Source organism: Saimiri boliviensis, chromosome 4 (assembly GCF_048565385.1).
Source record: "Saimiri boliviensis isolate mSaiBol1 chromosome 4, mSaiBol1.pri, whole genome shotgun sequence".
Taxonomy (NCBI): domain Eukaryota; kingdom Metazoa; phylum Chordata; class Mammalia; order Primates; family Cebidae; genus Saimiri; species Saimiri boliviensis.
Genome location: NC_133452.1, coordinates 2,770,584 through 3,058,941, shown reverse-complemented (window position 1 = coordinate 3,058,941; position 288,358 = coordinate 2,770,584). Strand labels below are relative to the sequence as shown.

Here is a 288,358-nt window from a genome sequence, read left to right as displayed (position 1 = left end):
AGTCAGTCTTAGTGTATATATGTGTGTGTGTGTGTGTATGTGTATGTGTGTGTATGTGTGTATGTGTATGTGTGTATGTGTATGTGTGTGTATGTGTGTGTGTGTGTATGTGTATATGTGTGTGTGTATGTGTATGTGTGTGTGTGTGTATGTGTGTATGTGTATGTGTATATGTGTGTATGTGTGTATGTGTATGTGTGTGTATATGTGTGTGTATGTGTGTATGTGTATGTGTATATGTGTGTATGTGTGTGTATGTGTGTGTGTGTATACGTGTGTGTATATATGTGTGTGTGTGTATATATATATATATATATATTTAGACCGCATCTTGCTCTCTCTCCCAGTCTAGAGTGCAGTGCTGTGATCTTGGCTCACCACAACCTCCATCTCCCAGGTTCAAGCAATTCTCCTGCCTCAGCTTCCTGAGTAGCTGCAATCACAGGTGCCTGCCATCATGTCTGGCTAATTTTCGCATTTTTAGTAGAGACAGGACTTCGAAATGTTGGCCAGGCTGACCCTGAACTCCTGACTCAGGTGACCTGCCCACCTCGGCCTCCAAAACTGCTGGGATCACAGGCATGAACCACCATGCCTAGCCCAGTCTTAATACATTTTTTATTAACAATGCAAAACATTTGGCAATGTGTAATCCACTCGACCTCAGAAAAATGACTTGGCCTCCATGAATGCTGCCTTTCCTGGAAAACAAGGGCACTCCCGCTGGCCTCCTGGGAATAGTTTTGAGGCCAGATCGGTGTGACCCGTGCCAGCGTTTTTGACACTGTGCACAGCAGATAAACAGAAAATGTTTGCTTGCATTCTTCAGGAATTTGGTAATTTTACACCTTTTCTCTGGGAATGTTAGACTCCAAACTGCTGCAACAGCCTAGTTTTTCCATCTTCTGTAAAGTTTAGGTACATAAGCAGGCAAACAAAATGTTAAGGCCGTCCACCCAGGCACCTGAGTGAACCTGACCAAGGGCACTCCAGAGTGAGCCTGAAAAACTGGTTCAGGCCATGAAGAGAGGAGCTGGTGGGACAGCCCTCATTATTCCCACCTCCCTTTCGGAATTTGGGAGAAGCTGACCAGCACGAACAGCAGCACAGACCCGAAGTTTGGGAGGTTTCACCTGCATGATAAAATCGTAAGTTGTCCCACGTTTCTGGACTGAACCAGTGTATTTCCTAAACGTATGTGTTGGAGTCTCACGTCTCCCTAAAACGTGCAGAACCAAGCTGTGCTCCAGCCACCTCGGGCACATGCCACAGTCCATGACCACTCCTATTTGGCTCAGAATAAATTTCAAATATTTTACAGAGTTTGACTCTTTTCACAGACAAATGGGAAAGCACCTGTTTGTGGGAGTAGCCTCTTGTTGAGAGTGAGTTCCCTGCAGGCTCCGCCCTCAGGTTCTTGGTGGCAGGAGACACTCCCCAGGGCGCCAGCCAGCCTGGTGCTGGCCAGGGCCTGCCACTCTGCAAGGCCACAGAAGGGACGGAGCTGCCCGGCCTGCTGAGCTGGGACGGCGGCTCAGGCTGTTTACCGCTGGCCTTTCAGGAAGTGCTTTGGAAACAACCTCACACCTCCCACTGGGAGGGCGGCTTAACCTGTTTGTCCGCTTGCTGGGCTGTGCAGGCTGTGAAGCTGGCTTGTTGCCTCACAGGTGAGTTACATAAGAGACTCTACATTACATTACAGCTCTACAGTGCACCAGACAGACCCATCTGGATTTTTTAGGGGGCTCTTAGCTCTTGATACAGCACCATTCGTTTGAATTGGTGAGTCGTCCTGTCTAAAATCAGGACGCAGAGAGTTGATGCCAGGCATGGCACAGAGAGCCTGTAGGAGCAGCGATCTCCGCTTACACCACCCTTGCGGATGTTTTGTTCAAGCCCCTCCAGCAAAAGTGTTGACAGCTTTGTTCTCTCTTTATTCCTTTGCTCTCCTCTTCCTCCTTCCGACTGCAGGACGCTGGGCAAGGCTGGCAGGCCTGGGAGAGCCGGGGGCCAGCCTGGGTCCAGGAAGTGGGCAGCGGCCACAGAGGGTCCTCCAAAGCTGGCTGCGTACTAACTTCTTCACGGCACACCATTCTGCAATCCTGAGTCTTCTCGAGGTTGGAAGGCCCCCAGATCCAGGGAGATGGTGCTGGCTCTTTGGTGGCTGAAGAGTGTCCAGACAAATGAGCTGCAGTCCCTGGGATTGTCCTTCTCTCCTGTCAGGCTGGGGCAGCCCTGCCTGGACTCCTGCTCCTGCTGCATTGACCAAGCCTCGACGTTGCCTTTGCCAAACCACCGGCTGCTGTGTTGCTGGCAAAGCAGTCCAATGGCAGCTGCCGCTCCGTCTCGGCCTGACCCAGCCTTTGTGTGGGTTTCATCTCAGGCCCTCTAAGACAAGCACCTAGTTTTAGTTCTCCTGTCCCACAAATTTCATTTCTAAATAAACAAAATAAATATGGCGGAGGGCAAAAGGCACTTCTCTCTTGGTGGCAGCAAGAGAGAATTAGGAAGAAGCAAAAGTGGAAACCCCTGATAAACCCATCAGATCTCGTGAGACTTATTCCCTATCAAGAGAATAAGCATGAGAAAGACCAGCCCCATGATTCAATTTCCTCCCCCCGGGACCCTCCCACAACACATGGGAATTCTGGGAGATACAATTGAAGTTGAGATTTGTGTGGGGACACAGCCAAACCATATCATTCTGCCCCTGGCCCCTCCAAATCTCATGTCCTCACATTTCAAAACCAATCATGCCTTCCCAACAGTCCCCCAAAGTCTTAACTCATCTCAGCATTAACCCAAAATTCTACAGTCCAAAGTCTCATCTGAGTCAAGGCAAGTCCCTTCCAACACGAGCCTGTAAAATCGAAAGTAAGCTAGTTCCTTCCTAGACACAATGGGCACAGGTATTAGGTAAACACAGCTGCTCCAAATGGGAGAAATCGGCCAAAACAAGGGAGTTACAGGGCCCAGGCAAGTCCGAAATCCAGTGGCGCCATCAAATTTTAAAGCTCCAAAATGATCTCCATTGACTCCAGGTCTCACATCCAAGTCACACTGATGCAAGAGGTGGGTGCCCATGGTCCTGGGCAGCTCTGCCCCATGGCTTTGCAGGGTACAGCCTCCCTCCCGCTGCTTTCATGGGCTGGCGTTGAGTGTTTGTGGTTTTCCAGGTGCTCAGTGCCAGCTGTCAGTGGATCTACCATTCTGGGGTCTGGAGGACAGTAACCCTCTTCTCACAGCTCCACTAGGCAGTGCCCCAGTAGGGACTCCGTGTGGGGCTCAGACCCCACATTTCCCTTCCGTACTGCCATAGCAGAGGTGTTCCATAAGGGCCCCACCCCTGCAGCAAACTTCTGCCTGGGCATCCGGGCACTGCCATGTATCTTCTGAAATCCAGGGAGAGGTCCCCAGACCTCAGTTCTTGACTTCTGTGCACTCAGAGGTTCAATACCACATGGAAGCTGACAAGGCTTGGGGCTTCCACCCTCTGAACCCACAGCCTCAAGTGTGCGTTGGCCCCTTTTAGTCCATGGCTGGTGCAGCTGGGATGCAGGTCACCAAGTCCCCAGGCTACACACAGCACAGGGACCCTGGGCCTGGCCCACTTTTTCCTTTTGGGCCTCTGTGCTTGTGATGGGAGGGGCTGCCTTGAAGGTCTCTGACACCTAGAGTCCCATGGTCTTGGGGATTAACATGAGACTCCTTGCTACTTATGCAAATTTCTGCAGCTGGCTTGAATTTCTCCCCCCAAAAATTGGTTTTTCTTTCTACTGCATCATGAGGCTACAAATGTTCTGAACTCTTATGCTCTGTTTGCCTTTTAAAATAGAATGCTTTTCACAGCACCCAAGTCACAGTTTAAATGCTTTGCTGCTTAGAAATTTCTTCCACCAGATACCCTAAATCATCTCTCTCAAATTCAAAATTTCACAGATCTCTAGGGCAGGGGCAAAATGCCACCAGTCTCTTTGCTAAAACATAGCAAGAGTCACCTTTGCTCCAGTTCCCACCAAGTGCCCTGTCTCCATCTGAGGCCACCTCTGCCTGGACCTTGTTGTCTATGTTGCTCTCAGACTTTTGGGCAAAGCCATTCAGCAAGTCTCCAGGAAGTTTCAAACTTTCCCACATCTTCCTGTCTTCTTCTGAGACCTCCAAACTGTTCCAGCCTCTGCCTGTTACCTAGTTCCAATGCTGCTTCCACATTTTTGGAAGTCTTTTCAGCAACGTCTACTGGTACCAATTTACCATGTAGTCTGTATTCACCTGCTGATAAACTCATGGTCGAGACTGGGAAGGAAAGAGGTTTAATTGGAGTCACAGTTCCACATGCCTGGGGAAGCCTCAGAATCATGGCGGGAGGCGAAAGACACTTTACCTAGAAGCAGCAAGAGAGAATGAGGAGGAAGCAAAAGCAGAAAGCCCTGATAAAACCAAGTATGAGCTGTGTGGGCCACGCGTGAGCTGTGGGCTCCAGGCCAGGGGACTCTGTGAGGTGTGCGCCATGCGTGAGCTGTGTGTGCCAGGCCAAGGACTCACTGTGAGGTGTGTGCCATGCGTGAGCTGTGTGTGCCAGGCCAAGGACTCGCTGTGAGGTGTGTGCCATGCGTGAGCTGTGTGTGCCAGGCCAAGGACTCGCTGTGAGGTGTGTGCCATGCGTGAGCTGTGTGTGCCAGGCCAAGGACTCGCTGTGAGGTGTGTGCCATGCGTGAGCTGTGTGTGCCAGGCCAAGGACTCGCTGTGAGGTGTGTGCCATGCGTGAGCTGTGTGTGCCAGGCCAAGGACTCGCTGTGAGGTGTGCGCCATGCGTGAGCTGTGTGCACCAGGCCAGGGGAGGGGACTCTGTGAGATATGCGCCATGCGTGAGCTGTGTGCACCAGGCCAAGGACTCACTGTGAGGTGTGCGCCATGGGTGAGCTGTGTGTGCCAGGCCAGGGGACTCTGTGAGGTGTGTGCCATGCGTGAGCTGTGGGCTCCAGGCCAGGGGACTCTGTGAGGTATGTGCCATGCGTGAGCTGTGTGCGCCAGGCCAAGGACTCATTTTGAGGTGTGCGCCATGGGTGAGCTGTGTGTGCCAGGCCAGGGGACTCTATAAGGTGTGTGCCATGCGTGAGCTGTGTGTGCCAGGCCAGGGGACTCTGTGGGGTGTGCACCATGCTTGAGCTGTGTGTGCCAGGCCAGGAGACTCTGTGAGGTGTGCACCATGTGTGAGCTGTGTGTGCCAGGCCAAGGACTCACTGTGAGGTATGCGCCATGTGTGAGCTGTGTGTGCCAGGCCAGGGGACTCTGTGAGGTGTGCACCATGCGTGAGCTGTGTGTGCCAGGCCAGGGGACTCTGTGAGGTGTGCGCCATGCGTGAGCTGTGTGTGCGAGGCCAAGGACTCACTGTGAGGTGTGTGCCATGTGTGAGCTGTGTGTGCCAGGCCAGAGGACTGTGTGAGGTGTGCGCCATGTGTGAGCTGTGTGTGCCAGGCCAGGGGACTCACTGTGAGGTGTGCGCCATGCATGAGCTGTGTGTGCCAGGCCAGGGGACTCACTGTGAGGTGTGCGCCATGCGTGAGCTGTGTGTACCAGGCCAGGGGACTCACTGTGAGGTGTGCGCCATGTGTGAGCTGTGTGTGCCAGGCCAGGGGACTCACTGTGAGGTGTGCGCCATGCGTGAGCTGTGTGTGCCAGACCAGGGGACTCACCGGTTTGTGCTTCCATGTCGTTGTAAAATGTGGATTGTAGTAGAGCCTACCCCAGAAGGCTTCTGAGAAAATTAAATCAGTTGCTGCATGCAACGCTTAGAAAATACAAACACAAAGCTCATTTAATACGGAACACCCTCGTCGAACGTTCATTGATAACATTATTGGCCTTGCTGTTTCTCGCCCCACCTCCCTCGCTGCAGGTGGGAGCAGCCCGCCAGTGTGTTGGAATCCATCAGTGTGACGGCAGGGGCACGCGGGCAGAAGCGGCTGGGGCTCGTCCTGGCAGTGGGGGCAAGTTCAAGGTACCGCAGAAGAGAAGGAGAAGTGGAATTGGGTTGATGGCTAAGTTTTAAATGGAAAATGGTCGTTCAGAAAGAGGCACCTGGAGGACATGGTGAGCCTCTGTCTGCACCCAGAGCCACAGGGGCCACTGTGACCCGAGGACAGGCTCCCTGCGGTGACCTGGAAAAGCCCTTCCTGTCTCACATCAATTCCATGATCTGATTCTCATGAATCATTGAGTAAAAGGGGACGCTTCCAAAGCTGCCTTTGATTTTACCCAGCAGAGGTCTTGATGTCACAGGGCCACACCCCCAGTACCTTAAGGCCAAGGAGACAGAAAGTGACATGAGGACCCCAGTGCCTGCCTGCTCTTGACTTTCCACTTTGAGGCCTCAGGATGGGAAGCCCTGTTGGGACGCTAAGGGATGTCATTAGATGGTCATCAGTCTTAGCACCAGCTGCCTTCAGATGAGCCCTACAGTCCCCCACTGCTCAGCAGACAGGAGCTATGTCAGCCTGGGGTGATGGCACCCACATGCCCTGACTGCACCCAGCAGGTTCCCCCAGTGAGAGCTTCTGAGTGCAAAAGAGATCCACCAAGTCGATCAAACATGGATCGAGTCAAATGTCTCATTAATGATCATTATTAATTTTCGCTAGCTAAATGGTATATTTTTTAATTGATGAAATGTGTCTACTTAGTATTCTGTAGACATATGGTGTCAACTGGAAAAGTACAATGCAGAAAATGCCATGGACTTTGTATTGGACATCAGAATTTCGTTCTCCTGAGACAGAGATGGGACTTAACCAGTAAAGTGAGGCTCTCTGTCTCTGCCACCCACAGCTGCCCCAGGACCAGCAGAGCGTGGGTCTGGAGGAGGCCTGAGGATGTCCATGGCCAGTCCAGAGACTGTCATTTGCCCCTAGAGATCCTCGCACACCTCAGTTCATCCTAGAGAGAGCCTCAGTCCCTAGCAAAGTTCCAGAACCACCTAATGAAGATGTGAACCTTCTTGGGAGTCCCTAAATGACTCATTCATTCAACAAATACCTGTGGAGTCACTCACTCCGAGCAAAGTGCTGTAATGAGCAGTGTGAGAACCTTCCCTCTGTGAAACGCATAATTTAGGGGAGACAGGCAGGTTAATTACTAACTATCGTGCCAGGCTGAATGCCATGGATGCTATAATAAGTGTACCGACTGTGCTGTGGGGACGCTGGGGCAGGGATTCAATCTGATGGGAAGCTTCAGGATGAGCTGGGCTTCAAAGGCTGCAGCAGGCAGAGGAGAGAGAGGTAGAACCTTCGTCATGAACTGTGGCTGTAGCTCTAAGTTTCTGCATAGGCAGATAATACTTTCCACGGCTCGAATACTAAAAAGACATTTAAAGATGGATTCAGCAGGTCTCATTCCCACTGCACCGCCTTCCACACGGTTCCCTCGCGACACCTCCTGCTGTGCCACGTGCACCGGGTCTGGCTCACTTGTCCACGTCTAGGAAGACGCGAGCAGCGCTCATTTCCGTTCTGACTCCCCTCCATGTGCACAGTGCATGCATTGCCTTCTGTGCCGAACATCACATTCGGACGGTCTTTTCCTGTCCATACAGAGCTCTTTCTCATTCTTTCCATAGCGCTGCATAGGATTCAAGCAGCCCTGGATGGATTTATGTCTGCTCCTCTCTCAGCCTTGTGCTCTTACAAACACACCACCATGAACGGGGCACGGATGTGATTTTGCGTGTGGGCCAATGTGGACAACGCTAGGTCCCCTTTCCAACCTGGAACGCCCTTTTGCGTATCTCCTGACAGCACGAGAGTGCCTGCTTTCCACAGCGCCACCAACAGAATGTGTCCTCAGCCCTTTCAGCTGTTCACTTATCTCATCCCTGAGAAATACAATCCCAATTTAGTTTCATTTCTCTTACTGGGAATGACAAAGAGCCACTTAAATGTGTAATCTTAAGAGAATGATCCTTAGGTGTTGCATCCAACATCCACCTAAACGCTCCACGTCGATTTCAGGGAGCCGGTACTGAGACCAGGCACCAGGCTGCATAGGGCCCATATCTAACTGAGGGTCATTCTCCTCCTGTAAGTATGGGGAGACCCGCTGAGTGCACAGACGTTTGCCTGTTACATAGTGGTATTTAGCACGGTGGAGCCAGGAAGGCTTCTGCAGTCAGGTTGTCTGGAAAAGAGCATCTTTATGGAGACACAGGACGAGCCCCCAGAGGCAGCAGAGACGTGTGAGCGGCGGCCCCCGCTCCTCCCTGCCCGTCCTGGGCGGTGCCTCTCTCTCCTCTGTGCTTCTCTCTCTGGGGGCTCTTGTGGATGTTGAGGCCCCTGGGCAGTCCCCATGCCCAGTGGAAGAGGCTTCAGGAGGCTCCTTTCCTCACCGTCTGTGGAGCCTAAAGCTGGTTCCACCATGGCTTCAGGTGAGCCGTGGCTCTCTGGCTCCGCCATGGTTTCAGGTGAGCCGTGGGTCTCTGGTTCTACCATGGCGTCAGGTGAGCCATGGCTCTCTGGCTCACTGACCCCATGTCACCCTGCAGGTGCTGGGAAGGGGAACCGAGGCTGAAACTAACGGTGACCGTGGCAGAGAGAAGGAAGGAAGGAAATGTACGCAGTGCGCCTGAAATAGTGCGAATGCACTCAGCAGTGAGGGTTGGGCCGTGGCACCTCAGGGTCAGGGGCCGGCCCGTCACCATCTACTGTGGTCAGAGGTGACCCCGTGGAGAGGAGAGCATAGCTGACGTCGCGAGCTCATCCCTGGGCAGCCGCAGGCTCTGCTGGGCTCCAGGGCCAGAGCCTGTCCCTGTGGACAGAGCCCCCGCGTGCAGGCCCAGATTGTTGCCTCCGGGAAGACCTCGGTGGGCAGAGCCAACAGCAGGGCCCACGCAGGCCTCGGAAATCCCTTTGTCACACGCCCAGCTCGTGAACTGAGCCAGGAGAGGGCGTGAAAGCCCAGCGCCTCTTCTCAGAGCTTCACTGGGATGGCCCCTCTTAGCCTGGGACACATGCTCAGAATCCCTCCAGGAGAACCACACCGGACTGAGGGGCTGCTGCCCGAACAGCTGGTCGCTCCCCTCACAACCACGCAGCCCTCGGAGGGGAGAGCCAGGCGTGCAGGCAGAGAGAGCGGCTCTGCGTCAAGTCCTCCGGGCTCCCCCGCCCCGCATGCGCCAGGTCTGCTTCTGCAGCCCCAGCTTTGGGCACTCTGTCTTGACACTGCTCCTTCCGCTGCCCCCATCTGAGCCCAATGAGGAGGGCAGAGCAGAGCTGGAAGGGCACAGTTCTGCTCCGTACCAGGGCCCGCTGCCCTGACAGCCCAGGGTACTGGAGGTCACCAGAACTCTCACCCGTGGTTTAGGAAAATGTCTAAAGAGCTTTGCGAGGACCCGGCGCTGAAGGCCTACAAGCTATTCTGTCCTGGATATGCTTGGAAGTTACTGCCAGCCTCATCTGCTGCTGGGTGGATGTGGCGGTCGAGTGAGAGTTTGCCAGGGTGGCACCCGGGGGAGGCCAGCACACCAGGAACGTGGAGTTTCCAGGACAGGTGCAGTGTGCCGGGGGCAGGTTTTGCGGGAAGGGATGTCCACTTGGGACGTGGCAATGCTGAGACGTCCATTGGGTAGCCAAGCAGAGGCTCCCAGGAGGCCCTTGTGAGTTGAAGTGCAGGAGAAGCGGCAGAGCTGCAGCCCGGATGGAGAGCCGTCAGCTCAGAGAGGCAGCTTGAGGCCCAGAGCCTGGAGGTTGAGTGGGGAGAACACGATCCAGGAAGGACCCCGGAAAGGGGGCTGTGAGGGCCTGACGAGGTGGGAGACGGCCAAGGGAGGGGTGTGCCTGAGGCCGGAGGAGGGAGGGCTCTAGGGAGGGCATGGAGGCTGGGCCGGACCCCAGAGTTCAGGAGAGGATGGAGAATTCAGAGCAGCTGTGGAGGAGGAGAGCAGGCTTGAGGGACAGTACAGCACAGGACGATCCCTGGACATCAGAGTTAGGCCACTTGTCAAGAAGTCCCTGCAAGAGGATGTGGGAAGATGGAGTCGATCCTGGGAGGGAAAAATGGGCCAAAAGGAATGTTCTGGTTTTGTTTTCCCAAGATGGGAGCAACGGAAGCACGTGTGTGCAATGGCGAGAAAGACCCGGACGGAGGGCAGAGCAGGGACGGGGCCGGAGAAGGAGGCGCCGCGGGGCTGCCCCACGCAGCTGCATGGGGAGGGCTCTGGCCTTTGACAGGAAGGAGGCCAGCTCGTCCCCTCCCAAAAGTGGGTGGCGGTGACTCCCAAATGAAGGTGGAGGTATCGCTCTGGCGGGGTGCTCTGGGTGACATGCTGAAAGCAAGCAGGCAGGCACGTGCGTTTTCAAAAGCTGCCCAAGAGACGCTTCAGGCCATCCCACCTCCCAGCCCTGCCCTGCTTTGGGCTTTGGGGATGAGGACTCATAGGTGCGCTGGGCTTCTGAGAGACAGAGGGGTCTGTGCGGTGTGGGGGACAACAGTGGCCTGGGGCTCGGGTGCCATTTCAGGAATGCGGAGCAAAGGTAAAGCATGGTGCTCGGCATGGAGCTGACAGAGAAGATGGTTGTCACCGTCCACTCCCAGAAGGGTTTCTTGACCTAGCTCTGCTCTCACTCACTGATGGCAATATTATAGTCTATTTTCCATTTCAATGTGCAGTTTAACTTTCTTTATTTCCAAGTCTGCAGAAATATTTCCCCACGGACCCCACGGTCATATACAAAGTTTCTCTTCTTCTGGGCTCCTCCCACCCTCCACATAGCTCATCCACTTTGGGAACAGAAATCACATTTAAGCCCAGCCCAACAAAGACCCTGAAGTCCGGAAAGCTTTCCCTGCGGAGGCCGTCTGTCTCCCTGCTTCAGACCAGCTTGCCCCAGGTCCAGACAGGATCGTTCTGATACTAAGGGACACAGAATGACTCAGACAGTCCCACTCCATTCCCAGCACCCACCCACCCCACCCACATACAAATGAAGTTTAGGACAACTGCACACCCTCACTTCAGCCACTCTGCTCACTCGACGGCTCAGGGGGATGTTGAGATTTCCCTTCTAATGTCCCATGTCACTCCTAACGCCATCCGCAGGAAAGTGCATCCAGATCTGGAGTCAAGGAACCCTAGGTTAAGGGTGAGAGAATGAGGTCAGGTGTGAGGAAGAGAAAAGGTGGGGGAGAGAATGAAGAGCCATGTTGTAGTATCACTCATTGTTACCTCCCACACTGTTCTGGAAGGTTCCAGGCTCATGCCTGCCAAGCCCAACCCTGGTTCCCTGGCAAGAGTCAAGACCACACAGTGCAGAACAGAAAGATAAACATTTCATAGAGAAATACCTGACTCAGAATGAAAGTGGAGGTGGCAGAGCCCAAATCACACACATGTATACAGTAGGTGCTTAACTATTACTTGCAGAACGGATGGATGCACAGAGGGGGTCACGTGAGAAGACCCTGGCCCTGCAGGCCTTTGAGCCTTAAGGAGTGTGCTGAGCCAAGGTCGCCCCAGGGGAGCCCAGCTGGAACACTTCTTAAAGACTCCATTCACTCCATGCCAAGAGCCCGGGTCACGGGGCTTCCTTGGAGTGCCGAGGTCAGAGGTGAGGAAGTATTTAGAAACTGAAAACTTTGAGCTGACTCTGCTTCTCAGCCCTCTGTCCAGAGCCCATGTGATGTGTGCTCTGAACGGGAGTCTGCTAGATTGCTCTCTAGCCCAGCTCAGGCAAAGACGCTCAAGCAGCCAGGAGGCCAGCCACGGAGTTAGGAGCCACTGGGGAGATTGTCGCAGGTGCACAGTGGACGCTGAGCCAGCAGCACCCCTCTGTTAACTCACTCAGTCCTCCCTGTGGCCCGTGATTATTAACGTTTGACAGTTGGAAAGACTGAGCAGGGGCCGTGTGAGGAGGATGCTGGGCACAGGGGCCTAAGCCCCGGCTGTGCAGCCCCGCAGGGATCGCTCTTGGTCACCACACCTTCCTGCCTCCCTCAGCCCATCCAAGTCCATGCCGGCCTCCCCTTTCCCTCCCTCCATCCCGCCACCCAGCATCTCTCTATTACTAATAAGCCCACTGGGGTCCCGGTCAGGCAGCAGACCAAGCTGGATGGTAGCAAAGGGAAGAAGAGGTGAGATGCGGCTACGCCCCATGCACCTGCTCCCACATGCATTCAGCTGTGTGCACAGAGGGGACTGATGCAGAAGGCTGACGCCAGTGGGCATCTTCCTGCTGACCAAGAGGAAATGTCCCTAGATGCCTCCCTGCTCACCCCTCTGCTGGGCCCCATCCTTGTACTCATTCTACCTTTCATCTCCACTCCTTGCTAACCTTACACGCCCCCCAGGAAAGCTTTTCTTCCCCTTGTTTACCCTTCCTAGACTTCACCTTAGTTCTGAACAATGCTGCATTTTATAATAGTGAAGCATAAACTTCACTTAGGAAAGGAAAGGAATTGGAATGTCTGTGATAAATTACCCGGACCAGAGTGCCATAGGGGCTGATTGCATTGATTAGTGAAATTATCACCAGACACGTTCAGTCTTCCATAAGCCCGGCAACAGACTCTATGGCAGGTGAAACTCACAGTCCTGGGACAGGCTCTGTTGCAAATGTAATGACAAATTATGAGCTGTTTCTCAATCCTGTTATCAGCAGTGCAAAACCCAGTGTCAGCACACAGCCCCTGCCAGGAGACAGTGTGAGCACCACCACACAACAGAGTCTTTGTGTTTCCATCTGGTGCGAAAGAAAGAAAAACAGCTCTGGTCAATACATAATACGCATGGTGGTTGGGGTTTTTCAACACAGCCAATAAACACAATCTTAAAATTGAGTTATATAACGCTACATTCATCCTGCATTTCTTTTGATTGGACTTGATCTACCTAGAGCTTCTGTAAAGTTGCCACCCACAAGAACATAGCTGAAGGCCAAAAAATTGAGTGAAATAAATCAAAAACAATCTCAACTTTCCTTCATATTTTAAAACAAAGACCCTGTGTATAGCATGCATGTTACATGACACACCCGACGATCCCCTGTCCCCTTCTGAGTAACTGCTTGGTTGGCAATGTGTTTTCCTGGATGGTCACAGCTAATAGTCAGCTAATAGTTACGAAGTGCGGCGTTCATAAGCGTTGCTGCTCACCAGTACGCAACCTCTCCTCTCCAGAGCATAGAGGACGGGCCTTCCCGCAGCCCTGCAGTGGGCATGGCCACGTGGTGTGGCCTTGGCTGTAGGTGTGTGTGTGACACCTGCGCAGAGGGTGGGACTGCTGAGATGAGACCCTCCAGCCTTCTCCTTCCCTCTCCTCTGGTCGCTGGCTGGTATGGTTTGGCTGTGTCCCCACCCAAATCTCATCTTGAATTGTAGTTCCCATAATCCCTATGCGTCATGGGAGGGACCTGATGGGAGGTAGCTGAGTGACGTGGCAGTTACCTCCATGCTCTTCTCGTGATAATGAGTGAGTTTTCACAGATCTGGTGGTTTTATGAGGGCTTCCCTCTCCACCTGCACTTCTCCTTGCTGCTGCCATGTGAAGAAGGACGTGTTTGCTTCCCCTTCCAACATGATTGTAAGTTTCCTGAGGCCTCCCCAGCCATGCGGAGCTGTGAGTCAATTAAACCTCTTTCCTTCATAAATTACCCAGTTTCAGGGATGTCTTTATTAGCAGTGTGAGAACAGACTCATACACTGGCTTTGCCAGGCCTGGTCCCCAATGAGGACAATGCAGCCACAGAGGACTCACAGGTGGCCCCTAAGGGAACATGGAACAAGCAGGAACGAAGACACCAGGGTGTTGGATTCTGCAGCATCCAACAGGATAGTGAGGCCTGTCCTATAAACTGGTCAGCGCAGCCTCTCCTGTGGTCTGTCCTGCAAATGCCCACGCTGCATGCCGGATGCTGTTCTGAAACCTGCAGTGGTCACCGCTGCTGTCCTCAGAACAGCCTTCTGAGGCTGACTCCACTTCCTCCCATTTGACAAATGCAGACGCTGCGGCACAGAGTGAAAAGTAACACGAAATGAAACTGAAGTTTACAGTACTTTCGTTAAGTCATCTTTTAAAAGACAGATTCCATTTTTATGGCCTTAAATATTCTACTTTAGATACACAATGGTGGCTGACAATGGCAAGATTGTCTTCCCTACTTCTTGCTAGAGGAGGGACATGAAGATCGGAAAGAAACAGCAGAGCACACCCCATAACCATGAAGAGAGACTGCATTCCTGCCGCTCGTACCAGAACCATCGCTCAGCGGTGCTGGGGGCCCGGGGAGTTACTGTGTCATGGGCCTCTGGTTGCAAGGACCTTGCTGGGCCAGGTGCGCCGTCAGTGGCCGAGCGCGGAGACAGAGCACTTCCCTGCTGCCCTGGTGCGCTGAGGTGCGTGCAGCTCCGACTGTTTCTGGAAGTTCAAGGAGGAAAAGCAAGGGCACCTCAGAGGCCCGACCCACGCACCGGGCCCTGAGTCCTACACAGACAGACTGGATTTCCATTTTCAGTCTCATTTGAAGAAACAGTTCCCTGGCTTTAATAAATGTTGAAAGCGGTTGGTGTTGTCAAACAAACCCGAGCTGGCGAACCAGAGTGGGCTTGGATTCCAGCCTCCCTCTTCCAGGTCACGCAGCCTCGGGCGGGTAGTTTAACTTCCCTGTTACTTTCATGTCCTCACTTCGGAAATGAAGGATAGTGGGGTGACAATGCCTACTTGATACTGTTGGGAACAACTCCAGCCCTCTGTGAACTGCTAGGGGTGGGAGAGGTGTCACAGGCCTCCTTGAGACAGGACTGGGGACAGCAGCCGTCCTGGAAGAGGTGACATCTGGTCTAGGGGAGCAAACGGAAGACAATGTCTAACCCCACTCACGAGGTGAAAAGACCCTGCATGCTCAAATGCTTGTTTTTCTTCCTGAGCTTCAGAGGGTAGAGAGGAGTGTATCTGGAAAAACAGATCTCTAATCAGATGTGCTTTGAATGCTGGCAGAAGCCCTGGTGGGTTTTTGCTCAATCCCAGTGGACATCGACTCCCACGTTAGTTACGGCAAACGTCATCTTCAAAGACATTCACTGGCCCAGGATTCTTAAATTAATCATAAAATCAGTCTCTTAGAGAAAAATCTTATGTTCTGGTCTGTCCCCTCCAGATTTTAAAGCACTACAGCCGCCCTCGGGACCGAAAAGCAAGATTTTAAAATATACCTCGGCCTCGATTAAGAAGAATAATTTGCACATGAAAACAGAGCCAAGCTGAATCCGAATTTTCTATCAGTCTTTCATTAGTGTACAGGCTTTGCCATTAGGCATGTGGGCTCTTTGGGGATGGAATCTAAATTCTGAGATTTAGATTCCCAAGCAGTTCCTGAGCTGGGTACAGAGGTTCTTTATTTCTGGACTTGAACCCTGGTTTTCTTCCCTCTGAGGTGGGCGGACTGATGTGGATTCATTTCCAGTTCCGTGCATCACAGGTGAGCCACTAATGTGAAAAAAATCACCAAACTCTTTGAGGATTGCCAGGCTTCGGTTGTCATTTGGTGTTTTCTTCCCAACAGAGACAGAGTTGCAGGGGCTGCGGGACTGTGCATCTGTGGCCGGTGACAGTATCTGCGCTCAAAGATGGAGTCAGGCAGACACGGATGGCGTACTTGGCATAGAGGAGGCCCCCGGTGGCAGCGTCTGAAAATCCCTCCCAGATCTGACTTTTAACCAGAAATAATAGTTCACCCTCATGCACTGTGTTAGTCTGTTTGCACTGCTATAAAGGAATCCCTGCGGCTGGGTGATTTATAAAGAAAAGAGGTTTGTTTGGCTCACTGCTCTGCAGGCTGTACAAGAAGCATGGAGCCAGCATCTGCCTCTGGAGGGGCCTCAGGGAGCTTCCACTCACGGCAGAAGGGGAAGGAGAGTGACATCACGTGGTGTGAGAGGGCATGCAAGAGAGATGGGAGAGGAAGTGCCACTCCCTAGTTAAAATCCAGGTCTCGTGTGAGCTGACAGAGTGAGAAGTCACCTGTTACTGCGAGAACAACACGCAGTCATGCATGAGAGATCCACCCCCATGACCCAAACCCCCAGCCAGGTCCCAGCGCCAACATCGGGGACCAAATCTCAGCACGAGACCTGGAGGAGACGAGCGTCCGAACCACCTCATGCACTGAGTGAATTACTCGTCCTCCAACTTTCTCCCCAAGGGCTCTGGGGGCTCACTCGGCGATGTGTGAGTGTGTCTGGCTGGGGTCCACCAGTCCGAGTCTACATTTTACAGATTTAACTGAATCATTTTGGTAATTTGATCCATTTTCCCAATAGAGGATCAACCTCGCAGTGCCACAAACTATGATTTGTAGCTCTTTTTAAGCAAGCTTTTTGCCCTTACCCTGCTGCGGTCTGGCTTTTGGTCAGCAGCTATGAAATGCATCTTTGGACCCGTGTCGGCTCGCAGGGTGCTTCCCGCAGAGGCCGACAGCGTTCCTCCGGCGTGTGCCCGCCCATGCTCTCACCAGAAATGGGTAGAAACAACATCTTTCCGTTTGTTGGTGCAGGTTCTTTGAAGTCAGACAAACCAACTTGTACAAGATGCTTAAAGTCCCAGGACCTCAAGTCTTTCCTACAAACTGGAAACAGGAAGGCCTTCCCCATGGCGCTGCTGTGAGGTTTGGAGGTAGAGGGGCGTGCCACACCCAGTGGGCATTTGATGTATGATGATGGCAGTCCGCAGTCGCCAGCCGGCATGCTTTTCCACTCGCGTTTTTGATAGCCTTGTACTAGTGGACTCTTAAGATACGGATATGACATTCCTAGATTTCTGGGGTTCTTTAAAATGAAACATTGTTTTCATTGTTTTAATGAACCAGAAAAGCAAGGGCACTCACCCTCATTGGTAAAGGCGACTTAGCAAAGGAAAGACGTGAAGCCTTTTCTTGCTAGTTACAAAATGACACTCAGAGTGAGGCGGCCGCCTTCAGTAGCTAAGGAAACGTCTTTCACATGAGATGGCCACAGTTCCTAGAACTGGCTCAGAAAGGCCACTCGCCGTCCGGGGTGAGGGAGCGTTCCCCTAAGGGAGCACTAGAAAGGCCCAGCCTTCTGTTTCTTCAGACCGGGGGCCTGTCCAGTGGAGGCATCGACGGAAGCTGGGAACACCCCGGCTGCAATGGGCCCCAGCTTCGTCTCCCTCCTGCAAAGCAGCGGCAGGATTTCTTTGGCATGAGTTCACGCAGGTGAGCCTGGCTCCGGACTCAGTCACCGTGGTGGCAGGAAACCCCACCCAGCCGCGCCAAGCTTCTGCTCCAGCGGCTCCCGTCCGAAGGCCCCAGTTTCGGTGTGCAGAGCGCCAGAGAATCTTTGTAGCCATCCGTGAGGGAGCGCATCTCTTCCAGGTGTCTCCTGAATTGCCGGTGTTTGCCGCTAACAGCTGCACACGCTCTTTACCCGGGTCGTGCCGTCCTGCGCCGCGACACACTTCACAGAGGGATCGCGCAGTGCAGGTGGGGGCAGTGGGGTGGCCTGCGTCGCGCTGCAAGAAGCTGTCCACCGGGAGTCCGCCGGCTCCTCCTGCCCCTCAATGTGTCCTCCAGAAGCATGGGAGCGTTTTGTGGGTGCTCCCACCGGAACATCAGGCTCCTCAGGATCCACACAGAAGTGTTCCACGGCACCTCCGCCTGCAGGGCCTGGGTCCCCACGCCGTGAGCCTCACCCAGGGGCAAGGATGCCTCGTATTTCTTCTCGAGGGCAACCACGTCAGGCAGGTCAGCAATAGACTCCTCAAGCCACATCTTCCTCCCACAAGGATTGGGCCTCTCCTGTGGCCTTTGCACCCGAGACTGACCGTGAGCAACGGCCTCTGTCAACAGCTCCCCAGGCCCTGCACGGCGTCATGTCTGACAGTTCCAACGGCTGCCCCCGGCAGTGTGGACCTAGAACCAGCAGCACATGGCCCCCTCGGTCCCTCACTCAGAATCAGGCTGCCCACAGGAGCAGAAGCGCTCAGTGAATTTGCTGTGGACCTCATGCCACGTGCCGCAGAACCGAGACATGCATGGCGAGCTTCTCTAGCTCTCGGCACTTCCCAGGCCTCCAGAGTCCTGCCGAGGGCTGCACGCTCACGCCAGCTCCACGCTCCTCGAGAGCTCTGCCGGCTGCTCGTTGGCATGATCCAGTGAACCGTGCAAGTTCGAGACAGCCACAGACCGCACGTCTTTGGCACTGTTCACTCTGTTCCTGGGTGCCTGGAGGACCAGTTATGAGCAGGAGACTGTCCCCGCCACATGTCCACCCTGGCTCGCCTCAGATGCTCCATCCCAGCTGTCTCTCAGCCTCATGCCGAGGTCCCGGTACACACAGTTTCCAATCCTGAACAGTGGCACATGCCCTTTTGTTCTCTTTCTGCTGCATGGTGACACCTTTCAGTTCTCAATGCCTCAAGAAATCAAAGGTTTTCAAAGAGGGCGAGTCCACCTGGCCCCTCGCGTGTATGTGGGCACAGCACCCAGCACGGTGTTTCTCCTAGAGCTTCAGGAAATGTCTTTTACGCCGTTTGCTCTGTTCTGGAAACATGACGGACCCTCTGCTGGAGCCTCCAGGCGCTCTCAGCCAGCTTCCCTCTCCTTCCTTGAGAGGCAGAGATGGCTCCTCAGGGGCGCTAGGGGAAGCCCCGGCCCAGCGCCGGGGAGCAGCAGCAGCTGGACTGGGAACCCCTCTGCACAGGTTGTCATCGGGAGAGGTGGGAACCGGAGGTGGCTCAGGGACTCCCCCCACTGTGGAGCCTCCCTTCCAAGACAGGGATGCACCAGAGGCCCCATGGAGAGGCGAGTGCCTCGGGGGCCAGCCGCAGAGAGAAGGGTCACCCTCTCCAGAGCAGCCATCCCCTGCCCTGGGAAAGACCTGCCTGGGCCGGTGTGTCGCCAGCCCCTGAGTTTCACAGCAGCTCCCCAGGAAGAGGCCCCCACCTGCCAACAGGCCGTACTTCTGACCTGGACACTCTCTCTGGTCCTAGCGTCAGAGTGCAGAAAAGTCCAAGCAGAGCCCCTTCGTTGGCCCCTCACTACTCCCCAGACTCCTCTCCAGAGAGTGACTGAGGGTCCCGTTTGGAAATATTCAATAAGCTGTGCGGGGCTGTGACAGCTGACTGGGGTCATCGTGGCGGGAGCTTATCCTTGCCCCACTCACGTGGGTTCACAAATCCACATCCGCTTTCCCGGGACGCTGCAGAACTCCAAGTCCAGCCTCCCGACCTCCCGCTCTGTTTGATTAAAATGATCTAAAAATGCACATATTATTTTTCCAGTTTCCTTTCTTTTCATCGTCAGTTGAAATGTTGACTCTAATTAGCGTGTGGCTGTGTTGGAAAGAATCCTGAGGGAGATGCTGCCGCTGCCATCTTCTGTGAAACGGTCTTATTTCTTAGTGACCGTATCTGTCGGTACTCAGTTCTCCTCTGGGATAAGCAGCACGCTGGGCTAGGATTTTCTTTAGCTTTGCTCAGGGACCAGGAGCTGAACAGATCGCAGGAATGGCCAAATGTGGACTAGAGACATGCAAAACTCGGCTCGTTTTTACCACGCGGGTGGTGGTGTAAGAGCCCGTCTGCTCCGAAGCTGGCTGAAGGCTGACGTTCCTCCATTGCAATGAAACATTTCACCCTGGAAGAGTCTCAGATTTTCCACCTGATGCGCACAGCAGAGATCCCTGCACAGCTAGAGGGTCTCCTGTCACCCTCCACCACGCAGATGTGAAATTCACGGGCAATAAAGGCAGACACAGAGAGGGAGAAGGGAGGTGGGGCTTCATCACAAACGCGGGGGGTGAGGCCGGCCTGGAGCACCGTTCCCCTGCGAGTGGCCGGGACCTCCAGCCCGCCTGCTGAGGGCCGCGCAGAGCTCGGCACTCCCGTAGCGAGTGCATCCCACGGGCAGGATAGTCTGAAGGAGGTCCCTCAAGCGGATGTGGCCACCACGCTCCCACCCCACATGCTAGGAACCGTGACTCGGGGTACCTTCCCCCAAAGACGGACACTGTCACAGCCAGCAAGGCAGCGGAGGGAGAGGGTGGGCAGCTCCCACGCTTCATGCCTGGACTCCGATCCCAAGGTGAGAAGTGAGCTTCGTGGTGGCATCACTGCAAAGGTCCGTCACCTGCCGTCACTCCCCGGCCTATGGGGCCCTGACCGGGGACGGACAGCCTTCCTTACCCTACGTGTCCCCTTCACGATTGGCCAAACCTTAGCCGGCAGTTTTATGTTCCCTGATGGTAAAAGTGTGGCTTCTAATATAATCTCCCTCTGTTGTTTTCCAAACTTCCGCTCTCACCTCCAGGCTAGCTCCGTCCATGCCCGTCTGTATGTTTCGCAGCAGCCTGGGACCTGGCCCGGCTCCTCTGTCCCCGCCCCAGTGCCTGTGTGGGTGCTGTGGGTCCTCTGTCCCCGCCCCAGTGCCTGCGTGGGTGCTGTGGCTCCTCTGTCCCCATCCCAGTGCCTGCGTGGGTGCTGTGGGTCCTCTGTCCCCGCCCCAGTGCCTGCGTGGGTGCTGTGGCTCCTCTGTCCCCGCCCCAGTGCCTGCGTGGGTGCTGCGGCTCCTTCCACCTCTTTTCTCCTTGACCTTGGTGTCTATTCCTTGCAGCACCCCAGATGCTTCCTTCTCACTCGGCCTCGTTCCTGTGCCTCTGGAGAGCCTCAGGCCTCACTCTTTCCTGCGCCCACAGCACCTCCCGTGCCCAGCTCGACACACCCAGGCCTGAAGACTACCGCCACGAATCCCCGTCTCCCGCCCCACCAGCCAAAGTCCCAAGCTGTGTTCGAAGCTTTCCAAGCATCGGCTCTTTCCTGTCTTTCCAACCTCATAACTCCAGTTGCAGCCTCGGAGCAGTCGCCTCAGCCTGGGAGTGCTTCATGCACCCCCCCGCCCAGGCCCTTGCTCAGGGGGTCAGCCTCCCGGCCCCACTTCCCTCCATCTGGACAGATCCTACTCCTCCCTCTAACTCCCAAGCCCTGAGACCACACCGCGCTCATGTATCACCTGCACCTCTGGGCCTTGACCGTCCCAGACCAGGATGGCGTCTGTCTCCTTCACAGTTCTGGTGCCATTTATGGGCTCCGTCCTTAATGCCCCACACCTCTCTGGCATGGACTTTGTCCATTAAGATGTGAACAGCTCAGGAATGGCAAAGACCTGCCTTCCACGTCTTTATAAACTGGATAGCCTGGTCCCAGCCAATTTCAGCACTCAGCACGAGCAAGAGTCAAAATAATTAACAACCACACAGTGAAACCAATCTACAGACCAATATATCCTTAAAAAATTGTAAAATATATCCCCTTTTTTTCTAAACTATATCATTATTACATAAACACGCATGCCTAGATAGCCATTTACCAGGCTATAGGAATCACAGCACACGTCTTTTTATCAGATCATTCTAAGAGCTTCCAAATCATCCACAAACATCCCAATGTGTTGGCATACGTTTTGCTTGGCACGGCTCTTCCTGAAGAGAGTCCTGAGTTAGCTGTGATTAGACATGGAGAGTCCTCAAAAATTCTCTCAACAACTTTCTTATCTATTACGTGGTCATCAGGTGATTTTCATGTATTCTAACAGTTTAGTGTTCATTAAAGTGAATTTTCAAATGTTTACCCCTCCTATGACACGATTTTAAAGTCTCAATAAAGTCACCTAAGTCTCCATACAGAACTTATTCTAACTTTATTGCCATTACTCATGGTGTAAAGACCCGTGTCAGCCTTTGCTTCACTATCATGAATTACACGTAAATATCCAGCCCTCCTAACACCATCTTACATTAACCTATATGTAATTTCTTTACTAATAGATTGTTAGGGAAATTGGTTATTAGCCCACTATATTTAAGAAGTTGGCTAAATTTTCTTTATCCACAGAGATTCAAAAATGTCCTCTGACCTAGGTTCAGAATTCAAACTACTTAAAAATCTTAACATTTCCTTCTTTAACTTTTTTCATCAAACCACAAATGCATTTTCCAAGAACTTATTACACAAACTGGTAGTCTTTTCTCTTAGAATAGCTACTTTATGTTTTTGTTTCCAATTTTATCTTGTTTTATTTTACTGGAGTACGTTCTACTTTTCCTTCACTATTTTGTTTAATCTTTTATGTTCATTCATTCAAGAAACATTTCCATATTGATCATCTACCAGGTAGGAGGCACCACACTAGGCATGCCAATGACCAAAACCACCACCAGCAACAAAACTCTCCGCCCTTCATGGGCTTACATGAAGAGAAAGGGAAACAAAATAACAAACACAACCAAAAACATTACAACATACGGTTTAAAGCTGGTAAATACTTTTGCAAAAGAACTACAGCGAGGGAGGGAATCAGGAGTTCTGTGGGAAAGCAGAAGTTTGGGTCCCTGGAATTTTTAATAGGGTAGGAGTCACCGAGAGGAATATGTGTGTGAAAACCTTTTCCACCTTTGCTTTAATAACTGAAATAAGTTTTTCTTGTCATGCTAAAAAAGCATGAAAAGTGTTTATTAAAGCCAGTCTTCAAATGTTTCACCACCCCCATGACACAGCTTTTATCGGAGGGACTGCGTGAATCTTGATATGCTTTTTTAAACACTCGAATGAGCTCCAGCCTGCACAAGGAACACTTCACAGTCTCAGTTACCCACTTTTTATTATTTCTATTCCAGCTCTTCAGACATAGTATTTAATTCTCTCTGCTGTTTACTTGATATATAATACAAATATAAATACAAATATAATATACAAATACATATTGGGAAAAGATAGAGTGATTGATTTACATATTTTATTGTAGCATTCAGATATAATTGAATAGTCATTTCAGACTATAAATTAGCCTAAATTGACTAGACAATCAAAATTAGACAATCAAAATTAAAACATGTTGAAACTTCATAAAAATTTAGCAGAAATGACATATTTTCTTCATACAATTACACTGACACTATTAATACATGCCTGATATGTTTTACGTAAAAAGATTTCTCATGGAAATCATTTTTCTCCAACATTGAAAAGAATGACTGACATTTAATTCATGACATTCACAAAATCAACAAAACCATTAAACTATCTTCAATGTTCTGAATTTTGTATTTCAGATAAATTATTCCAATATTCTTATGTGAAAGAGATGACATGAGGCTATTAATGATTGAAATGTACCGCCTTGACTTGTAAGTTTCTTTAAAACTTGTTTTCATATTTCAATAGATGCATGATTTCAAATAGAAGAGTCAAAAATCTAGACTATGGCCAGATGCCGTGGTTCATGCCTGTAATCCCAGCACTTTGGGAGGCTCAAGCAGTAGGATCACTTGAGGAAAGGATTTTCAAGACCAGCCTGGGAAACAGGGAAACCTCACCTCTACAAAAAGGGCATGGTGGTGCATGCCCGTAGTTCTAGCTACTCAGGAGGCTCAGGCAGGAGGAATGCTTGAGTTGAGGAGTTTGAGGATACAGTGAGCTATAATTGTGCCACTGCACTCCAGCCTGGGCAACAGAGCAAGAACCCCAACAATCAATAAATAAATAATTCTAGATTACAATAATCCATCTATACTAATGTTATTCTGTTTTTGAAGCTCTAATGACTATTTATAGGCTGGGTGTGGTGGTTCACGCCTGTAATCTCAGCACTTTGGGAGGCTGAGGCCGGCAGGTCACCTGAGGTTGGGAGTTCAAGACTAGCCTGGCCAACATGGTGAAACACCGTCTCTAGAAAAAAAAAAAAAAAAAAAAAAACCCACAAAAGTAGCTAGGCATGGTGGCACACATATGTAGTCCCAGCTTGGGAGGCTGAGGCAGGAGAATCACTGGAAACTGGCGGGCAGAGGTTGCAGTGAGCTGAGATTGTGCCATTGCACTCCAGCTTGGGTGACAAGAGTAAAACTCTGTTTCAAAAAAAACAAAAACAAAAACAAAAAAATCTACGTATGTCTGAAATGCCTGATTATTTTTGGCCACAGACTAGGTGGTATAAAAGATTATAAGAGCAACTTCTAAACATGTTTTCAGTTTCTTTATTCACACTCTTTTTTTTTTTTTTTGAGACAGAGTCTCGATCCGTCGCCAGGCTGGAGTGCCACCATCTCAGCTCACTGAAACCTCCGCCTCCTGGGTTCAAGGGATTCTCCTGCCTCAGCCTCCTGAGTAGCTGGGACTACAGGCATGCAACACCATGCCCAGCTAATTTTTGTGTTTTTAGTAGAGACGGGATTTCACCATGTTAGCCAGGATGGTCTCCATCTCTTGAGCTAGTGATCCACCCACCTCAGCTTCCCAAAGGGTTGGGATTACAGGCGTGAGCCACCATGCCTGACCTATTAACACTCTTTAATAAAATTTTTAATAATTTTTTATGATTTTAAAAGTTTGCATATGAAATTGAACTATGAATTAAGAACATTCTTCTTTTTTTCATTAATATTACACATTTCCATATGGAAACCGTGAGTCTTCTGCACACCATGGTTGTGTGAACTAAATGTGTGGATGGCTGACAACTTGAATTTTTGGAATTTCGCAGTTGGCACCAGTTGCATCTGGCATTTATGTCAGTGTCAACAATAAGTCATTCAAATTTTGTTGAAATAATCAAGTTGTTTTTAATTCCAGCAATGCAGCTTTTTCTAAAAAAAAATTAAATTAAATTAAAAACAAAACAAAACTAATTCTTGCCAATGAAACCCTGCTCCAGGCCAGCCCGGTATTTCCAACACCGGAAGATGCTCTAGACAGTAGACCTTCCTCACATTCTCTCAGAAGATCAGAAGATACGTGTTTATGAAATTTAGAGCAAGCATGCCTACACTCATCCAGAGTGATTCCTCATAAGATTTTATTTTAGAGTCTGTAGCTACTTCTTAGATAAAAAACACAATGCATCATAACAATAAGACCAAAAGCTTCTCAGAGGACAGTATAGCAGAAAGCTTATGTAGCTATACTAGTTGCAAAGGTCAGTGTCAATTAGTGCGACCCAGTGAGCTTACCCTAGAATTTATATGATAATAAAAGGCTGCTGGTTATCACAGCTATGATCATGCTATTTACTACATACCAAGCACTGTGACAGTATTTCGGTGTTTTCACCAGCAGTCCGGCCTGGCAGTGTGTTGATGCAAGGCCGGAGCTGGGAGTGCTCACCTGGCACAAGGATTCTGGGTTGCATTGCATGCGTTCAATTATTATTCTTAAGCTATTCTTTCCTTTCTTTCTTTTTTCTTTTCTCTTTTTTTTTTTTTTTTTTTTGAGATGGAGTCTTGCTCTGTTGCCCAGGCTAGAGTGCAATAGCGTGATCTTGGTTCACTGCTACCTCCGCCTCTCTGGTTCAAGTGATTCTCCTGCCTCAGCCTCTTGAGTCGCCGGAATTACAGACACGCGCCAACACGCCTGCTTAATTTTTGTATTTTTAGTAGAGACAGGGTTTCACCATGTCGGTCATGCTGGTCTCAAACTCCTGACCTCATGATCCACCCACCTCAGCCCCCAAAAATGCTGGGATTACAGGCGTGAGCTACATGCACATGACCTTTGTATCCAGCTTTATTGTGATATAACTGACATATCCTAAATTTACCCATTTAAAGGGTGTAATTCAGGGTACAAGTACATCCACAGGATTGTGCTACCATCACCACCGCCCGACTGAGGGACATTCCCTGTCCCCAGGAGAAGCCACATTCCCCTTGGCAGTCCCTGTCCACCTCCAGCCCCTGGCAGCCACTGACTGACTTCCTCTCTCTGGATTTGCGTGTTCCGGACTTGGATGGACGTGGAAGAGGACAGCGTGTGGCCTTTTTACCTGTTTCGTCCCTGAGGCACATTTCAAAGGTACATTGTGTTGGAGAATGTGTCTGTACGTCTTTTTAAGAAACTTTGTTTTTTAGAGTGACTTTAGGTTCACAGCAAAACTGAGCAGAAGGTACAGAGATTTCCCCGCTACTCTCTGCACCTGAGCACGAGCAGCCTCCCTCGCAACCCACGTCGCCACCACAGTGTGCGTGTGCTACAATCGGTGAACCTACAGTGACACATCCTTGTCACCCAAAGCTCACAGTTCACAGGAGAGCCCCCCTTAGTGCCGTGCCTTCTATGAGTTTGAACAAATAATCGTGACAGCCATCCCCACTGCAGTGCCACACAGAAAGCTTCTGCTGACCTGGAAACCCGCTGTGCCTGCCTCCTGCAGACGATGTCTTGAGCTAACAGAAGGGCAAGGAGCTGCTCCCAGGTGCTGTCCCTCGGCCACCATCACAGGGCCTCCACCCCAAGCTGTGCTTATGCCAGGTGTCCCAAGGTGTTGGTGTATTCGCCCTGCTGTGCCCTGAGAGACTTTATCTCTGTTACGCCCCTTCCGGCCCAGCAACTGATGGCACCAGTTATTCTCCGTGAGGATATGCCGTAACTGTCCATGTGTTTCAGGACTTACTCGTTGTAGCATTAGATGAACATGTTTAGGGCCGGGCACGGTGGCTCATGCCTGTAATCCCAGCACTCTGGGAGGCCAAGAGGACAGATCACCTGAGGTCGGGAGTTTGAGAACCAGCCTGACCAACATGGTAAAACCCCATCTCTACTAAAATACAAAAATTAGCCAGGTGTGGTGGTGCACACCTGTAATCCCAGCTACTTGGGGGCTGGAGCGGGAGGATGACTTGAGCTCAGAAGGTCAAAGCCGCAGTTAACTGTGATCACCCCAATGCACTCCAGCTGGGAAACAGAGCGAGATCCTGTCTCAAATAAGTTAATCAATTAAATGTTCTAATTCTCTCCTTTCTTCTGATGTTTCCACATAGACAATTTCCCCGCATCCAAGTGGAAGGCAGCTGGATGGAGAATGCATAGTAGGATTGCTATCGTTAATGGTATCATTTGCTGACGAATCTTGCCATGGGATTGATGAGCATGACAGTCATCACACAGAAGAGGGATTTCTTGCTATCCCTCTCAGCTGTCTAAATATTTAAATGTGTGGTGTGAGCCGTACGGATTTCTCTTCCCAATTATTGAGTTCCCAGCTTGGCCCTCAAACGACATGAAGGCTTTGCTTACCGTGGAGAAGAAGGGCCTTTTTAGAGAGCTACAGACAGTAGGGCTACCTCAGCTGGGATTCTTTCTGAAGGTCGGAGAGTTGCTGGAAGTGGAGGGATTTGTTGAAGTTGGGGTGGGGAGCAGGGAGGTTTTATGGGCGTAAGCAGGTATTTCAAGGCTGAGATCGGTGCTTAATCTCCACCTCAGGCCTGCACTCACTGCTGTGCGACTTCCAGAGCAACACTGCCCCCCTGCCAGGACTCAGCAGACCGTGAGGACAAGTGTCAGGACTCGTCCAGGTGACCACGACCTTCAGAGCAGATCCCTGAGCCCCACTTCCTCTCCAGAGAAAGCACAGGCTCTGAGGCTCCGCCAGCCCTGAGTTCCAAGGCCCTTGGCCCAAGGAGGACAAGAAGAAAAGAAGCACTGAGCTGAGTGTAGACGTGGCTGCCACTCACCCCTATGGCTGGAGAGTGAGGGGCAGCTGGGCGGCTCACCCAGGAGCCCGGAGCGTGCCGTGGAGGAGAAGCAGAAGCATGGGTAACATGCAGCTCAGGCTCCAGAACTTCAAACTACGCCACCAGCTTGGACACAGACTGTCTCCTGCCTAGCCCTGCAGTTGCCTACATTTTGATGTTGGTTTCACAGATCTGGAAGAAATCTGCTTGCAGTCAGAAATGTTAGTGAGAGAATCCCAGAGAGATCGCCGCAGTCACTTAAACATCAGAGGCCGCCCCGACGCACGGCCCCGTCCACGGCTCACCAGGCCTCACCTCATCTCTGCCAACCTAAATTCCTCCTGCTTCCCTGTAATCTTCCTCCATCACCTGATCAATAAAACCTGGATTTACCAGCCAAGAACAAGCAAACAAAACGTACCAGGGAGCTTGTCTAAACTGGCTTTCATTGAGAAATGCAGCACAAATAAAATGAATGACTGGAGACGTATGAGTTTTGTTTCACGGGCTTATTTTGGTGGAGAAGCACGCTCACATCAACTTGGCCATGGAGGAGTAATGCAGCTGTCCCCAGTTCTGTCAAAAACCACAGCAGACTGAACTCCCGGCCCCACAGCTAGCCGCTTCTGAAGATGAGGCCGTACTTACGACGTGCTCAGGACCGTGACCTTTTCCAAAGCTTCTCTCATCTACGACCCTCTGAGCATGGTGCAAATATTAACGAGGGTTTCCAGCGCCGCCCGGCACTGTCATTGTCCCTTGATGAAGAGACAGATGTGTCTCCGACAAATCCGTGCTCGGCTGCCCTAGTTAGACCATCCACATGGTCATTACTGTGTCACTTTTGGAAACACTGCCACCCTCTCTGTCGCTGTCCCTAGCCTCGTCCCTGCAATCAGATAAGAGCCCCAGGGCACCTCCAGTGCCCTGCGATCCTGCAGCCCCACCCTCCTGGGTGCAGGTCCCTGACTGGCCCCAGTTTCCATGCCCACCCACTGTCACGCACACCCGCCTGCTCCAGCCTTTTCTGCTTCCCAAAGCCACGGCCAGACGCACCTCCCCAGACACAGCTTGGCCAGCCCTCCTCTGCTCAGCAGCGCACTCGGACTGGTAATTACTGACCATGCCAGGTCACTGGCTTGTTCGCCTTGTTCTGGAGACTTCCCTGTGATCTTGGCTCCCGTGTGAGCTTGGTCGCCTCTGAGCCTCTTCCACGCCTTTCTCCTTCCCTCCAGGCCGTGGCTCCAGCCACCAAAGCCAAGCCATAGCGATGTCCACTGTGTATTGTGAGAATGCTGTGTCCAGAGCTCTACTGTGCCTCTTACCTCTCCACACTCGCTGACACACTCACCCACACTCACCCACACACTCACCCACACACTCATCCACACACCCAATCTCCACACTCACCCACATACTCACCCACACACCCACACACTCATCCACACACTCACCCAATCACACTCACCCACACACTCACCCACATACCCACACTCACCCACACTCATCCACGCACTCACCCAATCTCCACACTCACCCACACACCCACACCCTCACACACTCACCCACAAACTAACCCAATCTCCACACTCACTGACACCCACACACTCACCCACACTCACCCACACACACCCACTCTCCCTTTCTCCACACTCACCAACACACCCACACACCCACACTCACCCACACTCACTGACACACACCCACACACTCATCCACACTCACCCACACACTTATCCATACACTCACCCAATCACACACCCACACACACACTCACACACTCACCTACACACTAACCCAATCTCCACACACCCACACACCCACACACCCACACACTAACCCAATCTCCACACTCACTCACACACCCACCCACACACTCACACACTTACACACCCACACACTCACCCAATCTCCACACTCGCCCACTCACCCACACACACTCAGCCACATACACACTCACCCACACACTAACCCAATCTCCACACTCACCGACACACACACCCACACACAACAGGCAAGCTCAGTGCTCTTGTTCCCATTTCACACTCTGGAAAGCAGCCTGGAACAGTCTAGCAGTTTGCACAGGAGACACAGCTACAGCCTGGCCCTCCCTTCCTAAGAAGCCATGGGTCCTCACTGCACCATGCACAACGTCCTCCAAAGCCCGAGGCCTCGCTCTCTTCCAGCTCCTGGAGCCATGGCAAAAAGCCCTGATGTGCAGGACGTAGACTAGATTCGAAGCGGGTACCTGGCTTAAAAGAGACTGTAACGAATTAAATCAGCACTAATGACAGAAGCAGTACAAGGAATTATCATTAATATAAGGTAGCAAATGACTAATACCAAAGAAGCGGGAAGACAGTAGTTCCTGTGGAAGAAAGAAAATACGTCTGAGGCTGACACGTGCTGAGACAGCTCCCAGGAGCAGGTGGCTCCAAACGAGGCTGGCGGGGTGGCGCTGGGTTTAGTGCGTTTCTGCCTAATGGTTTCCTAAGATTCAGTCTGTCTCCTCGACAGTGCTGAAGGTGCTATCCGACAAAGATAAAAATGCCCCAATTTTTCAAATGTACACTTTCGTCTCCTTCACAGCCAGGTTGCAGTGTGACTGCAAAGGCCGGTGTGGGTCTTGGCAGCGCCGGGTCCCAGGGAGCTTGGAATCGCGCTGGGTCCCAGGGAGCTTGGAATCGCGCTGGAGCCCGTAGCACGGGACCCACATAAAGCTGCGGATTGACTCAGGCCTCCCTCCACACGCTGGGTGAATGGAAATATTCATCGCTATCTGGCAGATGCATTGATTTAACGCAGTGCAGTGATTAATAGGTCTTAGTCCGTTCCTGTGATTGTAGCAAAATGACCCTGTGATTGGGTCGTTTATGAAGAACAGACACTGATTTCCCACGTTGCAGAGGTGAGAGCGCAAGATCAAAGCCCCAGCCAGGTTGCATGTCTGGTCAGGGCGGCTCCCCTCAGACAACGCCTTCTCCGGGTCCTCACGAGGCAGGAGGTGAGGAAGAACAGAGTCGCCCTCGAGACCCTTTCTAACAAGGAGTGAACCTCCTGCAGGCTCCGCTCTCAGCTCCGACACGGGACCACGTCTCCACCTGTGAATCTCTGCGACGCATTCAGGCCACAGCAGATGCAGTGGAAAGGACAGTTCAAAATATAACTATGGTCACAATTCTAGTAGCAAAAGGCCAGCTGGCTGTCTGCACCGAAGTCGGGCCTTCTGCTGTGGCTTCTCTGAGATCCTCAGGCCTCTCCTCACTTACAGCCGCCTTCATTCTCCCTGTGGTCCTGGGCTAGGAACCTCCACACCCACCACCCGCTGCTCATCTGCTGCCCCCACAGCTCACACGGCCCGTCCACCCAGCGTGTCTCATCTGCCCGCCTACACCAGCGCTTCACCTCGCAGCTTCACCACCACTGTCTCTCGGAGCCCTCCCTGACCCTCAAGGATGGTCTAGGGGCTCTCCCACACACTTTCAGGGCTGCCCGTGGCCCCAGTGGTCTGTCTTTGTCTCCATCAAGCTGCTTTCCTAAGGCAAGAGGCATGTGTTGGTGCCGTCATACCCTGGGTGCGGCCCAGGCTGACCAGGCCTAGCCCATGGTGGCTCTCGGGGACTGTTTGTGACTAGCTGAGTGGCAGGGGCTGGCAGAAAGCCTTCAGCTCTGGGTTCTCCGTCCACTAGCACCCATCTCCTTGTCTGTCATCTGCTAACATGAATCTTAGCAGAAACGCACAAACCACCCAATCATAAAACTGTGTGCACTCCTATGCAGTTCATTATCAAACAAGACGTGAATTCACGATCCTGGTAACTACTGATCAATACAATTAGACCCGATAAGTCCCTGAATTGAAAAATGTAAAAAGAGCTAGTTGAGAGATCAAAACACAGAGGAAGTCGTGGTGTGGTGGCTGACACCTGGAACCCCAGCACTTTGGGAGGCAGAGGCCAGCCCAGAAGCTGGAGCCTGGACAACACAGTGAGACCCCCATCTCTCAAAAAATATATTAAAAATTAGCTGGGTGTGGTGATGCATGCCTTGGTCCCAGCTACTCAGGAGGCTGAGGTGGGAGGATCGCTTGAGCCCAGGAGTTTGAGGCTACAGTGAGTCCTGATTGTGCCACTGCACTCCAGCCTGGGCAATAGAGCGAGACCCTGTCTCAAAAATAAATTAATAATTTTAAAGCATACGCACAAAGGAAGAAGGCCTGAATGATTCTCAAAGCCCATCCTGCGTCTGCTCTCCCAACAGAATGACTCCAGCTTTGCCTGGGCACTCAGAAGGAGAGCAAGGCCCAGGCTGTTCCCACAGGGACGCGCCACCATGTGCAGAAGCCACGCCCTCCGCCTGTCCACTCCCACACTCACCATCACTGCGCCACATGTGGGCAAAGGAAGAATCGGAAACTAAAGGTTGCCAGTTAGGTTTTCAGGGAAATGCATGTCCCGGTTTGTTTTCTAGAATGAAATGAATGGCTTCAGGTGTTTAGAGGCACCTGTAAATGCCCCTGGTGCTGGGAAATGAATGTGGGCTGCAGATTCGGGCTGCCTTCTCCACCAGCTGCTGCAGATGCACTTTAATCGTTTGTACACATCACGTTTTCCCGGGAAGCTGATGAGTCACCTGCCTTTCCATGTGTAGGCTCGTGCCCACCTCAATCTGTCCTTCTTTACATCTCTACAGGTAAAGAAAATTGCCTGTGTTCACTGCCCCAAATAGCCACCCACTACTCCCGCGGGTGAGCATTCAAAAGACAGAAGGCGCACCTCTCAGAGCCAGTCTGGATGGCTACGATGGGAACAGTGATGCTCTTTCAAAAAGCTCATTCTCTTCGACACCCACAGATGAAAGTTAGAGACTTCTCACTGCAGCCCGGGAGGTGGTAAAAGAACCCTGAATCTCCACCCAGGACACCTGAACCCAGTCAGTGCCTCCATCGCACTCCGGTTAAAAGACCAGGCATCTTACTCGTCACTATTTGAGAAGAATCAAACCTCACGAGATTAAATCGCTTCCGACGCTTTCTCCTCCTTCCAGGCATGCGAATGGGCCCATCCAGACAAGGTGTTCGTGCTGGGCTATTCAGCCGGATGCACGTACAAGCTCTGGGAATCACGGCAGCAAGTAATTCCACACCTTCACATAGTAGGGCTCATCAAGAGCTCGGCGAGTGCGTAAGTGGCTGGATGAATGCATCACTGAGCTCCGCAGGCCTGGGTCTGTCTTCGTGCCATTGATCAGATCGGCAAATCCCCGCCGTGGAAGAGAGAGCCTGGGGCAGCAGCTCCCCATTTCAACCCTCCCTTGCCCTAGAATATTCTAAAACAGATGACTGCTGCACAGGTGCCTGAGGCAGAGCTGGATCCATAAATTATCCAGTGGAAGTTGATCCTTGCAGTAAGATACATCCTTTACCGTACAGCTGAGAACTCTGAGCATCAGAGAGGGCAAGTAACTGGGCCAAGGTTAAACAGCCATGGAGGGGAAGGGGCTGAGATGAGGGGGTCTGACTCCAGCGTCTGCACTTGCAGCCACTGGGCTGCGGTATCTCCTCACCTCTTCGCCTGATTATTTCCATATCTGCAGATCTAAGGAAATAATCCAGAAGGAGCAGAATTTGGAACACAGGGATATTTGTTGTAACATTATTCGTAACCATGAACCGAAGACCTTAAATATTCAAGAACGAAAGGGAGAAATAAATTGCATTTATTCCACATTTGATAGAAAACTATAGAGTCTCTAATACAAATGTGATTTTGAAAAATATTTATTGACCTTGAAAAATGTTTAGGCCATTGTTAAGAGAAAAAAAACAGAATGAAAGCATTGCAAATAACAATGATTTCCTCAGGAATGTGTGTTAAAATTACCTGTGTATTCATATTTATTAAAAGTTCTGCTCACTGATATTTTAGATATACCCCCCTACTGAGAACCACTAATAGGCTGTATTATCCTAATTCCACTGCATACAAAATATTGAAACAAGATCCACAAAACAGTCATTGTGTTTTGCCCTATATTAGTACACTTATCATTTGAAAAAAGAGGGCAATTTTTAAAAATACAAAATAAAGTCTTTAATCTGGCATAAGATATGCTGCTAGCATTGTTTTTCTTTATTTTAGATTCCACTTCTTTCTTTCCTTTTTACTTTTATAGCGATGAGGTCTTGCTATGTTGCCCAGGCTGGTCTCAAACTTCTGTCTTAAAGTAATCCCCCCCCCTCAAACCCCCAAAACGCTGGGATTACAGGCATAAGCCAGCACTCCTGGCCTGGATCTCATTTCTTAAATCAAATTTTCCTGTGATAGCTTTTCTCATACAGAGCCACTTTGGCAGGACATTGAGATTACACAATTGCTTGCATCTTTTATTGAAGATTTTCATCATTTTCAAATTGACAAAAACTTCCCAAGAGACAACAGAAAGTGAAATTCAATGTTCACGTAATGTTCATTCGATGTTTATGAAAATGTAATGTCTTCTTTACTAATTTAAACATATCTGTCAGATAATAAACACTGACTTTTTTTAACTTAAGGACTATGTTTTGCTGAAAAACTTTTTTTTTTAAAACAGGAAAAGGCAGTTAACAAATTCACACATTCATACTTCTAATTCATGAAGCTAAAAACAGGTTATTGTATTATAGATCACATTATACCTTGAAAACGTGGACAGAGCTCACTTCCTAGAGTGGCGGAAGTCAAACACACTTGCTAACAACATTCACGAGCCGTGTTTATGAGGAACTCCTAATAGGTTATAAAATCGAGTTAAAATCAGTTAAAAATAACATGCGTTCCCTTGCTGCTAGAATCCAAGTCATCATTTTGGATGTGGTTGGAGAACGAGTCGCTTTGTGGGGACTAAAGCTGACTCCCGCCCGTGGTAAGTCCTTTGTGCTCCTTCTTGCCCTCTTCCCGCTTTCTGCTTCCTCTCTCCTGTCCACACTGACACTGCATGGTCTCTTTTGCCTCTGCACTGAGCCCGCGATCTCAGAGCGCAAGGTCACCAATCCCTTTGTGTGATTGGGGTGCCTACCACCGACACTGTGAGCTACAAAACTTACAAACCCCAAAGTTACTGAGACTTTTAAATGCGCTCAGCTCTCATCACGTACGTTTAATGCACGAAGGAGCACATTCTTGACATTGCTCTAGTCACCATCAGCCAGCATTAGAAGTATTTATCTGTGCGCTTCTGACTCTCTATGGCCATAGAGAGTCACTTGAACTCGGATAGAAGTGTGTTTTGTCATCAATAACATTTCTGCCATGTCTAAGCAGTGCCTGCTGTCCCGTGAAGCTCCTCCTCTGTGCCGTGTGCCTGAGGCCTGTGCCCTTCCTCACCGCCCTCTCACCGTCATCCCGGCAAGAAGGCCAGCTTCGAGGGCAGGCCTCCTCCACACACGTCCGCTCCCTCTTCCCTGTTGGGTTTTAGTAGGAATGTAAACTTGCCACTGTTAAAATAAACCTGTGTCTGCAAAAGAAACAACACAAAATTTGTTGGTAATTTGGTATTTGTCTGACTTTTCCTATGAACTATTAGGATGCTTTACTTACATTTCTCTGCAAGCATGCACTGCTTTCCACCCGTAATTACAATTTGCTTAGATGATCCACTTCCTTTTCTAGACTGGGACATCTTTGAATGCAGAATCTGTCTCCATTTACCTGGCACTCCCTACCAGAGTACTTGCTGCACTGTGGCCATCAACGCGTGTTTGTTCAACATTTAATAAAGGTGCCATTTAACAAAATTCTATTAAATTTGTTCCTCTCTACATGGAAATGTAATTTTATCTTATTAGAACCATTTCACTTTCAAACGCCCTAAAATAGCACACTTGGAATGAGGAATATAAACTAAGAAGACACCTGTGAGGACCTTTGTCCCAGTCCCCGTCGATTCATCTTCCAGCCACCTGCCGAGGATATGAGCTCAAAGGCAGGTGTCAGGCTGAGGTCGCCCGGTCAACTGCTCGGGGCTCAGATGCCACCCACCCACCGCTACCACATGCAAGAGCAGAGAGGGAGCTCCTTAAAGCCAGTTTATTTAGCATTGTAATCTTTTCATTATTTGATTTCTTATAATTTATACATTTCAAGAACAGCTGTGTTCCGTACTGTTGGGGGGTGTAACCCCAGCCTGGGGGCCTCTGTTCTGGCGTCTTTGCGGCTGAAGATTCTTTTGCGATCCGGAATCAGTCTCCGTAGGCCGCTGAGGATCGCCTGCGCGGGGCGGCCTGGGGATGCCACACATTCAAGTCTGACCATTTGGGGACCCAGTGTGCTGGGGTGCCCTGGCTGAAGTAAGGCCAGTTGTCCTCAGTGTGACCCGGAGAGCCTTCTCACAGCCAGGCACAAAGACAGAGACCGCCAAGGTGCATCCAGGGTAGGGCGGAGGCAGTGCCTTTCGGATTCTCCTTCAAATGTGGTGGTAAGTGCTGCAGAGCCTGCTCCAATGTGTAAGAAGTTAAACAAAGAGCCTTCAGGGACAACGGGAGAAAGAGCCTTGGATTTATTCTAGAATCCGAGGCCTGGCTTTTTGAGCCAGGCTTAGTTTTATTAGCATACAGCATAATGCTTGGCACCCACGAGGCACTTAATAAATATTTATGCACAAAGGAATGGATGTTCAGCACATCGCTTAACCCTTTGTATACTCGGTCTCCACATCTACAACATAAGACGGTTCAACGAGACAATTGCCATGATGGTAAAAATGTCTTGATTTAGAGATCTCTCTGTTTCCCCCATTATCTACTTTGATGCCTAATTAAAGCAAATTATAATCAAACCTCATTAATTTAGAATTATGCAAGTAAGCCTCAGCTACTTTGTTAAAATCTGAATCACCAAACCTATTAAGAGAAATACATTACTTTTTGAAAATTCAAAAAATAGAATGAAGACATAAGCAAATAAGAATCAAATGAATTAGATAATGTGATTTATACACTTCTGTTCCACATTGATAAGTCCAAACTTTCAAATATCCTAACAATAAAACACAGTTCTGAGTTTGGATGCTGAAGACTTTCGGGGTAGCTCCTTTGTCTGTCTCTTTGTTCTTTCCTTCTTCCTTTCTTCCTTTTTCTTTCTTTCTTTCTTTCTTCCTTACTTTCTTTCTTTTTTCCCTGATATTTACTTTTGTTCTTCTATCTAGATAGTAAGCCTCTGAAGTCAAGGAGTATGTAGTATAGGACTTGTGAGAGAGCTTTCGAAAATGTTCAGAGCTGTTGGAGAAGTTTCTACATTACAGTTGCTATGGAATGAATTGTGCAGTGCCACTCTGCAAATTCACAGCTGGAGCCCTGCCCCTCACCATGACTATTTTGGAGCAAGAGCCTACAAGAGGTAATTAAGGTTGGATGGGGTCATAAGGGTGGGTCCCTGAGCCAATGGGATTGCTGTCCTTATAAGAGTTCCCGCCAGAGAGCTTGCCGTCTTGGCATTTTTCAAGGGTTTCCATCCATTCCACCCACCCGCCGAGTTATCTCCTTTGCAGTGGGTGAGACATTTCACTTGAGGGAGTGAAAAGGTTTTTTTAGTCCCCTCTCCCCTAAAAGAATTTCAAGGAATCAAGTAATGAAAAGCTGCCCTTCCCTTAAGACACGTACACATTTTCCCAGTGGAGTGTGTCAGGCAGTGCCCTAGCATGCAGCAGGCAAATACAGGGCTCTTGGGTCCACCTGAATGTCAGCCAACCACAAATCATTCCTTAAACTAGATTTAGATGACACTACACGTGACTCTACTCTACTACTGTGTACTAGATGATGCCAAAAACAATCCATGGTCATTGTCAATGCGCACTTACCTGGCACACTGTCTGCTGCTTGCTCTGTCTGCAAACTCCTTCCAAAAGGGACGTCTGAAGTGAGCAGCCGAGCTGGGAGAGCAGAGCCATGTGGGCGGGGGGATGATGGGGTCCCACAGCAGTGCCCATCAGCCCGTCAACACCTGCATGGCACCGGGAGAGGGAGGGGAGGACAGGTGGGTCCTGGCACAGCCACCCCATCATCAGCCTGTCAACCACACCTGCATGGCACCGGGAGAGGGAGAGGAAGACAGGTGGGTCCCGACATGGCCGCCCCATCATAAGCATAGCCTGTGAGGCACACATCCCCTGAGCTGTCCCCCAGCACTGGCCAGGAACCGAACAGAAAGGACATGGCTCCATCCTCAGGGACCTTAGGGAAGGCAGTTATCCCCCACAACACAGCTCAGTCACGTACCAAGGGGCAGGTGTTAGTCTAACATTAACCAGTGCTGGAAATACTGCATGATCGTAGTTCCTTCTTGGAATGTTTGTTTGCAAAAGGCTGAAGGAAAATGCGTCACAGTGATACAGAAGTTGAAACGGCCTGACCCTGAGCACCAGGGCTCCAAGCAGATGGTCGGGTGGCCGCAGCACAGCCAACAGCAAGTGGGGTCTGGGGACAGCCGGGGACGCAGGCTCAGCCTGGGCAGCGTGTGTGGGGAGCGGCCAGCAGCACCTGCGTCACCTAGTGCCTTGGTAAACGAGGCTGCCAGAAAAAGCGTGGATTAAGCAAGAGTTCATTGTGCCTGGGTCATAGTTTTAGCAATATAAAATAACGTCATGAATTTACATTAGCATCTGACCATGTTGTGAAACGTGGAGTTTCTGAGAGTTCCAACGCCTTCCTGCGCTTCCCACTCTGGCAGAGGCCCCAGATGGAGAAGGAGGCTGCAGAGGGGCAGACTGGCCGACGAAAGTTCTGGTTTTGTAACTCGAGCCTTCTCATTAATTTTTTTCACTTTTCCCTTTTTATGGAAATAGAACATACACACAGAAAGTGCACTTAAAGCATCAGCCTGATGAATTTTCACAGCTGCACCCACCCTCGTCATCAGAGCAGGATGAAGACCCTGAATACACAGCAGCCCTGAAGCCTCCGCAGGCCATTCCCAGGCCCACGCTCTGGCGTGCTGACTTTTGGAGGCAGAGATGTGCCTGTTTCTGCACTTTATACAAATATATTTTGTCTTACATCTTAGGTGTAAATCTTATTCATCCTCAAGTTCCCCGAGGACAGAGCCATGGCCCTCTTATTCCCTCCTGATTAGTTCCTGGCAGGTGCTGGGTGATAGCTCTTGGGATGAGTACGAGCTTAGCAGTGAAGGGTGGCGGTGCTGGACCCACCCGCTGTCTCTCTCAGCCTCCCTTTGGCTGACGGGCTGCTGAGCACGGCTGTGGAACACCATCAGTGATTACGCTTCCTTTCACCCTTTGAGAATCAGCAACGCAAGCAGTGCTTTAAACCCAAATGGGATCTTAGCAGCAGGCTGTGGAAATTTGGCAAAAGCCTTGGGACACAGAGCTGGTACAGGTGGAGTCTTCCTTATTTGAAATGCCTGACACCAGAAGTGTTTTGAATGTTGCATTTTTTCGTATTTGGAATATTTGCATATACATAATGAGACATTCATATACACATAGCCTGTGGTAATTTTCCACAATATTTTTAATAGTTTATAAATGCAACAAAATTTTGATTACATTGTGACTGCAACCTGTCACATGAGGTGATATGGTTTCGCTGTGTCCCCACCCAAATCTCAACTTGAACCGTCTCTCCCAGAATTCCCATGTGTTGTGGGAGGGACCCAGGGGGAAGTAATTGAATCACGGGGGCCAGTGTTTTCTGTGCTCTTCTTGTGATAGTGAATAAGTCTCACGACATCTGATGGGTTTATCAGGGGTTTCTGCCTTTGCTTCTTCCTCCTTTTTCTCTTGCTGCGACCATGGAAGAAGTGCCTCTCACCTTCCACCATGATTCTGAGGCCTCCTCAGTCATGTGGAGCTGTGAGTCCAATTCAACTTTTTTTCTTCCCAGTTTTGGGTATGTTTTTATCAGCAGCATGAAAACAAACTAATACATGAGGTCAGGTGTGAACTTTTTCACTTGTGGTATCAGGTTAGTTCTCTAAACGTTTTAGATTCTAGGGCATTTTGGATTCCCTGTTTTTGAATTCGGAATGGTCAGCCTGCATGGCAAAAGCCAGGTGCCGCAGCCTCTGGTGCACAGCCCTGAACTTCGGGCTGCCGATGCAGAAGACGAGATTCATCCGACGTCAAATAGTGATGCTGAAACGTGTCAGCGACCGTGTGGATAAATGTTTCACGTGAGGAGAATGCTGACATTTTTCTAACCAGCTGGACAATTTTAAAGCATTGTGCTGAAAGAAAGACAACAAAGAATTCTCCTTTTAAAAAATCTCCCTAGCTTATAAAGTTTTCCATTGAAATAGAGTCCTTAAGAATATCTTCTTTTAAGTGTGGTGTACAAATTCTTTTTCCGCAGTGGTTTCAGGCTGATCTGCTTCTACGGGATGGTTTTGTGGTCTGGCCTCGCTATGCAGTCCCTTTTGTTTCTGTTTCTGGAACTATGTCAGGCATGTTGCCCTGTTGGTGTAATTTTCTTTCATTCATCCTCAGTCATGGTTCTCCGGGGCCTCTGGGCATGGGTGTTGATAATCTACGCCTGGTAACACCAGCATCTGTGAGCCCAGCCTTGCGATGATTCTACCACCTGTCAATGGAGAAGGTTTTAATGCAAGCAAGGGTGTGAATAACCTCGGAAATGCTGACACTTAATTGCCTCAATGGAGGCCACAGCTTCCTTTCTTTTATGATGGTACCTGAAATAATGTTTGATAAGAACCTACTCAACGTCTTCCTCACATTCAGCGTCTTAGAATTTCAAAGGAAAAACGTTGTTGAGGGTTCTGTTCAAATTCCAGAAGATCCAACCAGACCCTGGGGGCCATCACCACGCTTCCAGTAGATTTCTCCTGCTCGCATAGCAGAGTGCAATTCTGAGGCCCCTCTAGCTGTCCGGTCCCCTACGCCCGCATTAATTCATTCACTTCAGAGCTTTCAAAACTATCTTTAATTCTCACAAGCCCCAAGTTGGTGCATTCTTCTGCAATCCTTGCTCGATGACACTAAGTAGCCATTCCCTGCCATTCTCTGTCACCGCACACTGTATGTTTTCTCATTGCACATAGTGAAGTACGTAATTTTATATTTTCTTTTCATTTTGCTTTCATCCCCCTCACCAATATGGAAGCTCCAGGAAGGGAGAGGCGACAGATTTTCTTCTTCTGTTGCTTTGCCACCATCACGTCTACAACGTCTGAATTACAGTCGTTGCTCATAAACATCTGCGAATGAATAGATGACAGCGACGCAGGCACCCTGTGGTGGGGAAACCCCTCTGTATTCCTCTTTAGCTCAGCACCCGGCACATTTCTTCCTGCGCACAGTGGAAGATGACTGTGCTGAGCCCTCTGTCGCCACAGCCACTGCAGATATCCGAGCACACCACCTCCTCAGAGCCCTCCCGTGGGCACAGTGGCCTCACATGCAACCTGGAGAATGTGCACACGCGTGGGATTGACCCTGGCTCCTGCCACACTGGGAGGCAGCCTGTGCAGAGAGTGGTCTCATAACAGCCCTGCCCAGGGGAGGGTGGGACCGCCCAGGTTCACATGGACAAGGTTCTTCAGGGCAGGCCCCCCGTCATATATTGCATTGCCTACAACACTTAGCAAATAAATAGTGCATATTCATGTGCTCATCCAAATATTTACTGCCCTATACAGATTCACTAGAATCACAGCATCAAACAGCTGGGCAATTGCTCATCATCACACACAGGCTTGAGGAGTCCCAGAGCTAATGCCAGTGAGATGATGGGTGGTGATAGATAAATAGATGATAGATTAATAGAGATAGATAGATGTAGATAATGATGAGAATGAACTTAGTTATAGATAGACAGTAGATGCAGTAGGTAAATAGATAACAGATTAAAAGAGATAGGATAATTGATTAGTAGAGAGATAGATAGATGACACATAGAGATAGATGAGAGAGATGAGCCTGGCTTTATCATTTATCTTTATCATTTTGAATAGGCAGAGACCTCAGCCCATGGAGAAGCTGTTGGTGGTGCGGCTGGGGTGTGCAAATGTTTATGCACACGTGGGTTTATGAGGGGGAAGAGAGGAAGGAAATGAAAGAGAGGAAAGAAGAACGACAATGTGACAAAGTCCCCAGGGCCGCCATTCGTGGGTCCATGCATAAAATCAGCAGTTATTTGGATAATTGTTGCTGAAAGCTTCTGATACCCTCCCCAGGTCAGCAATGAAACACTCAGGCCTGGTGGTGGCTCTGGCTTTTTCTGGAATTGTTCTGCTGGAGACTGCTCCCTGCGAATCGACAGCTAATGAGACAGCAGCCGGAGCAAATGAGAGGCAGCGCTCTCCCCCAGTGCCCGCTCCTCCCAGGCCGAGGAAGCTCGCGCCCAGGTCATGACAGACCCCCACAAGAGGGGAGCTGATGGCTCCACAACCCTCAGCCAGTAGGGATGGGGCAGGTGGATCTCCACCCGGCCTCTCCTTTGGACCAACATGAACTCTGGAGACGTCTGGGTGTGGCCGCCTTGGGCCCTGCTGTCTTTACCGGGAACTGAGGTTGCAGCTTAGCTGGCTTTCCTGTTCCTGCTTCCCTGGTCCCCCTCAAATAAGCTTCCTGCACCCCTTTGCCACCTCACTCTGCTCCTCCAAACCAGCAGGCCTGCCCGCCCTTGTCCGTGCAGATCTGTGCAGAATTCAGCTCCGGGAAGCTGCAAGTGATCAATGTAAAATCCTTTCCTGAGAGCGCCAGGAACTGTGGCCTGTTTGAGGTCAAAAGAAGAAATGAGAACAAAGGCAAGCCAGGGATTCGGAGTGAGCCCTGGGGCACCTCTCAGCTGGCCGGGTGGTCAGAGTTCACCCTGCAGGAGCCGCACGAGGCAGGTGGGTCCCATCTCCCTTCCGCCACCGGAGGAGACGCAGCATCTATGGTCCTCCCAGAGCAAGGGCGGCAGCCCCGGGAGCTCAGCCTGTCACTGGCCGCCAGCACGCGTCCACACTGCAGAGCTGGCCGGGCAGGCAGTGCCCAGGTCCAACGAGGTGGAGCAGGTGGAACCTGTGCAATTGTCCTGCACTCCTGGCCAGCCGGCTGTGGATGTGTCTGCCAGGCAGGACCAAGCTACTCCCAGTCTGTCTGGTGCCAGCCTCTTCTCAGATCCAGCCACGCCCTGTCTGGACACTGGGTCTGGACACTGCCAGGCAAAGAGGGCAGTTGTCTCCCCTGGCTGGCTCTCGCCTCCTGCAGCACAAGGAGAGGATGCATTGCACTTCCGGGTATCCAGGCGCTGAGGGCCGCTGCTCCGCCGTTTCTTTCGGGGCAGGGAGCAGCCAGGCAGCCAGTGGGAGAGCTGCAGGCCCCTCCGCCCTGTGGCCGGTGGGCTCCGTCCAGCCTCACCGCCACTCGTGCTCACCTCCAGCCACCTCGGCCCCGCTGCACGGATGGGCTCAAGGGCGATGATGAGTGGCAGCTCCCAGGGGACTCCTCGAAGGCCAGCTGAGCTTTGCTTTCAGTCAGTGCGCGGCTCTCAAATGCTGCTGGTGATTTTTGTAAGCGAAGTGGGAGGGCACCACGGAAGGAGTGGGGAGGCCAACCTCCCTTTCGGCTGTTTCCTGCCTTTTCCTCCTGGCCGTCTCCATGCTGGCCTCCCTGCTGCCTGCCCCGCGCAGGTCGGTGGGTGCTGGCAGGGAGGGGAGTGGAGCTGACCACAGGAAGCAGCAAGGGCAGTTCCACAGTCTCTGGCCTGGCTTCGATTTGATCATTAGTTTCAGTTTAAGAAAACGTTCTTTTGAGGGATTTTTTAAAAATAAATCACGTGCACCTCTTGAGTTAAGAAAACCAAGTGTCACCATCGTTGTTCCCATGCAGGTGAGAGGAGGGAGGGAGGATGGGAAAGTGAAGGCGTGAGAAGTGAGGATGGGCCTGAGCGTCTGATGCTCACTGGCCGAGGTGCACATGCGGGCCCCGCCAACCCGCGGCGCCAGCGGCACCGTCCCCACCCTACAACGTGGCCCATAAGCCGCCTCAAGGTGAGGAGCTGCGGCAGGTCAGGGCGGCTTCCAGGTTCAGGTTCTGGCTCAGGCCTCGGCCTTCACAGGAGCAGCATTCTCTTCTAGAACATTCCTGTCCACGTGTGGTCGGGTCCACTGGTGGCCGCTTAGGTGCACTTCCCAATGTGGTGCTCAGCACAGAGCCTCGCTTCTGAGCTGTGGTTTCTTCAGCATCATTCCCACGGCCCTCCCAAGGCCTAGGATGCTGCCGCCAAGGAAACCGCGCAGCTGTTGAGCCGCGGAGCTTCGGAGCGAGCCCTGAGACCTGTCAGCGCAGGGAAGTGCGGGTTTCTGAGGACTGTGGCGGAAGTTGGAGTAAAGGCCCTGAGTGTCCAGACAAGCCAGAACGTCTGAGTGCAGGTCGGCAATGTGGCCAAACGCCGAGGGGCTGGTGTCCCGAGGGTGTGAATCCAGAAAGACAACTCTGCACTAAGCAGGTACTTACCAAGTTACTGCACGTCTCCTGAGTACTAAGGGAAGACAGTAAAACATGCTCTGTAGAGGGGTCCCTGCTCTGGGTTGCATGCAAAGAGAGTGTGTCTTTTTACTTTTTAAATGTGACTCAATAAAATTTTGAATCACATGTGTGACTCTCACTGTATTTCTGTTGGACCATGTGCTTTTCCCCATGTCAAAATATCTGGTGGTTTCGGCCCCACTGGTCATTGAGCACCATATTCAAGAGAAACTCTGCTTTTAGGAAGGTACTAAATGGTTGGTTGTTTTTTTTTAGTGGAATTACATAAATTGTTCTATTTTGGCAACCGAATAGCAGGCTGGGGGCTGGCTATCACAGCCCCTGAGGTCTTCTAAGTCTTATAGCTCTGTGATATTAAACGTAGTAAAAAGATGCTAAGAGGTTCCTAGAGGACAGGCCAGAAAGTATTTTCAGCCTGATAAAGTCAAGGCCGCGTGGAGGGACGCACGTCCCCGCCATTGTGTCCTACTCTCTGCGGCACGGCCTTGGGTTTGGACCCCCGTGATCTGGCTCTATTTCCCAACTCTAGGTGGGAGCTCTGCAGGCATGGGCTAGTTATTCAAGTTCCTGGTGCCTGGGTGACCCGTTTATAACATGGAAATATCAAAAGTCCGTCCCGGTGAAATTCGAGACAAGAGAAGCATGAAGATGCTTTGGAAAATTCAGAGCACTAAATACTGGGGCTTTTCCCTCCCTGGGTGGAAAGTTACAGAAGAAGGTGGCATTGACTAAGAAACAAAATAATCGTATTAATGAATAAAGAGGGAAAGATTTCTGAGATTAGGTAAAATGCTCAAGATTGATCTTTAAAATTCCATGTTGATCATCAGAGTGAAGCAGAACCCAGAACTGACCATCAGGGTTCCGAAAGCCGCTTTCTGTGCTGTGTCGAGCTGGGTCAAGCTCTGAGCATGTACCCTGCTGGGCTACACCTATTGAATCTTTGCCCTTCCTTTGCTCAAAGGATCAGCGTGTGAATTTGTTTATGAGAACGACTCAAATTAATAACAAGGCTTTTTTTTTTTTCATCTTTGGAATGTGCCACATCAAGTTCTGCTCCATTTCCTGGTGATTCAGATTCTAATGATGACCTTCACTCGCCCAGAACGACCTCCTGCGACTGGCATGAGGCCATCTTCACCATCCGCAGGAGCAGGCACTGCTCCAGGCACACAGCGAAGGGGGATCAGCCTGGGGAGGGGCAGTGCCCCGCCGCCTGGTGTATCTCCCCCGTGGGCCAACACTCCCTGACACCATCTGGCTCCCGCCCGACAGCACAATGCAGCAGACAGATGAGAGCTTTTACAGTTTCCACAGCGAAGAGCCAGCCGGGAGTCCTGCAGTCAGTGCAGGATGACCCAGTGCGCCCTCAGAGCCTGCCGTGGCCCGACTCTGGCTACATGGTTACCACTGAGTCGTCCCCAGACTGACCTCACTGGGCCCCTTCCTCTGCTTCATTTGGGAATCCTCTGTTGTTCAGTGACTGGTAAAATTGAGGAAATAAGCAGTGTGCTGATGTCATGGAAACAGTATATAGCAGCTAAAATAGACCAGCCTTCCTGTTTTTCCAGGCCCATATTCCACCAGATCAACCCACCCATGGCTCTGAGTATCAGCTGCCCACAGTGCACTTGGCACCACGTGAGAGGCCGTGAGGAAGGAGGGAGGCAGGTGTGGTCACCATCATTTACAATTTAGACGTGAGACCAGGAAGCACACCTAGCAGAAACAATAGGAGAAAAATCGAAGAGAGGAAGGCAATGCCAGCATGAAGTGTGCGGCAGAAGACTCCTCAGAGGAGACAGGACGTCTCATCTCACCCTCCGCACTACGAGTGCCTACTGTCAGGGCAGGGCTCTGAGCTGCAATCATCTTTCCTTGCACCTACTAGTCCACAGAGGAAAATTAAAAGGCAAAACTGTTAAGATCAACTGGGAGCCGTGGCTCATGCCTGTAATCCCAGCACTTCGGGTGGGATCCAAGATGGGTGGATCATTTGAGGTCAGGAGTTTGAGACCAGCCTGGCCAACAGCGTGAAACCCCCATCTCTACTAAAAATACAAAAATTAGCTGGATGTGATGGTACATGCCTGTAATCCCAGCTACTCAGGAGGCTGAGGCAGGGGAATCACTTGAACCCGGGAGGCAGAGATTGCAGTGAGCCAATATCTCACCACTGCATTCCAGCCTGGGTGACAGACAGAGACTCTGTCTCAAAAAACAAAAACTAAAACTAAAAAACTCTGTTAATATTGGGTCCATTTGCCCTAAGAACAGTTAAATTATTTAAAATAAACCAAACCAAGTTTAAAGTTATTTAAGTTGACAAGAACTCTATCAACCTGGGTTGCCAGAATTCATTCACCTGGGTTCACAGGTGAAAACTATAGGCCATTCTAATTCATTTCCTAAAAAAAAGAAAAACTTAAAAAAGGAAGAGCATGGGATAGCTTTGGAAGTCACAGGTTCCAGCTGTGAAGCTGGACAGAAACTCCTGGGCACCAAGGCTGTAGCCACACAGAACACGCCAGCTCTGATGCCACCAGCTCCAGCCACACACACACACAGCCAGTTGCATCCTGCAAGTGTCCAGTGCCACATCGCCAGCAAATATTTCATAATCCTAACCATATCCTCACACTTTATTCGTTGTCATTATTGGAGACTAAACTGCTTCATGTAATTTCTCTTTCTAAATAATGGAAACTGACTCCTTTAAAACTTTTTTAAACATTTTAAACACTTTAGATGGCCTGTAATGTATGAAACTTTGTTTTATTACATTCTTCAACAAATAGCAATTTAATGTGTGTGTGTGATTCAGGGTGAGTGTTAAGAAAGTAAATTTTGGAGCAATTATATCATTGGGTTCTTTGGATTATAGAAGTATTTTTGAACCTGTATTAAATGTTCCCAAGCTTTAATTACTTTAACATTCATATTTTTTCTTACAGTTTTTCTTCTTCTCCTCCTCCTTCTTCCTCTTCTTCTTCATGCTTCTGGCTGTATTTTCCATCAAATCTTGGGATAAGAAATGGGTTGGCTACATAACTAGAAAAAGAAAAAAAACCTTTCAGAACAGAGAAAATAATAAAGATAAAAAGGTTACAGAAAATATCAAAAAAGCAATGACTTGTTGCGGATGTCAGAGACCCTCCAAGGCTCAGCATTTCCTGACCTCCAGACGCTTGTCCTTGTCCCTGTCCTGCCCTTTCCCTCTCCTATGACCTTCCCCAGAACCATCAACACGTTTCCATCAGCTGCAGTCTTGAGTCCTGCTGCCTTCTGTCTGCTTCCTCTACCCACGAGCTTCCCAATAAACACTTTACACTTGCCTCACTTTTTAGTCAAAGTTTAAAAAGCTGAAATTTCACTCCCCAGCCCCACCAGAAAGGAAATAAAATGTACCAAACACCACTCCAGTGGAGAAACTGCCCTTGCTGAAGGTATTCACACAGCTTCCCAGCTGGGAAATCCGGGGCATACAGTTCCCACCTCAAGGTCTTTGATCTCTCCTCCACGTGTGGTACAAGTGACTACCCCCATCTTGAAACTGCTTTTCTCTCAGTTCTACAAAAATGATCCTTTCTGGATTTCTTCCTAGATCTCTTACGGACAGATTCTTTGCCACACTCTTTTATGGCTTTCTATTCTTCTGCCTGCTCCGTAAGTATTGGGATTTTCCCAAAGATTAATCTGCAATCTTCTAATTCCATACTGACTGGGAAACATCACTAATGCACAAGGGGCCCTATCCTGGTGCTGTAGTTTGGATGTGTCCACTGAAGTTCATGTTTTGACAGCTTAATCCCCCAGTGCAACAATGCTAAGAGGCGGGACTTTTGAGAGGTGATTAGGTCATGAGGGCTCTGCTTCATAAATGGATTACGGTCGTCATTACACCTGGGGAGTGGGCTCCCGATAAGGGAATGGGTTCAGCCCCCATCCCCCTCTCCTGCATTTCTACCCTCTACTACCCACCAGAGCAGGGGTCCCCAAACTTTTTACACAGGGGGCCAGTTCACTGTCCCTCAGACCGTTGGAGGGCTGGACTATGCAAGGTGTGACACCCTTCACAGCCAGCGTTGCTGCCTCCACTATCCCAGACAGCGGTGTACAGTGTCACAGGCCCAGCACCGCCTCCAGTGCTGTCTACAGGGATGGCGGGGATCAGCCTGTGACACTGTGTATACAGTGTCCTGGACATCTGCAGCAGCGGTGGGCCTCTTCTGTGGGAAGCCCACCGCTGCATGTTTCCCCTATTATAAGACACCTCCTAAAAATAAGACAGCCCCTGTCTTTTGGGGGTAAAATTAATATAAGACAGGGTCTTATAAGAGGGGAAACATGGTGTGTAGTAATATGGGGGAGACTTTTGGGCAAAGGGAGGTTATAGGGGCCATTATGTTGTTGTACATTTGGGGGAGTATGGGGGCCACTGTACTGTGTAGCAATGGTTATAGTGCTTTGCCTTTCTTCCTACTTCTGCTGTTATTTCACACTGCCTCCAGTGATGTGGGGCACCGCGGCCGCAGACCGGATGTGCGTCAGATGACGCGCTTCCGGAGCCGTGACGCGTGTGTCCCATCACTGGAAGTAGTACTGTACGTGAGCGACACGGCACTTTGCGGCACCGCCACATAGAGTGCTCCAGGAGCACAGGATGCGGATGGCTCTGACCACAAATGAAAGAGGTGCCCCTTCCTGAAGTGCAGAGGGGGCCGGATAAATGGCCTCAGGGGGCCACATGCGGCCCGCGGGCCGTAGTTTGGGGACCCCTGCACCAGAGGGTGACACAGCACAAGGGCCCTTGCCAGATGCTGGCACCTTGATATTGGACATCTCAGCCTCCAGAACTGTGAGAAATAAATTTCTGTTCATTATGAATTATCCAGTCTGTGGAATTCTGCCATATCAGTATAAAATGGACTGAGACATCTGTTAGAAGGCTGTGGTTTTGTCCATCTAATTTGTCATCTTTACTTCTCTCTTTGCAAATACGATTCTCCTGGCGGTCAGGCCGGAGCCCACCCTCTGTTATGAAGAACACAGTGAGGTGACAGGCCTGTAAAGGCTGAGGTACCTGGGAAAGGGAAGGGCACTGGAAATGTTCCTGAAGACATTCGCCACTGGGCCCATGGAGGATGAGGGAAGTGGATGCAGATGCTCCCCTGGGGTGCTGATGTCTTCACTTTGAGTGTTAAGTTCACATGGAGTGATGTCTTCACATTGTTCAAGGGGCACAGAGAAGCAGTTGGCACCTGTCCAGGGCTCAGCCTCTTTGGTGGTGGTAGCAAGAGCTTAACGGCTCTGCCTGTGGCCCTGAACTGCACTTTCACGAACCCACCTGCCTGGTAGACACGCTCCCCAAGACCCCTGCAAGCAAACTAAACCTGCCATTTCCCAACAGCACCCACTGTCTCCTCACCTTCAAAAGTGCTCTAATTCTGTCTTTCTCATCTGTTGACGACATTACCATGACCTAGTGGCCAAGGCTGGGGCCCCATAAGGTCTTGCCTCCTCCTTTTCTCTGCTCTCTTATTCCCGCAGGGTCCTGGCAGGACCAGCGGGACACTTAGAGGGTTTAACTGAAAAGAGTTTTATGAAGGGACTGTTTACACGAGTGTGGGTGGGGCTGAGGGAACACAGAAGACGAAATGTTGTCATTCCTTCATAGGACAAGTCTGGGTAGGCAATCTAGAGGCAGAAAGCAGACTGGTGACTGCCTGAGGTAGAGGGTTGGAGGACATGGGGGGTGGCCACTAAGGGATATGGGTTCATTCAGGGGTGATGCTGGAGAATGTTCTAGAATGGATCGTGGTGATGGGTGCACAGCTCTGTGAATGTGCCGGACACCAATGAGTGGCACGGTGTAAACCAGTGAACTGCATCTACATGAATTAAACCTCAGTAAAACTCTGAGAGTTGTTTACCGGGAAGAGGAAGAGACATCAGGAACATTCAGAGTGACCAGTAACAGGGATTGAGGGGCCAGCGGCCTGTGCGCCTGGAGGCGCAGGGGAGGGACCAGTGATTCTGAAACCTGGAGCCACCTGCCTGAGGGTCACCCAGGCCAGAGAAGAACCAAGTCACAGCCAGACTCAGAAAGCCAGGGAGTAAGCAGGAAGAGAGACCCCATGCTCCTTCACCCGGCCCCCAGGCTCTGGCCCAGCCCATGCTCCTAAATCAGAGGAGAGGCGGGCTCTTGGCCTTGGCAAAGCAGCAGAGGGGAGCAGCCAGTCCCAAGCACTGTTGGCTGAGAAAGTGCGCTCGGCCATGCCCCTTTCCCCACGGTCGCCACCTTCTCTAGGCCCCAGTGAAATCCTGTCACCAGTCTCCCAGCAATCCACATCCCCTCACACTGGGGTGACTGGGGTGCTGGGGTGGGGGGCACATGCTCCTCCACAGGTCAGCCCCCCGCAGGCTGTTCTCAAGAGAAAATGCTGACCCAGGGTGGCCAGGTTTCCCAGATTTTAGATGCAAGCAACTGATTAAAAGTGATCATAAAAGACTTGGCTGGCAACACAGACCGGGCAGATAAAGCATTTCTACAGCCTGTGGGCTGCCCACTGGCCGCCTCTGCCTTAGGGTAAGAGCTGGGCCTCGGGGCAGGAATGCAGGCTCCTGGGCCCACTGCCACTGGCATCATTATGGGGTCCTCTCGGGTAGCATTGTGCTGGGGAAGAGGACCCCAAAAGGTGAAACAGAGGACCCCAAACACAAAGCCCCCAGTTCCAGAGGGGCACAGCTTGTGATGCTGACCTGTGTTCCTTTAGGATGACGGCGAGAATCTTCAGAGCTTTCTCCTGAGCGTTTGCTTTCCTCTTTTTCTTCTAGAACACAGAACCAGTAGCTTCTTGTTAGGCTTTGTGGGGCGGTCCCTGACTCTCCTCACAGGCTCTTGCTGTGCACAGTGTCCATGCAGCCCTTTCGCTGGCCATGGTCACTGTCTCCATCACAGACAGCATGAGGATGTGGGCTTCATGGCGTTGTGCCAAGGGTGGCAGCTTCTCCAGGAAGGGTCCGCCTGTGGGCCGCCAGACCTCAGCATGTGGCTCCGTGACATCCACTCCTGTGGCACTCATCCTCTCAGTCCCACACGTGGCAGCCCTGAGGTGTCCTCGCCCGACCCATGCAGGAGGGCCCTGTACTGCACTCCTGTGGGCATCACAGGCTGATCCTCCCTGGCCCACCTGCAGTGCGGCTTGGGGCCAGAAAGAAAAGTGGTCAATGGAGAGCAGGAGAGAGACTGTCTTAGAAACGTCCTTTGCAACCCGAATCCCGTCACCTGCTGCAGCAGAGCCTTGTGTGAGGTGAGAAAGGCGGTGCGGCAAGAGGCGGGCGGAGAAGCGGCCGTGGTGCCAGGCACAGCCGGGCCTCACACAACATCACCAGGGCAAGAGGCGGGCAGAGAAGCGGCCGGGCATGGCCAGGCCTCACACAACATCACCAGGGCAAGAGGCGGGCGGAGAAGCGGCCACGGTGCCAGGCACAGCCGGGCCTCACACAACATCACCAGGGCAAGAGGCAGGCAGAGAAGCAGCCGGGCATGGCCGGGCCTCACGCGACATCACCAGGGCAAGAGGCGGGCGGAGAAGCGGCCAGGCACGGCCAGGCCTCACGCGACATCACCAGGGCAAGAGGTGGGCGGAGAAGTGGCCACGGTGCCAGGCACAGCGGGTCTCACAGGACATCGCCAAGAGCCGTGTTGACATCTCCATTCCACAAGTAAGGAAATGGCCATGAGGATCAGAAAACAACAAGGTCACCAGCCCCTGTCAAACTTCAAGAAGCCACAGACACAGGACTGGCTGTCCCCAGAGCTCGCCACCCCAGGAACCTGAAGTCTTGGAAGGTGACCAACACTCGCACAGACAGACGCCTGACTCAGTCACCTGCTGCCACCAGGTCCGGCTCGGGCACAGCGGCCAAGAGAGTGCACCTAACCACCAGGCGTCTGGAGCACACAGAACAGGTTGAAGTTTGGGGTTTTTACTGTCTATTCCCCAACAATAAAACACAGGCATCATCAGTGTAGGAAGGTTAGGGACAAGTGGTTTAGATGGGAAAATTTGTCACAGGTCAAAAGAAAACTCCAATCCTCTTTTTTTTCCAGTAAACTGAAGATGACATGCAAGGACCTATCTTCTGGGAGCAGAGCTTGAAAACTGAAGACTCTGAAAACATTTCATTTTTCAGAGAAAGTAAACATTAAGGAGAATGTGGTGGCTTGGATTCTTTCCTTAAACAGAAGTTAAAATAAAATGTTTTGACAAAGAAGTGCTATTTTGATCTCCCTGTGAAATTTTTGCAAGAAGCTCTGGTAGGAGTTTTTAAACACAGTAAACTCTTGTATGGTGGCAAAGTCACTGTGTGTGACCGATATTTCATATTGGCAGACACCCAGCAGGCGAGGAGGAGGAGGTAAAGGTTAGGAGGATTCTGCTCTTTCTTCCAATAGCAACTAGAAATAGAAGAAACTACTTCAGTGCTACTGAATCTGCACGCAGAACTGGCTACTGAAAACAGTGCATCATGAGTACCATGTCAGAGTTCCCCAACATGGCTAGCCTGAAGAGCCAGGTGTTCTCTCCCTGTGCAATTGGTTTTTCATTTTGCTTGTCATTCTGTATTCAGAATCTACTCTATTTCCCATAAACTGCAATAAGAAAACACAGTCCGTTAGAATCATTGAGCAAGCATGGAGCATTCTTTAGTCTTTTTTCTTATAAACATTCGCCATGGAGGAGGAGGATGACACTCTAAGTGTGCACCAATGCCAGCTATTCAGGCTGCCTACCTGAAAGTGAAAGTTTGAGTTGATTGTTTTGGAAGCATCTGAATAGCTGACTTGAACTGACAGAAAAATGCTGGAAATGCACTAAGCTTTCATTTGGTTGGTTGTTGTGTAGATACAATCAGACTGGTATTTGTTCATAATTATGAGTACCGTCTGAAACTGAAAAAATGTTAGTGATGTGTCGACGCATATTTACATCCTCTTCCCCAAATTCTTAGAGTTAAAAAGGAAAAAAAAAGCATATTTTTGAGGGACTGCTATTTGCCAAGGTGCTTGGCAGGTGATGCAGTATCTTACCCATTCTCTCAATAACTCTGAAAGGTGGGTGTCGGGACTCTGAAGGCTCTGGGGCAGCCGTCCCCAAACTTTTTACATGGGAGGCCAGTTCACTGTCCCTCAGACCGTTGGAGGGCCGCCACATACTGTGCTCCTCTCACTGACCACCAATGAAAGAGGTGCCCCTTCCTGAAATGCGGCGGGGGGCCGGATAAATGGCCTCAGGGGGCCACATGTGGCTGAGGGCCGTAGTTTGGGGACACCTGCTCTGGGGTTTTACCCTACTTGCAAGCCTGCAGGTGAGCCTCCAGTGGTTCTACGAATGCCCGAAGCAGACCTGAGCCCCCTGAGCCCAGGACAAGCAGCTTGATTACCCCCGCACAGCAGGTGGTAGGAGTTGTATGTGTGCCTCAGCTCCCCATGCTCTCCAAGTCACATGGGGGTGAGGTGGAATGTTCCAGTTGGATCCTGCACGTCTGGTGAATGTGTGTCACAGCTGACAAAGTCCAAACTTGGGAAATTCCGTTTTTTTTATGATGGGCGCAAGCAAACCTGACCTTTGCCCCAGAGGGAGACATTATCTCTGTCTCCCAAGAGAGTGCTGCAAAGGGCTTTGCACACACATTGAGTGGCAAGCAGGAGATGCCTGGAGAATTAGCTCCCCACGGCGGGCAACGTTATTCCACTTATTACAGATTCATAAACGAAGCACTTGAAGAGGTAGCCAGCCTGCTCAAGTCACAAAGCTTATTAAATTCAAGAATCAGAATTCCAATCTGGGTGAGGTTGACTCCAGATCTCCCCGCTCCGCATCTCACAGCCAAATAGTATTCCTCCACATTAGAGTCTGATTAATCAATATAGAAAAGGCATTATGGGCCAGGCACGGTGGCTGACGCCTGTCATCCCAGCACTTTGGGAGGCAGAGGTAAGCGGATCACTTGAGGTCAGTAGTTCGAAACCAGCCTGGCCAACATGGTGAAACACTGTCTTTACCAAAAAATATAAAAATTAGCTGGGTGTGGTGGCACCTGCCTGTAACCCTACAGTTACTCTGGAGGTTGAGGCATAAGAATCATTTGAATCCGGGAAGCAGATGTTGCAGTGAGCCAAGATCATACCACTTCACTCCAGCTTGGGCGGATCACTTGAGGTTAGGAGTTTGAGACCAGCCTGTCCAACATGGTAAAACCCCTTCTCAAAAAAAAAAAAAATAACAAACAAATAAAAGGCATTATGACCACAAACTCCTGAATTTACCACACTGGCACCTTGACTATTTAGAGTTTCAACAACAAACCTATGACAGCCAGCCCTTTAACCAGGCCTGCAATTTAGCATTAGCATTTCCACCTGGTCTCGCAGTCCAGCAGTCTGCATTTTTCACATGCAGAACGGAGATATGGAAAGTAAAAGCAGAGCCATTGCCCTTGGAGGCACAGCCTCGGTGTGCTCGCCTCACCTTGGAATGCAGGGCAGAGCAGGGACACCTCTGTCCTGACTCATCACCTGTTCAAACCAGGCCACCTTCAGTGCCATGCTGTGTGGCACTTGCATTTGGGCACACTGTGTTTTTTTTTTCTTTTAAAGCCAATAATATCATATTCATACATTTTGATAAGATGATAATCTAATTAAGAAATAAATTGGGTTTCTGAATAATGTCATTGTTATGTATGCATTTCTGCAGAAATTTACTAGAAAATGCTTTTTAAATTATGTTTAAACTTCAAAGATTATAGTTTATTTCTAGACATAGAGAACAATTTTACACAATTGAAATGTATGATTTTTATTCTCAATGATTATCTATTTAGTGCTAAAATGTTTATACCATATGTGTCCATTTTTTTTTTTTTATAAAAGGGAGGAAAACAAAATTGCCAAAACTAAATGTCTAAAAAAGGATCAGAAAGAAAAAAGTAGCCACATTTTTGCCTAAGTCTAACCACCTTAAGAAGTGAAAACCACAATGGGAACCCAGTCTGCCCAGGTGTCTGCGTGGCTATATATAGAACGGGATTGATTTGGATGTTAGGTACAATCTTGTTCTCCAGCTTCATTGAGGTACAGTTGATGTATAATAAATGCATGTATTTAGAGGGTACGATTTGTTGAGCTTTAACACACGCATGCACCTGTGAAAACACGATAATGCCTCATGATCGACTATAATTCCTACTTCTCCTCCTTTCCTGGACACATGTTTTGCACATATTTTCTTCAAGGCTAAAGTAAAATCCTGATAGCTAAAAAAACTCAGTCATCAATATTTCCAAATTAAAGCTTCTAAGATTGGCTGCGAAATTTTGTATTATTAATTGGTATAGAAACACAAGATACATTATGCTCCATTTTTAACTAAAGCTGTTCAATTTGATGTTTATCCCACAAAAAATGCTTTATATTATTTTTAAAATTATGTTTAATAGTTTAGGAAAAATTTTCTATTGAATAGGATATCTTTGAGAAATATTAATTTTACAACTTACATAATCCTGCAGCTTGATTTTTTTCTTTCAGCAAAATGAAGATTAAAATATTTATATCTAGACAATTTATTATAAATGTAAGCACCTTATTAAACATATTGAGTAGGGATAACAAAGTCTAATACTGTCCTATTCTATACAATAGAATCGACATACTTTAATCATCAACTTGGGCCAGGTGCAGTGGCTCACACTTGTAATCCCAGAACTTTGGGATGCCAAAGCAGGAGGATCACTTGCAGTCAGGAGTTTGAGACCAGCCTGGCCAACATGGTGAAACCCTCATCTCTACTAAAAAATACAAAAATTAGCTGGGCATGGTGGCACCCACCGGTAATCCTGGCTACTCAGGAGGCTGAGGCAGGAGAATTGCTTGAACCCGGGAGGCAGAGGTTGCAGTGAGCCAAGATAGCACCATTGCACTCCAGTCTGGGCAACAAGAGTGAAATTCCATCTCAAAAAATAAACAAAACAAAACAACAACAACAATAAAACGAAGTGGTGCTACAACATAGATGAACCTTGAAAACATTATACTAAGTGAAAGAAACCAATTACAAAAGACCATATATTTAAATTTGAAATGTTAGATGAATTTAATGTAGTTAGAAAAATGAAACTTATCAATACTGACACACGAAGAAATAGGAGATTTGAAAAGTTCTATAAATACTCAAGGAATTATCTGTACTTAAAGCTCTCCTACTCTGACCCCACCCATCCCCCCACAAAACAAAACTCCCAGCCCAACTAAATGTTAGAAAATAAAAAGGGGGAGGGGCACTTTCCAGCAATTTTAATAAAATCAGTACAATTTAAGCATCAAACCTAACAAGGACATTATAAGAAAAAAAGTAGGTCAATTTTCCTTGTACATATGTATGTGAACTTTATAAATAAAAGATTAGGAAATTAAACATAGCAATGTACAAAAAGGATAATGCATCACACAATTTGGGACTTATTCTTAAAAGCAGTGTCTTAACACTATAAAAGAGAGGAAAAGTAAATAATCGTGCAATTGATAAAGAAAAAGCTTTTTTAAAAATTTATTTATGTTAAAAAACTCTTAGCAAGCTAGGAATAGAGTGGTACTTCATTATCATGATAGAAAGTACATTTTTAAAAGCTAGAAATAGAATGACACATCATTATTATAGTAAAAAGTATTTTAAAAACACATGTAATAGTGAAATGTTGAGAACTTTCAATCCTAGGTTAGGAAGTAAACAAGAATATTTCATATCACCACATTTATTCATCATTAAACTGTAGTTCTAGCCAGTGAAATAAAGGTATATAGACTGGCCAAGAGATAATAAAACTACCACTATTTGTAGATAATATTTCAATGTAGAAAGCATAAATTTTTAGAATTAAAAAGTTAGTTTAGCAGAATTGTTAGATATAGGTGAATATTTTAAAAAATCAATTATATGCCTATGTATTAGCACAGTTGGAAAATAAATTGTTAAAACAGATTAACTTACAAAAGCATAAAATATCAAATATTTAACACTAAATCTTCTTTTAAAATATGCACAAGAGTCATGCAGAGAAAACTATACAATATTTTTGAGAAAAATTCAAGATAATCTAATTAAGTGGGGGGATACACCATATTCATGGATTAGAAATGTCATTATTGTAAATATATTCATTTTCCTTGAATTGGTCTATAAATCTCATGCCATCTTGATAAAAGCCTCAGCAGGATTTCCTGTGGTAATTAACAAAATAATTCTAAAATTTATGTGAACACACCAAGGACCAAGAAGAGCCAAGAAACCTTTAATGAAAAGAATGAGGCAGGAGGACTGAGTCTTCCCGATATCAAAATTCATTATAAAACTTAAGTAATTAGGCAGTTTTTGTGCAATGATAAACAAACAGACTGAAAAAACAGAATAATTGGTTCATACAGACACACACATATGGCTATTTCATTTCTGGTAAAAGTAATAGCACTGCAAAGTAGTAGAGATTTTTTTTTTTCAGTAGATGGTGCTTGAATAATTTGGATATTGACATAAAAAAATATATAACCCTTCCCTGAAGAGTTATATGCAAAAGTGAATTTCAGGTATGCTGTTTATCTAAATTTGAAGGGTCAAACAACAAGACTTTAAGAAAATTATATAAGAGAAAAGCCTTTATTATTTGGGGAGGGAGAAAATTGAATAGGAATAATGCTCTTTTGAGCACTAACCATAAAGAGAAAGACTGATAAATTAGACTATATTAAAATTAGAAACTGTTTTAAAATTAAAGAGCAAAAGATAATACTATGAGAGTGAAGAGGCTGAGTGGTCACGTGGTTATATCAAAGACAAAAAGTGTATAGCCAGTATATATCAGTAGTCCCTACAAATCAATTAAGAAAAGACAGACAACCCAAAAGAAAAGCAGGCAAGAGACACGAAGATGTCACAAAAGAGGAGACACAAAAGGTCAACAAATATGTGAGAGGATGGTCATTTTCATTAGAAATGAGGAAAATGTGAATCGAAGCAATAGAATTTCACCACACATCCACCAGGATGGCTACAGGCTGACATACCCCCTGATACCCCATGATGCCGCTCATGAAAATGTAGATTGGCTCAACCTCTTTGGGAATTTGACAGTGTTTACCAAGTTGAGTATGTGTATGCCCAATGCCTCAGCAATTCCAGTCACAGGCACATGGCCAACCAACACGTGCAGTCATGCTGCACATACAGACACACACGACGCGACTCACGGCAGCACTCCCAGGGACAGTCACACACTGGAGGCAATCCAAATGCTCACCAACAGTGGACAGCACAGTAGTCATACAATAGGACACTGAATAGCAATTTATACAGAAGAACTGCGCCTCATACAACCAAATGGATGCATCTTTCATACATACACGATCACACACAATTCTGAGGAAAAGAAGCCAATGATGAACTGGTAAATATATACTGCAAATATTCCCAAATCTGAAATTTGAAACATTTCTGATCCCAAGCATTTTGGGTAATGAATACTCAACCTGCCTTACAACAAATAAACCAAACAACTAAGCTAAAACAACTAATGTTTTGACATAAATCTTTGAACAAGCATCTCTTCATGAATTTGCTGTGTTTAAACAAATAGGTTTTAGCTAAAAGACTTCTCTTACTCATAATTGAATATATATATTTTGGATATTTTGTAATATATACCCTTGGATACAGCTCATTTAAAATTATATTTTTTATTCTATTGTCAGTTCACTATACTTAGACATTGAAGTTTAGACTGTAATCTTGTCTTTATTTAATGGGAAATAATGTATGTATGGAAAATTAGAAGTTAAAAATAACTGTGAAAAAATAATTGTGTTATTGAGCCAGAAGGTTCATTTCTGGAGTCTCCATCCAAATCTAAGCCTAGAATCATATACAATTCCCTCATAATTATCTTCTGAGATTAGTGGTGTTAAAGATGCTAATGACATATTAAATTTTTTATAGGAATATTATAACCACAAATTACTGAAACTCCCTAGAACCTAACACTGTTTTTAATAATGCATTGCTCACCACACTGTGGGTTTACTTTAGCCTAATGAGAAAGCCATGATTCCAATATGTATTGATATATAATTATTTAAATAATTTAGTATCTGGCCAGGCGTGGTGGCTATGCTTGTAATCCCAGAGCTCTGGGAGGCCAAGACAGGTGGATCACTGGAGGTCAGGAGTCTGAGATCAGCGTGGCCAACGTGGCTAAACCTGTTCCCTACTAAAAATACAAAAAATTAGCTGAGCGTGGTGGCACCGTGTCTGTAATCCTAGTTATTCGGGAGGTTGGGACTGGAGAATTGCTTGAACCCAGGAGGCGGAGGTTGTAGTGAGTCAAGATGTTGTCACTGCACTCCAGCCTGGGCAACAGAGGGGGACTCTATCTCAAAATAAATAGACAGATAAATAAATAAATAACAAAAGAAAGAAAAGAAGAAATAATGAAAGAAAGAAAAGAAGAAAGAAAGAAAGAAAGAGAAAGAATCTAGTAGCTAAACAATAAATGGGTTTCTTCTAGTCTAAAATGTGAGTTAATATGTAACGAATGTATATTTATTAATTTCTTGATATGGCAGTAAATCTCTCTTAAATAATACAAATAAAAAGCCTTGAAATCAAAAATTGTCATTTATTTCAAAATCATTAGATATGCAGGTCAAACATAATTGGATATATATTTGAATAACTTTCCATTTTCTTATTTTTTTCTAATTTTTGTTTTTTATTTTTTGAGACAAAGTCTTTCTCTGTCTCCAGGCACCAGGCTGGAGTGCAGTGGCATGGTCTCGGCTCACTGCAACCTCCGCCTCCCGGGTTCAAGCAATTCTCCTGCCTCAGCCTCCTGAGTAGCTGGGACTACAGTTAAGTGCCACCACACCCAGCTCATTTTTGTATTCTTTAGTAGAGATGGGGTTACACCATGTTGGCCAGGATGCTCTTGATCTCTTGACCTCGTGATCCACCTGCCTCGACCTCCCAAAGTGCTGGGATTACAGGCGTGAGCCACCACACCTGGTCTATTTCAACTTTTCTTATAATTGATTGTTTTTTAATTGATTTTTCTTGTAAACATTCAATTTAAAAATTTATTTTTGAAACGACAAGAATGTTACTATGCAACAATTTAATCAAACTAAGTACATAGTTATGTTTTGCCTCATTAACCACCTCAAAAATAAATATGCATCTGTGTCTTACTTTAAAGACATTGGACTTTGGTAAAAACACTAGGCAGAGAAATTTGTCTGTGCAGTCCTGGAACTCCAGAAAAATAAAATGCTATTCTTTGAAATGGCTTTAAGTTTTCTAAGTTTTCTACACTGAGAAAAATCTATCAATATGAAAGGTTTTAACACCTAGTGAGCATCACAGATGTATCATTGCAGTGTCACAGTTCTGTGTTCTTGGCAATTCTATGAGGCATCACATCAATTATTTAGATTAAAAAATTGGGTGTCAGAAAGATACTTGGCCATTACATGGCCGATGGCAGTCTGACATTCAAATTCAGGTCTGTGTGGCTCTGGCCCAACAGATGTTTCATCGCACGGAGGTATGATTGCAAACCAGAGGAGCGACCCATGGCTCTGGGGGTTAGCAGAAGGGTGTCCTCCTGGCGGAGATAGAGAGGGGTTTGATCTGGGCCTTGAGTCGAGGATATTTGAACAGATAGGTTTTCCTGCTGCAGTAAGCAACCCTGAAATTTCAGTGGCTTAACACCAAAACTTCTTTCTTGTAAACTGCAAAAGCAGAGTCCCTCTGTGGGACCCCATGCCCCTCCCAGGCAGCTGTCCTGTGAGCGGTGGCTGAGACCTTCTGCTGGGCTTTCCAGTGTCCCCACACCCACACTGGCTTTTTCACAGGCACGGAGGCAAGGGAAGACAGGGCTGGACAGTCACTCCTGGCTCCTGCACACTGCCACGTGGAGGTGACACCCTGGCTCCTGCACCGTCTCATTAACCAAAACTAGTCACGTGTCCACGCCTGTCTTCACAGGGTGAAAGGTGAAATTCTGTGTGCTCAGGAGAGGAAAATCCAAACGAGTGTCTAACAGAGGTGGTCAGGATCTCAGCCCGCGATATGAGACGGGTCCTCTGGGTGGAGGAAAGAGTACTAGCCCGGAAGACAAGGCGGGGAGGCAGAGGTGTGCTTGTAAGATGGAGAGAGGAAAGCCAGGCATGGGGCTCACACCTGGAATCCCAGCACTTTGGGAGGCCAAGGCAGGTGGATCACAAGGTCAAGAGATCAAGACCATCCTGGCCAACATAGTGAAACCACATCTCTACTAAAAATACAAAAAATATCAGGGTGTGGTGGCTCGTGCCTGTAATCCCAGCTACTCGGGAGACTAAGGCATGAGAACTGCTTGAACCCACCAGGGGGAGGTTGCAGTGGGCTGAGATCGTGCCACTGCACGCCAGCCTGGACGACAGAGCAAGATTTCATCTCAAGAAAAAAGATGGAGTGATTTGCCTGGAATTCACATAGGAGTAATAGGAAATTAAGCTAACAAAAGTAAGGCGCTGAGTTGGCTTCGGGATTTCTTTTAGGGTTAACGATTTTTGTCTGGGGAAAGACTGGAATGATTTGTAACGGGAGAGAATGCCACAGAGGACACCAGGAGAGGATGCTGTAGGAGAAAGAACTGAAGGATCTGAAAATGAAGACAGAGGGAGAGTCAGGGAAAGCACTGAGATCAAAGAGGTCAGCCCCTGGACCAGGTACTCCCCCAGCAACAGACGATCAGAGGAGGCCTGGGCTGCAGCCTGCAGGAGACGGTGGTCTGGAGAGGGCACGCAGAGGAATGCCAGCAAAGCCACAGGTGAACTAGGGGAGGCAAAGCAGCCGCAGTGGGGAAGCAGGTCACGGCGGGGAGGGGAGAGGCGAGCGCTGTCTTCTCTACCTGTAGAATATGTAGCTGAAACACTCACGACCTATAACCTACCGAATTCATCATAGATGACTTACTGCAATGGAAACTGTAATACTACATAGCGTCCCACTCCCAGAAACCCCAGCAAGGTGTTTATTATGACACTGTATGGCTTTGAAAGCCTCCAAAGACTTTAGAAGTTCACTGCAATATTGTGAACATATGAAAGCTCTAATGTAGTATCCTTTAATAATTAAAAATATCCGTAAAATGTTAAAATTGAATGATTTTTTTTAACCAGAAGGGTAAATGCTTCTGGATTGTTTCCCTGACATGAAGGTCTATTTAAAAAAAAAAAAAAAAAAAAAAAAACTTTTCTAGGCTTCCTTTTCTCTCATGTACATTTTTAACCCCTGCAGTGCCAAAGTTCAAATAAAGAACGAAAACATTTCTATGGCAATGTATACTTGGCAAGCACATTCACATGCCTTATTTAATTTTATCCTTATAACAGCTCTGTAAGGTGGGCAGTGAAGGTCTGTGGCACAATCATGTTTATTTTTCACATGAGGAGACTGAGTCTCAGATCTGTACACACCCTTCACTGTCCTAAAATTAGTGTCAGAGACAGAGCTCAAGATTGGGAGCTGTGGCACTTAACCCAAGGCTGCTGTCCCATGACAACCTCACAACCTCTCCGCACATAGAGGTCTCTGTGCTAGTCAGGGATTGGCAGACACAGTTTCCCCTAGGAGAGAGGAGGTGTGCGACATTGGGAGAGTCTCAAGTTCAAACCTACAAGGTCATCTAAGCCAGTGATTCTCGAACCCTACAGAACATCAGAGTCACTCAGGGAGATTGAAGTAAAAGATTGTTAGACTCGCCCTGAGATTCTGATTCTCTGTGTCTGCCACTGAGTAGAAGGGATGCGTATGCTTAAAAAGTTTTCTGAAACTTGAACAGTGTCTTGATATTTGATGACTTCAAGGAATTATTGTCATTTTGCAAAGTATGAAATGATATGAGGAAAACCTTTTTAAAGAGTGTCTTTTGAAGATACATCTGCAACACTGAAACTATGTAAAGTATGATTTTTGTTGAAAATAATCTAGGCGCAAAGGGAAAGGGAAGAGGATAAATGAAACAGGCTGTGACAACTGAAGCCGGGGGCGAGTGGGGAGTGGAGACGGGGACTCACTGGCTTTCTTTCCTATGCCTATCACTGCACATTTCTATAACAAAAATGTTGCTAGGAAAAGCTCCCCAGGAAATTCTGATCACCAATTGGAATCATGGATCTAATCCAACCACGTTCAAGTTTAAATACAGATGTTCCCTGTAGGCTGCCACATCTGCACCACCTACATTCCAGCTGCACTGTCCGAGGTCCGAGGTCACTCACCTGTTTGCCTTTCTCTGCAGTGGTGGCAAAATCAGGACACAGTTTTACTAAAATAGGGCATGGGACTATAGACAAGGGTGAGTGAGTCACTAGCTGGGGACTCTTCTGGGCCTCACATTTCTCACCTGTGCTTTGTCTCAAACTCAGAGACATGTTTTCAGCTCCCCTCTGGTGCCCACTCTCTTTCCTTCTTTTATGGGAACTTCTCTCTCGGGTCCTTTCCTCCTTCTCTTTCTCAGGTGACTTTCAGCATTTCCTTTTCGAGCTTTACCTGAGAGTTGCACTACGATAGATTCAGGTGCACACTGACTCCCATGCATCCTGCTGGGTATTTGAAAGCACTTTTAAAGACTCTTGTGCTTCCTACATTCTGGAAAATTTTCCAACGATGATCTCTTTAATTATGGCCCTCCCATTCCCTCTAGCCCTCTGGAGTTCTGAAGAGATGAGATCGACTCCCTCAGCCTACAGCTCTTGCTCCTTATGGTCACTTGCTTTTACTACTTTCCAGATGCATTTCTCAGCTTTTTTCTTCTTTTCTGCTTTCTATTGGACTTTTTAATGTTCTTGGTTTATCATTTCTGCCAGTCCTTTTTTTTTTTTTTTTTTTTTTTCTCAAGACGGAGTCTTGCTCTGTTGCCTAGGCTGAAGTGCAGTGGCACAGTGGCACGATTTCAGCTCATTGAACCTCTGCCTCCTGGGTTCCATCGAGTCTCCGGCATCTGCCTCCCTGAGGTAGCTGGGATTACACCGCCCGTCACCACAACCAGCTAATTTTGTGTTTTTTTCTTTTTGAGATGGAATTTCGCTCTTGTTGCCCAGGCTGGAGTGCAATGGCGTAATCTCGACTCACTGTAACTTCCGCCTCCCTGGTTCAAGCGATTCTCCAGCCTCAGCCTCCCGAGTAGCTGGAATTATAGACATGCGCCACCATATGCTGATAATTTTGTATTTTTAGTAGCAATGGGGTTTCTCCAAGTTGGTCAGGCTGGTCTCAAACTCCTGACCTCAAGTGATCCTCCCAGCTTCGCCTCCCAAAGTGCTAGGACTACAGGTGTGAGGCACCGTGCCTGGCCCCCGGCCCCTATTTTTTAGAGTCAGGGGTACATATGCAGGTTTGTTACTCGGATTTATTGTGCGGCGCTGAGGTTTGGGCCTTGATCAAACCTATCACCCAAAGAATGAAGACAGCTCCCAGTAGGCGCTTCTTCTCTCCCTGGCCCTTTCTCCCCACTGTGCGCTGTTCCCATCCCTATGTCCATGTAGAGAGGGGAGTGTGGAGCTCCCCCTCAGGAGAATATGCAGTATGTGGACTTCTGTTTCTGTGTTAGTGCTTCTGCCAGTTCTTCTTCATAACTTCTTATTTCTTTTGACGCATGTTATTCCCGCCTACATTTCTTCAAGGTTCCCAGACATGTTTATTTTAAAGTTCTTCTCAGAACGGTTGCTGATTCAGGTGGCCCCTTACCATTTGCTGAGTTCCCATGCGTGGGAATTTGCTCTTCACCAGCTCATCCTAACTGGGAGATTCTCTCTGTACCGTCTGTCTCTCTCAGGGTCTCTTTGCTCACCTCTCTCTGCTTAACAAAGGCACCTAGCCCATGTGGGGCCCTCGTCCAGACACCAGCCATGTTGTCATCCTTGAAGGTATCAGACGCAGTCACTCGTTGGCACAGCAGGTCCCCGGGAGGAGGCCACATGCATGTTTTGTCTTCTCAGAGAGGCTCGGCTTCACGGCAGGTGGCCTGGCAGCTGCAGGTGGCCGTAGCTTTCCCTCCTCCCGTGAGCACTGAGTTCCCGGCAACCAACAAGAGTCCCGCTCCTTGCAGGGTCTGCCTTCTTTGGGTTCCAGAGTGCAGCAGGGCTTTCCCTTCAGCTCCTTCTCACCACCATGCATGTCCACCCCACACTGCCCCTCAGCCACGCCCATGCTGTTTCAAGTCTCCTACAATTCTCTGTTTTCCCTCTTTATTTTTCATCTACCACCGGCATGTATTTAGAGCAGGTATGTGTGTGTGGCAAGGGTGCTTCGGGGCACATGTTCATAAAACCGTCTTAGCAGAAGTCCTTAGGGCAGGTTTCTCATGCCTCACAGAACTGCTGCAAATGTCAAAAGCACTTTTAAAAATGTCTAAGTTGCACTATATTTTCAACAGCAGGCAGAACCCTGTCATTCAGGATTTTTTATTTCCAGAGATACCAGTGGATAAAGAAGAGATTTTCTTAAAAGTCCTTGGATATTACATTTTGGGGTTTGCCATGAAGAACACATTTCTCAACACTTTCTTTGTTTATATTATTCTTACTGCTGGTAAATAGGATTTTAATAGTACGCTCCCCTTCATTCGGTACCTGCTTTTATTTGTTAAAATAAAATTTAATGGAAGTTTGTATTCCAAATTTTAGTTTCCTAGCAAAATTTATATATTCTGATTATCAGCTTATATGTCATACATGTACATATTTTTCTAGCAGAAAAGGGCACACGATATAAAAAAATAGTTGATATATTTGTCCCATTTGTTCTTCTTAGATGTATTAAGTTCCTCCTCTTTCCGTAGTACTTTCTACATTATGGAACCTATGAAAATTGGGGAGGGAATAAGGTTTATTACATTTAGTTTACCTTAGCACCTGGTTTCCAAAATGCCTCCTACCTGGTTCTGGCTTTTGTTCTATTAACGACAGCGAGATCAGAGAGTCATATTAAAGTTGCTTGGTAGGTCAAGCCCTCTATCTTAGGAATGAGTCAAGCACACTTCTTTCTTCTTCTAGACCCATTGTTTAGAACTGTACATTTTGTTACCAAGAAAAAAGGTAAAAGGTTTGACAGAAAACCTCCACAGCCTCCAGGCTGTGGACTCTGTACCCTTGTAAAGATCACTCACCTGAGTAAAGTCTAGTCTCAGATGCTTAGACTAGACTAGCTGTAGAAGCTGTGTGCTGGGTACCCCGTCCCCCGCAACACACAGCCATCTTCAGTTTAGCCAGTGAACGTTTATGAAATATCCACTAGGTACACAGCATTGTGCTGTCTGCTAGAAGTGGGACACGGACTCAAACATCAGTAAGATGGGTCCCCAGCACCAAGGGGAACAGAACTCGGGAGGAAAAAGGCACATTCAGAATTTCAAGCCACAACCAAATTCAAGGTAGTCCCTAAAATCAAAGTGCTACGTGTAAGGGATCAGGAAAATATGGGGAACGATGACAAGAGAAGAACCAGTGTGTTTACTGATCAGTTTTCCAAGCGGGAAACTGAAACTGACACAATGAGGCATTGGACCTGGAGCACTTCCAAAGCGGTGTGCAGAGAAATCTTGCAGGGCTGAGGACGGACGGAATGCAGGAAGGAGGACAAGGAGCCAGGCAGGGGAGACACCCTTGCACCAACCTACTTACAGCCTGATGGTTATTAATTATTTTCAGGATATATACAACCACATTTTAACTTAGTTTGTAACATGTACTGAATAAAAAGAAGATAATGCAAAGCAATTCTCCAACACAGTAAAAGGTAAATGACCCATGTTTACGGTATAATCCCTTTCCAATATGTTACACACACACACACTGCACGCATGTTTCATTTCTTTGCATTCAGTGTGTATTAGTCCATTCTATTCTTGAATTGCTATAAAAAATACCCGAGACTGAGTACAAAGAAAAGAGGTTTAATTGGCTCATGGTTCTGCAGACTGTACAGGAAGCATGGCTGGGGAGGCCTCAGGAAACTTACAATCGTCATAGAAGGCTAAGGGGAGGCAGGCATGTCTTATGAGGTGGAAGGGGAGGAAGCAGCAGGGAGGGAAGTGCTACACACTTTTAAACAACCAGATTGAGTGAGAACTCCATCACCAGAACAGCACCCAAAGGGGAAATCCACCCCCATGATCTGATCCTATCACCTCCCACCAGGCCCCACTTCCAACCCATCTGACATGAGATTTGGCATTGAGACACAGATCTAAACCATATCACAGTGTAAATATGTTGTTTATGTATTTGAGATTTAGCTTTTTCCTCCCAGTATCATCTTACTTTATAAAATGCTAGAGAACAATTTAACCACAAATGTATTTCTGGGTTGGTAAGAGTATATATCTTTCAAAAATAAGTAAGATTAAATTCCTGTTTTAAGGGCTGTTTATAGCACTCATTTCTCTGTAAAAACTCCCTGCAAGTTCTAACCTAAAATGTGACTAAATATTAGGGACATGGGGATGTAATGAAGGAAGCAGAGTTGAAAGATATATTTCTTCATTTTCCAGTAAAGTAGCACATACCCTATTCAGGAAAAATTAATCCTCTAGAATATATCTTTTTTGCTTGTTTAGAAGACAAAATTAGCAACACTAGCCTTTCTAGCCATGGGTTAAGCAAAGGAGAGTTTGGTTATTTAACTTTCTAGATCAAATAATTAGAAGAAGTTTCATATGTCTGCGCTACTATGGAAGGCTGCCTGCCCTCGAATGTCTGCTATTTGGACCTTTATTAAATCCTTTTACTTTATTTTTTTGCTAAAGACCATCCTCTAAATTGATATATCTACTAAAAGGACTTGTAAGATGATTTATATAATATTGACATTTTTAAAAATTTTATTTAATAAAATAAATTTATTGGTGGTTAGAAAATTAAATGACCTATAGGGTACTAAATATAGCTAAACATAGTTGATATATTGGTATCACTTGTTTTTCTTATATGTATTCATCCTTTTCCTGGTATTTCTTATTTTCTAAAGCCTGTGAAAACTTAGGCAGAAAAAGGTTTTTTACATATAGCTGGTCTCAGAACATGGTTTTCATAATATTTTGAAAAAAATTTTAAACTAAGTTCAAAGTTTAATCAGGACTTTAAAAGTGTTATTACTTTTTGTCCTCATATTTATTCCTTAATTATGTGATACTTCCTTTTTTAAAGAGTCTTGTTCTGTTGTCTCTTACTACCTGGTACTTTTAGGTTTTACGTAGATTTTGGTTTTAGATAGGAGACACTTAGAAATATTAATATATCAGTGATGACTGAAATAGCTGTAACTTTTTGAATAGTGCAACTAAAAATAATTTATTTTTAAAAGATATCTAAAATGATATAGTAGAAACTTAAATTTTCAAAAACGGACTTATAGATTAAAAACATCTTCTTTCTCAATTTGACCCAGCACAGCTTCGTCTAGCTTCAGTCCAGTCCTTTATTGTGCATTTCAGTCTCGCCATGTATAAAATGGAATAACAGAAAAGCCCATGATTTTATTTTTATACAACATTTCTTGAATATCATTTAAGTACGATTTTTACATGTACCAGAATCCAGTGGTACAATGAACAGAAGATGGTAGCATATCTATTTTTGTTTTTCTTATTTTATTTTATTTTATTTCTTTCTTTCTTTTTGAGATGGAGTTTCGCTCGTTACCCAGGCTGGAGTGCAATGGCCTGATCTCAGCTCACCGCAGCCTCCGCCTCCTGGGTTCAGGCAATTCTCCTGCCTCAGCCTCCTGAGTAGCTGGGATTACAGGCACGCGCCACCATACCCAGCTAATTTTTTGTATTTTTAGTAGAGACGGGGTTTCACCATGTTGACCAGGATAGTCTCGATCTCTTGACCTCGTGATCCACCCGCCTCGGCCTCCCAAAGTGCTGGGATTACAGGCGTGAGCCACGGCGCCCGGCCCTATTTTTTATTTTCTATGTGGTACCAAAATTAATATGCAGCTCGGAATATCATCCTGGAGTCTTGAGCAACGACAGTGAAATAATTTGTCAGCCTGGAAATTTTCATGGCCTAAACATATACCAGTTATGGGAATGAGTTCACGATTTAAGAATCACAGGTATTCTGTTAATTTCTAGCTGCTCTTAAACATTTGTCAGTAAACGAATTGGGACCTACAATTAACTCTAGTTTAGATACTGATATACCACTCATACCTAACACAAATGGGGACTTTTAATGACAGTCAGAAAAACATGAATAATTCACCTTGATTTAGAGCCTTCTATGTGACTGTCCTGCATCACGAAGTAGGTGTTTCACATATGCCATTTGTTTTTTATTACAAGAATAATACTGCAGATAGCCCATAACTGCTTTCCAGGACACCTGAATTTTCTCTTTAAGGATGCTACACATACTTGCTTTGGATACCAACAGTCTAACCGCCAGCTTTGCAAACTAATTTTCCAAGAGGCAAGTCATTCTTGGTAACAGCATTCTGAGGCATGGAGCTCCTGAGGTGGGAGCTCACTTAACCTGGTGCCAGGGATCTGTAAAGCACGTGAAAGAAACCCAGTGAGAGTCCGCTGGGCGGGCACGAGGATCTCACATGGTAAAAACTCGAGTCTATCGGGAAACACAGGAACTCAAAGGCATAAAGAAATCGAGTGCTAGAACATAAAAATGTCATTTAGACACAGACGCTTTTCTGCAAGTCACCACACTTTAATTTTACTAAAGGAGACTAGAGATCTATTGAATTCATTCCCCCAGGGCACGGGTTCTACACCCCAGGCTCCTCTGCTGAGAAGCCTCCTCTTGTAGCTGGACTGGAAGAGTGCTGCAGAAAAGACAGAACCCAGTGGGGATGACAGAATTCTCTGATTGCCTGCAAAAGAGGACATCCAGTTGGTGGAGAGCAAAATTATTTCCACACTGGAAATAAAAGCATTGACCAAAATAAAAAGGCTTTGTCAAATAAAGTTCACTCTTCTCATTACTTGCCTTAGTGTTTCAAAGATGAACGCTTTTTGTTAGGACACGTCACAGATAAGGTGAGAACGCAGCATCACCTGTCTGCATGGGGGACACTGTTGGGATGCGTCCCGCTGCCAAAAAGGGGGGGAGGGGCAGTTTAAAAAGGACAATGAAGAAGAATCCCTGCAATTCACAAAGCCGGCCACTGAAATTAATCCCAGGGTTCCGCGTCCACGGGAAACGTGAGCGTTTAGGATGCCGCTCACGTGGCACCCCTCAGCGCTAACCCGGGCGCACCGTGCCCCGGACGTTCTCCGAGGCGGTTAAGGATTCGCAGATAACAATGTGTCCCAGAGACGGGGCATTTTCTAAGGAGACAGACAAAGAGGCGGGCCCTCCAGCCTGGCTCTGCGGGAGGAACGCGCCCCGCACTGGGGGCTCCAACCCCGGGAGCGGCGGGGCCGGGGGCCTGGAAAACGCCGGCACGGTTCAGAAAACAGGACCCTCGAAACGTACGCACGGCCTGATAACGTTTCGTCCGACGAGGAAAACGGCTTGAAAAGGTCGGCTTCCAAGCGACCCCGGAGTCCCCCTGGAGGAAAAACGCGCAGCAGCCCCGGGGCGCGGCGCGGGCAGGAGAGGGGGCCGCACCCGCCTGGGCCGCGCACCTGGGCCGCCACGCCCACCTGTCCCCGGCCGGGCTCGCGCCGCCCCTCTGCACCGGGCGCCGCCGGTCCGAACCGAACCCGGCACGGCCCGTCCGGACCCAGCGGCGACCACCGGGATCCAGCGCCGCTAGTCGGACCGAACCCAGCACCGCCCGTCGGACCCGGCGCCGCCCATTTGGATCCGGCACCGCCCGTCCGAACCGAACCTAGCACCTCCCATCCGACGCGGCGCGGCCAGTCCGAACCGAACCCAGCACCGCCCGTCGGACCCGGCGCCGTCCGTCGGAACCGGACCCAGCGAGCGCCGCCCATTTAGACCCAGCACCTCCCGTCCGAACCGAACCCGGCACCGCCCGTCGGACCCGGCGCCGCCCGTTTAGATCCAGCAGCGCGGGTCCGGGCCGAACCCGGCACGGCTCGTCGGGACAGAGCCCCGCAGCGCCCGTCGGGACCCGGCACCGCCGGGCAGGCGCGAACGCAGCGCCGCGCCTCGGGACAGAGCCCGGCCCCGCCCCCCGGCGCCTCCCTCCCCGCGGCCGCGGCAGCAGCACCTAGCGGAGCCGCTCGGAGGTGCGGCGGCGGCGCGCGGGCGGCGGCGCGCACGGCGGCGGGCGGGGGCGCGCACGGCGGCGGGCGGGGCGCGGGCGGTTGCGGGCGCCGGGCGCACACCGGCCGGCGGGGTGAGGCGGCGCGGCGCGGGCTGAGCCGCGGGCGGAGGCCGAGGCGGAGGACGCGGCGCGGGCGCGGAGGCGGAGGCGGCCGCGGAGGCGGAGGCGGCCGGCGCGGGCGGCCAGGGGCGCCGGGCCCCCGCGGACCTGTCGTCCTCGGCCGGTCCTCCGGCCCCGGCCCCGCGCGGCTGAGGAGGCGCGGCCGGGACCATGTCGGCGGGCGGCCGTGACGAGGAGCGGCGGAAGCTGGCCGACATCATCCACCACTGGAACGCCAACCGGCTGGACCTGTTCGAGATCAGCCAGCCGACCGAGGTGAGCGCCGCGGGGCGCGGGGCCTGCGCGACCCCCGCCGCCGCCGCCGCCGCCGCCGCCCCACCCCCCGCCGCCGCGGCCCCGCCCTCCGCCCCCTCCCCCACGCCCGCTCCCTCCCCTCCCCCCGCCGTCCCCAGGCCCCCGGCCCGCGCCCCCCGCGGTCCCTGTCCCCCCGCCGCGGCGTGTCCCGGGGCGCGGCGCTCACCTGTCCCCCCGCGGGCGGCTCACCTGCCGGCTCACCTGGCCGCCGCCCCCACCCCCGCGCGCGCGGCGCGGTCCCGGCCCGATCCCCGGCGGCGCGGAGGGTGCGGGGGGCGCGGCGGGGCGCGGGCGGGCGCCCTCCACCTGCAGCGCGGTTCTGGCTCCCGCGGCGGCCGGCGTGGCCGGGATGGAGCCCGTGACGCGCGCGGTGCTCGGTTCCCTCGCTCGGAGGCCGCCGGCCGGGGCGGGGGGAAGTTGCGGAGCTGCGGGCTCCCCGGCACCCGGGCCCGGCCCTCCCGGGGAAAGGCGCGCCGCCTCCACCCTCGGGCGGCGGGGAAGGGCCCCGGGCGACCCTGCGGCGGCCTCTGCCGGCCCGAGGCCGGCTCCCCGGGAGGAGGAGGAAATCCCGCTCGCTGCTGGCTGGTAACAATGGGGGTTGTTTATAGCAAAGCTGCTGAAGGGGTTCCGAGCGGCTGTAAAACAAGGAGTGCGTCCCGGTCCGCCGGGCAGGGTTCCGTGCCGGGGAGGGGGAAGGGCAGGGAGCCGCCGCGTTCGTCGCCGCGCGAGGGTCGTCTCCGCGCTCGGGGCTTCGGCGGCTGCACAGACGTGAACAGCACAGAAAGCACTTCGCTCGGGACGGGTGCCCGTGTAGGAAATCATTTTAGTAGCGTCTGTGTTTAATACTTGCTGGAATACCAGCTCCTAGGGAACAAAACATCTTTGGCAGATGGGAACATTCTTGTGAAATTTAATCCCTTTATCATTAAATTCCACTTTATATTTTTGAGAACATTTGACTGTTGCTTGTCTGATTTCTTGATTTTTGCCAGTCATGGGAAGGATTCCATTTCTTCTGTCTTGATCTGTACCTGTGACTGCACTTGACAGGGGTAGCTAGCCATTTGTCTTAATCCTTAGTTGATGCTGATACACGTCATGAGGCTCAGGTTGCCAATTAGAGCATACATATTGTTAAGTTACTCCTGATTCATTCATCTGCTGTAATGATTTTATGAGTGAAGTTCTAGAAAGCAAGTTAGTCCTGTGTACTTAACTATTTGTTCATAGACTAGTATGTCTTTAGCAAAGTGACATGATAATTTAGTTCAGGATTATGTTTTCTTTCAGAATAATGAGTTCATTTTTCTTTTTATCACAAGATAAAAAAATTTGACCATAAAACATTTTCTTGGTATGTAGTTGTTTTTTGTTTGTTTGAATGGATTTTTTTTTTTTTTTTTTTTTTTTGAGGTGTTTCTCTAGTCTGGTGAAAAGGAGTCTTGTTTCAGTTTTATAAAGGTAATTCAGCTTTTTGGTACAGTATCTCGAATTGAATTAGCATTTAAAAAAACTCAAATCAGAAACATAGTTCATTGATTTAAATAAGTTCTATTTTAAACACTCAATTGAAACTTTTTCTTATCGGTCTGTCATTTGGAAAGCTGTTTTTTTCAGTTACACTATAGGTGAAAGTATGTGGTGTACATATATTGAAGCAAAGCAAGAATTGAAGGACTTAAATTATTTCATTTTTTTTTCCTACTTATATCTGAACATTTTTATTTTTAGAAATTATTCTTCAGAATTGTATTAGAAGCTTTTCATGATGAATTGCTTTTTAATGATGTCTTTTTTTTTTTTTTTTTTTTTTTTTTTTTAAAAAGCTTTTTCACTATATAGTGGCTGGCTGGCATTTTGTTTTGGTTTCTGGGGAACCTTCCTGTGCTATACATTTATTCTGGTCCTAGTTAAGCTTTACATTTAACATATTATATTTTTCATTAGGATGTAGGTAAACTTACCAGTAATTCTCTAAGCCAGTATTTCAAGGCAACAGTTTCAATTTGCTTTTTCTAAGTTCACGTGAATTTATTTTTTCTTTTAACCATCTAATGATTATTTTTACTCTATTTGGCCATCGCAAATCCAATTTTTTAGTTTTCTGCAAGAACAGAAGCATTGTGCTGGTCCTTATCAAATGTTAAGTAAATGTTGAACAAATTCACTACAGAAGTTGATTTGTAGAAATAAGATTTAAGCCTTGTATTTATTTACTTGAGTTATCTTTTTATGTGTCTGAGAATATAGCTGTGGGTTTTCTTTTGTTTGTTTGTTTTTTTTTTTTTGTAGAGTGATAAGTATCTATTTTCAGATTTTATAACTTCATTAATCATCTGTGATTGGTGGTTTCAGGCAGCTTTGATAACCACTGATAATTTTGTGGTTTCTGTGTTTAAGAAGAGGATAAACTTGGTTCTTTGGATTGCATTCTTTTTTTAAGAAAATTAGAGTATGTTTTAACATCCTTGCTAAGTTTGCTTTTTCCTTCATATTCATGTTTGTGTGTAAAAAAACGGCTTTCAAAGAATAAGACTATCACTGGAGTGTTTTTCAACCTCTTTGTCACTTGGATCCTAGATTCATTTGGAATTCATAAAAGGAGAGTTGATCTAAACCTAATGTTATTTTATAACCAGGAGATTGATGCTAAGCTAACTTCAAGTCTTGATTACTGTGAAAAGCTGTAGGTCGCAGAAACTCTTTAAAGTGTGTATAGTCCCTCCTTTGCTTATTTTTAATGTTACGGCATGTTTTCTTTTAGGGATCCCTAATTAATTATGATATCAGAGTCCTTTTAGGCTTTGTCACCTCAGAAGAGGGCATCTGTGGTTATCCGAAGGTCTCCCTGTTGTTGTTGTTGTTGTTGTTGTTTGCTGTTCTTGTTGTTTTTAAGAGACGGGGTTTCACCTTGTTGACCAGGCTGGTCTCGAACTCTTGACTTCAGGTGATCCGCCTGCCTTGGCCTCCCAAAGTGCTGGTATTACAGGCGTGGGTCACCACTCTCGGCCCCTGTTGGTTTTAACTTACCATGATTTGTCATTGCCATTGATATGTCTGTCTCCCTCTCGTTACACGAAGGCAGGAGTTGAGGATTTTCTTGAATAATTGTTCTGTGTATTGCAGGGCATCGGCTCGATAAACATGTGGAAAGAATGTTTAATATGGCCTTCATTGTATATACCTTTATTCATGATGAAATACGGGATATATGCTTTTGAAAAATTTAGTGAAGAGTGTTTATTAGGCTGGTGAATATTTATGTTTTCATGTCTTATTCTTAGTTTTGCAAGAAGGTTACACTTAGATGCAAAAATTATGCTAGGTAATTGACCATTTAGCTTCATGAGATACGTCTTAAAGTCATTTATTTCTTATTGAATTTATTGCCGCCTTCTTGCCTTGATGGTAAACATAACCCAGAATTTATGTGAACACCTATGTGTGTTTCATTATAGGTGAATATATTACATTTTAATACTCTGATTAACCGAGAAGTAATATGGTGATTCATATTTTCCAGAGATGTATGTAAGAAATAACTTTGTCAGCAGAGGTAGAGTAGGAAGTCATCAGGTGAAGTGGTAATAACTGCATAACTTAACAGCTACATTCCAGACTAATATTTAGTTTGTGACTATGCTTTATCATACAACTAAACTATATTTGACATCTTTTTTTTTTTTTTTGAGTTGGAGTCTTACTGTCCCAGGCTGAAGTGCAACCTCAGCTCACTGCAACCTCCACCTTCCGGGATCAGGTGATTCTTGTGCCTCAGCCTCCTGAGTAGCTGGGGTTACAGGCATGTGTGACAACATCTGGCTGGTTTTTGTATTTTTAGTAGAGATGGGGTTTTGCCATGTTGGCCAGGCTGGTCCCGAACTTGGGCCTCAAGTAATCTGCCTGGCCTTCCAAAGTCCTGGGATTACAGGCATGAGCCACTGTGCCTGGCTGTCAGTAGCTGTATTTTTAAACATTGGTACTGCTGAAGATCTCTTTCTGGTGACTAATGTTTAATCAGATAGTCAATTGCCAATGATGTATTTTTCGTATTTATAGGCATGTCTATTTTTTATTTTTGATAATTTGAATCTCAGTGGTGGTTATAACCTTTTAAAATCTTTATTTCCTTTATAACTGGCTAAGTTTTATGTTTGGTTCAGTGTGTTCTTGTGAGTCTGAGGGACAGCTCTTGTCTAACTGTTGAGTCATCTTAAGTTGAAACTACATCTAGTCTAGTTTCAATTTGCTATCCTTCTGCCAATGAAAATAATTCTATTTTATATAATTTGTAGACCTAATGGAAAACAAATGTTAGAACTATAGACTTTTAAAGCACTATCAAACTCTGATTGTGGTTAAATTAATAGTGGCAAAATAGCAGTAGAAGTGGATCTAAATTGTTAAAATATGGATCATAGATGATCAGGATATGATACCAGATTGGTGGAAAGCTTAAGAAACGTTTATGGTTGTCATTAAGGATTTAATTGAGCAATTGTAGTGTATAAGGCATTGTTTCTAGGTGTTTGTTAATCTGGTGGCATAGACTAATTTGTTTATAAACAGTTTTACCAGCCTTGGAATTTTGGTGTAATGTCAGACGGAATATATTAATAAATGGTATAGCGATTATTTTGATATAAACCTGTTCTTTATTATAAATATATATGCAGGTAGCAGTTATTGAACATACGAGACTGAACTCAGTTGAAAATTATTTTCAGGTTAGATTCTTGATTGCCGTTGTTGTTAAATGTTTGCTATTTCTGTTAGTTTCTTGGCTGATTGTATGTGGGATATACTCATTCACCTTGTAGATACTTAAGACAAGGATCAAATGTGTCTGTCTGACCTACACTTACACTTGTAAGTTGGATACTAAGCAGTGTGCCAAATCCCACAGACCCTTTAACCAGTTCTGGGCTTGTCAGGGTTGGCTAACTGATGCGCTGGTAGGGCCTGAAAATCTACTGGTGGACTTCCAGTTGGTGTCTTCGTATGTATGAGTTCATAGCAGGTGTGAGCGTATTCTCAAAATTGTACCGTCTTTATTCATGAGTAGAAGGCTTTTCTTCACATTTCTCATCGTGCGTAACTGGGCTAAAGCAGGCTGAGAGGTGGCAAGGAATATCTTTGCCTAGCTCAAGTCATCTGGTTGAGATTTTATTATAGCAACCATAAAAACATAAAATTCACAAATCATTTTGACGTATGTGATTGACCAAAACCATATTAGAATTTGATTTACAAAGTGAATGTACTTAATAAAGTGAAAAGAAGCATGTAGAAAGGTAGTTCAGATGTAAGTAGGAAGATACTTGCCCAGTGTGTTTCCAAAAGTGAAGGATAATTTGAAGTTTTATTCTTATAAATTTACACATGTGTGTCATGAGTGAAACTCTTTTGAGGAACTGAAATGGAATACTTTACTGTGGCTGGAAAGTAGCCAAAATTTTTGTGCTTTTGCTCACAAGAAATATAATGTTAAGATTGCGTGGCTTACAGAAAATAAGAAATGCCAGTCTTAGTTGCACATGATTACATTTTGCCACGTTTTTAGGTTGAATATGTACAACTTGCTTTACCTTGTAAGTGTCACTCCTTTCTAGTTAGAGTGGCCGTATGGAACCCTAGAGTGCAGGTGGACATTGTTGGTGATTCTACCAGGACAGCAGGCATAAACCGGAGTTGTCTCCTTTAACTCTAGGTATGAACACGGTGGACTTGCTGGCAGTGTTTTTTCGGTTTCTGCAGTTTCAAGCTTCCTGAAGTTTATTAGTGCCTGATTGACCTAGGCTGACAGGACAAGACCATGTTCACAGAATAGTCAGACTTTTTTGTGTTTGTTTTAAAAAGCATCTCCCTCTTCAGTAGGGTGGAAGCAGGCTGGAAAGGACATGCTGCAGTTGAGGCTTGCTCTAGTCTGGATCTGCCACTGACGGGAGTAAAAGCAGCCAGCTAGGTTGTTTCCAAATTAGGAAGTCATGCCTTGGTGCCTTTGATTTTCAGAATAGAAGAGAGGTTGGCCCAACGTTATGGTCCATGAAAAAAATGCTCATTTGTTACTGTTGTTTGAGGGTGTTTTATTGGCTGAGTGGAGCAGTTGGCTGTTTTATTCAGAATTGATTTCATACATGTTCTGTTAAAGGAAAATCAGGCAGTTTCTGCTCTTTTCCAACTTAAAACTTTTTGTTCTTCCAAGAATTTGTTTTCTCTTTACTCTTCTTTGCTCATAGTGGTACTTTCCATGGTGGCCTGTTTATTATTCTAGTTCCTGATTTTTATAGGATAACCAACAAAAATTCTGTCGTTTTGTTCACATTATCAGCTTTTTTTACTGAGACTTGAGATTACCAGTTTCCTCACTTTTGCTTTGACTTTGGTTCTGTATGTTTAGTAGAGAAAATGAAATGGAAATAACTATATAGTCACTCTCAGACACTGTCCAGTATTTAAATAACATTGTATTTTTAAGTTTCATAACCTCTTACAAATATGCTTAGTATGACATTCATAGATTGGGAAGATATCTTTCAAATACGTTATTTTAAATAGATATTGATAACTGTTATCCGAATAAACTTCTGAGTGCTCTAGACTCCTGGATGCTCGCCGACTATACTATAATTATAATATGTTGTAAAGAGCATTTGTTTTTCAGTAATATGACTTTACATGAGGTTTTAAATAAGTTACGAGGTTACAATTATGTTACACTTCTTACATTATTAACAAAAACTTGCAATGATTTTTAATTTTTTATTTCCATGGGTTTTTGGGGAACGGGCGATATGTGGTTGCATGAGTAAGTTCTTTCTTTAGTGGTGAGATTTTGGTGCACCCATCACCTGAGCAGTATACATGGAACCCAGTTTGTAATCTTTAATCCCTCACCCCGTCCCACCCTTTCCCCCAGTTCCCCAAAGTCTATCGTGTTACTCTCATGCCTTTGCATCCTCCTCATAGCTTAACTTGCACTTACGAGTGAGAACATGTGATGTTTGGTTTTCTACTCCTGAGTTACTTCACTTGGAATAATAAGTCTCCAGTCCCATCCAGGTTGCTGTGAATGCCATTAATTGGAATGATTTTTTGTTTTGTTTTGTTTTGTTTTTGCAAGGGTATAAAACATGATAGATGCAACCGTGGACATACAACTTGAATAACAAGTCACAGTGCATTGTGCCATGAAAACAGCCCTGTCGCCCACCTATGGAATGATTATTTTTAAGAGGCATTGGTAGTAAAATCAGTTGTGTCAAGGATTCTAGTTTCAGCTTACTTTATTTTCATTTCTGCTATTCTCTTTTGGAAGATTATTTTAAATACTTTTCATATTCTTCTGCACAGTGGCTCATCCTTGTAATCCCAGCATTTTGTGAGGCCAAGGCAGGAGTATTGAGCCCAAAAGTTTGAGACCAGTCCAGACAACACCGTGAGATCCTGTCTCTACCAAAATTAAAAAAAAAAAAAAAAAAAGGCAGGATGGCACATACCTGGTTGCCCCAGCTTTTTGGGAGGCCGAGGCAGGGCGATTGCTTGAGCCCAGGAGGTTGAGGCTGCAGTGAGCTATGATGGGGCCACTGCACTGCGGCCTGGGTGACAGAGTGAGACCCTGTCTCAAAAAAAAAAAAAAAAAAACCCAAAAAATCCATTTGTCTGCTTTGCACTTTAAATGGTTCATTTACTCACGCATGATTTTCTTCCCTCACGTGTTGATTATTAGGAAAATATGCAAATCTACTAAATGTTGACAAATTTTCTTAATATATAAAATGTTAACCATTGTTAATATCACTCCTGATCTCATAAGAAAAATTGTAAGTATAGGGAAACTCAAACTTTCAGGAGTGGATACAAGTTTCCAAAAAATTTTCATTTCAAAGCTCAAATTTTATTATTGACATCACTGTCATAGGCAGCACTTGAAGAGATAAGCTTGCTTTATTCATTTTTGACAAAATGTCTGTCAGATATCCAAGCCTAAATAACCATAGTTCTTTCAAGTAAAAAAGTGGTATTCCGTGAACGAAGTGAATTCAATTCACGACTTAAACAGTTGCTCAGGTACTTTTTCTTGAGACAGCCATCAAGCTGTGGTATGCAGAAGTAGAAGGACTGTGTGTATACTTCCCATTTTGGTACATAATGGAACAAACAAACGTACTCAATTTTCAAGTAAGTCAGTCATTTTTTCTGTTGCATCAAAGACTAAGTGAAACTGGCGTTTTAAAAAAGTTTGCATAGCAGTAAAAAGTACATTTTGTACATAGTGCATTTTGATACTGCTGCCTTGATATGGTGCTAAGGTGCCGTCAGCTATACTTACTGCTTTTGACTATTCATGCAGATTCCAACAAAGTGAGAAAGGCAAATACTGTCCACGTATTAATAAGAAAATAGTTTTGACCTCATAGATGACCTGAAAGGGGCGTAGGGAACCTCAGAGACTCACGGGCCGCGTTTATGAGCTGCTGCCCTGGAATGTTTAGTGATGAATCCAAAAAATGTTGGTTTTGGCTGATTTAAGAAATATGTATGTTCTAAGGTAGATATTATGGTGTTTTCCAAGTAAGGCTGTAATATAAACAGATGTTATATTTAAAATGTGAACATAGGGCTCATTATTATGGAAGGCTATATTTCAACATATATTAATTTATTTTATGAATCATGTATTTTCTGTATTTATAAATGACTCCTTTTAATTTTAGTTATCAGTGATAAAAGTACACATTTACATTTTTGTTACTTGAGAATACTGGCCACAAGCTATTAGCTAGAGTGATGATCATTAAGTTTTATTACTTGAATTCACTCGGGATGTGACCTAAGCCACACTTACTTATGGGACATGTTCAGATTCTACTTACAGAGCTTGTAGTTCAGGAAACAGTGGTGTCTCATGTATTAAGCAAATGTGGAGTTACTCTGTTGTGTAATGTAGCTTAGGGCTTCTGGCACTTGTCTGCCCTTTCAGTCTCCCTCTCCCAAATATAAACTCTTTGAGTTATGACAACCATCGACTGTGTAAGGATTTCTTTTTTTTCCTACTGTGTTTAGTTGTATTTTCCGTTAGCTTATTCCTGAGAAGCAGACACACAAACACAGACAGATAGTATTTATGTTTAAGACCCATCATGCACATACGGATTTTTAATACTTTAAAATAATGTGTGGATATATTTAAAAAATAAGTATGCTAAAAATAAAATATTGGAGTACTGCATTTATATTTAAGATTAGCATCACTTAAGATTAATTTATTTCTACTTAGGGGCACCTTGTTTTGCAAAAAATATATTGTGTTGTAAATTTATGGATGAGTGCAAATGCATTTTGAGTTTTTGAGTCACCAATTTAATTATTATAGATAGCATTACTTAACTATTTTGATGGCACACAATTTTTAACCATTTAGTGAAACATGCTTACTAGTAAACATTGTTTTAATTTATTAGGACAATATAAAACAGATAAAAAATCCTAGTTGGTGAATAGATGAATTTGTAATGATTCTTTTGTAAATCAGCTAAACTTTTGCTTATTCAGGAGAAGTCTGCCAGGAGTACCATGGACAGTGTTTTAAAAAAACTGGATTTAATATTTAGGACCTTGAATACTTAAAAATGGGCTTTTTTTGTTGTTTTTTTTTTTTTAACATGATTTTATTTTATTTGGAAGAAAAGTTTGTATATATGTTTAACTGTATTTAATTATTAGTTGTTTGCATCTTTAGTACTGAATCATGTTTCTTAACCAGCATCTGTCAGGAATCTAGTTTTTAAAGTCACCTGTTATTCTGATAGTAATTGTAATACATCATGTAGTGAATGCATGTGATATACCTGACATAAATGTACATGTTTTGTGTATGTTGTCTTTTTACATTCTCAGAGCAGTCCTATGAGGTGGGTTCTTTTGCTGTTCCCATTTCTAGATGAAGAATCCAAGGCACTGGGAGATTAAATAACTTGCTCAAGGGTATGCAAAACTAATAAGCCACAGAGCAGTGATTGGAACTCAGATCCTCTGACTCTGGAAACTTCTCTTAACGACTATGTTTGCAAAATCCAAAAATTTAAGGTTACTGCAATGAAACTAGTGCTTGGAAATTTTATAGGAAAATAATATCTAAGTAGAAAATTTAGAACGTAATTTTTAGGAAGAACCACAGGCATAATGTAATGAAACATCTCTTTTTTATTTGGATCATATACTTATGTGCATATATATGTATATCATACATGAATACATGATGTATTGATTTTCATCTTGACTTTTTAAAGCTCTGTTATAATTTTATCATTGTGATAGTAGATTCTGTGTTTTGTAGCCAAGGTGGTGACACATGCCATATTTTATTTTCTAACTGTATACAAACCTTGTATCTTATATAGCAACCGAAAGTTGGAATATGAGTGAGGAGTTCAGTGAAAAAGTCTTGACAGCTTCACTGACTATTTTTGTTTGCCTTTAGGAAAGAAAAGAAGGCAGGACCTACCCAAGGTTCCTATGCCTTGGTGACAGCATTGGCTGTGATGCTGAGTTTGTAGAGATCCTTGGGCCTGCACGTGCCGTCTCGTGGAGTCCCTGTCCTCTCCCCGGGCTTCCTCTTGGTGCTGCCCTGCCTGACTTTACTCTGGTTGTTGCCCTAGCCCTTTCCTTGTCTGTGCTTACAATTAAACAGTAAACAAGACTCTTGTTTATTCTGTGACTCTTGCACAGACTCTTGTTCTCCACTGCCATTGCTCAGTTAATTTTTTGTCATAAAGTTTTATTTACACATTCACTATCAGTTTTCCCCTGATAACATTTTAATTTTAACAATCTTCTGGAGATAATTCTTTATTACTAACAGTTCTTCAACATCTATTGAACAGATAGTTGCATTTCTAAGTGAAAAGGGGGAATCTCAGACACAGTGGCCTGTTGTACCTTGTTACATCCTACAGCCTGTCTTCTCTGCTCATGAGCCTTTGTAAGAAACAGTAAAGCTTGGTGAGTAGCCCCGGAGGAATTTTCTAGGTAGGAAGTTAAGAATAGTTTTATTTCCTGAATCATGGGCTCTCTCTGAATGTTTGATTTTGCAAACCACACGTTAGGATACCTAATTTTGTGATGAGAAGAGACTAAGACTCTTCACTGTGCTAGTGCCGTTGGGTGCTTAGCTGTAGGTGCCCTCAAGTTTATGCCCAGCATATTTTCCTTATTTGTATCAGTTTAATGTAGCATTTGCCGGTAGATTCTTTTGGCTAATATTCTTGCATAAAATATAATTTAACTTCAAAAACTTACCATTTTTTTTTAACCAAGTGGCACACAACCACAAAGTACTACTTGTATATAATCTGTGTAGCTTCTGAACAGTAGTTTCTGATGAATTAGTAATGTTAACATTTTAGTAGTGTAATGGCATTTGAGACATTTTCTCTTTAGTATGTAATTACAAATGCATGTGATTAATCACCAGCTTGATTTTTCAGAAACACTTCAAATTTTACATTAAATGTAATGGGAATTATTGTTTTCATGAGCTGATGCCTATTAACAGCAGAAATTTTGGAAATAGTTATGTGCCTATTTCATGGACCGAGAAGCATGAGAAATTGTTTCTGTTGTTTACCTTTTTTTTTTAAATAATGGCTTAGCCCTATTAAAATTAGGGACATTTAAACATTTTTCTTCAATTGTAGGAGTTAATCTGAGGACATTGTACTTATTCATTCAGACTAGTATTTATTGAGAGCCTGTTATGAGTCAGACTTTGTCGGTGACTGGGCATACAGAGACGAAGGAATGAAGTAATCTGTGATCTCACGGATGGACGTGAGCAGTTACCCAGTGAGCTTGCTGTGCCTTAAGTAGAGGAACAGTGACTGGCACTGAGATCTGGGGCGTGAGGTGGACTCCTGGCTCTCCCACTCAGGACATGTGTTCCTTTTTGTCTCCATTTCCACGTTCACTCAGGTCACCCACTATATGTGAGTTTTGCTGAGCGTTGGACATTTAATTGACACGTGGTCTTTTTCTCAAAAAACTCCCATTTTAGTATGGGTGATAAATTGGGGACAAAATGGCAATAGTATGGTAAATGCCCTGTTTGGGTGGTGGACATCAGGTACATGTTTACAGACTGGAGTCTTTAGATGAGAAGGAATATTCTGTGGGGAAGAGGGACCTGGCATTCTGCAGCAGATACATACCCTCTTTGTACCCACTGTGTGTACACAGTGTGCTAACACTGTGGTGTAGAGCTGAGCAAGAGGAGCACTGCAGCTGTGGCAGAGTGTCAGAGTGGTGGAAGGCAGGCGCGGTACGCAGGCAGAGTGCATTAAGTGCTCTGAAGAGGGAGACCTGTAGGTAGCTCATGGGTGGTGGACCTTTCCAGGACTTGTCAAGTCAGGGAAGCTCAACTAAGTTCATTTTAGGAAATGTTTATTCTGAATCCTGAAGAATTTGTAGGAAATAGCTGGGCAAAGGGGCAAAGCTTGAGACTTTATTTAAGAATACTCAAACTAGTACAATCTGTTCACAGACGTGAGAATATGCAGGGCCATTTTGTGACTTGCAGATTGTACTATTACTTACAAGAAGGAGAGTGCATTGCTCACTCTCCTCTTTGTAAGAGGATTGTATGGCCTTTGCCCTTTCAACATCAGGTTTGACCATGTGACTTTCTTTGGCCAGTGACAGATGCTGTTTCTGAGCAGAAGCTTGAAGTCTATTTCATGGAAGGGTCTGTCATGGCCTTTTTCTGTCATCCATGAATCAGTGTGTCCCGTGCTGGGGCACATTGTTGAACCATAGTACCAAAACAGCCCCAGCTACTCACAGAATGATATATTATCATGAGAAACAAATACAGCTTTGTTGTAAGCTGCTAAGATCCTGGGGCCATGTGTTTTCATAGCATCATGTTGTGACTGAGAAGAGTACTGTATGTGTGTCTGTGTGTACATGCAGGTGAACATACTAGTCAGTTTGGGACTGAGGAGCCATTTGCCAGTTATGAAGCCAGAGTTGTAAATCATGGCCAGTTCTTATGGGCCTTGTAAGCCAAGTTAAGAACGTTCAAGTTGAGAGAACATGAGGAGGTTTGCAGTTCAGGTGGACCTCCCTGGCAGCTGAGTCTGGATTGAAGAGCAGGCATAATTAGAGGCAGGGGACTTCAGGCCATACTGCGCTTGTCTCTATGAGGTAAGAGCTTGAACTAAGGTAACAGGGAAGAAAATGAAACTGAAGGAGGTAAATTACAGTTTGAAAACTGATGAGGAGATTGTTTGAGAGAAAGGAAAGCAGTCCAGGGAAACCCCAGTTTTTTGCGTGGCTATCTTGGATAGGTGATGGTGCCATTAACCAGAATAAAAAATGTCAGTGGTAGATGAGATTTGAGTGGGGAAGTAAAAAGTTCTCTTTGAGATATACCAAATACCAAATTCGAGGTGCTTGTGGATTTCTCAGAAGCATCCTCCACAGGCAGTTAAGAGGAAGGGGGCCAGGGGATTCAGTGTAATCATGGTAGGTAGCAGGTAGCCAAGGCACAGAGGAGACTACAAGGAAAAAGTTGTGTGAAGAGAGACAAGAATGTAGGACAAAAAGCCTGAAACAAAATATCTCAGGGGCTGGGGAAGGGGAGCTGGCTAAGTGTACTGGAAGGGGACAGGCATAGAAGTCGAATACAGGAAAAAAAAGAATACTGTACAATGATGTCAGATCAGGAGAGGAAAGTTTAGAAAGTGTCACCTCCTAAATTTCCTCCTCCATGATCTTGGTTTAAAGTTTTTTCAGTATCCTCTTAAATGTCCCCTTTCCTAGCATTGTGTCAAGATTCCATTCTTTGATCAGCTGTGATGTCTGTAATGTATCAGTTAGAGGGTTTCAGTCTGTGTTGCTAATTTTCTTTTTTTTTTTTTAATACTATTGGAAACATTTTTATAACTTTATTACTTCAAGAGCCCTCTAAATTCTCACCAATGCCGCCTTCTTTTGAGATCCCATTCCTCTAGGACCCTGCAGCTGCCTTTCACTCCTCCTTCTCTTACCTTCCTCTCCGTCCTTACCTCCTATCTTCCATTCACTCATCTTTGACCTTTTTTTGTTCTGTTAAAAAGGCACTCTAGTTTTGTTTTTTAATTAAAAAAAACAAACTTTGCTAGTTTTGTAAGTTGTCTCCATGTTTTGTCTCATCATTCATTCAACAAACATTTCTACTCCAACTTCCTGAAAGAATTATCTCTTTGCTCCTCTGCTCCTGACTCATTTAACCCTTGCCTTTCTTGCTTCTAGCCTGAAAACACTACTAGAATTGCTTTTCTTGATAGCCTTGATTTCTTGATTACCAAAACCAGTTACCCACTGTGGGACCATAAAAGAAAGGCTTTACCAGCCCTTCCCACCCCCGCTCCCCGCCTGCGTTTTCTTCCTAGTGATGGTACTAGCCGCTTTCTGGGGCGGTCCTTTCCTTATCTCCCTTAGTTGACTCCGTTTTGCTCGTCTCAGGACAGTGTGTATTGTATTCCTGGATTCTGGATGTTCTACTCATTCCGTCAATTTAAAAAAGCCCTGTAATTAACTACGGGGCCACAATCCTGAGATCAAGGCATGAGCCTGTGCACAAGCTGGGTATCTTTCATGAGGCATCGTTCATGAATGTTTCTTGCAATCTTTATTTTCTTTCTATGTGAAGTGCCTGTTTTTCTGTCAAGAAATTTATTCTTGTCAATTTTTATGGAAAATTTTTTCAAAATAAACACATTGACGTTTTACTGTGTTTATAACTAGTTTTTTCCTAGTCAGTCATTTTGGTCTTCTAATTTTATGATATATTTGCTATTGAATGGATATTTCTTTCTTTCTTTTTTTTTTTTTTTTTGAGACGGAGATTGGCTTTTGTTGCCCAGACAGGAGTACAGTGGTGCGATCTCGGCTCACTGCAACCTCTGCCTCCCGGTTCAAGTGATTCTCCTGCCTCAGTCTCCCTAGTAGCTGGGATTACAGGCAGATGCCACGATACCCAGCTCATTTTTTTTTTTTTTTTTTTTTTTTTGTATTTTTAGTAGAGATGGGGTTTCTCCATGTTGCTCAGGCTGGTTTTGAACTCCTGACCTCAGGTGATCTGCCCTTCTTAGCCTCCCAAAGTGCTGAGATTACAGGAGCCACTGTGCCTGGCCTAAATGAATATTTCTTATTGCTTTGTTTTCTTATTTTTAGGGGACTTGAAATTTAACTAAAAAGACTGAATGAGCACTTAATTTTTTTAAACCCTAAATATCTTAGTGTATTAGTCCGTTTTTACACTGCTATAAAGAAATACCCAAGACTGGGTAATTTATAAAGGAAAGTTTAATTGACTCAGTTCCATATGGCTGGGGAAACCTCAGGAAACTTTCAGTCAGGGTGGAAGGCAAAGGAGAAGCAGGCACCTTGTTCACAAGGTGGCAGGAGAGAAGTGAGTACAAGCAGCGGAAATGCCAGATGCTTATAAAACCATCAGAGCTCCACTCACTATCGTAAGAACAGCACTGGTGATTCTGTCAGTTCCCTCCCTTCACATTTGGGGATGACTATTCCAGATGAGATTTCAGTGGAGCTCGCAGCCAAACCATATCACTTAGTTTGAGTTACAGCTGATAGCTTGGACCCCATTCCTTTTACATTTAGTAAGTACCAGTTTATCAGAGCTTGGGTAGTCTTGTTTTTTCTTCAATGATGCCCAAATCTATTATACTCTAAAACCGTATCACTAGACTGCATGGTATCAGAAGAAGCCTTGGATATAGGTTTGTTAATGAGATCTTCTTGTTATAAGATCTTAATGTTGAGTAGTTTGGATGTTTTAAACCTCTAATTTTTAATGTGACTACAAAAATACTAAATTAATTTTACTTCAGTACCATTGAGATGATTCTCAAAATGAACCATATGCGTGTATTTTTCTTGTTTTGGGATAAATGAACGTAGACAAACAAAACTCCCCAAAACCAGTGCATGAGCCTTTAAAAGTTCAAACCTAAGTCATGAGCTTTGTAGAAATTAAGCTGATTGATAGTTGTAAATAGTTAAGCTTGTCTGGTTACTTAAAACTTCTCTTTCACTTTTTATTTGTTTTGATGTATATTTACCAAATGGCTTTTTTTCAGTTTATTTCCACAAATATCACAGTAAAGAAAATAATTGAAAGACTGAAAAAAGATGTTTAGTATTAAAAAAAAAACACAAGTGTTTTGTTTTCTGTGTATCTTAGAGAATCTCCTATGTGATTTGGGGGAAGAGTGGAGTATGGGATGTCTAGTGAACGGCATTCTGAGGGGAGTTAATCTCTTAGAAAAGTCATAAAACTCTGAGTTAGTAGAAACCAAATGTTGTCTAACATAATTTAACTGGATCTGCATTAAGACATTCAATAATATATTATTGTTTTGCCAGTTTAGTTATTTGATTGATACAAACCTGTCATCTATACAATAAGAAAATAGTATGTCTATACTCTGTCAGTTTAAGTTGTTTAATTTTAAATATGAAAGTTAAATTTTAGAACTCTTTCATTTGCTTTTTTACTTTAAGGGGGATAACCCTTAAATTCACAAAAACTGTCCTCAAAGTCACCAGTGACTTTCCTGCTGCCAAATCCAGTCGTGTCTTTATCTTCTGATGCGGCAGCAGTAGATCACATCTTTCGTCAGATTCTTCCTTCACTTGGTCTTCAGAACTGGCCTGTTTCCCTGACATCAGGGTTTGATACCAATACCTCTTCTTTTCTCCACGTATTCTCTAGGTGAAATCTTTCATTCTTGTGGTTTTAAGTGCTAATATATCCCAAATTTACATCTCCAAGCTTGGCCATGGTTCTGAACTTCAGCCCTGTATAGCCAGTCCCTCACTGGATATCTCTACTTAGGTGCACTCTGGGTATTGCAAAGAGAGCCTGTCCAAAACTAAACTCGGGTTTCCCACCATCATGCTCTCCTCTGCTTCTCCTCCAGCCCTCTCCTAAGTCTCAGTGAACAGCACCTCACTTTACCAGTTGCTCGTGTCCACAGCCTGGCATTCTTCTGGATTCCTTTATTTCTCTCAGACCATGATCATGTCTAATCTTAACAGCAGATTCTGTTTGCTCTACTTTCAAAATATTTTTATAATTTAACCACTTCTCAACATCTGTGCTTCTTACTGCTGAACTAATCCAAGCTAACTTCATCTCCCACCTGGGCTGTTCCAGTAACCTCTTACTTAGTCTTGACTGATTTAATTTATTTCCATTATCTGCCTTTGCCTCCTTAGAGTCTGTTTCCTACACAGACATACACTTCTAAACCTTAAGTGAAATAATGTAATGTTTCTGTTCAGACTCCCCCATTTTTTTTTAATCACTGAAAGTGTACCTTGGCCTACAAACCCTAATGTGATGACCTTTCCCCTAAGTCTAATACCATTTTTTCGCTTTCTCATTCTGCTCTAGCCACAGGGGTCTTCTTGCTGTTTGTCAATTATGCCAACCAGGATTCTGCCTGGGCTCTTAGCACTTGTTCCCTGGACTTGATATGTTCTTTCCCTACAATTAGGCTTTGCTCAAGTATCCCAGAAGTCTTTCTTGATGTACCCTATGTGAAATTGTGGGAGTGGGACCTTGGTGAAACAAGAGCTCCTCCCTAAATGGCAAGCTTTTTGAATACCTTGGCTTGAGTTTATTCCTAACTGTCTTGGTCACGTTTCTTTGACAACGTGTTACATGCCTAGCAGTGATTCAGCTGTTACAACCAGTCTCTTACTTCATTTGAATCTCACATCAGCAAAGGATGTATTACTGTTATTTACATTTCTTTTAGTTAAATAGCATCCAGAAAGTTTAAGCAATTAAGAGTTACAGACATAGCAAAAGGGTTTTTCTTCTCCCTTTCTTCCTCTTCCAAGAAAACTACTGACATGAAACTTGACATTAGTAGAGTTTATTTAGCTGCTTTGCAGCATTCTGTTGTCCAAATAAATTGTAGTCTATCTTTATCCCTATCCAGAGATTAATAAATTGTATATACTTTTCTACTGTTGCAAATGTAGATTTCATGAACACCCTTGTTCATGTTTCTTTCCTTCTGTTCTGATAAAAACATTTGTAGGATTAATATGTAGAAGTGGAATTTTTAGATTTAAATTTATTAGGTCCAGCAAAATTGATCCTTGAAATGGTTATACCAGTTTATATTCCATACTTCAGTTTTCAACCTCCTCAGTATTTTCAGATTTTTTTGGTATGCTCAAGTATTTGAAATAATAATTTCAATTTGTTACCCTGATTTCAGTAAGTGAGCATGTTTTCTTATGTTTAGCCTTTACTTCCCTTTAATTAGATTTCTCTAGTTTATAGACTCAGCTGTATATTGAAGAGAATGTTCATTTTGTACTCTTTATTGTATAGCACAGTGGTTACCAGTTGTTTAGTCTGCTACATTGCTGGAACTGGACTTGTTCCACCCTTATTTTTATACAGCAGGAAGAAAGGCAGTGCCACATAGTTGTTGAAAGTATGACTTGTTTCAAAATTGCCAGAGTATGAATTCTGCCCCACTGGTATTAGCACTGTGAACATGGTCAGGTTACTTGATCTTTCTTGGACCCCATTTCTTCATCTGTAAGACAGGAACAGTAATAATACCCACCTTAGGGGGTTGCTGTGAAAATTGAAGTTAATAATCCATAGAAAGTACTTCGCACAATGTCTAGCATAAGGCAAGCATTGCTGCTCTTGGTATTTGTAGTGCATTGTCATTACTATTTGTGTGTTTTTTTCTTCCCTTAATTTTGTATGTTTATCCTTACATCATTTAATGTAATTTATTAGGGAGGAGAGATTTCCAGCAACATGTCTAAGTTTAGTATTGTATGTTCTAGGTTGACTCTGCATTCTTGTTTGTTGCTGTTTCTTATTTTGGATGCAGTTGTAGCTGGAAATTGTAATATTTTCTTCAAAAGTACCCTTGTATGAGATTTCATGAACAGTGTAACTTTATAAAAACAGAATCACTGATTTTGAGGTTTTGGTTTCATGGAACTTTACACATCTTACCATATTCTCATCATATTTTGTATCCCTGTCTTTGAGTTTATGTCTATTGGTATTGTTACTTATCTAAATAATTTATTCCAGAATGCACTTTTCAGAAGTCTACATGTGTCTGTGTTAGCCTAGGATATCTATTTAACAGTAGAGAAGATTCTCAAAAACAAGAGTTAAGAAAATTATTCCAGTGAACAGAATGTTCCCATAACATTAAATGAGAATCTGCTTCCCTCATTGGTCGTTTTCACCATAATTGTCTTTTGCAAAGAGACTTAAGAAAACTTGATTGAGCTGTTTCATCAGTGTCACTTCTGCCTGTAGAGGTTCTGCATCCCTGTTTTAAGTTACTGTTGATAAGAACCCTCTCCGAAACAGCTCGACCTCCTTTCGGAAGTCCCTGTGCTATTGTACACAGCTTACCTTTTTGTTTTTCTCATGCCTGGTACTAAGTGACATTCCAATCTGTTGTAGTCATTGGGTAATGCAAAGAGTGAAACTGGAAGGGTAGGCAGGAGGTACCGGTTGGCACCAAATATGCAGTTCAAGATTGCTTATGATACCAGGGAGAAAATGTCAAGTACTGGAACCAGAACAACATACTGTTTTAGTTTGTAAAATTCCAGCTATAAGGCAGTAACAGTCATGTTACTCACTCTACCTCAGAATCCACCTCTGTCCCAACCCTATCTCTTGTATATGTTTTTTTGTGAAATGTGAACGGTCTTAAGGTAGTGGTGGCTTGAAAAAACTGCCTGTGTTTTAAAATGTGCTTGTGTTTGTTTCCTAATGCAGTGCTTTGAAGATATTTTAAGATTTTTTATTTAATTGGAGTAGGTCAAATGCTGTGAATTCAGTTTTTAATGTACTGTAAAAAGGTAGATGGAAGGACTTTGATTGTATCACTTTCTTTGAATCACTTGCCATAGTTCGAGTGTTTACTTTGATGTGAAACTCACTGTAAATGCAAGTAAATGATGGGCTACCAATGTTTGTATATATAATTTGTATGGTACATTATCTTCATCGTTCAAATTTAGAGCCTTCTTATTATTTCACATACTTAAAGAATAATCTTAGTTGCAGGTTCAAGGGTGAAGATTATAAAATGTTTTCTTGGGTTTTCTTTCATTATTAAAATTTTGAGGCTGAATTTAGGAACATGGTTATTTTCTGTAAACACCAAGACATTTTATAATTTTATATATAGGTTGATTTGGGTAGATCAGTTACATAATTGGAAATGATTTCAACTCTCAGAAATTGTATTTCGACAATAGGTGTGCGTGTGTGTGTGTGTGTGTGTGTGTGTGTGTGAGAGAGAGAGAGAGAGAGAGAGAGAGAGAGAGAGACAAAGTCTTGCTCTGTCTCCCACAGCTGGAGTGCAGTGGCGTAATCTCAGCTCATTGCAACCTCTGCCTCCTGCATTCAAGTGATTCTTCTGCCTCAGCCTCCTGAGTAACTGGGATTACAGGTGCCCACCACCATGTCCAGCTAATTTCAGCAATAGAATTTTAAATGTATATAGTGCCATTCTGTTTTTTTTCTACAAAGTTTGTTTTCGTTTTTTACATATTGCAGATCTTTAATATATACTCTATTATTTTTTCCTTTTGTATTATTTAGTTTTTCCAGAGATAGGTTTTTTTTGTACACACACATATACACAAACACACACCTTCTTTTAACTTTTATTTTAGCTTCAGGGATATGCGTGCAGGGTCTGTAGGTTTGTTACATAGGTAAATACATGTCATAGGGGTTTGTTGTACCAGTTATTTTATCATCCGTGTATTAAGCCTAATATCCATTAGGTATATTTTTCTGATCTTCTTTGTCCTTCTACCTTCCACCCTCCACTAGATCCCGGTGTGTGTAGTGTCTGCCTCTGTGCACACACACCTTGTAAACTAGTTCTTGTGTAAGTGTAAACACTTGAGAATTTGCAGACGAGAAGTAACATTTATCAAATCCCTTATTTGTGGCAGTTTCCTTTATATAGTGTGAATCACTTAGTAACCACAAAACCCTGTGAAATAGTAGCCCCTCCACTTTCTAGACAGGGAACTTGAGAGAACTCAAGTGTCTTGCACAGAGCCATGTAGGTATTAAGTGAAGAAAGAAAAATGAACTGGAATTTTAACCAATGTCTGGCCGTTTCTAAGGCTCTGCCTCACTTTCTTTTTGTATGACACACTTGCTGCTTGTTCAGTGTAAGAAGCTGTTTGACTTCTGATGTTAAATAAATAATTCATTATCCATTTATAGAATCAAAGTTCTTGAGTTTTTGTAGAGCATCTTTTTAAAAATAGGTTTATTTTATTTTGCACCTAACAATAGTTTGTAATTATAACTGATTTCTTTTCATATTAAACTTTTTTTAGTATGAAAATTTTCAAACACAGTTGAAACTCATTCCCTAGACTTCACAATTTTCAATTTGTCTTTCTTAATTCATTTTGTTATTTTTAGGTGCACTTTTTTTTTTTTTTTAAAGCAAATGCTAAAACCTGTCATGTTATTTCTTTCCTGCTTCAGTGTGCATCTAAAAAAAATTTAACCATCATGCATTAATCTCATTAACAAAAGTACCCATAATTCCTTGTTACTATCTGTTATTTGGTCTATAACGATATTTCCCTGTATCTCTAAAGAATGTGGTTTTGGGTCAGGCATGATGGCTCACACCTGTAATCCAAGCACTTTGGAGGTCAAGGCAGGTGGATCACGTGAGCTCGGGAGTTTGACCAGCCTGACCAACATGGTGAAACCCCTTCTTTAATAAAAAAAAAAAATTTTTTTCAAAAAGAAAAAAATGTTGGTTTGCAGTCAATTTATTTGAATTGAGATCCAAACAAGGGCCACGCATTATATTGACTTCTCCTACATCTCTTTTAATCTAGGGTGTTTATTTCATGCCGTACACTTTGAAAATATTGGGCTTCTTTTTCCCAAGAGCATCTCTATTCTAGACTTGCCTTTATCTTTTTCAGGGTGGTGGTGGTTTGACTTGTTTCTCTGGCGTTAAAGGCTCGAGTGGATTCAGGTCCAGCTATTCGACAAGGCTTTATAAGCAGTTCTGTATGTTTTATATGGAATCACATTAGAAGGTCAAGTTGTGACAGCCCCTCTGCTCTCAAGTTCCTTATCTCTGTTTCCAAGATCTTTGTCTAAATCAGTTAGTGGCTTCAAAATGGCATTTTTCTAATTCCATCATTTCTCTTTACATTTATTGGCTGGAATTCTTAAAAGATATGTAGACATAAATTCTGTGCTCTTGTATTGCTTATTTTCCAGAGTCAGGAGTTGGTTGCTCTGGTTACCTTCAGTGCTGATACTGATTTTGTTTTTGTGGCATTCTCACTTTTCTTTGGTATAATGAATTGGTAGATTTTTATGTATTTCAGTCACTTGCAGTCATTATTCCTGCTGGAATTCAGGAATAATGACTATCCAGTCAGATTGTCCAAATTTGTCCAGCTATAGTTTTTTGTTGGCTAGAGGGTTCTTTAGACATGAGTTAGTCTTTGGGATCTTCCTTGTTTTCCAGCATAATAAGATGTCTCAAATTCATCTTGTACGTTTTCTGACCTGGGTTAAACCATTTCTCCAAGTAGCTGTGGTTTCTTTTAGCGATATTTAAGAGACTATAGCCTAGGTGCTAGAGATGTTCATTTTTATAGATTGTTGTTTGCTTCTGGGCCTTTTCAGTGGGAAGAAAGGAGGAGATATTTATATTTTGTGGGGATAAAAACCTGTTTATTTGTATTGATGTTTCCAGTTCAGATTGGCTTTATATGGCTTTCACTTAATTTATTAATTTTGTATCTCTCTTCTCTTACATTGAAAACCTTGTCAGTATATAAACACAACTACTTGTTGGCTTTATTGTATCATATAGTTACTATTACAACATATTACCAATATTACGAACAACAGGATTTCTGAATGGGAATTAAAAAAAAATTGCAAAATTCTTTGCAGATATTTGTCTATAGAATAGTCTCCCGGCAATTTAAAGTCAAAAGCTGTTTTCTAAAATTGCTCCAAAAAAACCCTTTTTTCTGTATGCTAATATGACCAACTTGATACAGAGTTAAGACTCACTCATTTCAGTTTATGTTTTCAGTGATTGCCTTTATTTGTTCAATAGTTACGTGGTTCTAGAGTTGAAACTATGTAATAAGTTTAGAAAAGATTTGCTTCCTTCTTGATTATGTTTTGGTTTGTCCATGCAAGGAAGGCTTCTTTTTGAAGATATAACCAAGTACATGTGTTTGTTTCCTGCCTTTTCATATAGTAGATGTTTATGACACATGCTGTTTTGCCTTGTGCTTTTTTCACTTAACTATATATCTTAAGCATCATGCCTTATCAGGGTATAAAGAGTTTCATGATAACTCTTAATGGCACTGTTTTATTCCTCTTGAGAATTTGTTCAACCACTTCCCCACTGCTGGATGAATGATTTTCACACATTTGTTTATATAGACATTGCCACAGTGAATAGCCTTTTGCATTAGGCATTTCACATTTTTTGCTAGTGTATCTTTGGTATAGATCCAGAAAAGTAGAATTGCGGTTTCAAAATGTACATGCATGTCTAATTTTACCAAATGTTGTCAAATTCTGCACCTTGGGTATATACTTTTTGTTTTTCCTTCAGCCCTGCAAAAAGACTGTTTTCAAACCTTTGAAATTTTTCCAGTTTGGTGTTGAAAAATCATATCTTACTATTAATATTGTCTATTTAAAATTGTTTTATTGTGACTGAGGTTGTTCATCTTTTTGTATATTTAAGGGCGGATTCATCACTTTGTATACTGCCTGAAGGTTTTTTGGGTGCCCATTTTTCTATTGGTTATTGGTTCTTCACAAATTTTTGAAACTCTATATCTATTAAAGAGATTATTTTTTTTCTGTGGTAAGAGTTGGAAATTTTTTTTTCTCCAGTGTGTTAATTGTCTTGGTACTTTACCTGTTGTGTGCTTTTTGAATTTTTTGTAATGTCAAAGTTTTATATAGTCAAACTTACTGACATTTCTTTAATTGATTGTGGATTTCACGTCATGGTTCGGAAGCTTTTCCTTATTTCTAAGTTTTCACGGAATTTATTCATTTTTCATGTTGTTTCTTTTTTGTATCCCTTGACCATTTGAAATTTATCTTAATGTACAGCGTGATATATGCATCCAGTTTTCTCTTTGCTGTCTGTTTGTCCCAATACATTTATGAAGAAGTTCATCTTTTCCACACAGATTTGAGACCCACCTAAAGGTCTAGACTTTTTCTTTCATTTATGTCAAGGTGATGTTGTAGAGATTTTATAATTTTTTAAAATATCTAGTAGGCTGACTTTTCATATTTATAATTCTTTGGCTGGATTGCCCTGGATTTTTTATTTTCCTCATAGGAAATAAAATCTTTTAAATTAACTTGCTTGGTTCCAGGAAAAAAAGAAAAATGCAACAAAAACCTCTGTATTTTTAGTTACTATTTTCTTAAATTTACAAATTAACTGTGTAACTTGATTTTTTTTTTCAGAAGAAAATAAGCAAATGTTTTGTAATATTAAGATAAATCCTATTTTGAAAAACAAATTGTTTAATGATATTCAGTATAATTTGACTTCAAATTTGTGTTTATGTCCTTGATAACTATAATTTTATGTTGAAATTGAGTTTAGTTTACACAGTTTTCAAGGTAGTTATTCTAGTTTACTTAAGTGTTTGAAGTGACATGAAAGTCATCGATTAATCTTTTTAAAACTGTCATGAAAATGAATACAATTGTGATAAACTGTTTTCCATGTCCTTGACCATACTGATCTAGTTAATTGGACAGATGAACTACTTGTTGAAATGAGCCAAGTTGTCTCCTGCCTCCAGAAATACCAAATAATAATGTTGGCAAATGTCTTTCTTAAAAAAAGTTTTGAAAATTATGTATCAAAAGGTAAGTTTGATCCTACAAAATGAAGTAATAAATCTGGCCATATTGCTTAGTGAAAAAAGCAAGTGAGTTCCCAGAACCCACTCTTGCATTAGTGACTAAAAGTTAAATCTTTGTGAATTGAACTTAGTCTTGCAGTTCAGTCAGGTCCAGTTAGCTTTCTTATTTAATTTAAAATGACGATTTCCACCTTAGCTGGCATTCATTGACTTTGAGAGTACTAGAAGAGCCTGGTTTATTCTAGACAGTAGGAAGGTAGCTTATACCTTTAACAATTGTAGTTGATTTTTCTCAGAGCTGGAATGACATTAGGAATTTTAGACTCCAGTTACACCAAATAGTGACCTGAGTATTTAGACAAGGGCATGTACTATTTTATTTAAACCCCTGTCTGGGGACTTTTCAGGATCATAGTGGATAATACAACACTTTTAGGGTCAACTTCTGCTTGAAGCAAATTGTGCTCACTTGTGATGCATCATTACTTTTCTGAGAGAAATGATAACTTATAGTACAGTAGTCCCACCTGTCCACTGGTTCACTTTCCGAGGTTACGGTTAGCCAGGATCAACTGTGGTCAGAACATACTAAATGGAAAATCCAAAAATAAACAACTGATAAATTTTGAATTGTGTGATAGTTTAAATAGTGTGATGAAATCTCTCGCTGTCCAGCTGTGTTCCACCTGATATGTGAATCATCCCTTTATCCATCATCTCCATGCTGTATATGCTGCCTGCCTGTTAGTCACTTATAGCTGTCTCATTTATAGGAATGACTGTCGCGCTGTCAAACAGTTCTTATATTCAAGTAATGCTTATTTTACTTACAGGCCACAAAATGGAAGAGGGGTGTTGTTGACATACTGTTTTAACTGTTCTAATTTATTACTGTTGTTGTTAATCTCCTACCGTGCCTAATTTACAAATTAAACTTTATTATAGCTATTTATGTATAGGGAAAAAACATAGTATATATAGAGCTTTGTACTTGTTGCTATAGCAGACATCCAATGGGGGTCTTGGAACATATTCCCTGGAGGTATGGGTGAACTACTATACACATTATGGTTGGAGGGCTTTGAACTAGAAAAGTCAAATATAATTTTTCATGTGCACACACTCTTAGGTACTATTAAATTGGTAATTAAGTCTTACTCTACTATAGTATTTAGCTAGAAATTGGATAATTAACTTTTGTAGAAAAAACTGTAGGTCACTGGATAGCCATGTATCCAGTGAAAAAAGTAACAAAAACTGATTAGATATGTAGTATCTGCTATACTGTGCTAGATCCTTTGTGCATACTGTCTCATTTAATTCTTCACAGTAACATGGAGAAGTTGGTATTACTATCTCCATTTTTATAGGAGAGATAACTGAGGCCGAATACCAAACAAGACTAAAACAGAAACTTTTAGCTTGTTTGTGAAAATGGACTGTTTTAATGTCATATGTCAAGTAGTAGTTTAACCAAATATATTTATTAAGGCTGTTTTATGTTTGAGGGAAGTTGGGTCCATACAAGGAACTATTTATTAGCTTTTGTACATATTTGTAAAATTGTGCATGGTTTTGTTTTCACATATGGTGGCATATATTTATATATTTTAATGTATAATTTTCAAAGTGTGACTTTGTAAGAAAGATGTTTATTACACAGTAAAAAGTTTAAAAGCAGTGTTAACCTAGTTATTTCTACTCACACTGTAAAAAACTGAACGTAGCTACATGGAAATATTTGCTATGATTATGGTAACATGGAAGAGAAAACTGTCTTGAAGCTTAAAAGCTATGTAATTCCATTTGTAGAAACCAACAGGATTTACTAAATACAGTGTTGTCATTTCCTGAGAGAGAGAGAAAGAGCAAGCGAGAGATGGATGGGGGTGGGGATAATTGATATTAGAGAGTGAGAGAGAGGGTTACCAGGTTTGTAGATCAGGGAAGTGCATTAGTCATAACGTATCTGGACTGTATCAAGGTCTTCAAAAATGTCTTTCACCAGGTTATTGTGTTTAAGGACTGGATCTAAAATAATTAGATGAATTAGAAACCAGCTCATTAGTTGTACTCAAAGACTGTTGTTTAACAGATTATTGCCAAGTTGGATAATTGTTATTTGGTAAACTAACTTGAAAATGACTTGGGTATTTTAATTCTACTGGAAACTCTTGTGAATCAACAATATTATGTGGTCACTAAAGAGCTGGTTTAATCTTCAGTTGCATTAATTACAGGTATCGTATATAGAATTAGTGTACTTGCTGCTGGTCAGACCACATCTGGCGTTCTGTGATCAAGACTGAAAATTATTTTAGGCTAGGAGGTTGGAACATAAAGATATTGAGAAGTGATCATACAGGGTGTGGATTTGAAATTATGTCACAGAAGAACAGTTGAAGGAACTAGAATTAGAATGTCATTCTGAAGATGTTCCAGACTTGTTCTAAATCCATGGTTTTCACCTGGGACAATTTTGTTCCCCTAGGGGCCATATAAAACTGTCTGGAGACATTTTTGGTTATTACATCAGAGGGTGTGATGCTACTGGCACCTTCTGCATAGAGGCCAGGATGCTCACAATTCTTGGAATGCACAGGAGAGCTCCCATAAGAAACACTGATTCAGCCCCGAATGTTAGTATTGCTGAAGTTGAGAAACCCCTTTCTCAATCTAAACTGGTTTAACTGTGACCGATAGGAAGAAAAAAATTGTATTTTACCTTGCAGCCCAGGATGTACATAGTAATAACTGAATTTAAATTTTTGTGACACAGTATTTTCCCTGTTTTCTTACCCCAGAGTGCATTGTAACTGATAGAAATCTTCTGCCCTAATCATTTCATGGATTTTCATGACCATTCATTTTTGAAAAATGAGAAGCCATGGTTTGAACATAGGTCTAAATGGTACCAGTGAGTAAAACTAAGCCCAGTTGATCAAAATGTGTGAGAAAAATTTTGCTTTAAATAAAAGGCAGGACTTTCTAGCTAACTATCTGTACCAAGAAAGAATATATTTCTTGGCTGGATAGTGGGTTCCCTGTCACTGGATTTTTTTCAGGGGGTTCTTAAGTTGAAGTCTAAGAGTATGATTCATGGAGTCTTTGAACTTGGGTAAGACAAGCATTACATCTGTATTTTGAATAAATACGTTTGTATTACCCTCAGATGATAATGTAACATTTTCTTCACTGGTGTATTTATACTCATATTATTTCAAAATCCGAGTTGTATGAACCTGAGCCCACTCTAGATCTTCATAGTATGTTAATAAGAAGCACTTATATTACAACATCATAGGTTTTACACATATTTTAGTTGTGTTTTAATGTAGTCCTTTGAGAACCAACTCATAGCCTTCACTAGATGTCCAAACAGTATGTGGCAAAATCAGTTCTACCTCTAGATTAGATAGTTGGCTTTAGGGTTCTGTTATGTACATGTGCACAAATGTATTTAAAGATTATGATTGAGTTATAAACATCTTTAATCACAGATGTGATAATTGCTCTTTTGCCATGTGGTTTAAATTTTTTTTTTTTTTTCCCCCCCGAGACGTAGTTTCGCTCTTGTTACCCAGGCTGGAGTGCAATGGCGCGATCTCGGCTCACCGCAACCTCCGCCTCCTGGGTTCAGGCAATTCTCCTGCCTCAGCCTCCTGAGTAGCCGGGATTACAGACACGCGCCACCATGCCCAGCTAATTTTTTGTGTTTTTAGTAGAGACGGGGTTTCACCATGTTGACCAGGATGGTCTCCATCTCTTGACCTCGTGATCCACCCGCCTCAGCCTCCCAAAGTGCTGGGATTACAGGCGTGAGCCACCGTGCCTGGCTGGGTTTAAAATGTTTTTTAATTGATCATCTTTCAAATTCTCAGTGTATGTCTGTGTGGGTAGTTATTTAAAAAATAGTTTAAAAATTTAAAGAGTACTGTAGGGAAAACCTTCACATTTTGATCCCCCTTCTTTAATGCTGACTAAGATTTGGGTAGATTTCTAATTCCAGTGAAGTCTAGCAGCAAAGCACTGATTTAACTTGATTTGAAAGTTGACAGGGTTATGGCTTACAAATGTGTAGCTGCTGTGAGCAGATGATTGTTAAGTAGATAATGTTGGCAGTTACAACTGGGGCAATTTTAAAAGTATGTTGGCTTGTTGGTTTTCACAGCAGGCTCTGTTTTCTGGCAGAGAATTTTGTTTTATTTATAACATTTAGGTGTTTGGGTATTGGATGGATTTTTGTTAAGAGTTCGTAAAAAGGGAGATCTGTGCAATTGTGTGCTTTCTCTCTGTTTTGTTGGTTTTTTTAAAGTCTAGAAATGTTTTTTTCTTTGCTTGGAAGATGACCTTTTCCTACTTTCAGTGAACTTGGTCTTTCTCAGATTTGGTAAATAAGCAATAAGATATACTTCTAGTACAGTGGTTGGTTCACATCACACAGTGGTGCATTGCTATGTGTTAAGCTTATGCCTTTATTTTTAGACAAAAATTTAATGAAGTCATTTGATTTTGAAGACCAAATGCACATGTGAAGTTATAGACTCTGTTTCTAGAATCAGATTGTGTTTGCTAAGTGCCTCTCAGTTGCTCGTATGTCAGTTTACATTCCCAGCCACAGAACAACAGTGTGCCGTGGAAGTCCATACTGTTACTTTTCTCGTTTTGTAGATGAGGAAACTGAGGTTAAAGACAAAGCAAATTCGTTAGAATTTTTTTAGAAAATTCTTTTGTGGTTGGAAAGATCAGAAAATTCTAAGATAACATAATTAGGGCTAATAGAAAACTGGATTTTTCTAGGAGCTTTATAGGAATGCAGAGTGGGAGGAAAGGGCAAGGAGGAAGGTTTCTTGGGAGTGAATACAGTGGAAAGAATGTTAGCTCGGAGAAGACATTGTATGACTGTTCTTTTTTTTTTTCCTTTTTTCTTTTTCAGACGTTTCCGTGAGTACTATTTGTCTTGTAAAAGTGTTAGGTAATGAAATGCATTCATTTCAAATAGTGTTCTTGAAGTACTGGTATTTAAAAACTGTTCATATAAAAGATTTCAAAATCTGTTAACAGCTTAATGTTAAGTAGGTCAAATGGCTATTGCCATCAGATTGATTGTTTTGTCTGCTAATAACTGGTGGGTGATGAAGACATAATTGTTTTTTTTTTAACCTTTGGATATATTTTGTAGACACCATCATAAGAAATAAATTTGTTGTGTGTGTGTGTAATAAAGTGGATAATCCATCAGTTTCCTCCATGGGGAATAGGAATTGGTGATCTGTTTGAAGTTAGCATTGTTTTGCTACAGGCTAGGACATGGGTTTCATGTAAGGGCTAAAGATAGAAGAAAAGTAAATTGTACATGGTTGACCTATTTCAGTTTTAGAATGAATGATTCTGATTAGCTTTATCAAAAGGTGGTTTAGGGTTGCCCTGGAGAATTTCTGCTGGCTTGGGGAATAAAGCCAGTTGATCGTCAATTTTATTAATGAAATACTGATAGTTAAAAGAAAATCTCCATCTTTATTTCTTGTATTGACTCTTTAGTAATTTTACAATGTAGCTTGCTTGCTTTCCTGCCTACCTTCCCTCCCTCCCTCTCTCCCTCCCTGCCCCTCTCTCTCTTTCTCTCTCTCTCTCTCTCTCTTTCTCTTTCTTTCTTGTTTTGGATTATTGTATTCTTTTAATAAGCATAAAAAGAATTTTGTTTTGGAGTTGACCTTAATCAGTTTTTCTGTTTCAGTAATCATTGATGATAATATTTCTCAGGGAAAAGTTTATATCAAGGTAAATATTTACCAAAGAAATTTGTTTTCTGGGAAGGAGAAATAACCATTAAGGAAAGGAAATGTCATTAAATTTTTCCTTCCCTTTGAACTAAATTATTGAGACATACTGAGATGACCATCGTATACTGACTGTACAGATAAAGTGATCATAGGCAGTTACCATCTTACCTATTGTAAACAGAAACTTCTTTCTGAAAGCATACTGCTTGCAAGTAGGCTCTTCATTTAGGTATTGAGAACTTATAGCTGTGCTTTTTTTCTCTCTCTTTTTTTTTTTAAATCTTTCTTTGTAAAATTATAACTAGTTTGGCTGCAACATATTAGAATGTTAATTCTGCCCTTGAGACTTTATGGCAGAAATTTTGGCAAAACTTTACAAATTTAAGTTTTGCTTTCCGGAGTTCTCATCAGTTGAGAACAGATAGCCACAGCTGGCAGAATTGGATCTTGTTATTGGGCATCTTGACTCAAATTTGTTTTTATCATTAATGCAGAGCATTGTACTGGATTCTGAGGGAGGACCTAGAATAATGAATAAAAGAGGTTTCCTTGTCTCAGAAGAGCTATATTCTAGTGGAAGAGACTATAAAGAAGAACACTTGATTGTTGAGCACTTCCCTGTGTCAGGTAGCATGAGTTGCTTTATATAGTTTGTTTAATCCTCAAAACAAGCTTGTTGTTTTCATTTTATAAGTGTAGAGATTTGAGTTCACATAGACTTTAAATAATTCACTCAAGGATACGTCTGTCATGTTGAAATGTGAACCTGTTCATGTCCTGCTGTAATCCCCTAGATGTTTTCGCTGCACTGTGTAGGGCATACAGGTGTCTAGACATGGTGGAGGAGATTGAAGAGGCACTGTGTGGGGTGTGAGCTGCCTTGGAGTCCCTTGTGAGCAGTAAGAATTCTTGTATTTGACTGCCAGGCCTGTCTAGGTAGGTGATGATCTCAAGTCACTAATGATTTCTTATTTAGCTATTTATTCGTTTCTTCTGGAGCATTTCTTGTGCCTGTTGTATGATCAAAGAAAAATAATTAGTGTCAAACTCCCAGCAGAGCATGGTGATATAGGTCCAGGTCTGGGGCCAGTTAATGCTGGCTGTACCTCAGTCCTGCTGCCATGCAAGCTATGTGATGGTGGCCAGCATACAGCATACATCACTTCTTTGGACCTCCCCTTCTCTCCCTTCCCCTCCGTGCCCCTCTTCACCCCTCCCCTTCCCTCATATCTAATTTTCAGGTTTAGGAACTTGATTTTATCCATTTTACTAGTTTTGATAAGATTCTGTGGACTTACTCACACCAGCCAAACGTGATTGGCAGAATAATTGAGCAGAATGTTAATCTATTTATTAAGGGAATATTCTGGTAACAGATATTAATACATTCTTGTGTGATGTCAAACTAAATTAATAGTTATTTATTAACATTTGTGTACTGCAAATAAAATAAAGTTAACCGTTTTCCTAGGCTTTGTTTAGGCTTGGTAGAACCTGGAATGTTGTTGCCAGGAATACTCTTACTTCTCTATAGACAGGAATGCTACTGCTTGATGAAGATACCAGTATCTCCTTACTCCTTGGCTTTCTTTTTTTTCTCTCTGTTTTGTCTCTTAACATTTTATGTAAGGAAAGTAGCTGGGCCACATTGGTAATAAAGATTTTATGTTTGCAGTTTCCTTTTTTACAATTAAGGGCAGTAATTTATATGTAAAGAATTTTTATGAGGATGACTAAGTGGATTCTCCTCTTTTCCCTGTTTGTCTTTATCAGTTCATTCTGGATTTAGAGTGAATTTATCAGTTGATTTGTGTTGCTGGATGTTAATGGGCATTCCCTCACACCCTTAGCAGCCACAGATGATGCTTCTGTTTCTCTTTTGGTTTTTTAATATCTGGTAATTTGGAATTATTTATTGACAATTCTCAGGGAAACTGATGGTTTTATATTTCTTGTCGTCCTTTGGCACATCTATCCCATTTTATTATAATCACAACTAATATAAAACTATTTTGTTAGCAGAATGATTGAGTACTACACAGATTAATTCCTTTTTTGGTTTATCTTCTTGTATATGCATGAGCTTTTGGAGAAGCCTGGGGGTGGGTTTGCCAATCAGTGTTTTTGAGACTGTTAGGTTTAGTATAAAGATGGGTTTCAGGGTGGTAGTGTGAAAGTATTGGAATCCTGGGATGAAAATACGACTCTCATGATACAATCTTAAATTTATATAACTAAGTTTGTATAGTAATTTTTGTTACCTAAAGTGCCGTTTTAGGAGCCCATGGAAGGGGGTTGTGAAAGATACTTGAATGATTCCAAGAGGTAGAACCAGCAGATATAGGGAGAACGCAGGTGAAGCAAAGCTGGGGAGACAGTGCATAGGTATGGTCGGCATAGTACCTGACATAGAGGTGGTGAGCCTGAGCTGTCATTAATGTTAATTAAGACTCAAAGGTTTATAGTTTAGGAGCGTGTTTCACATGCATTTTTAGTAACAAAGGTTTTAGGGTTGCCAGACTAACACAGAGATGGAGACATTTGAAAGCTTTGCTTTGTTACTTGACTCAGACCAGACTAAGGGGCTGTTGATAGAATTTCTGAGACGAGTAGGACTCCTACTCATGTAGCTCCCATTTTGTTAACTCTTTTAAGCTTTTTCACATCTCACACCCGAAACTATGGCCCTCCTTTCCTCCAGAATCTGTGGGTCAGTGTCATTTTTGAACATACATGCTCATTTATTTTGTATTTTCTGGTATAGTGGGTAGCAAGACCCTCTGAGCAAGCACAGTAAAGTTTCAGGACTGGAAATATGCCTTACTCTCTTATTTTTTGTTTTGATTTTCATAAATTTATATAGTCGTTAACCCATTCTAATACAGGTTAAGTGTCTCTAACTCAAAAACCTGAAATATGACATGCTCCAAAGTTTGAAATGTTTTGAGTGCCAACATGACACTCAAAGGAAATGCCTATTGCAGCATTTCAGATTTAAGATTCTCAGATCAGAGATGCTGAAGTATATGATGCAAATATTCCAAAATCTGAAAATACTCAAAATCCAAAATAGTTCTGGTCCCAAGCATTTTAAGTAAGGGATTCTCAACCTGTATTCCATTTCTCCTGTTTTTCTTCAAATACATATTTGTTAGTTGATACTTATTAGTCAAAAAGAGGCTGGTGGACTGGGGAAAAGTAAAGGCTTCGTTCTGTGTGATGGGCTCTGAGGACTGCAGTAACGGTTGGACTTTTGAGAGAATGAAAGCCATTGCAGAATGTAAAGCCAAGGAATGATGTGTTCTGACACAGTTTAACAGGACTTTGGTTGGATTCTGGATGTATTTTGATGGATTAGAAGTGAGGGTGAGAGAAAGAAGAACCAAGGATGACTTTAGTGGAACAACTGAGGCTTTAATCTTGCTTGAGATAGTAAAAGTGACCTAGGAGTTAGAAATATTCTTTGGAATTTGTGTTGGGAGTTGGGCGTTTCTGTGTGCAGGGAAATACTGGGAAAGGACATGCCACAGTTGTGAGCGTCAGCCCACATTGCAGTAGATGATACCTATGGTGGGGATACCTTTGGCTGGAATTCCAGTGTGCTTTTTCTCTAGAAGTAAGATTTTGAGACCAATCTAAAATGCATTCATTGATTATGGGCAAGTAGTTCATATAGAAAATTAGAATTATTGGGTTGGTGCAAACATAATTGCAGTTTTTGCCATTGAAAATAGCAGCAAAACCCACAATTTTGTACCAACATATTCAAAAATTAAGAATTTTCATTTATTCACATTAATGGTTGGGACAAACATTTTCCTCTTGCTTTTTAAGAAGAGTTTTTTCATTTAGGCTTTTGATTTTTAGAGCTGGAAAGGGAACTTCGGGGCAGTACAGGCATGGACTTTGGAGTCTGGTGGATCTGGGTTTTAACTCTGGATCTGCCACGTACCAGCTCGAGCGCTGAACTCAACTCTATGAATCTGGATGACCAGATCTGGAAACAGGGTTAAATAATAGTATCTGTTGAGCTGCAAGCTTATACATATTGCATGTCATGTGTGCCTAACACTTGCCGAGGACTCAGTAGATGTTAGCTGTTGATAACATCATCTTCTGACAACCATTATTTCATACATGAGACAGGTGAGGCAAAGAGAAATTGTAAGTAACTTGTTCAAAGTCAGAAAGGAAACTTGAAGACTAAAAACCCCTCTCTCTAAATTAGTCTCAGATGTTTATGATAAAGAAGCATTTTTTTAAAAAGTGACGAACAACAGCCTTTCTCATTTATTATTACAAACAGTTAATCTCTTCAGAGTATTGTTTTCCAAAAATGTACCATTTTGTTTTCTTTTAGGATTTGGAGTTCCATGGAGTAATGAGATTTTATTTTCAAGATAAAGCTGCTGGAAACTTTGCAACAAAATGTATTCGTGTCTCTAGTACTGCCACCACTCAAGATGTAATCGAAACGCTCGCAGAGAAATTTCGACCTGATATGAGAATGCTGTCCTCTCCCAAGTATTCACTCTATGAAGTGCATGTCAGTGGAGGTCAGTGTATACAGGCGGGTGTTGGCAGAGGCGTGACCTCATCTGTGAAGAGTCGCCTTGTTCAGGGGATCGTGGGCTTGTCACAGGTTTATTGCTCATCGCCCTCTTTCTTTTTTTTGGGGGGGTAGGAGAGTAAGTTGGCAGGCTGAGAAAACTGTTGTATGTCTGGGAATTGTTCTCATAAATTCCTGGTACATAACATCTGTTGGGAGTTAGAATGAATATATTAATTTTGCATAAGCTTATTTCTCCAAAGTAGCTTACATTTATCTATCATATCTGGGTGTCACATACGTTGTATGGTATGCAACCTGCTTTTTGAGATTGTTTTCTGTGGCTTATGTATGGATTATAATATTATAATTGTAACGCAGTTAAATATTATATGGGTATGAGTCATCAGTCCTGCTGTAATATTTTTGCCTTCTGAAACAATACATTTTCATTATTCTTTGGGAATACTTTAGGGTATCTTAGGAAAACCTTATGTATTTTGTAATTGCTGCTTGTGTTAACATTAGAAATTTCTGAAAATATCTTATTTAGCTATATCAAATGACAACTAAAGTTGGACTGATTAAGAAACGTGGAAATTTGGCTGGGTGCCATGGCTTATGCCTGTAATGCTAGCACTTAATGAGGCCAAGATGTGAGGATTGTTTGAGGCAACATAGGTAGACCCATCTTCACAGAAAAATTTTAAAAAGAAGTTAGCTGGGCATGATACCAAGTCCCAGCTACTTGGTAGACTGAGACAGGAGGATCACTTGAGCTCAGGACTTTGAGGCTGCAGTGAGCTATGATCATGCCACTGCATGTTTCACCTGGGGTGACCAAGCAAGACCTTGTCTCTCAAAAAATTAATAAAAAGAAATGTAGAAATTGAAAAAAAATTTCATTGGTGCTTTAGAAATGTTGAGTAACCTGTTTAAATCAAATACAAATTATAATTGGTGCAGCAAATAAAGGATTTATGTATATCACAAACCTAATTTGAGTGCCTCCTTTAAGTTCTATCCACAGATCTTTTTTGAATATTTTTTAACTTCAAAAATACTGCTTTCTTTGTGCATATGAAAGTAGACTAAAGTGTTTGTAATGTGGGGGGTTTTCAGGTGTGATTAAATCCTTTTTTCCTCAGTAGTATGTAAGTCAGAGCATTTTTGTTGTTATTGTTGGTATACTTTTTTTATTTTATTTTTAAGGTTAATGAGGATATTACCTTCATCATTAATACCAAAACTAAATTTGACAATACAAGGTGTTCTCAATTTTGGATGATTTTTCTGAAGCTGAGTTTTTCCTTTACCTTAGAATCCTTGTAAATAGGTTTTAAAGAAGAATAAAATCACTCTCACTTCCACCTTTTTTCTTTTCAGTCTCTGCTGTTTCGTTAGTTGAATACTAACAAGTGTGAAGTCTTTGAATGATATGTAAGATTGGAATTTGAGATTTAAAAATTGGATGATTTTGATTTTTTTTTAAAGAAAAAAAGGGGTGAAAACAAAAAAATGGTTAAATAAGAAGGAAACAGTGTCTTCCCCGCTCCCTCAGGTACCTTCCACACCTTTGGGCTTAAAGTGCTGGTTTTTCACTAGTGCCTCAGGTGTGAGTAAAGCCCTAGCATGCAGGTGTTCAGTCTTGTTTGGGTTGCAGAACCCTTAGTGTCTCAGTAATAGTTTAATAATGGTACCACTAAGTCAAAGGAAATGCCTAACAGTCCATTTCATTAAGTAGTTAGATTCAGACAGGTCAGTAAATATTTAATGGTGAACAATTTGGTAGATGTTTGAAAAAATAGTACACATAAAATGATAGGAAAACTAAAGCTTTCATTTCATTCTTAATCCCAGCTGCTCCCTGGCGAGACATTTGTGCCTCTTGGGCCTTCCCGAGCTCCCTCAGACCCCAGGAACCTTCCCTTCTTGTCCTTGTTAATTTTCAGGCCATGCTGCCTGTTTTTAGTGTTATGGAAACCCAGCTTTGTATGTATGTGTATGATGCCGACAGAAGAGATGCTGTGCAGTCTGCTGTGGTCCAGGAGCCACTGGAACCAGTTCTTTTGGTGTAAAGCAGATGCAACTCGTTTCTCTTGAACATTTAAATGCTTCTCTGTGCCCTGGGATCCTCTCAGCACGTTTGCATACCGCAGCCCTAGTGGGCTAAAGCCCCAGCCCCAAACCTGCTTCAACCACCGAGGAAGCCCCGCATTTATCCTTTTTATGTACTACAAGTCTTTGTGTGAATTCAGTAGGAAACATAAAAAAGGGTCATGCCACTTTAAAAATGTGTATGAAACCACTAAGGCAGAAGAGATCTTAAATGCATAAAGATAAAGTAGGACCCAGTGCCTTCTTTACCTTCAGTGCTTACTCACATGCGCTTGAGAATATCTCAGCCTCCATCTTGCTTTACTTTTATGATTTATACATGATCATTAATGTTATTTCTCTAAAAGTTGCACTCAGAAGGATTTTCATCTAGTATAAATTTTGCAACAAGAAAAATTTGGTAATTTTGGTTTATGGAAGGAATTCAGACTTACTGTTCTATCCCAAATTTGTTACCCTGGTTTTTGTTTCTTGTATTTTCAGTTGATAAAATAATTATCTAAAGTTTCTTATTTCTGTGTTTTGATAACTAGCATTACTGTTATTTCCATTACACAATAATTCTTTAGCCAATCTCACAGCCTCCTATTTTTAACAGTCTCATTTTAGCATATCCTGTATATAATTACCTGGATAATCTTTGTCAACACTCTTAGCAGTAGTACTGTCAATATCATCATTGTTGTCATCATTATGGTGTCATTTTTATGGGGGGTGGTAGTGGTAAACTACTGCTCATTTAAAATTTTAAACTTTTGGCGTAGCATCGAAAGTGCTTTTTCAAATTAATAGTTCTCTTCCCCTGCGTGAGACTGTAGTAAGACACCTTGTGCCCTCACCATGCTGTTCCTGCCTATCTTTTTGACAGTTTCTGGAACAACTTCTTGTTGAAAGATGCCCAGAGACTATACGACCAGGCCAGGCCTTGAAAGAAAGAAAGAATGAATACCCATTCTTTCTTTCTTTCAAGGCCTGGCCTGGTCGTATAGTCTCTGGGCATCTTTTCCTTGAATATCATCTAACCAAAGTGATCCTTTGTACTGCCTCACCTAGTGTTTTTATTGTAATATATTGTTACTAATACAACAGGGTACTGTTATCTAAAGATACTTAATATCTGTAAAAGTCCCCTTAAAATAAATACATTTAGAACTAGGATCAAAGCTGGACTTGGTAGCATGCACCTATAGTCCCAGATACTCAAGAGGCTGAAGTCAGAGGGCTACTTAAGATCAGGAGTTTGAGACCAGCCTGGACGGCATAGTGAGACCCTCATCTAGAATCAGATTTTATAGTAAATGGTGACAGCATTTGAAGACCTTTGTTTGAAAAATAAAGTCTATCTCATATTTCTCACTTATTGCTTCAAATATGGACTAATTGACAAAACAGAGACTTAGTCTTGGGCTGTCTTCCTTGACTCTCTGTGACATGATTATGAAGAGCACTTTGGGTTCAGGACTTGAACCAGTATTTCTTAGAACCTCTTCCAGTCCTTGGAAAATCAGATCTTTCTCTTGTAAGGAGTCTACGTTCTCATCCTTATCAGTTGTCTCTTTACTTATTAATTGGTCTGTCTGATCCTCGTTTATCACTGGCTAAGTTTGTGCTTGATGCAGTTTTTAATATCACTTTCATCATCATTGTGGCAATCTTTTTTTTCCACCAGGACAGGGTCTCACTTTGTCATCCAGGGTAGAGTGCAGCGGTACCACCAAAGCTCACTGCAGCCTCAACCTCCTGGACTCAAGTGGTTCTCCCACCTCAGCCCTGCAAGCACACACCACCACATCTGGCTAATTATTATTGTTTCTGCTCCTCCTCCTCCTCCTCCCCCCTCCTTCCTCCTCCCTCTCCTCCCCCTCCGACTTCTCCTCCCCCTCCTCCCTCCTTCCTCCTCCCTCTCCTCCCCCTTCGACTTCTCCTCCCCCTCCTCCCTCCTTCCTCCTCCCTTCTCCTCCCCCTCCTTCCCTTCTCCCCCTCCTCCCTTTTCTCCTCCCCTCCTCATTTCTCCTCCTCTTCCTCCTCCCTCCTTTCTCCTCCCTCTTCTCCTCCCTTTCCTCCTCCTTCCTCCTCCTTCCTCTTCATCCTCCTTCTTTCTTCTCCTCATCCTCCTTCCTTTACCTCTTCCTCCTCCTTCTCCTTCTCCTCCTCCTCCTCCTTTCTTTTGTTTTTATTTTTATTTTTCGTGGAGATGAGGTCTCGCCATGTTGCCCAGTCTGATTTCAAACTCTTGAATTCAATTGATCCACCCACCTTGGCTTCCCAAAGTGCTGGTATTCCCAGCCAGCATCGTGCAGTCTTGACCCTTTCTGTAAGGTATAGAATTCCAGTTTGCGGTCTGTGTGACGGTACCGTCACGTGGATTCTGACCATGGGGTGATGTGACTAATGGGGTGCTGGATAGTGGGCAGGGCTGGACAGCAGGGAGCAATATTTGGATAGGGAGTCAGTGATTTTATTTTATGGTGAATTTTACTTTTCTTACTCAACCCTGAAAGTGCTGGGTCTTGTGATATTCAGGTTACCTAGCAATCCTGTAACAGATGTTTCTGAAATAGGCATTTCTAAAAAAGCTCACATTCTGCCAGATTGTACACTAAAAGGTAGGGACTTTAAGATAAAGAAAGAGGCTTTAGGCTCTTAATACCTGTTTAAATTTGTAACAGTGGCTCGAAGAAAAGTTAAAGGTTTGAGCAGAGTTAATGGATTTCTCAGAGTGACAAGGAGGATTCCTGTGGAATGTAGCCTGACTTGTGCATGGGGCTTGCAGCCTCACATCTGCTGCCACCTCCTGCTTTCTTAGTCCTCTCCAGCCTGGGATGGGTGGCTTGGTCAGTAGGAGCAGGCCCTGCCGTCAGTGCTGCCTTCTTTCCAGAGCTTCCAGCGGCTGTAGGCCTCTGTGAGGTGGTCAGGCTGTGTGAGGCTTTTACAAGACCCTCTGTGGAGTACCATGTTCCTGATAAGTGTGCCTGGGATGCTTGCTAATGAAGGAAGTAATAAACCAAACAGTACTGCACGTAAGAAATGGTCATGGTAACTTTAAGGTGGAAGGAGAGGTAAGTGTGGAGATGGGTAAATTTTGGAGACAAGGATCAGATGGACAGAGGAAGGAAGAACAGTGCAGTCATCACTTCCAAGACTGGTGGGGGCTGCTGCCATCACTTGCGTAGGGTATAACATTAATGGGTAAGAACAATCAGTGGCGCTTCTGTGTGGTATTAACATTATAGCCTTATTTTCTAGTTGCATAGGAGATAATTTCGTTTATAGAAATAAGCTTATAGCAAACCCATGTATACTTTTTTTCTTATTTCATGTATATTTCTCTTATTTTCCCAGTAAGATCTAAATGATGTTATTGCCCCTGTTTATTGTCTGGCACTGGATATGTGGTAATAAACATATAGTAGCAACAAAATATTGAATTAATTAAAACCAATGATTTCAAACAATATCATTTCAAACAATACATCTCAGTCTGCAGATAGGTACTTTATAAAATTAAATGTGTGTCAGAAAGAATGCTTATTAGCTAGTACCATGAAATAACCATAGCTTGTTCTTTTTTTCGTTTCATGTTTTGAAGAAGAAAGAAGATTGGATATAGATGAGAAGCCTCTAGTTGTACAATTGAATTGGAACAAAGATGATCGGGAAGGCAGATTTGTGCTTAAGAATGAGAATGATGCCATTGCTCCTAAGGTAGGAACCCCTCAGTATTATGCCAGTCTTGGTCCAGGGCCAGGTCTGGCTGATAAACAGACTAATGTTTTGTTGCAGGAGCTCCTTCTCTTTTTTGCTTCTCTTTTTAAACTCTTTTACCCTCCTCCCAGAAAATAATTTAAAAGAAGCCTTTTTCTCCCTACTTTATCCTTTATCTCAACTAATAATTCCAGATATTGTTGCTTACCTTTTCAAAGAATGATTATGTAAACTAACTGCGAGATTTAATGATCAGGTGGTCAGCCTCAGCTTTTTTTGGTCAAAAATATAAAATCAGAATTGTTCTAATAAGGATCAAAAGGAAAAATAAAGCTTTTATATCTCTTTATGTGTAAACTTTTAGATGCACCTTTGGCTCATTTAAAACCTTTTCATAATATGTGCAGGGTTAGGAATTAGTAAACATTCTTGAATGACAGAATAGGATGATTCTAAAGCTTTCTAGGTGGTAGGATATTTAGAATTTTGTGCTGCTGTTCTTATTTTGTGCTAAATCAAGTAGCATCTTACACAAGAATTCATTATGGACAAGTGATAGCAAATGCAATGGTTACGAATATTTTACGAAAATTCTTTCATTTAATTCCCTCCGTCCCACCCCGAACAGATTGGGAAAAAACTGTTAATTAGTTTTAGCCGCAGAAAGTTTTCATTTTGTGTGATGTCATTGTTCCATTTTGAAGAGTCATAGATATGTACAAAATGTATTGTTGACCTTGGTGCTGTGCTTAGTGATATGCTATAGTTGCAACAAATACAAAAAATGTTAAGAATGCATATTTATTGTTTTGCTATGCATGTTTTATTTCATTTCTGCTCCACAATTTCAGCTGATGTTATTTCAGTCTGTATATTTTGCTGTGCACCACAAACCCTCATTGACATGTATTGGAACTCCTAAGACCAGTGCAATGCTATGAGTATCTGTGAATCAGATGGCAGTGTTCACATTCTTTTCTCCCTTAACTGATAAAGCAGAAGGCAATTTTCCTTCTCATTACAATAGCCATTCTATTTTTCTTAAGTTATTTTCTTATTAAGTTATCCGTAAAAATAATGTCTCTCTGTCATCTGCTAGCAGGCCGTTGTTTGAGGTTAAAATACAAATTAAGAAGAAGCAAGCAAATAAATCAGATCTGTAAACGAAGTTAGATTTTTTTTCACAAACATGATACAGCTGTTTCATGAAAGCCAATATATTATGGCTACTGTTAACATTTCCCTTAAAGTTAAAGAAAAACTACTATAGATGATTCATTTATCTATTATTCACTCTTTATTTTTATAACTTTATTAGGTTTTTTTTATTCAAGTTATTTTATGTAAATTACTTAGTTTTATTTACTGAAAATCAGATTTCATGATTTCTACCCCAGTTTTCTTCCTGGCTTTGATTTTTGTTTCTTAACTTGTTTGCTTGTTAGTTTTAAAATGAGGTAAAATATAGATTCAGTGAAATGCACGTATCTTGAGTGTACAGTTCAATTGATTTTGATAAATATGCCCATGTAACTGTCAGCTGAATCAAGAAAGAACGTTCCCATTCTCTAGACCTTCCTTTATTTCAGTAGCCTTGCTCACGTGTTCCATAGCATGTGAGATGAAGTTAGCTAAGCCGTAGGCAATTTCATGTGATTCTGTGTCGTGGTCAATATGATGACAATGTTACTTTTATCAGAAGGCTCAAAGTAATGGACCTGAAAAGCAGGAAAAGGAAGGAGTTATCCAGAACTTCAAGAGAACTCTCTCAAAGAAAGAAAAGAAGGAAAAAAAGAAGAGAGAAAAAGAGGCGTTACGACAGGCGTCTGATAAAGATGATAGGCCTTTCCCAGGGGAGGACAGGTAAGTCCATTTTGGAAGTGTTTATCTTTGTGCTCCAAACAAGGTGTTTTCATTGCACCAAAATTGTTAAATTTTCAGATAAATTATGAAAAGGATGAGTATCAGTCAGGAAATGTATTTGGGTATACTCCCAGCTCTTCTGTGTGGAGGCAGGATAGAATGTCTTACCGAAGCAGGGTTCATGGTTGGCAGTGCCTGTCTCGCTGTGCTTGGGAAGAATCTGTGCACCCACAATCTAACCCAAAACCTCTGGTTAACATTATTTCTCTCCTTCATCTTCCTCTGGGGTCTTGCCTCGTTTCTGTGGCTGTGGCCCGGAGGCAGCAGTTGTCTCTTCTGTACTTCAGATACACTTAATGCCTTGTCGGAGGCTGACAAGCTGAAGAGCAGATTTTCCCTTTTAAGCTTCAGATCACCATCTAGTTCCCTCCATTCCCACCTCCCATTTCCTATTTTGTCACACCAGTCCCATTGTAGATGGTTACCTGTTTAGGTATTTTAGGGTCTGACGCAGAGCTGAGGGAATATAGAAATCATTGCACTCTCACTATAGCAGAAAGAGGTATTAGGATAAACTAGACTTTCCCCTTAATACAGAGTTTCTAGTTTGTTTTCGCCCTCAGCAGTTTTTGATTGTTTAGTGCATTTGGCGGCCATGTGCCTTCTTAGGCAGTTTGCTGTTGCCTTGCTGTTGACTGCATGGTATTCCATTCATTACTTTTCCATAAATGAGGTCATGTGCAGCTTAGAAAGTCAGAATATATAGGTTTACCGAAAAGGGGGGGATATAACTCACCTGTCATCACATGAACCCAAAGAAAATCATCATCTAGTTTTTTTTCTCTATAAATTTTTCTATTTTATATGCTTGTCTGGAGAGGTTTTAAACAGAAATGTAACCACAGTCTCTTCAACTGGATTTTCACTTGGTATTTTTTCCACTAAGATATTTATATTTCACAAAAACATTTAAAAATGACGATACAGTATACTGTTACTTAATTGTTCTTATAATTTATGTAACTAGTTCATCTTTAGTGTACTTACAGATAGTTTATAGTGGTTCTTTGTTTTGTTTTTAAATAAATGTTTCAGTGAATATCCTTGTTCTATGACTTAGGGAAGTCATCTGATTATTTTCTCGGTGCATTCTAGAAGAATGGTTGGGTGACAGGATTCAGATACTCTCATGTTCTGAACCCATCGGCAGACTGCCCCATACTGTCGTGCAATCCAGGAGACCAGGAGACTTCTCTTTTCCTTACATCTGCAACTCTTGGGTGTCACAGAACAGTATATAATTATCTGTGTAGTATGTAATATCTTCTATAAATTGAATTTGTTTTTGTCATTAAGACGACAGCATCTTTCCACATTTGTTAACGATTTATATTCTTTTGTTGGAGTGACCTGTCCAAGGCTTTTTCCCATTTTGAAATTGATTCTAAGTGATCTGTATGTGTTAAGGATATTACTTGTCAATGAAGAAGGTATACTTTAGAGTGGAATTTGAACCTGTTTTGTGTTGCATCAAAGAAGGTTTAAGTATGAATCTACGAGGCAGTGGTGCCTATGTAATCTCCTGAGTCTAGTATTACGTAATAAGCCTCTGTCAAATGCAGTTATGCAAGAGAAAAAATGTACAAAGATACATTGCTCATACATGAAAAATATCAAAGAAAAGGAGAGTTTAAAACTTACGCTAGGTTCATGCCTGTAGTCTCAGCTACTCAGGAGGCTGAGGTAGGAGGATTGCTTGAGCCTGGAAGATTGAGACTGCAGTGAGCAGTGATTGTGCCACTGTGCTCCAGCCTGGGCTACAGAGTGAGACCCTGTCTTAAAATAAACCAAAACAAACCAAAAGCATATACTTTATGACTTGCTTTACTTATCATCCTATTTATGGGGTGATAAATTATTTAGCTTCAGATGAGTTAAGTTGTTCAACTTGATTAAAAGCTTGACTATTTTTAATTAGATTATTTTTTATGATTAAAAATTGTATCTTTAAAGTATATTTACCAAAATTTAGTCAAGTATATCAATTACCTAATACTGTTTTCAGCTCATCATTCTATACATTTGACTCCTTCACAGAAACTGTTGGGAGTAATTTCCTTTAAAAAATTTAGCTTCAAAAAAGTTAATGTTTATAAATCTTTCAGGTGTTAAAAAAAAATAATCATTCCATTCAGTTAATTTGGGCTTTTCAAAATTTGCTATATAATTTTTTTTTTTTTTTGAGACAGAGTTTCACTCTTGTTGCCCAGGCTGGAATGCAGTGGCACAGTCTCAGCTCACCGCAACCTCCTCCTCCCGGGTTCAAGCGATTCTCCTGCTCAGCCTCCTGGGTAGCTGGGATTGCAGGCATGTGCCACCATGCCTGGCTAATTTTGTATTTTTAGTAGAGACGAGGTTTATCCATGTTGGTCAAGCTGGTCTTGAATTCCTGATCTCAGGTGATCTGCCTGCCTCGGCCTCCCAAAATACTAGGATTACAGGTGTGAGCCACTGTGCCCGGCCTAAATTTGCTGTAATTTTAAGACAGATTTTGTGAAATTAAAGTATATTAAGTCCTATGTTTCCTTCTTGTGGTTGGAAGGTCATGGTATAATATTGGTCTATTTTAGTGTAACAGTGGTGGAAGTTACGGAAATGTATAATCAATATATTTTTCTTTCAGCATTATTCATGAATAAACTCACTATTAATGTAAACTTTTAATGATAGATTTCTGCTTAGTTCAGTATATTCGTTTGTATTGAGAGAAACTAGATTCTTTATCATATATTAGTTATTATGTGGTAAATAGTACATAACAGACCTGTTAGGGTACAGATGTAGCCAAATAGCATCTGCCCTTTTGATTTTTGTATGATTGCAGTGTGTCTATTTCCAGTAAGAAAAAAAAGTTTAAAATATTGTTGGTGTTTTTTTGTCTTGCAGTGAAAATTCTCGACTGGCTGCTGAGGTTTACAAAGACATGCCTGAAACCAGCTTTACACGAACAATTTCTAATCCTGAGGTGGTCATGAAACGGCGGAGGCAACAGAAATTGGAAAAGAGAATGCAGGAATTTCGGAGCTCAGATGGGCGGCCAGATTCAGGTACACACTTTATAGTTTTTCTCTGTTCTACCTGTTGTAAAGAGCATTGTTTAATTACACTCCATTTGTGCATGAGGCCTGCTTTAACTAAAGCAATGGGTGATGCAACCTTTTGAAAACAAATGTGTACCACATACGTCTGGTACAAAATCAGCCTGCCCTGTGTTACAAGAGTTCTGTTCACATAGGGATGCATTTACTTTCATACTTTTCCCCAATACAGCTCTTTAAAAAGAAAAAGAGAAAATCTGGAAAATTTCAAGTATATACAAAAAAGAAAGATAAAATAAAACTCCCATGTACCTACACTGAGGTTTGATAATTAACAACTCACGTTTCTTCTGTACCCCAAAATACATTGCCTCCATTCTCACACTATTATTGTGAAGCAAATCCCAAACTTCTTGTTCTTTCAACTGTAAATATTTTGGTATATTTTTCTGAAGGGTAGAGATTCCTTAAAAAACAAAGCAAAATATAAGTGTAGTATTATCATCATATATAAACTAATTGATAGTAATTCCTTAATACTATCAAACAACTAGTCATTGTTTAAATTTTCCTGATTACCTCAGTTAATTGTTTTATTTGGGATGGGATCTAAATGAGATGTAATGCATTAAATGCATGGTCACTTGCTTCTGCGCCCATCATAGACACTGCTCAGGACTCTGTCTTCTGAGCATATTTCAGTGTCGTGTCCAGACAGCTACCATGTAGGGGGAAAGTTGGCCCACCCTAGCATTCCTGATTATTTTGATCCTTAGCACCCTATAACTGAGTCCTAATTACATATTTCACAGGACTTGTAGTGCCAGTGATTTAAAAAAAATCTCAGAGAGTATAGGACTTCTTGGTTCCATAAATATTCTAATATTCTAATAGATTACAGTTGAGACCCAAATGATTCTTTGTTTATGTATATTCTGTCTTATTCTGCCAAGAATTTGAAATAATTTCTAAATACATGCATCCCAAAAAAGACAAAAGAAAATAAGGAGTTTGAAAGAAAATATAAAGAAGAGTGGTAAAAACTTCTTTCAAAGACAAGAGGAATGCTAAGAAATGGCTACATGTGCTAGCCACATACCAGACCTGAAGGCACTTTTTATGCTGTAGGAGGGAGTTTGACATCATTACTGAAATGAATTTCTGAATTTATTCTATGGTTCCTTCTTAAGGAATATTCAAGTATGGGCTAGAGGTAGTGAGTCATGGTAAAGATAGCTAGCTTAGAGTATCAATTTTTATATGTAACTTTAGAAAATATTTTTAAAATGAAGTATGTTTTTAATGTGGTTAGAATGTAACATTTACGTGTATTTTTTACGATAAAATAGGAAGTTTTTGTATGCCTCCTAGCTTATGTCCCCAGATTCCCCCACGTATTTGGCTCTGCCATTGAGGGTATTTTGATGGAAACATTTGATATGCTTTGTTAATAAGCTGCTGGAGAGTTTTAAGCTAGGGGTTTAGAAAGCTTTCGTTGTAGCCTAAGCTTTGTATCTGGAGAGATTACTGTAGAAACAGAGTGGAAGATGGATTTGAGGGAATTCTGATTAGAAGCAGGCATGCCCATTTAAAGTATTGCTTTGCCCATATAAGGAATAAGGGACCTCTGAGCTCTGTCATTGACAGCAGGACGTAAAGAGAGAAAGGTCTGAAGAAAGAGTTAAGAGGTAAAATTGTCAGGAACTGGCAATAGACTGGATTTTACTAAGGAGGGGAGGCATTCTGGATGGCACCTCTGCTTTTAATTGGAAAGAGGTTGACGGACTGTAGAATGAAAGAACATTTGGGAGTGGAAGGTAGGTTTTGTTTATGTGTGTCACATGAAGTGCTGGTGGGATATGGGATGTGTTTTAGGCCCATTTGAGTGACTCCAGAGCACTGTGCAGCAGTGTCACATGACGATTCGGGTTTGGGGGCGGTCAGTGTTGCTGGGAGACAGCGTATAGGTGATCCAGAAACTTACGGGAAAAGCCATCGTTAAGTGGAGTCAGCAAAGAAAACAGGAACACCGTAAAGAATTAGGAGGAGACGTAGCAGAACATCAGAGTAGAGCTTATCTGTTAAAGTGGTGATTAGGGGTAGAAGGGGTGTTTTTTCTATGTGTAGACTCCGAGGGAACTCCTAAGAACTAAATATTGATAGCCAAAAATGGTCCTTTATGGTTAATAATAAGGAAGCCAAAAGTATTAATGAAGTCTAAGGTTTTTACCTGATATTTTTAACAAATAACTTGCTCCGAGACACTGTATCCTTACAGCCTACTGCAGCTATCAGCTTAATTATCAGGTTGATTCTTCAGTGTGGGCTGGAGACAAGGGCACCTGTGAAAACCACTTGTCTGAGAGTGACAACTGTGTCTGTTACTTTTCTCTTTTACCCCAAGGATTAGTTTCTCAACTTCTGATGACAGAGCCTCCATGTCCCCTTTTATTTGTTTCTGTTAAACTCACCTCACAGCTGATCAGGCATCAGAGTTCATATCAAGCTTTGCCCCTGAACTTTGTAAAGTATTTTTGACACTCAATTATATTTGCTTCATGATGGCTTTAAAATGTAGTTGACCCCAAAATGTCCTATATATCTCAGTTAATTGATTTGTGGCACAAGTATTCTTCCACCATTTATTGTTATGGTTTTTCCTCACTGATAAATTAACAAAACTATAGGAGAATTTGTAGTCGATTCTTCTTCTTCTTGGGTGTTTTAGTGCGCAGTGTTGGGAGTAGCAGAGTACTGTGCAAAAGAGGGTGGACCTGGGGTCAGGATGCAGTTGGAACTGCTGTGCACAAACCAAGAGCCACAGTCTCTTTATCTTCAAAACGGGGCACTAACCTATATCTTAGTCTTGTTTATACAAGACTAAGATACGTGTTTATACAAATAGATTTTAGTCTGTAATAGGAACTTAAAACCTTAGCTTTTCTTCTCTTTCTCCTTCCTTAGTAAATTGGGAGGTATCTGTTGCTCCCATAACAATACTATGGTTTTATGCTTAGAAACTAACAAGCTTTTATGATCGACTGTGTTTGTTTATTGCCTTTTTATGTGTCAGAATGCCTTAATGCACTATACTCAAACCAAATCATAGTTTTAGATATTAGTTCTAAAATAGTCAAGCATTTAATATGTTTCATTCAGTAGCTAAATTCATTTGACCACTTGAATATGAATTTTCTAGCTGTCTCATATTGATGTGTCCTTTAGAAGTGCCACTGAAAACTAGATTATTTGTAGGAACCATACTGATTTCTTCAACTGACTTTCTGATAAACTTTGTTCTTAAATTTTTTCCCACCAGGTAGTTTTTTCTGCCCTGTGGTCTGTTTGTCTGTAGCTTTGGGATCATGAGTACTCATCTAGGCGTTTAACAGGGGTGTGTGTGTGTGTGTGTGTGTGTGTGTGTTTATTTATTTTTTAGAAAAGTTAGGTGTCTGATCATTTGCATTTTTTTGGTGGACATCTAGATAAGGATACAAATTCCACTCTTCAGCTTTCAAAATAGAAGATCCTTGTTGGTATAACGTATGAAACATGTAGATGTTACTGCAGTCTGCATGATTGTTTACTCACCCTATTGTATTTAATGTTTTTCCTGGGAATTACTTGAGGCTCATGTTGGGATGTGGAGTGTAATTAAATAAGGAGTGGGCATTTTGGTGTTGTGGAAAACACACAGTTTATATGAGCCCCACTCCTGTCGCTGATGTCCCTTTCTTCACCCGAAAGCCAGGATTCTCTTTGGAAAGCAGAAGTGACATTTTGCCCACCTCCTTAGACATATGCATGCAGACACACAATCACACGTGTGTACTCTGTCTTGGCACATGCACACATGCAGACACTCACACGAAGAACTTAAACCCTTTGAGTGGCTTTCACTTTAACTAGAATAATTCAAACTCGGGATGATGATCAGGGAAGTCCGGCCTAATCTGGTCTCAGCTGCTTTCTGACTTCATCTCCCTCTTTTCCCTCACTCTGTCAGTACTGGCCAGTGAATCCAGCCAGACTTCCTCCAGCCATGGGCCTTAGCAGCTGCTGGTCCCCTGCTCAGACAAAGCCCTTCCTTTTGATTTTCGCATGGTCACTTACGTCTGATTAATCAGAACTGAGGTCATAGGTTTATTCTTCAGAGAAGTCTTGGCCAGTCACCCAAGTTTAAGATGCTCTCGGTCACGTTCTTTCTCACAACCTTATATTTTTCACAATGTGTGTCACTGTTTTAAAGGTACTTACTTGTTTTCTTGTTAGTCTCCTTCCTCTGCATCCTACTCCCAACCACAGAATGTAAGCTGTTGAAGGCAGGAACATCATCTGACCTGCTTATTGCTGTTCCTCTGCATTGGAACAGTGGGGCCCCTGGGCAGTGTGAGTGTGTACATGCTAAACATGTTGTGCAACCTGTGATTCCCCTGGCCTGGCCCAGCAGGCCCATGTTCTAATATGAGTGTAGACTAGTTGGTTTCTTAAAAGACCAACTTTATGTTACTGTGAGCTAAGTTATCCAAATGCAATTCATGTCAGACTCGTTGAAAAAGAGAGTATGAGAAATACTCAGTAGCTGAAATAACTGCATTAGAATTAAAAAGTAATGGAGTCATGGAAATCTAGAACTTGCCTCAAGAAACCCACAGATTTTTCTGATCTAGCTCTTCTGAATTACAGGTGAGAAAATGGAGTTAAAGAAGCTAGAGTGAGTAGCTAGGATCACACTGTCATAATGGGAATGTGGAGCCTACCTTAGTTTCTTCCCTCAGCATCCTTTCATCTAGACTTCAGATTTCAGGGTGTGTTAATCCTGGACCATAGGTAGACAGCAGATTATGACACCAAAAGTGACAATATTACACACACACACACACAGAGAGACACATTCTTTACAAAGATCACACACACACACATATTCTTTACAAAGAAACACAAAAGAAAATCTCAGGATATCCAAATTGCTCTGCTGTAGTTGGTTTCTTTTCTCCCCCACTAAATAAGTTCACAGCTATAAAGGACATTGTAGTTTGTAGTGCCTGGAAGTAAACATAGAACTCTGCTCTGTTGACTTATCTCTCATGAAAAATCTTTGGTCTCGAGCACCTGAGATCTCCTGGTTCCAACTTCACTTTTCAAAAATTGATTTATTTAGTGTGTTAATATTTAACTTTATCTGGGTTTTTAGTTTGTTTCAGGTTGATGATCAGGAAGTAGGAAAATGGGAGAAATCGGTATATAACGATATATAGATAAGAAAAATGGGAAAGCAATTGAATAAAGAGCACCTTAGAGAAATTCTGGAATTCTTTCCTTTTCTTTCCTTACCATAGTGGAAATCAGTTCATTGATACAAAAATTCCTTGAAGAGAGAACACGATATGGTCTTTGTCATACTTGATTGTTCATGATTTCCTAAGTGTCACTAGATCAACCAGTTACTGCTAATATATGTTACCTAATTGTTTTTGTACTCATTATACCTAGAATGCAGGTATCTTTTTCTCAAGTGATTATAAATGTTAGCTATCTCTGTTATTTGCATAAAGTAAGTTATACTCAAAGATGTCAAAATGTTTTTTCAGGTGGAACATTGAGAATTTATGCAGATAGTTTAAAACCAAATATTCCGTACAAGACAATCCTGCTGTCTACTACAGATCCTGCAGACTTTGCTGTTGCCGAAGCTTTAGAGAAGTATGGTCTGGAAAAAGAAAACCCTAAGGATTACTGCATAGCCCGGGTAAGGAACTTTATCACTAGTTCTTTCTACTTTGCATTTAAATTAAATTAAAACTAGTTTTTCACCCTACCATATCGTTTAGAATTGGATAAATTACAAATCATGTGTTAAATCTGTATTTTAAAAAAGCAGTCTCCCTTCCACTGCAAAGGTAATAAATGTTTCTATTATAAAATAAGAAAAATATTAAAAGGCAAATTGAAGAAAATAAAAATTGCCCCCAAATCAAGTGACCCACATATATATGTGGTTCTAATTCTGGTCTCTGTTCTGTTCCACTGATATATATGTCTTATCTTTTTACCAATAGCAAGCTGCCTTGATTACTGTAGATTTATAATAAGACTTAAAATTATATAAAATATGTGCCAATTTTGTTTATTATTTTTAAAAATCACTTTGTTTGTTCTAGGTTATTTGTGTTTCTAATATAAATTTTAACACCAGCTTGTCAGTGTCTACCCAGAACCTTCTGAGACTGTGATTGGGTTTGCATTGCCTCTGTAGATGAATTTTAAGAGGCTTCTCATACTAACAATATTTTCGTCTTCCAATTTGTGAGCAGAGCGTAACTCTTTATTTACTTGATGCTTTCATTTCTCTCAGCAGTGTTTTGTGGTATTCAATGTAGAGGTCTTATACCTCTCTTGTTAGCTACAGACAGAATTAAATAAAAGGGCTTGAGTTTTATAACTTGTATCTTTTTGCTGAGAAGCTAAGAAGTTAAATATTGAGTTCGAAAAACTAGTAGATTCGTAATTTAGGAATATAGCCTAATTTTTAGCTGATAGTAGGTGGGAAAACATGTTTCTCTCACATTAAAATGACAATAAGGGAATAAAAATCTGTTTAAATGCACAAGAACAAAGAGAATGAGAGAAGAGATGACAAGAGATTAGAATAGACTGTGAAATTTTGCAGATGTAAATGAGAGGTCTCTAACTTGCCAGACCAGAGAAATCTTGCTAGGAGGACATCCAGACAAAGCAGGCAGGTGTATCCCAACCTCAGGAAGACTCAGGAATTAGAGGCTTTAGTACTTTCTAAGGCAGTGTTGAAAGTTGGGCTGAAAGTTTCTATAAGAAGAAGCAGACTCCACCAGATTCCCTTTCCTTCCCCTAACTGCTGCAGGCTAGAGTAAAACTGACGGGAGGTGGGTGAGTACTGAACGGAGGCCTTGGAGGTGGAGGTAACAGGAGTAGCACAAGGTGACAAGGGTCTTCACTGAAAACAGAGGATGAAGTGAAAGACTGTACCCAGAATACTGATGGCTAGAAGATTTATAGATCCCTCTCAGAAGGCACTTGTCAAAAGAAAGATCTGTATGTAAGTGGACCTTTGAAAGTTCTGGTCTAATAACCTCACTCTGAGACTTAGCAACAGTAACCCTTGCCCACATAGATAGACTTAACATCCAGCTTTCGTGAGACTTGCTGTCAAATGTAGATAGCCAAGGTTCAATAGACATTTGAAAAAGGTACCTTTAAAATGGGGACAGGTCAACAAAAGCATTGCAAAAACTGGAGCTAGAAGGGAGAAACTGGAGGTAGCAGATGGGAGTTTCGCGGCACCAAGACTCACAGAGACAAGGAAAACAGTGCATCCATGAAATAAGAACAGAATGCCATAAAAAGAAACAGAGAAAGAGCGCTTAGAAATTTAAAAACAAGTAAGGGATATGGGGGGAAAATGTTAATAAGACAGGTAGAAAATAAGGGAATCTACCCAAATACAGATCAAAGAGAAAAATAAGTAAAACAGACAAATTAAGATATTTAAATTATGAGAATATCTAACATACGTATACTAAAGGGGGATCAGCCAGAGAAAACCGAAGGAGGCTGGGCATGGTGGCTCACTCCTATAATCCCAGCACTTTGGGAGGCCGAGGCAATTGGATCACCTGGGGTCAGGGGTTTGAGACCAGGCTGGCCAACATTTCGAAATCCTGTCTCTACTAAAAATACAAAAAAAAAAAAAAAAAAAAAAAAAAGCTGGACACGGTGTTGCATGCTTGTAATCCCAGCTACTTGGGAGGTTGAGGCAGGAAAATTGCTTGAATCCGGGAGGCGGAGATTGCATGAGCCGAGATCTTGCCATTGCACTGTAGCCTGGGCGATGGAGCAAGACTGTCTCAAGAAAAAAAAAGGAAAACCAAACTAAATGGAAAGACGGAAGTTACCAAGGAAGTACTGCTAGAATCCTTCTCAGAACTGGGGAGAGAGATCCAAGATGGCTGATCACTAGCAGCTCGGGATTGTAGCTCCCACTGAAAGCGCAAAGAAGGAGAGGACGCCACACCTTCACATGAATTCTTGTTGCTCACGCACCAGGAGATTCCCAGCGGAGGAGCCCCACGGGTCGCCAGCGCGACTCTTGTGACCGGCGAGGCGGTTTTGCCGGCGCCTCGGAGCATCGGTTCTCGGTGCAGGAGTCGGAAAAGCACCATCCATCTTAACGCCGCTGATTTGGTCGGTGCAGTGGGCTGCTCAGATTTCGGCGCTGAGAATCAGTAAGTTGGACGTCCACTCAGAAACCCAATTACAAAGACGGTAATTATAAAGACCACAGATGGATAAATCTACAACGAAGGGAGGAAAACGGTCAAAAAAGGCTGAGAATACCCAAGATCAGAACGCCTCTTCCTCAGCAGAGGATCCCAGTTCCTCATCAGCAACGAAACAAGGCTTGATGGAGAACGAGTGGGTTCCAATTACAGAAGCAGGCTTCAAAACGTGGATAATAAGAAACTTCTCTGAATTAAAAGAACTTGTTATAACACAATCTAAAGAAACTAAGAACTTTGAAAAAAGGTTTGACGAAATGTCAACAAGAATACAAAATTTAGAGAGGAAAATAAGTGAATTGATGGAGCTGAAAAACACAATACGAGAACTACGTGAAGTATGTACAAGTTTTAACAGCCAAATTGATCAAGCAGAAGAAAGGATATCAGAGGTCGAAGACCAACTCAATGAAATAAAACTAGAAGACAAGATTAGAGAAAAAAGGATAAAAAGGAACGAGCAAAGTCTCCAAGAAATATGGGACTATGTGAAAAGACCTAATCTACGCTTGATAGGTGTACCTGAATGTGACGAAGAGAATGAATCCAAGCTGGAAAATACGCTTCAGGACATTATTCAGGAAAATTTTCCCAGCCTAGTAAGGCAGGATAATATTCAACTCCAGGTAATACAGAGAACACCACAGAGATACTCCTCAAGAAGAGCAACTCCAAGGCACATAATCGTCAGATTCACCAGGGTTGAAATGAAGGAGAAAATACTAAGGGCAGCCAGAGAGAAAGGTCAGGTTACCCACAAAGGGAAGCCTATCAGACTTACAGCAGATCTCTCAGCAGAAACCCTACAAGCCAGAAGAGAGTGGGGGCCAATATTCAACATCCTTAAAGAAAAGAATTTTCAACCCAGAATTTCACATCCAGCCAAGCTAAGCTTCACATGTGAAGGAAAAATAAAGTTTTTTGTGAATAAGCAAGCACTCAGAGATTTCATCACCACCAGGCCTGCTTTGCAAGAGCTTCTGAAAGAACCACTACACATATGAAAGGAACAAACAGTATCAGCCTTTCTAAAAAAATTATCAAAAAGAGCATCAATATAATGAAGAATTTACATCAACTAATGGACAAAATAGCCAGCTAAAGACAGTATTAAACTCACATATATTATTATTAATTCTAAATTTAAATTGACTAAATCCCCCAATCCAAAGACAGGCAATTTGAATAAAAAACCAAAACCCATCAGTATGCTGCATCCAGATCCATCTCACATTCAAGGATACACAAAGACTCTAAACAAGGGATGGAGAAAGATTTACCAACCAAACAGAGAGCTAAAGTAAATAAGTAAAAAGCAGAAGTTACAATTAAGCAACAAAGATCAAAAGAAGCAAAGAAGGACATTATATAATGATAAAAGGATCAATGCAACAACAAGAAGAGCTAAAGATCCTAAATATATACGCACCCAATACAGGAATACCTAGACATATAGGACTTATAAAGAGACTTAGACTCCCACATAATAATAGTGGGAGGCTTCAACATTAATATTAGACAGATCAATGAGACAGAAAATTAACAACGATATTCAGGTCTTGAACTCAGATCTGGAACAAGTAAATGTAATTAACATTTACTCTCCACTTTAAATACACAAAATATACACTCTTATCAGTACCACATCATATCAATTTAGAAGTTTAAATGAAATCTTGGTTGGCTCCTTGTTTGTTATTCTCTTCCCACATTTTCTTTCATGTCTCCATTATTAGGGACAATTATAGGCATACCCATATTTAGACTGCATTCTAGCCTGGGCAATAAAGCAATACCCCCATCTTCTCTCCCTCTTCCTCTTTCTCTTTCTTCCTCTTCTTTTAAAAAAAATAAAAATAAAAATAATTTTTTCCACTTCTATCAAGATACATTTCACATATAGCTTTCACCCATTTCAGGCATAGAACTCAATGATTTTTAGGAATTCTGTGAAGTGGAATAACCATCATCATGATTCAGTTTAGATCATTTTCATCTCCCAGATGGACTCCTTGTGCCCATTTATAGCTAAGCCCATTGTCACCTCAAATGTGAAGCAACAACAATCTACTTTCTCTATACATACATTTGCCTATTCTGAACATTTCATATAAATGGGATCATACAGTCCGTGGGTTTTTGTGACTGGCTTCTTTCACTTAACAAGTTTCCAGGTTTACGCATGTTGTAGCATGAGTCAGTACTTCATTTCTTTAAATTTCCAAGTAAAATTCCGTTGTATGGATAGACCACAATTTGTCTGCCCATTTACCCACAGGAGGGCATTTTGGTTGTGTGCAGTTCTGGGTTATGAATAATGCTGCTGCGAACATTCAAGTGCTAATTCAAAAAAAAAAAAAAAAGAATCCTTCTCAGAACTGAAGGAGTTTAGTTTAGAGGTTGAAATGGCCCACTGAATAATGGTACAATTACTTGAAGGAGTTTAGTTTAGAGGTTGAAATGGCCCACTGAATAATGGTACAATTACTTTGAAAAAGACCCAAACCAAATTTATTATTTTGAAACTGCAGAAAACTAGTGTTAAAAGTAATAATGACTCAAAAAGATTCAAGTTTCCTATACATGTTTAGGGAATAAGGCTGGTGCTAGTCTTCTCAACAGTAGCTGGAATCTGGCATGCTATGTACTTTCAAATGCAGAGTGAAATGATTTCCAATCCAGACTGTCAACCAAGTGTGTTAGGTAGATGGAATAAAGACATTTCAAAAGATACAAGACAAAAATTTACCTCCCATGTGCCCTGTTTCAAAAAAGTGCTGGAGGACATTGTCCAGCAGAATGATGGAATAGGCCAAGAAAGAGGGAGAGGGAGGATTTAAGAATAGAATCTGTCATAAGAGGGAAATTCCAAGGATGTTGAGGAAGGAAAGTCCAGAAGATTCCTGTGCAGTAGTCCTGAACAGCACACACTTCAGATTGGAGAGTGTCCAAGACTGAGGGTAATAGCAATAAGGACATTTTGTGTAGTAGAAATATGGTGGTAAATATGAGTTGTGACATGTGAAATAAACAAGTAGCCAGTAAATTCCTGAGGATATTTCTATGAGCTTGTATTTTTTGCAGTATTCTGTGTGTAGCAATAAAAAAGTGGACATGGCCAGCACTAAGACGTGCTTATACCACTCAGTGACATGTTGCTCTACAGCATCAATTAGGTCTCCACCAGTTTACCTGGAGAGACACGCAGGCACACTTCAGAGACGTTGCAGGCTTAGGGCCAGACTGTGACAGTTAATCTAGCATCACAGTAAAGTGAGTCACACAAATTTCTTGGTTTCTCAATGCATATAAAAATTATGCTTCTGCTATACTGTAGTCTGTTAAGTGTGCAGTAGCATTGTGTTTAAGAAAAAAGGTACCTACCTTAATCTAAAAATACTCCATTGCTTAAAAAATTCTAACGATCATCTGAGCCTTCAGTGAGTTGTTGTCTTTTTGCTGGTGCGGTGTCTTGCCTGGATGTTGATGGCCACTGACTACCGAGGGTGGTGGGTGCCGAACGTTGAGGTGGCTGTGGCGACTTCCTAAAATACAACAAACAAAGTTTGCTGCATTAATTGACTCTCCTTTCACAAAACATTTCTCCGTAGCATACGATACAGTTTGATAGCTTTTTATGTTTAGTAAAGTTTCTTTTAAAATTGAAGTCAATACTCCCAACCCCTGCCACTGCTTTGTCAACTAAGTTTGTGTAATATTTGAAATCCTTTGTTGTCATTTCAACAGTGTTCACATCATCTTCACCAGGAGTTGATTCCATAAGAAACTACTTTCTTCGCTTATTCGTGAAAGGCAGCTCCTTGTTTGTTCAAGTTTTATTATGAGATTGCAGCAATTTAGTCACATCTTCAGGCTCCATTTGTAATGTCAGTTCTCTTCCTGTTTTCACCTCATCTTCAGTTACTGCCTTGACTGAAGTCTTGAACAGCTCCAAATCATTGATACGGTTTGAATCAACTTCTTCCAAACTCCTGTCAGTGTTGGTACTTTTCCTTATCCCATGAATTGTGAATGTTGTAATGGCATCTAGAATAGTGAATACTTTGAGGTTTTCGCTCCAGATTTATCAGTGGAATCACTCTCTGTGGCAGCTAGAGCCTCATGAAATGTATTGCTTAAATAATAAAGCTTGAAAGTCAGTCATTCCTTAATCCATCGGCTGCTTTCGTAAGCATGAAAACAATGCTAATCTCCTTGTACGTCTCCCAGAGCTCCTGGGTGACTACGTGCCTGGTCATTGAGCAGTAATATTTTGCAAGGGATCATCTTCTTTTTTTTTTTTTTTCTCTGAGTAATATGTCACAAGAGCGGGCTCAAAATATTCAGTAAACCATGCTGCAAATACATGTTTTGACATCTAGGATTTGTTGTTCATTTATAGAGTACAGGCAGAGTTGATCTGTATAATTCTTAAAAGTTCCAGAATTTTCAGAAAGGTAAGTGAGCATCGGTCTCAACTTAAAGTCACCAGCTGCATTCGCCCCTAACAAAAGAATCAGCCTGTTATTTGAAGCTTTGAAGCCAGCCATTGTCTTCTCTCTAGCTAGAGAGTCGTAGATGGCTTCTTCTAGTAGAAGGCTTTTTCATCTTCATTGAAAATCTGTTTAGTGTAGAGATGTTCATCAATGATCATAGCTAGATCTGGAGAACTTGCTGCAGCTTCTGCATAAGCAGTTTCACCTTGCCCTTTTATTTTATGGAGATGGCTTCATTTCCTAAACCTCACAAATCAACCTCTGCTAGCTTCAGACTTTTCTTCTGCATCCTTCTCACCTCTCTCAGGCTTCATAGAATTGAAGAGAGTTAGGGCCTTACGCTAGAGCAGAATTGGCTAGAATGTTGTCGCTGGTTTGGTCATTTATCCAAACCATTCAGACTTTCTCCATATCGGGAGTAAGGCTGGTTCGTTCTTACCATTCATGTGTTCGTTGGAGAAGCACATTTAATTTCTAAGAAGTTTTCCTTTGCTTTCATAACTTGACCGGCACCAAGGGGTCTAGCTTTCTGCTTGTCTTGGCTTTCATCATGCCCACCTCGCTATATTTATTTCCTTTTACTTAGAGGTCATTGTAGGGTATTCATTGGCCTAATTTGACTATTAGTATGTCTCATAGAATAAGGAGGTCCCAGGAGAGCCAGGGAGATGGGGAGTAGAACATGCAGAACACATGCATTTGTCAGTTAAGCTTACTGTCTTACATGGTACAGTTCATGACACCCAAAATGTTAGAAGAGGAACATCAGAGATTACAGATCACCTTGATAGATATAATAATAAGAAGAAAAAGATTGAAGTATTGTGACAATCAATATGGTGTACACAGAGACACAAAGTGAACCAGGCTGTTGGAAAAATGGCACCAGTAGGTGTGCTCAGGCAGGCTTGCCGCAAGCTTTCAACTTGTATTTGTTTTTTCTTAAAAGAGCGGTATCTGTGAGGCACAATAAAGCAACAGAGTGTCTGTACATTTACAAATACCCTGCTTTGTAAAAGCAGTCACCATAAACAAAACCAAAGAACACAGTGCTGTGTGTGTGTTTACATGAACAAATAGAAAGGTAAATGCATGGAAAAGATACTAGCTTCCAAACCAAGTGAGGGAGGAAAAGACTTTTAAATAAATGATTAAGATAGGAATCTCATTATAAAATAAATGCATAAAAGTAATTACTGAAAATACAGTCATAAAATATAGTTATCTCACAGGTTTTTTTTTGTCCTTTGTGCTTTTTCTGTATTTGAATTTTTTACAGTGAAATTGTGTTATTCAGAATCAGAAAGAAATATGGCAAAGCTCATTTCATCATGGGGATGGGAGAAGACAGATGAGCATGGGTATTTGGTAATTTGATGCACCTTTTTATTTCTTTGGTCTTTATTTAGTAGGAAGTAGTAAGAAATAGTGTCGATTAAAATTGAAGAAATGTCATCTCAGAAGTGAAATTTAAAAATTTATACTTCTAAATGAGAGTTCATACATAAACGTGTCATGAACTAGAATTCTGCCTTACTCTGTGGGGCGCTGATGTGGTAAGGTTGGAAGGTCGTATCGTCAAGGTGATTGTGCATTTTCTCTGAAGGGAAAGCACTGGAGCGGGAGGACGTTGTGGTGTGTTGCCCTGACAGTTACGTGAAGTAAAAGAGAGCTCTGTTATGATCCAGGGCCTTGTCAGGTAATCACTTACCTGTTCAGAAGAACTATGTAGCAAGCATAATTGCATATATATAAGAGACATAATTTACCTATAGAATAATTAGGTCCATGGATATGATGGATAAGTGTTCCTTACACTTAAAGTTGATTAGTAACTGCTGTACAAAGTTCTGTAAGTGAGAATACTGTTAGTAAAGCAGCAGTGTACATAGGGTCCATACTACTGAACAGAGGCTTGATGTTCTCTGAGCTGTGTCCCCTCAGCTGTTGGTGGTGTGAACACTGAGGTCAGGAACTTGAAATCCTGTCTGTACTAAAAATACAAAAATTAGCTGGGTGTGGTGGCGAGTGCCTGTAATCCCAGGTACTTGGGAGGCTGAGGCAGGAGAATCGCTTGAACCCAGGAGGCAGAGGTTGCAGTGAGCTGAGATCACACCACAGCACTCCAGCCTGGGTGACAGAGTGAGACTGCATCTCAAAAAGAAAATAAAGAATGCCTAGTGTTGCATCTGATACCTGGTGTTGCCCTGTTATTTGCCAAGAGGAGGTTTATGTTGATAAGTGTATATAAGTCTATTTAAAAACCATTCTATAAAATTGCATATGATAAACTTTTAAGCATCTTTATTCTTTGAGTAATTTTTGGCTATTTTTACTGTTAAAAATGAGAAAGTGAAAGAGCACCATTAATTAATTGAGGTTTTTTTTTTTTTTTTTTTTTTTTTTTTTTTTGAGACAGAGTTTCACTCTTGTTACCCAGGCTGGAGTGCAATGGCGCAATCTCGGCTCACCGCAACCTCCGCCTCCTGGGTTCAGGCAATTCTCCTGCCTCAGCCTCCTGAGTAGCTGGGATTACAGGCACACACCACCATGCCCAGCTAATTTTTTTGTATTTTTAGTAGAGACGGGGTTTCACCATGTTGACCAGGATGGTCTCGATCTCTTGACCTCGTGACCCACCTGCTTCGGCCTCCCAAAGTGCTGGTATTACAGGCTTGAGCCACCGCGCCCAGCCTAAATTGGGGTTTTAAAGTTGTGAAAGCCTATCTTGAAATTTTAATGACAGCCTCTTATGAAGTGATTTGATAATTTCTATTGAGTGTTTCCTCTAGTTTTGGTTGTCTGTTCTATTATTTTCTAACCAGTTTTCTTTTGCAAGATTAGGCAATACAAACTAGGAGTTGATTATTGTTTTGCCTTGACTTAGAAATTCTTTATCTTCTTAGCTTGCCATTTTATAAATTGTAGCTGTTTTCATACTCTTTATTCATTATTTTATCTATTTAATTATTCAATAAATTTTCTCCTAATTGTTAGATATTATCCTGGGATAAAAAGAAGCTGCCCTTAAAGCTTATTATAAAGGGAGATGGAAAGACTAAGAAACAGAAAACAAGAAGCTTTTCTATTAGAAGGAAAATTATACTTAAGCTGAACAATGACTGGATGTTATTAGACATGAAAGTTGGGGCGAGAGGCATCAGGGAAGTATGATATATGTCACTGAGTCTGAGGATTCCGCTTCCAGGTGACTTGGCTCTAAGTGTTTGATAAAGATTGAGGCTAAAGAGATGCATGAAGGTCAAATCCTGAAGTAGTATGTGTTCTAAGCCAAGATACTGGATTTATGAAACACTATGAAGAAAGATTGATTAATTTATAATAATATGTGTTATAGTTGATTTGTCTTTTGAAGGTAATTGAAGCAGTGTAGATAGAAATTACAGGGTTCTATAGAAGAGTCTTAACTCCTTTGGTATGTGAGCATGAGGATATATTTGGGTGGTGAGGTGTATGAAGATAACGTCATTACATTAATTACAGGTTGGAAGTAATGTTTACATGCCAGTGACTTGGCCTTCTTTTCTTATTCTCTCTAATCCTGTGTCGCTTCGTGTTAGCAGTGCATTAGAGTGAAGATGGAGCATAAACCCAGAGGCTAGAAGAGTATTGGACAACCATCATCTCCCACTCTCCTCCTTCAGTGTTTTTGGGGCTTTCTTAAATGATTAAAAAAATTGTTTGGCTATAGTAAAAACATAATAAAAAAGTAATACAGCATTATGAATTTTTAAGAGTTGAGTGAATACAGTATATTGAAAGAGATGCCTAAAAATGTTTGTTGAATCAGTAACTAGCCCTGTAATCTGTCTAAACGGTCTGATTAAAATTTAATCATAAAGAAAGGTTATTTACAAGAAAACAAAAACTGTTCTGGCTTGTGTGGTAGTTATCCTAACAGATCTCATATTATATGAACCCATTTTATAAAACTTGTTTGAATGTTGAAAAGATGGGTTAAGGACCAGAGAGATTGACATTTGCAGTAATGAAGAAATTACACAGAATTTAACCATTACGACCTTTCCATATAAAAGATTTGGAAAAAAAAAAAAAAAATTCAGTCTGGCTTTTTTTAGGGGCCAGGTGATTAAAAGCAGCCAAATTAGCTGGCTTGGCTTTTTATTATAGACTGTTTCATTTCACTTTTATTGATGATTATTTTGATGATGAGTAAGACTTGTTTCTGTGCTTGATCGTTTCAGTTCTACAGTGACATTTTATTCATTCAAAAGCAATAAATGTATTCTTAAGTACTTGCTAACTTAGTTACTTAGGCATGTTCACAGTTAATTATTTTTTATTTTTTTAGGTTATGCTTCCTCCTGGAGCCCAGCATTCTGATGAAAAAGGTGCTAAAGAAATTATTCTTGATGATGATGAGTGTCCTTTACAAATCTTCAGGGAATGGCCAAGTGACAAAGGTAGTAACCTTATTAAAAGACTACTTTCAGCAGATTCCTACAGGATACACCGGTTGCTCAACCTAACACATGATGTAGGAGATGTGTACCTAAATATTTAGGATGATTTTTTTGCTGTAAAGCTTTCTACCTCCTTCATTGACTTGCTTGATGATTCCTGAGTGTTGCCTTTGTCCCTAAGACCACACTCAGCTTATCTGAGTCTCGTGTAGGTAGACCTTGAACAAATGGTAATACCGCAGGTAAATAATACATCTCATTAAGAAACCAGAGTGTTAGCACTACATCAAGAAGTGAGAGACTGTTGTTATCTACAGTAGTAGAAAACACACTTCATGCTGACCAGATTACTGTATGGTGTTTGGACAAATTTGTTATGATGGTGAAAATGACCTCTTGTAATCCTATAGATTGTCCAGTGTTTTAGTCAGTTCAAATAATGAATTCACACTTTGCACTACCAAAACAATTTTTCCTAATTATTTCAAAGCAGTCAAAGTTTAAAGCTGTGTTTTTGAGAAAATACGGTTTTCTTTCAAATTCACATCATAAGTTAACTGTTAACTCTGTAGAGGGCCTTGCATTAATAATGACATAAAAATGTATTGCCAATTAATCATGTCAATATGGAATGTAGTTTTGAAACACCCAAAAAAATCCTTCCCAGTAAGCAAATTTCTTGCCTCCTTAAAACACTTGTTTAGTACTTTTAAAAAATAGTATAAAGTTAAAATTTTGTTAAAGGCAAATTGCTTAAATTCTTTAAGTTGAATTTAATAAGAATCAGATCAACTAAAAATATACATATATTTTGTTAGTAGTAATAGAATGGTTCTTTTATTTCAGTAGATTTTTGGGGAACAGGTGGTATTTGGTTACATGAATAAGTTTTTTAGTGGTGATTTCTGAGATTTTGGTGTACCCATCACCCTAAAAGTACTTTTATTTTTTTTTTTGAGACCGAGTCTCACTCTGTTGTCCAGGCTGGAGTGCAGTGACACGATCTCGGCTCACTACAACCTCTGCCTCCCAGGTTCAAGCTCTTCTCTTGCCTCAGCATCCTGAGCAGCTTGGGACTACAGGGGCGTGCCATCATGCCCCTTGAATTGTTTCTATTTTTAGTGGAGATGGGGTTTCACCGTGTTAGCCAGGATGGTCTCAATCTCTTGATCTTGTGATCCGCCTGCCTCAGCCTCCCAAAGTGCTAGATTTACAGGTGTGAGCCACAGTGCCCTGCCAGAAGTACCTTTTTATATGTGTATTTGTGTGTGAATGTGTTTTTTATATGTGCATGAATGTATTTATTGATCATAAGAGTTGTTTACTAATGTAAGCATTTATTCTTAAACCTAAGTGTTGTTTTTCAAGCTTGTGATGTCTTAGGTAGCTGTTAATTTAGAGTAATTTTTGGAAATTGTTTGCTGGATCTTTTCAAATACACCAAGAGGCTAATATTTCCTCTGTTGAGTAAAAGTATAAATTGGGTAAGCTTTAATCAGTGATTCCTTGGCAGATGTTTCTAAATTACCTGCATCTTCTTGAGAAAGCTTTGCTCAGTTGACTGCCAGTCAGCTGGTGATCCTGACCAACCTGAGTCTGGCTGATGATTTCCAATGCTGCTGTTCTAGGGATTTTAGTCTTTCAGTTGAAGAGGAGGCCACCAGACCACATCCCAAAGAAAACGAAGAAACACTTGGAAGGGAAGCCAACCAAAGGAAAGGAGAGAGCCGAAGGGTCTGGCTATGGCTCCACCCTTCCCCCGGAGAAGCTGCCCTATTTAGTAGAGTTAAGCCCAGGTGAGAAAGCTGGTCACACCAGCAGATATTATAAATGTACATTTTTAGCTTTAAATCTTTGTACTTTCTAATGCATCTTCAAGTAGTCTTCTGTTGGCTGACGTCACATTTTTAGACCATTTTTTTTAAAAAGGTAACTATCATAACTTTTTAAAAAGATTAAAATTATAAAATATGTATATGTTTACATAAAAATGGTTCACATGGACAGAAGTGAGTATTAAGAAACAAAATTAAAATCGTGTATAGACCGTTTTAAATTATTTTAATCCCTTAAAATTTTTTTTCCAAGATAACTTTCATAAAATATTAATCTACTAAAAATGACAAGTTGATATTTACCCCTTCTAAGGCAGATTTCATAAAGGGGTGTGTGTGTGTGTGTGTGTGTGTGTGTGTGTGTGTGTGTCCGTCTGTCTCTGATGCATGGACAGTGTCTAAAAAGAATATTTTAAATCTTATATCTAAGAAACCCATCTTAGTAAGAGGAAGGCTATTTGATTTTAAAGTAACAGACTATGTTTATTTTCTCATGAGTCCTCTAAGTGTTTTGTTTGTTGAACTCTCACACCCCAAAGCTGTTGGGTCAGTTTAGCCATTGGGTAGAGAAATACCTGGTCATTATTAAGGCAATGTTTTACACACACATCCCTAGGTAGAGTGTGTATTTGCACATATGTATGCTGTACCTGACCTTTATCACTAAGCTAGCATTACTTCATTTCTTATTTAGTTATGAAATGCTATTATGTGACCTGTATTAAACAATACTATGAAGATGAGAGTATTGCACCCCATCCCAAGCTGCACTTAATGAAAGCCCAATTCGTAATCACAGAAAAAATTAGCAGAAAATTAAACCAGTTATATGTATGATACATGGCTCTATGAGCATGAATTATATTTTTTTCCTGATTTTTGAGCGTTTATTTTTATTTATAAGCTTTGTTTAGTTTCTTGCAGTTAGGTTGTTGTAATTAACTAATGATTAGATATGATATTTGTTGTCCAGCAGTCTCATGGTACAGTAAGTTATGTCAGTGCAGAAAGTGATGGTATCATTTTGATGCCACAGTTAGTGGCAGTGTGGCTTTAGGTAGTAGCTCTATACTTAATTATGTACAAAAATTAATTGATAAGCTATTTGTGAGGAATATATTGGTGTTGCTGACCTTAGTTCTCGGGTGGAAAGTTTCATTTGAAGTTTTATTATCTCACTGTAGTTTGGAAACACATCCCAGTATTATTGTGTGTCTATAATGTGTGTGAGAGCATTGGTGTTTGGTTATCTGAGGGAATGAATGGCAGTTGTGAGACAGCCCTTAGTTTTTGAACATTAAATTTTTTAGGCTCTTTTTTGGGTATTGGGCTGCCCTTTAAAATTTTATATTAAGTTCTAGAAACTAATGATTTTTTCCAAATCCAAATTTTTGAAGATTTAAGAGTGTTAAGCCCCTTAGAGAAATTGATAAATAGCAGCGGAAAGAATAACTTTCAAATGAGTAATGAACAGTTTATTTTGGTAGACAGCAGAGACAGGATGAGAATGCATTCATTCACTTACACATTTGATACTTGTTGTGTGTCATACCGTGTTCTGGGCCTTGGAGGTAGAGTACCAGAACAGATTAAACCCCTTCACCTTGGGAATTTATATTCTAGTGAGAATTGTTATTTTGACTGCTTATTTCCTACTTAAGAGTCTCTCAGGTAATCAAATATATAGAATTTTTTTTTTGTAGATGTGGAGTAGATCATAGTTTTATACTACTTTTGGCCAAATATTGATAACAGCATATATTACATGGTTATTAATACACTGCCTTCCTACTGGCACCCTGCTGCCTTTAGTCAACATTTACTGACCCTTCGACTATAGGCAAAGCAATGGATACAAAAGGAATAAATTCATTCCTGCCTTCAGGTAATTCACACAGCTGGAGGGAATCACAGTGCCATGTGACCCCAGTGACTCGGCCTCTAGTCTCGACTTCTCTTTTGGGCCCTGTGGGCTGCTCTTGAGATAGCTATACTTGTTGTTCCACAAGTGTGTGAAGTTCAGGTCTGGTGCCACTATTTTAAGGGTGACCTCCGAGGTTGGTGGCGGGCCTGAGTGCGAGGCCAGGATCTTCCCTGCACCAAAGCCATGCTCTTTCATTGAGTCCTAATGTCTTTTTAGGTTTTAATTATTATTCATTGTTCACAGCATGCTGAATGAAAGTGATCTATTTTCCATTTATGAGAAAATAATATACATAATGATTTATAATCAGTGGATAAGTACTGTATTTCCCCAGCACATTGTCAGCCAAGCATATCCTCACTGCTGGGGTCCTGTTGGGTGTGGAGAGGAGTTTTTTCAGATGTGGCCGTGAGCTAAACATTGTCTTTTAGAGAAATGGGGAGCAAATATGTGATTTTGTTCTTTGCTTTGGATTTGACTGTGTTTGTTAAACAGAAGAAATCCGCCCAGTGGGGTGGTAGCCTCTGCATGATTAACTCCCTGCTGTTGTCCTGCTGCTTGGTGACTCACCTGTTGTCCTGCTGTTTCCCTTCACAGTCTGCATTGGTTTCTAAAACACTGACTGGGGCACTAGTGTAGTCTTGTCCTCACAAAAGCTGATGGGTGAAGTGTACCTTTTCTTCCTTTGAAACATGTCTCACTGAAGTTCACCCTCTACGTCTCTTCTCCTCCTTCCCTCTTCTGCGTGTTCTGTATGATCTCTGTTCTGCTGATGCTGCCTTCACCTGGGTCCTGGCATGTTTCTTAACCCCAGGGAGAAGGAATCACTTTGCCAACTACAACTATCACACCTATGAAGGTAATGCTATGCTTACTACTACTTTTGTAACTAGAGCACTAACAGAACCTCATGGGCAGAATAGTGTTGAATGATCACATATCTTATGTATCAGTTTTTCTGTTGATGTAAATGACCTATTTTAAGACATTTAATGTACTATCATTTTATTTGTACCTAGTAAGTTTTCTATACCCAGAGCTCATTCCATTTACTGGAAACTTAACTTGGCTGCTTGATTTTCCCAGGTTCACCCTGGGAAGGAGCCGAAGGGAAAAGCAGCATTGGCTGTGGAGGGATGCTGGGGAGGAAAGGCAGAGTGCCACTTCAGAGCTCTCCCCGGGCGGCACTCAGCCAGTCTGCTTCCCTTCATCTGCAGTGCTGTTACCGTCTGTAGTGGGGTTACTTAGATTTGTCTCTACTCTTTAGGGCGCTCCAGATTTATTGTCATCTATGGGGAGGAAGGAGGCTCAGGCACTTTGGGCAGAAATTGGCTGTTTGTAGAATACTTGTTGAAGAAAGGGAGAAAATTTGGGATTTTTTTTTCGTGGTGACAGTGTTCTGTGTTACTCCCTGTGGGGTAACTGTCCTGATGAAGAGAGGGAATGGGCTGTTGCACTCTCCCTTTCCTCCCCAGCTGAAACCAGACACCTTTTCTCCAGTAAATCCTGTGGCCACCATGCAGGTTCTTCAAAATCTGTGACAGCTTTAACTATGGTTTTCTGTTAGTACTGTGAAGTAGTAAGAAGAGAGAGCCTGGAAGGAGGTTTATTTCTAATCTCTCTGTTGACAGAGTTCTGTTACCGCCGTGAAGTGAGAAGAAGGGAGAGACTTGAGAAAGCAGCTCGTATCTCCCTTTCTCTTTCTGTTTCGAAATCTTGATGTAGAAAGGCGTATGATAGCTCTTTATTCTGCAAGAGACCTTTCAGAAGCATTCAGAAGAAGATGAATGTGAATTTTTCTTTCATCTCTAAACACACATTTTTTTCATGTTCTATTTTTAACTTTGCGTTGAAATGTTTTTGTTTCACGTGATTACCTGTTGACTCCTTTTGCCTTTATAATTTGTGTAATTTCTCTGTGATTATATTGCATTCTGTTTTCTTTATTTTCAAATAATTCTTCACTGCTGACATGTTACGTCTTTATTGATTTCTAACTATGAACCATATGTGGAATGATCAGTGCCAGGTTAAAGAGATGTTTTTTTTTTTTTTTAAACCTAGCCACCAGGGAGCTCAGAGATGAGGGAGATACATAGATGGAAATCCTCATACAGTATGGTTAGTGGTACAATTAATATAACAGAGATGGGGTGCTCTGGGAGTAGATAAGAAAGACACGTTCCTTACCTGGGGGAGTCATCGGAACTGCCTTTGGTGTTTAAAACACAAAGTAGCACACATTACTGGCGGATTCGGACTCAGCAGATCTGGAAGGGAACTACCGGTGTCCAGGAAAAGCCCCAGATGATTTTGATGTCTTGTTCAAATCAGGACTTTATTAGAACAGTTGGAGCTGAAAATAAATATTTCAACACGATGTAAAGCAGCATAGACGATAAATGAGGTTATTTTAATGGGTATTAGGCATTGGTGTCTCTCAAGTACTTCAGTCTCCTCTTACCTTCACTCAGTGTCACAGATTTCTGAAATATTTCAGAAAAAGAAAATTTTGTCATTAGAATGTAACTTTATGGACCCTAAAATTCACATTATTTATAACAGAAGTTGCATTTTTGTGGTGTCTTTTGTCTGTGAAAGTTTAGCCGCACCACTGCTGAGAGAGTTTAGCAGTCTCAAACTCTGTGCACACTCATACCATCCAAACTGTTTGACCTGTGAAGCTCTCAAAGCTTACATTGCTCATTGCAGTGACTAGAGATTTTAACAGGGAATGGAAGTTAGAAGGCAGTCATAAACAGATCAGGGAGACTCTCGCTGGCTCGCCTTCTCCTGAGCTTCGATGGGTGTGCTTGCCACACTCGACTGACTGCCACGGCAGTGGTGCAGGTGCCGAGCTCTGCAGTCACATCATCATTCAGGGCTCTGGAAGGCACATTTCTCATATGGCAACTCTGAAATTGGAAGACCTCATTCTTAGCTGAGGTAATGACATGACATCGCCTTGGCCTGGGATCTAGTGGGTGGAGAATGAGAAAATGTGTAGGTGTGTTGGGGCTGGAGGGCTTTGGCAGAGCAGCTTCCTCCTCCACCTCACCCTTTTCCTGTCATAGAAGCTCATAGAAATTAAACATTCCAACAGTTCATAAAGGCGTAAAATGATAGTAAGAAAAGCCAAAAAACCCAGTCTTCCTTTTATGCAAGTTCCATTCCAGGGAACTAACCACTTTTAACAGTAATTCTTTTTTTTTTTTTTTTTTTGAGACGGAGTTTCGCCCTTGTTACCCAGGCTGGAGTGCAATGGCGCGATCTCGGCTCACCACAACCTCCGCCTCCTGGGCTCAGGCAATTCTCCTGCCTCAGCCTCCTGAGTAGCTGGGATTACAGGCATGTGCCACCATGCCCAGCTAATTTTTTGCACTTTTAGTAGAGACGGGGTTTCACCATGTTGACCAGGATGATCTCGATCTCTCGACCTCGTGATCCACCCGCCTCGGCCTCCCAAAGTGCTGGGATTACAGGCTTGAGCCACCGCGCCCGGCTTAACAGTAATTCTTAATCAATAATGGACAGCAGAATTACTTGGGGAGATTTTTCAGAGGACCCATGCTTAGGCCTCATCCCCAAGGATTTTGATCCAGGAGGTCTGTGGGGAGCTATGAGAATTGTACATTTAAAAACCTCCGTCAGTGATTTAGCTGTGCTCTCAACCTGTATTGTGTTGTGTGCCCTAAGGGCAGCAAGAATACTGCAGGAAAGATCTGGTCTGAAGGGAAGGCCTGTGTGTCTTTGCTGAGCTTCATTTTGCTGATACAGTTGTTCCTCAGAATCATGAACAAAATTCCAGGGCAGTGTGGTAGAGAAGACTTTTTTTTTTAATGTAGTTAGAATGTGTTGGAATTATTGCTTAGTGCTAGCACTTTGTATTATCAGAAATTGCTATGTTTATTTCTTATTTTGAATTTTCTGTATTCAGTTTGTTAAATTGTGTTGTATAAGTTTGAAGAATTCTTTGAAAAGAAATCCTGAGAAGTGAGAACTGTAGTGCCTGAAATAACTTTTTGTTTGTTTGAAATAACATGACAAGAACATTAGACTTTGCAAATAGAGCTCTCTTCCTTCTCACAGATGGTTCTGACTCCAGAGATAAGCCAAAGCTTTACCGCCTTCAATTAAGTGTTACTGAAGTTGGGACAGAAAAGTTGGATGACAACTCTATCCAGGTATGTAGTCTGAGCTTCCTGCTGCGACTCTGACATTTCAGGAGGCGTAATGTATTGGACAGAACCTGCCCCATGGTAATGAAAGAAGGAATTAGAAATACAGACTTTGTATTTAAATAGAAATAATTTATCTACTCTGGGTCACTTTTCTCTGCTTTAGTGTGAAAACAGCAGAATGTGAGTTCATGTTCAAGTTCCACCTCTAGAAATTTGGGCTGGTGATGACATTGCTCTGAAACAGCTTCCTTGTCTCTAAAAGATGGTGATAATTTTATAGGTCTTTGTCAGAATTACAGAAGATAACCTATGCAGAAGGGCTTATCGCTGGGTCTGACACACATAGCAGTAGGCATTTGGTAAATTCTGATTAAATTTAGCTTAATATGGTCTCAAGTACTTAAAACAGCTTAACACATTCTTTGAATAAGTGAAGTCAGGCTTTGTCACTTCTTTGAAGTTGGATTCAGGCAAATTACTCTTGCTCTGTACTTCTTACTTCTCAATTGTAAGATGATGGGTTCAGATTGTTAATGTCATTTTCAGCTCTGCCATTTCTTCTTTCTTAGCGCAGCAGTAAATAATAAAATAGATAGGAATCTTTCATCATAATGATTGCATAAGTTTGTCCGTTAACCATCTAACAAATAGTTGTTAAGATGACTGTAATGCCTTCTAATGAACAAATAGTTGTTAAGATGACTGTAATGCCTTCTAATGAACAAATAGTTGTTAAGATGACTGTAATGCCTTCTAATGCCAAGTTACAGTATGCCTTAAGTCACTGGATGCTAAAAATGTCTGATTGCTTTGACATTTTTTTTGACAGTTTAATTTTTTTTCTATTATTGAGGGAAATTCACTTTAAAAGGCACTAAAAATCCAGAGCTTCTTAGGTTATCTTTATCATAAAAGAGGTACGCACAGTTCTAAAATTCTGTGGTTAAGCACTGTGACCTTCATGATGGGAGTTTCTTTGGTTTCCTTCTGTTGACAGTTATTTGGCCCAGGAATTCAGCCCCATCACTGTGACCTCACCAACATGGACGGAGTAGTCACTGTGACGCCCAGAAGTATAGACGCAGAAACCTATGTGGAAGGCCAGCGCATCTCGGAAACCACCATGCTGCAGAGTGGCATGAAAGTACAGTTTGGGGCGTCCCATGTATTTAAGTTTGTGGACCCCAGTCAGGATCATGCTCTTGCAAAAAGATCTGTGGATGGAGGCCTGATGGTTAAGGGCCCGAGACATAAAACTGGGTAAGTAGATTGTCCTTAAGGATTTAAAATGTTTTGATTGTGCTTAAAGCAGTTCAGATTATTCATCGATAACTTGGCTTTTTATTTTTTAAATTTTTTTTTTTTAAAAAGTGAAGTTTGTGATTTTTGGTTTCTATTGTTAACTTGGGTTGGCTTTAGAGGAAAGAAGACAGGTCTTGACTTTGTCTTAAAATGGGAAGTTCTCACTGGTTTTAAGTTGTTCATGTTTAATCTTTGTCTTTTTGTTTTGTTTGTTTGTTTGTTTGTTTTGGTTTTTTAGCCGGTATGCTAAAACAGTACTTTTTCTTTTGTGAAAAAAAAATGGTGTTCTATGTAATTAATCAGTATAGTAGCTAAGATGATAAAATGTTTTGAGATATTCTTTTCCATGGCTGTTGGTGAAACACAGGAAGATCTCTTCAGGAATTCAGAATGTTTTAGCTCCACCTAGTGCTTTTCTGAAGACGTGCATTTTGGGCCTAGTAAAGGAAAACAGACCAGATATTAGATAATGACTATCTAGAAAAATTTATTTGTAGGGAGGGAATATGGCTTCTCCTTAGGCTGTAATTTTTCAGACATGCTGTTAAGCCACTTCATTATCTATTTTTCAGTCATGCTGCTTAAAACAACTGAAAAGTCCTGTACGGTCTACGCTGTCTTCCTGAAGAGCACAGACATGAACCTCATGGGCTTCTCTGCTTTGCCTTTCCCATTGTTTTGCTCTGTGGCCTTCCTTTGATTAGCCACCATGGCTTGGGGCCATGTGTGACTGTTTAGACTTAATGTCTTTCTTCAAGGTGAACACTTGGATTCTCACATTTATTTATTTATTTATTTGTTAAAGTTCACAGCTGTTTAAGATCCATCCCCAGCTGTTCGCCTCACCTTGCTCTCCAAGTGTCAGCAAATGACCATACCTGTTATGTCCAAGGAGACCAGTATGTGCTTTTATTCTCTGCTTCCCAAGAAAACCCATTTCTTTCTGACACTTTCCTCTTTAAACTAATGTGTACTTGAACCCATCCTTCCATTCTTCACAACTTTTAACTGTTTCTGAAGGTGATGTTTTTCATTGATCTGCCATGTCCCCAATTCCTGTCCCTTATCATAGCTTTACATGGGCTCTTTCCTTCAGTAGAGAGTCATGATTTTGTGCTTAAATGTTCATTTCAGTCATCAACTTTTCTTCAGCCCTGTTTCTTCCCCTCAGCATCAGACATGTTGATCTGGTATATCTTGACTCCAGGTTCGTTTTTAGGCTCACTGAGGTTTGTCCAAAGAGATTGTTTATTGTCTGAAACAGTTTCTTCTGTTGTGTGTTACATGTTGTCTTTCAGTAGTACCTACAGTTACTGCCTCTTATTTACTGATGCCCTTTATTCCTGGGTTTTAATATATTTATTGTGATGTGTGTTATTCTTGGTGTTACTGTCTGTCTCTGTTCTGTGTAGAAACACAATTCTAGGAGCAGCCTGTGTCCCACACCTAGTCTGCCCTTCAGTTTTGCTTGTAATGTTTTTAAATGTGTGAGACAATCCTACTGTATTTTTGCCACATGGATCCTGCTTCGGAAGCCTGCAGATGTCTCTTCTTGTCATATTTCTGGCCAAAAGCAGAGATCCTGGAAGAATATGGCTTAAATTTCAGTGAGGAGAATGTGCTGTGAAATTTTGTTACTATTATTGTTTGTTTTTCTGGCAAATCTAGTGGTGGTTGAATATACCATCCATGAAATTAGGACTCTTTTTTTTTTTTTTTTTTTTTTTTTTAGGGATATTAATTTAGCCCTAATGTCAAATGATTGTGAAAGATTCTGGCTAGATAACTCACGTAACCTCCAATGAAGATTTCATAGCGTATCTTCAAATCCTACTGATGGCTACAAGCGAGTAGCAAAGTTTGATATTGATAGTTTGAGAATTTTAGGGTCTTCGGTGATACACTGACGCAGTAATTGATTTATTCATCTAGTTTACAATTATCAAGCACCCAGGGCATGCATTACTGTTCTGTGAGTGCTGGCAGAAGTGACATATGATTGTTGCAGTCAGAGGGCATAGTTTGGCAATTTGAAAGTCATGTATAAAGTCACTTTGGTCTCATGCACATATCCAGAATACAGTACAAATGATCCATGTTAAAGCTTGAAAGAGGTAGTTTTGAGGGGAAAAGTTAAAGAATTTTGCAAGGTGGAAATTTGTTGTTCTCGGATGATAATTCTAAGTGGAATCAAGAAGGCTTTGATTCTACTCACATACTACCCACAAGAGGACGTTGGGGTGGACACTGCTCTGTGCAGCTTTGGTAGGTGGCAGAGAACTGGGACTGCCATCATTATTTCTATCGTCAGAGCCGATAGCTGGACTCAGTCTCCCACCCAAACTGCTGGGAGCCAGCAGAGCATTTCCATGTTGTTGTGACTATCTTGGTCATAGATTATGAGTATTTAATTCCAGAAAACTAGCAATATATTGCAGAAAGTTGTGTGCAGAAAGTTGACAGTTACTTAGCCTGTAGTAAAAGCTTTTACTTTTTCAAAAGTCACAATTTTAAAGCATGGTATTATTTTGCATTACAAGATGATTTTGTTTTCTTAGTGGTGAGATAGAAATTTGTACCTGCTTTTCTAATATGAAAAATTGTTTTCAACTTTTGTATTACTTCCTTGTTCTTTCTTTTGGTTGAGCTTAAATAAAAGTGTCACATTACCATGCTGCTTTGATATTAGACCATATATTAATATTTTTCAAGTATTGTAATAAGACATTTTATTCTTCTTAAGTTATCTTTTGCACAAATCCAGGATATTTAAATATTAATTCGTCCTTCTTGGTTTTCAGGTCTTTTTAGGGCTTTTTTTTTTTTTTTTTGCAGAGGTGGGGAAGGCACTGTCCAGTGATCTGGGACCAGTGAGTTGTATTCACCATTTGTGCTGAAGAATGTAGTCTGCCCCAGCTTTTGAGACTTTTCAATCTTTAAAATGAGATTTCGCTCATGAGTTGATTTTTCAAAGTGACATGTTTAGAAGTTTTGATATTTTGAGATATTTGAAGAATCTGTTTAAACTAAGATAATTCTCGATTTGTTACTAACATTATCAGAAATTTCCCACTTTTTAATTTGTAGCCTAAGTAGTGATACTCATATGCTTTAGAAAAATAATCAGATTGACTTTCAAATAGGATAGCAGCTCACTCCTGTTCCTCATGCGTCACCTTCACTCTGTCCATAAATAGGGCCTCGGGTACCTCAGTCTTGTACACTTTATTTATATGCCATTTGCTGCCTAGATAGACTTGTGTGATTTTTATGTTCAGTTTCTTGTATAGCTTAAAATATGCATATACAATCAGGCCAAGCGCAGTGGCTCACGCCTCTAATCCCAGCACTTTGGGAGGCCTAGGTGGGCTGATCACCTGAGGTCAGGAGTTTGAGACCAGCCTGGTCAACATGGTGAAATCCCCTTTCTATAAAAATACAAAAATTATCCGGGCATGTTGGTGCTTGCCTGTAATCCTAGCTGTTTGGGAGACTGAAGCAGGAGAATCACTTGAACTCAGAAGGCGGAGGTTGCAGTGAGCCAAGATCATGCCACTGCACTGCAGCCTGAGCAACAGAGTGAGACTTCATCTAAAAAAAAAAGATCCTGGTAATAGTGAGTATATACTAGTAAAGAAAGCTCGTAAGTGGTTTTTTAATTCTGTAAGTTCATGTGCTGAAAATAGAGCAATTTCTTAAAAATCTTTGAACATTGGGCATTTTAGTTCTTCCTTGCTTATTAGGAAGAGACTGTGCCTTGCCATTTGTGTAATTAAGTCAAGTGTGTTTCTTCTTTTATCCCATCAGAATTGTTCAGGAGACAACTTTTGATTTAGGAGGAGATATTCATAGTGGGACAGCATTACCGACAAGCAAGGTAGGTAATTACGTATTACCTGATAGGACTGTGCTTGCTTTACTTTATAGGACACCATGGATGAATACAGTTGTCTCCCCTCACTGCTAGGGGTTGCATTCCAAGACCACCAGTGGATGCCTGAAACCATGGGTAGTACAGAGCCCTATGGATACTGTGTTTCTTTCCTGTATTTATATACCTGTGATAAAGTTTAATTTATAAAATAAGCACACTAAGACATTAACAACAATAAAGATAAAATGGAACAATATGTATAGTAACAGTGTACTCTAATAAAAGGTATGTTAATTTGGTCTCTGTGTTCTCTCTCAAAGTATCTTACTGTATTGTCCTCACCTGCTTTCAGACTGCAGCATACCTCGGGTAACTGAAACTGTAGAAAGTGAAACTATGGATAAGGGGGACTACAGTAAACTGGTCATATGTGTACTTATAAAACGTCTTTGTAAGAACAGAGTTCACAGTGGCCCCTAAATGTGGATTGTCTTAATCTGCTGTGTTGTTTGTTAGTGATACATAAAAGAAAGTTAGCAGGCCATCCTTTTCTCTAGGGCCCGGATGTTGTACTTTCTCTTTGAAGCAGGGCCTCCATGTGTTCTAGGCTTCTTTGCAGTTAGCCTTGCTCAGTGAGAATATCCTTAATACCCTCATGCTCTTATTAAACCCTCAGTGTAGGTTCTAGATGCTATTCATCAGTTAACCTTCTCAGACACTTCACTTCCCTTGTCTCTTAAATAATCTGTTCATTTCTTTTTTCATTTTCATTCTCTATTGCTGGATAACAACCACTCCAAATCTTACTGGCTAAACAGCAGCCATTTTATTTGTTCACCATTGTGCAGTCTGGTTTGAGCTTATCTGGGCAGCTTGTCTGCTGGTGGTGACTGGTATGACTGACTTCACCTAGGAGATCAGTTGATGGCCAGTGGCTGGAATGCAGGGCCCACTGAACCCCTGTCCGTGCCGTCTCATGTCTTCTCCAGGGGACCTTTTGCCCCATCAGGGCAGCCAGGAGTCGTCATCTTGTGGTGCCTCACAAGAACCACGGAGCTTCCAGGCCTTCTTGAATGTCGTTTCCTCCACTTTTTATTGGTTAAACAAAATACAGTTCAGTCCCGATTCAGGAGGCAGGGACTACCCAAGGTGTGATTCAGTGAAGGCCATGGTACAACAAATGCCTGTGGTCCTGGAGCGTTCTCATCAGCATCAAAACACATTACAGTTTCATCTTAGAAAACTATTTATACCCCTCCAGTTGTGACCCCATTTTTCTACTCCTGTTTGCTACACAGTTTCTTGGGGGGAAAACACACACTCATCTGTGGTTGCCGCCTCCACTCCAGAGCTCCTTGTTCTTTCCTCTGTTCCTGTTCATTTTCACCCCTCCCTCCACAGGGGCCGTCTGTCAGGGGAACTGATGGACTGCCAGTTCCCAAATCCGGCACTCATTTGTCCTGTATTACTTACTGAAGGAGTCTTTAGTGAGGCCTCAACCAGGTACTTGATATACCCTCCAGATTTTTCCTCCACCTTGTAGTGGTTTCTCCTTGCTTTGATTTGTTGATACCTCTTCCTCTTCTGTACCATCTGTTCTGTTCATGCGTCTTTCCTAGGTGAGTTTACCCTGTTGCTTAAGTTTAAATACCAACTAATGTTAATTATTCCCTGATGTGTAGCTTTGGTTTTCACCTCTCCAGACTCATCTCTCTCTCTCTCTTTTTTTTTTTTTCTAAAATGAGACAGCGTCCGCTCTGTTGCCCAGGCTGGAGTGCAGTGGCACAATCTTGGCTCACTGCAGCCACTGCCTCCCAGGTTCAAGTGATTCTCCTGCCTCCGCCTCCTGAGTAGCAGAGATGACAGGCACCCACCACCATTCCTGGCTAATTTTTGTATTTTTAGTAGAGATGGGGTTTTGTCATGTTGTCCAGGCTGGTCATGAATTCCTGAGCTCAGGGAGTCCACCTGCCTCAGCCTTCCAAAGTACTACCATCTGCAGCATTGAGGGTGGTTCACCAAAGTGCTAGGATTACAGTTGTGAGCCACCACACCCGACCCCGACTCATATCTCTAAAGGCTTATTTGACATTCATTTTCATATTCTATGCATATTTCAAATTAAACCTAGTTAAAACAAGACTAGATTTTCTCTGTCAACAAACTTTACCTGATCCTTCCTCATCTTAGAAGATGATGTTACCATCTGCAGCCTTGAAGACAGTACTACCATTTGCAGCATTGAAGACGGTACTACCATCTACAGCATTGAAGGCAGTTACTACCGTCTGTGGCGCTCAAGACAGTACATCATCTGCAACATTGAAGACGGTACTACCATCTGCGACATCGAAGACAGTACACCATCTGTGGTGCCAAAGACGGTACGCCATCTGCTACGTTGATGGTGGTACTACCATCTGCAGCATTGAAGACGGTACACCATCTGCAGCGTTGAAGACGGTACACCATCTGCTACGTTGAAGGTGGTACTACCATCTGCGGCGTTGAAGGCAGTACTACCATCTATGGTGTTGAAGGCGGTACTACCATCTACAGCATTGAAGACGGTACACCATCTGTGGCGTTGAAGATGGCACTACCATCTGCAGCGTTGAAGATGGTACACCATCTGCGGCGTTGAAGACGGTACGCCATCTGCTACATTGAAGGTGGTACTACTGTCTGCAGCATTTAAGACGGTACACCATCTGCTACGTTGAAGGTGGTACTACCATCTGCAGCATTGAAGATGGTACACCATCTGCTACATTGAAGGTGGTACTACTATCTGCAGCATTGAAGACGGTACACCATCTGCTACATTGAAGGTGGTACTACCATCTGCAGCATTGAAGATGGTACACCATCTGCTACGTTGAAGGTGGTACCATCTGCAGCGTTGAAGGCAGTACTACCATTTACAGCGTTGAAGGCGGTACTACCATCTACAGCATTGAAGGTGGTACACCATCTGCGGCATTGAAGGCGGTACACCATCTGCGGCCTTGAAGACGGTACACCATCTGCGGCCTTGAAGACGGTACACCATCTGCTACGTTGAAGGCGGTACTACCATCTGCGGCGTTGAAGGCGGTACTACCATCTACAGCGTTGAAGGTGGTACTACCATCTACAGCATTGAAGACGGTACACCATCTGTGGCGTTGAAGGTGGCACTACCATCTGCAGCGTTGAAGATGGTACACCATCTGCGGCGTTGAAGACGGTACACCATCTGCTACATTGAAGGTGGTACTACTATCGGCAGCTTTGAAGACGGTACACCATCTGCTACGTTGAAGGTGGTACTACCATCTGCAGCATTGAAGACGGTACACCATCTGCTACATTGAAGGTGGTACTACTATCTGCAGCATTGAAGATGGTACACCATCTGCTACGTTGAAGGTGATACTACCATCTGCGGCATTGAAGGCAGTACTACCATTTACAGCGTTGAAGGCGGTACTACCATCTACAGCATTGAAGACGGTACACCATCTGCGGCATTGAAGACAGTACACCATCTGCGGCGTTGAACGTGGTACTACCATCTGCGGCATTGAAGACGGTACACCATCTGCGGCGTTGAAGACGGTACACCATCTGCTACATTGAAGGTGGTACTACCATCTGCAGCATTGAAGACGGTACACCATCTGCTACGTTGAAGGTGGTACTACCATCTGCAGCGTTGAAGGCGTTACTACCATTTACAGCTTTGAAGGCGGTGCTACCATCTACAGCATTGAAGGTGGTACACCATCTGCGGCATTGAAGGCGGCATACCATCTGCGGCGTTGAAGGTGGTACACCATCTGCAGCATTGAAGACGGTACACTATCTGCAGCATTGAAGGTGGTACACCATCTGCAGCATTGAAGGCAGTACTACCATTTACAGCGTTGAAGGCTGTACTACCATCTGCAGCATTGAAGGCGGTACTACCATTTACAGCGTTGAAGGCTGTACTACCATCTGCAGCATTGAAGGCAGTACACCATCTGCAGCATTGAAGGCGGTACTACCGCCTGCGGCGTCAAAGGCAGTACTTCCATCTGCAGTGTTGAAGGAGGTACTACCATCGGCGACTTTGAAGGAGGTAACTTCCATCTGCAGCTTTGCTCCAACAGAAACCTCTGCTCCCAGTTGGTCCCTCTCTTCACTTGGTCTGCGTGCAGGAGTTGCTCTGCCTCTCTGTCTTGAGCTGCAGCCATCAAGGAGAGGACCACACGGCCCAAGAGCAGCCTCTTTCATTCTACTCATCTCGTCATTCTCCTCAGATTTAAAAATGTAAATTACATTCTAGTTACTGCCCTGCTTTCGAAGCCTGGGGTGGCTTCTCCACCCATGTATCAGTCTCCACCCTGACTTGCTCAGCCCCTTATTCCCGGAGCCTGCTTCCCTCTCCATGTGTCTCTGCTGTTCACTCAGGCCACACAGAGCTTCCGTTCTGTGCCCGCACCTGCCTCTTTCTCATTGGAAGGCCTTTCTTGTGCTAGTATGTGTGCTCTTGTCCTTGGTTTTCACATGCTGGCCCCTCCTTGTCTCAGACCTCAGCTTAAAGCCACTTTCCTGGAGAGGTCATCTCTGAGCATCCTGTCACTGTCACAGCACCTTATTTAAGAGATTCATGCAGTCTTTATTACCATCTGATACATGATCTGTTTGTTGACCGTCCAGAGAATGTGAGCTCTGCAAGTTAAGCTTTCTTTCCTGTGTCATTGCTGTGTTTTTATTGCACTTTTCTTTAAAAATGCTTGGTGTGTAGAAGACTCTTGGGAACCATCTCATGAATAATTGAATGAGCTGAAGAGAACTATTTTTGTAAAAAATTTTAGTTTCTTTAAAAAATGCGAAGTCCACAGAGAAGACTTGGTAAATAGAGGAAAAAAGTAAAAATGAAAACCTTCATCCACAATTTATGGTTGACCTTTGGTAGTAACATCGTGAGGGATCCTTTTCTCAACTCTAGTATGTATCTATATGCTCATATATACATTTTAACACAGTTAGATATATTTGTCTCCACACACACACTTTTCCTGCTTTCCTCAGCTGTTGCTTTGTGAGCATTTTTTAGTAATTAAAAATAAATGAAAACCATTTTGTGGTATATAAGCATATAACCGTATCATAATTTCTTTATCCATTGCCCTCTGACTAGTCACAACAGTTTGTTAATAGTCTTTAAGTAGTATTGCTATCTGTTGACCAGCAATTTTGTTTCTATAAATCTTATGGAGGGATTCATTGTATGTGAATATATACATATTTACAGGCACAATTGTCTTGTCACTCTCTACTGATGAACATTTTAAATGATGTAATAAAGCATTAGTTTAATGAAGTATGATGAATAGAAAACAGAATGTTACATGGCCATTACAAGTGTGTAATATAAAAACAAGTGATAGTGTAAATATTTATAACATCTGAAAAAGTGTTTTTTTTACCAAGTAGATTATATAATCCCATTTATGGAAAGCATACAGTAGTAATCACTAAGTGGTAAGAGAAACATGACTTTTTATTTGCTACGTGTGCTCAATTTCTATAGTAAACATGTAATATGAAATTTTTTTCTACAGTGAATTTCATTATATAAAATTTTTTTATTCTCTGATGATTTCCTTAATGTAGGTAACTCATCCTTTTGTCTGCCTACAAATTCCATACAAATGGCTAGAATTGTATACTTTCTAGAAGTATTTAAATATGCTGTATTGGGTTACCATATAATACATGTTTTCCTGGGTGTTGATGAAGGGCAAGAAAGAAGCCAGTTTAGCTACTGAATTCATTAGATATTGAGCTATAATGAGTAGGATTTCTGAGTCTATTCTGAAAAATGATAAACTCCAAAAGACTCTGCCTCCTCTTCTTATACCTGTTTTCTTATCTCTCATCCTGATTTTAAAAGAACTTGTTGGAATCAAATTACTATTAATGTACTTTTGGAAAAATCATTGTGTCTGTGTACCACTTTTTTAAGCCTGTATTTTACCGCCAACTCCTAAATTTTTGAGAATGAAAGTGGCTTCGTGTCTTACTATGCTTTAATACCAGTGTGCTTTGGGCACGTCCCCGTGGACATAGTGTCCCCGTGGACATAGTGTCCGCAGCATTGCTCTGTTCTTTCCTGGTCTGTGTTCTTGCCCACCATGCTTGGCGGCCCTGTATCAGATCTGCTTGCAACACTGAAGTGTCAAGCTTGGTTGGTCTGTGGTGTTCTAAAGGCAGGATGCTTTCTCTCCACACAGAGCACTACTAGGCTTGACAGCGACAGAGTGTCATCTGCCACCAGCACAGCTGAGCGGGGGATGGTGAAGCCAATGATCAGAGTAGAGCAGCAACCAGATTATCGCAGGCAGGAAAGCAGGTAGGAAATACGTCATTTTTAAATTGTGAAAGTAATGAAAGTATTCCTAAAGAAGGGTTGGGATAATGATTAATGAATTGATAAAGGTTCAGCTGACATTTCTAGAATGTTAGTAATATTTTAAGGGCATTTCTTTTCTGTGTTACTACATTGAAAGAAATACTTTACCAATAATTATATCCCTTGCTTATATGCCACAGTGTTATCAGATTGAAATAGGAGGCACACTGAATTAAAATGTTGCCATTTAAAATTTGCTACTTTGTAAAAACATAGAGAAAGGAAGTTTTTATAGGATGATTTTTATATTTAGAAAAATATAGTCCTTTCACCTATTTCTAGAAGAAATCTTCATGTGTTTAAAAATATACAAGGTCAAAAATGATTTTGAAACAGATTTTACGAATTGTAGGTGCCGTATTATGTCTTGTGCTCTGATGTGCCCGTGTCTCCCCGTGGGGATAGATGGAGGATGAATTATATTTTTTCTTCTGACATTGTTCCTGCCTGATGTTTCTGGGCAGAGAACCATCTTTTGTTATTTCCTTGTTTTGTGATTTTTAATATTTGTCACCTTAGTCAGAATCTTATTTCTTTGTGACCTCCAGAATTACTTAAATGTTGCAGAGTAATGTCTTAGTCTTAAATGTGGCTGGTAAATAACAGATACTGACTAGTAGAAACTGCAGCATGATTTAGTGCTGAGCACCTCTCCTCCAGAACTCTGCATGAACTCAGACAGAAATAGGGGAATAGTGCATGACTTTTATGGCATTCTTATTATCAGCAGTGAAACTGGCAGCATTCTTCTTTTTGGGCTTTTCAGATGGATTTTTGAAGAGGCCATTCTGTTTCCTTCAAAGATCCAGTCAGTGAGGTAGTTAGATGAGGCAGGTGACTTCCCCAGGGTCACCTATCACTTCAGTCACAGGTGATGAATGTACAGTTCTTCAATTTGCCAACTTCCAGCAGAGGGCACTGGATATTGCAGGATTTGAATATCACTCATCAGTTATTAAATATGTAGACTCATAAGGGAATCTCAGAGTTTAACTTTATTTGGTTCTAATGCAAGCTTTTTGTTGGCTATGTGAATTTTATTACATGTGATAATAAATAGTTTACTTTCTGTGTTTGTACTTGTTTTGGGTGGTGTATGAAGGAATGGGATGTTCAGAATGGTAAATTGGCATTGTAAGGAATGCCTCTGTGTATTTATAAGGTGTGACAGAGAAGTATGAATCATAGTTCCTAGCTCATAAATATTTGAAGGAGTGAATGAACTCACAAGAGGGTGGATTAGGATAATGCTTTTAGTATTTTCAAAATTAACGATTAATAAATGTAGTGTCAAAATAGTCGTATCATGCTTAATTGTATGTCAGAAATTATTTTTTACCATGACACACAATTTAAATTTTTTACAAGGTAAGATTAGTTTGCAGAGTTACTAAAGACTTTAATTATAAAATATGTTGCTTTGTTGCTGTTACAGTAGTGATGAAAACAGATGAGCCTTTCTGCACCATTCTTTGTTTTTCACATAGGCAATTGTAATAAGCACTACTTAATTTAACTGATGTAGTCATGAAAAAATTTAAATGTATTTAAAATACTAATTGTAGTGAAGAAAAAAACCCTTTTGAATGGAGGGAATGACTTTTAATTGTCACTGTGTTTTATTTTTTTAATTTTTTCAGTGACAATGTAAATTCATTTTTTACCAGATTTCTTCAAATATAATTAGTAAAGTTTATTCAGGCTCACTTTATGAGATATATAACTGCCTAACTGCAATTTTAGATGTCTATAAAATGGTAACGTAAGGGAGATGTGCTGAAATAATCGAACATTTAAATTACATTGTTTATAGCAGCATTTTATTCTGAATTATTGAGTTAAATCATTAGATCATAAATGAAATCAACTCTGAAGCATATAAATTGATAAAAAGAATATTGGTGGTTATATTTATTATTAGCAAAATATTTGGTTATATTTTTATTATATTCACTATTATATTCATTTCTCCTTATTCATTTTTTGGTGCATGGAGAAGATGATGATAGAGGGAAGAGATCAGTTTGCTGTTGAAAAAAATTAGCCAGTCTGTAAATTCTTATAAACGTGTAATCATCATAAGTTACTCTTTTTATTTATTTTTGAAGGAAAGTTTTTTATTACCTGTGTTAACTTATTTAATGAGTGGACCAGCAATTCCAAATACTTAATTCTGCCGGTTCATTACCAGTTGTCTGAGATGAACAGGCACACATTGCTGCTGAAATGACTTGTTGTTTAAGTCACTAATGAGTATTTCTGATTCAAATATAAGAACTGTGTTGACTTTCTGTTTCACCAAATAAGATTTATTTGAGTAAGTATTGGTCTCAGGTTAAGTCAATATTTAACCCAGTAGAGATGTTCATCACCGTGTAAGTCGTTATATTCCCCACAATTTAAATTTTAGTTAAGTTTGCAGAAAGACAAAACACATTCCCTGGCTTTTATTGTCAGTTCAAGTTTTCTTATTTTTTCAAAGACATTTTTGAGAATTCTTCCTGATAATCTGTTAAAGCTGAAATAAAATGATAAAGATATTGTGAAATGTTAAGGAAGCTAATCACTTTACTGTGTGTTTAGTTGGTTTTTGGTAAATATTGTATATAAAATATAACTAGTAGCAAACAGAATAATAAGTAAATGACTTGAAGTTCTAATCACGTGTCTAAGTGAAAGGATATTTAAGCTGAGCATTATTCATTGAGAAAAGTATTATCTACAAAGATAAGGAAATCTAAACTGGATTTGTAACTTAGTGTCTTACACATTTTAAAGAGTCTGTGCCTAGCAGTGGCTTTCATAATGCTTTTTAACTGAAGTTACAACACAAGATTATATTTTATATTGTGCTGTGGTGAACACACACAAACAAATGTATATATTCAACTGAAAGAGGAGATTCGCAAAATAACCTTCATGTTTATGCCCTGCCAATGGGTGATACACACTGTTTGAAGAATATTTATATTTATATAAATATGTAAATATTTATATAAATATTATATAAATGTGTATATATTTATATAATATTTATATAGAGATAGAAATGAACCTAAGTTTTGAATTAATTTGATCTGAATACCTGGAAATAAATAAACATTAGCACGATGCTAGTTTTTATAAATGTTCGAAATTATAGTTTCTTTATATTTATAGTTTTTGACAGTTCCTTATTTGTGTAGTGTCTAGACTAAATGGTGGAAGGGACCGGAAATTTGTATTATGTGACCATAAGAAGAAATATAAGTGAGTAGAACATCTTTTTATAAGGCATGCGTCACTGTAAGCACTGGAAAATGATGATCCTAATGGCTGAAGGAGACTTACAGTGGTCAGCTTGTCTAACCCAGTGTCAGTAGAGAAAGACAAAGTCCAGGGCTTAGGAAGCTTTTCTCTTTCAGTATAAGAACTCAGTTTCAAGCCTGGCATAGTTAGTTTTTCTTTGTGTCACTTAATACTTTCTTTTCACTGTTACCTGAGCCATAGCTGTAGCAGATGCAAGACAGCCTGATCCCTGTACTAGACATGAAGTGTTCATTAATAATCCAGAATTGCAACAGATCTGTTCTCGTGGCGGCAGCATATACTTCAAGAAACTAACCTTCTTAGATGAGTCATGATAAGATCACTTCCAATATGTTATATGATTAAGCTACATCTGAAAATGAGATATTTTATTATTTTCTATTTGAAAGATCAGTATATAGATTTAAAAAGTAGTTGTAGAAATCAACACAGGTCGTCAGTGATATTGTTAGCCCTGTGACCTTACTATAAGTGATGTTAGCTTTCTTCCTTTAGAACACAGGAAGCTTCTGGGCCTGAACTGATACTGCCTGCAAGCATTGAGTTCAGGGAAAGTTGTGAGTAATTTCAGATTTCATTGTTAGTGAATTATTTCTTGATCCATTTTACTCCATCTGATTCTCACATTTTTTTTCCTGTTTTCTTCATTTTTGAAATCTTTCCACAGCTGAAGATTCATTCTTATCTGCGATTATAAACTATACTAATAGCTCTACAGTCCACTTTAAGTTGTCCCCTACATATGTATTATATATGGCATGCCGGTATGTATTGTCCAACCAGTACAGACCTGACATCAGCCCTACAGAGCGCACGCACAAAGTCATTGCAGTTGTCAACAAGATGGTGAGCATGATGGAAGGCGTCATCCAGGTATGTTCCAGCCGGCGAGCCGTGCTCATCTGGTGATTGTGGTTGTCATTGTTAAACCAGTGAACTCAGTTTCTTTAAGGCTTCTGATTTGGTTCCATGTTTGACTCTAAAGATTTTTTTCTAAAATAGAAGTTATATAAATATGGGAAAATGTATACCTTTAAAAAGTCGAAAGGAAATGTAAGCTTTTTTCTATTTTATTTTCACTGTAAACTTCTTACGTGAAGGTAACTGTGTGTGCTAACATAATAATTATGAGAAAAGGCCCTTCAGTTTGCAGTAATAGTTGTGAGAACATGTTTGAGACTGTTGCAGGCTTTTGTAGAATTTTTCTGTAAGTAATTTGTTGAGATGAAATTCATATAGTATCAACCATTTTGAAGTGAACAATTGAGTAGCAGCCAGGCGTTCACAATGTTGTGCAGCCACACCTCTTGTCGGTTCCAGAGCATCTCCATCACCTCACAGTGACGCCCCCTCAGTAGCTCCTGCTCTTTTCCTTTTCCCCTATCCCCTGGTAACACCTTCTTAGACGTTTTAGAAATGGTTATTAAAAGGCACTTGCTCTTTATAATGAGCCTAGACGTTGGTAGTAATTGTCTGGGCTTTTTGATAGCACGTCTATACGTGTAATGGACATCATAACATACTTCTCACTCAAAGTGAAATTCCATCACAAATCTGTTTGCAAAATTTCAGAAGTTAAGGATATTTTGTTGATAGAATGGTTTGGCCTTTTTATGTACTTCCTGTCCTGATCTACAACTGATAAGGTTTTCAAAGCAGTTTTTCATGTCTACAGATAATTTGAAGATTTAATCCTTAAAGTTCTTCAGTGTACAGATTTTTCCACTTTTCCTAAATCACTTGTCAGTGTTGTTATTCAGCTTAATAGAACTCTTTAATTATATAATGTTAAGTAACATAGATGGGTTGGTTGCTTTTCTCCTGGAAGGATCATTTGAGGGAAACTAAGATGATCTTTTAGTTCCCTCAGAATTGTTTGCAAAGGCCAGAATTTTTCAAGAAATGTTTCTTTTATATTTGAGTGATTAGCATGAGTTTGATGGGGTTATGCTTCTTTTACCCAAGCTAGACAATAGGTAAAAAACAGTCATTTTATTTTGATACCATTTGTTACTCTCATATCATTATTTTATAAACAAACATGAATTTCCTTTTCAGTTGTCATCCAAAGCCATTGTCTGTCTTCTATCATGCTTGGACTTACAAAGCTTGTTTCAAATTGTGAGACACCTGTCATATCACTACCCGTGATAGCCTTTTGCTTATTGATGTGAACTAGTCAGTGAAATTGTCACTCTCAAACAAGTCTTTTAAACTTCAGATTTAGGTTTAGTATACAATTTGAGAAATCTTAAAGTAGTGAAAAGAACTATAGTAGTGAGTAATTTAAATTCCATTTTCAAAAAGCAAAGAATTTACTCCCTTTACTATAGGTATAATGTAAGTTCTTTATACACTTTGAAATTCTCTTTTTTTTTGAGCTTTTATTTTGATTGTTTCTTGGTCTTGCCTGTCTCTTCCATTCCTATTAATTAACCTAGGGGAATGGACTTTCACTTTATTAGGTACCTGTAAGTAGTAGGCACACCATATCATTGAAAGATGTTCACAAGTCCTTCCATTGGAAATCTTTTGAAGAGATCAGTGTGCTTGTGTGTCTTTATTGTAGCATCATTTTTATTGATAAACTCTAAAAATTCAGTTAGTGATTGTGCCAGTGGTAAGAACATTAAATGAATCCTTTAGGTCGTATACTTCTAAAGGTGCTTCAGAACCATAAATGAAAATGTTATTTTGAGAATAACATAACTAAATGTTGTACCTTCATGTCGTACCTTCATATTAGTGTTTTGATTTTTTTAAACTATCATGATTGTTTACAAGTTTCTTTCTCTCGTTCTGCTTGATTTCCCCTCGTCTGTTTTTCTCCAGGAAGTAGACCAGGTTGACCAGGTAGGACATCTGCTGGGAGCTGATCCTAGCTGTGTTGCTTAGCCAAGTTTCTCATGCTGCTCCCATGTCAAATACAGTAATACAACAGCTGGACTGAACAGCTCATAACACTCATTCAGCAACTGAGACATGCAGTACTAAAACTCTTTTTGACTGTGCAACCTTTATTGGCATTTCATAATTTCTGCTTAATGCACTTCAGTGTGGATATGAAATGACAAAAGTTCTGTTTCTTCTCTTTATTATTTATCCTTGGTTCCTATCCTTTGGATCTCATCTGAGGTTGCCTGGCCTGCACATGTGGTCGGGAGAGGATGTGATAGATCAGTACTTGATACTGAGTTGCATGGTGTCCAAGCCAGTGACTACAAGTATCAGGGTGGCTGTGGGTAACCATGGATACCTGTATGTATACGGCACAGATTACCAGATAATGCACGGTCTACAATTTGGTGTTAAATTATTTTATATCTCCATTTCTTCGCTGATTCCATCTATAAATTGTAGCTAACTGAATCCATATGTCTGTGTACATGAATCCTAAGAAGTAGTTGCAGTGGTTATTTACTTCCCATTGCTATGTACGCACCCAAATTGTTTTGCAAGTATCTGGTATCTGTGGTAAATACCTTGGTGAACTGGGAAGGTACTGGTCTATCTTCAACAGCTTTTCAAGAGCATTCCTTTATATTTGTATTATTTTTGTTTATTCTCTGTTGCTTATGGAAATGTGTTCTGTCTACAGAAACAGAAGAATATTGCAGGGGCACTTGCCTTCTGGATGGCAAATGCATCTGAACTTCTCAACTTCATTAAGCAAGACCGAGACCTTAGTCGAATCACGTTGGATGCCCAAGATGTTTTAGCACATTTGGTTCAAATGGCATTTAAGTAAGGAACACATTTTTGAAGATAGCACTATTCTTTAGATAATTAAGTCATTGTTTTCTTACTCAGTTTGCCAAACTAATTTTAAGATTTCTATTTATCTTAATTGAAGATGAATATCAAGAAACATACATTTTTGCAAAATGTATTAACTACATTTAGTTATATATTTATTATACTGAATTCAGTGAGCTATGTTTCAAGATTCCTAAGAGTAAAACTCATATTTTTTTAATGGAAAATGTTTTTTCTAAGAGTCCAGATTGTTTCACGTGTGATAACATGTCTGACAATAGCTGTCATGCTGAGATTACTTAAATTGTTTATGTATTTCCAGATACTTGGTTCACTGTCTTCAATCAGAACTTAATAATTACATGCCAGCCTTTCTAGATGACCCTGAAGAGAACAGTCTGCAAAGACCAAAAATAGGTTAGGATGTTTTTTTTTTGGCTCTCCCTCTATCCCTCTCTTCCTTCACATTTCACATCATTTTAATGCTTAGTATAGGTAAGGGGAGGTATTTTTAAAATAAATGGGATGTCCTTTTGGGTTTAGCAGTCTTTAATAAATTTTAACTGTTTGTTTTGTTTACAAATTGTTCTCATTTTGGTGTGTCATGCTGGCCATACTCTTAAAAGTTGCTTAAGGTGAAGTTATGATGTTACATGTAATTAGTTAATAACTATAGGTAGTTTAAGATCACACCACTGTTCCCTCTGAAATGAAGTTGGTATTTTTAAAGTGATTAAACAGCACTTAATACCATGGGTACCGTTATCTAAATTTGCTGCACATTGTCATTCTTCCTGGATGACATTTTGGTCCTCTGTCCTCTCATTCTGTCTGGGCAGATGACGTGCTGCACACGCTCACAGGAGCCATGTCCTTGCTACGACGCTGCAGAGTCAATGCCGCCCTGACCATTCAGCTCTTCTCTCAGCTCTTCCACTTTATCAATATGTGGCTGTTCAATAGATTGGTGACTGACCCAGATTCAGGGCTGTGCTCACATTACTGGGGCGCGATCATCCGTCAGCAGCTGGGCCATATTGAAGCATGGGCTGAGAAGCAGGGGCTGGAGCTGGCTGCGGACTGTCATCTGAGCAGGATCGTGCAGGTGAGTGCTGGTTGCCACTCCCTGGCTCCTGTGCTTTTAAAGGTATCTGATCTTTATGATGGGCAAGAGCTTCGATGCAGCAAAACCTCAGTACCCTCTTTTTGGGGTTTTTCATGTGTACAGATAATGAAGCAGTGCTGTGTTAGTGCCTGGGCAACCATAACAAAGTATAGATTATTTTTTCACAGCATTAATTATATGCCATAATTTTTACTGTTAAGTACTTATGCCTGAATAAATCAAAGAAAATGATTGCTTATAGGTACATAAAAATTCAGAGTTAGAAATGATATCAAACAACCAGATTGTTCACATGGTTTGTTTTCTGGTAATTTAATGTACACAAGCTTTGTTTCATATACAAAGTTATTTAAAATATTGTGTGAAATTACCTTCAGTCTGTGTGTATAAGGTATATATGAAACAAATTTTATATTTAGACTTGGGCCCCATTCCCTAAGATAACTCATATATGTAAATACTCCAAAATTGGAAAAATACCCATATCTGAAACACTTCTGGTCCCAAGCATTTTGGGTAAGGGATACTGAACCTGTGTCAGAAACTGAGTAGCTTAAGAGTTGCTCCATAGCCGTGGAGGCCAGAAGTTGAAATCAAGGTGTCAGTTGTTGGTTCCTTCTGGGGGCTCTGGGGAAAGGATCTGTTCCAGGCCTTCCCGCACCCCAGCGTCCGGTGGTTTGCACACCATTTGTGATCTTTGGCCTGTAGATGCATCATCCCAGCCTCTACCTTTGTCTTAGGGCATTTTCCTTGTTTGCCTGTCTGTGTCCAAAAGACTGCATTTTATAAGAACACCAGACATTGGATCAGCTAATCTTGTTTTAAGTTGATTATTCCCTGTAAAGATACTAGCACCAAAAAAGATAACATTCTGAGTTACTGGGGGTTAGTTCTGCAATATAATTTTTCGGGGAACACAGTTCAACTCATAAGTGGTAACTAGTTGACTAAATATCCTTAAAGGGTTCTTTATGTTGAGATCAGTAAGATGTATTTCAGAATGCTTTAAAATGGATGATAATTAACCCTTAAGAATACAAAGCAAATCATATCCCAGTGGCTTAACCAGCTCTGAGGAAATTTCTTAGATAGAAAAAACTAGGAGGTGATGTTTTGTGATTAGTGAAATGATTCATCTGCAGCTTAAAAACGTAGGACTTTTTTTTTTAGTATTGTATATAATTTTTTTTCTTGATATCTTATTTTAAAAAGAGATTTTAATATAGAGGCTAGTCAGCTGGTTTTAAAAAGTCAGTGCAATGAAACCATTCAAACACCAGTAATAGGTCATCTCAATGGTCATGTAAATGTTTAGCTTTTGAAGACAGTTTTTAAAATGCCTTATAAACATAATCTAATTATACATACATGTCATAATAAAATTAAGAGGGATCTAAAAAGATGCCTTTTGCAAGATAATACTTCTAGTTCAATTTAATGTATTTAGTTATGTAAATGGAAGTCTGTTTCGTGAAATCATCCTGCATTTCAAAATTAAATTAGGAAGTTACAGTTTTGTGAATATTACATAAAGGATATTTATGAAATAACTTTAAAATTATGATATTTTTGTCCTTTATTCTTTTACATAGGCAACGACTTTGCTTACCATGGATAAGTATGCACCTGATGACATTCCAAATATAAACAGCACCTGCTTTAAGTTAAATTCACTGCAACTTCAAGCCTTATTACAGAACTATCACTGTGCACCTGATGAGCCTTTTATCCCAACAGTAAGTGGATGGTGACACATTACCATACAGTGCGGGACGTGTTTGCATGGGGCAACTTGGATTAAAAAAAAACAAAAGGAAATCTTATTTAATTAGTTGACTTCTTTATTCTCATCTTAACAAGATCATTTTCATGTCTGAGTTAAGAGTTCAGTGAAATGGCCGGGCGCGGTGGCTCACGCCTGTAATCCCAGCACTTTGGGAGGCCAAGGCGGGTGGATCACGAGGTCAAGAGATCGAGACCATCCTGGTCAACATGGTGAAACCCCGTCTCTACTAAAAATACAAAAAATTAGCTGGGCATGGTGGCGTGTGCCTGTAATCCCAGCTACTGAGGAGGCTGAGGCAGGAGAATTGCCTGAACCCAGGAGGCGGAGGTTGTGGTGAGCCGAGATCGCGCCATTGCACTCCAGCCTGGGTAACAAGAGCGAAACTCCGTCTCAAAAAAAAAAAAAAAAAAAGAGTTCTGTGAAAAAAACAGAAACTACACTCCTAAGCAGAAAGGGATTGTATTCAGGAAGTCCAGTTCCTGGGGAATCACCAGGAGGACTGGAGAGCAGGCGAGGTGGCTGCGCGGGACTGCTGCGCTCCGGCGTGTGTTGCAGCGACTGAGTGCTAGAGGGCGGCTGCCTCTGTCAGAGGCCGCCCCCTTACAGCCTGGCTGAGAGAGGCTTGCCATGGTAAAATCTCCCCTCTCATCCAGAATAGAGCCAGGAGTTTTGGCATGCCTGCATCTCAATAGGAGGAACAGAGGGTGAGAAGCAGAGTCTACCACTGTTAGCTGTTTGTAAAAAGAAATGCTGTAGACTTACATATGAGTCATTTATGTAAGTGGATGGATGGATTGACCAGTATTGAGTTTATGCCAACAAGACATGCACAAAACAGCCAAAAACTGGAAATCACCATATCAAAAGTACAAGATAAACATAAGTCATGTCATAGTCAAATAAATACTACATTGTAGTGAGAAAGAATGAATCCCAGTTAAAACAACTGGGATGAATAACATGACATAATATGGAAAAAAAAAAAAGCAGCCCCATGCAAAGTACGCACAAGACACTTCCATCTCTGTACACTTTAGGAACAGTCAAAAGTACTTTCTGGTAATAGAAGCCCGAAAATCAGGGGACAGTGGTAGGGAATGGGGTGGCTACTCAGGTGATGACGTTCTCTTTCTTGAATGGAAGTGAATGTGGCAGTTGAGCTGGCATTTTATTGATCTGTACAGTTAGGATTTGCGAGCTTTCCTATGTGTGGGTAATACATCAAAAGTTTTTGAATAAAAATCACCCATGAACTCATAGTTCAGAAATAACCTCTATATATTGATATATTTCCAAACTGGCAAAAATACCATGTAGATATTTTATCCTGGTTTTTTATATTTAACATTGTGTGGGCTTTTCCTTGTATCATTAAACATTCTATACAAATAGTTATTAACAACAGAAAATTAAAGAATTGTACAAGGAAAAAAATTAACTAGAAAAATTAACTTCTTGTGGTTGAACAGTTTCTTTTTATTTAAAGCTACAAGTTACTGAAAATTAATAATTAGAATCTTGGTTCATTTGTAAGATGTGTGCCCCCTGCCCGTGAGTTTGCTGGCTTGAGAAAGTTGATGATGAGTATACCAGTGGGGTCTGCACTCCCTCCGGAACTCTGCGTCTTGTCTGCGTGCGTGCGTGCGTGTGTGTGTGTGTGAGATAAGCCATGCTGCACCAACCACACAGGCTTTGACTGGTTGTTGGTCAAATGCACCAGGCAGTGAGCATCTCTTTTTAGTTCTGCGTTTGTTTTCCAAACAGGATCTCATAGAAAATGTAGTGGCCGTGGCTGAGAACACTGCTGATGAGCTGGCCCGCAGCGATGGCAGGGAGGTGCGGCTGGAGGAGGATCCTGACCTGCAGCTGCCTTTTCTTTTGCCAGAAGATGGTTATTCCTGTGATGTTGTCAGAAACATTCCAAATGGTTTACAAGAATTTTTAGACCCACTGTGCCAGAGAGGTAAATACAGTCTGCACGCTAGAGTCTGAGCTACGCCCCAGTTGGAAGCGAGCATTTTCTTCATTGTCCACCTCATAGGGTAGTCCTCTTGTGTGGGAGTGCACCCTCCTGCTGTCTGGAGAACTTTTCTTGGTGATGGAAGATCAGAAGTGTTGAGACAGAGAGCCCTTGGGGATGTTGGGTGACCCTGTGGTGAGCATCTGCTCTGCCCACTTGGTGTCGTGGTTGCATTTTCTGCCTGGGCTGATAACAAGGGACCTTTTATTGTTTTTTCCTTCATAGTATTTTATGAGCATAGGAGGTGGAATCATTAGCACTAAATTGTAAACTTTGTTGGTACCAGCATAGCAGTTGAGCAACACAAGGTTTGGAAGCAGACTGCCTGCATTCTAAACCCACCTCTGTCACCTAGAGGCTGTGCTGCCATTGTCAGGTGACCTTGGCCTCAGTTTTTTTTTTCTGTGAAATGGGCATGTTGATAGTACCCAGCTAAGAGATTGTTGGGAGGGCTGAATGGGTTCCTGTGGAGCATGCGGAACTCTAGCTCAGAGCCATTGGGTATGAGTGCTGCTGTTGCTGCTGCTGTGGCCACTAGTGCCACGCTGGCCTATGCCTGTGTGCTGGCAAGACCCAAACTCCAGCATGTCGTGTGCTTTCTATGCGAAGGGCTTATATGGCCCTGAAAGGTTTGAGTACAACTGATTTCCCGGGTTTTATTATATCACCTTCACTACATCTTCTTGTGATCTATACTGATTGAAAACACCACAGTTATTTCTGATGTATGAGGTTTTATGTTAGACCAAATTTTAATCCCACTCTGCCACTTTTTCATAAAGTAGAAAACAGCTCAGATGAGTAGAAAGCTAGACCCAAAGTCTAGGGGTTTGTTTAAACAAACAGAAATTATAACAATAAAGGTTTTATGCCCATAAATATATAAATCTGATGAGTGTGGTTTTTAACTTCAGTGATTGTTTCACTCTCCAAAATAAATATGTTTTTATACCTTTGAAGATCTCTTCAAAGTTTCAGATAGTTAAAAATCATTTTACAAAGGCTGCTTCTTTAATGACGTGTGTTTCCAAAAGGTGCTCAAGTCCCAGTGCCATTCTCAGAGAAGCAGAGAGAGAGGCCAAGGTGAGATCAGGCTAGGGTGAGGTCTTTCAGCAAAGAGTGTGTGAAGAAAAAGGGGTTAGGAGCAGGAGTAGGCAGGGAGAGCCTTCAGTCGTGGTACAGATGCACCTGTGATGAGGTTGAGGAAGGAGGGCTGGACTGCAGTGCCCTGAGAAATGGAGTGGACCTGAACTAGCCACAGAGCATTAGTTCGTGCTCTGCCACTCCCTGGGAAAAGCCTCATGCCACACGGTGGTGGACCCAGAGGCAGCAGCACAGCTTCCAAGCAGCAAGCACTCGGCCACCACAGGGCTGTTTTGAGGTATCCTTCCAGGTGTGCCGCCCCTCAGCAAGTCAGAAACCATCACCAGCGTTCCTTCCCAAAGGCTTCCCTCGGGCACGTGTAACGAAGGCCCTAGTCCTCAGATGATCTCCTCAAATATTGCCGTGCTACCTTAAAACCATCGTTTGCAGATGGCTGTCTCCTGCCAGGAACTCTTCCCCTATCACACGTGGGATTAATTTAAACCTTTGAGCTTGACATCATCTTCCAGCCTTTCTTCTCCACCTTGAAATACGCACACTATATATGTTATTAACATTGAACCGTCTATGATATCTGTGCTGTTACCTTTGTCAGTACTCCTGCTGTTGAACTTACTAATTTATTTTCTTAATCCTAATCAGGTGTCCCTTTAACTGGAAAACCTCAGCGTCGTCTTAACAACTAACATGCCTCCCCCAGGACTGATTCTTAGATACTTGCTTCTGTTTTTGCACTGGTCATATTGTGTTTGAAACGTGTGCTGCTTGCTGTCTGTCTTCCATGTGGAGTGAGGGTAGGCCCCGAGAGCGTGCACTTTCTGTGACCCTCAGCACCTTGCATGGGCCTGCTGTATGTTCAGTGCTCAGTAACTAGTTGTTTTTATGATTATTACCTTGCAAATAAGCATGCAAGGTGACTACTAGCATTTTGCAAATGTGTATAGTTTATAGTTTACAAGCAACTGCCAGTTTTATCACACGTGCCATAGGGCAGATCCTCGCCAACTTGGAAATAGCTCTTAACTTAATGATAGAGTGTTCTTTGTGACTTCCTCGTAAACTCTCCTAAACAATTAATTTTAGGACATATGTGATATTTCCATGATCTTGGCATTACCACATTATTTCATATGTGTTAGATGATTGTACATGTAGCTTAGTACATGGATGCCTTTAGAAGTATTACAAAGAATCAAGTGTTTCCTTTTACGACATCAGTGTTGTTTATGTTTCACACTCAATTCTTTACAAGCTGATTAAAGAATTACTTTGTTCCCTCAGTGTACGTTCCTTTGTTGTCTTGATACAATACGGTTCTGTGAGACAAGACTGTGCCACCAGCCAGGACGTATGCCTGGTCTGAGCGAAGTACCTTCCTTAAGCTAGTAAAGCAAAACCTCTATTTGTAGAATGGTCCAGAGCTTGTTATGGAAATGCGGCCCTTGAAAAAAATAAGAAAATAATTTATAGTTGTTCAGATTTCAAAATCCTGATAAATTAGTGATTCCCTCAAACGTGAGAAAGAGAAGCAAGTTGTAGGTTATATTTTCATGAATCTGAATTGAAATAGTGATTTCAAAAATGAGAAAGTAAAACTTAAGTAAAATTACTTTGTATACTTATTTTAATGGAATATGTTTTTGACATCTCTTTTTTTGCCTACCTTAAATAACCTCATGATTGTCCACAAAGAAGTCAGAATTTTCTCCTTGTTGAAGCACCGGAGTGCATGAGACTGTCAGCTACTGCCAGGGAAAACTCCCCGCCAGTCCAAGCTATTAGACCACTTGAGACTGTGGTGAAAGCTGCACAGTCTGTCACACAGGACACTCGGGGTGGATGTTAACTGCTCACAGTGGGAAGAAGATGGCCGTAGAGAAATTTTACCAAGGATTGTCTAGGGCCTATGTGATAGGACTTGGGCAAAAACATTGCTGAGAAACAAAATAGGACTTGACTAGATGAAGAGCGGCATACTTTGAAGGAAAGGCTTTCTTTGACAAAGCATGTCATTTGTCATTGATGAAAATATCAGAGATACTCTTGAAAACATTATGAAATGATTCTGAAATTTATTTGTAAGAAATTTAAATTAGTGTGAACTTAAAAGGAAATGTGGACAAAGAGTAATGACGAGGAGTCCTAGAATTGCTGTACAAGTTACCCGATAGCTTGAATGTCAGGAGTTGAACCCAGAGTCTAGTGTGCCGGCCAGCACCTCATGCTCATGTGCTTTCTGGCTCCTTCCCTCTTTTCCTTCCCTTTGCTAAGTAGATATTCTGAATGTTCCTAAGGATCTCTTAGTGTAGTGGAGTAAACAGTTCTCCAAGGACGTAATGACAAGGCGATTCGATAATTTCTTATAGAAGTAAGAAAAAAGTCCTTTTGGAACACGAAGAAGGGGAGGCCAATTTTACTTCACTGCTTAATGCAGAAATACTCTGGGACCAAAGCAAATGGATAATTTTATATGTCTGGTAATTCAGTTTGCAGAGGGAATAAAGGTGTAGAGTAAGAATAATCAGTACTCTGTATTGGATATTAAGCAATTGGTAATTAATCTTGCTTCCATTATTTTGACAAGATTTCTCATTTCCTCCTTAGGATTTTGCAGGTTAATTCCTCACACACGTTCACCAGGTACCTGGACCATATATTTTGAAGGTGCAGATTATGAAAGTCACCTTCTGCGTGAGAACACAGAGCTGGTAAGAGTTTTGAGGGTACCATGAAGTGAAGTGTATCCTTAGGACCTGAAGATTCAATGCAGATTCATTTCTTTCTTATACTGAAGATCGGTGTGATAGCAGAGTTTTAAAATTACCATTAAATGCCGGTATTATTCAAAAACTTAAAAACCATAATTTTTATATATATATTTTTTCCTCCCAGGTCATGCCTATTACAGTTTTGTTGATAAGCAATGGTGCTTTTTCATAAAGAACACTTATACCCGTGGTTATGCCTGTCTTAATGTTAATACATATTTTTTAAATATATTAATATGATAACCTTAAAATATTTTCTTAAAATTCTTTGACAAAAATATTTCATTCTTTTATAGTCAGACCTGCCTTGTCTTAAATATATATCAAGCTCTTTAGTAATATTTTGTATCTTTTTGTGAAAGAGTGGTAAATTCCAAAATTTCCCAGCTTCATACATGTTAGGGACAATTCTGCTTTGCTTCATATAGACAGTTTTAAACACAAAAGATTGATATATTTTTTTTTTGTATATTCAAAGTAATTAGTTTGGCTTCCCAGCATGCTTTAGGTTTTGAGCATTATATCATGGCCATTTCCAGAAATTGAATTAATTGATGATCATCTTTTATACCAAATGGTTGATCACATTGAACTACTGACAAAGTGAACTTACCCCTAATGCTTTTTTGTTTGTTTTTGGAGACAGAGTCTTGCTTATTTGCTCAGGCTGGAGTGCAGTGACTCAATCTTGGCTCACTGCAGCCTCTGCCTCCTTGGTTCAAGCACTTCCTCTGCCTCAGCCTCCCAGTAGCTGGGATTACAGGTGCCCGCCACCACGCCTGTCTAATTTTTTTGAATTTTCAGTAGAGGCAGGGTTTCACCACGTTGGCCAGGCTGGTCTCGAACCCCTGACCTCAAATGATTTGCCTGCCTCGGCCTCCCAAGAGACCTAGATGTTAGGTCGTCCTTGTTATAACCAATATTTGCAGTCCTCCGCATAGATAGTGTAAAATAAGTTTAAATGTCTTCTTTGGAAACACACACAAAAAGACTGGTAATTTATTTTGAAAGATAATAAAAGTAAAGATTGAATTTTGTCCTTATGGTCAGGCTTTCTACCTGATAGTAATGGAGGATAGTAATGGGGGTTTAATTTTGTTTTATAAACTAAGTTTTTCAGTTCCCATTTAAATAGCATTTATGACTAGATTCATCTTTAAGACTTGCGTCAAGAATATTTAGTTTACCAGATTAATACCTGAGGAATATCTGTATTAATTGAATTTTTTTTTTTTTGCTGCTTGTCTTCCCACCCTTTTTCTTTTCTCCATTTGCTCCGGTGAACATGATTGACTAGATCATGAGTTCTCTAACCATACAGAAGCACTTCCATTTCATTTGCTCCGGTGAACATAATTGACTAGATCATGAATTCTCTAACAATACAGAAGCACTTCCATTTGTTTTCATCCTTTAGGCTCAGCCTCTGAGGAAAGAACCTGAAATAATCACTGTGACCCTAAAAAAGCAGAATGGAATGGGCCTCAGCATTGTTGCAGCAAAGGTAGGACAATTAGTCATGTGAGAGTTGTTCTCTCCGTTCTTTAAACATGGAATCAGTAGTTGTCAGAGAGGACCATGTGGGAGGACTTTCCCACCTGAGAATAATGTGCCTGTTCAGTTCTGCGTCTGTGTAGGTGAGGAATGCTGTTCAATGAATGAAGCCAGTGTGCTCACTGGGCCCAATTAGTTGAGGGATGATCTCCTACCCTGAGAATGTAGCTAGGATGATACCTCGAGATTGAGCAGATGGTGCTCAGAAGGAAACAATTTAAAGGCATAGTCAAAACTTGATTCACACAATGGGGAGAGAAAGCATTGGTAGAATAGAAAACTGCATAGTGGAAGAGGGGCCCAGGTTCATCACCTCATCATGTTGGACCAGTAGATACCTTTCTCAGACCCCAGTGCACATAAGAACCCCTAGGGACCTTGCTACACAAGGAGGTTTCTGGTTCTCATCTCCAGGTGTTCCCTGCCAGTACGTCTGCCCTGGAGCTTAGGAAACGGCCTTCCTAACCTAGGCCTTCCGTGGTTCTGGTAGATGCTGACTGCTGGACTACCCTCCCAGAATTCTTGGGGCTTGAATCCCTTTACCTAGTTTTGGCAGGATATTTAAAACTATACAGATCTTTTCTTTCAGTTAAAGAAATGAGTATTGTGACTCTTGGCATTACTCATGAGCCTCTTCCCCATGTGAATCTCAATTATGTTTGCTTAGAGTGAATTTTAGCTTTGAATCATAGCTATATAATTTCAATGAAACAAACATGTTTTTAGCTAATATTTAATAACTGATGTTTCAGTCAACTTTGCTAATATTTTGCTTAGAAATAACACTTTGGCAACTACAATTTTTATTTTTGTTTCTATCTCTAGGAATATATGAAAAGCTTGAAAATGTTATATAACAGTGTGATAGAAGTGCCTTCCGAATTACACAGTTAATGTGCTTTGAGAAATGTTTTAATTGCTAATAGTCAAAAATTGTAGTTTCTTTTTCTTTATACCAGATTTATATTATCCTGTATATTAATTTGGAAATAAATGGACTGTCATTTGAAACCTTGACATTCCCATTGCCTAGAGACCTGTGATTTTTAAAAAGTTACACTAAAGGTTTTTCTACCTCAGCACCTCTAATTTGTAAAGGGTCCAATTTGAAATGAGGGTATAGGGGCAGGCCATAAGGTCAGCCTCTCAGCGAACAAATCAAGAAGTATGAGAAAGAATGTTGAGGTCTTGGCTCTGAACTGAAGGCTAAATGGTAAGCTGATAAGTGGTCTGACAATACACAGGCCCTGCCTGGCTGGGCACATTTGCATCTCCTGTCCCTTCATACTGCAAGGCCTTTTTTTACTTTTATGTTTTAATTTTGTAAAGAGGTTGGGTCTTGCTCTGTCACCCAGGCTGGAGTGCAGGCAGTAGCACGAAGCTAGGACTATAGGAGCATATTACTCCGCCTGGCTAATTCAAAAGCTTTTTTTAGAGACAGGGTCTCACTGTGCTGCCCAGGCTGATCTCAGTTAAACTGGCTTCAAGCAATCCTCCCACCTTGGCCTCCCAAAGTGCAAACAAGCTTTTGTGTCTTACTTTGCAAGGACTTCTGGCAGCTCTCTGCTCATCTCAGTCCCGTAAATAGAGTACTTTCAGAACTGGAATTAGATGATGAAGAGTCTGGTATCTTTTCCCTCTCAGACTGACTCTGTAGCATCTTCATGGTAGTCATCCCCACTCCCAAGCAGTCCCTGGCGTATAGTAGGCAAAAAATACTTGTTGAAAAACAGCAAATAAGAACTTTTTTTTTAAACCGAATGGATATTTGATTTCCTCTTATACATGTTTAATTGTGGAAGTTAATTTATTCAAGATAACAAATTACCAACTGCATTAGCAAAACATTCACTGAATTAGCTATGAGGAAAATTTGTTATCCATAATCTTAGTCATAACACAAAATGCCTACAAAACAGCATGTGATCAAGATCTAATGCAGGTGCCATTAAAAGTTAACCTTTGTGTATTTCGGAGACGTTACGGAGATTAGTGAGTATTGTAGCAGTCGTTGAGGGCATCGTGGGAGAAGTGGAATTTCAGCTGGTCCTTGGAGCAAACCTAATTGGAATGAAGGAATAAAGGAGATGTATCGTGGGTGGGAGTGAGAGCACAAGCGAGGCTGGAAGCGGCAAGTCTTGTGTACACCTCATTTGGATAAAGTGAGACCTGTGTGACTACTAGGGAGAGTGGAATAAGGAGGGCAGAGTGCTCAATTAGTTTTAAAACTCTTGATTGACAGGTTAAGGAGTCTGTACTTGATGTTATAAGCACCACAGATAAATGCAGGATTTAGAATAAAAGAGAAGCATGATGAAACACATTTAGAAGGCTTTCTCTGGATCTGGTGTGCAGGATAGGTTAGTAGAACCTGGGACTGAAGGTGGACGTCTGCTTAGGAGTTCATCAGAGGAACCTGAACACTTTAGTATATGGGTTGAAGGTGTTGTGTGGGCCATAGCAGGCTGCCTCTCAGAGACCAAGGCCTGTGGGGTTCACCTGCGCAGGCAGAGGGTGGTCCAGGGTCCCTCAGCCCACCTCACCATCCAGAATTTCTGCTTACTCCTAGTAAGGGTCCTGCTCACAGACCATGTTTCCAGGCAGTTACAATTTAAGGGACCAGGACTAAAACATCTGGAGATGTGAAAGGGGAAGTATCAGCCGTAGAACTAAGTTTTCTCTCTGTTTACCAACTGAGTCAATGCCCATTTTCAGGAAAAAATCAAAATTAAAAATTACTCTACCATTCTCAAATCTATGGACAAAATTTAACCTCCATATTTTCTGTTGTGTTTATCCTGTTACCTTATTTTAAATGCTCTTCTTATCTGAGGTTTTAAGAGTATGGAGGTGGAAGGAGGGGGCTTCCATTATCAGTTTCCACCTCTTCCAATTAAAAAAAATACGGACTCAAGTCTGATTTAGCTCAGCATTTAGTCTTTCAGAGTTTTCAAATCATCTCTCGTATGACTTCCTGATGTATAAAGGAACCGCAGCACCATCCAGCAGGAGACGAGGAGAGGAGCTCTGCGTTCACTTGACACTTGCCCGCCCTCTCCTGGGTGTCCTCTGGCCTCTGATTGTGTGCCTCTGAATGTTAACCTCTGTTCTTGCCAGGGTGGCAGGGGGCAATTAGGACAACAAACCAGATTGAAAGTCACACCTGAGTTTTCTTCCGTTACCAAGATGTCTGTGATCTTAGCCACTTTATCAGCACATGCCCCTTGACTGCTTGAGGGACCAGACAGAAGACTATGAATGAGGAGTTATATGGTAGTATAAAGAAAGGCTTTGTGATGGTGCACCTGGACAGAGCTGAGGATTTTATTATAGGTGAAATAAGGATCCTTGAGATTTAAGTGAGGCATGATATGATTAGAGTGCAGTGTTTAAAGTTTATTTTTACAACTCTGGAACGTGGATTAGAGACACTCAGAAGCACAGTCAGAGACTAATAGTAAGTTGTACTAGTGTTTCCAGCTGAGAGGTTGTGGGAAGCTTACAGTAGGGACGAGGCAGTGGAGATGATGGGGTAGTTTGCTGTGTGTGCAGAGGACAAAGGTGTTCTAGAACAGACCCCCATGAAGGCAAGCATCTTCTCTTGTTCACTGTTGAAGGGTTGACAGTTTCTGGTCATAGTAGGTACTGATACATATTTGTTGAATGGCAGTTTTTGGATTGGTTCGTGAGTTGGTGGTAGTGGACGAAACAGGGAAGTATCCAAATGAATCCTGGTTTTGTCTTGGGCAACTGGCCGTACTTACCAAGACAGGGAGACTGAAGAGGGGCAAGTGTGGTGGCAGTGGGCATTGAGAGTTCAGCTTTGAATGTGTCACACTGGAGATACGGATGCCTGTTGAGGTGAGTGAATATATATTAGCTAGTAGATAGTTGGATAGTGAAGCTCAGAGGGTTAGAGCTAGAGATAAAATTTGAATGTCAGCATATAGATGCTCTAAAGGAAATAAAGAAAATGGCCTGTTAACTGGACAGTGTACCATTTTCAGAAATGAAGCGTCTATTAACATCTTTTCTTGAAAAGAGAGAGATGAATCTAGTAGTTCCCTGGCATACTGGATTACTAAATATGTCCATCCTTTTCCAGTTTACTTGTAATTTCAGGTACTTGGAAAGTCATCTAACACATAGACACTGCTGAGATTACACTGTATAGTTGATAGATAAGTGGGTCTGCATAAATTATTATAGTAGAGTGGACTTATTTTTGAGATTTCAGGGGTGTATTCTAAGTGAAGGGTAGGGCAGTGTACAGGGGGATATATATATATATATATATATATATATATATATATATATTTATACAGAAAAGCCTATAGACTTGTGTAGTTAAACTTTACCCCCAGTAATTTGTGTGCTTTTGTTGTTTTCTGTAAGCTGTGTGGCTTTTGTATTTGGCCCATTGTTTTTTCCATTTCTAAATTGGTGTATGGCTTAGCTGCTGTAACCCTGAACCATGTTTTGGTGTTAAGTTCCCTGACTCGCCTTCCACATGGTGGTTAAGTTTTATGAAATCCAGATGATTTGGAAGTGGTGTGGGTATGCAGTTTACTTTTTAAAACATTGCTTTTGGGGACATTCAGCAAGCTACTTCTTGCTCATCTGTGGGACAACATGATACTTCCTGTTTAATTTGGATTTTTAAATTACAAACAATTCCTTCCTTTTTGTTTTTCTAACTGTTTTTAAAGTTTAAAAGTACAAAATGAATAGTAATCATAGTGGACTGGTTACGTAAGAGCCTGAATATTGCGTTAGTTCTAGGTCGTGTTGATAAATGCCATGCCGGGTCATCGCATCCAGTGCAGAATGTGGTGATCCTGGTCTTGAAAAACCAGCTGTGTTGCATGCTCTTGAAAACTGAGAGAAGTAGACAGTTGTTTTTTCAGTTCAAGAAGTTGTTGTGGTCCCAGAAATGAAAATGTGGTTCTCTGTTGTTGGAAGAACGCAGTCAGTGGTGAGTTTCTTCAGGGTGCTGTTGTCGGCTTATGCATGCTGTGATCTTGAAAGAATGCGTTTTCTTTTAGTATAACTTGTTTAAACCTGTCAATAATTAACTTGCTCATGAAGCAACAACCATTTAATGTAGCTTGTAATTACACACTCAGATTTTTTTTTGCTTTCTGTTTTGTGCTGCAAATTCTTAACCTTCATAAAAACATAAGGCTTCTATATGCTTCTTATTTAAGAAAAAAGCCATATTTTATCCTGCTGAGTATAATATGGTGAAGGTTGCTTTAAATATGATAACTGCCACTATGTAACTTGCTGAGGTTGTGTATAAGAATATCCATGATACAACTTTTGGCCCCATCAGGTGGTTTTAACTGTACCCTTTCTCTAAAACCTGTTTTTTTCTCTAAAAGTGACCATAAAAATGACACTTTTAAAAGTACTTAGGATATTTTACTATTTTATTTAAAAATAAATGGTTAATTAATGCCTAAGTATCTTGAAGTTTATGCCTTTAGACTGTATACTGATATAAAGTTTTAAGATATTAAAATCTTAGCTTAAAACATGGAGATTCCTATGCCCTAAAAATGAGAGGGTAAAGACAGTGTTTATTAACATATCTTCTCACTGTTTAGAGAGTAACATTCTCACATGAACTGTAATTTAGTCCTTTGAAAACTTTGAGACTTTCTTTAATTGTCTAATTATGACCACGTGGGAAAGAGCTAGTCAAACAAATGAAGTCAGGAAATTCTGGCTTCCTTTTTAAAGTCAGTTGCAAAGTTCCTATTGTGCTTACAATTTCTTCCATGGAGATTCCAGAAACGTCTCTCCATTAAGTTGTATGAAGTGACACAATGCCCCTCGTGGCTTCTTATGTATTTGGAAACAATATATTTTTGTGCCAAAAGCAAAATAGTAAATTATATAAATAATACTGTTTTTACCTAGTTTATAGTTTTGGACTAAGTACTGATTTCTTGGATTGGCTTAAATGCTGGATTCAGATACAGCATTAAAATAATTTAATAGGAACATAAAATGTTAATCCCCTAAAGAGCCATCATAGAAAATGATGATATTTGTAGAGTTACCTGGATGTAGGATCTCGGCTGTGGGGTGGCCCAGAGGTTCACACCGCCCTGGGTTTGCCCATCTCTCTCAGTGGAGGCTTAAGCCATCCAGACACACCCATCCATCCCCTGTGCAGGCCAGGACTCGGGGGAGCTTTGTCAGGATTCTCAGGGTCACCTCCAGTGGTCTCTCATGCCTAAAAGTCTGCAAGTCACACACCACTTTACCAGGCCAAGGAGAACGGTGCGCTCTGCCCTGGTGAAATTCACACTCCCTGCAGATGTGGCATGTGGTCTTCTGGGGTTTCATGAGCCTCCTACATCCCATCTGTGGGACCACCTTCATTCTCTTCTTCATTTTATGAAGAGGGAAGAGTTAGATGTGGTGTTGTTGGGTTTATATTTCATACAAAGAATAAACAAAAACCAGAGCTGGAACTATAGCCTTGCCCACAGCACCAGAACTGTTAGTGATAGCTCACCACCGACTTTCAAGGTTGCTGGATGTAGAATTTATATAAAAAGTGCATTTTAGAGCTGATTATTTCAAAATTAAGGTAGTTCCTGCCCAACAAGAGAGATCTTTAGAATTTCTCAAACCCTAGCCTGGATTTACTTGTCTGACTAGAAATAAAGCAATTGAAAAGCCCTAAGGAAAGCAGCAAGTGGGCAGAGTGTCGGCTGAAACTTGCCTGATGACTGTGAAATGTTTCTGGGCTCTGAGGCCATTCCAGCCCTGTATTCTAAAATCTCTAGCCAGAGAACCCAGGCTAGGTTTTCTTACCTGAGAACAATAGGGTTGGATTCACGACGATTTCGCCAGCTTATCTTTCTTCCTCCTGCTCCTTTTTTTTTTTTTTTTAATTGTGTTTTAATGATGTCTTTATGCTGTTTATCACGTCGGACTCCCACACGCACTCAGGGTTTGCTGCTGGAATGTTGGCAGCCTAGGCTCCTCCTGCCCCAGCCTCCCTGTGTGTGGGGAGACTCCCTACACTTCTGCAGAACCGCTCCTGAAGAGGTGTAGTCAGAATTCGAGAAGACGTTCGGGGAGCAGTCTTTCTCTTGTTGGCATTTCTCGTCGATTGCACAAAGCAACTTATAGGTGCGTGCTTCTTTCTCAGTTCTAGGGAAAGCTGAATGTAGAGCAGCTGAGTTGTTTCTGTGTTTTATTATAATTTTTGGTGACTTTTTATTTCTTGCCACTCTCTCTCGTAACTCTGCAGGTGGATTTCAGACACAGCTGTGCTTCATTGTTTTTGTCCTCTCTCTTCTCTCTCCTCTCCCTCCTTAGTCCTATCTCTCCTCTTTCCTTTTTAGTGGAAAGAAAAGCACTTTCAAGATGCATTTTAAGATGAAAATGTTCAGATCAAACAGGCAGTGATCTTTGTGTTTTCCTTTTTGCCTTTTTTTTTTTTTTAAGGACAAAATCTAAATCTTCTGCCAGCGTGTACTCCAGATTGGGTATCCTCTAATGCTGAAATTATGTTGAGGGGCACAAACGCCGGACATAGAGGTTCAGATGCTGCACCGCAAATGTTCTCAGGGGCCTCCAGAGGGGGAAAAGTGGATTTTAAAAATTGTCTCTGGTATTTTAATTAAATTCTAAAATTGTACTTACTGAAATTTTTAATTCCTGGTACCTTTCGAATCTGTAACTGCTTTTCAGAAGACCTCTGCCCGAAGTTTTCTTTAATAGAATTGATATGTTAAATGAGGAATGAGTGATCCTGAATATGATTATTCTTTTAGTTTTGCAAATAATAATAAATGGACTAAAATGCAATAATACCTTTTCAAATACCGTATTAGGTACCTTTAAGCAAGTAATTCTTAAAACTATTTACCCTTTTTGGATTTATCTGTACTATTGTGTTCTCACGGAAAAGAAATAGAATTGCCATAAAATGAATTTAATTGTGTGTGCATATAAATATAAAATGACACTAATTACTTTAATAAATTTTGAGCTCAGCCTTACTAAACTACATTAGATTGTGCACTATTGTTTAAAAATAAGACCTAAATTAAATGGCTTAATATTTCCGAAATTAACAAATTCTGTTTCATAGTTTTTTGTTTTGTTTTGTTTTGTTTTGTTTTGTTTCGTTTTGTTTTTTACCATAGGCAGTACAATTCTCATGTATTCAAATGAAGTGGGGTGGGTAGAGAGAGCTCCATAATGTTAGGGAATTGTTGTGGCTTGATAGGTGTCAGTTTGCTGAGGCGTCTGACCGGCAGCAGAGGCGGGTAGGGACACAGCGGAGCTTCTGTACTCCGCTCTTCCTCTGGTCAGGGTGCGCATGCCAGGCCTGTACCACCGTGGCCAGATTGAGACACCCTGAACGAGCGGACACCTTGTAGTTGGACAGAGATTGAGGTGATTCAGGTTGAAGGGAATTGCTCATATCGATGTGATATACATAGTCAGACATTTCTTAAGGGTTATTTCATCTCTGGTAGCTAAAATTTTGTTTTTCTAAAATAATTACCAGTAGAACTGTAATTTCTCCATACAGCAGTTATAGTTAACAATTTTTACGACCAGTTGATGACTGTGGGCTGCACCTGAAGTTTAAGTAGGATCCAGATAAACAGAGGTGGTAGAAGGGAAGGGCATGTGAACAGGGCCAGCAGGTCTGCGGGAAAGGAGTGTCTGTGCAGAAGGTACAGGGTCCGTGGACGGGGAATGTGTCTGCAGAAATGTCTAGCCAAAGCAGTCTGTGAAGTAGAGGTTCAAATGCCAACCAGAATGTGGACACCTCTTAAAATATCCAGATCCATATTCTTTACTTGCGCATTATTTTGTCTTCCTGTCTCTAAGAGTATTTTCAAAGTATGTTTCTTGATGCATTGTCTTGACTTTTAACTAAATTCAATTTTTATGACCAACCTTGAGTAGACCTTTTAGATTTTAATTGATGTTTTGAATTGAGGTTTCTAATAATCATGAATGCTTTTTACACCTTTTTTTGTAGAGACAGCGTCTCACTGTGTTGCCCAGGTTGGTCTTGAACTCCTGGCCTCAAGTAGTCCTCCCGCCATAGCCTCCCAAAGTGTTGGGATGACTGCCACCATGCCTAGCTCTGTCACGAATGCTTATTTCCTTAAGTGAAAACCTCTTTTTGTGACAAACAGATATACTTACAGATTCAGTTTACTTGGAATTAAAAGAAGTGATTCTAACTTAGAATTCAGATAATTTCTGAATATATAAGAAAAATAGAATCTGTCTTACTTGTGCCTTTTCCGACAATCATGGATTTGAGATCCCTTCCTAAAAGGGCATATTGGGTGCCACAGCCTGAAGTGCTTTTCTGTCTGTCTGTCTTTCTAAACTAGTAATTTCACAAAGTTTTATTGCTAACCCATATACAATGGGCATATCAGTTGCTTCTTAACTTACTAAACAGGAAATTGACCAAATTTCTTACTGATCAGTGTTAGTAAACTGTAAGTCAACCTAATTGAGAAGCTGTTCTGGAAGGGATAGAGCTCCTTATACTCAAGAAGCTTCTAGTGGAGTTGGAGGAAGGAACCATTTGCAGAGGTAACTGTAATGCAGGACACAGTGATTCACTGCTCAAAAAGAACAAAGAAAATCCAATGTGATGAGAACATTAGTGAAGAAGAGATGATATCTTCCCTGGCACTGGGAAGGTGAGTGGGCTGGCAGAGGTGAGCTTCGGAGATGAATGATGGAGAAGATTTGGCATGTCCCCTGCATCAGAAAGACAGTTGCTGTAGAGAGAACATCAGCTAAGTCAAGAACACGAGAGTGGGAGGAGGTGAGGGCTGATTCGAGTGGAGAATGATGAGCAGGGTTTAAGCTTGAACTTTGGTTCATGGAGCTGTGAATACCTTGTGCAGGAAGCTGCTGTGGATTTTTACAGCAGCTGGCGGTTAGAAAAGTCTGCTCAGGATAGTGTTATCTGCACTGCGCTTCAGGAAACATAAGTGGACGTAGGGAGACCAGAAAATCAGTTAAGAGGAGAGCGTCCTCATTTTGCCAGAATTTTTTGAAATTTATAATGCAAGCTTCAACCTGTTTAAAGGTAGATAGTACATTCAGATATCAGTAGTACATAATCAGTTTTGCTTCAGTACTTAAATTTAGGCATTAAATTTCACATCGCTTGTAGTATCGTAAATCACCTGTCATGAAATGGTGTAGGATTTTGGGTTCTTTAAATGCCATGTGTCGTTCACATGGAGTCCACATCTTCAGCGTGCATGTTAGCTGTCTAATCGTGTAGGGTGCTAGAATGGAAAAGAGCCTGGTGCTTGCCCTCAGGTATGTGATGACTGCTCTGAATGAAGGAGCTGAAAATGAGGTGACAGTGCCACGAGACTGAGGTTCATTGTGAAGCTGGAACAAAGACCTCTTGTGAAAATGAAAACCGAGAGTGGCGGGAGAGCTGACTGACAGGCGGCCATGCGTGTGAATGAAGCGAGGCAGTCCCGCCCTCACTGTCTCATCGTTCTGTTTTATGATTTCAAAAAGAGAGTTTTGTTAGTGCAGATTGTCTAAAGTATGTACCAGTTTTTCGATCGTGCAAAGAATAGCAGAAATGGAAGGAGGAGGCTTGATTTATTGTTTTAAAATATATTTTTGGCATTTCCTTGTTTATAATAGTGTTACTAAAAATAATATATTACTAGTGTTACTGCTAAACATTTTTCTTGTCAGAGATGGTAATTGGCCATCTTATTAAAGGAATGACTTTTATTCTTTACATTACAAAGTCAGGGTTATATTAACCGGAAGATAATGCCATGCAAAAATGTTGTAAAGTGCCCATTCTCACTGACAGTTGGCATTCTCATATTCAGTAAGCATTGCTTTTCTGTCAAGTAGAAAGCAGAGGAAAAAATAACTAGTGCTTGTAGAACTTTTTAAAAACCAGACTAAAAAGGGAATAGGCATGCAGCATTTTCAGGAAAAAAAAAAAAAAAAAAGAAGTTCAGCTCTCCAACAAGAATTAGTATTGGATGACTACAAATAAACGGCTGAAGAATAGCAGCAGCTCCATGATGGCAAGGGTTTTTGTCTGTTCTGTTCATTGATGTGTACACATGGAGCTTAGGACAGTACAGGCACTTGGTGGATATTTGTTAAGTGAATGAGATTGTCATTTAAACAGCTGAGGCATAGAATTAAAACAGTTATTCATGAATCACATAAAATTATTAAATGTGTAAATAAATTCAGTTAATTATCTTATGTGTGAGAGATTACCTGATTTAACAGATAGGGACGGTGGGGCGGGTGCTGTGTCTTAGAAGTATTTTTCCATAGTGTGTCATGATTCCCTTGATTCAAGGAAACCCAGTATTGCCATAGAGGTAGTGAGGCAAAAGGTATGTTTATTATTCTTTTGCTAAGTGATTTGCTAAAAGTTAGAAAGTTGCTGTTTATTGAGTGTCTGCTGTATATTTTTCTTTTATTTTGAAATTTTAAATTTACAAAAAGCTCAGACTTTGCTAGCTATCCCAGTAATGCTTTTTTGTGGCAAAAGGATCCATTCAAGGACCACAGGTTGCATTTGGCTGTTGTGGTGTGTGGACTCTGCTGAATGATTTCTGAAGGGAGGCAGCAAGTGGGCCATGAGGCATCTGGGACTGGGCCAGAGACATGCATTGAGGTGAGAGTGGAAGCCATCCATGGGGGAGATGTGTGGACAGACACAGAGGGATGTCAGGATGAGGGTGGAAGCCATCCACAGGAGAGATGCGTGGACAGACACAGACAGGGTGTGGGGGTTAGAGTGGAAGGCATCCACGGGAGAAATACATGGAGAGAAGGATGTCGGGGTGCAGCTGGAAGGCATCCACGGGAGAGATGTGTGGACAAACACAGAGGGTTGTTGAAGTGAACAAGTGATGGAAAATTCAGATCAAAGCTGCAAAGGAGAATACTTGATTTTGCGTTCTATAGAACTTTTATAGACTTAGTTCCCAGATAATGTAACCACATGGAATTTGAAGTATACTGCTTTCCAAAATGGAGTTGCTTTGTTAAATTAAGAAGTATTATACTGTTTTAAAAATGAGGTATGTAATGGGAGGTTTTATGGTTACAGAATTTGACCTGTTACAGGTATTTTGTTTTGTTTTGTTTTGTTTTTCCTTGAAGGGAGGAAGGGAGTCAGGATCAGCAGTGCTGCCCAGTCAGGCTGTCTTCTATAAACTTAACTTGTTAACTGAATGGGATAAATGTGAGTGGTTTCTACATGAAAATTATGCAGTTCTGGGGTCTGTTTTCATTAAGTCATTTGTTGCATCACAGCCTTTCTGTACCGTATTTTTACTCTTAGCATGCAGTGCCTTGTAATGGTTGAAATGGATCTGTATTTACCTTCAATTGCTGTGAGCTAAGGAATTATGCGCAGTTGTACCGTACCATCCATAATATCTAAGATTTTATGCGTAGGATTGTTTTCTTTGAAATTTGCAATAAATTGTCCAAAATTTTGATTGTCACAGGGTTAGGGTTAGTATAGTTGTGATATCCGAGTAGAATACTGGTGATTCTGAAAATAATTGTATATAGTACTTAAATTTATCTAACAGAAGTTTATTATTCTTTCATAATACATCACTTCTATGTGAATTGGGTTTTGTTGCTTTAATATTTATTTACTATTACAGTACATGAGTTGTATAGATTATTTTCTGTATTGTTTTCTCTTAAGTTTCTCTTACTATTTGCCACAAGAAATTTTTTTATCATTTAAAAATCTTAAACTATATGTATGAACAGAACAAGGGTATAAGGGAGGATACAGGTAAACAGTGAAATGTAAACGTACTGTACTAAGTTGCTTTTGGTATTAAAATGATTAATAGTATATATCATGCAAGTAGCTTTTAGTTCACTTACACTTGTAGCTGTTCAGAACGATTCTTAAATTAACCTCGGATTCCAAGCCTCTGTGTTAGTCTCGTCGTTAGCTGATGCATGAATAACTGATTTTTCACGTAAAAATGAGAAGCAGGGCTTTGTTGCAGTTATCTGTGTACATGATGGGTGACTTTATTTATATTTTCCTGCATCATGCGTTTCTTACAGTGTATTTTCAATGCAGTATGTTCACCTTGTTTTTGCATAGGGTGCTGGTCAAGATAAACTAGGAATCTATGTGAAGTCGGTTGTGAAAGGAGGTGCTGCAGATGTGGTCAGTATCATTTTGAAGGAAGTGCATTTTCAGTGTGTCATATTCAGCAAATGATGTGAGAGATTCTGCTGCCACTTTTAGTTATGTAACACTATACAGTGTTTGTTGGAAGAACAAACAGGATATGTACTCATCATTACCTTTTCTTCCTCCCTTCACCCTTTGCTGTCCACCCCTAATCATGCACACACCTGTGGATGTGCCTAGGATGGACGTCTAGCTGCAGGTGATCAGCTCCTCAGCGTGGATGGACGAAGTCTGGTTGGGCTCTCTCAGGAAAGGTATCATTGATTTATGTGTTTGAAGCTTAGTATTAGCATTTTTAGGTGATTTTTGCATTAAGTTTTGAAATTGGAAGATGAAAACTATGCTAAAATGTTATGCTCATATTACTCTTTACCTTTGTTAGTATACGTGACATTTCAATTGTTACCAAATTATAAATACATATTTTATTCTAGTACAGTTTCTTTGAAACTTGAAAGAAACTTACTCTTGACACTTCTTTAAATTTTTGAATATTCTCTTACTGTTCTTAATATGATAATAGGAGATGTGTTTGCCTATGTTCATGGTCAGTTTTCAGAGGAAGAAAATGGGTAGTGAGTAAGCTGTCTGAAAGTCAGAACCATTACCCAAAATAATAGATGAGACTGTGGAATATGATTTTCAGTTGCTGTGATCACAGTTATTCATGACAGAGCAGGCACTGTGTTTCATTTTTCTTACATGTGTAATCTTCTCCTAGGGCAGCAGAACTCATGACAAGAACAAGCTCTGTGGTGACACTGGAAGTAGCAAAGCAGGGTGCCATCTACCACGGTCTGGCCACCCTCCTCAATCAGCCATCCCCCATGATGCAGAGAAGTAAGGACCAGTAGGGAAACAGTGGCCATGACCCTGTGTTTTATAGTCATGGCCTCTTTGCATAGTCACAAAACCCCATGGAAGAGGTACTGGTGTTACTGTTGCCCCACTTTTAAAGATAAGGAAATTGAGGATGAGAGCGCTTAAGCTCAGAGCCAGGGATTCCCATGTGGGACGTCTGACTTTGGAGCCCACACTGTGAGTCACCAGGTCCCCTCCCTGTCATCAGGAGCCATTCAGCTTCACCCTCACAGGGCTGGCTGACTGCTGGTGAGCTCTCGTAGGCCCAGCACACGGCGGGTGCTCAGAAGGGAGTGAATGTGACACGTTAAGGATGAACTGGGAAAAACTAGAGAATGAATGAACAGTTTTCAGTTTTGATAGGCAGACTCAGGATTTCAAGTGTTGAAAGAGTACATTCAGTTCTTCACTGAAGAAATAGGCATTTATTTGTATCTGAGTAGTTCCTTTAGTCCTGCATATGCTGAGATAGGGCATGATGATCACGTTACGTACACAGTCATGCATCGCCTGGCAATGGGATGCATTCTGACAAACTCATTCTTAGTTTATCTCATCACTGTGTGCACCTCACACTGTACTCACACAAGCCTAGATGGTGTCGCCTGTTGCTTCTAGGCTGCAGACCTGTACAGCAAGTTACTGTACTGAATACTGCAGGCAACTAGGATTCAGCGGTAACATATCTAAACATAGAAAAACTACAGTAAAAAACAAAACAAAACAGAGTAAAAGAGTAACAGTGCTACACCTGTAAAAGGCCACTTACCCTGCGTGGGGCTTGTAGGACTGGAAGTTACCCTGGGGAGTCTGCGAGTGAGTGGTGAGTGAATGTGAATGCCCAGGACGTGACCATAACTACTATAGACTTCATAAACACTGCACACTTCAAATTTAAGAAAAAAAAATTCTTTAATAGTAAATTAACAGCTTGCTGTCACTTTTTTTACTATGTAAAATTTTACATTTTAAAAGCATTTCTGACTCTTGTAATACTTCGTTTAAAACACAAATATTGTACAGCTGTACAGAAATATATGTTTTTTTAATATCCTTACTCTATAAGTGATTTTCTGTTTTTTATTTTAAATTTATCTTTTTGGTTAAAATCTCATACATAAGCACACACATGAGCTTCGGCCTGGTGGAGGGTCAGGGTCATCAGTGTCACTGTCTTCCGCCTCCACATCTGGTCCACAGGAAGGTCTTCAGGGCAGTGACATGCCACAGAGCCATCACCTCCTGTGATGACAGTGCTTTTTTCTGGAAGGTCTCCTGACAGACCTGCCTGTGGCTGCCTCACCATTAACTTTTTTCTATAAGTAAAGAGAGTACACTCTAAAATGACAATAAAAAGTATAGTATAGTAAACTGGATGAATCGTACCCTATTACATTGTGACATTATCCGGTATTATATACCGTGTGTAACTGTATGAGCTGGACTTGTGTACAGCTAGCAGAGCAGTCTGGCGTGACCACAGACACGAGGAGTGCATTGTGCTGCAGCTTTACCCTGGCTAAGACATCATTAGGAGATGGGCATTTTTCAGCTCTGTTATGATCTTAGGAGACTACTGTCACAGGTGTGGTTCATTGACCAACATGGGCTTATTTGGTGCATGATGGTAATTCACTTAAAAATCTTAGTTATTTAAATAACTTATTTTTGGGAACTGTGGTTTTATAGCTACATCAAAAAGAATCTCAGAATAAAATCAGTGTAATTTGGGGCTTTTAAAATAATTAGTTCAGACACAATAGGAGAAAACCATTATGATTCACATTCTCTCTTAAATCATTATATGCCCTCCAGATCAGTCTTACTGCACCTTGTTAAATGTTTACATAGGCTTCTTAATATGACCTTTATGGCCTTCTCCTCCATCAGGTAGGATTCTAGAACCTCAAGCTGGTACCTTGTATAACAAATCACAGCTAAAACCAAGGTGTCAGAAAACCTGGCCTGCGGCTTACTGAAGCAGACACAGCACACAAGGGACATCGCAGCGAAACCTAGTGTGGCGTTGTCTCCCTTGCTCAGCACGTGTTTTACGTAGAACTTAACATCTTGGTTGTCTGATTTCTTAGTTTACCGTCATTTAAAAGAACCAAACTAGAATACGAGTTAGAAATCACAGAGGGAGGCTGTGAACAGTAGATGAACCAGGGTAAGCAAGCAAAAGGGAGGAGAACCGCCAGCGCCAGCCAGGAGCAGAAGGCTCACGCCACGTGACGGCTGCTCAGGACAACCACGCGGGGGCTTAAGAGCTCAGATGTTATTTCTAAGAAGTCAGGGAAGCATGTTTATCTTTAACGTTTTTTAAAAATGTACTTTAAAAATGTTTAGATTTGTTTCTTAGAACAGTGAAATGAGAAAATAAGCTTTGAAAGTGTTCATCTTCTCGTCATTACCAATTAAGTAAAAATATTTTCTTTATTCTCAGTATCTATTTAAGAGCTGTTTTATGATTCTGTAGAAAGAACTGGCCTTCATAGGGAAGATCACCTTATTTCTTATGCTAAGAACCATTCTTACGGAATTTTAATGATAATCAGGGTGTTGAAAATAAAATCTTAAGAGATACTGAATGAATGTACTTTGATTCCAGTTTCAGATCGCCGTGGCTCAGGTAAACCCCGACCAAAGAGTGAAGGCTTTGAGCTCTATAATAATTCAGCTCAAAATGGGTCTCCTGAGAGTCCTCAGCTGCCTTGGGCAGAATATAGTGAACCAAAGAAATTGCCTGGTGATGATAGACTGATGAAAAATAGAGCTGATCACCGTTCCAGCCCCAACGTAGCAAGTAAGAGTGACACTTTCTTGCTCCTAAGTACACTCACGGTCACAGTCTGAAGCGAGAGGAGGCAGTTTGTGGTTTGTTAATTACTAAATTAAAATTATTCTCTGCAAGCATTGGCTAACTAGGATGTGTTTTTCATAAGGGATATCATAAGTAACATTTCTCTAACAAGAACTAAGATGGAAACTCTTTAGATTCAGTTAATGCAGTAAGCAAATACATTAATAACATCTCTGTTTGGGGTTGGCAAATTACCAACAGGAACTAAAATTATTTTTTACATTTTTAAAGGGTTGTTAACAAAGAGCAGAAGAAATAATAGAAGGATATACAGCAGGAGACAAAGGCTCACAAAGCCTGAAGTTTTTACTTTCTGGCCTGTTAACAAAAATGTTTACCAGTCCCTGGCCTGGTACGCAGAGTTACTGAGGTTTTTTTTGTAGCTCTGGGCTCTGATGATTTACAGATAGATGTGGATATGACAAAACCTGATTTCTCGTCTGCCTTGATTTTTTTTTTTTTTTTTTTTTTTGTGTGTGTGTGTGTCTCTGTGCGAGACACCTCACTAGCAGTATGAAAATGAATGAGGCCTTTAGGGAGCTTTTATGTTATATGTACTTTGTTTATGTAATATTAAGCTTTTTTTCCCCCTCCTGACTTGAACAGATCAGCCTCCTAGTCCTGGAGGGAAAGGTGCATATGCCTCTGGAACAGCAGCGAAGATAACATCTGTCTCTACTGGAAACCTCTGCACCGAGGTCTGATTGATTGATGGGCAAAAGCCTTTTATTGCACTTCCATACTTAGGTTTCCCTTGGAACAGCTCAGTTATCTAGTAGAGTTTTTACTCTGAGTTAGCATTGATCATAATTGCTAAATCTGCAGTGTTTTATCTTTTGATTTTTAATATGTTAGGTAAACCAGTTTTAAATTAAGTCTGGGCAAAATGAAATGTTATTATTCTCAGTATGGATCAAACACTTTTTAGTGCATTACTTAACATAGTTACTGTTTTTCAAATTTTAAAACAGATAATTGAAAATCAGGTTAGTCTGTGTGGTTGCAAAAAGCTCACTTTTGCTTGTTCTTCACATTTTACAGGAGCAGAGTCCTCCGCCTAGACCTGAAGCCTACCCCATCCCCACTCAGACGTACACCAGAGAGTATTTTACCTTCCCAGCTTCCAAATCCCAGGATCGGATGGCTCCTCCTCAGAACCAGTGGCCAAATTACGAAGAAAAGCCACATATGCACACAGATAGTAATCATTCCAGTATTGCAATTCAGGTTAGAAATCAAAGATCCCACACACTTTCCTCACCTGTCAAGCAGTGAAAACAGTTCTGAGACACAGTTGATACTTTCTGTAGAACAGCATTGTCGACCTTTTATTTTTTTCTTTAATGGTTTTGTGGTTAAGTTTGAGGAAAAAGGGGGATAGAATTGAATACTCAGTAAGAAAAAGGATTCTTTGTTCTCTGATGTTTGATTAACAAAATGTTAGTAATAGAAGACCTTACAATTTTTTAGACAAAGTTCACTGATTTAGAAGTGAGAAATTAGAACTCAGGTGTTATATTTTGCACTTTTTTTTTTTTTTTTTTTTTTTTGAGACGGAGTTTTGCTCTTGTTACCCAGGCTGGAGTGCAATGGCGCGATCTCAGCTCACCGCAACCTCCGCCTCCTGGGTTCAGGCAATTCTCCTGCCTCAGCCTCCTGAGTAGCTGGGATTACAGGCACACGCCACCATGCCCAGCTATTTTTTTGTATTTTTAGTAGAGACGGGGTTTCACCATGTTGACCAGGATGGTCTCTATTGACCTCGTGATCCACCTGCCTCGGCCTCCCAAAGTGCTGGGATTACAGGCGTGAGCCACTGCGCCCAGCATATTTTGCACTCTTTCTACCTGGAGCTGTCCTTGCCTGTGGGAGCTCATGGTGTGGCGGGGAAATGCTGCAGAAGAAGTCAGCCTTGGACGAGAACTTGGCCACAGCTGCGTGCACAGAAGGGCCTTCCAGGAGGAGGGCAAGGCACTGAGATGGGCAGTAGTTCAGCAGGAAACCTGGGTGGAGGGAAGGGAATGGCAGGATCTAGGGCAGCGAAGGTAGGCAGGGCCAGACAGAGGGCTTGACATGACAGCTCAGGAATTTGGATTTTGTCCACATTAGTAGAGAAGAGATGCCATGCTGAGTAGTTAAGCTGGGGAACATTATCAAATGTGATTTTCTTTTTAGAAAAGTAGCTATTTGTATGGTGAAAGACTGGGAGAAGAAATTAAAGATATGCTTAAAGGAACAGTCTAGGATCTGTAACAAATATGTGCTCTGGATCGCAAATGCTGCAGGAATTCTGAAGATCCACATTCTTAGAGTGGTTGGCAAAGACTAAATTCAGAGTTGAGATGGGATTTGAGCCGAGCCTTGAAAAATGGGTAAAATGGGCAGAGGAGAGAGGGTTGCACTGAGGAGCTGGATGCTGTGATCCAGATGAGGAGGAGCCTGTTTTCTGAGGGCAGAAAGCACTCCTCAGGCCACAAATGTTGGCCATCAGGAGATTTCTTGTCCTTTTGTCTGGTCTGCTGGTCATTCCTCCAGTTTTCCTAGGTGGGCCTGATCGCCTAGGCTCAGTCTTGGGAGTTTCGGATGTCCTCTGTCACCAAAAGCTGGAGTTCTTTGGGAGAAGGTGTCTTCCCCCAAATTTCTCTTTAAAAATAGAGTTATTTTGTGCCCTAGTTTTTATAGTATTTTTTGTTAGAACTTAGGAGAATCTACTTCCCATGTTTAAGACAACCCAATTTGTAGTGCACACATGGAGTCCCATCTTTACACACATTATTTCCTGTTTTGTGGGGATGCCATTAAGTCTTCACATTCATAGTATAGAGCTGCTGCCTGTTTCTACCTCACAATTTGGATAAACAATACCTAGAGGAGAAAGTTGAGAAACTGAGGCCAGAATGTTGAATGACTGAAGAATTATGATGGGATTTAAGCTGGGAGGTGGAGAGTTCGAGCCAGCAGCCAGGGCCAGTGTGAAGTCTTAAAGGAGCAGAAGAGTGACTCAGGTCAGCCCTTCCAGCAGCAGTGAGAGGTGTTAGGCACAGTCTCTGTTTTTATGTGGTCCATGGATTTCGTACCCCAATAATGAGACTATTTCTGTGTCCTAAGTAAAGCTCTAGCAAAATGTTAAGAGTAAATGTTCAATTTTTATTTGAGACTACTGCTTTTTGAAGCAATACTAAATCTTGTTGGTTTGCTTTTTGAGAAAAAGGAAACAATTTGTTTTCCCAGTTTACATCTTTAATTTCTACTCATTAACAGGGCAGGAAAAAGATGTTTGATGCATACCTCATAGTGATCCTGTTTATCTGAATAGACTCCTTTCAGATGTGCCGTTTTTCAGCCTTCAGACTAGCCCTTTGGGAAAAGTGTACTCATTTCAGTCTCTCTCTCTCTCTCTCTCTCTCTCTCTCTGTGTGTGTGTGTGCGCGCTTGCACGTGTCTGTGCGCTCTCTCTGTGTGTGTGAGCGCCCGTGTGTGTGTGTGCCCTCTCTCTCTCTCTCCCCCCCACCTCCCTCTCTCTCTCAAACACACACACACACACACACACACACACACCTTTTTCTTCAACAAATTTATACCAATACATTGTGAGGCTTTGTATCTCAGATGTGTAGGAAGTGTCCTTGCCTTACTGTGCACGGCTTTGTCAAAGAGCTCAGGAAGCCAGTCCTCAGCTTGCAAAATTTAGAAAGTCGCAGATGGTTAATTGGTGAGATTTAGTAATTACTCGTAATAGAAATTAGAGAAGTTCCCATTGTCGATTTTTACGTATATGACCAGTCACACTCATTGCTTTGAAGTCCAAGTCCAAGTCGCATGTCGCCCAGCACTGGAGGTGGTACAGGGTACTGCAGGAGGGTGAGGAGGGTGAGGATGGCCACTGGCGCCGAAGGGCCTCTGCAGAGAGAAAGGGCAGCTTTGCCTTTTTCTCCCCCATTGAGACAGAGACTGTTTTGCCCAGGCTGGTCTCAAACTCCTGGGCTCAAGCAATCCACCCACCTCAGCCTTCCAAAGTGCTGGCATTATAGGTGTGAGCTACCATGCTCGGCCGCTTTTTGTTCTTTTTACAGGTGCGTTCACTGTTGCTCCACGTTAACCAGTGAGCCATATAGGGCAGTCTCAGTCTCCTTCTGTACATCAACAGGTTTTCTTCTTTCTGAAGATACAATGTTTGTGGATATTTCGTAATTTCTAGTAAATGGCCAAAATACAGTTCTTTTTCTTTTTCCAGCGTGTGACGCGTTCCCAAGAAGAACTTCGAGAAGATAAAGCTTACCAGCTTGAGCGGCATCGAATAGAGGCGGCCCTAGACCGCAAGTCCGACAGTGATATGTGGGTAAATCAGAGCTCCTCACTGGACTCCAGTACATCTAGCCAAGAGCACCTGAACCATTCCTCTAAGCCGGTCACCCCTGCTTCCACGCTGACCAAAAGCGGCCCTGGCCGTTGGAAAACACCAGCAGCTGTACCGCCCACCCCTGTGGCCATTTCCCAGCCCCTCCGAACAGACCTGCCTCCGCCACCCCCGCCACCTCCTGTCCACTATGCTGGTGATTTCGATGGAATGTCCATGGATCTGCCTCTCCCACCACCTCCTTCTGCCAACCAGATAGGACTGCCATCTGCGCAGGTGGCTGCTGCAGAACGGAAAAAGAGAGAAGAGCATCAGCGCTGGTATGAGAAGGAGAAGGCCCGCCTGGAAGAGGAGCGGGAGAGGAAGCGGAGAGAGCAGGAGAGGAAGTTGGGCCAGATGCGTGCTCAGTCCCTAAATCCTGCTCCGTTTTCTCCCCTGACCACACAACAGATGAAGCCCGAAAAGCCTTCCACCCTCCAGAGGCCCCAAGAAACCGTCATCCGGGAGCTGCAGCCTCAGCAGCAGCCCCGCACCATCGAGCGCAGGGACCTGCAGTACATCACAGTCAGCAAAGAGGAGCTGTCCTCAGGGGACAGTCTGTCCCCTGACCCGTGGAAGCGCGACGCGAAGGAGAAGCTGGAGAAGCAGCAGCAGATGCACATCGTGGACATGCTGAGCAAGGAGATCCAGGAGCTCCAGAGCAAACCGGACCGCAGCGCCGAGGAGAGCGACCGGCTGCGCAAGCTCATGCTGGAGTGGCAGTTCCAGAAGCGACTCCAGGAGTCGAAGCAGAAGGATGAAGATGACGAGGAGGAGGAGGATGATGATGTGGACACCATGCTGATCATGCAGCGCCTGGAGGCTGAACGAAGAGCGAGGGTAAAGGGGGGAGTGCTTTGGCTCTGCCTATCTGTGGGCCCTGTTTTCTTAGCTTCTTCGGCTTTCTTATGGGGGTAGCTAGGCCCTGATCTTGATAAGGATTAAAAGCGCCCCTAGGTTTATAATATTTTATTGTATATATGACTTTTGGCTGATGTCATAGAGAAATGAGTCAGGGCTATAAGGCTAAATTTTTTGAGACATGCTTTGACAAGTATTAAATACAGTTCAGATGGAACTTGTTTTCATTAGCAAACTCATAATTATCTTTCTCCTTAACATTTCAGTTGAGAAAACAAGTATTTGTTAATGACCAGTAATAATCTTGATCCGGGGTTGGCAAAATTTGTCTTCCTGGGCCAAACTGATATTTTAGTCTTTGCGGGCCATGTGGACTCTGGCAGCACCCAGCTCTGCGATTGTAGTGCAAAGCAGCCACAGACACACATAAACACATGGGCCTGTCTACGTGCAAATAAAACTTTATTTACAGAAACATAGGGCAGATCATTGGCTGGCCCCTGGTCTTGATTGTCAGCACTTTGTGATGGTTAACAAATGAAACTGTTCAGATCATTACATTTACAGTCCTTACCAAAAACAGAATCTTCACAGTAGTTGTACTGTTGAAGAAACAAGCATTTATTGAGGTAATAAACAGTTATATTCCAACTGAAGCATAGAGATACTGAGAGCTGATTTTACTCTTATTTCTCCGTATTATATAAATGATTTTTGTTTTAAATAAAAGAACAAAAGTAAAATTTAAATTCATTTAACAATTGTTATGCAGAAATTTTAGATAAAGGCAAGACTATAAGAAGAACGGTTGAGTCATTTATTGTTACTAATTTGGGCATTTATTAATATTAATTTACAGAAAATGCTGTTGACCATATTGTGTTCATGAGTTTTAGTGATTTTATTTTTTAAACACAATGCAATATTCTGAGAAAAGATGGCCAGAGCCATGTTCTTTTTATCTTCTGGATTCTGTTTCTAATCTTAACTATTTTTTTATGCTGTTTAGTGTAAAGCTCTACCAGGAGCTATTAGGTCAGACATTTTGATCTTTTTACCTCACAGTGAAATTTGACTTAGGTAATAATCTGTGAGTCTTTAGATCCTTAGAGCCCAGCAGTGTGATTCTTTTTCACTTTGCTCTGTGAATTTTTTCTGAAATGTCTCTCTCTCACATACTTCTTAATATGTACATATCTCAGCCAAAATGTGTATATATGTAAAACTTTCCCCAAAACTCAGCTTGCGTTCCCTTAGACGCTTAAGTTTCTTAAATGAAGCCAAAGTGTGAATTATTACATTGTTTTACTACTGTTGTTATTAGTATCACATTTGTCAAGTCATCAGTAGTAAAATTCCCGATGGATAGCTAGCTGTGTTTACTGTAAGCACTGTTTTATTTGAAAAAGCAACCACTACATTAATAGCTAGTTTACTTTAAAATAGCTTCAAAAATATAGTACTTTAAAAGTACTATGTTCCCCGTTGAGGATTCTTGGAGTGATCGTCCCTCCCCATCAGAGCTGTCCGGGAGGTGCTGGGCCTACCGGTACCAGGTGTGTGTTCCTCTGCCTGGCCGGTGTCACTCATGGGTATGCTAAGACGGATTCATGAGGAACCTAAGGGCCTGTTCGGCCTTGTGTTGCCCGCACCGCAAAAGCCAAAAGGATGCCTTCCCTTCACTGCGTTTTCAGCTCGGAGTATACAACTATTGTGTATAGCAGATAAATCAACAGCATCAGCACTATTCACTGTTGTACCCTGACAATGGTGAAAACTTAGCAAATGCCTTGTAGTATCTCTGTAATTATTCTTTTCTGTGAGGACTAAACTTTTGAGTCTCTCAGTTTTTCCAAATGGTTAAAACATTGAATATTTCAAAGTCTTTTAGTATGAATCATGATATTTGAAAAGTTTCTTATGATAATTCAGTAAAAAAAATTTGTTTTTTGCTTAGTCGTTCTATTACAATTAGTATCTTGGTCTCCAAATCTAAGGGAAATTTTGCTGTTTTTTATTTTCTATGTATCCTAACGATGAAACTCATTGAATACCATGCGGATGTTTTTCTGTTTCTGAATACTAGAAGTTAGTCTGTAGTTCTTTATCTTTCTCATCAAGTTGTCGAAACACAGATGACGCATGACAGTGACAAAATATGCCGATGGCAGATTACAGGTCTGAACCTAACTTTTTTTTCCACACTTCATCTTTCTTTTTTTTTTTTTTTTCTTTCTCTGTTACCTGCAGCAGACTGCTGTGCCAGCAATCTCTGTTCTAGATTTGGTATGTTCTTGTTTCTTTCCCTTTGGTACTTTTTTCCTGTCTTGATTTTCTTTTCTTTCAGTGGTGGCTGTTTGATGTTTTTAGTAGATCAGTTCTCCGTAGGGGTGTCCTCCATCAGGAGATGGGGTTCCTGACACTTTAGAAGCATGCCTTTGAATGTTCCTAGATTTAGTCACTCTTTGCTTTTCTTTGTTAATTTTAAGTGTTACTGTTTGTTTATGGTTTTGACCCTTTCTCAGTTTCAGTCATGAATTGATTCCGTGTATTCTTACGTAGTCATAAATACATAAACAAATGAAATAAATTTTGCAATGAGTAATCTATTTTATTCTTTTCATGTTAGACATAGATTTTAAATATTCAGTTGTTACAAACTTAGTTGAAAGGGTATTGACATTATTTGCCAATTAAGATATAACTGTCTATTGGTGGAGTAAGAGATTTTCAGTGACATGTATTCTGTTTTCTTTGCTAATATTACATAGATTTTATCAGCCATGCCAATTTATCAGTTTGCTGAAAAATACTTTAGGTCGTGCTCTATTGTAAATTCAAAGTGTTTATTGTCATATTGGGGAAATTTGGCTGTCAGTTAGGGCCTATTATGCTCGAGTATGGTATCTTTATCACCTGCTAGACAATTACACTGTGACTGATATATTTATATAAACTTGAAGACAAATTCTCATCAACTTTTAAAGACAAAAGTCAGTATCAGGCAGTACATTTAAAACCTATGAATCAAGGTTTGACTTGAATGGTCTTTTCATTAAATAATAGTCCTTTTTCTTTTTTCCCCTCCGCTGAGAACAGTGGCAATATTGCCTTAGAGATTAACCCTTCCTCCCTCCCTCCCTGCCTCCCTCCCTCCCTCCCTCTACCTCCCTCCCTGCCTCCCTCCCTCCCTCTACCTTCCTTCCTGCCTCCCTCCCTCCCTCTACCTCCCTCCCTGCCTCCCTCCCTCCCTCTACCTTCCTCCCTGCCTCCCTCCCTCCCTCTACCTTCCTCCCTGCCTCCCTCCCTCCCTCTACCTTCCTTCCTGCCTTCCTTTTTTTTTTTGAGTTGGAGTCTTCCTCTGTCACCCATGCTGGAGTACAATGGTGTGATCTCTGCTCACCATAACCTCCTCCTTTTGGGTTCAAGTGATCCTCCTGCCTCAGCCTCCTGAGTAGCTGGGATTACAAGCATGTGCCACCACCACACCAGGCTAATTTTTGTATTTTCAGTAGAGCTGGGGTTTCGCCATGTTGGCCAAGCTGGTCTTGAACTCCTGACCTCGTGATCCACCCGCCTCAACCTCCCAAAGTGCTGGGATTACAGGTGTGAGCGCTTTCTTAAAAATACTTCCCCTCCTTGGTGATTGGAAGTCATATTTTCTGAGCTCTGCATTTTTTTTTTACATGAAAGATTTAAAAGTACACATTTTTCTCCCTACTTTGTGTGTTTCAGTGTATGTAGCTGTGGCTGGAAGATGTGACTCAGATTCACCTTAATGTGAGATCTTAATTCAGCAGGTACTTGCTCAGCATCCATGGCATGGTGAGCACTGACCTGAGGCACTGAAGATACCAGCCAGGTCTGCAGGCCCAAAGAGAGCTTCTTACACTGTGAAGAATTCTATGACACATGAACAGTAACACTTAAGAATTTGTTTCACAGAAATAATTAAGCTTTTCTTTCTTTAAAAGATAATTATTTTGAGCATTAATATTTATCTTAACCACGTTTGTGGGCATTTCTTAGCCCATTTCCTGAGTAAATATTATTTACAGCACCTCATTATTTATAGAATTCTTGCCGGGCATGGTGGCTTATATCTGTAATCCCTGCACTTTGGGAGGCCAAGGGAGGCAAATCACGGGAGGTCAGGAGTTCAAGACCAGCCTGGCCAACATGGCAAAACCTCATCTCTAAAATACAAAAATTAGCCAGGTATGGTAGCAGGCACCTGTAATCCCAGCTACTCAGGAGGCTGAGGGATGAGACTCGCTTGAACGCGGGAGGTGGAGGTTGCAGTGAGCTGGGATTGTACCACAGCACTCCAGCCTGGGGGATAGAGTGAGACTCTGGCTCAAAAAAAGAAAACGAAAAAAAATCTATAGAATTCTTGGTATGTAAGAGTTAGCATGTTACCCTAGGAGACCCTATTCTGTTACTAGCCCTCTCCCTACTATGGATAAGGACAAATGGGTGACTACGTATTTGGTAGTGAGTGACACTACCCAGTTGGTTCTTAAGATATTTTCTTAGACACATCACTGATTTTCAGGTAGATCATCAGGTAAGTGAGGCAGGTCTTCTCCTGTGTGGAAGCGGCTGAGTTTCCTAACGTTGGGAGGCTGCCTGCACTGGTTTCTGCTCTTCCCTCTGGTCTCTCTGTGACCCGTCACTCCTGGGAGTGCAGGGCCCGCCTTCTCCATCCTCTGTGCTCACTTCGACCTGAGATGGCAGCACATCTGGATGTCAGCAGTGTCCCCATTTAATTTCTCGTCCAGACTTCCTGCACACTAAAGACTCAGATACCCACCTGCCCATGTAACATCTCCACATGGAGTCAAGTAAGACTTTTCAAATGCAGCATGCTCAGAGGGAGATCTTTGTCTCCTTAACTCACCCTGCCCTGCTGATCATTCTGCCTTCAGCCTTCCACATTTCAGCTGATACTTTGAGTTGCTCAGACAAAAAACCTCACAGTCATCCATGACCCCCTTTTTTCTCTGTTCAGAAACCCCTGGCCTGACCTCCTTACGACCTGACCAACCTCTACGCCCCTGTCACCAGAGTCTCTCTCCTTTCCTGCCTGGGTCCCTGCGAGAGACTGGCTGGATCCCTTGGTGCTGCCCCCAGTACCTTCATGGGACAGCCTTGATGTAGCATACAGCAATCCCACGAGAACATCTGCACTACCCTCGTAGGTCTCTCCCTTCACTTAGGCAGTCCAGGGTGGCCCGGGGCCTACAGGTGCTATTTGGTTTGTCTAGGTATCATCCCTCTTCACTCCCTCACCCACTGCCCTCCAGCCTGCCTGCCTGCCTTCTAGTGACCCTCCACTTGCTGGGCCACTGGGAAGGTCCCTGCCTATCTCCATGGCTGGCTTTCTCGGCACATGCGGGCGACTCTCAGATGCCACCTTTTCAGGGGCCCACCTGCCCCCACTGCATATTGGGGGGCCCGCCGGCCTCACTGTGCCCTGCTTGTTTCTCCGTGGACATGCTATACACATTACTCTATTGGTGTGTGTCTCCTCTGGGTAGCACCACCTTTATGGGAACACTGACCTTTGTCCAAGTTTTCTAGAAGAGTTCTGGCGTGTGGTAGGCAGTCAGTAATGCAGAGTGAGTGGGATCAGATTCCAGGCCAAGGTCCCAAGCTCTCGAAGGTGAGCTGTTAGCAGCTCAAGAGTAGAACTGTTACTAGGTCGTCTCCTAATGACCGAGATGGTGTATAAGTCATGTTCAAACTAAAGTCTGACTTGCTGGAGGGATCTCCTTTAGCACTAGGTTATGACAAAGCCCACTGTCTTTAGAGCTTTTCCTTTGTATCCCATGGGCACATCCAGGACACGTGGAATTCGTCAGGATGTCTGTTTTCTCCCGCAGAGTACTCTTTCCTGTCCTTGGAACCTGTCTCTTACCTTGAATAACCCGTCAGTTACGACCATGGAGGGCGCTGACTGTGGCTGCAGCTTTGCCTGGCTGACGCCTCGGGCAGCAGCTAGTCCTCCCCCTGATGACAGGGTGTGTGGCTCATGCCTTCATTGCTCCAGATTGCCCGTACTGCGTATTTTCCTCTCATTTCTTCGTGACGAACCTGTTCTATGGCAGAGCAAAAGGGCTGAAGCTGGCATGGAAGAAACCGGCCCAGTGTCACACAGAGCAGGCGAGAGCCAGGGTCTCTTCACCCAGCACGGGAGAGACGTGGCCAGCACAGCTCAACTATTCCTAGTCTGAAAATCCAGAATCCCAGATCCAGAACTGACTGAGCACTGGCATTATGCCACAAGTAGAAAATTCCACACCTGACCTCAGTGACAGGTTGCAGTCAGAGTTTTGTTTGATGTCCCAAAGTATTTAAAATACTGTACAAAATTACCTTTGGGTTATATGTATAAAGTATATATGAGACAGAAATCAAATTCATATTTAGACTTGGGTCCTGTCCCCAGGATATCTTTTTATGTATATGCAAATAGTCCAAAAATCCAAAATTTGAAACACTTCTAGTTCCAAGCCTTTTGGATAACGGATACTTGTATCACATGGATGAAGTGAGAGTGAAGATTTTAACCATAATTTTCTGAATTCATATTAAGTGCTCTTTCTAGGACACAAAAATGCCTGCTTTTATAACACAATAGTGGCAGGAACCATTCTCTGGAAATTTACCTGGTTTAACAAATCTCTCAGTGGCTAGGCTCAGGTTTGTCTTGTTAACGCACCTTAATGGGTCATCTGCTGACTCGGAGAGCCCACAGGAGAAATTCCAGCCCTGGGGGTAACAGCAGTGAGAAAAGATGTCTTCAAAGATTTCAGCAGCCCTGCTGCTTTCCTTACACAAAACCCAAGCTGGGTCTTCTTGGGTTTTTTGTGTGAAACTGTAGAAACGGGCCACACCCCTCTTGAGCATCCCAGGTGTAGAAGGGGCTGAATTAAAAGCCTTATAAAAATTTCAAGCAGGAATTAGTAGGAAGCCTAATGTCAGAATTGTTTCTCCAGAGAAACCTCTCTGTGGGAAGCTAGACAGTATTTTGTCTATTCAAATTGGAGTACCCCTGGAATGAAAATGGGCCTTGCCCAGAATATCAAAGCCACAGTATAGTCACAGTGCATCTCCAGGAAGGCTGTTTACTCAAGGAGTTAGGAGCAGAAATATGTTCACATTAAAGCCAACATATACGTATTACAGAGTGGAATGCAGAGTTTGGTTGCATAAAAATAGTTGCCCTGAAAGAACTTCAAGTTGATGTCATAGGCCACTTGGAGCCACGCTGTCCTACCTGGGGATCACTCCGTTTAGTGTCTGCCACAAGGGCATTTCAGCAGCTGAGCTCTGGGTCTTACAACTTGTAATAAAATGGTCGTTTTACTTCAGCCTTAAGGAGCGTGTGGGCTGTGCTACAGGAATGGAGCTAACACTTTCAGAGTACCACGCGCTGTCGTGAATGGTTTTTCTGCTGTCGTTTAAGACATTCTGCCGCTCTGAGAGAGGACTTCGCTTTCCTCCTGAGGAAATCGGGTTCGTAAGACAGAGACTTTTGCTTGGTCTAAAAACCAGGTGTTAGGGTACCAAAGGCACCCAAACCTTCTGATTCAGTCTTTTAATTTGTAATAAATGATATAATCAGGAGTTTTCTTCATGTTTTTGTCCTTAAAATTTTTTTAGGGTAGACATTTTTAACGGGAGGGAGGATGCACAGAAAAAGTCTGTAGAGAAAAGGGCTTGAACAGTCGTGTTTTCAGTGATTTGTTAACAGGTAAAGGGTATTATAACCCTATTTTATGTTCAGATACAAGTTTCATTTTCATGATACAAAATTAGAAGTACAAAGAAAGACCTGAACGTGTGTGTGTGTGTGTGTGTGTATCCTGAGAAAATGAAAACACTTGTTTTGGGGAATGTCGACTACCCGTATAGCAGAACCTTGGTTCAGGCTTGCTGTATACTGACTCTTTGGTTCAGGCTTGCTGTATACTGACTCTTTGGTTCAGGCTTGCTGTATACTGACTCTTTGGTTCAGGCTTGCTGTATACTGACTCTGAAATCCCAGCATAGTTCTTGATTTAGAATAACTTTTAGTCTGCATGGTCTTGATTCATCAGGTAATAGTTATTTTTTTAATCTATTCTGCTCTCCCCTCAAATATCACTTCCTGTATCTTTTCATTCTTTTAATCAAAGTGCTAATGTAATAGGCAGTTTGCATTGGATTGCAGGGTGATTAAGTTTGTAATTTAAGTTCAAACATCCTTTAACTGTTACTGAATGTCAGTAATCCATACAATTCAATATATTGTTTTAAACTATTATTTTGAGTAAATTAAGAGATTCTCATTTTTTTCATTTAATCCTTTGTGAATAGTGGGAGTAAAGCAGCATAGCTTTAAAGAGCAAAACAATTTATGTTTTAGAAATGGAAATAGATGAATTAGCCAGAGAGTGGAAAGAAACTGCCTTGATTACACTGGTGCTGGTTAATTTGCTTCCTTTACGAATAGTAACTAATGAGCTGAATGCAAGGAGAGGCTCCTCGCTTACTACCTTCCAGATTTGGAAGAATCGAGGTTTTTAAGAAGAAAGTGCCTGTTTATAGATTTATAAGGGAGCATCTGTACTTACAATTATGAAAATGATCATCGTTCTGAATTCTTACAGTATGCTTCTATTTAAAAGAAATGCTTGGCTCTATCATTGTGTAACACTTTCTTGCTCAGCACTTACTTTTAATTAGATCTGGAAAATATTAACATGAATTAGTCTGTGCTTTGTTGGAAAGGAAAAGACCCATGTTATATTAATGCAATTTTACATTCCACCCTTAATTACTTTTCTTTAGAATATTTAGTACTGTCACGTGCTTTATTTTCCCATTTTTGTTTCTCATCACTCCTGACCCCTGAAGTTCTTGCTGAGTGTTTCCGTCCTTTGCTGTGGCCTCGTGGGCAGGAAGCCCACGGGGAGCTGCGTCTGGTTCTCAGGGGTGAGGCATCCCTGACTGCTTCCTTCCAGATTCTTAGTGGCATCCGCTCCTGCCATAAACACCCTCAAAGCTAGTAATCCTAACATCCTTCTGGGGCAAGTGTCCCCAAACTTTTTACACAGGGGACCGGTTCACTGTCCCTCAGACCGTTGGAGGGCCGCCACATACTGTGCTCCTCTCCCTGACCACCAGTGAAAGAGGTGCCCCTTCCTGAAGTGTGGCAGGGCAGGGCGGGCGGGGGGGCGGGGGTTGGGGGGGAATAAATGGCCTCAGGGGGCCACGTGTGGGCTGTAGTTTGGGGACGCCTGCTCTGGGGTATGAGTAGGTTGTCTTAAAGAGACAGTTCAATTTGTCTCTTGGAGAAGGCAATTTTATTTTTTTCTAAGATGTTTTATTATTGTTTATTGGCATGAAAAAGCCTAATATCACAGGTTAATTTATTCTTTCTCACCAGATACAGTTTTTTCTTCACAGAAATCAAGGGAGAGTGAAGTTGTTAGATTTTTATTTTAGTAAAAGTACATATAAACACAATTCAAATCCCAGAAGTTAGCATTCTTACATTTCTGCTACAATTTATAGACAAACTGGTAATTCTGCAGAAATTGAAACACATAGAAATTTTATTTAGGGGATTCCTGCAGAGGTTAGAGATTGAACTAGATTAAACCAGATGGCTTTAAGTTTCATTTTGATCCTAGAAATATTGATTCATTATGTATGATAATACAGCTGTGAGTGTTCCTGTGGTCCGGGTCTATGCCAGATCAGAAGGAAATGGAGACCACAGTTTTCAAAGTTACCATTATCTTAGACCAGAACAGCAGAAAAGCTGTGTATCCAAGTCAGAAAGGGAGCGTCTCGCTGCTCCGCACTGGTTGTTAGTCCAAGGCTTTTCTGTGGAAGAGGTATTTCCAACCTGCAGTGCACAGAGATGTGAGCAGAAGGATAAAGGAACTAAAAAAGAAGAAACTCAGGTATTTAAGACATCCTTAACTAGATGAGTGATATGAAGGAAAGGCGTTTTTTGTGTGTGTGTTGTTACAAAAAGGCAGAACTTGAATGACCAAAAAGAAAAGCAATTAATAAATCGTTAACATAAGAAGTTCTTGACTAGTGGTTACCTGAAAACAGAATGGATTGAATTGACTTAGAGTCAACATTAGGTCCACACGGAAGAGAGCTGAGTAGGGCTCCTTCCCGTCTGTCTCAGAGTCCATGGTGCAGAGTTTAGGTTACTCCTGAGTCAGGAGGGAATTCTTGAAGGCCAAGGTGGGATGTGGAGGGAGCTGATGGCAAAGAGCAGAGGAGAGAGGGTGGCAGGCCTTAGTCCCTGGAAAAGATGGATGACTGCCTGACCCACTAGAGTCACATGGGCTGCTTCTGGTCCTACCCACAGAGAGACGAGTGGGGGCCTCCGTCTTCTGCAGGACATTCATAGTGGGAATTAAATAAAACGGGGATGAGAGGAGAAGGTGTGTAAGTGTGTTCTGCAGTCCATCAAGTGGGGTCTGTCTGTTTGAGCCTATTAATTTACGTGAATACATTAACTAAATTTGTTCTAGTAAAGGAATTGTGCTTGTTGAAAGTGTAAATGTATATGATAACTCTGGGATTTGTGGAAACAGTGTTTAGGTAGTTTATTTTAAAATCGTAGAGCTAGAAATAAAGTTTTATCTTCCAACAGTGATTTTAAGCTGGTATTTTCTATTTAACCTTCCGTGTGTGTGTGTATGTGTTTGTGTGTGTCTACTTGTCTTCATGTGAGCATTTTATGTCTTGTGTTGGTGGAGCTTGTGGAGGGAAAGTTAACGTCAGTCTGTTGTTAGTTGCAGGACGAGGAGCGGAGGCGACAGCAGCAGTTAGAAGAGATGCGTAAACGCGAAGCCGAAGACCGAGCGAGACAGGAGGAGGAGCGCCATCGGCAGGAGGAGGAGCGAACAAAACGAGACGCTGAAGAAAAGGTTATGGTCCTCTAAGGGCAGCTAGAATGTTACCAAGTTAGCCTGAACGTAATCGATTGGCTGGGGCAGAGCGGGCTGGAAGTTCTGTGTGTCTTAAGATGCACAAGGCAGAGCAGGGCCTGGCTCCCCAGCTTTTGTGATTGGACCAGCAACTCTACCCCGTCTGGCCCACCTACCTCTCTTCTGGACTGTCTCCAGATCCCTTTCTCTACCGAGCTTTGTCTCCCTCAGACTTCTGAACTCTTGGGTGTGTGTAGCAGTGAGCCTCTTTGCAAAGGGTTCGTTTCCTTGGGCACTCATCTTTACTGGACATGGCCGAGCTTGTCATTGTGAAGGTGACATTTGTTCAGTGATTGTTTAAATGGCATGTGCACCATGGGAAGCAGTAGGAACATAGTCAGACAGTCGGCCGCTATACAGCATTTCAAATAGATGGTTTACTCAGATCACTCCCTTCTGGTTGATGGTAAAGAGAGCAGATGGCTTAGAAAACATGATACAGGAGGATGTAGTATGTAATCCACTATATATTCTGAGTTATTTATTTTCATGTGTGTGTGTGTTTTTAAGTCGAGTACTGCTTTTAATTGAATTTTAAAATGACAGCGAATTTTGACATTCTGAGAAATGGGGACTTGGAAATGTTGCTCTCCAGATCACCCTTGGTCCTGTGTGTGTGGCCGACGCCCTCTTGATAAAGAGGCAATAGCCATTGAGCTCCCCGTGAGGGCCTATCTCATCCCGAGGGGACTGTGTGTTGCTCTGTGTGGTTTGAGAGAAGCTGTTCTTCTCTGTTACTTCCCTTCTATGAAGGTAGAAGCTTTCAGTGTTACAACTTCTGATGGGGGGAAAATTTAGTTTTTATTAATAATTCCTTCTTTGATAGTCTAGTGAACTACATTAATAGAACAGTGTACTGTTCACAGAAAAGAACTTGTAGGGAGTTTTTTGTAGTGATACGATCTTTTAGGATACAGAACAGTCTAAGAGTAAGCTTGGTAGATACGATGCGATTCACTTAAATGGAGTAGAGTGAGTAATGTAAGGACACACACCTGGATTCAAATTAGTGATTTCTGCATTTTGTAGACCTTTGCCCTTCAAGTTTATCATCATATTATCTGTTGAGTCTGAACAGCATTTGAAATCCTCTCAAAGAGTTTGAGCTTTCAGGATTAGGTTTCCCTATGAGTCTTTCACTTGTGTAATGGTAAGTCAAACTTGATAATCTTTTAAGGAAATCAGATTTCTAAAATGCTGAGCTGCTTGATGTGTAAGTGTTGATGGTGTTTACTGTTGCTTTGCTGTTCCGTGACAGCCTCCCGGGCTGCCTGGAGGGCTTTGCTTTTCCAGGGCAGTGCCACCTTGACTGTCCCAGGCCCCGCATGGTGCCCATCGCTATAGGTGGGCCCAGTCCTGGCCATGCTGGGCCTCAGCAGGGCCAGTCGGGTTGTCACGGCAGTGCAGTCGGCATGCAGAGAGGACCAGGCCATGTTTTTCCTATGTGGAGAAACGGGTTATTTAATCTTTCCAGCGTGTTTTTATAACTCATGCTTATGTCAAATACTCTTGATTTAGTAACTGCTTCTGTAACTAAGTGGTCACTGTAAAAAGAAGGCGAGTAACCTATTTTTGTATCAGAATGTCCAAAACTGATAGGTTTGGTTTGTTTAGAAAAATGTGCCATTCATGCATTTGTTTGGTAGAATAAAGTCATCTTGTAATTGTATCTGCTCTTGGTATAACTGAAAGAGGATGTTTTGATTTCTCCCTAAAATGTTATCAAGCAACTGTTCTTCATGTTAATACTAAGATTCTTGATGCTTGCATTTAAAAGCCACAAGAAGTTATTCTGGTTTGATTCCTCCAAGGGAACACTTACTTTGTGTAGACAAGAAGATAAGAGTCTTTCCTTCAGGATTCTTAAACATAGAGCAAGAAGATACAATGAGAAGTTGGGCTCAGGGCAGTAATTGGGGTTGGCATTTATTCTTAAGAGTTTTCTCCCTCAAAAGGTGAAGCAGTGACACTGCGTGTTCACTGTGTGCGTGCGTGCGTGCGCGTGCGTGTGTGCGTGCGCTTGCGTGTGTGTGTGTGCGCGCGTGCGTGCGTGTGTGCGCGTGCGCATGTGTGTGTGTGTAGAACTCTGGAGGGAGTAGGGCAAAAATACAGCATGAAATTGAAAATAGGGACTAACAACTTTTAACTGAATGCCAGCAAGGTCTCTAAAATTAGTTTTCTTTGGTTGAATGAGTTTAAAATTCATTGTACTTCATTTCACCGCATTGAACATTTACTCAAGGCAGTTTATTCTGTTTGATCTTTCACCCCCCTCTGATTTACTTTTTTCTTGTGCTCTAAAACTTTTGTCAATCCTTTAACAAAACTGTGCTGTTACTTTTTTTAATGTTAAAAGAATCTTAACACTGTCAACTGTAGCTTGTTCAGATGTATGTCAGAAAAAAATGTACAGTATGTGTCAAAATATATTTGAATATCTTGTTGCTGTTGCTGTTAATGCTTGGCTCTCTAGTTTTCTGTGTGTTAGGGAGTTTATTGGGATTTGAAATATAAGTTAAGAACTGTGGAAATCATATTTTTTAAGATTGTTGCTTTGGGAAAATGAGTGTTTTTTTTTTTGTTTTTTTTTTTTCATTTACGGTTTCCGGTTGATTTCCTTCCTAATAACTGGAAGTAAACAGGGTGGTTGTATCGCATCCTCCTTGTCCAGGAAGGACTGCTCTTCTGCATTCACAAGGCTCAGTGAAAAAGTGTTAAAGGTTGCCTTTCAGAAAGTGCTGGCCATAGGAAGCCAGTGACAGTCTGTTATTAGTTTTGCATTACCTTTAAACACAGCAGTAACAGGTAAGTTAATATCCTCCCAGAAACAGAAGAGGAGAGAGAGAAGGAAGTAGCAGGAGCGCGGAGGAAGGAAAGCAGAGGAGAATTAAGTCCACGGGGATAATGGAGAGGCAGCAGTGACTGGGAAGCAGGAGCCTGAGAGGTCATCCATGCTGTGCTTTTGAGCAGTTTTCTGTCCAATAATCCAGAATAGTATGAATGTACTTGTAAGTCTGGGGAGAAGACTCTCTGGATGGACCTGCTGCTTTTGTCATAGTAATTGTGACTATTAAACTTTGACGTCAGTATGGTGATGAGGACTGTTCCCTGTGAAGGCCCAGTGGGTCAGCTGTTGCCTTCTGACCTCTGACCTTTACACTCTTGTCTATTCTCGCCCGCAGAGGCGACAGGAAGAAGGGTATTACAGCCGCCTGGAAGCTGAGAGGCGCAGACAGCACGACGAGGCGGCACGCAGGTTGCTGGAGCCCGAGGCGCCCGGTCTGTGCCGCCCTCCGCTTCCCCAGGACTACGAGCCCCCATCCCCGTCCCCCACGCCCGGCGCCCCTCCCCCGCCTCAGCGAAACGCCTCCTACCTCAAAACACAGGTCCTCTCCCCTGACTCGCTGTTCACTGCCAAGTTTGTTGCGTACAATGAGGAGGAGGAGGAGGAGGACAGCGGCCTAGCAGGTCAGGATGAGTACTCCAGCACAAGAAGGTTTCATGGGGACCTTCTTCCTGGCCCTCTTAAGCCACGCCCGGCCTCCGATGGCATCTTCCTCTCCAACTCATTCCAGCCACCCTCAGCCAAAGCCAACAGTACTGCACACAAAAAAGACCAGCCCCCGCCCCCTCCAAAAAAATCCAGCTTCTGCCATCCCAGCCACTGCAAAGGTAGAGGTAAAAGAGTGACAAATCAGCCTTCTTTGTCTTAATGATTGGCATCTCTGCACACTTGCCCTGTACTATGGTCCATGACGATCGTACTTGCTTTGAAATTTGAATGTCACATGATCACTGGTCTCAGCATGGTGATCTTCCTCTGCCTCTGATTGTCATGTCTGTGCTGATACTTTTCAGTAGATGTCTTAGTACTTTGATTTCTTCTACACTTGAAAAATCTCCGTTTCTTTGATCAGCTGACAATCAGTCCTCCTCTTGTTCCCAAATAATCTGAAGTACTGTTGGTCTTGGCTTCCTCTTTCTGCCTCTGCAAATGATCTTACATTTGTTTGAATAAGTGCCTTTTCACATATTTTAGTGTCTCTGAAGACAAAGTGTTACAATCACATTGTAAGTGTTCCTTATTGAATGTGGGTAGAACTTTCTGTTCTGGGTTAAGTAGCCTATGAAGTAAATCATACACTCTGATGGTGGTTTGGTTGGTGTGGTTGGAGCATCTGCTAGGCGAGTTAACTTAGCTTTGTGACCTCAGTGCAGGCTGCCTCACACCAGGGCAGAGGCCCCAGTCAGAGTGAAATTCCTCTCATTCATTTCTCATCTAACTGGCTTCACTCCTTCCTGTTACCTGCACTCTTAGCACCAAGTAACACCATCAGCCAGACCTTAGCAGGCATGCAGCTGCCATTAGCTAACCCACCCCCCTAAGCTGACTGTAGAGCGGGACAGCTCTGTGGCGACAGTATCTAGAGGCTGTCACGGGACAGCTCTGCAGGGACAGTGTCTAGAGACTGTCATGGCTCTGTGGGGGACAGTGTCTAGAGGCTGTCACAGGACATTTCTGCAGGGGAGAGTGTCTAGAGGCTGTCACGGGACAGCTCTGCAGGAATGGTGTCTAGAGGCTGTCACGGGACAGTTCTGCAGGGGACAGAGTCTGGAGGTTATCACGGGACAGCTCTGCGGGGACGGTGTCTAGAGCTGACAGCCTCTATGGGGATGGTGTCTAGAGGGTGTCATGGGACGGTTTTGCAGGGGACAGTGTCTAGAGGCTGTCACAGGCACACATTCAGTAGTCAGGGTGTTCAAGACAGCATGTTTAAAATACAACTGAATTTATAAGGATTCAGATTTCACACTAATCTTACCTTTAATGAAACTGAAATTCTGGCACTAAACATCTTCAGATACAGGAGTGTTACTTTTAATGAGTGTATCAGAGTCTTCCAAATCCTGCATCATTCTGCATAAACAGTGCATGGTACTCGACAATTCTGAAAAAAGAATATTCTAAATCTTGATGTAACCGTCACTCAAATAACAGATGAGTTTTGCCAGAATTCTGTCTTCCTCCCTACCCCAATCAGAACTTTGATCTGCTTTGAAGGTTTAATAGTTAGGTGGAGTCACTTTAGAAGCCAGAATTAAATCTTTTTATGAAATTCAGTTGTAAATATCTATAATTCACCTTTTAGAGAAATTTATGGAATAATAGTAAATTTTGAAGCAGAATGCCATCAGTCTCCTTGTATTGAATTGTATAAACTGAACTTAGAGATATTTCTAAGTGTCATGACAGAAACCGTGGGGTTTGGTAGCCAAGTATTACAGTGAGGTGTCACTGCTCACCATCTTGGCTCTCGGTCCTACCACTAACCCTTATTTTACTTCACACGTGAAGTACCACACAGGACCAGGTCATAGCCTACATCCGTTTGCTCCGCCTCTTTGAAGACTTCTTCGTAATATACAGAGCCATCTGCACCCTGTGCGGGGCACATTCTGACCTTGCCTTCTCATTTTGCTAGCATGTCTCATTCCTTGCTCAGCTCTGCTTCTGTCGGGAGCACTCAGTAAAGCATGCTTCTGCAGATGGACTTGGCTTCTTCCACTGGGCAGTGAGAGGAACAGCATTAGGGAGTGAATTGGAATGAGTAATAACAGATTTGCACATAACGCCATTTGAAAGATTCACCACTAAAGCTCTTTGAAAATGATCAGTGATACGGAGTATTCATAGATAGTCAGCTGAAGGTGTTTGATACTCTTAAGTCTAAAAGTTCTGAAAATTTTGAAGAATTAATTTTACCAGTGGGAAAAGCCAGTATCATTATTAAAAGAAAGCTCAAAAGATACAACGTAATGTTTTTTTTTTAAAAGATAAAAAATTTGGAATTAAAATGGAAAAATTACTCTATGCAGCAGTTTATCTAAAGGCCCACTGTAGATTGTCACAAGATAGAATGTGTTTTTGTTGAGTCTTTTGAGTCTTTGTTGAGGTGGTGGGAAGCCTGAGAAAGGGGCAGTGCGAAGAGGCACCTTCAAAGGCAGCTCTGCCCGTCTGCAGTCTGCAGATGAGCTCTGCACAGCAGGCCGTTTTATATATGAAGGGAAACAAAAATGCATTTTTGTGCAAGTTGCTTGAAAAAGAATTTTAATGTGAAAAAATTGCACTGTTGTGGCCTGTTTAATCCAGTATTCGTTGCTGTCAGTGTTTGCTGAATAGTTTGAGCATTTATTACTCCAGCCTGTATTCCACCGTAAGCAGATTTTTCAAGTGTGAATTTTTCTAATGCTGCAATTAATAGAAATACATTAATACCAATTCACTACGTTATGATTTTAATATGACATTTATTATTACTTGGATACACTTAGTGATATTACTTGGATACATGTAACACTTGTCTGCATCACGTCTTTTGATCCTCAACAAACCACTGAGGTCAGTGGGAACGGCGCAGATGCTGCCGGTTGGTTGGTGTTACACCAGCTCAGAGGCAGAGCTGGGCCGTGAGCAGTGTTCCTGTCTAATGATGAAGGGCATGAGGTCCGTGTTTTAGCACCTTTTGAGAGTAGTCATTGGGTTACTCAGGCCACCGATAGAGAAGAATTTCAAATTGATGAAACTTCGATAGAATATAAAGGGTCTTTTACCATCCTACTTAATCAGTAGAGGTATTTTTTATTCTCTGAGCACTGCGTCTTTATCATGAGTAAAGCTTGAAAATAATCAGGTACTGTAACTTGTATTGTTTCTTTCACGGAAAAGGACCAAACTCGTACCCAGGATCTACTGGGGCAGCTGTTGGAACCCATGAGGCGTATCGGGATGCAAGAGAGAAGCGCCCAAAAAGGTGTGCACCGTTGTGCTAGACAGGGCCCCTGTGTGTACCTGATGACCCACCCTTCTTCACAGCACTTTCCAGTTATATCAGCAGATTTCGTGGCTTCGCTCTATGCCCCAGCTGTTCTTAAAACATGGAATTTGAACTACTCAGAAAAACCATCAGTACCATTCTATCGCTTATTATTAAATTTGATATATTTAGAGATGCCTCTCAAGTACATGCAAGATTCCTTAAAATGCTGTATTTTTCAGCTGTACCCCTCAGGTGACTCTTGTTTAACTGGTAAGAATTGCCTGCCTCCTAAAATCCAACTTGCAGGTTTTTCGAGAGTTGAATATGGTTGCGGAAAGTGAATGTTTTAGTAAAGAGAACATGTTGCCCTTCTTTTCTAGATGGCTTTAAATACAACCCCTGTAATTGCAGTGACAGGAAAGGTTATCACACAATTTAACAAAGAATGAGTCTGAAAATTGTAATCGCCATTGTGCAAATGTGTGTAATTGTTGGCAGGTTGTTTGTAGTGTGTCCAGTAATCTTTTGTGTTGCCCTCTTATGCAGCCAAGATGCAGATGTCCCTGGAAGTTCTGGAGCCCCCGAAAACTTGACATTCAAGGAACGCCAGCGTCTTTTTTCACAAGGTCAAGATGTATCCAATAAAGTGAAAGCTTCTCGTAAATTAACAGAACTGGAGAATGAACTGAACACAAAGTGAAAAACAAATGAGGAGGACACCTTGTCTTTACCCAAAATCTTCTCAGCTGTGGGTGTGTAGGTGTGAATCTAAGAGGAAAGGGGAGGGGGGTTATATTTCTAAGTGATTTATCATTTCTGTTTCTACAATTGTTGGGATTTAGAAATGTTTTAATTCCAAGAAATTTTATTTTACTTTATCATGAGGTTGCCATTTATGTAATTTAAACACTTGTCTAATACCTTAATTATCTAACTCACATGAAGATAAGTTTTTTGTTGGTTTCTTTTTTGGAGTCTTGAGTTCAAAGGGGTCAGCACTAAGGGCAGGAGGGAGAATGGGTGTGTCTTCGTCCCATCTTCCCTCCGTCATCCCCCTGAGGAGCACAGAGAAATTCTGTTTCTGTTCTTCCAGAAACTTCATTCTTGCTGTCAAGCAGACAATAGCTTGAACTCTTCTGACTCTGGTTGGCTCTGTTTAGTAGTGACCACACACTCTTCTGCCCAAGAAACAACATATGACGACATGCTCCTCTCATGTCCCCTGACCCTGATCGTTCTATTCTGCATCGTGAAACGGTTTAGGCCAAAGCTTCCTGTGCAGTGATGCACACCCAAGACTTCCATCTCATTCCTCGCAAATCTGAGCTCTCATCAATTCTAAATATTTGATAATTTTTAATTCCGAATGAAGAAAATTTTGAGGATTTAAGCTTAGGGGATTTTATTTTTATAAATACCAGATTATTGTTAGACTTAATAAATCACTGGTGAATTTGAAGATGACAGTTACATTAGAAAGTTAATGCTTCAGCTCTGCCAAGCCGTCTGTAAAGTCTCATTTGAGCAATGTTCATGTGACTGGGAATGGCAGAGAATGGGAGGTGAGGAGGGACCCTCAAGCACAGCTGTCACTGAGAATATTACATTTGAAGAAGAAATAGGTTTTTCAGCTGTATACCATCAGGAAAAGGAAGGAATTCAACCACAGGGCATCTGTAACTTAAATATTGTAAGAATAACTCATATGGAAGTTTGAACTATTTTTTTACACTATAATAGAGTTATTTAATTTTAATTTGTTGAATTATTAGTTACCACTGTCATTTCTTCAGCTATAGATATGTGGCTGATGTTGGGGAGACGGACCTCAGTGTGTTTTATGTTGTCTGGTGTTAAGATAATAAATTACTTTGTGATTACAAGCAAATTTTTTATTCGACAAAGCCCTCAGTGGGGTCCAGATGATTTTTCTGTACCATATTGTTCTCTTACACATAAATATGTTAGGGAAAAACGCACACTTTCAAAAAGAAACATAGGGGCTTTTACTGCCTTAGAAATCACTTTTAATAAGAGTTGTATGATAAATCATTAAAATGCGAGTGTAAATATTTTTTTATGTCTATCAGGGTTCTCATTTGAAAGTGTGCTCTTACTGTTTCCTTGTTTGAGTAAGAGAGTGAAATGGTTCTGGGTGTTTCGGAGGGACTTGCTTGCTTGTGGCAGAAGTTCTAGGAAAAGCAGGCGCCTCCCAAATACCTTGAGAACACTGGCGGCCTTAGGTGACTAAATCCACACTTTCTTAAAAGAGATGCAGATGAATTACTTTTCTGTTAATATATAGAGAAATACACATGACGACATGCAAATATGTGTAAATATCTACATACAGGGATATTTCTATGTGTGGTTGTAAAACCCATCAACAAGTGGATTTGGCCATCTTTGGGCAATTAGGTCAAATGTGAATATGTATAAAAGTGCTTTTCCTAACTGCATTACTATGGAGAAAACACCCACACTGCTGTAGTTTCCACTTCTGCTGTATTTCAGTTGCAATCTATTTTTAATAAACTTGGTATGTATTTAAGTGTATTTGCTATTGTTTTGAAAGTGCTGACGAAGTTTATATTTGTAACATCAGCCTTCCTCGCCTGTCACTTTCCATCTGTCTACTGACATTAAACACTTACTGAATATGACTTCCATGTCAGGTAGTGTTTTTAATTTGTGGGGAAGTGAAGTGTTCTTTTTTTAAAAAATATATATATTTTTTTTTTTTAATTTTTTTCTTTTTTTATAGAGACCGAGTTTCACCATGTTGGTCAGGCTGGTCTCGAACTCCTGACTTCAGGTGATCTACCCACCTGGGCCTTCCAAAGTGCTGGGATTACAGGCGTGAGCCACTGCGCCCAGCCATTGTGGGGAGTGTTCTGTGCCTCGTCACACAGCTCACAGGTGGCGGTCTGAGTCTCATGAGCCGTCCAGGTGCCCAGGCCTATCCAAGCCATTTCTTAGCAACGCTGTCTCTTTGCGGCCTCTTTGAAATTCCTAAAATATCCCTAGTAATAAGTAAATGGTGTACATGAGCCATCCTGGTGAGATGTGTCTTAGTGCAAGAACTCACTTGGGTTAGCCTCATGTAAAAGTCGCTTATGAGGCCCTGGGAGCTGCAGGAGACCCGAGCACGTGCGGGCGGGATCTTCAGTCTGGACAGGCTCGGTGCTGCCTCTGCACCATTGTTCCTTCCGCCTCTGCCTGTTTCCAGTGTACCTTCCAATGACCTGTGAGCAGGAGGACTGGGCTGGGACGGGGATGGAGAGTTGGTAGGGCTTTCATGGGGGGGAGGGGGCCGGGCAGTTGTTGGTCGAGGGGTGCAGAGTTTCAGAAGGAGGAACAGGTTTTGAGAGCTGTGTGCTGCACAGCAGGGTGACTAGTCCATGTATTACAGAAATACAGACTTTGAGGAAGGAAGGAGTATCTTAGAGCATAGAAACTTGTGGAGACCTTTTTGATAGAACGAGATATTTATGTATTGGAACTACGGTATTCAATTTTACTGTATTTTAATGCTTAAAAAAGTAAAGTTTGGAGTGACAAAAACTTAGTCTGAGTATGAATACAGATGCAGTTTCTTCTAAGGCCCGTGTTTCTGTTGCTGTTACAGAAATGGTGGCACTGCCCTACTGTGGCCTGTCACGTGGACCAGCAAGCACTTGATGATTTTCTGGTGTGCACCGTTGGACACAACTTCCTCTCTCCTTTATTGCCTGGAAAACTGATTTCAAAGATTTAGTTACGTTTAGTAAACATTAAGCAAAATTTAATTTGACTTACAGGAGGGAAAGGGTGTACAAAAAGTGATCGTTTTATTTCCAGTATTTCATCCAGTTTATTCCAAAAATCACATACCCTCAAAAGACACATCCAGACTTGAGACTGGGAATCGAAGCCAGTTTCTTGTGTAATTCAGCAAGTGTTGATGGGAGCTTCCGGTTCCTCCTCTGCCTGGGGACTGGCCTCAGCGCTTAGCACTGTCCTGAAACCTTGGTCTTGTCTCTGCCGTCAGGGAGCACCATTCCAGCAGGCAGAAGCACGTGTTACTGTTAACTGTAAAGTGCAGGGATGCCCGGAGGTCTAATGAAGTTCCTGTGGAGATGGTGGGCTGTTCTGAGAAAACGATGCTCTTGAGAAGCCCTGCAGACGGCAGCAGAAGCTGAGCCAGGCAAGCCGGAGGCTCTGGAAGACCGGGGAGCCCAGAACTGGAGCCCCAGGAGGGGCGGGTGCAGACGGGGGCTGGAGAGAGGCAGGGGCCACCTGGTGCTACCCGGTGGTTAAAGAGGGCATTTTCTAAAACCATGGCAGGAAGTGTGTTTTTCCCATAGTGGAAAGCCTCTGCAGGGTTTTGAAGAAGGGGTGGGGGCCCCCAGTTGACTTCGGTGGTTTTGGTTGCCAGAATGGGAGGGGAAAGAATGGAAGCTTGGCGGAGGCTTCTGCAGGAGTTGGAGGGTTTGAGGAGCCAGGTGGCGGTACGGCCACCCAGGTGAGAGGGCGAGGAGGCATGGGCTAGGGGAGCGGACGCCACAGGTAAGGCCTCGAGCTGTTTGCATGGTTACAGAGATGCCAAAGAACGGGAGGAAAGACGACAAAACTCAACCTTGCTTCAAACAAATCGGTAACCATGGCTTTCAGATTGAAAACGCACATGGCTTCAGGGGATCAGAGCTTGTTTTTCTCTGCTCTTCTAAATCTTAACATTTTATCCTTTTATAGACACTACGGGTTTAAATGAATGTTAAATTGGAGATAGTGGTTCCAACTTCAACTTGAAACTTTTAAAAATAATATAAAATACTAAGTAATCTAACCCCAGAGAGAGACCTGGGAAACTCTAGGTTAATTGTATGGGAAACTCTAGGTTAATTGTGTGGCTTTAAAAAGGTTCCACCTTCCTCCCTTCAGCTTTTTTTGTATGAGAATAGATCCTAAAATACAAAAGCGGCGTAGCTCAGTTGAGCAAGGTACAACATACCATGTTCTGAACATGCAAAGCACAGCCAGGGAGTCTCGGGACTTTGGGTTTGTCTGATCTCTATAACTGCCACTACCTAAATATTGGAAAATCACTAACATTGATGCAGACTGTTCAGAGCCCTCTAAGTCTTGGTGGACAGAGTGGCTTACTGAAATTAAGTAGCTTCTCCCTGAGATGTGAGATATTTATTGTTCTTTCTTTGCAGTTAATATGTCACCCAATGCCGACTAGGTGCTCATAGGTATTTGTCGGGTAAATTACACAAGATACTGGCTTCTGTTCCCAATCTGAAGTCTAACATGTATCTTTGGGAGTTATGTGACTTTTTGAGATAAACTAGATGAAATCATGGAATTAAAAGTTCACTTGTTGCATATACTTCAATTTAAAGTCATTCAGTTTACATCTTGCTTAATATTACTAAATACAGCTTTCTGAAGCTAGCTTTCCATGCAAGGAAGAGGAATGCTGTCTTCAGTACAGCAGGAGGACTGCTCACAGAGAGCTGGATGCTGCAGTCTGTAAATGATTTCGTCAGATCTCTCTCAATAATTCTTGTAGCAAGACAAGAAAAGGGATTAGTGAAATACAAACAAAAATAGGAAATGAAGACAAAGGGGGGAGTGCAGAGGTGAGGACCACACAGGATGACTGCATTGCAAGGGCGTGCTGTGCGGGAATGAAGCCTTGGCACCGAGACGGCTTCCATGACGCAAGAGGCTTCCGGGGTGGCGGCGGGGCGGCTCAGCCTCAAGCGCTAAGAGAAGTTTCTCATGCAGCACTGGATATGGGCCATCCTGAATAGTCTTTGCTCCTGAGGGGGAGGCAGTGGGGGTCATTTCCCTGCAGTGTGGGGGAGGGACGGCAGTGGGAGTCATTTCCTTGCAGTGTGGGGGAGGGGGAGACAGGATCATTTCCCTGCAGTGTGGGAGGGGGGAGGCAGTGGGGGTCATTTCTCTGCAGTGTGGGGGAGGGGATGCAGTGGGGGGTAGTTTCCCTGCCGTGTGGGGGAGGGGAGGCAGTGGGGGGTCGTTTCCCTGCCGTGTGGGGGAGGGGAGGCAGTGGGGGTCATTTCCCTGCAGTGTAGGGGAGGGGGAGACAGGATCATTTCCCTGCAGTGTGGGAGGGGGGAGGCAGTGGGGGTCATTTCTCTGCAGTGTGGGGGAGGGGGAGGCAATGGGGGTCATTTCTCTGCAGTGTGGGGGAGGGGGAGGCAGTGGGGGTCATTTCCCTGCAGTGTGGGAGGGGGGAGGCAGTGGGGGTCATTTCTCTGCAGTGTGGGGGAGGGGGAGGCAGTGGGGGTCATTTCCCTGCAGTGTGGGAGGGGGGAGGCAGTGGGGGTCATTTCTCTGCAGTGTGGGGGAGGGGGAGGCAGTGGGGGTCGTTTCCCTGCAGTGTGGGGGAGGGGAGGCAGTGGGGGTCATTTCCCTGTAGTGTGGGGGAGGGGAGGCAGTGGGGGTCATTTCCCTGCAGTGTGGGGGAGGGGAGGCAGTAGGGGTCATTTCCCTGCCGTGTGGGGGAGGGGAGGCAGTGGGGGTCATCTCCATGCAGTGTGGGGGAGGGGAGGCAGTGGGGGTCATCTCCATGCAGTGTGGGGGAGGGGAAGCAGTGGGGGTCATGTCCCTGCCGTGTGGGGGAGGGGAGGCAGTGGGGGTCATGTCCCTGCCGTGTCGGGGAGGGGAGGAGGAAGCAGAGCGATGCTCGCCCCACCTCTTCCCGGTTGAGGTCCTGCTCCTGGGACTCGGCGCCCCGCCTCTGGGAAGGGCCAAGCCAGGGGCTTCACAAGTTACGTGAGAACCGTGGCGCCCCGGTCCAGCGAGGCCTGGGGTTCAGAAGGGGTGAAGGCTCCTCCGGCTTCCCCGTGGTCTTCCTCGCGGTCTTCCTGTGTCTGCTCCCGCCCCCTCCCCACCCCTCCCTGCCCCCTCCCCGCCCCTCCCTGCCCCCTCCCCGCCCCTCCCTGCCCCCTCCCCGCCTCTCCCTGCCCCCTCCCCGCCCCTCCCCGCCCCCTCCCCGCCCCTCCCCCTCTACGCCCCTCTACGCCCCCTCCCTGCCCCTCCCCGTCCCCTCCCCTCCCCTTCCCGCCCCTTCCCGCCCCCTCCTCGCCCCTCCCACTCCCCAACCCCCGCCCCGTGCAGGCCACTGGGGCCGAGGCCAGAAGCCAGGGGTGAGGCCGGCGGGGGGCGGACGGCGGGGGACTCTGTGAGCAGCGGACGCGGCAGCTGCAGAGCCCAGTGCGCGGGGTGGTGGGGGGCAGGAGAGACCCCCTCAGAGGCCCCACGCGTGGCCTGGGGAGAGCCGTGTGGGCTTGAGGCTTTCACTGAATGGCGGCCCCATGTGATCCGCCCGCACCCATCTAGACCTCCAGGACCCTGGGGTGGGCCTCTCTGTCCTCCCACCCCTGACTCCCACTTGAGGCCCTGGACCCCCGGCTCTGTGGGACCCCTGCCCTCCCACCTGGGGCCTCCCCGACTGTTAACATTGTCTGCTGGGTGCTGTGCGGGTGCTGGGAGCACAGTCGTTACGCAGGAACAGATGAAGCTCTCATCACCGCCCCTCCGAGTACACAGTTGAATACGGGGGTAGATGGATAAAATACAGACTGATTGTAAAATACAGATCGCGGGGGCGGTGGAGGTGCCTGGGCTTCCGTGCAGGAGGTTATGATTCAGCCGTGGCCTAGTCTGAGGATGAAGGGGTTCTGCCTCGTGTGTGCCGAGCTGAGGCCCTGAGACGGGGAGTCCGTCCCTGGCTGGAGGCCGAGGGCAGGAGCTCTCGGGGAGACGCTGCGGCTCCTGTGCTGTGAGCTGGGCAGGGGTCAGCGCCCAGCAGCTGGGACAGGACACCCGGGACGCCGTCGGAGGGCTTGGGAGACGAGCGGGAAGATGAGATTAAATTCCTGTTCTGAAAATGTCACATCGCGGAGGGCAGTGGTTCCAGCGCAGCGATGGCTTTGGGGGCGACAAGGGGACTGCACAGGCCGCCCAGCGTGGCAGGGAGAGCAGCTCCGGAAACCTGAGCAAAACATGCAAAATGGGAAAACCATCTGCTTTTTAATGGAAATTGTGCTAACAGCTGTCGAGGAAAGGAGTCAAATTATGTGAATTATTTGAAGAGATTTTTTCTGAGCCAGACGTGAATGGCTGTGGCCCCAGACGCAGTCCCAGGAGGTCCTCAGCACGTGTGCCCGACGTGGTCAGGGCAGCTTGGTTTTGTACATTTTAGGGAGGCAGGAGATGTCATTCAAATGCATTTAAGAAATACATTGGTTGGGTTCAGAAAGCCGGGACAACTCAACGCGGAGCCTTCCGGGCTATAGGTGAATTTTAACATTTTCTGATTGACAATTGGTTGAGTTTGTCTGAAGACCTGGGTTCAATATAAAAGAAATGTTCAGGTTGAGATAAAAGATGGTGGAGACAAGGTTCTTTTGAATGTTATAGTGGCTGCCCTTAGAGACAACAGATGACAGATGTCTCCTATTCAGATCTTTAAAAGGTGCTAGACTCTGAGTTCCTCTCTTCAGGCCTGGGAGGGCCTGGCAGGAGATGGAGCTATGTTAACAGACTCTCCAGATGCACCCGTGCCCCCGCAAAGGATGGCTTTGCAGGACCAGTTCGAACCACGGAAAGAAACATGCTTTGGGGGTAAATACTTTGACTTTTGGAAGCCTTGTCTCGTGAGGCCAGAGTCAGATTTGGAAAGTAAGTCACGATATATAGCAGGCGTCCCCAGACTTTTTACACAGGGGGCCAGTTCACTGTCCCTCAGACCGTTGGAGGGCCGCCACATACTGTGCTCCTCTCACTGGCCACCAATGAAAGAGGTGCCCCTTCCTGAAGTGCGGCGGGAGGCTGGATAAATGGCCTCAGGGGGCCGTATGCGGCCCTTGAGCCGTAGTTTGGGGACGCCTGATATATAGGGTTAAATAAAAACCCATCTGATGGAAATTGATGGTTTGTAGGGCATGACTCCCCAGACCTTTCAGATGGGAATTTTGGCAAGATGAAAAAATAAAAAAATCAGAACTTAGTCCTCATGGCATACATCAAATGACAAATATTTATTTAAGAAAATCTGCTAAAACTCCGTAAAAATAATGACCATGTGTGGCTCCCTCCTTCCCCTACCCCAACTATTCTTGACAGAAGCCCCGCTCTCGGAGGGTGTGGCCAGGGAGACAGGGCTCCCTCTCCCCTCAGCTCCCAGCCTCAGGTCCCTGCATCTCACCAGGAGGGACAGATGCCGGCGTTTCCCACCCCAGCACCCAGTTGAAGAGGCTGAATTCCTGGCGAACATGAGGGACAGCTCCCTTCCTCCATCCAGCCCCTACTCATCGGACGGGGCTGTAGCCCAAGAACAGTGGGCTAAGAATGACGGGATCAGTTGCTCTTCCCAGCTGCATTGCAGGACACAGCTCTGTCAAACTACAAGGACCAGAGCACCCGGGGGCAGACCATGTGAAGAAAAGGCAGCTCTGAAGTGCTTCCCTAAGGAACTGGCATTATTTGAGACTGGAGAAGTGCAGGCTGAAGGGCATGCTCTGAAACAATTGTTCCTCTTCATTAAGACCCATGAATTAGCCTGTGAGGGCCACCAGATCAAAGTGCCACAGACTGGGGGCTTAAGCCACAGAAATTTCTCTGTCACAGTTCTGGCGGCTGAACGTCTGAGCTCAAGGCATGGGCAGCCTTAGTTTCCTCTGAGGCCTCTCTTCGTGGCTTGTGGACGGCCACCTTCTCACTGTGTCCTCACATGGTCTTTCTTCACCCCTGGGCTCTCTGTATGTGTCCATATCTCCTCATCCTACAGGATGCCAGTCACATTGGAACAGGGCCTCAGCCCCTCCCCGTGGCCTCGTTTTAACTTAATCACCTCTTCAAAGGTCCTGTCTTCAAATAGAATCATATTCTAATGGACCGGGGCTTAGGGCCTCAACATGTGGATTCGGGGGTAGAGACAAAATTCAGCATGTGATCAACAAGCTAATACATAGCCCCACTAGGTCATTAGAGAGAACCCAGGTGACCACTAGGCGAGCTGTCCTGGAGCTAAAACAAACCTCAAAGACTGGCCTTAAAAACAATCACTGCTCCAGTTTGGCTGGGCGTGGTGGCTCAAGCCTGTAATCCCAGCACTTTGGGAGGCCGAGGCTGGCAGATCACGAGGTCAAGAGATCGAGACTATCCTGGCAAACATAGTGAAACCCCATCTCCACTAAAAATACAAAAATTAGCTGGGCTGGTGGCACGCGCTTGTAGTCCCAGCTACTTAGAAGGCTGAGGCAGGAGAATTGCTTGAACCCGGGAGGCAGAGGTTGCAGTAAGCCAAGATCACTGCAGTCCAGATGGAGAGAGAAACTCTGTCTCAAAAAAAAAAAAAAAAAAAGACAGTAATTGGCCGGACACGGTGACTCATGCCTGTAATCCCAGCACTTTGGGAGGCTGAGGTGGGTGGACCACGAGATCAAGAGTCTGAGACCAGCCTGGCCAACATGGTGAAGCCCCATCTCTACTAAAAATACAAAAATTAGCTGAGCTTGGTGGCGCATGCCTGTAATCCCAGCTACTCGGGAGGCCGAGGCAGGAGAATCACTTGAACCTGGGGCATGGAGGTTGCAGTGAGCCGAGATCTTGCCACTGCACTCCAGCCTGGCGTCGGAGCGAGACTCCGTCTCAAAAAAAAAAAAAAAAATCACCGCTCCAGTTTAATTGGATCAAATATTGAAGAAATGTATGCCCAAGTCATTACTGAAAATAACAGAGCAATCAGTTGGTGATTAATGGAGCTTAATAGGTATATGTAATGTTGCATAAGGTAGACAGCTTAACAGAGGAATCGGTGGGAGAGATAGCTGACATCTCCACCAAAACCACCACGACCAGGTGGCTGCGTGCACGAATGTCCCTGCCAAAACCACCACGACCAGGTGGCTGCGTGCACGAATGTCCCCGCCAAAACCACCACGACCAGGTGGCTGCATGCATGCCCAAGGCTGAGTCCTCCAAGGAGCTGCCCCAGAGGCTTCACCCTGCAGGAGCAACAAGCTTCACTGAAATCGTCTAGCCAAGTGACTCCACAAATAAGCAAAGAACCACAAAACCAAGCTGTGGAGAGACAGGAGAGGAATCAGTACGTAGAGTTTTTATGCTGTATTATCTAAAACATCAAAAAAAAAAAAAAATCAACAAAAGTGTAGACATAGGAAAAATGCAGGAAACAAAAACGGCCTGGATTGTTTTTCAATTTGACTCTGATTAGCGGGGGGGCCTAGATTTCGAGTAGACAAAGACCTCAAAGCAGCCATTACAGATTTGTTCAAAGAACTAAACAACACTATGCTCGTAGAAGTGAGGGAAACCGTGACAATGTCTCATCAAATAAGAAAAATCAACAAAGAGATAGAAATTATTTTTTTAATGATAATTCTGGAGCTGAAAATAACTGAAATAAAAAAGAAATTCTCTGGCAGGGCTCATAAGTACATTTGAACTGAAAAGTCAGCTAGCAAACTTTAAGATAGATTGGTGGAAATTGTATAATCTTAAAAACAGAGATAAAAATAGGTTAAAAAAATGAATAGAACCTCAGAGAAAGATGTGAAACCTTTAAGCACCCCTGCATATGCACAATGAAAGCAAAGGAGGGAAGAGAGACACAGAGGCGGAAAAATATTCGAAGAAATAATTGCTGAAAACGCCCCAAATTTGCTGAAAAAATGTGAATCTTTACATCAAAGCAGCTCACTGAATTCCAGAAGTAGGATAAATACAAAGAGATCCACACTCACACACATCATAGCACAAAGGGTTGGAGCCAACAGGAAAATCCTGAAAGCAGAAAGGGTAGACAAGTTGTCGTGTACAAGAGAGCCCCAGAGGGACTCATGGCTGACGTCTCATCAGCGCGGCGGGAGTCAGAGGGCAGCTGACACGGTTTGGCGGCTTCCCCACTCAAATCTCATCTTGAATTCCCATGACAGTAAGTCTCACAAGATCTGACGATTTTAAAAGGAGGCGTTTCCCTGCACGAGCCCCTTCTCCCTCTTGTCTGCCACCAGGTGAGAGGTGCCTTTTCCTTTCTGCCATCATTGTGAGGCCTCCCCAGCTACATGGAACTGTAAGTCCAATAAACCTCTTTCTTTAGTAATTTGCCCAGTCTTGGGTTTGTCTACATTGACAGCATAAAAATGGACTCATGTAGCAGTGGAATGGCATGTTCCAAGTGCTGAAGGAAAAAAAACCTGTCAATCCAGAGTCTTAAATCCAGCAAAACTGTCTTTCAAAAATTGATGCAAACTAAAAGCATTCTTAGGAAAAATAAGTCTGAGAGAATTTATTGCTAGCAGGAAATTCCTCAGGCTGAAAGCAAGCAGAACCACAAGGAAAGCTGGATCCACACAGAGCACCAGTAAAGGGAATTGTGTGATTATAAAAGACATATTTCTTCATTTTTCTTCTCTTAACTGATTTAAAGAGCAGTTGCATAAGACAGAGTATGTATAATTGTATTGCTGGCCCTGTAACATGTAGACATGTGATGTATTTGACAAACATAGCACAAAGGAGTCAGGGGATGAGCCGCGACTTGAATCCACAGGACCAAACGAGGGCAAACAAAAATGGCGAATAATAAGGGAAACAGAGCTTGCATGTAAATATATGTGTGTTCTCCTTCCTTTTCTCGCCTTCTTTAGTGAGCATGAAATCGTGTAAAGTCATAACTATAACAATGTGCTGTTGTGTCTGTAACACATATACAAATGAGATGTGTAACTATAACAATATGAAAAAGAGGGGGGCGAATACACCTCATGAAGGGCTCCTGAACTAGCGAGACAAAACCCAGCAGGACTGAGGAGACGTGAATTCGGAAACAGTGACTGCAGCCTTCAATCCTGCACAGACCAACTAGGTAGAAGACCAGCAAGTGAACCGAAGACTCGGGCGGCACGAGAAACTGACCAGACCCGACAGACACGTGTAGAACATGCCACCCACAGCAGAACGAGAATTCTTCTCAAGTGCACACTGAACACGCTCCAGGATAAACACGGTGGGTCACAGAACTAGCCGGAATCATATATGATTTTTTTTTTTTTTTTTTTTTTTGAGACAGAGTCTCACTCTTTTGCCTGCGCTGGAGTGCAATGGCTCAATCTTGGCTCACTGCAACCTCCGCCTTCTGGGTCCCAGTTCAAGCAATTCTCCTGCCTCAGCCTCTCTAGTACCTGGGATTAGAAGCACGCACCACCATGCCCAGCTAATTTTTGTGTTTTCAGTAGAGACAGGGTTTCACCATGTTGGCCAGGCTGGTCTTGAACTCTTGACCTAGTGATCCAGAATCCTCAGCCTCCCAAAGTGTTGGGATTACAGGTGTGAGTCACCATGCCCGGCCAATCACATGATTTCTATCCTTTAAATGTATTCAGGCTTGTTCTGTGACCTGGCATGCTTATCCTAGAGCATGTTCAGAATAGAGTTAAATTTGAAATTGGTGGCAAAAATGAATGTGGGTACATCATAGAACATGAACCTGTTGAAAAAAAAAATGAATGTGGGAAACTCACAAATATGCAGAAATTAAACAAGATACTCTTAAATAATCAATGTGTTAAGGAAGAAATCACAAGGACATAAGGAAGTCATTTGACATAAATGAAAATGAAGACACCACATTACAGAAACTGACTGATGAAGGTGAAGCAATGCGTAGACGGAGATGTGTAGATGTGAAAGCCTGTATTTGAAAAGCAGACGGATCTCACGCCGGCAACCTACTCTCCTACTTAAGACGGTGGACGAAGCACAGCAAACTAGACTCACGCAGAAGGAAACAAACAGGAAAGATTAGAGCAGAAGTAAAGGAAATAGAAAAACTACAGAGAAAATTGACACCAATAATTGGCTCTTTGAAAATATCACTAAAATTGATGAATCTTTAGGTTGACTGACTAAAAATGGTCTCAAATCGCAAATATCAAGAATACAGAAGGAAAAGCCGAGGTGGGAGGTTAGGAGCCAGCCTGGGCAGCACGGTGAGACCCCATCTCTATTAAAAAAAAAAAAGAATAAAAAAGGGAATATTATCTTACAGAAATATGAAAGATCATAAGAAAATACTATGAATACGGCCAACAAATTAAATGAATGGTCAAGTTCCTATAAAAACACAAACTCCCAAAACGGATTCAAGAAGAAATAGAAAATCTGAATAGAAATGTAATGAGTAGAGAGATCGAATTAATAATCCAAAACTTCCACAAAGAAAAGTTCAGACCCAGATGGCTTCATCGAATTCTACCGGACACTTAAAGAAGAATTGGCACCAGTCTGTCACAAACTTTTCAAGATCTGGAAGAGGAGAGAATACTTCCCACACAATGAGGCCATATTTCTGTAAAGCCACAGAAAGATGTCAAGAGCAAAGACAACTAGAGAGCAGTATCTCTCATAAATGAGGTGCAGAAACCCTCAACAATAGAGGAGTCAGCAGAATCCAGCAATGTGTAAAGAGGATTATACACCATCAGCAGGCGGGACTTACTCCAGGAATGCAAGGTGGGTTCAGCTTTCAAAAGTTGGTTAATGTAATAGACCTTATCAACACAATAAAGGACAAAACAGCTATGATTGTCTTAATAAACCCAGAGGAAGCATTTGACAATTTAACACCTCTTCATAATAAAAACAACCAAATAAGAATGGAAGGGAAATTCCCCATCTGATCAAAGGCATCAGTGACGGAACCACAGCTAATGACACAATGCTGAAAGACCCAACACCTCTCCCTGGAGACCCGGAGCAAGATGGGCACTTCCACTCCCAACACGTCTTGTCGACACTGTCCTGGAAGCACTAGTCAGGGGATAGGGCAGGGGAATTGAGAGGAAATGGCATCTATGTCAGAGAGGAAGAAGGAAGAGGATCTCTTATTTACAGATGACGTAATCACGTAGACAGAAAATCCTAATAAGTCCACTAAAAAGTGGCCGGGTGCAGTGGCTCATGCCTGTAATCCCAGCACTTTAGGAGGCCGAGGTGGGAGAATTGACGTCAGGGGTTCAAGACTAGCCTGGCCAACACAGTAAAACCCCGTCTCTACAAAAATACAAAACTTAGCTGGGCATGATGGTGGTCACCTGTAACCCCAGCTACTCGGGAGGCCGAAATGGGAGAATCGCTTGAACCCAGGAGGTGGAGGTTGCAGTGAGCCAAGATCACCCCATTACACTCCAGCTTCAATGACAGAGCAAGACTCTGTCTCTAAAAACAAACAAACAAAAAAAAGGAATCCACTAAAAGAAAACTAATTTGCAGTAAATAAACAAATTTGGCAAGGTTGACGAATATAGTAAGATCAATATACAAAAGCAAATATATTTCTATACTGTATGAATAAAAAAACTGAAAATGAAATTAAGAAAACAATTTCAGCCAGGCATGATGGCTCACACCTGTAATCCCAACATTCCAGGAGGCTGAGGTAGGAGGATTGCTTGAGGCCAAGAGTTCGAGACCAACCTGGCCAGCATAGCAAGACCCTGTCTGTATCAAAAAAAAAAAAAAAAGAAGAAGAAGAAGAAGGCTGAGCACAGTGGTTCATGCCTGTAATCTCAGCACTTTGGGAGGACAAAGCAGGTGGATCACCTGAGGTCAGGAGTTTGGGACCAACCTAGCCAACAAGGCGAAACCCCGTCTCTCTTAAAAATACAAAGAAACTAGCTGGGTATGGTGGTGGGCACCTGTAATCCTAGTGACTTGGGAGGCTGAGGCAAGAGAATTACTTGAACTTGGGAGGTGGAGGTTGCAGTGAGCCGAGATCACACTATTGCACTCCAGCCTGGGTGGCAGGAGTGAAATGGTGGCAAAAAAAAAAAAAAAAAGAGAAAAAGAAAACAATTTTTTCTGTCAAAAAAAAAAAAAAAAAAAAAAAAGAGAGAGAGAGAGAAAGAAAAAGAAAACAATCCACTTACAACAGCATAAAAAATATCAAAATATTTTGGAATACCTTTAACCAAAGAAGTGCAAGGTATAAGACTTAATAGGATTTTACACTGAGAATGATGCTCATGATTAGCCACCAGGGAAAAACAGGTAACACCGCAGTGTGACACCACTACTTGCCCACAAAGAGGACTATAATCAAAAAGAGAGAGAATAGCCGGTGTTGGAGAGGAGGCGGAGAAGCTGGGATCCTCCTGCAGTCGTGGCGAGGACCCTGTCACCGGAGGGACGTTTTCACTGTGAGTTGTCCAGGTTCTTAGTGTGTTGACAAGGAATTGAACAAAATACACAAACAAAGCCACAGAAGCACAGCTGTACTGAACGCGCAGATACGCGCAGATGTCCTGCGGTGACGCTGCGCTGCACAGAGTGGGAGCCGGCTCGGCGAGCGGCTCAGGAGACCCAGCTGCCAGGTTCTTTAGGGTTTTTCTTAAGCAGAAAGAATGTGGTAGCACCCGTAGGTGCCCTTTAGCGGCCTGTGACCAATCAGAGGCCGCAGTGGAGCTGTGGCCCTGAGGTGATCTCCGAGGCTGGAGTCGTGTTCTCACAGGAGGGAGGCTGTGGCCCCGGTCTGCCCAGTCCTGCCTGGAACTGGCCACACCTGCTGCTCCTCTGCTTACACCTTAACCCTTGGTTACCCTAATTCCCTCTTCTCCTGCCTCACCACTGCTCTGGAGGACAGTGTGACAGTTCCTCAAAATGCTACATATATGTGCCCAAGAGAAGTGACAGCATTTCCCCACAAAAGCTTGTAAGGGAATGTCCTGGCAGCACTACTCAAAATAATCAAGAGGAAGAGAAAATCTGAACGTCCACCGACTGACGAGTGAATAAACATCTTGTACATCCATGCACTGGAATGTCATTTGGCAATAAAAAGGAATGAAATTCTGATACTGCTACACATGATTGAGCCCTGAAAATCTTAGAGTGAGCGGAAGGCAGACACAAAGGACCATGCGCCGTTTGATTCCGTTGGCGTGAAATGTCCAGAATTGGCAAATACAAAACCAGGAAATGGATCAGTGGTTTCAGAGCACTGTGGGAGGAAGCAGTGAGGGGTCTTGTCTAAGAGTTTCTTTGGAGGAAGATGAAAATATTCTGAAACTAACTTTGGTGATTGTTTCACTACTCACAGTACCCTGCAGGTCCTGAGCTGGGCCCTTCAGGTGAGCGAATTGTAGGGCATATGACTTGTACCTCAGTCAGGCTGTGGAATCGTTGTCAGCTAATTCCAGAAGGACGAAGCAGGGGAAGAGAGTGGTGGTATCCACCACGCAGGTGTCCATGAAGAGAGGGCGCAATCTTGGAATTAAGTGGACTAGAAAGGAAATATTCCAGAGACTTCTTTTTAATAGGTTAAGCTGACTGAGCCAGGCGCAGTGGCTCATGCCTGTAATCCCAGCATTTTGGGAGGCCCAGGTGGGTGGATCATGCGGTCAGGAGTTTGAGACCAGCCTGGCCAACATAGTGAAACCTGGTCTCTACTAAAAATGTTTAAAAATTGGCAGGGTGTGGTGGCAGGCATCTGTAAACCCAGCTACTTGGGAGGCTGAGGCAGGAGAATGGCTGGAACCCAGCAACCCAGAGGTTGCTGCTGTGAGCTGAGATCACACCATTGCACTCCAGCCTGGGCAACAGTGTGAGACTCTGTCTCCAAAAAAAAAAAGGAGGTTAAACTGACTGCGTGTAGCAATGGATAGCGTAGACCAGGGGCCCCCAGCCTCCATGCCTGGGCCCGTACTGGTCGTGGCCCATTAGGAAACTGGGCTGCACAGCATGAGGTCGGAAGGTGAGCAGGGCGAGCGAGCATTCCCGCCTGAGTCCCGCCTCCTGGCAGATCAGCGCTGACATTCGATTCCGGGCGGATCTCCAACCCTCTTGTGAATGCAGGTGCGAGGGATCCAGGCTGTGTACTCCTCATGAGAATCTAGTGCCTGATGACCTGGGGGTGGAACAGTTTCATCCCAAAACCACACTACCCCACACTGGAAAAACCGTCTTCCATGAAGCCAGTCCCTGGTGGCACAAAGGTTGGGGACTGAGGGGGTAGATGACTCCCAAGGCCTCCACTCATACCGCCAGTCCCAGAGTTTGGAGTTACAACCGAGACTGACCACAAAAGACCACAGCTGGTTGTGGCCACATCAGCAGGCGTTGGGGAGGAGGGTCCCCAGCAGAGGACTGACCCCCCCAGGAGGAGGGGCTGCCTGGGCCCCCTTCCTAAGAAACTGTTGGTTGTCTTTGCATGGAATTTTCTGGTTGCTGGCTCCCTCCATGCTTACTGTTGGTAGGTGATGTATGACTACGTCAGACCCTCCAGGACCCTCCGGTCTATGTGGGATCAAACCTGGGCTTCCACCTGGCTGACATCCTGGCCACGCCCTGGCCTCCTTCCAACCTCAGCCTCCTTCACCCACTCAGTGGCCTCTCCAGCCTCCACCCTGTCCTCAACACACCACGCTCCTTCCCACCTCAGGGCCTTTGCACTGGCTGCTTCTGTGCTCCAGTGTTTCTGTGACAGCCTGCAGCCCTCCCAGCCAGCCTCTCTGAGCCCACGTCTAACACGGGTGGGAGGAGAACACACGTGGAGAATGCCGTGCGTGAGCACGGACTCGGGTGATCCTTTTCTATCATTTGCTGTTGCCACATGGGGTCCCTGGAAGCTCCTCATCAGGATGTGAACTGGCTGGGAAAAAGGACGTTTGCAGATGTGGGTAAATGAAGACCCTTGAGGTGGGAGAGTGTCCTGGGTCCTCCTGGTGGGCTCTAAATGCCATCACGAGTGTCCGTAGAGGAGGAGGCAGAGAAACCTCAACACGGAGAGACACAGGAAGGGCGCGTTTCAGATGTGGCCATGTGTCCTGGGCAGTTCCACTGCAGGCCAAGGATCGAAGGCAGAGGCAGAGCCAGGAGGAGGAGGAGGAGGAGGAGGAGGGTCCTCCCTGGGGTCCCTGAGGGGGTCGGACCCACACCTTGGGCTTGGACTTCTGCCTGCAGAACGGTGAGACCAGAAGCTTCTGGTGTAAGCCCCCAGCTTCCCAGGACTTCTCACAGTGGAAATAGGAAACCATGTGTTCTCATCTCTAAATTATCACCCCTTTAGTATTCTTGGAATCCTAGCTGCGTCAGGGCCAAGGGAATTTCAACTCTTCTTGACTGTCATTGAATAACCCTGTCAAATTTTCTTGGAAAAAAAAAATGTAGTTGCACTAAATTTGCAAGTTAATTAAGGGATAGTCATACTACTTCTGAGGTGAAGTGAATATATTCTGCATTCGTGTTTAAGCTCCGTCTTTCTTGGGGCGTTGCGGCACGGGCGTGCCTGGTTATCGTGCCCTTCCTGGGCACTGAAGACCAAGGCTCACCGGCAGCAGCCCTGGGGCCCGGAGAGGTTAAAAATGTTCCCAGTTTCACAATGACAAAACGCTGTGGGGCTGAGCATCACATGCAGCCACCCTGTTCCAGGCCACGTTGTTCCCTGGGAGTACCTGGTATAATTCTACGTGGTGTCATTTTACAGAAATGAAAACAGCTCCACACGGTTCTCTGGGAGTGTGAGGTGTAATTCTACAATAATGAAAACAGTGGGAAGCAGCAATCCCCATCCAGCCTGAGAGCCCCACAGCATTTCGTGACTTTGTGAGAAGGGTCAAGACTGTTGGTCAACAAGGTCTCAGGGAACCCGAGGTGTCGCTGCTCCACAATCACTCCAGCCCCCATCTTTGGCCAGGGACACGGGTCCTCCCGTGGAGGAGGGGCCTAGACACCTGCCTGCGAGTGCCTGAGGGTGCCTGGGATTGCAGAGGTGAGCCCTGAGCGCCTCACATTCCACCAAAGCCTTTTCCAGTGGAACATGGATGGTCCCCACTAAGAGTCACTGAGGATGTGTGGCTCTCCAAGACATCACAGTCTCTGCGGCCCCAGCACCAGTTAAGAGCGGCTGCTGGTGTGGCTGCTGCCCCTCGGTGCACGCCAGCCTTCCCATTTGGGTCGGGTGCAGAGCCTGCTGCTGTCACCACGTGCCGTGGGTGGGGGCACTGTCTGAGTCCGGCGGCTTTTCCGGTATCCTTTGGATGAGATTTTTAAAGGCTCTTTTTTAACATTAAGATCATTAGGCACAGAGTGGGAAACAGCCGTGGCGCCTGGCGTCTGCACTGCGAGTCCCTGGCGGTGGTTCTGGTCACTGGAAGCCCGACCTCCCCTCGGTGGCCATGCCTGCTGCCTCCCACAGGCCACACAGACCGTGGCCTTGGCATGTGACACACTTGGCGTCAGGGGCCCTGCAATGAAACGGCCTTTCCCCGGGGGCTCCCGGGCCGGGACGCAGGTGGAGCACGGTCCACCCCAGGCACCTTGCAGGGGGTCCTGCCGGCGCACGGGGCCTCTCACCTTCCCCGAGGTGGAGCTTCCTGCCCGTGACTCGTGCTTCCGGCTCCCCTGAACCTCACCAAGATGAGTCCCATGTCCCTTGCCCAACAGGTGGTGACTTTATTTCCATGCAACTCCGTCCCTCAGCACCCAGCACAGTGCCGCCTCCCTGTCCCCACGCAGGGCTTGCTCCCTGTCCTGTTGCCCACAGCCAAATCCCCCAAAGCTCAGGCCGCCCCACGTTGAGCACAGGCCATCCTGGCGCCATGGATATTCTTGGAATTGCCGTTACTCCTGGTGAACACTGGCGGCTTTAGAGCACCGTTCCAGCACTCACAGGCGGGTGATTTCTAACGTGTGCACAGTGCCACTTTCTCCCCGAGTACGCTCTGAGCCTTTGGGTGCCAGACACTTAATTTTGCTGCAGCTTCTTCTTCAGTCGGACGAGGGTGGGAACACGTTCCCCAGCCCCACCCTCGGGTCCCCCACGGGTCCGGCCCAGTGCTCTGGCGGCCTCTTCACCCTCCTGGCTCTCGGAGTGCCCCCCTGCAGTTCTCTGCCAGCCTTCCCACTCGGAGGAGCTCGCATGGAAAATGCAGCGATTTTTTTTCCGAACTGCGCCCTCCTCGGAAGCCGTCTGTGCTCCACGGTCACTTTCAGCCGCTTGGCAGGCTCCCTGCCCCTCTGGGCCCGGCTCGCCCCTGTCCCTCTGCTCCTGAGGCATGGAGTCCGGCCGTCTCTGTGCCAGGACTCGGGCCGGGCTCGGCTCCCGGGGGGCACCGCAGGCAGCATGCCACCCCGAGCTCACCCACGGGCGATGCTGAGTCTCAGCGGGCGGCGTCAGGCCAAACCCGCGGCCCCTCCTCCGGGACATCCTGCCTCCCTGCACCTGCCGGGACCCTCGGGCTCAGCCCTGGGGATGCCTCCCCCACGGCCGCTGTGGCTCCAGGCCCTGCCCACGCCTGGCTCCCCTGGAGCTGTGGCGGCCGCGTCCCCTGCCGCCGTGAGCCCCGCGCAGGGTGGTGTCGTCTCTCACGGGGCAGGTGCGCGGGGACCATCAGCGGACATTCTCTCCTCGGGAGAGGACAGGTTCGGCTCTCCACCGCTTCAGCTTCGAGGCTGTAGGACTTGAGCTTGTCTTTGGGTCTCTTCTATGCGGCAGCACCAGGGAAAGACTGAGAAGAGCCGCAGTGAGGCCGCGCGGATCTCCAGCCCGCAGACAGACAGCAGCATCTGCAGAGAAACGCTCGGCCCCGAGCCGCGGGGTCCGCCATTCAGGTAAACACAGCTTCGCCAGAAGCCAGAGTCTTCGTTTATGCAGTGAATGTTTACTTCCAGGGAGACGGTTTGAATTATGCTTGTCCAAAGAGATGTAGTCTTGGGAAGTCACAGAAGCCCTCACTGCGAAGGAAAGCCCCTCCGGTGTTAGATACAGGTTTTCCGTTACACTCCCAATGAAGAGTATACGATCCTTACTATTTTCTTTCTTTCTTTTTGTTTTTGTTTTTGTTTTTGTTTTTGGTTCAACATCTCACTCTGTCACCCAGGTTGGAGTGCAGTGGCACGATCTCGGCTCACTGCAACCTCCACCTCATGGGTTCAAGTGATTCTCCTGCCTCAGCTTCCAGAGTAGCTCGGATTACAGGCTCCCACCACCACCCCAGGCTAATTTTTTTGAATTTTTAATAGAGGTGGGATTTTACCATGATGGCCAGGCTGGTCTCAAACTCCTGACCTCAGGTGATCTGCCCACCTCTGCCTCCCAAAGTGCTGGGATTACAGGTGTGAGCCACCGCACCCAGCCAAAATCATTACTATTTTCATGATCAGTTGCAGATAGTGTTCACTCTGGGAGTTCTGCTTTCTAATACATATTAAATAGAAGACTAATCCTAAAAACAAAACAAAACACAGGATTGGGATTATGAGCAAAAATCAGAAGGAAAAATACATTTTGGCCATGAAATGAATTGTTTCAAATAGCTGTGGTAGCAGTTCAACTTTCTTAGTCAAAATTCTCATTTTAATTAAATTGTGAAACTAAAATCTTATTTTAATCAGAATTTTCCATTTTAACGTTAAATGGTAGGAAACATGTTTATATGTGTTAATTAAGTAGATCTGGTATAGCAGGTCATCAAATGTGAACAGCTCCTCTTAAACTACTAATAATTTCTAGAAAGGAAGTTGGGAAAATTGTTATTCCATGTAGTGTATTTGGCAGTTCTCCAGGGGGAAATTGCAGGAGGATGTTTTTATATGTTTGGTTGAGAACATTGTTTTTACCTTTTGTTTTAAACAATGTGACCAGCATAATTACTACCACAATAAAACATCGGTTAACAAGGTTAATCTCTTCTCTTTGTAAGTCAGAATTAGAGATATCCCCTCTGTAAATTACATTAGTGTATTTACAATAGATCTATATAAAATTAATTTTCATTCTCTTCCAACTCAGTAAAATTAATCATTGAATAAGTTGCATAACTTTATCTGTACTCCATATAAAATACTTTATTGTTTTGATATTAAACTGTTGTTAATTTATTAAAATGTTTTTCAAACATATGAGTTACTCCATTTTATAGAAAAAGAGAGACTGACTAGAAACAAAGAATACCTGTTTAAGTTTGGTTATGCTCTTGTGATTTTGGAGGGTCTGATATGAGCAACATGGAGAAACCCCATCTCTACTGAAAATACAAAATTAGCCAGGCATGGTGGCTCATGCCTATAATCCCAGCTACTCGGGAGGCTGAGGCAGGAGAATGGCTTGAACCCGGAGGCAGAGGTTGCAGTGAGCTGAGACCACGCCATTGTACTCCAGCCTGGGCAACGAGAGTGAAACTCTGTCTTAAAAAAAGAGTGTCTGACATTAAATATTAAACGGTAGTGTCCCAGTTCTGTCAGATCTTCACATGGAAGATTCTTGAGGGAATTTCAGGGCAGAAGAGGACTTTGCATGCAGGACTTCACTTGCTTTGCTCCCGGACTTCTCGTATTTCTTGTGCCTGGAATTTTATTATGTGCATTTACATGAAGTTGTTTTCACGGGCCCTCCTGTTTTCCACCTTGTGCTCGAGATAATTGAGCTTCCAGAAGCAGGGTCTGGAGAGTAGATCTGGAGGGTGGTCCCGTTTCACAGGCGGTGATGAGAGGCTCCGAGCCTGAGCCAGCATCGTGAGGAAGTAAACAGCAGACAGAAACGCTGCTTCCTACGGAAATTGCTGAAATACTTGACTTTCTGTTTCTTAAATACTTTAAAGGCTTAAAATCACATGTGCTGCATTTGAAAGTATAAATCCCGGCCAGGTACAGTGGCTCAGGCCTGTAATCCCAGCACTTTGGGAGGCCGAGGTGAATGGGTCACAAGGTCAGGAGTTTGAGAGCAGCCTGGCCGACCCCGACTCTACTAAAAATATAAAAATTAGCTGGGCATGGTGGCACACGCCTAGAATCCCAGTTATTCAGGAGGCTGAGGCAGGAGAATCACTTGAACCTGGGAAGTGGAGGTTGCAGTGAGCCGAGATTGGGCCACTGCACTCCAGGCTGGGCAACGGAGTGAGACTCCATCTCAAAATAAATAAATAAATAAATAAATAAATAAAAAAGTGAGTACAAATCCCAGATGTACTGAGTCGTATTGAGTGAGAACTTCTGTAAGCGAGCCGAGGCCCGGGGAGCTGGTGTGGACACGCCTGGGCCGAGGAGCTTTAAATCCATGCAGCTCACAGCATGTCCCGGCCGGTGACAGTGACCGTGTGGGTGTGTTAATATTCTGTAGAGACACATTGAGCTGTGATGATTAAGAATATGGTTAATTTTACTAATTGTGTATATTCTTATTTTGTAGAAACTTAAGCAAGATATAAAGGCGTTCTGTTCTTCTTGGGCTCTCTTAAGAGATTATCAGGATGACTTTCAGGACCGCGTTTCTGAGTAGTGACTGCCGTGCAGAGAACCCCGCTCAGCAGCGAGACTCTGCGAGGTAGGAGGGGCCTTTCGCCGAAGCCAGGCCAGTCCACGCTCAAGGAAAATGTCTGCAGTTCTAAGACAACGACTGGCTAGAATTTATGTTTCCATTCCTTTTTCCTTTTAGCTGACACCGAATTCAGGCGAGAGTAAGTGCTGTGTAACTCAGCCACGTGTGCGCACCTGCTCCTCCCAGCTCACACCGCAGCCCTGCTCGCTCGGAGAGCTCTGTTTTCTCTTAGTCACCACAGGGCACTTCCTTGGCCTTGACAGTCACTGCTGAATGGGCACCTGTGTCCACGCTGGGCTTTCTGTGTCACGGTGACCTAGAATATGACAACATGAGGCTTTTTATCTCAGTTCAGTTCTTTCCTCATTTCTAAGAATGCCACTGCATTTTGGCCACTCTTTCATTATAATGGATTTATTTATTATCTTCAACTACTATGCTTGAAGCCTGTGGAAGAGGCCACTTTGGTGCTGCAGTTTTAAACTCGTCATCCAAATAGCACTGTCCGGCTAGGCCCAGTGGCTCATGCCTGTAATTCCAGCACTTTTGGAGGCAGAGCTGGGCAGATAACATGAGGCCAGGAGTTCAAGACCAGCCTGGCTAACATGGCGAAACCCTGTCTCTGCTAAAAATGTAAAAATTAGCCGGACGTGATGGCATGGGGCTGTGATCTCAGCTACTTGGGAGGCTGAGGCAGGAGAATCCCTTGAACCCGGGAGGTGGAGGTTGCAGTGAACCGAGACCGTGCCACTGCACTCCAGCCTGGGTGACAGAGCGAGTCTCAGCCTCAAAAAACAAACAAACAAACAAAAACAGATAGCGCTGTCCCAGTGTTCGCCTCATGCTCACAGCTTCTGCCCAGTGTTCAGTGTGTCCACGGAGCAAAGAGATTATAGTAAAGATAGGAATGTGTTTAAGTGTGATTCCAAAATAGGTTTATGGAAAGGTTGGAGCCTGTCCTGATTTTCAGTGAGGCCACGTGATGTTTCATGGAAATAACTGCAGTCACCTGGTTCTCTTCAGAGCGTGCTGCTCAGTAACTCCCCTGAGGCTGTGTTTGTAGGAGTGAGATGTGCATGCCTGTGTGGTTTTTTGGTTTTTTATTTTTTGGTGGGGACAGAGACTTACTCTGTCACCCAGGCTGGAATGCAGTGGCGCAATCTGAGCTCACTGCAACCTCTGCCTCCCGGGTTCAAGTGATTCTCCTGCCCTAGCCTCCCGAGTAACTAGGATTACGGGCATGTGCCACTGCACCCGGCTAATTTTGTATTTTTAGTAGAGATAGGGTTTCACCATGTTGGCCAGGCTAGTTTCGAACTCCTGACCTCAGGTGATCCACACGCCTCAGCCTCCCAAAGTGCTGAGATTAGAGGTGTGAGTCACCACGCCCGGCCATGCCTGTGTTCTTATAAGCCCTGTGCTCCAGGGAAAGGGACGATAATGTGATTTTGTGAAAAGCAGGCTACCTAAGCTTTGAAAATATGCAACTCAAAGGGAGAGGCAGGGAACAGCCAAGGCTCTCCTGCCAGGAGTGGGGAATGCTGAGACCCCACCCACAGGAGCCACCGAGCAGTCCTGCCACACAGAGGGGTCCCAGGTGGCTCATTTGTGCCCAGACGTCTGGCTCAGGGACTTGGGGCCTCCTTACCTCGCTTCCCTGGGGGGCACGGCTTCTCCCCTTCAGTTCCATTCTCCCCAGAGAGGAGCCTCAGGGACTTCAGGTGCCCAGGCAGCTCCTTCTGGCCACGCTGACGAGAGGGATGGTGGGGACAGGCTGGGGCTGGGGCTGGACAAAGTCAAGGCTCAGATGGCAGAGTGGCTGGGAGGGTCTCTTGTGGGTAACCCCCCATACAGGCACCGAGGAATGAGAGCTAAGCAGAACCCTGGCACAGTTAGGGTTTGAGGAATATCTCACTTTATAGTGTTACTACTCAGCTATTTCCCTTTATATAATCCTTTACATAATCATATATTAGTTTATAGAAATAGGGCTTGAAGCCTCCCTTTATATAATCCTCTCTATATAATCATTAATAGTTGATAGTATGAGTGCCTAAAGAATATTTCCCTACATATATACCTAAAATTATATCTTAGTTCATAATCGGAGGAATGCCTAGAGTGGACACAGTACAGAGCATGAATTAAGGGATAAGCAGCTTATAGTCAGAGGAACGCCTAGAGCAGACACAGTGCAGAGCATGATTTAAGGGAAAACAGTTACACCAGGACAAGACTCCATGGCCCAGGCGGCAGCGTTCAGTATTGTAAAGATACCCGCTGTGTGGCAGGCTTGGGGCGAGAGCCAATCCTCCTGATAAAGGAGTTGTAGGACCTTGCTCCAGTTCCTGTGGAAGGCTGCCCTCAGAACGGCAGTCCACCTTGGGGACTGTGAACTTTATCAGCTCTTGCTACTGTGCTGCTCGAAAAGCATCTTCCCAAAGAACCCATTGGAAGCTGCCAGAAGGTGGCGGTAACCCTGACAGCCCTGTCACTGCTGTGTGACTTAAAGTATCCCCCATAAATCTTCTTAGAAGTAGCTTGCCCATAGATAGAGGTATTGCACACTGCACCCTCTTCACTATGCATGAGCCACCTTCAAGCCTCGGTGACCTAATGGGGGTGGACCCCTTACTGCGCACGACCCTTGCCTTCATGGGAACGGGCCCCTTGGTGCGAGCTGTCCACCTCCTGGCCTAGGTGACCTTATGGGGGTGGACCCCATGTTTTATTGCTCACGACCCTATCACTATCCTTAAAGATGACTTCACTCACTGCCCTGCCCCGTAACCTATACACAGTAAATACTCACGCTTCTGGACGTTCGGGGCCTCGCCTGACTCTGCTTACAGGTGGCGTGGCCCCCCGAGTCCAGCTGCGTTTTCTTTGTACTTCTGTGTCCTGTCTATTTCTTGAATCCTGCGCCTCAGCACAGCATAAGGCTCACCCCACGACCCTGGGGGGCCCTCAGCCCTACATCTGGCTCCCAGCGTGCCCTACCGTCTCCGTCTTGGCGTGGGGAACTTCCTGCCTTCTTACGCCGGCACTCGCTCTGGACCAGATGACGGTGTTTCTGTCCGAGAGGGAGTGTGCACGGTTCCCGTAAGGACAGCTTGGTTTCAGGCCTTATGAGAGCGGCATCTGTGCTAAGGGTGCCTTGTCCCTGGAGGTCCTTGGCCTGGGGTAGAAAGCCCTGGGCCAGCCGCATCCTTTTGCTAAATGGCATGTGACACATGGAGGGGCCCCTGGCTGCCACGACACCGAGCTCCGTATCACCCTCACGCTGCCTCCACGGCAACGGCCAGTCTGGGCATTGAGGTGTCGAAGCTTGGCCACGGTCCCCACGCAGTGTCCACTCACCCCCACAACACGGCTGTGACAGTCCACGGCAGCGCCATCATAGTGGGACAGAGGCGGGCGTGGAGGCCCAGACCTCCGTGACAATCCATGACCGCAGAGCCGGGCCCAGCGTCTCCTCCCCGCCCGGCCCCTGCTCACCACGGGCTCTGCACGTGCTCTGGGGAGCAGGTCTCCTTGGCTGCTGTACAGACGATGGGGCCACATTCACAGGCTGATGGCATTTCAGGCTGACGGTGGACAGGGTGACTGTGGGGCCAGGTTCCCATGTGAGTCTCTGGTCGCGGTGGGGATGGTGGACCCTGGTCCAAAGTGGCCTGGAGCACATGCCACAGCACACAGCAGGCCCTGGCGGGCTCCACGTTTTTAAAAATGTCTTCCATGCTCAGAGGAAGGAACCTGAGCTGCTGGGCTCCAGGGAAGTCCTCTCCAGTAAAATGCCTCTGTCCCTCTGTCCTTTCAGCATGCCAGTCACAGGAGATGGACCTGGAGCGGGCCTCCCAGGACGTCGGCGCCTGTCACCAGCTGGAGAGGCAGAGGAGGAAGGTCCTGACAACAGCCTGGTGTGAGCGTGGGCGTCGGGGGAGACCCACGAGGAACACGCAGAAGCCCCTCTCGGGAGAGTGCTGGGCAGGAAGGACGGCTGGCATCCTGGCCAGAGGGCAGAGGGGCAGAGCCACGGGGGCGGTGACTGGTGTCCCCTTAACCCAGGAGGTGATGGCAGCTGGAGGAGGAGTGAGGGCGCCACAGGCTGATTTAGGCTTTTGGGGGTCACTCTGGCTGCTCTGTCAGGAGGCCACAATGGGGAGCAGGGGGATGACTGTGGTGTCACGGGCCAGCGACTTGGGCCATGTTGGTGGTGATGCAGGAAGTGGGACTGGCTGCGGTGAGGCCCAGGGAAAGGTACTGTGTGGGTAGAGGGGGCGGGGGCGTGGAATCTGCAGAGATGGGGACCCTCTCAGGAAAAGCAGGGATTCTGGAGTAACCGGAGGTGCCAGCGGAGATGGCTCTGCCCCCAGTCACCAGCACCTTCCGGCCACGTCTCTCCTGCCTGTTAACAAGACCTCAAGGCTCTCATGCCTTCTTTGTCGAAGATGTGAGACCTGAGATCCCGTGCAATGTAACGTCAAGTCACGGGGTTCGATTTTAGCATGAGGATGCCAAAGGGGATGACTGAGTGGGCGAACTTCGCTTCTGGGAGGGCTGGTTTTGTTGGCTGCAGTCTGGCCAGTCTCCCCGAATTCCAGCTGCCCGAGGCCCGGCAAGCTTCTCTCTCGGCCGTGCTGAGGTGCTCTCCCTCCAGCTGTTAGATGTGTCCAAGAATAATTCTCATTTTACGTGTCTGCTTACATAGTTCAGTGCTCCAAACATTGATATAAGGGAACATTTATTGAGTGCTTCCTGTGTACCACGTACTTTTGAAAGCATTGTGGTGTATTTTCTTATTTAATCTTCACGGTACCACCACCTATCTGACGGGTCTGCAGTGCGTGGCCCGTGGAACGTGCAAGCAGAGGCTGAGCCCAGCTTCTGTGGGTCACAGAGACCAGACCCAGGCTGTAATGGCTGGCCTGTGACACTCACTCAGTCTTCAAAATGCAGAAGGATCTGCTCAGCGCCACAGGGTGAATAAGCTTGCTGTGAATCCAAGACAAGATTTCAGAACGGATTTTGCAAGTTTCTGAGCATGTACAGGGAAGACGGTTGCTTGCTGGAAGCCAGTGGGGTTTTTGAGAATAAAGAGATTCTTGGGCCAGGCACGGTGGCTCACACCTGTAATCCCAGCACTTTGGGAGGCCGAGGCGGGCAGATCAGAGGTCAAGAGATCAAGACCATCCTGGCCAACATGGTGAAACCCGTCTCTACTAAAAATACAAAAAATAGCTGGGCGTGGTGGCACACGCCTGTGGTCCCAGCTACCCTACTCGGGAGGCTGAGGCAGAAGAATCGCTTGAACCCAGGAGGCGGAGGTTGCAGTGAGCCGAGATTGTGCCGCTGCACTCCAGCCTGCTGACAGAGCAAGACTCCGCCTCAAAAAAAAAAAAAAAAAGAGAGAGAGAGAGAGATTCTCATTCCTTTTTCAGGCCTTAATTCAGGGAAGTATGACAGGTACCAAATTTCCAAAATTTCCTCTAAAATGCCTAAAAGGTTGATCCTAGGATGCCATTTGAAGGGGTTTCCTTTGGTACCTGTTACCAAGTGATAACCCTTTACCAAGTGAATAAATCTGTTATGTATGAATCCAGAGATTTAAAATAACTATTCACAGCTGGGCACAGTGGCTCATGCCTGTAATCCCAACACTTTGGGAAGCCAAGGTGGGTGGATCACCTGAGGTCAGGAGTTCAAGACCAGCCTGGCCGACATGATGAAACTCTGTCTCTACTAAAAATACCAAAATTAGCTGGGCGTAGTGGCGCATGCCTGTAGTCCCAGCTACTCAGAAGGCTGAGGCAGGAGACTCACTTGCACCAGGGAGGCGGAGGTTGCAGTGAGCTGAGATTGCACCACTGCACTCCAGCCTGGGCGACAGAGCAAGACTCTGTCTCTATAACTAACTAACTAACTAACTAAAATAACTGTCCGCTACGCTGCAGGGGTCTTTTGAAGTGAAGACGGGCACTGCAGACCTCACGGCCGCATCTCAGGAGCTGGTGCTCGGGATATACTCAGTGGGGAACGCTCTGCAGTGCAGTGCACCTGTGCTGACGTGCAAACCTCTTCATCACTGTAGGAGCTGAAAGGAAACCTCAGAGTTCACTGCCAGTTTCAGCCTCTGTCGCCTTTGATAGTGAATGCGATGATCCAGTTTTGCGAGCAGGTAACTTTCTGGTAGGACGGTGTGTGTGCCTGCGTGCTCAGGGAGAGGGCAGAGGATGGCACCGTTTTAAATGCCAGCTACTGTCCTATCCCCGGTCCCACAGCAGTGCATTCTTGAGTTGGTGGGAGCTCCTTTTAGGGATGGTGCTGTCTGCTTACAGCAGACACTTAGCGGCCCTCTGGAACACGGCCTGAAAATGGCCAAACCGCCTCAGCAGCCCGCGGTGCCTGGGAGCGGCTGCACCCCAGGGGGCGTCCGTGTTGTTGCGGTTTGCCTCTGCGGTGTCCGGCCGAAAAGGGACAGGCTTTGACTGGTCCTTTCCCTTTATGTCACTGCATGAAAAAGGGAGCCCCCTTCTTTGTTTACCCCAAAGACCATCCACTCAGCTGTGCAGGAAGTCAGCGAGGATTCACTCAACTGATACTTTTGACTTAGAGAAAGTTTTGATGGTGTTCAGGCATAAAGCAAAACTATCTGAAGTTCGTTTACTCAAAGGCTTATTTGAAAACCATACTCAATATGACCCTTCCTTCCCCGTGAAACAGTCCCCCCGGAAATCCCCACCCCCATGGCAGACCCACACCCGGCTGTCCCCACCCCCATCGCTGACCCACACCCGGCCCCCCGCACTCCCATGGTTGACCACACCCGGCCCCCCCCACTCCCATGACTGACCACACCTGGCCCTCCCCACACCTGTCGCTGGCCACACCTGTCACTACTGCCACTCCAAGGGGCTGCGCTTCCCAGCTTCCCTACTGCTGTGGGGTTGGCCGTATCCACCAGTGTGTGGGGGTCACTCGGCGCCCGCTCCTGACTCTAGCTTTTCTCAGGCTGTTTTGAGTCTAACCCACATTTGTGTCCTGCAGTTTAGCACTTGGCTAGAGAAGGTCTTGAGAAAGCACTTGGCGGGTCCCACAGTGTGAAACAAGCAATTCAGGTCTTTTGACAGTCGTTGAAGCTTTTTCTTTTTGAAGATTTCAGACTTGATTCTGCTGGCTCTAGTACTTTCTGCACTTTCTTGACTGGTGGCCAGTATGAGTCACCTGTCAAGGGACTGGAAATCGGGCCCATGGAGTGTGTCAGTGTGGTGTAGAGAAGCCGTTCTGTGGCCCTCATTCAAAGCAGGTGAGGCCAGAGAAGCGTTTCTGATTTTGAATCTTTTCGTATTTCAAATGTTCATGTTTGGTATTTCCCCGTTCAGCAAGATAACCCAGTGAGCGTTTTCTTTGAGCAACATCTCCGTGCTCAAAGCGTTTTGGATTTCCAAGCATGTGGGATTTCAGATGCTTGGTTGAGGGATACTCAGCTTCCCTGAACTTGACTTTGACATGGCCCTTCCCCATGGCTTTCGGTTTTTGTCACACCCCCAGCCTCCCTGTGAGCTGCCCACCACAGCAGGCCAATACATGCAAATGAATGCAAATGAGATCCCATCAGAAATGGGGTTGCAGCTGCACTAGCCTCATCTGGGGTGTGTGGCCCCGACAGGTGAGAGAGATGGGCAGCTGGAAAGTTTCCACAGTCACAGAGGCCCTCCCTATTGGACAGTGCTGCTCTGGGCTGTTTAGTTTCTTGGAGGTTCCTCAGAGGCCCCATAAACACGTGGCTTCTGTTCACCGGCTTTTTGTTTTGAAACCTGTTGCGTTGTTTTAGATTGATGACGGTTTGCAGATGCCTGATTTCCTGAAGGGTAGAACTTGATGAGCTTGTCTTCTACATCAGTGGCCCCCAACCTTTGTGGCACTAGGGACGAGCTTCATGGAAGACAGTGTGTCCATGGACTGGCGGGCCGGGGCGGGGACAGTGTCAGGACGGTCCAACTGCATGACTGTCATTGTGCCCTTTATTTCTACTGTGATCACACTGTAGTATACAACGAAACAATACTACAGTTCACCACCATGCAGACTCGGTGGGAGCCCTGAGCTTGCTTTCCAGCAACGAGAGGATATGACTGTTGCCCAGGCTAGTCCTGAACTCCTGGCTCACGTGATCTTCCTGCCTTGGCCTCCCAAAGTGCTAGGATTACAGATGTCAGCCACCGCACCTGGCCATTTGTGCTTTAAAAATGTTCTTATCACTTAAAAATGCAGACGATGATACTTACAGATAAAATGATAGTCTTCTGGCTTTGAATGTAAAGTATGCTGAGGACCGGGAGGTGGGTTGTGCAGGAGCACCTGTCAAACAAGATCGGCTGAATGCGGACCCCTGCACCTGAGGACGAGCTGTGCTGTTTCCTGCACTTCTGGGTGTGTTAAAAAGTCCCCAGTGAGAACAGTTAAAAAATGCTGGGCTTCTCCTTCATTTAGCTTATTTCAGTGATCACAAAATGAATTTAAAAAGCATGCGAAATGGTAAACCTTTCACTAAGATTGGTAATTTTGAATTAACGTGAAAGCCTCAGGTCATGTAGGCCACACTGGACTTTTGGAAGATGATTTTGTGTCACGCTGATGACCATACGTCTCTTTGCTCTTCCACAAGGCCTGTCACCTGAATCAGTTCGATGATGGTTACATATTGTAAATTTTAGAAACTCTTTGTTTAAAAGTAGTTTTAGTTAATGGATTGACAGCTTTATATTTTTAAAAGAGGCCAAGAAAAATGTTAAAGCTGTATCTTAAAATTGCTCTATGTCCCTGGGGGAAAAAAAAAAAAACGTTTAAAATTCTTTATTTTAAATTATTAGCTATTTATTGATTTATTTAGCTTCATTTAGGTAAAACTGACAAAAATTGTATGCATTCAACATCTACAACATGGTGATTTTATATACAGATGTATATGATTACCTTAAATGGAGTGAGAAGGAACCTCATGGATTCGTTGTCTTTTCCTTAGATGAAACATTCTCTTTAGTTTACATCTGTCCAAATACTGTATGGATTTGGCCTACCTTATGAAGGAATTTCTTCCTTGAAGCCAAAAAAGATTCCCATAAAATCTGTTCCTAAGCATTTCCGCTACACGTTTTCTTCCAGTTGTTTAATCACTTTGGGTCTCACATTTAGGCCTTTGACCCATTTTGAGTTAATTTCTGTATAGCGTAAGAAGTGGGGGTCTAGTTTCATTCTTCCGTATGTGGATATCCAGTTTTCCTAGTACCATTTATTGAAGAGACCATCCTTTCCTCAATGGCTGTTCCTGGCATCTTCATAAAAAAATCAGTTTGCTGTAGATATGTGGGTTAATTTCTGGCTTCTCTAGTCTGTCTATGTGTTTGTTTTTATGCCAGTGCCATGCCATTTTGGTTACTACAGCTTTGTAGTATATTTTGAGAGCAGGTAGTGTGATTCCTCCAGCTTTGTTCTTTTTTCTCAGCATTTCTTTGGCCATTTGGAATCTTTTGTGGTTCCATCCAAATTTTAGAATTTTTTTCAGTCTCTGTGAAAACTGTCATTGGTGTTTTGATAAGGATTGCATCGAATCTCTAGATTGCTTTGATAGTGTTGTCATCTTAACACTGTTAATTCTTCCAATTCTTGAGCATGTGGCCTCTTTCCATTTCTTTGCATCCTCTTCAGTTTTTCATTAGTGCTTTATAATTACCCTTTGAGAGGTTTTTCACCTCCTTGGTTAAATTTATTCCTAGGTATTTTAAATTTTTTGCAGCTATTGTATATAAATGGGAGTGTGTTTTAAATTTATTGTTTATTTAGTTCATTCTTCATATAAGTAATACTAATTTTTGCATATTAACTTTATATTCTTCTGCAACTTTACTGAATTATTGTCGATCAGTTCTAAGAGATTTTTGGTGGCGTCTTTAGCTTTTTCTGTATATCAGATCATGTTATCTTCAGGCAGGAACAGTTTGACTCCTCCCTTCTTTATCATTTAGATGCTCCTTATTTCTTTCTCTTGCCTAACTGTTATGACTAGGACTTCCAGTACTGTGTTGATAAGAGTAGTAAGACTGGGCATCCTTGTCTGATTCCAGTCCTTAGAGAAAAAGCTGAAAGATGTTGGTATGTTAGCTGTGGGCTTGTTATATATGGCCTTTATTTTTTTTCTATACCTAATTTATTAAGAGGTTTTGTTATGAAAGGATGTTGAACATTTTGAAAAGCTTTTTCTTCATCTTTGGAAATGATGGTATGATTATTGTCCTTCATTCTATGGATGTGACCCAATTTGTTTATTGATTTGCATATTTTGAATCATCCTTGCATTTTGGGATAAATCCCACTTCATCATGGTGTATCATCTTTTTGATCTGCTGTTCAATGTAGTTTGCTAGTATTTTGCTAAAGAGTTTTGTGACTATGTTTATCAGGAATGTTGGCCTGTGGTTTTTTGTTATTTTGTCCTTAATTGGTTTCAGTATCAGGGTTGTGCTGGCCTCATAGAATGCTCTGCTTTAGTTTTCTTTTTTTAACAGTTTCAGAAGAATTGGTATTCATTCTTCTTTAAAGGTTTGGTCCAATTTAGTGGTGAAGCTATCTGGTCCTAGACTTTTCTTCTTTAGAAGACTTTATTACTGAGTCAATCTCATTACTTGTGATTGGTCTCTTCAGATTTTCTATTTCTTTTTTGTTCAATCTTGGTAGGTTATATGTACCAGGAATTTATCTGTTTCTCCTAGGTTTCTGAATTTATTGGCATATAGTTGTTCACGGTAGTCCCTGATGATCCTTCATACTTTTGTGGTAGCCATTGTGACATCTCCTTTTTTGTTTCTGATTTTATTTGGGTCTTCCTTCTATTTTTTCTGTTAGTCTAATGGCTTGTTGATTTTATCTTTTTAAAAAATTAACATTTCGTTTCATTGATTTGTATTTTTTGTTTTAATTTCTTTTATTGTGGCTCTGATCTTCATTTTCTTCTATTAATTTGGGGTTTGATTTGTTCTTTTATAGTTCCTTGAGTTGCATCATAATGTCATTTCTTTGAAATCTTTATAGTTTTTTAATGTAGGCATTTATTGCTACAGACTTACCTCTTAATACTGCTTTTGCTGTGTCCCATATGCTTTAGTTTGATATGTTTCTATTTTAAATTGTTGTGAAGAATTTTAAATTTTCATAATTTCCTCCTTCATTATTTGGTCATTCAGGAGCATGTAGCTTGATTTTGATGTATTTGTATATTTTCAAATTTTCCTCTTGCTGTTGATGTGGACTTTTATTCTGTTATTGGCAGATATGAGATGTGACTTTTATTTTAAAAAAAAAAATGTTAGACATGGTGCGTGGCTCACACCTGCAATCACAGCACTTTGGGAAGCTGAGGAGGGTGGATAGCCTGAGGTTGGGAGTTCAAGACTACCCTGAATGTTTCTACTAAAAATACAAAAAGTTAGGTAGGCATGGTGGCACATGCCTATAATCCCAGCTACTCGGGAGGCTGAGGCAGCAGAATTGCTTAAACCTGGGAGGCGGGCATTGCAGTGAGCCAAGATCGTGGCATTGTACTCCAGCCTGGCCTGGGCAACAAGAGCAAAACTCCGTCTCAAAACAAAACAAAACACCAAAACAGACAAACAAACAAAATTGTTGAGACTTATTTTGTGTTCTAACATGTGGTCAGTCCTGAAGAATGCTCCATGTGCTGATGAAAAAAAAAAATGTATTCTGTAGCTGCTGAGTGAAATGTTCTGTAAGGGTCTGCTAGGTCCATTTGGTTTATGATGTAGTTTAAATCCAATGTTTCTTTTTTGATTTTATGTCTAGATGATCTGTCCAATGCTGAGAGTAGGGTGTTGAAGTTCTCAGTAATTATGTATTAGGGCCTGTCTTACCCTTTAGATCTAATAATATTTGCTTTATATATTGAGTGAAAAGATATTTACAGTTGTTATATTCTCTTGCTGAATTGATCCCTTATTGTATAATGTCCCTCTTGTTCTTTTTTTTACAGCTTTTAACTTGAAGTCTGTTTTGTCTTACATAAGTAAGGCTATTCCCGATTGTTTTTGGTTTCTTTTTGCTTGGAATATTTTTTTCCATCTCTTCACTTTCAGTCTATGTGTCTTTTTACAGGTGAGGTGAGGTGAGTTTCTTGTAGACAGCTTATAGATGGGTCTTGGTCTTTATTCAGCCAGTCTGTATCTTTTAAGTGGGAAATTTAATTTGTTTACATTCAAGGTTATTATTAATAGGTGAGGACTTACTTGTGTCATTTTACTGACTGCTTTTTGATTGTTTTGTATATCCTTTGTTTCTTACTTCCTCTCATTATCTTTTGCATTTAGGCGGTTTTCTGTAATGAGTTTGATTCCTTTTGCTTTCTTTGTGCATTGGCTATACAAGTGAGTTTTATAGTTTTGTATTTTTTTTATGATGGTAGTTGTTGTCTTTTCACTTCCAGATGTAAGACGCTTTTGAGTATTTCTTATAAGTCTGGTCTTGTGGTAATGAATTCTTTTAGTTTTTACTTGTCTGTGAAAGATTTTATTTTTCCTTCATTTCTGAAGGATAGCTTTGCTGGTTATAATATTATTAGCTGAATTATTTTTTCCTTTTGGTCAGTACTTTTACTATATTATCCATTCTCTCCTGGCCTGCAAAGTCTCTGCTGAGAAATCTACTGTTGGTTTAATGGACTTATATGTGATTTAATGCTTTTCTTTTGCTGCTTTTAAAATTCTTTGACTTTTGACAATTTGACTACAATGTGCCTTGGAGAGGACCTGCGTGGGGGTTCTTTGAGCTTCCTGGACCTAGATGTCCATTTCTTTCACAAGACTCGGGAAGTTTTATGCTATATTATTATTAAACATGTTTTCCTCTGCTTTTCTCTTCTCTTTCTGGAATGCCCACAATACAAATATTAATTCACTTAATGCTGTCGCATGAATCCTATGGCCTTTCTTCATTATTTTTTATTTTCTCTCTCTCCATCTGTCTGCCTGTGCTATTTCAAAATACCTGTCTTCAAGTTTAGAATTGTTTTCCTCCTATTTGGTTTAGTCCGTTGTTGATGCTCTCTATTGTATTTTTTATTTCAATGAAATAAATTTTTTATTTCTCTATTGTATCGACATATTTCATTGAATTCTTTAGCTCTGATTTATTTTTTATAATTCTATCTCTTTATTGAATTCCTCATTCAAATTATGAATTATTTTCCTATGTTCATTGAATTGTATTTTTTTTTATATCTCACTGAGTTCCCTTAAGATTGTTATTTTGAACTCTTTTTCTGGCATTTAGTATATTTCCTTATAATTGGGGTCTGTTACTAGAGGATTATTACTTTCCTTTGGAGGTTACATATTTCCCTCCTTTTTCATGGTTGCTGTGTCCCTGGCGTTGACTTCTATACATCTGGTGGAAAAACTGTCTCTTCCAATTTTATGGAGTAGGTTTCAGGAAGAAAGACTTAGGGTGCATGGTTCTAGATGGACACAGTAATGTAATGTCCATGTAGTCCCTTTGGCTGTAATCCACACTAGAGGTGTTTGTGAGTTTCTCAATGGCCTATAGTGAGGGAGTCTGTGGCAATAGTGATGTGGCTTTTCCAAGGGTAGTCTCTCAGGCTGTATCTCAGGTTGGGGGTACACACAGACACACAGTAGGTCACCCAACATGGGGTCTGGCTCATTGGAGTTGGAGCCACATGGCTGTTCCTCTGGCCAGAAGCATGGACACACAGTTGCTTAGCTGGCCAGGGAGTGTGCCTGCCGGGAGTGACCTATGAGGTTGTTTCTCTGACCCAGGACACAGATGCAAGGCTGCTCAGCTGGTCTGGGATATGTCTGCTGGGGCCAATTCAAGGGGCTGTTTCCCGTGTCTGGGCCACAGCTGCATGGCTGCTTGGCTGGCCTGGGGGGTGTTTGCCAGGAGTGGTGTTTCCCACAGGGCTGCTTCTCAGGCTTGGGACGAGGGTCCATTACTGCTCAGCTGGCCTGGGGTATATCTGCCAGGTCACCTGTGTGGCTGTTTCTTGGGTCTGGGGTGCAGGAGCAAGGCTGCATGGCTGGTTTGGGGATATGCCCACTGATGATGGTGCAAGGGGCTGTTTCTCAGGCTCTTACTGGGGACATACAGCTGTTGGGCCAGTCAAGGGCATGTCTATTGGTTGTCGGGGTACTGTGGGGCTATTTCTCAGGTCCCTGCACCCGAGAGGTCACCATATTAATGCTGAACTTAGTGCGGACACCCTATCGGCATAGCACACTGCAGCCCAGAACTCCTGGGCTCAAGCAATCCTCCCACTTCAGCCTGAGTAGCTGGGACTACAGGTATGCACCACCATGCCTGGCGAGAACACTTCTTAAAACTAAGGTGCTAACAGGGCATCCACTCTGCTGTAGCTACCCTCGCAATGGAGTATTGTCAGCATGTGTCTCTCATTCTTGTTATATTCCTAATTCTAAAAAATAAAGATGGGGCTGCAGCAGCCAGGTGCCTGTATACTCTGCCCTCCTGGACTTCCAATCAACACAGGTGCCTCTCTGCTACCATGCTGCGTGCACACTCTGGCCAGATCTTAGCTCTTCCTTCCACGCAGTCAGAGCTTGGCTTTGTAGTCACTGCCTTGGTCCTTCCTTGGACGGAAGGGCTGAGCACCAGCTGTCTCTCCTCAGTGTCTTGCTTACTTCACTGCCACCATGCAAATATTTTCTTTTCTTTTTTTTTTTTTTTTATACTCAGTAGTTAGACAGAATCATTATCCTAGTGAATTTGCATCCCCTGAAGCGCACTTTTTAGGGAAATTTTAATTACTGATGCATAAAATTCACAACCCAATGATTTATTTTTGGTATTTAAAAACTTACAATTTGATATCAATAAAGCAATGAAAATCTAGCCAAGATAGAAACATCTAAATTAATGTTTTATTATCTGTTTTGTAACTGTGTAGCCATAGCTATCTACTGGTAATAAACTACAGTATCATGAAAATAATAGTTGTGTAAATCATAATTGTCAGGTAAAATCAGCATCAAGGTTTTGACACTGTATGCAGTCATGTTTGTTAAGTCTAATGAAAATTCAATTTCCAATAACAAATATGAGTGCGCAGATTGCATGTCATTGTATTATGCAACGACATCTTTTTGCTCAACTTGAAACACGAGGCTGTAAAAGGCACTCTAAAATTATACTAGAATATGTTTAACTGAAAGAAACAGTAACATAATAAATACCTAAAGCCTGAAAGATTGTTGTGAAATGTAACACATTCTTTTTTTTTTTTTTTCATTTTTTTAAATTTAACTTTTAATTTAAGTTCAGGGGTACAAGTACAGGTTTGTTACCCAGGTAACAAACCTGTAAGAAAAAGAATAAAGAAAAAGAATAAAGAAGAGGAAGAAAGAGAAAGAGGAAGAGGGAGAGAGAATGGGGGTATTGCTTTATTGCCCGGGCTAGAATGCAGTCTAAATATGGGTATGCCTATAATTGTCCTTAATAATGGAGATACAAAAGAAAATGAGGGAAGAGTTGCTCTTCTTGAGGAATATCTCTGTGGTGTTCTCTGTATTACCTGGAGTTGAATATTATCCTGCCTTACTAGGCTGGGAAAATTTTCCTGAATAATGTCCTGAAGCGTATTTTCCAGCTTGGATTCATTCTCTTCGTCACATTCAGGTACACCTATCAAGCGTAGATTAGGTCTTTTCACATAGTCCCATATTTCTTGGAGACTTTGCTCGTTCCTTTTTATCCTTTTTTCTCTAATCTTGTCTTCTAGTTTAATTTCATTGAGTTGGTCTTCGACCTCTGATATCCTTTCTTCTGCTTGATCAATTCGGCTGTTAAAACTTGTGCATACTTCACGTAGTTCTCGTATTGTGTTTTTCAGCTCCATCAATTCACTTATATTCCTCTCTAAATTGTGTATTCTTGTTAACATTTTGTCAAATCTTTTTTCAAAGTTCTTAGTTGCTTTAGATTGGGTTAGAACAAGTTCTTTTAATTCACAGAAGTTTCTCATTATCCACATTTTGAAGCCTGCTTCTGTAATTGGAACCCACTCGTTCTCCATCAAGCCTTGTTCCGTTGCTGATGAGGAACTGGGATCCCCCGCTGAGGAAGAGGCGTTCTGACATTGGGTATTCTCAGCCTTTTTGGCCATTTTCCTCCCTTCGTTATAAATTTATCCATCTGTGGTCTTTGTATTCACCATCTTTGTAATTAGGTTTCTGAGTGGACGTCCAACTTACTGATTCTCAGCGCCGAAATCTGAGCAACCCACTGCACCGACCAAATCAGCGGCGTTAAGATTGATGGTGCTTTTCTGACTCTGCACCAAGAACCGACGCTCCGAGGCGCCGGCAAAACCGCCTCGCCGGTCACAAGAGTCGCGCTGGCGACCCGTGGGGCTCCTCCGCTGGGAATCTCCTGGTGCGTGAGCAACAAGAATTCATGTGAAGGTGTGGCGTCCTCTCGTTCTTTGCGCTTTCACTGGGAGCTACAATCCCGAGCTGCTAGTGATCAGCCATCTTGGATCTCTCTCCCAAATAGATCCAAATATTTTCTTTATCTCACTTGGCAAATATTTTCTTTATCTCACTTGATGCCTTAAGCACTAGTGTTACTGAGTCAAACAAAAGGAGACAGATTAAATCCTCAAGATCAGGACTTGGAGTTAACAGGACCTTATGAGTCCTCTCCTTTTATAAGCGAACACACAGAAGCGTATGTGTGGTTTAGTAACTGTCTGTCTGCACTCCGGCCTGTGTGCCTCCTTGTGAACCTGGAGGAGTCTTTCAGTGAGGAAACGCATCCCGAGGCTGAGGCCTGGCCGCCGCTCGCGGGAGGGCTCGTTGGGATTATCAGCATGGCCGTGTTTGCTGTTACGGTTCCCTGTTCCTTTATTCATTCTCTGGGCAGGCCTCTCTGTTCCTGCCAAAGTTCCACTGCATCTTCAGATTCAGATATTTGAGGTTTTCCATCTTACCCATCAACATAGAATACCATTTTATTGGGGCATTTTGGATTATGGTTTTTTTTAAAAAAAAAATCAGTAGAATCCAAGATGTTGTTTTTTAAGTTGATAGGCCTGCTTGTTAAAAGGCTTCATGCCATCAGTCTGCTGAGAAAGGAAGTATCCGTTTTGTGACATTGTGATTCTTGGCTCCCACATTCTGTTTGTATTTCCAAAGTCTAAAGAGAGTTTGAGTTTGTATTGGATGTGTAACATGGCATTTCATTTCTATTTGCAATCTAATTCAGCGTTTAATCATTTTGGATTCCATCTATTAATAAAGTCAGTCTCAGATGGAGAATCTGGCTGATGCTCTAGTTCCTGGCGGCTGTTTTAAAGGCTATTTATTTTCATTTTTTATTTAATTTTTATCCACTGAGTTGATAATCAGACATGGGAGAACACATTTCTGGCTTTGTATCAAGTTCGAGTTGAACTGTCTTTGTTGGTCTGTGATTCTCCCTTATTGTTAAGTTTGACAGTTACTAACTCGAATTTCTGAAGATAGTCAGCAGAGCCTGTGGGTCAAATGACACTTACTTAGCTATTTGCAGCTGATGTAAAGCATATTTTGTATGCGTTTGTAGTGGCAGTTGGCAGGATTGATAGATTTGATACATCCAAGACAAAATTTTTAATGGCCAGAAGCTGCATGGTCCGTAATTCATTACTGGTTCTTTTTTAACTCAGGTTCACCGGGCCCTGAACTACCATCAGCAGGACTGTCCATATCCACAGCAAGCAGCCTTGGCTCTCACAGAGCATGTAGAAGTGCATAGAGCGTGGAACTCGCAGATGTGCCAGGAGCGCGTAGATGTGCGGTGCCTCCTGGGTGTTTTGTTTCTGCCTCTGGGAGAGTCCCTGACTCTGTGGTTGTAAGGAGCAGTTGTGTGGACTAAAAGCAGATCAGCAACTGTGGTGTCTTTTCAGAGTTTCAAATTCACGCGTCTTACCTACTGGATGTGTGTGCGTGGCTTATGTCTGTCTCACACCTAGAACCTGCAAGCTGAATTCTTGTTTTCTGCTTTAGATCAGCTCCTCTCGTTTTCCCCTGCTCAGCAAGAGGCAGCTCCATCCACCTGGCTTTTCATGCCAGAAACTTGGGTCACCGTTACGTGTGGGCTCGTTTAATCCTTCACCACCTCTTGTCAATTCTGCAGTAAAAATCTTTCTTGGATGTGTCTAAGGTATTCCCATTTTCCTCCCCATTGCTGCCCAGGCCCCGCGCTCCTCCTGGGACTGCTCCCGGCCTCCCGGACAGGACTGTTGATCCAGTGGGCAGTGAGGAGTGATCCCGCATTGCAGCAGGCCACCTCCTGGCTTGGAATTCTTCAGGGCATCTGGAGGAAGTTAAGGAAACACATCTCCTCTCCTGGCATCCGACCTCTGTCCGCCTCCCCATCCTGTCCTGAGGCCCCAGCTCTCTGTCTTGGAGATTTCGCAGACCCCCTTCCCTCTGCTCAGCCGCCCTTCCTCTCTGCCTCTCATCTCACCTGCCCCCACCTTTCAGTTTTCAAGGTGAACCCCACTTTCTCCACAAGGCTTTTCTTGGTGTCACAGTCTAAACGAAGCCACTCCCTTTTGCAATCTTACCGCATCTATATTTTCCCTCAAGGTACTTAATGGTATTTAATGTCATTGTCTGTGGGCCAGTTTGTCCCAGTCACTAGGCTGTAAGCCTCAGCAGGGCCGGGCTTCTGTCTCCTCATTCACCACGGGGACTCAAGTCAGGGTCCGCAGGGTCTCCTCTCAGTGGTGTCTGTCACCTGAGTGAATAAACTAATGAAACTCCTCACTCGTTCCATGATGCTGGTCTCCTCCATGCCTGGGACCTGTGCTGTGACAGGTGAGGTGTGAGGGAAATTGAACTGTAGGCCGTGTGTGTGGCCTCGGTCACAGGACTTCTCCAGGCCTGCTGAAGATTTGTTCTTTCTAGTCCTCAAATTCTGGGTTTGAAGGGAGCTCTTTCAGGGTCTACGTTCAGTTTCACAAATACAAACCAATTGTTTTTTGTTTTTTGCTTTTTGTTTTTTTGAGACGAAGTCTCACTTGGTTGCCCAGGCTGGAGTGCAGTGACACGATCTCAGCTCACCACAACCTCTGCCTCCTGGGTTCAAGCAATTCTCCTGCCTCACCCTCCCGAGTAGCTGGGATCACAGGCATGTGCCACGATGCCTGGTCAATTTTTTATTTTTAGTGAGATGTGGTTTCACCAGGTTGGCTAGGCTGGTCTCAAACTCCCGACCTCAGGTGATCCACCCGCCTCTGCCTCTGCCTCCCAAAGTGCTGGGATTACAGGTGTGAGCCCCCGCAGCTGGCCAATATGAACCAGTTGTAAATAATTTAAAATTGTGATAATGCCATGTCTGTGTGGCTTTTTTTTTTTTTTTTTTTTTTTTGAGACGGAGTTTCGCTCTTGTTACCCAGGCTGGAGTGCAATGGCGCGATCTCGGCTCACCGCAACCTCCGCCTCCTGGGCTCAGGCAATTCTCCTGCCTCAGCCTCCTGAGTAGCTGGGATTACAGGCATGTGCCACCATGCCCAGCTAATTTTTTGCACTTTTAGTAGAGACGGGGTTTCGCCATGTTGACCAGGATGGTCTCGATCTCTTGACCTCGTGATCCACCCGCCTCGGCCTCCCAAAGTGCTGGGATTACAGGCTTGAGCCACCACGCCCAGCCCACCTGTGTGGCTTTTACAGGCTCATAGTCAGAGAAGGACTTGGATTTTTTTCTCTAGGAGTTATAAGGATTTAAGGAAGAAACTGTCCTTTGGTTTCTATATTACGTCAATTCTTTATATTTTATTTTCTTCTTTCACCAATCAGTTATTCTTCCCTTGGAAGCTGATTGGACAGAAAGGACCTGTCATCACCTGCTTCTGAGTGCACACTTTCCAGAAAAGGCACCTGTGCTTTCCAAAGCCACGTTCGCTCTTGCCAGTGTTTGTCCCGCGTGTGGCATGCACAGTGGGGACGGCTTCTGTGTCTTGTTTGGAAAATGATCCACTTTTGCATACTGTCCCTGGGAGTGCAGTTTTCTCATAGCAAAGCTTCCTCATGTTTTCTTGTTTCACGAGTACTTAATTTAACCTAAATTAAGGAACCATAGACTCGGTGAAGTAACATCGTAGTAGGTCTCAGGCCGCATGGCACAAAGATAATAACAAATACATTCCTGCACCTGCCTTTTTGTTTATAAGACAAGAAAATGGACATTTGTCCTGTGAGTCCTCGTTAGTTCAGTAATAAGCAGTGTTAAGTCAGTGCTACTGTGGGAGTTTGGATACTTCAGAAAGGAAGTGCCCTGTGCCCATGTGCAGGGGCCATGGGAGGGTGCAGGCTAGAAACGGTTTCCTGGGTTCAGCCTTCCCTGTAGGCAGGAGGAATTCCCCAGGAACCCAGGGGAGCAGCCTGCAGGGGCGGCAGAGCTGCTGGAGGGCCCCGGGCTGCTGCCTCCTCATGGCTGGATCACGTCAGCTGGCGTCAGTGGTGGATACATTGTGGGAAAAGCTTTTTCTTTCCTCCTGACCCCACCTCCAATCCTTGCACTTTGTGGTCACACACCCTAGACTGGGCTTGGGAAGTAAAAGAGCAAGTTTGAGGAAGCATATGACCTGCCGATAAAGGATTGGGCTGAATGTTTAGAGCCCAATGCACAAAAGGGCTGAGGGATTTGATGAGCACTTCTGGGTGCTCAGCACCAAGCTGCAGAGAAGGAATAAAGTTGAAAGTATGATCCTTTCCCCATGCTGCTCATGCACGGGCTGTGAGTATCGTTCACCCCTGCAAGGCAGCCAGAGTCCCACGGGAGTGCATGGCTCAGTGCCGAGTGACAGGGAAGTTCCTGTGGGCAGGACAGTCATGGAGCTGCTAGGGCTTGACCTGGGTGGTGTTTAGTCATGCATTTCACCTTCACGTGGCCCTCGACAGTCTCCAAGTACTTCCAGGCCCTTGACCGTCCCGGGAGGGCTGGAGGGGGCAGCTCTGGCTCTTGTTCAACAACGCTTTTAGTAAGTGGTGGCCTCGGGCAGGAGGTCTGGGTGTTTGGACAACACCAGGCTGCTGCATAGCCAGTGGAGCAGCGCAGGCCAGGGCGCTGTGGTGGGGACACCACCCTCAGGGGTCATGTGACCTTGTTTTGGGGAGGAAGGAGGTGGAACAGCCGCACGGTTGATGTCGACACATGTCTTCTCAGAAGGCTCCGTCTCAAGATGAATACGCTGAGGATGCTCAGGGTCGAAGGGAAAGGTCAAAATTGTGCTTCCAGAACAATGGAAGTGTTTCTGCCACTTGCTGTCTGTCTATAGTGGTAAGGGAGACTTTAAGTCTCTGCAAGAATTTATTCTGGGGTAATATCATTTAGCATTCAGGATCATCCTGTTTTTATAAACAGCGGAGCAGATGGTTCTTATGAAATCAGAACACTGCTGGTTTTTATAACAGCTTTTTATGGAACTAACACATGTCAAAATATTTTAATTCCATTAAAAAAATGCCAACACTTTCAGCCCTTAACTTATTTTAAAAACAAATCTGTATTAGGGAAAAGTTTAATTCTTACTATTCAGAAAAAAATATTAATAGGCCCAGGTTAAGAAGAAGGTTATTTCCTAAGTGAAATAAAAATATTATTTTAAAAAAACAAAACCCAAAACTAATGCCATTGATTCAAAATACAAGGAGAAAAAGAGTAAGTAATGGTTATTGTTCCGAGAATAATTCATTTATCAGGAAGCTGACGGACTCCTGGCTGTGTTCTCATAGAACAGGAATTTACAATATGATATTCCCCACCTACACATTTATGTTACATTTCTATCGTCATTCAAGTTCAAGGATTTTCTCAGCACCTGTTATGTGCCAGGCACCCTGTTAGACACAAGGGCTGTAGGTGAGAGGAAGGTGCAGTTTTGCCACCAAGACCTAGAGCTGTAGGGACAGTGCCCAGGAGGCTGCGCAGAGCACAGAAGCCACCAACACGACAGCGGGGCAGGAGGCAGGGCTCCACAGCTCAGCTGACCAGGAGTTGACCAGGCAGAGAAAAAGGGAAAGGAGGCCGGGGCGGTGCCTCATGCCTGTAATCCTAGCCCTTTGGGAGGCAGAGGCGGGCAGATTGCCTGAGCTCAGGAGTTCGAGACCACCCTGGGCAACATGGAGAAACCCTGTGTCCATTAAAATGCAAAAAATTAGCAGAGCGATGGTGCACACCTGCAGTCCCAGCTACTTGGGAGGCTAAGGGAGGAGAATCTCTTGAATCCAGGAGGCAGAGGTTGCGGTGAACCGAGACCACGCCATCCTTGTGACGGATTAGAACACATTCCTTATTAAGTTTATTCTGAAGGATTAGAACGTTTCTTAAGTTTATTCCCAGGTGTATATTTTTTGCTATCACAAATAGTCTCATCTCCCAGTGTGTCTTCTAACTTTGTGCATATAAAGGCTATTGATGTTTTCTCACTGATTTTATAACCTGCTATTTTGTGAAATTATTTTATTGATTTAGTAATTTTCTTTGCTATTTGATTTTAGATTTCTCAGATGTAGGGCCCTATTAGCTCCAAGTAGAGATTGTTTTACCTTTTCTTTTCTGACCCTTATGTCACTAATGGATTTCTTTTGTCTGATGGCATAAGCCAATCATAGCTTGATGCAATTATTAAATAGTATTGCAGGTAGCAGGCATCTTAGACTTTTCCTTCCTATTTCTGGGAAAAACGCCAATATTCTTTAAAGGGAAGATGTTCGCAAAGCCTAAAATATTTACTACTAGTTTTTTTCTCAGAAAAAGTTTGCCAACCCTTGCTACAGATGAAGAAACTTCAGAAGGTGTCAACTCTGTGCAGTGTGTATGCCTTGATTGAATTATTATTTCTAAGACACGGACTGGAAAAATAAACTGACTAGCCAACTGGAGAGATGCGAACACTGACTTTTGGCTGCTGTTGAGGAATGACTGTCCATTTTTAAGGCGTGGCCATGGCCGTCCGGCTACTTCCTAAAGGCACCATCCTCTCCAGAGGTGCCTTCGTGGGTGAGGCGGGTCCCAGGCAGCTGCAGGGTGAGAAGGTCAGGTCTGGGTCTGCAGCCGGGCGGTGTGCACTCGGGCTCGCCTTTCCGTGCTTTTCCTTTTGTATCTTGGTGTATTTTCTTTTCTTTTTTTTTTTTTTTTTTTGTCAAAGCTTCATTTAGTTTTATTTAGTTTTTTTTTTTTTTCCTCTCTCCATCCCCATCTCTCCCCATCCCCGCTTTTTTTTTTTTTTAAATTTATTTTTTTTTAATTGCATTTTAGGTTTTGGGGTACATGTGATGAACATGCAAGATTGGTGCATAGGTACACACATGGCAGTGTGATTTGCTGCCTTCCGTCCCGTCACCTGTATCTGTCATTTCTCCCCATGCTATCTCTTCCCACCTCCCCACCCCCCCGCCCCTCCCCCATTTCCCCCCAACGGACCCCAGTGTGTGATGCTCCCCTCCCTGTGTCCACGTGTTCTCATTGTTCAACACCCGCCTATGAGCGAGAATATACGGTGTTTGATTTTCTGCTCTTGTGTCAGTTTGCTGAGAATGATGGTTTGCAGGTTCATCCATGTCCCTACAAAGGCCGTGAACTCATCGTTTTTGATGGCTGCGTAATATTCCATGGTGTATATGTACCACATTTTCCCTATCCAGTCTATCTTGGTGTATTTTCTCAGTGAAAAGTTAAAAAAGATCTCGGCCCTGAGCGTCTTCCCACGCATTGAGAGGGGGTTTCGCCCACCGCCCGGGGAAGGTCTCCCTTGGCGACACCTCATAAGGGACCCCTCCGTGCAAAGTCAATCCTGCCGCTGGGGATGACGTGGCGCCACCGAGCCTCAGGACACACGTGAGAATGAAGAAGGGCGAGGACTTGGCTCCGGCTCAGCCAAAACCTGCAGTCCAGGAAAGGAGGCTCACGTGGCCGCTTGCTGGCAGCCGCCAGGGCCTGTGTTCGGACCGGGCAGGAAACGGCGTTTTTCGGATGTGACTTCCTGGTTCGCGTTATTCGTACCTGTTGATGGACCCAGAGCCACGTGGGGTTCCGTTTTCAGAGCAGACGTCCAGTCCCCTGGTAGCCACTCAAGCGCTGCTGAACTGACCTGGCGCTGAGGAGAACAAGGCTTTTAAGAGCTGGAACATAAAAATCAAGTGTCACGTGTGTCATATGCCGCTGAGTGTGATTTTCACTTTGTTATCTTTGGGTCCTCTAAAGCAGGACTAATTTAGTTATGGGATAATTATATCCTCCCTCCGTCCCTCCCTCCCTCCCTCCCTCCCCTCCCCTCCCCTCCCCTCCCCTCCCTCCGTCCCTTCCTCCCTCCCCTCCCTCCGTCCCTCGCTCCCTCCCCTCCCCTCCGCTCCCCTCCCCTCCCTCCGTCCCTCCCTCCCCTCCCCTCCCCTCCCCTCCCCTCCCTCCGTCCCTCGCTCCCTCCCCTCCCTCCGTCCCTCGCTCCCTCCCCTCCCCTCCGCTCCCCTCCCCTCCCTCCGTCCCTCCCTCCCCTCCCCTCCCCTCCCCTCCCCTCCCCTCCCTCCGTCCCTCCCTCCCCTCCCCTCCCCTCCCCTCCCCTCCCTCCGTCCCTCCCTCCCTCCCCTCCCCTCCGCTCCCCTCCCCTCCCTCCGTCCCTCCCTCCCCTCCCCTCCCCTCCCCTCCCTCCGTCCCTCCCTCCCTCCCCTCCCCTCCGCTCCGCTCCCCTCCCCTCCCTCCATCCCTCCCTCCCTCCCCTCCCCTCCCTCCCCTCCCCTCCACTCCCCTCCCCTCCCTCCGTCCCTCCCTCCCTCCCCTCCCCTCCCCTCCCTCCGTCCCTCCCTCCCTCCCCTCCCCTCCCTCCCCTCCCCTTCTCCCCTCTCCTCCCTGCTCCCTCTCCCCTCCCCTCCCTCCCTTCCCTCCATCCTTTCCTCCTTCCCTCCCTTGTAAGCACTTGTCACGTTGTTTATGCTTATTATATTTTTATAGCAGAAAGCAGTATATTTACTCTTTCTTAACCTCTGTTATGTTGAAAAATAACACAGGTTAATCTTTTGTTGAAGAATCTTGATGGTGTTGGGGGCGGGAGGGACACAGGGCACTGAGTTCCCGGGTTTCTGAGCCCGCCTGTAGGGTCACTTTCTGCTTCTTCTGTTAATGCAGCATTTTCACTTGGTCTCTCAGGGGCTGTGGTCCAGCAGCGTCTCAGCGCGGTCTTTGGAGATGTATGCCCCCTACTCAGGTCTCTCTTGGATGGGTGAGTTAGAATATCGTTAAGGCCAGTCGTCATAGTCACATTTAAATATAAATACGCTTCATCGTGCTGTGGAGTGAGAAGGTAGCGTTGGAGTCTGAGCATTTTACAGGACCGCAGAGCACGCCCACGGTCACCCAGCGTGGACACCACCTGCATCCCTGGAGACTATTTCTGCACCCTAGGAAAAGGGGTGAGAATGAGTTGGAGAATGCTGGTTAACTGAGTCTATCTACCTGGGATTCCAGACTCCACCGTAGTCACATTGCATGTGGCTTCAGCCCTGATAGCAGCCGCCATTCCCTCTGGGACTCTTTTACGTTTCAGAATTTTAAAAAAATCTATAAGAATGTCAACGTCAGACCTAGGCACTTTTCCCTTTGGGAACCTGCTTTCTGATCTTGCAATACACAACTACTGACGTCAAAGGCAGTGGATCGGAATTCAGGGATGATGAATTTTTTTTACTTCATGGAGACACCTTAAGCCAAGACTTCCTACTCCTGGGCCTTTGGAAGGATCTCCATAAAGTTCCTGACGAAGACTGACTTGACTCGAAATTCGTCCAGCAAAGGCTTCTGCACAGCCATGCTCAAGGAACTAGACACTCTAATTATAGTGTGCCGTGCACCCCGAAGGCACATGATCCGACGAGTAGGGTGGGCTCAGGAAGCTGCTGTGTGGGACTGTGCACGCTGGCGGGGCCGCTCTCCAATCAGGACACAGCTGCTGCTTCGGCTCCTCCCCCAGAGGCTGGCACTCCACACCCATCTGAAAAAACGCTTTTGAAAATGATAGGGTAGTCTCCGTTTAAGTAGGCATCTTTTAAGTAAGCAGATTTCTGAAATAAAAAACGCATCGTGGTTAGAGTGATCACTGCCAGAGCTGCCTTTCCAGGATAACACGAAACAGATGGAGTTATTTTAAGTCCCGAGTTTTGTCGGTGAAAAGAGTCAAACTCTGTAAAATATTGGGAGAGATTTACTCTGAGCCAAACATGAGTGACCATGGCCCGTGACACAGCCCTCGGGAGGCCCCGAGAACATGTGCCCAAGGTGGTCGGGCGCAGCTTGGTTTTACACGTTTTAGGGAGACGTGAGACGTCAGTCAAATTCATTTAAGAAATGCATCGCTTGGGGCCTCTGGTTAAAGCAAAGGATTGTGGAGACCAAAGTTCTCCGTTGCAGAGGAAGCCTTCAGGTTTGGCGAGAGCAGGTGGTCAGCGTTTCTTATCCGACATCAGGCCGGTGTTGATGTCAGTGCCGGAAGGTGTGGTGAGGCCTGTCCGGTCCCCACTTCCCATCACGGGCCCAACCGGACTCCGAGTTAAATTTTAGAGTGCTCTGGTCGAGAAGGAAGCCCATGCAGATGGCTGGGGGCCTTAGAATTTTATTTTTGGTTTACAGCCTCCTTCTTCAGGACGTTTCCTTTCCCTCTACATCCCCAAATGGTTTGAAAGACCCCAAGAAGAACCCGTTTATCTGTTATCGCCAAAGATAATCTCCACACTAAGAAAGGCACATAAATGAACTCAGGGAAGCTGGAAGAGACAGGGAATGTAGTGGGGTTTTGTTATGAATGCCTTGAGATTTTTTAATTCTGGAAGGAACACTCCGGACTGGTAACGGAGAGGCCTGATCAGCTTTGCGGGAGCGTGAGGCTTCCAGGCTCTTGTTGCTACACTCGAACGGTCAGCCCAGGACCGGCCTCTGCTGCTTTTCTGTCCTGCTCTAGGGGCGATTTAGATGTCAGTCAGAACACTGCCTTGTAACTATTTTATCAAAACAACAGCCTTTATTTGTTTGTGTTAGTAAATCACACTTACTATATATAATGTATGTTAAGTGAGATAAAAATTTACACATTTTCTTTTGATATTCTGAAAGTATTTTCCTTTGACATATGTAATTGAGTACTAACATCATTAACTATGGTCATACGTAAGACGGTAACATATTATTTCAATATAGAGATGGGGTTCCCACTATGTTGCCCAGGCTGGTCTCAAACTCCTGGGCTCAAGGGATCCTCCTCCTTTATCCTCCTGAAGTGCTGGGATTATAAGCACAAGCCATTTTTGTCTACGTTTTCATACAAAAAACATTGTTGTACTTTGCTATGGGGAGGGACTCGGAGCTTTTCCTGTCCATAGTCAGTTCACTTGTGCTGAAGTCGGAGTCACAGCTGACCAGTTCAGTCAGAACTTCTGAGTGTACGACCTGCTTCATCTCCCCAGGTGAGTTGGACGGGTGGTCAGGGCTGGACATCCTGCTCTGAGGCACCGACCCACTTAGCATCAGGCCAGGTGGACCCACCACACCATATGGTAACTGCGATTTTAGGAAGATGTGCTTGCATTGGGCAGCTCTGATGCTGCATTGACAGTTACAGTGAAGCCAGGTACTGTGGCTCACGCCTGGAATCCCAGCACTTTGGGAGGCTGAGGCAGGAGGATCACCTGAGGTCAGGAGTTCCAGACCAGCCTGGTCAACATGGTGAAACACCATCTCTACTAAAAATACAAAAATTAGCTGATTGTGGTGGTGCACGCCTGTGATCCCAGCTACTCAGGAGGCTGAGACAGGAGAATCACTTGAACCCGGGAGGCAGAGTTTGCATTGAGCTGAGATCACCACTGCACTCCAGCCTTGGTGACAGAGTGAGACTCTATCTCAAAAAAAAAAAAAAAAAAAAAAGAAAGAAAGAAAAAGAAAAAGAAAGTTAAGGTGTAGGTGTGGGGCCTTGCTAAGGTCAGAATCCTGATGTGAATGCTGAGCCATCGAACAGGGAGGTGAAAATGCACAGGAGAAACCGGGATGGAGGGACCCATGCTGCCTGGTCCGTGCAAACACCCTTTAATCCAATGTTGTACAACAGGAGAGCAACACCAATGGATTACGCAAAAAATAGTTATAGTCCAATGAAAGCCTAATTTATAAGAAATGGAGTAGCAGGGGAATAGGAAATGAAACTTACCGCATTTCTTGTACAAGTAAAAATGTTTCCTGGAATCTTCTTGGCACCAGCCTCAGGTGTGTCTTGCTGACTAAATCTGCTCTGAATTCTAGGTGCAAAGTTTGTGTTATGGCATATGGAGAGACGGGCAGCGGGAAGACCTACCCCATGCTGGGATCCCATTCGGACGATAACCCTGTCCTGCTGCTCCTCCCACAGAGGGACTTAGGAATTATCCCCAGAGCGGCTGAGGAGCTCTTCAGGTACCACTGATGGTGATGAGTGGGGCAGAGAACTATGGCATGGAAGCCAGGCAGGCAGCACACTGGTTATCACGTGGGAAAAATTATTGCCATTTGAAGAAGCTGATCAAACCCCATAATCTCCCCAGATACATTCAACCCTACCAAGTACTTCCAGACTTCTGGGCATTATTGCTACAAATTCCTATGATGAAATTCTGTTGAAATGCTATCATGAAGACAAAACTTTTTTTATTTTTCAATTTTTTTGGAGACAAGGTCTCACTTTGTTGCCCAGGTTAGAGTGCAGTGGCACGATTTTGGCTCACTGCAACCCCCGCCTCCTGGGTTCAAGCGATTCTCCTGCCTCAGCCTCCTGGGTAGCTGGGATTATAGGTGTATGTGACCACACCCAGCTAATTTTTGTATTTTTAGTGGAGATGGGGTTTCACCATGTTGACCAGGCTAGTCTCGAACTCCTGACATCAGGTGATCCACCCACCTTGGCTTCCCAGAGTGCTGGGATTACAGGCGTACGCCACTGTGCCTGGCCAAGGCAAAACTTCTTGAAAGAGATCCCAAGATGGTGGGGATGGTGGGGGATGGTGGGAGATGGTGGGGGATAGTGGGGGATAGTGGGGGATGGTGGGGATGGTGGGGGATGGTGGGGATGGTGGGGGATAGTGGGGGGTGGTGGGGGATGGTGGGGATGGTGGGGGGTGGTGGGGATGGTGGGGGATGGTGGGAGATGGTGGGGGATAGTGGGGGATGGTGGGGGATGGTGGGGATGGTGGGGGATGGTGGGAGATGGTGGGGGATAGTGGGGGATGGTGGGGATGGTGGGGATGGTGGGGGATGGTGGGGGATGGTGGGGATGGAGGTTTTCTGTCCTGAAATGGGAAGCACAGAGTGAAAATTCCTGTTCTCTGGTTGCCTTTCCCCTCCCCCATCAAGAGTCTACACATCCACTTGTCTTTAGGGTCCAGCCAACATGGCCTGTGAGGAGGCTCAAGGCCCGTTAGCACATTCCTAAAAGAGACTCACTGCCGGTGTCATAGTTTCACCAACAAAATTAGTCCTAGAGAAAAAAGAGCAAAAGGTCGTCTCAGCAGTCCAGAGGCGTGGGAAAGCCTGAATGTCCTCAGGATCTCATCCCCGGGGTGGGGGCCTCCTGCCTTTGGTGGAGATGTGGCAGAGTGTTCACGCTCACGCGTGTGTGTGTATCCTGCACTGCAGGGTGGCGGCTTTCTTGGTGGCATGTCCCCTGAAGCGGTCAGCCCCTCAGAGCAGCACGCTGGTGGTGGAGCCCACTGGCCCTTCCTGCCCACATCCTCCAAGATTCGATTCTTGTCTCTTGTGTGTCCTCGAATGGCCCGTTCACATCTGAAAACTAGGGCCAGACCAAGACGTGGGAGCTTCCGCTATAGCTAATACCTCAGTGCCTCTTCAAACCAATACTCGTTAAGTATTTGTGCACAGAAACCAATGCATGTGTGAATCTGCCTCGCTGTTTCCGGTTCTCAGCTCCCGTGCCCAGGAGACACTGGCCCGGAGGGAGAGACTGTGTGTAGGAACAGACCTTCGGTGAAAAGGCCATGTGGAGTGCAGGCCTGTGCGTTCTCTGGGGCGGGGTCCACACGCCCACGTGTACCCATCCCGCTGGGGAATGCCACGCATCAGTCCTGCCCACTTGTCGTGTGGCCACATCTGGGTTCCACCCATGCCTGGAGCCACAGGGTCGTGAAATTGGTGCGAGCTGGTGGAGCAAGACATCTTGAGGGCGCGAGCTGGTGGAGCAAGACATCTGCCACAGCGACACAGCCCACCACTGACACAGGCCACCATGGACACAGCCCACCACAGAACATGGCCCACCACAGACACACAGCCCACCATGGAGAGAGCCCGCCACGGACACAGGCCACCACGGACACAGCCCACCACAGACACACAGCCCACTGAGGACACAGCCCACCATGGACACAGCCCACCACAGACACACAGCCCACCGTGGACACACAGCCTACTGTGGAACACAGCCCACCATGGACACAGCCCACCATGGACACACAGCCCACCGCGGACACAGCCCACCACGGACACACAGCCCACTGCGGACACACAGCCCACTGCGGAACACACAGACCACCATGGACACAGCCCGCCGCAGACACACAGCCCACTGGGGATACACAGTCCACTGCAGACATAGCCCACCATGGACACACAGCCCACCACGGACACACAGCCCACCGCTGACACACAGCCCACCGCAGACACACAGTCCACTGCGGACACAGCCCACTGTGGACACACAGACCACCACGGACACGCAGACCACTGTGGACACAGCCCACCACGGACACACAGGCTACCGCGGACACACAGCCCACCGCGGACACACAGCCCACCACGGACACACAGCCAAGGGCTATTAACTTAGGCAACCAAGCCCTGTCTTGGGTGCTGCACTGTGTGATGTGTTTGATTCAGTTTCAGAATTTCATGACCCTGTGGCTCCAGGCATGGGTCACAGACATGCTGGGCAGTGCCAGGTTGCTGCTGGGGATGTCACTTTCCATTTCTTCTCGGGTCCCTTCTCCAGGGAAAGGATCTTCACTAGGGGGTGATGGCCCCCATTAGCTGGGAGCCTGAGGGTCAGCCCATTGGGACCGCTGGTGGCTTTCCCAGCCTCATTTGGAAAGGGGGACGCTGGAGAACAGGGCGTGGAGGAGGGAATCCTGGAGAAAGGCTCTCCCTGGACAAGGCTGTCCCCCTCCCCTGAGGCCCTGGCTGCCCTGCACGGCCGTCCTCACTCACACACGCACCCAACACACTGGACACCCTGCTCTGTGCACCCCTAAACTCAGCATCCACACTGACAATGCGACAGCTGTCCAAATTAGTGGGGAAAGTCAGCTTGCACGGATGGTGCGTGTCAGGAAATATTCATCCTTCCTTCTGCTAAGCAAACTCTTGAGGGCCCAGAAACAAAGTCTCAGGCAAGAGTGCTCAGAACCGAGGTAGAAAGCGGGAGAGAAATGTGGGAGTCTAGAGACGCCCTCCAACTCCCACCCCAATGCGTTTCTTTTCGTCTGTGACAGCGGGCACACCATGGTGGGGGGGAGATGTGGCATGGCAGCGCGTCCTGGAGGCCGGCTTCGTCACGTTGCCAGTGGGCGCTGCGTGCGTACTTCCAGGGTCGTATCACCCTCAGCCGGGCGTAGAGACACACATTGCAAGGCCATCAGAGCAGGCGTCTTACATCCCATGGCTGCCATTTCCATGTAGCTCTAGAATTTACTAGAAAGCACATCTGGGACAGCAGAGGGCTACTGAGGTGGAGAAGGGCTGTTAGCTGCCTACAAATGCTAGGCAAGATCCATCGGGAAGACGGCCGGGCGGCTGGGCCTCCCCAAAAACAGCTCATCACCATTACCAACGGGCCAGGCGGCTGGGCCTCCCTAGAAACAGCTCATCACCATTACCAATGGGCCAGGCGGCTGGGCCTCTCCAGAAACGGCTCATCAGCATTGCCAATGGGCCAGGCGGCTGGGCCCCTCCAGAAATGGCTCATCAGCATTGCCAACGGGCCAGGCGGCTGGGCCTCTCCAGAAACAGCTCATCACCATTACCAACGGGCCAGGCGGCTGGGCCTCCCTAGAAACAGCTCATCAGCATTGCCAACGGGCCAGGCGGCTGGGCCTCCCCAAAAACGGCTCATCAGCATTGCCAATGGGCCAGGCAGCTGGGCCCCTCCAGAAACGGCTCATCACCATTACCAACGGGCCAGGCGGCTGGGCCCCTCCAGAAACGGCTCATCAGCATTACCAATGGGCCAGTGGCATTACTGGCCAGTGCTTCAGTGCCCATTTCTAAAATGGTTTTTCTGTTTTGCTGTTCTGAGTTGTGGTGCTGAGTGCCTCCCACCATGGCACAGTGATTTGCAGGGCTGGAATTCCTGCATCCGAGTCTCCGTCTTTGTTCTTCTGAATGAGTGGCCCTGGGCAAGGCCCTGACCTCCCAAAACCTCACTTTCATTGTTTGCAGAAGTGAGAATTAGGGCAGACGTGGACCCACATGAGACCCAGAGAGGGGTGCGCTGGGCCAAGGCCAGGGGTGAGCTTGGGTGTTTGTGAATCAAAGTGCAAACAGCTCCCCGCCCAAAATTATACAAAACCACAGTGACATCGGTGCTGTCAAGAACCCTTCACCCTGAAAACGACTGCTCTTAGGTTGCTGAAGTCACCAGAGAAGGCCTTTCCTGTTGTTTTAAAGTAAATACGGTGCCGCTGCCAGGGTTCCTGGGCTCTGCATGCCATCTCCTTCCGTCTACACCTGGGTGTTGACACCACGCTCTAACTGACTGGTCTCCACTGTCCGCCTCATCAACAGGAGTGAGCTATGTTCCTCCGCCTGCCACGCACCGGCAAAGGCACTGGGGACCCAAAAGTGCATGTGATCAATTTTATGCTCTTAAAGAGTCGTCTAGAGTGGTCATTACGACCCAGCAGGAAATGCGCAGGAGCAGGGGATGGAGGCAATGTATGGCCCCGCCTCGACTTCCCTCCCTGGAAGTCAGGGGAGCCGCTGTGTTTGCGTCACACGGTTCTCGCACAGCCTGGAGTCCTGTGCGTGTGTGCCTGGCCTGCTGGGCGCTTTGCTTCTTCAAGGCTAAGATTGAAGCTTGTGGTTTTCACCATTGTCCCCAGAATCTAGTCAGCAGCCCAGTACTTATTGGTGGGGAACCTTTTGAATTAACTCCTCAGTATTACATAGCTGAGAAATTGCTAACTTAGGTTTTGTGACACTCAAAGAGACAAACTGTCACATAAGAGGATGGACCCAAGTGCTGACGTTCGGTTTCCGGGTGTGTGGTACATTTTGCCTAACGTGTGGAGAGGAGAGGAACGTAAAATCTCCGCTTAGGCCTGGCACGGTGGCTCACTCCTGTAATCCCAGAACTTTAGGAGGCTAGGCAGGTGGGTCACCTGAGGTCAGGAGTTTGAGACCAGCCTGGCCAACATGGCAAAACCCTGTCTCTACTGATAATACAAGAATAAGCCAGGCATGGTGGCACACACCTGTAATCCCAGCTACTCAGGAAGCTGAGGCAGGAGAATCAATTGAACCTGGGAGGCAGAGGTTGCAGTGAGCCGAGATCACACTGTCCTACAGCCTGGGTGACAGAGCAAGACTCAAAAATAGATAAATAAATAAAAAGTAAAATAAAATCTCTAGCTTAGCTGACTGCATTTTTCACGGTTGCACACGCTCTTCTTAGAATGTTCTCAGCAAACCCCTGTGCTGAGCCTGTGTGATACAAATCTTGATGCTTTTCCAGTCATGATTTTTACCTGAGGGTTTGACTTTGTCTTTCATGTTAGTCTTCATGTTTTCTTTACTGTTTATCATTCGAAGACAAAAACCCTCTAGATCTGGATGAAAAGCTCAGCCTGGCAGCGCCTGAGTGGGAAATATCCCTGCTGGATTTTCCCTGGGTCCACATAGCAACCTGTCCCCTGGGGCTTCCCGCCCATTCTCAGAATAGCCTTAGGAACAGGAAGAGCACAGGGCTCCCTGTCAGACTGCCTTCGCTGTGCAGGTGGTAGAGAGGTGGTCACTTCCAGCAGACCAGAAGAGGCCTTTGTTCCTTGCTGACAAGGTCGGGAGGGGAGTTTTGTCAAAGAGACAAAACAGAAAGGCCGTGGGAGGAGAGAGGGTAGGGAGGGAGGCTAGGGTCAGCGCTCAGCTTTTTCTTGTTGTGGGATTTGGTTTTATTTCTCTCTCTCTCTCTAAGTGTAGTATCTTTATTTAAAAACACTCCTGCAGTCAGCATGTAGTTCTTTAAAACATGGAGCAAAATAAGACGTGCAGCTGCTTTTTAAAGAGCCTGAACTGGTTTTACGGGTCTCGCAGGAGGGTCTCAGGTGGAAGGTACAAGTGGAGTTGAAATAAAGAACTCTGGACTCAAGCTTCCCTGAAGTGGAAAACGTTTTAAAATAAACAAACCCCATCACTGGGAAGGACTAGAGGCCCAAACGTCTCTGCAGCTTGCCTTGCGTCTCTGTGGGTCTTCAGTGCACTGGCTGCAAAGGTGCTGGTTTAAATATAACTCTGATAAAATAACTGTTCCCAAGACACATATTCACCCTACAACCTACATAGCACACCCCTCTCCCCAGGTGATCTTGGGGTGAGTGACATGCAGCCTCCTGCTCGGACCCCAGCATTTTACTGAGCATCCTCTAGGGCATGTGGGGCTATGATTGGCTTACACTGAAAATCACGCCGTGAGACTTTCCGTAAGTTTCTCTGTGTGTTTCCCTCCAGGCTTATTTCGGAAAATCCCTCAAGAATCTCAAAGGTTGGAGTCTCCATCATGGAAGTTTACAATAAAGATGTTTTTGATCCTCTGGCCAAAGACAGCGTTGCAGCTGTGTCAGGGGTCAAGCGTGAGGTGATGACAGCCAAGGACAGCCGGATAGAGGTCGTGCTGCTGGTCTCTGAGTGGGAATGGCACCTGCCTCGTGCTGCTGGTCTCTGACCGGGAACCGCACCTGCCTCGTGCTGCTGACTTCTGAGTGGGAACGGCACCTGCCTCCTGCTGCTGGCCTCTGACCAGGAACGGCACCTGCCTTATACTGCTGGTGTCTGACCGGGAACGGCACCTGCCTCATGGTCAGGAGGCTGCACATCTCTCCATGAGCTCCCCACGCCCGAAGGTCCTGAGTAGAATCAGTGTGGTGGCCCCATCAGTGCTCCTTGTCAGTGAATGGTTCCTTATGTGTCTTCGTGCTTTGTATGTGTTGCACAACTCTCAATTTGTTGCAGGAATGATCTTTCTTTAAAGGCGGCTACGTCGGGGTGACATATGTTAATTAGCTGGAATGGGTGAACATTTCACAATGTATACATATAGCAAAATATCAAGGTGTATGCCTTAAATAGATACAGTTCTCATTTGTCATTAATATCTTAAAGCTGTTAGAGATAAAAGTAAAATAGAGGGAGAGAGATCCAAGATGGCTGAGCACTAGCAGCTCGGGATTGTAGCTCCCAGTGAAAGCGCAGAGAACGAGAGGACACCACACTTTCAGATGAATTCTTGTTGCTCACGCACCAGGAGATTCCCAGCAGAGGAGCCCCCCGGGTCACCAGCGCGACTTTTGTGACCGGTGAGGTGGTTTTGCCGCTGCCTTGGTGCGGCGGTTCTTGGTGCAGAGTCAGAAAAGCACCATCAATCTTAAACGCCGCTGATTTAGTTGGCGCAGTGGGTTGCTCAGATTCCAGCACTGGGAATCAACAAGTTGGACGTCCACTCAGAAACCCAATTACAAAGACGGTAATTATAAAGACCACAGATGGATAAATCTACAACGAAGGGAAGAAAACAGCCAAAAAAGGCTGAGAATACCCAAGATCAGGATGCCTCTCCCTCAGCAGAGGATCCCAGTTCCTCATCAGCAACGGAACAAGACCTAATGGAGAAGGAATGCGTTCCATTAACAGGCTTCAAAATGTGGATGATAAGAAACTTCTGTGAATTAAAAGAACTTGTTCTAACCCAATGCAAAGAAACTAAGAACTTTGAAAAAAGGTTTGACGAAATGTTAACAAGAATACACAATTTAGAGAGGAAAATAAGTGAATTGATGGAGCTGAAAAACACAATACGAGAACTACGTGAAGTATGCACGAGTTTTAACAGCCGAATTGATCAAGCAGAAGAAAGGATATCAGAGGTCGAAGACCAACTTAATGAAATAAAACGAGAAGACAAGATTAGAGAAAAAAGGATAAAAAGGAACGAGCAAAGTCTCCAAGAAAATGGGACTATGTGAAAACACCTAATCTACGCTTGATAGGTGTACCTGAATGTGACGAAGAGAATGAATCCAAGCTGGAAAATATGCTTCAGGATATTATTCAGGAAAATTTTCCCAACCTAGCAAGGCAGGACAATATTCAACTCCAGGTAACACAGAGAACACCACAAAGACATTCCTCAAGAAAAGCAACCCCAAGGCACAGAATCGTCAGATTCACCAGGATTGAAATGAAGGAGAAAATACTAAGGGCAGCCAGAGAGAAAGGTCAGGTTACCCACAAAGGGAAGCCTATCAGACTTACAGCAGATCTCTCAGCAGAAACCCTACAAGCCAGAAGAGAGTGGGGGTCAATATTCAACATCATTAAAGAAAAGAACTTTCAACCAAGAATTTCACATCCAGCCAAACTAAGCTTCATAAGAGAAGGAAAAATAAAATCTTTTGTGGACAAGCAAGCACTCAGAGATTTCATCACCACCAGGCCTGCTTTACAAGAGCTTCTGAAAGAACCACTACACATAGAAAGGAACGATCAGTATCAGCCTTTCTAAAAAATACCAAAAAGTAAAGAGCATCAATATAATCAAGAATTTACATCAACTAGTGGGCAAAACAGCCAGCTAACATTAAATGGCAGCATTAAACTCACATATATTATTAATAATTCTAAATTTAAATCGACTAGATCCCCCAATCCAAAGACACAGACAGGCAAATTGGATAAAAAGCCAAAACCCTTTGGTATGCTGCATCCAGACCCATCTCATGTGCAAGGATACCCAAAGACTCAAAACAAAGGGATGGAGAAAGATTTACCAACCAAATGGAGAGCAAACATAAATAAACAAAAAGCAGGAGTTGCAATTTTTGCCTCTGATAAGATAGTCTTTAAAGCAACAAAGATCAAAAGAAGCAAAGAAGGACATTATATAAGGATAAAAGGATCAATGCAACAAGAAGAGCTGAAGATCCTAAATATATACGCACCCAATACCCGAATACCCAGATACATAAGACTTATAAAGAGACTTGGACTCCCACACAATAACAGGGGGAGACTTCAACATCAATATTAGACAGATCAATGAGACAGAAAATTAACAACGATATCCAGGACTTGAACTCAGATCTGGAACAAGTAAGATTAATTAACATTTATAGAACTCTCCACTTTAAATACACAAGATATACGCTCTTATCAGTACCACACAACACCTACTTACCGGTTTCAATGAAATACTGGTTGGCTGCTTGTTTGTTATTTTCTTCCCTCATTTTTTTCATGACTTTATTATTAAGCACAGTTATAGGCAGACCCATTTTTAGACTGCATTCTAGCCCAGGCAATAAACCCTGTTCTCTCTCCCTCTTCCTCTTTCTCTTTCTTCCTCGTCTTTATTCTTTTTTTTTTTTAATTTTATTACTCTTTTTCTTTCTTTATTTCTTTTTTTTAAAAAAGGTAGAACAGAAAAAATATTTTTTACATTGGAAATTAAACTAAACAAATGAATGTATCTTTTTTGGTTCGTTTGTTTTTTGAGACAGAGTTTTGCTCTTACTGCCCTAGCTGGAGTGCAATGGTGCAGTCTTGGCTCACCGCCACCTCTGCCTCCTGGGTTAAAGCAATTCTCCTGCCTCAGCCTCCCGAGTAGCTGGGATTACAGTCATACCCCACCATGCCTGACTAATTGTGTATTTTTAGTAGAGATAGGGTTTCTTCATGTTTGTCAGGCCGGTCTTGAACTCCCGACCTCACTTGATCTGCCCGCCTTGGCCTCCCAAAGTGTTGGAATTACTGCATGAGCCACCGCACCTGGCCACAAACAAATGCATGTTTAAAAAAATCTTCATAAGAGCCTATCAGATGTGTGTCATGCCATCTGACAGATGAGGAAGCAGGCTTGTGGAAGTGAAAGAATGTGCCACACCACTCAGGCTAGGAGAGATGAGCTCGTTGGCGTTTGTAAATATCAGTAATTTTCTAGAATATGATAATGAATCACTTGTAAAAGTGAGGATCCCCATATTAAGTATTTTCCTCAAAATTCCCTATTTTTAAATCCACACACATGTGCTGGGTTTGCCCCAGTGGGGACGCAGCTGGGTGGTGACAGAGGGAACCCTCGCCACCAGTGAGGGCCTGCACAGGCTGTCCGTCCTTGACCCGAGGCAGCAAGGGGAGGGCCTGCTGGCCATGCTGGTGCTGAAGGAAATCATCCATGCAATGCTCATACGGTTACACAAAGTCACTCAAACTTTGAGGCTTTAACTGGCAGACTGGGGTGGGAATGTTATCTCCTGCTGATTAAGAGCTCTGATTGGCCAGGTGCAGTGGCTCATGCCTGTAATCCCAGCACTTTGGGAGGCCGAGGTGGGCAGATCACCAGATCAAGAGATGGAGATCTTGATCCTGGCCAACCTGGTGAAACACTGTCTCTACCAAAAATACAAAAATTAGCTGAGCATGGTGGCATGCACCTGTAGTCTCAGCTACTCGGGAGGCTGAGGCAGGAGAATCACTTGAACCTGGCAGGCTGAGGTTGCAGTGAGCCAAGATCGTGCCACTGCACGCCAGGCTGGCGACGGAGCAAGACTCTACCTAAAAAAATAAGAAAAAAAGGAGCTCTAATCAGCAGGCTTAGCTCATCTCCCTCCATGGGGAAACTGGCTAAACCTTTATTTTGTAGATCAGATTTGATGCAGAAAATATTTGAAAACATTGTTTCTGGAGGCTATAATGAAGGAATAGTTGATGTTGGAAAGGTTAGCAACCTCTGATTTTGTTCCAAAACAGTTCATTATTTCAGGGTAAGCAATTAGAGATGTAACAGGCTGGTTAGGCCTCAGAAGGAAAAAGTTTGCTATGTTTTATTGTGCCCAAGGCTGGCTTTAGCCCCCATCAGCGCGCATGGCCCATGTGAGACACTTCCCTGAGCCGAGGAGGATCAGAAGTTGCCTTGGGTCGGGGGGCGCCTGCACGGTGTTCTCCACTGCTTGCCGCATCTGCAGGGGGGGTGGCAGCACCTTGAGACTGGTGGAGCTCGTTAGTGGAGGTCTGCAGCTCAGGGCGAAGCACGCCACCCTGGTGCACGTGGATTCTTCCCAGTCTCACCTGATAATTACAATGACTCTCACCACAGTCACCTGCTCTGACAGCACCAGTAGGTCACCATCTGTGCTTGGGCAGCAGCAAGTAAAAGAAAAACCCACTTACGAGGAAAACATCAGGCCGGGGGCAGTGGCTCACGCCTGTAATCCTAGTACTTTGGGATGCTGAGGCGGGTGGATCACCTGAGGTCAAGAGTTCAAGACCAGCCTGGCCAACATGGTGAAACCCTGTCTCTAATAAAAATACAAAAATTAGCGGAGTGTGGTGGCGCATGCCTGTAATCCCAGCTACTTGGGAAGCTGAGGCAGGAGAATCGCTTGAACCCAGGAGGCAGAGGTTGCTGTGAGCTGAGATTTGCGCCATTGCACTCCAGCCTGGGCAACGGAGCAAAAACTCTGTCCCAAAAAGAAAAAAGAAAAAGAAAAAAGAAAAATCAGCATGCCTGCAGCACCCAAGGCCTCTCCTGGAACCCAGGATGGGAATAGCAGCCACACCTTTTCACAATTGGAAGCCCAGACCCAAAAGCCCACTGGCATCCGAGGCTGAGCAGAAAAACTGAGGGTTGGAGGGAGGAAAACCTCCTGCTAAATAAAATACAACGCAGAAAGAAAAGCAGGGCATGCATACGCCTTGGAGTACGTGCATTGTCATAGAAGAAACAATGAGAGTGATTTCAGTTGCAAACTAAAGTTACAAACTCTGTAGTAGATCAAATGGTTCCAGTTACGTAACAAAAAGAGCACACGCTGTGAAGGTCTGTGGCATCCGGGCTGCGGCTCTCAGACCGGAGCTGCATTCAGTCCTCTGCAGGATGGTGGGACCTAATGGCAGACACCACGCACCACCCATGCTCAGGATCAGCAGGGCTGGGACTGAAATGTGTGTTTCCACAAGGGCACGGCTCTGGGAACCACACCTTGAGAGCCACGGGTCTGGGAACCACATCTGGAGAGCCACGGGTCTGGGGAACTACACCTGGAGAGCCATGGTGCTGGGGACCACATCTGGGGAGCCATGGGTCTGGGGACCACACCTGGAGAGCCACGGGTCTGGGGAACTATACCTGGAGAGCCACGGCTCTGGGGGTGGGGGCACACTTGGAGAGCCAGGGCTTTGGAGACCACACCTGGAGAGCCACAGATCCAGAGGACCACAGTTGGAGAGCCTCGGGTCTAGGGACTACACCTGGAGAGCCATAGCTCTGGGGACCATACATGGAGAGCCACAGGTCCACAGACCACGCCTGGAGAGCCAGGATCTGGGGCCCGAATGTGGGACTGTAGTCCCAGCGAAACCTGGTCTCAGTGGATTGACTAAGGTCAATTCTCACTCATGCCAAGGTCCAGTGTGGCTGAATGTTCCCCATCCTTCTTTCCAGCATGGCACTTGAAACGTGGCCTCCAAGGTTGCTCGAGAAAAGGAAGGAGAAGTGGCAGGAGAGGTAACAGGAGGTGCCCAGAGCGGGCCACAGCTGGGCACAGGGCCTTGGATCTGCAGGGGGCTGGCAAGGCACAGGCGTGTGATGTTTAGGGAGCACCAACAATCTCTACTGAAACCCTGATACCATGGAGGCGTGACTGCCAGTGGTGGAGATGTAAGACTGGATTTCATGCCCTTTTAAAAAAATGGTATTTTCTGTTTGGCACAGTGAGTAAATGTTATTTTGCTTTCTTAAAAAAAATCTAAAAAGTTTGTTTCGGAATAACACACTACAAAGACATTTGTATTAAAACGAAAGTCCTTTTGCTAGGATTTTTGTGGAAGATCATCAAACAGTATAGAATTTCTTTCTAAAAGGACTCACAGATTTTCTGAGTGGGATTTAAGTAACATAATTACCAGGTCTTTCTAAGAAACATTCTCGATTTTCTTTGGGCCAATTAAGCATTAGTTCAACCTTCCACAGTGAGGAGAGTGGCTTTCTAACCTGTCGTATTGTCCCCCAGAGAAGCCACTATTCCCTGCCCTCTGCTGAAATCCCCCTTCTTTTTTAAATTTATTTATTTTTTGAGATGGAGTCTTGCTCTGATGCCCAGGCTGGGCTGCAGTGGTGCAATCTTGGCTCACTGCAACTTCCAAGTGATTCTCCTGCCTCAGTCTCCTGAGTAGCTGGGATTACAGCTGAGAGGGGGTTTTACCATGTTGGCCAGGCTGGTCTCAAACTCCTGATCTCAGATGATCTACCTGCCTTGGCCTCCCAAAGTGCTGGGACTATAGGCATGAGCCACCGCCCCCGGCCAAGATCCTGCTTCTTGCTGGGTGGGAGGCTGGGCCGGAGGGTGCAGTTCAGAAGCGTCTGGGCCCCGACGGAGGCGAAGCACAGCTTCGTGGCTTTGTGCCACGGTTTCCCTCCTTGTGGCTTCCCGAGCCTGCGGTGCCACCCTCCCCAGGGAAGGAACAGAGGCAGGACGGGCAGAAAGGAGCCACAGCGCTTGTCTCCGGGCTCCGCAGCTGGTTCCTGGAGACGCTGCAGAGTGCATGGAGCAGGTGCAGGCCCGGCCGCAGCCTGTGGACCTGGCCGACAGCAAAGGCGTCAGTGAGCAGGGGCTGCAGCGTTTCCCGGGTGGGGGACACAGGCACTGCAGAAGCCCCTGGTCCGGAGGAGCCGGACCTGCCCCAGGCCGCCCAGGAAGCTCTGGACGCGCGGGGCATTTCCCCTCCACAGAGGAGTTCCAAATCCCCGTTACATTCTCAGGGATCCGTCCTCCTACCCCGGCAACCCAGGAGTCGTGTTCCTCACGCTGGCCCTTTGGGAAGAGAAAACCTGAGTCCCAGCAGGAGCTTGCTTTGAGCCGTGAGCAGGGCCTGGAAGGACCCTTGCTCTGCACCTGTCCCTTCCTGTCCACAGGCCTCCCCTCTCTCTACCTGCCCGAAAGCCGATCCTGCCAAGCAGCCGGTTGTGCTTTTCCTGCGTCCTGTCTTAGTGCAAATGGTGATGGTGCGTGGGAGTCCCTGTCCCGTTCCAGGTGTGTCTGGGGCCACCGGGGCGGCCCTGAGGGAGACAGCGTGCATCAGCCACAGTCTTGCAGCCCTGGCAGACGTCCTGGGAACCTCGTTGGAGCACCGCGGCCACGTCCCATACCGGAACAGCAGACCCACCCACCTCCTTCAGGACTGCCTCCTTAACGATTTCCCCAAAATGCCCCAGAATGGGGACCCCGTACCCCAGAATACGTGCACACACGTCCAGCCTGTGTGTCCTCGAGGGCCACCCGTGCTCCCCTGCTCCTCCCATCCCCTCCCCTCCCACGGCACGGGTGGTCCTTCTCCTGCGCCGTCACGCCTCGGTCTAGTTGCTCGCTTGTTCGGTCTGTGTGTGACTTGCCTCACTGTGGGGGGTCAGTGTCTCAAGGGTGGCAGCTCTGGCCTCTCTCTTCACCAGGGGGTCCCCCAGGGTGGCTGAGGATCTCCAGGCTGCTGCTGCGCACGTGGCCTGGGGCCCTCCAGCTGGGTGGACCTGCTCAGGCCACCAGTTCCTCCCGTCTTTTGGGGGCAGGTGCCAGAGCCCGGACGCAGCAGATGAAGTGCCAATGCCGGGTGGGGCACGGGTGGCCCCTGTGGGGAGACACCCAGCTGCAGCCAGATCTGCACTTGGCGGTCTAGGGGAGCTCAGTTAGTGCCCCTTCCCCCACTCAGACTCTGGACTGCTTGAAAGGGAGGACTCACTTGAGGAAGCATCGCTGCTGCAGAGTGGCCTCTGTTGGGGCCGGGCTTCCTGATGCTGAGGGTCCAGGCAGAGTCTCCCAGAGGCGGCCCTGGGCCCTGCAGACCCTGCCCGGAGAAAGGCCATGGCAGGATGGCAGGGGTGGCAGGGGCATGTGGCCACCACAGCGGGGGCTCCTCTTTCCTGGAAGGGCCGCCCTGGGAGGCGGTGGAGGGGCTGCTGGTGCTTGGGACTCAGGGGGTCGGAATGGTCCGGGCACTCCCTGTCTCTCGTTGTGGGGTGTTTCCCCTGTCATGGCCAACTGGCTTCCTCCACATGGTGAATAGCGGGGCTGTTCGCTGGGTCACATGTTTCGATTCTGCCTCTAAGAGACCATGTGGCACTCTTGAATTCCAAAGCTCATAGTCCCCACAGAGAGACCGGGTGGCCTGGGCCGGGTGTGCAGCCCTCCCATGAGCTCAGAGGTGGCACTGTGGGGCACACAGTGCCCCGAGAGCCAGCAGGTCCCTCGTGGAGCCTGGGCCCCGGCCTCTGGGGTCAGCACTGCCCCTCTTAGCTCTCCCTGCCTTCTCTGTTGTTTATGGTTCCCATCTGTACTGGTTAACCCTCACTACTGGTCCTGAAAACTGCAAGAGACAGAATTCCCCCAGGAGGACAAGTCCCGGGATCATGACTCCTGCCAGTGGGACCCGAGGGAGCTGCAGAGCCGTGGGCAGTGAGCAGCCAGCATGGGCACAAGGGAGGTTTGGAAAGAGCAGCCCTGGGGGGCCGAGAGCGCGCTGCATGGTGACTGTCAGACTCACTGTAAGGCTGATTTGTCACCCCTGTAATTCCCAGGACACAGGAGGGAGAGGAGGAGGCCTGCGGCTTCCCCAGGTGAAGGGTACCAGTGATCAGAGGCTGACCCGCCCGGACCCGGTGTCCCAGGGGCTGGCAAGACGAGGCCACCTTCCCACTCGGGCGCCGGGTGGCCCCTCTCTGCAGCCGCCCATCCCAGGCCCCGGTTGCTAGCATTTGGGCACTTCAAGATGCCGCTCTTTTTTCTGGCTTGCATGTGGTTCTTTTTGTTTAAAAGAGGCGATGCGAAACTGCTGGTGATTCTGTGTGTGTCTCCCAGCCAGAGGCACCTGGCGCAGCGGCTGCGGGGCTTGCAGAGGCTGTGGGGACTGTCCTTTGGAACCCGTGCTCAGCGAGTGCAGCGAGGCCCAGCCAGAAAGAGGCAGCCCAGCTCCCGGCGGAGGGGAAGATGTGGCCGGATTGAACGCATCAACGAGCTTTCCTCTCTAAAAATGTGTTTCTTGTCATTGCTTTACAATGCATATGTGCACAGAAATGAACAGGTTTGATGTGGACCCCAGACACCTGGTTTTATTGCAGAGCGCCCTCACGAACGTGGATGGGACCCCTCACCAGACCAGCAGGCGGGGGAGGTTCACAGATAGAGACCAGTGGGTGGGGCAGGTTCACAGATAGAGACCAGTGGGCAGGGCAGGTTCACAGATGGGAGACCAGTGGGCAGGGCAGGTTCACAGAGAAGCTCCTTGCAGGGCGTGGCCGTGAGGGGTCAGGGCAGCCACTCACTGTCCTCACTGGACTCTTCCCAGAGGCCGCCCCGGGCCCCAAAGGCCCTGCCTTGGGAAAGGCGGGAGGCGGCAGAAATGATGTGGGCAGGAGGGCAGGGGTGGGAGTACCTCACAGTGGGGGCTCGTCTTCCTGGTGGCGCTGGTCAGCCTGGGCCCCATGCGGATGCCCCTGTGACCTCTGGGGAGGCACCGCTGGGCATGTATGGCCCCAGAGCCACCAGGCCTCACTCAGAGTTGCCGCCTCTGCCTCCTGGAGTTGGACCCCTTCCTTCCCCCTCCCCCGCTCCCTCTTTCTTCACCACTGTTTCTGGTTGTCCGCCACAGTCGGCATGAGGAGCTGTGGCAGGGAGGGAGGGGCGTCAGGGCCAGCCTCACACCTGTCGGAAGGCCCCAGGATTCCCAGCACAGGCTCTGGGACCAAGCGGACTGGCTTCCCTGGTGGCTCTGCCACCACCCGTTCTGCGTCTCCTGATGGTTTGCTTGGTCTCTGAAGCCCAGCTTCCCCCTCTGCAAGACCAGGTGAGACCGGAGGGATCTCAGCCATAAAGGAGACAGAACAGCTATGGGGACTGGCCTGTGGCTTGCCTGCCTTGGGGCTGGGCTGGCAAGTTGAAGCCGCACTCCGCCACGGGGCCCCTCTCCACCTCACAGGGGGATGGAGGTGAAGACAGCTGCCCACCGCTTCCTCTGCTGGAAGGATGGCCGCTGGGGCTGCCCCATCTCCATTGGGCCCACGGTGACAGATGTGCCCTCTTGGACCTGGTGGGGACAAGAGCAGGGTCCCAGGAGGAACGTATGTGTGGAGGGATGGGGGGCCACAGGCACAGACTGAGAAGAACACTCCACTTCCTATCAGCAATCACTCTGGCTCTGAGGAGGAGGCTGGGAAGCAGGTTTTGGAGCGAAGTCACAGCTGGTGGCTTTCGTAGCACAGGTGGTTTCACTGCCAGGAAAATGTTTTTTGACTCCCTCCTCCAGATGGGAGAGGGAGGGAAAATGTCTTTTCTAGTAGTTATCACACACCAAGCAAACCCGTGCCCACGTGTAGCTCAGGTGAGGAGCGTGAGCTGCCGTGGACTGACTCATGAGGGGCAAAAGGGCAGGAGCCTCGTCCCTTCCTGGAAGCCCGGAGCAAGGCATGGGGACGGGGGGGCGCTGCTCAGGGCCCAGTGTGCTAATGGCCTTTCCCTGTACTCCTTTTCCCAGGGTGGAGCGTTCTGTCCCACTGGGCATGGGGACCAGGCGGCCAGGGAAGGCAGGTGCATGGGCGTCATGCACTGAAGACAGAGATTGCCCAGCCAGGAAAGGGCTCAGGCAAACAGCGGGGCTGACAGCAGGGGCACCAGCTTCAACTCATGGCTTTTAATATAATCGGGGAGGGAGATGGAAGATGATAGATGAATCAGTAAGCAGATACACATCCTGGACCCATGGATGACAGACAAACTCAGCAGCAGATGGATCAGATTTAAGCTCATATATCAAAAATATGATCATTTCAATGTGTAATCAATGTGAACTCAATCTGAAGACATGGATGAGATATTGTGGAGTCTGTCACAGTAAGTCTTCGGAATCGGTGTGCTTTCCCGCTGACTGACAGTGCCCTCAGCACAGGCTGGCTGCAAGAGTGGGGGCCGCCGGTGAGCAGCCTCCAGCCCCGTGCTGAACCCCACAGACAAACACCTCCACTTCCTAACAACAATTTTTAAGGATCCCTTGATTATCCTGAAGTGAAATTACATTACACATGGATTATATAATCTACCAGACAGAGCACACTTTTTAAAAAATATAATCAATATAATGATGTAACTATAATATAATGGAGGAATAGAATAGGCCAGGCGCAGTGGCTCACACCTGTAATTCCAATACTTTGGGAGGCCGAGGCAGGTGGATCATTTGAGGTCAGGAGTTTGAGACCAGCCTGGCCAAGAAGGTGAAACACTATCTCTACTGAAAATACAAACATTAGCCGAGTGTGCTGGCACCTGTTATCCCAGCTAGTCAGGAGGCTGAGGCAGGAAGGTGGAGGTTGCAGTGAGCCGAGATTGTGCCAGTGCACTCCAGCCTGGGTGATAGAGGGAGCCGCGGTCTCAAACAAACAAACAAACAAATAAATAAATAAATAAAAAGTACACTGGAGAAATAAAGGGAATCTTTTTCTCTGTGTATATATACATATGTATATTTCAATTTGTAAAACTTTCAAAACAGCTATACCTGCACACACAGTGAAATAAATGAGCTTGGGTATAAGAAGTAAGACAACATTCAATTTATGTATATTCAACAATTTAGAAATCAGGGTCAAGCGGCTGTATCTGTGTGTGTGCATGCACGTGCATGTAAAATCCACGAATGTGGCTGCTACAAACAGCAGACGGACAGGGAAGCGTCACATCTGTGACTCGAATGTCACGAGCGATACAACTTTGTAAATGCTGAAAACCTCCTGGGAACGTCACAGAGTGTTAGCTGTTCCACTGTTGCATTTCTGACACGTAGTGTACATAAAGCTGCAGAAGTAATTCTTCATGATTTCATGGAGAGCAGAGTGAGGGTTCAGGCCTGGACCGCCGAAGGCAGGATTTCCACCTGTCAACTGCTGGTGTGGGCTAAAGCCACGTGGCCCTCGGGACAGTATTTACCTTGTGGGCGAGTCCTGTGCCTGGCTGGGGACCTGGTGTCCTTGGTGCCCATCTGCTCAATATCACTTGTGTCCCCTCATCATTGTGACGACCTGAAAGATCCCACGGGTTCTGAGAGGCTCCCTCAGTACCCCACATAAATCAGCCTTCTTTTCTGGGTTGGCCCTTAAGCAGGCAGAGGCTCCCTGCTCAGGAAGCCCCTCAGCTGCTCACAAGGCGTGAAGTTCCTTTAACAGGAGAGAGACTTCGGCGCACAAGTGAGGCGGCCGCCCTGGTGAGATGGAACCCTCTCCGAGGGGCCCACACCGAGCAGCAGCGCTGAGAACCGCGGCCCGGCCTCGCGGTCCTCCTCCTGACCTCGCAGGGCCGGAGCGGCTGCCATGCCGTGACCTAAGGGAAGCCTGGCTGAGCCGCGTGACACTCACCAAGCCTTCTTCATGCGTCTGGTGAAGTTCCTCTCTGAGTGAGGCTGGCCTTGCAATGACCAAGCTGCCTTCGTAGAGGGTGGATGGACGCTCACCTCACAGCCGCCTGGGGACCACAGTGGGGCCCCTGAGATGTGCCCCGCATTGTGAAGACATGTCGATGTCAGAGGTGTGAGTGACTCAGGACCCTGCCGGTGCCACGGCCGAGAGCAGGGCGTGTGTGCAGACACTCGAAATTGGGGCAGTGGGCGGGAGGGGTGCTTGGCCCCAGACACCGGACCCCACCCATGCCACCCTGACGCCCCCACGCTGCAGACTGGGCCCCTCTGCGCCATCACAGGGCATGCAGCTGAGCCCTCGCTTCCCAGGCTCTGTCCCCTCTCACTCCCAACTCCCCTTTTTCTAGAAGGAAGGCTGGGTCCAGTCTTCAGCCTGCTCCACTCAGCCACACCCAAAGTGGCAGAGTTCAGACCACACACCTGGCTGCAAACCAGCCCAGCCTCCAGGGTGTGGGGCTCCAGGCACTCACCCCACCGCTGGCCACCACCCATGATTTTGATGGCCACCACCGTGGTACAGATGCGCTGGCTCTAAGAAGGGAACGGGGGGGGGAAAGATCCAGGAAACAGAAAAAACCAAAACTAGTCAGTGACTGGAACTCACAGGCGTTCTGTCAACGAACAGCTCTGCTCTGGGGTGAGTATCTTCACGTTCATGAGCTGCTTCCTCCTGGCTCTGGCCCTTGGAGGTGTTCAGGATCAACCCACTGAAAGGCAAGGACGCTGGGGCTGTGGAAGGCGGCGTGCTCACCGACACGAGCTCACCAGTGTGCCTACCGACGCAGTGCTGTGGGCGGGTGGGAAGGAGCGTCTGCCCCTCGGTCATGGCACAGCTTCTCTCACAAAAGTGGACCTTTGGAGGGCAGTCCCAGTGCCACAGAGAAATGTGTCTCCAAACACACTCGTGGCTTCTGCAAATGGCACCAGCCAGGCCTCCTGGGTGCTGACCTAGGGCACAATTGTTTGTGCATGAAAGCCGCCTTATGGGGTGAGCGCCTGAATCTGAGGTTGTGTTCCCAGGGCTGACATGTCTGTGGGACTCACAGCCAGATGGGGCATGCCTGAAGGGGCACCGTGAACCTGGATATCCCACCCCTTCCCTCCCTCAGGCCCCGGGCAGGCTCAGGAGAGGAGAGGAGGAAGGGAAGGAGCCCAGGCCCCAGGGCTGGCGCAGCTCCAAATGTGGTTTCATCCGGAGGACGCTGCAAGCCTAGAATGAAACACCCTGCCCTCTTCCACTTGCAGGGGTCAGAGGCCACTGGTTTTGAAGACATTTGCAGTGATCTGTGGGAAGAAACACTCAGCAGGGGTTTAGGTGGCATGTGGAGGCCACGGGAGCACAGCCACACAGACAGGAGGGAGCGAAGGTGCCACAGCCACCCAGGATGCGGGAGCTGCCACAGGCGTCTCTTAGAGTGGAACGACGGGGCCTGGCCCCATCTCAGGGTCCTGGGGGGCCTCCTTTAGGGGCAGCCTCTGAAACAGTGGCGATGGGGGTGTCGAAGTGTCCGGCCGTGCGGGACCGTGTGTTCTGTACTATAATCACCCTATGAGGGATGCACACTGCGTCCTGGAGCGCCCAGACACTGGCCCCGGGCCTGCTGGCATTTGCCGGGGGCTCCTGCTCCGAGGGTCCCACCCTGGCCATCCTCAGCGTGAGGTGGAGGGGGTGGGATATGCTGGGGACGCCGGCTGCCCCGGAGCTTTCCTGCGCGCCCTCTCCTCCGCAGGCTGCCCGTGCTCCCTGGGAACCGGGAACGGCCCCCGGGTGTGGTGGGGGTGTCTGCACAGCGCGGCCTGTGGCCTGGACACTCCCTCAGGACTGTCCGGGGCCAGGGTCATCTCAGAATCTCACCTGGGGAACAACCCGGCGCTGACACTCCGGGAAGGAGCGGCGGTGGGAGGAGGCAGGGGGAGCGCAGGGAGGGCAAGCCGGGGCCCTCGTGTGGCCAGGGCAGCCACGACCTCCTCACCGCAGTGCGCGCCTGGCAGCCCCGCGTGGCCGAGGCCCTGGGCCTGGGAACTGGTCATCCACGCTGCCCGTGTTTGGTTCGCAAACATGAACACACCTCATTTGCGGAGACAGAGGCGGTGGGATCTTGACCCCGGGGTGTTGCTGTGGGAGGCCAGAGAGCTGTTGGCCCGGCGGGCAGGACCCGGTGACTGATGGCCTGGGGGGTCTCAGAGCTCCCTGGACCTTCCCCCTGCTTGCTGGAGCTTGGCCAAAACCCAGGGACGTTTTACATCTGTTTCCCTGCAGTGCTGGGCGCGCTGGAGTTTCAGCCACGCTCCTCCCCAAGAACCCGGGGTGGGCGGGGGCCAGAACAGTGCAGGCGGGTGGGTGTGGCGAGATGCCAGCGGGCCCTCCGCAAGGGCTTCAGCTCCGTCACAGCCAGCGGGACTCTGGCTTAGCCTTGGTGGACAGCTGGCACGGCCAGAGTGAGACAGCACCGCCCACTGAGGGGGAGCACTTCCTCTGGCCTCTCCCTCTTCCCCCAGCCTCTCCACCCGGCCTCTCCCTCACTCTTCCCCCGGCCTCTCCACCCGGCCTCTCCCTCACTCTTCCCCCCCGGCCTCTCCACCCGGCCTCTCCCTCACTCTTCCCCCGGCCTCTCCACCCGGCCTCTCCCTCACTCTTCCCCTGGCCTCTCCACCCGGCCTCTCCCTCACTCTTCCCCCCCGGCCTCTCCACCCGGCCTCTCCCTCACTCTTCCCCTGGCCTCTCCACCCAGCCTCTCCCTCCCTCTGGCACCTCTTCTGTGCCCATTTATTGGTACCCTGTACCCAGGTCTTGTTTTGGCACTGAGGAAACTGCAGTAAATGCCCGAGGCTCCTGTCTTGAAGCTCCTAAGACTGGGACGAAGACTGATGAGCTGGACATCTGTCCCAGCACGGTGACACAGGGTGGGCTGAGCTCGTCCGCCGATGTCTGTGTCGGAATCCTCGCGAGCAAGGCTGAGGCGTTACAAGGTGGGGCCTGTGGGAGCCGGGGAGGCTGTTGGGCGGAGCTTTACGGTGGGGTCAGTGCCTTCGTAAGGGGGGCCCTGGGAGCGTCCAAGCCCCTTCTGCCCTGAGACGACACAGCGGCCAGGGAGGGGCCTGGACCAGGAACTGAACTGGCCAGCACCTTGACCCTGGACTTGGAGCCTCCAGAACCGTGAGGTGTGGGCGGAGTGAGGCCGCACGGCCTGAGGGGAGCTGCTGCAGCAACCAGAACAAACACGCCGCGCCGTGGACACGCGGGGGTTGGGGCTGGGGCTGGCCTGCCGCCTCTCGGGAGCCAAGGGCACCCGCCCCCCCGGGCATCACGGTGAGAAGCCAGACACACGGAGAGGCTGTGGGGAGGCAGCCCGGACCTGGCTGGATGCTTCACATGCCTGCCACCATTCGGGGCAGTGCCACCTCCCAGCCAGTGCCGGGTCCACAGCAGGCACACCCACCCTGCAGGTCGGGGCCGCAGGGCCTCCCGCCTCCCGCCACCTTCCGCTGCGCAGCCCCTTCATCAGAGAACAAAGAGCACTTTGGTTTCTTTTGAGACGGTCTCTCAGTGTCACTCAGGCTGCAGGGCAGTGGCAGGAGCTCAGTTCACAGCAGCCTCGATCTCCCAGGTTCAGGCCACCCTCCCACCTCAGCCTCCCGAGGAGTTGGGACCACAGGTGCCACCATGCCTGGCTCATTTTATTTCTGTTTTTTTTTTTTTTTGTAGAGATGGGGTTTTGCCAGGTCCCCCAGGCTGGTCCCAAACTCCTGGCCTCAAGGGGTCCGCCTGCCTCAGCCTCCCAAAGTGTTGGGATTACAGGTGTGAGCCGCCGTGCCTGGCCATGAAGAGCATCGCAGAGGCTCCTGAGGCGCGCCCACCTCCTGCGTCCACCCCAGGGGAGGCCACCCCATGCTCGGTGGCCTGTTCCTATTGTTACGTGCTCCCATGTCCGCTCAGGAGGGAGCCTGGCCCGCACTCCACAGGGCGCGCCCCTGCGTCTTGCTCTGCGGAGGTGCTTCTTCCTCT

General features: G+C 44.4%; 2 protein-coding genes and 1 pseudogene across 21 annotated transcripts; all 3 read left to right on the top strand.

Moving 5' to 3' along the window:
* The first annotated feature begins 42,216 nt into the window (after positions 1-42,216).
* Positions 42,217-42,918, top strand: LOC104650151 (uncharacterized; annotated as a pseudogene).
* Positions 42,919-71,373: 28,455 nt separating this feature from the next.
* Positions 71,374-214,840, top strand: AFDN (afadin, adherens junction formation factor). Of its 20 annotated transcripts, none has more exons than XM_074397135.1 (35): positions 71,374-71,717; positions 106,908-107,103; positions 112,807-112,919; positions 114,619-114,782; positions 117,729-117,889; positions 123,472-123,629; positions 135,025-135,136; positions 136,765-136,932; positions 139,710-139,754; positions 142,985-143,079; positions 144,074-144,336; positions 148,186-148,255; positions 154,519-154,637; positions 158,502-158,563; positions 158,674-158,879; positions 160,839-160,859; positions 161,605-161,750; positions 162,085-162,179; positions 162,602-162,867; positions 164,481-164,624; positions 166,439-166,637; positions 170,403-170,506; positions 171,984-172,070; positions 185,280-185,345; positions 185,553-185,626; positions 186,094-186,212; positions 188,845-189,039; positions 189,703-189,794; positions 190,138-190,323; positions 193,331-194,332; positions 196,604-196,639; positions 205,165-205,299; positions 208,542-209,037; positions 212,087-212,171; positions 212,724-214,840. In XM_074397135.1, exons 1-35 carry the CDS (start codon positions 71,613-71,615, stop codon positions 212,875-212,877), a joined length of 5,739 nt encoding a protein of 1,912 aa, XP_074253236.1. In that variant the 5' UTR covers positions 71,374-71,612; the 3' UTR covers positions 212,878-214,840. The 20 variants fall into 20 exon arrangements, with proteins under 20 accessions (XP_074253236.1, XP_074253238.1, XP_074253247.1 ...); XM_074397137.1 differs by having other exon boundaries at positions 112,804-112,919; positions 114,622-114,782; XM_074397146.1 differs by having other exon boundaries at positions 112,804-112,919; positions 188,845-188,865.
* Positions 214,841-233,364: 18,524 nt separating this feature from the next.
* On the top strand, positions 233,365-280,977 carry KIF25 (kinesin family member 25). Its single transcript, XM_074397081.1, is given in 22 exon segments — positions 233,365-233,550; positions 233,710-233,758; positions 233,761-233,825; positions 236,401-236,482; positions 236,485-236,535; positions 240,350-240,789; positions 242,621-242,663; positions 242,666-242,707; positions 243,685-243,788; positions 244,433-244,564; positions 254,279-254,409; positions 256,966-257,071; positions 257,235-257,319; positions 259,558-259,660; positions 260,576-260,682; positions 261,760-261,832; positions 264,898-265,047; positions 271,360-271,536; positions 275,868-276,017; positions 278,325-278,503; positions 278,934-279,087; positions 280,704-280,977. Coding segments are annotated over 22 exon segments (2,883 nt in total).
* The last annotated feature ends 7,381 nt before the right edge of the window (positions 280,978-288,358 follow it).

Excerpts from the sequence above, each read along its gene's own strand:
- AFDN (XM_074397134.1), top strand. The coding sequence starts at position 71,613 with ATGTCGGCGGGCGGCCGTGACGAGGAGCGGCGGAAGCTGGCCGACATC. Across the intron at positions 166,638-170,402 it reads AGACCCACTGTGCCAGAGAG|GATTTTGCAGGTTAATTCCT; the intron begins GTAAATACAGTC and ends TTTCCTCCTTAG. Across the intron at positions 185,346-185,552 it reads AAGGAGGTGCTGCAGATGTG|GATGGACGTCTAGCTGCAGG; the intron begins GTCAGTATCATT and ends GGATGTGCCTAG.